This window comes from Bos taurus, chromosome 15 (assembly GCF_002263795.3).
Source record: "Bos taurus isolate L1 Dominette 01449 registration number 42190680 breed Hereford chromosome 15, ARS-UCD2.0, whole genome shotgun sequence".
In the NCBI taxonomy this organism is placed as follows: Eukaryota; Metazoa; Chordata; class Mammalia; order Artiodactyla; family Bovidae; genus Bos; species Bos taurus.
Window position 1 is genome coordinate 62,842,781 of NC_037342.1, and position 274,168 is coordinate 63,116,948.

General features: G+C 43.2%; 2 protein-coding genes and 1 pseudogene across 6 annotated transcripts; 1 reads left to right on the top strand and 2 right to left on the bottom strand.

Annotated features, from left to right (window-relative positions):
• The first annotated feature begins 11,682 nt into the window (after positions 1–11,682).
• Positions 11,683–24,740, top strand: RCN1 (reticulocalbin 1). The gene is given in 6 exon segments (NM_001103221.1): positions 11,683–12,000; positions 16,827–17,020; positions 18,016–18,194; positions 19,861–19,921; positions 22,502–22,701; positions 23,574–24,740. Coding segments are annotated over 6 exon segments (996 nt in total). The 5' UTR covers positions 11,683–11,746; the 3' UTR covers positions 23,682–24,740.
• Positions 24,741–30,834: 6,094 nt separating this feature from the next.
• On the bottom strand, positions 30,835–224,427 carry LOC614914 (uncharacterized). Of its 5 annotated transcripts, none has more exons than XM_024975893.2 (4): positions 223,955–224,427; positions 134,135–134,378; positions 76,881–77,046; positions 30,835–31,274 (listed from the first exon to the last, which is right to left on the bottom strand). In XM_024975893.2, exons 2-4 carry the CDS (start codon positions 134,350–134,352, stop codon positions 31,101–31,103), a joined length of 558 nt encoding a protein of 185 aa, XP_024831661.1. In that variant the 5' UTR covers positions 134,353–134,378; positions 223,955–224,427; the 3' UTR covers positions 30,835–31,100. The 5 variants fall into 5 exon arrangements, with proteins under 5 accessions (XP_024831661.1, XP_015330319.2, XP_059731137.1 ...); XM_015474833.3 differs by lacking the exon at positions 223,955–224,427 and adding an exon at positions 163,639–165,534; XM_059875154.1 differs by lacking the exons at positions 76,881–77,046; positions 223,955–224,427 and adding exons at positions 163,283–163,342; positions 163,639–163,781.
• On the bottom strand, positions 202,380–210,965 carry LOC132342353 (translation machinery-associated protein 7-like; annotated as a pseudogene).
• Positions 224,428–274,168: the final 49,741 nt, after the last annotated feature.

Here is a 274,168-nt window from a genome sequence, read left to right on the forward strand (position 1 = left end):
GAGTTCTTTTTTTAAAATCTCCTCTGTTGCCTTTGGGTTTCCCTAAGAACTCCTTCTGAAAAAGAGTCTGAGCCTTACAGTTCTTTCAGCAGTAATTCACTTATGCAGGAGCCCTGTTAATGTGGTGGCAAAGAGTGGGGGAAGGGAAGCATTCTATAAACTTAATGATTAAATTTCAGTCTTCCTGTGGTCTCGCAACCTTTAACAAATGTTTCTTTGCTATCCCTTCCCTCTTAGGTGATACAGAAAAGCTAGAGGGGCTGGAGACAGGAAAATGCTCTTTCCCCAAGAATCTAAAAAAGAGAGGATATATGTATATGTATAACTGATTCATTTTGCTGCATAGCAGAAACTAACACAACATTTTAAATCAAATATATTCCAGTAAATTTTTTTTAAGTGCTCTTTCCCAAGATGAGATGAGGCTCTGAAAAGTTTTTTTCACTGGGGAGTATCAGTCCTGTGTAACAGAGAAAATTCTGGGCATATTTCAAAATGGTTACTTTCCTTGTCTACATGCTGGGACATAAAATGATTTTTTTCCTGGCACTTCACCACCTGGTGAGGTTTTTGGAGGTAAAACCACAAAACATCTGCCCCCTGCTCTCAAGATAACAGCCCCCCAGGGGAGTCCCTCTCTCCTGTTAGTCCACACACAGCCTCAGCCATTTATCAGCATGATTATTCTACTGTTCCTACCAGGTTCTGGTTCTGGCAGCTTCTGCTCAGGTAAGCTGATCTTGACCTTGAGTATCTGCAGCCACTTCTCTCTCCAGATTCATGGTGGTGGTTTGCCCTGAAACCTCACTTTTCTGGTGAGTCCAAGAAAAGTCCCTGCTTTTCAGCTTTTTTCTTGTTGTAAACGCAGGAGTGACAGCTTCCAAGATCTTTTATTGTTGGATTTGAAACTGAGAGTCCCAAGGCCAAGCTAATTTTTTTGATTGCCTGAAGTTAGTCTTTTCCTTAGTGAGTTTTGCTTTGATTATGAAACCCAACAGTTGGTAGTTAACCAGCCCATCCACTCCAAGAACATACTTTATGTTACTTGAATTCATTTAAATTGACTGAGACATTTTATGGGCCAGAAGATGTTCTATCTTGGCAAATTTTGTGAATTTGAGAATAATGTATATTCTACTCTTGTTGGGTAGAATTTTCTAAAATGTCGATCAGCTCAAGCATAGTTAGTGCTATTCAAGTCTACTATTTGCTGATTTTCTGCCTACTTGTTCCATCAGTTACTAAGAGAGCATTTTAAAAAATCTCTGTAACCGTGTATTTGTCTGTTTCTCTCTCTTTTTTTTTTTGCTTCATTTATTTTGCAGTTTTGCCATTAGGTACATAGACATTTAGGATTGTTATGTTCTCTTGATTAATTGACCCTTATGTGATTATGATAAGACTTCCTTTTTCTTTTTTTTTTCTTTTTAATATAAATTTATTTATTTTAATTGGAGGCTAATTACTTTATAATATTGTATTGGTTTGCCATACATTAACATGAATCCACCACTTTTTCTTAGCAATGTTCTTTGTTGACACTCTAACTTTTCTTTGATTAGTGTCAGTATGTTATTTTTTCCCATCTTTCTACTGTTTAGCCCATTTGTGTCCTTATCAGTTCAGTTCAGTTCAGTCCCTCAGTCGTGTCCGACTCTTTGTGACCCCATGGACTGCAGCACTCCAGGCTTCCCTGTCCATCACCAACTCCCAGAGTTGGCTCAAACTCATGTCCATTGAGTCGGTGACACCATCCAACCATCTCATCCTCTGTCATCCCCTCTCCTCCTGCCCCTCAATCTTTCCCAGCATCAGGGTCTTTTCAATATTTAGGCTGTATTTTCTGTAGCAGCACATAGCTGTAATCACTATTTTACACAACTTGACAATCTCTGCCTTCTAAACTGGGGTGTTTATATGATTACCTTTAATGTGATCATTAACATGGCTAGATTTGATTCTATCATCTTGCTATTTGTTTTCTATTTGTCTCACCTGTTCTAGGTCCCCTCCCGCCCCCCCGCCCCAGCCTTTTCTCTTTGTCTACCTGCTTTGGGATTTTTTTTTTTTAATGTTGCTTGCATTTTATACACACATATATATGTATATATCCTATACACACACACATACACACATACACACACACACACACACATAGGCTTCCCTCGTGGCTCAATTGGTAGAGAATCTGCCTGCAATGCAGGAGCTCCAGGTTTGATCCCTGGGTTGGGAAGATTCCCTGGAGAAGGAAATGGCAACAAATCAAATCTCTCTCTTCTGCTTTAGGGTTAATTGAGTACTTTTTATAATTCCATTCTGTGACCAATGTTGGCTCATTAGCTCTAACTTTGCTTTCATAATTTTGCATTGCTTTAGGGTTGAAAGCACACTTTTTCACACTATCAATGGAAGTTTACAGAGCTGATTGCTAAAGAACACTCACAGGACCCCAGATGACAATGTTTATAAAAACCTACAGGAACTGTGGTGTTGGAGAAGACTCTTGAGAGTCCCTTGGACTGCAAGGAGATCCAACCAGTCCATTCTAAAGGAGACCAGTCCTGGGTGTTCATTGGAAGGACTGATGTTAAAACTGAAACTCCAATACTTTGGCCACCTCATGCGAAGAGTTGACTCATTGGAAAAGACTCTGATGCTGGGAGGGATTGGGGGCAGGAGGAGAAGGGGACGACAGAGGATGAGATGGCTGGATGGCATCACCGACTCGATGGACGTGAGTCTGAGTGAACTCCGGGAGTTGGTGATGGACAGGGAGGCCTGGCGTGCTGCGATTCATGGGGTCGAAAAGAGTTGGACACGACTGAGCAACTGAACTGAACTGAACAGGAAAAAGATGCAATACACAACAATAAAGACATGCATCAACAACCAGGAATGGGTCTGGAAAAATCAGAAAGAATCGCCTATTGTCCCCCTTTCTGTAAAAGTCATAATCAAATTCAATTAATCTATTGGGTGAGGAACCACTGTTGTAGGTACAGAATACCTCAGAACGAAGGAGCCCCAAAGAGCACCCTGCCTGGTCATGTAAGCGTATTCTTGATCCATAAGAGCAAAGTCCTCCAGAAATCTCAAAAACAATGCTGACAAGCTGCAAAAATTCCCCTCCAAATTCCTCAGACACTGGGTTTCAAGATAACGTGATGAATGGGTATGTTTCATGCCTTCACTAGGAGTCAGTGCTATGCTGAATATTTAGCAAAACTGCTCAGGTTAGTTCCTAAGTGAAAAGTACAAGTATTAGTTGCTCAGTCATGTCAACTGTTTGTGGCCCCATGCCCTATAGCCTTCGAGGCTCCTCTGGAATTCTCTAGGCAAGAATACTGGAGTGGATAGCTATTCTCTTCTCCAGGGAATCCTCCCGACCCAGGGATCAAAACAGGTCTCTTGCATTGCAGGCAGATTCTTTACCATCTGAGCCACCAGGCCTTCACTAGGAGACAGTCATCTGCCAAAAATTTAGCAAAACCAGAGTCACATAATAGGCCACTTGAAATTGTCCCAGGTATCACTGATTTCTATTTTTTAAATTCATGTTTCTCTGTGTGTTTCCTTTAGGATAGTTTCTATTGCTCTGCCTTCAAGTGCATTAATATTTTCTAATGCCTTTGTGACAATGTGATTTGTTTTATGAAATATATATTCGGTCTTTGTCTCCTTCTTGACACAGAGCTAAAACCCCTTGGATTTTCCTAAATGATAAGAGTAATAATGATGTCCTTTGTTTTTTGTAACAAGTCCCTTTCACCTACCTCTGAGTTTAATAAGATGATTTTGTAAAGTGCCAAAGGATGGGGGAACTAGCCGTGTGATTATAGGATTGGAACTCTCAGCCATATCCCCCAACTTCCAGACTCCAAGGAGGTGAAAGGGGCTGGTACATGAGTGAATCACTAATGGCCAATGATTTAATCAACCCTGCCTATGTAATGAAACCTTCATAAGCCCCAGAAGCAAAGGGTTTGGTGAGCTACAAGGACCTAACAGAAACAGAAGAGATTAAGAAGAGGTGGCAAGAATACACAGAAGATCTATACAAAAAAAGTCTTAATGACCCAGATAACCACAATGATATGGTCACTCACAGAAAGTCAGGCATCCGAAGTCAAGTGGGCCTTAGGAAGCATTACTAAAAACATAGCTAGTGGAGGTGATAGAATTCTAGTTGAGTTATTTAAAATCCTATAAGATGATGCTGTGAAAGTGCTTCACTCCATATACCAGTAAATTTGGAAAACTCAGCAGTGGCCACAGAACTGCTGTGTGAATGAAAAGGCCAGTTTTCATTGCAGTCCCAAAGGAAGGCAATGCCAAAGGATGTTCAAACTACTTTTGAACATTCATTTCACATGCTAGCAAGGTAATGCTCAAAATCCTTCCAGCTAGGTTTCAATAGTACATGAACTGAGAACTTCCAGATGTACAAGCTGGATTTAGAAAAGGCAGAGGAACCAGACATCAAATTGCCAATATCTGCTGAATCATAGAGAAAGCAAGGGAATTCCAGAAAAACATCTACTTCCGCTTCACTGACTATGCTAAAGCCTTTGACAGTGTGGATCACAACAAACTGGAAAATTCTTAAAGAGATGGGAATACCAGATCACCTTATCTGCCTCCTAAGAAACCTGTATGCAGGTCAAGAAGCAACAGTTAGAACTAGACATGGAACAATGGACTGGTTCAAAATTGGAAAAGGAGTACATCAAGGCTGTATATTGTCACCCTGCTTATTTAACGTATATGCAGAGTACATCATGAGAAATAGCAGGTTGAATGAGTCACAAGCTGGAATCAAGATTGCCAGGAGAAATATCAACAACCTCAGATATGCAGATGATAACACTCTAATGGCAGAAAGCAAAAAGGAACTAGACCATCAAGAGCCTCTTGAAGAAAGTGAAAGAGGAGAGCGGAAAAGCTGGCTTAAGCCTTAATATTCAAAAAACTAAGATCATGACATCTGGTCCCATCACTTCACGGCAAATAGATGGGGAAAAAGTAGAAACAATGACAGATTTTTATTTTCTTGTGCTCCAAAATCACTGTGGAATGTGACTGCAGCCGCGAAAATTAAAAGATGCTTGGTCCTTGGAAGAAAATCTATGACAAACCTAGGCAACATATTAAAAAGCAGAGACATCACTTTGCCAAAAAAGGTCTGCATGTCAAAGCTATGGGTTTTCCAATAGTCATGTATGGATGTGAGAGTTGGACTATAAAGGAGGCTGAGTGCTGAAGAATTGATGCTTTCGAACTATGGTGTTGGAGAAGACTCATGAGAATCCCTTGAAATGCAAGGAGATCCAACCAGTCAATTGTAAAGGAAATCAGTCCTGGGTATTCATTGGAAGGACTGATGCTGGAGCTGAAAATCCAACACTTTGGCCACCTGATGCGAAGAACTCAGTGGAAAAGACCCTGAAGCTGGGAAAGATTGAAGGTGGGAGGAGAAGGGGACAACAGAGGATGAGGTGGTTGGATGGCATCACCGACTCAATGGACATGAGTTTGAGCAAGCTCTGGAAGTTGGTGATGGACAGGGAAGCCTGGCGTGCTGCAGTGCATGAGGTTGCAAAGAGTCAGTCACGACCCAGTGACTGGACAACAAGAAAGACACAGAAGTCCTCAGAGAATGGTAGGTCCAGAGGACACTTGGAAACTCCATGTCCATTCCCACATACCTTGCTCTATGCATCTCCTCCATCTGGCCATCCTTGAGTTATATCCTTTAATAATCAAATATATAAAATGTTTTCCTGAGTTCTGTGAAAAATTCTAGGAAATTAATTGGACCAAGGAGGGGATTCAATCTATAGACAATCAGTCAGAAGTACATGTAACAACTTGGACTTCTAACCAACATCTGAAGTTGGTGGGGAGACAGTCATGTAAGATTGAACACTTAACCTGTGGGATCTGACATCTCTGGGTAGATATGTCAGAACTGAGTAAAACTAGGACCCTGGTGGTGCTGCAGAATTGCTTGGGAAAACCCCAGACACATTTGGTGGTGAGAAGCGTCAAAGGCAGCAAAATATAGTGGTATTCAGAGAGTATTCAGTATGTAACGTAAATGAAAGCAATGGTTTTTCTTTATAACCATGCAGTGTATTTTTCATCTTAGGTATAATTTTTAACTTCCAGAGTTTCAATTTGAGTCATTTTTATATCTTCATTGTCTCTTTTGAATCTTTTAGACATACTGAATACAATTATAATAACTTTCAATGTTCTTCCCTGTTCACTCTAACATCCGCGTCTGTTCTGGGCCAGTTTTATTCGATTGATTATTCTCTTCATTACAGGTCATGTTTCCATGCCTTCTTGTATCTGACTGGATGCCAATAACTGTTTTATCTTGTTGGGTGCTGGATATTTTTTGCATTCCTTTAAGGTTTTTCCTGAGCTTTTTACCTGGGGTGAAGTTCAGTTACTTGGAAATGTTTTTTTGTTTTTTTTTCAAGTCTTGCTTTTGTGCTCGTCACGCATTTTCTGGAGTAGTGCTCTGACTGCGGCTAATTATTCCCCACCACTGAATCAAGACCTTCCTGAGTACACACTCTACCAGTGCCCCAGGAGCTGTCTTTCCAGTCCAGCTGCTGAGAACAGGCATCATTCCTGACTCTCACTATTCCTTCTCACCTTTTCAGATGGTTCACTCCTTAGGCTCATGGATGCACTGATCAGTACTCTACTGAATACTCAAGGGGACCCTCTGCTGATCTTTGGGGTCTCTCTCTGTGCAGCTGTCTGCTGTCTGGTTCTGTCTCCTAAGAAATGTGGCTGATTTGGTCCCTGGACACTCATCTTTCTCTTTTCAACTCGGGGCATCTGCCAGGCTTCATCTTAGTTTCTCCTCTCTGAATTGTACCCTGGAAAATATGTGAAGAAAAGCAAACTGGGACCATGGTAGGAGTCACCTTACTTATTTCTAGTGTCCTTCATTGCTGGTGACCAGTGCCTTTGAAACTGTTGTTTCATATACTTTGTCTGTTTTTTTATCTGTTTGAAGTGGAAGTGTAAATCCAGCGCCTTTTCTCATCCACCTTGACCAGAAGTAGAGATTGGTAGTTATTATTATTCTACTATTTATTCAGAATACCTTGTGGGCACCTACACGCACCAGGCACTGCCCTAGGTGCTGGGTATACAATGAACCAACAATAATGGTCCCCAGACTCAAGGAGAATCTGTCTTATGGGGATCAACTTGTGGCGAAAGGCAATCACTGTGCAGGTCCCTGGACTTAGCACATAAACATGAATCATATGTGGTCCTTCCTCTCAAGGAATTCAGAATTAGGGAAGACAAAGAAGGCAAATTTCTTAACCCAATGCAGACTGTAAAAAGGGTTATGTGTGAGAGACAAAGGTTCTGGGCATATTTAGGAAGAAGTAATAAGTTCTGACTGGAGGTATAAGGGGAAATCTCAAGGGAAAGGTGACATTTGACTTGAGCCTTGAAGAATGTGTGCAATTTTGAGTGGAGAAGTAGAAAAAGGTAGAATGCTCAAGGTGCTTTTAAACCTGAAAGCAGTTAATCATGATTGCTCCTAGTAGACACAGCCATCAACTTGCTCTTCCCTGCCAACAGAACTCTAACCACGTGGTTCACAGGAAGCTACATATCTTCCATCCCCAGGAAGTGAATTGTGATTTGCCTAAATCAGCCCTGGAAATTCCAGTCCCCTTGCCTGTCACTGGATCTGGCATAGGCCTGTGACACACTTCTGGCCAATGAGATGTGAAGGGATGTCTGCTGGAAAAATCTTCTTCCCAATATAGAGAGGAAACACTTTTTCCCCCATGCCTCTCAGAGAAAAAAACAAAACAGAAAACCTGGTTCCTTACTGACGTCATCAAACCACTTGAATGAAACACTCCGAAACTGATCTAACACGAGACTTTTTGTTCCATAGATGACAAGGTTTTCCTATTGTTTTAGTAACTTCTGGCTGGATTTTGTTTTGATGACATTATTTGCAGCCAGAAATAGCAGATTAGCATACTAGCTCACCTTTTTGACATTTGCTTTTCCTTTCCACTGGTACAACCTGCTGTTAAATGTCACTCCCCTTGCTTCTGCTTCCTTTGCCTCATCAGGAATAAAGATTAAAAATGACAGCATACTTAGCTATACATGCACATAGGAAGAAATAGAAGGCAATTTTTAAGATGAAAGAAAGCAATTACACAGTGAAACACCTTGACTGTTTAATATCATCACTTACTCCTGACCCTCTGGTTGAGAGGACTTAACTCTCATAGGATAGTAGAGGGATGAAAATATAAAAGAAGAGAATGTAGGGGACTTCCCTGGTGGTCCAGTAGTTAAGAATCTGTCTTGCAATGCAGGCGACCGTGGGTTCAATCCCTGGTTGGGGAACTAAGATCCCACAAGCCGTGAAGTAACTAAGCCTGTGTGCCCCAACTACTGAACCAATATGCCACAACTAGAGAGTCTGTGCACTGGAGCAAAAAACCCCCCATGATGCAAATAAGACCCTACGCAGCTAAATAAATAAATAATAAGTGGATACCAAACAGAGAATGTAGGCAAGCTCAGGGGAAATGATGTAAACTTCCCCCTGCACAGCAGTGCTGGAATTCTCTTGTAATTCCCACGGGAGCCAAGACTACCTCTGGAACAATCTAACTGTTGAAAACTACTAGTGTCTGGCAGGAAACCAACTAGAATTGGGGCAAAGGATGTGCAATTCTCAATCCCTGGGGTCAGGGCCTGCCGCTGGCAATGTTGCAAAAAGTAAAGACTGTCTCTAGTCTCCACCCACTTTCTCATTTCCTCCGTCCTTACTGTGGTGTTGGAGAAGACTCTTGAGAGTCCCCTGGACAGCAAGGAGATCCAACCAGTCCATTCTAAAGGAGATCAGTCCTGAATATTCATCGGAAGGACTGATGTTGAAACTGAAACTCCAATACTTTGGACACCTGATGCGAAGAACTGACTCATTTGAAAAGACCCTGATGCTGGGAAAGACTGAGGTGGGAGGAGAAGGGGATGACAGAGGATGAGATGGTTGGATGGCATCACCAACTCTCTGGGAGTTGGTGATGGACAAGGAGGCCTGGCGTGCTGCAGTCCACCGGGTTGCAAAGAGTCGGACATGACTGAGTGACTGAACTCAACTGAACTATCCTTCTCTTTCTCTAGCTCTGACCTTTTTCTGTGCTTCTTTCCACTCTGCCTCTTGGCCCACCTCCACCCCCTCCCCCCTCTCCCCACTCAACAAATCTCATCTTGCCTGTCACAAGAACACAGAAGGTACTAAGTTACCTGCCTCAGGGGCCATGCCTTTTTTTTGGGAGCTCTTACAAACCCAAAGTAATGCTTCTCTATTGTTTGAAATCCTAACCTCTGGACAGGCAGTGGGCGACTCACTACTCAAGCACAGCACTTTCTGTCTAATGCAAAGGCAGTGCTGGTGGGGTGAGGCACCAAAGAATATGTCCCTCTGCCAGGTCTCTCTTCCAGCTGATGGGAGGTACAGGATCACAGGGACATCTCCTCAAGTTCTGCTGCTGTCAATTCACACAAGACCTTATCCTCTCATATATTCAGACCCCTGCTGTCGGGCTTATCCCCCTCACCTTTTGTCTCTGTTTAAATGTCCCTTCTTCCAGAAGGCCTTCCCTAATCCATCCCCTCCACCATAGTCCATGATACTGAGTCCTTCCTAACTTGTCATGCTGATTTGCAATCTGTGGCTACTCAGTAAATCAGTACCCAGCCTAGCCCTGACTGCTCAGTATATTGAATGAATGAGTAAGTGAGTGAATATTTGTTCACATACACTACAGCTCTACAGAAACCATGACTGTCATGTTCCCTTTTGTATCCTCAGCAGCCAGTCCAGTGCTTAGGTCATGGATCATTATTCACTAACCGATTGAAAGAAGCCTTCAAAAGATGGGTACTTGGATCTATACTGCTGTTGATAATGTCCTGACATCCTTATTGTAAGAGCAAAAAATACAGCCCAGTGGATTCTAGAGAATCAGGGATGGGAGACAGAGCAAGATGGTGGAAAAGCTCTGGGAGCACAGCTGTCCCGGGCAGGGGGCGGTGGGAATGGGGGGTAGGGGTCCTCTTCAACCACAAGTAAGTTTAGTTTCCTAGGGATTCTTAACCTGAGGCACACGAGTGGGGCTTCCAAAGAGCCATGCATCCTCTGTCACTTCAATCAAACATTCAAGCCAGCAGCTCTGGGTACATTTTTCTATAAGAAGGTCCACAGTTTCCAATGAGTTTCAAAAGGCTGTGACACACGAAGAATTAGTGGTTCACCTGAACTGTCCTGTATGATAGCCACTAGCCACGTGTGGCTATTTAAATTTCAATTTAAGTTCAACTATCAATGCCTCAGTTACTAGCTACCTGTCTGGTGTGCTCACTAAAGGAAGTAACTGAAAGTCACTCAGTCGTGTCCACCTTTTTGCGACCCCATGGACTGTAGCCTGCCAGGCTCCTCTGTCCATGGGATTCTCCAGGTAACAACACCTCTCTAGGGGAACTTCCCAACCCAGGGATCGAATCCAGGCCTCCCGCATTGCAGGCGGATTCTTTACTGAGTCATCACTAGCCACTCCCTATTGGGCAGCCCAGATACAGAACGTTTTCATCACTACACATAGTGATGAAAAGATACAGATAAGATTTGTTCAAGACAAGCGGTATTTTTGTAAAGTGAGTTGCCATCCTTTAGAAATGAAAGCGGACATCCAAGATCCTGATTCTTTTGAGATCTGCTTGGGGCCTGCACTTCTGCTGGCAGCGGGAGTGCACAGGGCTGCTCAAGGTAGATGGTCCCGCCTCATGTTGAAGTCATCTGGCCCTCCTCCAGCACCAGGTTTGCGACCCTGGTTTCCAGAAGACCTCGCCCACCCGGGTCTCCTTCCAGTCTCTTGAATTTGTAACCAGACTCCCAGGTTTGGTTAAGAGAGTGAAAGTCGCTCAGTCCTGTCCGACTCTTTGCGACCCCATGGACTATACAGTCCATGGAATTCTCCAGGCCAGAATACTGGAGTGGGTTGCCATTCCTTCTCCAGGGGATCTTCCCAACCCAGGGATCGAACCCAGGTCTCCCGCATTGCAGGCGGATTCTTTACCGTCTGAGCCGCCAGGGAACCCCAAGTTTGGTTAAGTGGGGTTGAGTTTGTTTTAAGAGCACATCTTGAGGCGGGGTCTAGAGCTGAGTCGGAAGTTGGGGCGGGTGCGGGGGGCAGCGCCTCCCTCCTCTCAGTTCTCCGGAACTGGAAAAAGAGAGAGGGAGTTTTACCCCGAACATCTGTTGCTCGACAAAGAACTTCCCGGTCTTCTAAGGAGCCCTCCAGTCTCCGGCCCAGTCCGCCTGGGCCCGCCCCTCGCTACGAGATCGCGGGGAGGGGCCCAGGCGAAACCCGAGCCCCGCGCCCACCACCCGGGCGGGCGACGTGGCTCCGCGGCTCCGGCCTCCCCCCGCAGCCCGGCGGCCAATGGGCTCGTGAGCGGGGCTGTCCGGCGCTCTCCTGCCCGCCGCCCGGGGCGCGCCCCTCAGCTCTGGCACGGGGCGGGCGCTGGCCGAGGGGCCGGCCCGTCCCCTCCCTCCCGGCGCCGGCCCTGGCCCCAGCCCCGCCGCCGCCGCGCGCGCTCTAAGCCCCCATTCCCGAGCCGCCGCTCGTCGCTCGCTCGGAGCCTTCCCGCGGGCCGCGCTCTCCTCCGGACGATGGCGCGCGGCGGCCGCGGTCGCCACCTGGGGCTGGCCCTGGGGCTGCTGCTGGCGCTGCTGCTGGCGCCTCCGGCGCTGTGGGCCAAGCCCACCGTGCGCAAGGAGCGCGTGGTGCGGCCCGACTCGGACCTGGGCGAGCGGCCGGCCGAGGACAACCAGAGCTTCCAGTACGACCACGAGGCCTTCCTGGGCAAGGAGGACTCCAAGACCTTCGACCAGCTCACCTCGGAGGAGAGCAAGGAGAGGCTGGGGTGAGGCCGCGCTCGGGGACGCCGCAGGTGCCGGCGGGGCCCCTCGGGCCGGAGCCGCCCTGGGCACCGGCCGCAAAGCGAAAGCGAAATCGGCGCCGGGACCCGAGGGCGTGGGCCGGGCGGGCCGGGCGGCGGGGCTGAAGCAAAGTTTGCCCGCGGGCGCCGGGACCTTGCATGGAGATCGCCGCCCAGGGCCGGGATGGCTTGCCGCGGGGAGGCGAGAACGTGGCAGCGGTCTCCGGAGCCAGGACGGCCAGGGCCCGCCCCCTCCCCCGGGTTGCATCAGAAGAGAGGGGAGGGAGCGTACAAAAGAAGAATTTGTCCACGGTGGCCTTTTAGTGATAGGAGTTCTTCCCCACCCTCCTGGTTTCTGTCTTCTCCCATTCCAAGAGGGGAGGCAGGAGACACTGCTAAGGTCTCAAGGATGATCGTTAATGGATAAAAGAGGAAGGGGCAGGCGGAGGCTTGATTCCTGGACCGTGTCCCAGGGCTGGGACTGAGGTGTTCTTGTCTTCTGCTCAGTCGCCCCCATATCTGAAGTAGGGAGTATGAGAATCCTGCTATTAAGAAGGGAGGGGCATTAGGAGATAGGGATGGAGGGGTGGGAATGGAAACTGGTCCCTTCGTTTCTGTCTCCAGCATCTTCTGTTGGCAGCCGAGGGCAAAAGGCTGGAGGGTGGTGTGATGGCAGGTTGTGAATTTCACCCTTGAACGCAGCTGAGTCAGGAACCAAGCCTCGGAAACAAAACGTGGGTACATCTCAGTGCACCCTCTGCACAGGCCCTGGAGGGACACTTGAGCGCTGTCAGAGGTTCTCTGGAAACCCTTCCACAGAGGAGTCTACAGCCAGCCTGAGCCCTGATGGAGACCTGGCTGGGGAGGGTCCCAAGAGCCCTGCCTACTGGGCACCAGGCCTCCAGGAATCTGCTTCCCAGGGGTGGAGGTCTTTCTGCTCTGCTACAGGGAAAAAGAACACAGCCGTCCCTGTGCGGATGGGGCCACCAGAGGCCAGTGTGATTGGACAGACTGTGAGGCTAAATTACACCTATTGTGTAGGTGCACCATCTGCCTGCGCTGATAGAAAGGATCTTTGAACTTCAAAGTCACCTCCTAACAATCACGTTTTATTCTGCAGAGAAGTACTTTCTCTTCTAGTTTGAGTCTTAACAATGGGGGCCATTGATGAGTTCAGTCCATTGTATTGCTTTGAGGCACTTGGAGGCTGATTTATTCAGGGGCCCTGGGTGGAAGCCGTTTGTCACCAGTGAGGAGGAGGAGAGGTTTGAGGAACTGGAGAAGGGAATTCTAGTTTTCCATCCTAAAGCTTCCAGTATATGCCTTCATCAGGACAAGTAAGCTTAGTGGTTAGAGCAGGACAAGTAAGCCTAGTGGTGATGTATTTGACCCTTGGATGAAGACTTTTGCTGCATTCATTTACTAATGAAAAAAAAATTTTTTGAAAGACTGCTATGTGCTCAGCAGGGTGTTAGATACCTGACAACTACAAAAATAAAACCTTATGCTCTAGGCCATAAAGTACTTATAATCATATGCAGAGAAGAGAGGTTGGAGCAGATGCTACGCATAATTGCTGTGATGGTGGCATGTAAAAGCCCTAGTGACCACATCTAGGAGGAGCCCCCGAAAGCTTCAGGCTGGAGACAGGGGTTTGGGGGGGGTTGGGATGTCATCTGACCAGGGCTTGTGGCATGACTCAGAGGTCACCAAGCTTATGAACAGGGAAAGGCATTCCTGAAGAAAGAACAGCCTGCTTATAGACAGTTTTAAATCTGTTCCTTTGGATTCTGGGTATTGGGACAGTAAAGGGACAGGGAAGTGGGAGGTGGGAGTGGCGAGGAGGCCAAGGCAGGACAGAGGGACTTTTGTGAGGTGGAGATTAGACATTATCCTGTACATGGTAGAAACGTTATTATCCCAAAATGCATTAGGAAAGCTGGACTGGCAGCAGGGCAGAGAACATAACCGAGGCACAGAGGGGGGGCCTGGGGCATGGGGTGGCCGTGAGTGCCTGAATCAGGCACGGTGGGAGAGGCTGAACCCTGAGCCACGTTGGGGCTGGAACTGGCAGTGCTTGCTCTTGGCTCAGCGTGGCGGGGGCGGGGAGAGGAGGGAGCAATCTAGAGTGGCCTCTGGTCTCTGGCCTGAGCCACTGCAGGGACAGTAGACACACTGCTCACCTACAAAGTAAATCTGGGCTAGAGGTGGGCGGGGGGAGTGCAGGTTGGAAGGTTGGAAATGAAAGGTGGGCGCCGTATGGGATGGGCTGAGTGTGAGAAGCCATCTTTCTGTCCACAGCTCCAAGTCTGGGCTGCAGAGCGGGGAGCTTGGCTGGGTCCAGGCAGCTTCGTCACCACCGTCTTGCGCATAGATTCTGAAAACGTGGCAGATCTAAGGCCCCCAAAGACAAAAAAGTAGGGACCCATAGGCTTCGGGAAGTTGCAAACGTGGTGCACAGTCTTAGAAAAAAATAAAAATTACTTGCCAACATTTAGCATCGGAGTGACTTCACATACAGACCCCGATTTTTGGTTTCTGTTGACACCCATGGCCTGTTATTCCTTGTGGAGGTCATTGCCTGGAGCAGAGCTGAGCAGCCTTCTTTGGCAGCTGGTGGGCAGTCCCCCGATGCTTCGCTGGCTTCTTTTTTTACATTTTAATTTTATTTATTTGGCTGCACTGGGTCTTCGTTGTGGCCTGCGGGATCTTAGTTCCCGGATCAGGGATCAAACTGAGGGTCCCTACTTTGGAAGCTCATCAGAGTCTTAGTCACTGGACCACGTGGGACGTCCTGCTTTGCTTACTTCTGTTACCTGTTTGAGTTCTCCATCTACCTGTGTTGGGGATTATCGTCCTTAGTGAGGAAAGGTGCACACTGTCTCCTCTAACCCTCCCAACATTCCTTGTAAAGTAGGTGTCCAGTTTACAGATGGAGAAACAGAGACTCAAGTTATACACCCGAGATCACTCAGGACTAGGATCCTGGTGTTCTGATTGTAGCATTTGGTTTATCTACATCATAGCTACCTTTTCCTATAGCTCATGTTTGAGATTTTTAAAGAGAGAAGTTAGGATGATTTATGCTTCCAGCAAATATTTATTGAGGTCCTACTATGTGTCAGGCTGAGCTATGTTCTGGATATTTCTTTGGCATACGTTGGATGCTGTCCTATCCAAAAAGCAGGTTGTATACTGTCTGACGTCATTTGGTCTTTGCTGGTTTGAGATTCTGCTTCTCAGTTGGCTTTGGATAACTGATGGGCATGTCACCACTGCCAGGACTGGAGCAGTGCCTGGCACATAGTAGGTAGGCTAAACACTTGACGGTATTGAAAGAATTCTGCTGTGTTTGGCTGTCATTTCCTGGAAGCAAGATACTTGAGCTTTAGTCTTCCAGTCTTGAGACCTGTCAAAATTGCAAGGAAGGGCCAAGTTCCTGAGAAGGAGGAACTTGGGCTACCCAGGTTCAGGTAGGGGATGGAGACTTAAGTACTAATGAGCTCATTTCCATTTCTGATCAAAGAGTAACTGCCAATTTGAACTTGTGTTCACGGTAAGAAAGTTGGAGTTGATAAAATTCCACCCCAAAGCAAAGAAAACAAATCCCTAATTAGCCTGTATGACCTCTTTTCAGGTAAATGAACTACTATGGTAAAACTTTCTTAAACACTGGAAGTAGCTTTCAGGAGTCTTTAAAGTTCCTCTCAGGGCTGGCATCCCCAGCATGGGCCCTCTGGCCTAAGAGATGGACACTGTTGAGGTTCCCAGCTTGACATTTGCTCTGCACAGGGGTATGCGGTGCCCTAGGAGAAGGCAATGGCACCCCACTCCAGTACTCTTGCCTGGCAAATCCCATGGACGGAGTAGCCTGGTACGCTGCAGTCCATGGAGTCGCTAGGAGTCGGACATGACTGAGCGACTTCACTTTCATGCATTGGAGAAGGAAATGGCAACCCACTCCAGTGTTCTTGCCTGGAGAATCCCAGGGACGAGGGAGCTTGGTGGGCTGCCGTCTCTGGGGTCGCACAGAGTCGGATACGACTGAAGCGACTTAGCAGCAGCAGCAGCAGCAGTGAAGCCCAGTGGGGAGTTGCTGGAACCCGGGCCAGCTGTGGAGCAGGATATGCCAGTGGACATAGTGGCCTTCACCCTAAGAGCAGGAGGTTGAGGTTCCTGCAGCTGCTCAGGTTTCTTGTTTAGTTTCCACGATGTCAAGGCCCTTTCATCCCTGACATTTTTTGCTCTGTCAGTGATCTGGTCTCCTCCTGCTTTAAGTTTCAAGTCTTTGAATCCAAAGTGATGAGATAAAGCAAAATAAAAATCTCACTTATTTTTTGTTGGGTTAGTTAGAAAGCTAGACTCTTCCATCTTTTGAATTGGGTTTAGAGCCAGAGGACATGGATTCTGACTCCAGTGGTACCAATTATTCCCTCATTACTTTAAAAATAAGGGAGTTAAACTACATCAGGGAAAACTGCTAGGTTTCATCTTACAAATGAGCTCACTCAATTGGTAGTGTCTATTTGCAGAGCACTGTGTTGCGAAGGATTCTGAGGTCACATCAAGTTTATGAGGACAGAACAGCCTGATCCACTAGCGTCTGCTGTTGGCACTGGGTGGGTGGAGACAGACATATCATTCTTGGAAAACTTAAACTTTAAGATCCTCTCAAGCATCACTGGGTCATTGATTTTATTTTAGCACTTAAGCATTTTAGATTCTGCAGGTGTTTGATCTCTTTCTGGATCAGGATCACACAAGCCTTGATAATAGCCTCGTGGATTTTTTTTTTTTTTTTTAAACTACAGGAAAATTGTTGATCGAATTGACAGTGATGGAGACGGCTTTGTCACCACCGAGGAGCTGAAAACCTGGATCAAACGGGTGCAGAAAAGGTACATCTATGATAACGTCGCCAAAGTCTGGAAGGATTATGATCGGGACAAAGACGATAAAATTTCCTGGGAAGAATACAAGCAAGCCACCTATGGTTACTACCTAGGTAAGAGGTGCTGCAGGAGCGATTACACAGCTGGGGCCCGAGTAACAAGCTTCTTGTGGGAAATTACTCTCTCATCATATCTACCCACTTCAGGAAGATGTCACAGTCTGCTAAGTAGAACCTGCTTAAGTAGAACAGTGTAACGTCCTATTTTGCTTACTAACAACACACTGGGCTGCTTACTTTGAGTGAACTTGTAGGTGGAAGGGGGTGAAGGTCTACTAAAAAATAAGCTGCTCTCCAACCTGAGCTTACGATCTCAGAGGCATACCCAGAGAACAAAGCAGAGAGGAAGCATGTGTGCTGAATTTCAGATAGCAAGGACTGGGTAAACTAGAACAGTCTTGGAAGGCTTCCTGGTGGAGGGTGGTTTGGGAACTGGGCCTTAAAGAATGGATTTGTATCTGGAGAGATGGAGACGAGTGGGAAAGGTGGGTCAGCTGGAGGGACAAAGGTGCAACGATGCCTTCAGCAGTGGGCAAGGTTTGGACATAAGACATGCTTGTTTGGGAGGAATGATGGAGTGGTGTGTGCCCAGCATGGGGTGCAGACATGCTAGATGGCTGCCTTGTAGAGGCCATATGTAACAGGACAGGCCTGAGGAGAACCAAAGACACACACTCCCAGCTAGATTAAGAGAGGTCTTGAAAGATTCGCAGGAACTTAGAACAGATGTCCTAGGTACGAGGGAGCCTTTGTATGTTCTGTGTCAAAGAATATGATGAAAGTAGGGTACCACAAAGTGAAGTAGGATATTAATATGGTCTCTAGCCTATGTTTTCCACCACTTGCTGTAATGCCCCTAACAAGCCTTTAGGGCCTGGCTGTAGGGTGGCCTGGAGGGACAGACACTGGAGGCATTCTGAAATCAAATGTTTCAGAAACCCGACACATCAGGACCTTCTGCCCTTCATATTAAATACCACGGGGCGTGATCTGGAGAGAAACACTTTCCTTGGTAGCTCAGTGTTCATGTTTCTGTGCACATCCTGTAGGAAACCCCACAGAGTTTCAGGATACCTCAGATCATCACACCTTTAAAAAGATGCTGCCACGGGATGAGAGAAGGTTCAAGGCTGCAGACCTCGATAGTGACCAGACAGCCACCCGGGAGGAGTTCACCGCCTTTCTGCATCCTGAGGAGTTTGAGCATATGAAGGAAATTGTGGTTTTGGTAAGATATCCAAAGAGCCCGGACTGGGAAAAGACCGAATCAAAGCAGCACCAAAACCTTATCCTTTCTTGCAAAGTGAGAACGTTCTTCAGCCCAAGGGGAACTGGACAAGGACTCTCTAGTGGAATACACTGGAATGCCTATGTACTCGGGAGATGAGTCAGGGGAGGGAGCTGCTGTAGCAAGTAGCCCCCAATCCCAGCTATTCAACACAATAACCGAAAATTAGTTCTTGCTTATACCGAGTCCAGGGCAGATGGTCCCCATCAGTGGATCTTCTGGGCGGTTCTCAAGTGCTGGCAGGCCCCCAGGCCTTTTCCATCTTGTCCTCCACCGTCCTGTGGCTTTGGGGTCATCCTGGCCAATCCCCTGTATTCATCTGATAGACAGAAGAAGAGAAGGACTGAGGAGAAGGCACGGTATGCCTTTACTGTACTGGCCAGGAAATGACACCTCCCTTCCTTTTATGTTCCATGAGCTCCTACATTTGACATGGGCTCCTACGCTGGCAGTTTAGATGTGTGCCCAGAAAGAGCAGATGGGTTTAGTGAGCAACTAACGAGCCTCATTTGCCAGCTTTGAGGGAACTAGAATAAGACTCAGAAATGGAATGCACTGGACTGTTAAATCACATGGAAACGTAAAGTCAGACCATGTCTAGAAAGGGTGCTCCCCTTGGAGTGGATTTGCTTTCCATAGTGTCTTGTCGGGTCCCAGGTGTCTTCACTTTCCTTGACATTAAAGCAAACGCCGATCCCCTGTTTCCAGGGCAGGCATCCTGAGGCAGTTCCAATTGTTTTGCTGCTGGGAAACAACCAGCCCTGGACTATTTCCATTTTCCAGTCTTGGATGGGTTCGCTTATGGATGCTTCATCCTTAGACCACAGTGACCCTGAGGACTGGGCAATGGCTCTAAGAATCATTCCTTTAACACCCAACATCCACTTAGTGATGGCTAATTTGCCAGAAGACAGTGAAGATGGGGAAGTGGATTATGTGCTTCTGGATTGACTCAATTCTCAGGTTGGCTGTTTTCTTCAGGATGCCTTTGTTTCTCTGACAATGGACAGTAGACTCATTTAATTACTTACCCTAGCAAAACAAAAACAAAAACCCTAGTTTAGAGGCCAGATGTACTGAATACACAACATAATATTGGGTGGCCAAAACGTTCGTTTGGGATTTTCTATACGCTGTTACTTATGGGCCACCAAATGTATTCAAGTCAGATATACTTTGATTTTCCAGTTGTTCACAGTTCATATTTTCCTGACGTCACCTTGGTGTTCATAGTCCAGTTAGCAGTGGAATCTATCTTGGTGATCATTTTAGTCCAGTGGGTTTCAACCTGGATTCCTCACAGTACACAGAGACGATTAGGCAGGAGAGTGGAGGTGGTTAGCTTGGCAGAGCTTCATAATAAGAGAACATCTGGGCTTATAGGTACATTTTCATTTGCAGAGAGTGTTCTGCTTTTAAAATCGTAGGCTGGGGGAGGAGGGACAGAAGGCATTGCCTCTCTTTTACAGATCACAAACTAATGCCCAGGGAGGTCAGGAGACGAGCCAGAAGTCCTCAAGCCATAAAAGCCAGACAGAGGAGGACAATAGTTAGATTTACTGAGCGCACAGAGCTATCTTGCATCTTTTCCCCCTTTGCTTCCTAGGAAACTCTGGAGGACATCGACAAGAATGGGGACGGCTTTGTGGATCAGGATGAGTATATTGGTGAGTGCTGCCTGGAGTCTTGCTCCTCTGTCCCAACTGGGCACCAGTCCTCCACCCACGTCTGGCTACTTTTCCTCAGACGTCTCCTTTAGCAGCAGCTGCAAGTCTGTTGGTGTCACTCCTGTGACTTCCCAGTGAGAGGGACTTGTCACAGCAGTCCTAGGGGTGCAGGGTCAGTGCACTGCCTTGCAGGCAATACAACGCCTCAGGGAGGCATTCCTGGTGGAGAAGAGCCCAGGCCAGCCATTGACCCCACGGCTCTGAGAGGTGCTCTTCATCACACTGTAGAGTTTCTCCCTTTGCGAGACCCAGAGCTGGGGAGGGGGGCTAGAGGGGACCTAGAGCTGCAGGACGGACTCTACAGCAGACTGTTCATCAGCGGGGCCTAGAAACGGAATAGACAGAGCTGTGGTCAGCAGAACTGTTTACAGGCCCAAGCTGTCTGCAGAAAGGCGTTCCTCCTTAGGTAAACCCTTTTACAGAATGCATAGTCTCGCCACATGCGGCTGTTTTATGCCTCTGGGTTTTGGTCTTTCATTGGGAGTACTGTTCCCAGCTTTTTGTTCTGAAGGGCTGCACTTGAGCAACATCCAGAAGTGCGTTTGCAGGTAACTGAGCCCTGGTCAAAGGAGGCTCCAGTTAAGCCCCCAGGTCAGAAACCACTGCTCCTGGTTAGAGCCCTTCCAGCCTGAGGGACTGAAGGAGGCAGCGCGGATATTTCCATTTGATCCTCAGCGGTTGCTGCTTGGGAGGTTTGGCACATGGCCCCAGCTGCAGGCCACCTTCCCAGGATAGCTCTTCTCTTCCCAAGTGTCAGTAAAGTAAAAGCTGGAAAATCGTTTGAGGGGTGGGATGGATATAACTTTTGTGCAGATATTTAATAGACACAGTCAGTTACCTTGAATAAAAGCAGAGCCCATGGTGCCATCAGTCTCCGGTTCGTGCTTGTTTAACTCTGCCTCCCAAACACAGGAACAAGTACCTGCTGTAAAGGAGAGCAGAGTTTCTGCCAGCCATTCGGAATTGTATTTGGTCTGAAGCAGCAGACGCTGTTCTCCTGTGTCTGTGGTGACGGCAGCTCTCGCCTCAGTAACTGAAGCCATCTCGGTGGCATTCCCTCTGTAGCACAATCAGTGCTGACAGCCCCGTCGTCAGTGTGCACACTGCAGCCTGTCTCACGCCTGGTGCACACGCGTGTGAGGGCAGTTTCAGAGCCCCGCACACCCAGTGGTGAGGGAATTAGACTTGAAGGGGAGGCAGGGTGATTAAGACGGTGTAGCTCTTCTGATTTCAAGTGTGTGCTCTGCCTCACTCTCTTCCTGATCCACATTGAAAAGGTACATGGCGGGGGCAAAACCCTTGAGTGACTTTGCCTAAAAGAAACATTTTTTTTGCACCGGACACTGGCAGAGAGGCTGATGGGGGCATTGTTCTTGAAAACTGAATTCTGAGCGACTTGCTGTCAGAGACCAGGTATCTGGTCCAGCAAGCTACTTCCTTTAGGGAGGAGCCTTCTCTACAGGCAGGGACAAGCGGTGACATGATACAGTGGGGAGAACGCGGGAATTAAGAGTCCTGGCTTCTCCACTTACTAACTCTGTGACCCTGTGGGAGTCATGTAATCACTCCGTATAAGCCTATAAGCCTCAGTCTCCTCATCTGTAAAACGGGAAGGCACAGCACCCATGTTTCCAGGATGGTGTGAGTCTACTTGTAGCTGAACCCAGCCAGGGTCTTGCCTCTCTTTTTCCTTCATTCACTATCTATCTACTCTCTCTGCCACCTGACATTTCCAAGCTGTTTCCATCAAAGAGAAATTGCCCACAAGGTATCTTTCTTTTCCTAGAAAATCTAGTGGCTTAGCAAACAGTGGATAAGCTTTGCCTTTTTCCTTTTCCCTGCCATTTTGTAAAACAAGGTTATTGATCTGTCTTATAAAATTGCTTTAAAGGTGAAGTAAAATATATGTAAAAGCCCTCTGGAAATGATATAAACAGCAACAGTAATAAACACAGTGGTTAAGACTATGGGTTGGAAGCAGAGTGCTCGTGTTCCTGTATAGTCAACTACATTCTCATGCTAGCTATGGGTCCTCCTTGGGTTAAGGCTGTGCCTCAGTGTTCTCATCTATAAAGTGGGAATAACAACACCTACTTCATAGGATTATAATGAAAACTCAAATTTAAAAAAGTATGCATTCCATACAGCATCTGGACCATAGAAAGTGCTGGTATTGGTCATTATTATTAGTTTTCACCTGTATAGCTCCTGGGTTGTAGAGGGCTTTCACAGAAATGTCCCATTTGACCTTGATAACAACCTTTTGAATAATAAATTACTGTCTCCACTTTAGACAAGGCACTGGACAAAGTCAAAGGGCAGAATTCACCTTCTGGCTTCCAAGCACAGTTCTTTCTCTTTCACTCAGTGGCTCTTAGAGAAGATAAATCATTGTATTCTTTACCCAAGAGTAGACTGCCCCCCAGGTATCTGGTTAGGTCTCTTGACTGCTGGAGGTCAGGTTTTCTTAGATTTACCTTCCCACTGGTCTTCATAACCAAGAACAGCCTTCCCTTCTAGCTGATATGTTTTCCCACGAGGAGAGTGGCCCTGAGCCAGACTGGGTACTGTCAGAACGGGAGCAGTTTAATGAATTCCGGGATCTGAACAAGGATGGGAAGCTGGACAAAGATGAGATTCGTCACTGGATCCTTCCCCAAGACTACGACCACGCGCAGGCCGAGGCCAGGCACCTGGTGTACGAGTCAGACAAAAACAAGGTATTTCGCAGTGTTCTGGAACTGTTGCTTGAAGGGAGACAGTTTACATAAGATTGCTTCTGTTTGCTTCTTAGATGTTTGTCTTGGCCTGTGCGGCCGTGCCCTTATTGATCTCTCTCATTCCTGCCCTACATCTGAGACCTGTGAACTTGGCCGACATCGCGATAACCCGCAGTGAGCTCATTAGGCCAGATGTTCCTATTCCTAGAGAGCCTGTTGTGGGTTGCACTTAGGTTCACTGACATCTCCTAGGATCGCAGTGCCGGTCACTTTGTTGGCTGTAGGCAGGCAAGGATTTAAGAGGTATGCCCTGCATCACCCTAGGACCAGCTTTTCATCCATTCATGCCTTCAGCAGACTCTCATCAGATATCTGCAGCATGTGAGGCAGAAGGGATCCCATCACATGAAGGCCCAGGCATCAGGCCAGCTTACTGTGCTGGCTCCAGTGCCAACATCCACTGGTCAATATGCAAATATATAAGATGTGAAAGAGGTCCTGCCTCTTCCCATTTTGATCACTGCTCCGAATTCTCGGGAGACAGTCAGGTTTTGCAGTCAGGCCATAAAAGGGAAGTGGAATTCTTCAGAGCCTGTTTTGGGAATGCCAGCACTGCATGTAGACATAACCAGACTCCGGCTTCTGAATTCCTTGAGGACTTTTCCGATATATTTTAGCACAGTGTTTATAGCAGGAGGCTGTTCCATTTAGGGTTTTGCAGAACAGTGATGGTAGATGAAAGAGATACCCAGCAGTTTCTTAATTATGAATTGTAATATTTTAAACGTTGCAGATCAATGAAATAACATGAGTGTCAGGCTGAGCTATTTACTCAGAGTTTCTGTGACAAAGCGCTTTCTTCTCTCCTCTAGGATGAAAAGCTCACTAAAGAGGAGATCTTAGACAACTGGAACATGTTTGTTGGAAGCCAAGCTACCAATTATGGGGAAGACCTCACCAAAAACCACGATGAGCTCTGATGCAAACTCACCATAACATGACAGACTGTTTTGTTTTATTGTCCTGGATGGTTGCTACAATTGTCTCACTTACAGCAGTTATGTCTCCACAGAAAGCAAATTTATCACCTCAGATTGGGGTTAAAATTGTTTTTTACTCAATATTTGCTGGAAAATACTCACCACTATTCTTTGAGTAACATTTCTCTTCAAGCACATTAAAATCTTGGTAAATTGCAGTGCTCTATGGGGATACCTTACTAAAACATGACTTTTTAGCTTTTTTCCATGAAATTTGAACTAAAGAAGAATGAAATTTGAAAAGCCCTATTATTCAGAAGTTGGGTAGGTGGGGAGAGGACAGTATAATGGAGTGACTGCTGTGCATTTTAACTGCAGATTTTTTTACATTTGCCACTGTTAATAGTTGGTAAAGGAAAATTCTGATTAAGCTTCAGTGGTATCTTCCTACACAGGCTTCTTTCAGAGCAAGGCTGATTATTTCAAATTCTTCCTTCTTGACTGTACTCTGAGCTGTTACTGTAAATGGCATATAAACCTCTGTGCATTTTTCTGTATGAACCTGCTAATGTGCACAACAGATCCACCCATCTTTTTTGTCTTTGTTTTTTTTTTTTTTTACAATAAGAAGCAATTAAGAAAGGTAATATGAAAAAGAAAGGAATTTTAAATGTAGAGAGAAAAGATGAATGTCAGGCATTTGAAGAACTATAGGAAAATGGTAAACACTTTATTATACTTGAGAAATTCTTCTTGACATGTAAATAAAGTAGATCTGATCTTTGAAAAAGTGACTAGAAATCCAATCCATTGCCTTGCTGACCTCGGACAGGAATAGAGAGTGGGGTCCTAGGGAAACCTGCCTAGTGGAGCTCCGGAACCCATCTCTCCCAGTCCGGTGAATCCACAGCCTTCCAACCTGCCCTGGGACCCCTTACACTATGGAGTTGACAAAGTAGTGTTCCAAGTCACTGGCTAAACTGGAAGAAAGAACTTTTACAGGTTGAAATTCCACCTTGTAAGTAGAAAGTGAATGAATAAAGGATCCCTCTGAGGATTTTCTACTGTGTCCTGTGGTGTTTGACTTCACACATACCATCTGTGACATTATTCTCTGCTGATAGAGAATTTAACAGAGGGATGAGATGACATGAGTAAGGTTAAAGAAGTTCTACATTTTAAAAATCCAACTACTAGAATGTTCAGGACATACTCATATTTACCTATTTAATATGTACTTCTCTATGATAATTAGAGAAACTGCAGGTCGTCTTAACTGTAAGACCTTTCAGAGACAAGTTTCAGCTGGAAGGAAATCTAGGCTTCTTGCAAAGGCCTGTTCGGTCGCCAAGTCGTGCCTGATGACTTTTTACCACCCCATGAACTGCAGCATGCCAAGCTTCCCTGTCCTTCACTATCTCCCAGAGTTTGCCCAAGTTCATGTCCATTGTACTGGTGATGCCATCCAACCATCTCATCCTCTTTTGTCCCCTCCTGCCTTCCTAGTATCAGGGTCTTTTCCAGTGAGTTGCCTCTTTGCATCAGGTGGCCAAAGTACTGGTGCCTCAGCTTCAGCATCAGTCCTTCCAATGAATATTCAGGGTTGGTTTTCTTTAGAATTAACTGGTTTGATCTCCTTGGTATCCAAGGGACTCCCAAGGCCTACCAGGCCCTATAGCATCTGGTCCTTTCCCACCTCATCAGCATCACTAGGTTTCACCTCCCACAGCAGCCTCACTGACTTTCTGGTCCTCAAACACACCAAATTCATTTCGAAGTTGGGCCCTTTGCACTTGCCATCCTTTCTCATTGGGAACCCCCACTTCACACATCCTGGGGTAACTCACATGATTCCTCAAAGGGGACCTTCCCAACTCCATTATTTGTAGTAGTCCCTCATGCTGCCCTGATGACTCAATGGTAAAGAATCTGCCTGCCAATGTAGGAGCTGCAGGTTCGATCCCTGGGTCAGAAAGATCCCCTGGAGGAAGGAATGGCAACCCACTCCAGTATTCTTGCCTGGAGAATCCATGGACAGAGGAACCCCGACCCCCTGGCTACAGTCCATGGGGTCGCCAAAGAATTGGATACAACTTAGCAACTAAACAATGACAGCATTTGAGTCCACATTTCCCTGTTTTATTTTCTGCTTGGTATGTACATATTGCCATTTATGTTTGTTTCCTAGGACTGCTATATAAATTACCATAGAAAAGTGTGGCTTTCAACAACAGAAACTCACAATGCAGGCTGGAGTCTGAAATCAAGTCGTTGGCAGGACTGTTGTTCAGTAGCTAAGTCGTGTCTTACTCTTCGCAGCCCATGGACTTCGGTACACCAGGCTTCCCTGTCCTTCACGGTCACCTGGAGTTTGCTCAAACTCGTGTCTGCTGAGCCAGTGATGTCATCAAACCATGGCATCCTCAGCAGGACTGTGCTCCTGAACGTTCTAAGGGAGAATCCTACAATCTTTCTTGCTTCTTCCTGCTTCTGGTAGTTCCAGGTGTGCTCGCTGTGGCTGCTTCACTCCACCCTGCATCCGTCTTACGGCCTTCTTCCCTCTCTCTGAGTGAGTCTCTCTTTTGTGTGTCTCTTACAAGGACACTTGGAATTGGCTTTAGGGCCCACCTAGATAATCCAGGGTGATCTGATCTCTAGATCCTTAATTATATCTGCAAAAGGCCATTTTTCCAAGTAAGCTCATATTCACAGGTTCCAGGAGTTAGGAGGGAGACATACCTTTTGCAGGGGGCACCTATCAACCAACTAAACTGCCTGACATCTTGTTTGTAAACTGTCCACCTTCCCTGAGCTACAACACAAGCTCTATGACAACACCCTGATTTGTTTAACCAACTGCTGGTTCCCAGGACCTAGAAGAGTAGAGCAGTAAAGCCTAGCCTACGATAAATACTCTGTAGTTATTTGCGGAATGAATGAGAGATTGTTAGCTTTAATGAAAGAGAATACTCCTGGGGTTGGGGGGTGCGGGCAGCAGAATTCTATAAAAAAATTTTTTTAAATAGCTAAAAGTTGCTGAATGAAAAGGAATTTGCCAAGATTCCAGAGTTATCAAATGGCAGGACCAGAATGCAAATCCAAGTGTTCCTTGCTCCAAAATCTCTGTTGTTTAATACTAAATTTTATTGCTCCAAATCTCTGAATCTTACATATGTCCCCTTTATTTCTTTGCTCACTCGCAGTATATGATTATGTGGTCAGGAAATGAGAATAACTCACTTACCTAGAAATAGGCTGACACTTTTTTTTAAGAAATGAGAACCTGTCTTTAAAAAAATAAGAAAATAATATAGTGTAACCTAATTATAAGCCTAACACTTTTAAAAGGTGCTAACATTATTTTTCCCCCAAAAGGGAATACCAGCTGGTTTATTAAGTTATACATAGTCAGATGTTAAATATATTTTGAACACTAAGTTTTTCCCTTTCAAGTCAGTGCACATAGACGAGAACCCTCAAAGAGACTAGTGCTTCTGGGGCTGAATTTAACACTATTTAAGGAAAGAAAACCTTAGCTAGGGGACATAGCTGTTAACATGGTGATTTGTAAAGCCTTAGATTTCTAATAGGGTCTGACTGTTTCAAGGAAAACATATTTTGTTTCTAGGTAACATTTCAAGTCTGATTATGAACAAATGCTACAAAATTGATCTGTAATGGGAAATACTGTTATGTCACAAAGCATTATCTATATGCTTAATGTGACTGAAAGCATTAATTGCTAGGAGCCAAAATCTGTCCAAGCAAAACATGAACATGTATTTTGTATCTCTTGTCTCTTACTGTAGATTTTTGAATGAATTCGAGTGTAACAAAGATGTAGTTAGAAAATCTGCACACCTGAAGACTTTCTTCACCCGCTTGGATTACTGTACTTGTTCCTTGTTAGCAAAGGCAGGAGTCATAACTGCTCAGAAGTGCCCAGCAAACAATAGATACATGGCCACTTGTTAGTAGCTCAGCAAAAACATCTTGCAGAGTAGTGAATGGCTGACTGCATTTTAGACTCTTCCTAGATTTATTTTGCCACCTTTATAGTAAAAGTCAGCTTCCTCCAACTACATGCAACTAAGATTTGGCTCTTTCTGTATTTTTTTTTTAAATTCTCTCTGTATTCTTAAAGCAAGTTCATAATGCTAGCATTTCCCACCAAAAAACCAATGAGTACCATAACATCTAACACTTTGGCTCATGTTGAAGCATTAAAATTTTGAGCAGTGGAAAGACTGTGTCATCAGCACTCAAACTCATAAGATTTACATGAACTTGGAGCCATTTCCAAGTATCCATCTGCACTCTCAAATATGTCATTTCCAGGGTCCGGGACTGGGGAAACACACCCTAGGTATAATGCATCCCATCATCCCGTGTGCTTTAAGTACCTCTCTGATTCTTCTCCTATAAAATAGTGCCCAATTTCCCACAGAGACTCATGAAAGAAAATGAATGTGAGGATTGGTTACTTTCCTACCTTGGAGGTATTTGTGTAGTGGGAGCACACAGTATGTCTTTTCTCCTACGTAAATACTAATAATACCTGTACCAGGCACCATGCCAAGGACTTATATACACTAACCGTTGAACCCTCACAACAGCCCTCTGAGGTTGGTACTTGTAAGAAAGAGGATATGCTGGGTTAAGCTGCAGTAAAAATCATACCATCTCAGTGGTTTACAGCAACAGACAATTTTTCCTTTCTCAAACTCTTTGGTTCTGAGCAATTGTCCATGGCAGCTGTGGTGTGGGATTCAGCAGGGCGTCTCCATATCCACCCATGTCCACTGAGGAGTGGAGCACAGGCAAACATGGTCACTCCTGAAGGTGACCCATGTCTTCCATTCATTGGTCAAAACAAGTCATGTGGGCACATGTCTCCCATTCATTGGTCAAAACAGGTCATGGGTGACCACATCTAACTTCAGGGGAGTAGGAAGTGCAATCCTACTATTGCTCTGGGTGAGGGGTCAGGGTGTTAAAAACATTGGTGACTGGCACTCCTGGGTAACCAGTGGTAATATTATGATTTTTTCCATTTTATAAGTGAGTGAACTGTAAGGGGAATTAATATCCAAAATAACACAGTTCATAAGTTAGGTGACTATATGATTGATTGGCCAGATCAGAATACCTTTGCCAATGAAAGAAGGAAGTTTTAATCAACACCTCCCTAAATCCCGAGCAACCTGCACTGACCACGTTGGGATTTACAGACCCTCTCTGCTCCTCCTCTGGCTGGGATCTTCTTCCTCCTCCTCCTGAACTCAGGTGTCCACAGCCAAGAGACAAGGTGAGCAGTGCACACGCAAGAACTCAAGAGCAGAGAAGTGAGACTCACAAAAAGGGAGTTTTCCCCGTTGACCTTCCTGAGGAGGTCAAATGCCAGAGGTCAGATAAATCTATGCCTACCAACCAGGCTGCTGCTTAATGGTCTTGCCGAGATTTAGAATTCTTGTACGAAGTGTTTTAAAACCTAAAAATCAATCTATCACTAGGTGAAATTGAATGAATTAAATGACAAAGGAATAGCTTTTAATGTTGTTTGTATCATGGTCAGGGTATTCCAAAGCTAGTTGTGTGTCGTGGCAATTTGAAACTCATTTCAAAAGCAGGTCAGAGTCTTAGTACAATCAAAAACATTCAGGAAAGGTTATATTTTCAGAGGAAGAAACTGAGGCCCAGACAGATTAAGCTTGTGCGTTTCCCTCTCTCAGGACTGAGACAGAGGTTGGACTAGAACACCTTCCCCAACTCCAGTTGTTCTTTTTAAAACCTCAATGTTCTCATCTGAAAAATGGCAACAATAACTCCTACTTTATAGAAGAGAAATAAGGATGAATTAAGGTAATGACCATAAAGCATTTTGTATGGCCAGTGCGCAGGAAATGGTAACCATTTTCGTTATTATACCAAAGCAGGGTTCTTACATATTTCAGCATCAAAGGTTTACTTTTAGATTGCAACACATGCCATTAGTGACTGATGGAGGTCGTGAATTTATCAGAAAATTGTCAAAGGTGTGTTTGTTGTTTTAAATACAGAAAAGAACGTTGTTTTTTCCTTTTTTTTTAAAGTTCACATCTTACCAAAAAAAAAAAAAAAGAGTTCATATGGTTTTATTAACTGTAAGAAGCTGAAGACATTTAAAGACTCATATCAGATTAGTGGTTTTAAATCACAGCAAGTATGCGGCCATGCTACTGGAGATAAAGATGCCTGTAGCCAGCATGCTCAGGTGAGTTGAGAGACAAATTCATTCACTAGCTGAATGACTTTAGGCCAGTTATCGATACTTGCACCCTCCAAACCTCATTTTCCTCTTTGAAAAAGGAGGGAAGAGCAGCACCAGCCTGGCTGGGTGGTGTGGGGGCTCAGCGAGACCCTGGGTGTGAAGCACTTTGCCCCGGGCCTGATGCACAGGGATGCTTGATTGGTGAAGCAAGGTGACACTCATAAAGGATAAAAAATACCCTCTCCTCGGGGTGGAAAAAAACATGCTAGGGAATAAAAAGAAATCATCTAGAGAAGGAAATATTGCCATTTGCAGCAACATGGATGGACATAGAGAACATTATACTTAGCAAAGCAAGACAAAGACAGATATTATATGATATCACTTATAAGTGGAGTCTAAAAAATAATACAAACGCATCTGAATACACAATAGAAACAGACTCACAAAGAAAACAAACTTTTAGTTACAAAAGAAGAAAAGGCGTAGAGAGGGATAAATTAGGAGTAAAGGAATAACAGATACAAACTATTGAGCATTAAATAGATAAGCAACATGGGATGTCCCCTGGTGGTGTAGTGGTTAGGATTCCGGGCTTTCACTGCCCTGACCTGGCCTGGGTTCAGTCCCTGGTCGGGTAACTAAGATCCCTCCCACAAGCTGCATGGCACAGCCCTCCCCATGCCCCAAAAAGATAAGCAACGAGATTTACTGTATAGTACAGGGAATTATATTCAACATCTTGTAATAACCTATAATGGAAAATAATATAAAGCACATACATACATATATATATTTTATATATATATATATATATATGTATATAAAACTGAATCATTCTGCTGTACACCTGAAACCAAACATAAATAAATCAAATGTAGTTCAGTTAAACAGAAGAAACTGTTACGAGGATCAACTACACTTTATTTTCTAGCAGGCGTGACTCCCATACAGACGTTCACCCTGGAGCCGGGCTCATCAGCCGCAGGAGGCCCCTCCGGAAGTCTTCGGGAAGGCCCAGCGGCTTGCTGGTGGCTGGATTGACGAAGACGTGGACTGAAGACCCTGTGGTGCAGGCCAAAGAGGCAAAGTGAGCCAGCTTGGGGTGGCCGAAGAAGAAGCCATCGCTGAGGTCCCAGTGGCTGACAGAAGGCGTCTCCTTGGTGGGCTTAGGAGGGAACAGAGCAAGGCGGTAGTGCACGCTGGAGCGCCCCACTTTCTCCACGGCCAATGCGGCCACGGGGATCTGAGGAAAGCTGACCGGTGTGTGGAAGGTGCACTGATTGGTCACCATGAAGCCCACCATGGGGGACGTCAGCAAGCCCGTTTTCAGACCGCAGTACCTGGGAAATTATATTACAGTGCTTATTCTGGGTCACCACAATGCTGTTTCCCAGCCCAACCACTGAGTTTCAGCCTAGTGGGACCCAGCTTCAGTGGGCCTAGAATCAAATCCCAGCTCCACCCCTCACTAGCTGGGTTACCTTAGGCAAGTTACTTAACTTCTCTGTACCCCAGTTCCCACAATAATGTAATGTTCACAACACTGGTACCTACTTCATAGGCTGACTGAGAATTAAATCATAAGTCATCTAATACAGTATAACATGTAAGACACTAACAGTTCACAGATATAGTAAGTTCTCATTAAACACTGGCTATTATTATTAATATTGTGTCCATCTTGTCTTCACTTCTCCTGGTAAAAAATTGGGTATTTTTGTGCAAATGAGAGAATTACTGTGTCTCTTACATCTGCTATGAGCTTGTAATCTCTTTAAGGACAGTGACTGTGTCTTGTTTCTTAAGTTTATTGTCTAGAAATAAGGCTATATTTGAGATAAAAGACGGCTCACTGGGTAAAGAATCTGCCTGACAATGCAGGAGACGCAGGGGTTCGATACCTGGGTCGGGAAGATCCCCTGGAGTAGGAATGGCAGCCCACTCCAGTATTCTTGCCTTAAAAATCCCATGGACAGAGGAGCCTGGAGGGTGACAGTCCATAGAGTCACAATCAGACACAACTGAGCGACTGAGCACTACTGAGATAAATGTAGAGGCTGAACAAAGTCAGAAATAAAAAGCATCGTGCTTAGTTATAGTCTCTTCCTTCTTCTTCAAAGAAGTCGACTTATGATTAAACAGATTAAATCATATTGTCTTTTTTTTTTTGAGAAAATTAAGACTGAATGTGAGAATTTGTTGTAAGAAAACAATTGCGGATTGCATAAAGGTTTGCCTACAAAGCTGCTCACTTCCGCTCACATGTTTCACAGAAGCAAGCTACGTGTCTCCTTCCAGGGAGGGCGCCGCAGGTGCCAGGGGCCAGTCACCTGAGCATCCACTGGTATCACCCATCACGACATTAGATACATTCGTTTATTGACATGGAAAGTCGTTAGTGAAAAAGATCATGTTACAGAACAGTACGTAGCATTCGATCCCATTTGTTTTTATAGGAACACACTGGCTTATGTCCTTATCGCCTAGAAAAAACTCTGAAAGGATAGACTCCCAAAGAGTTTCAGTAGTGATGTAGCAGTGGAATTTTGGATAATTTTTTTCTTCTTTTGGTTTGTATAAATTTTCCAGAATGAACATGATTTGCCTTTGAAATAATTTTTTAAAAAACTGCTATTTTGTTCAAATGCCTGAATATGAATTTCATTTCTCCAAAGAAGCATTGGAGACACAAGCAGGCGGGAGAAGTAAGGCTCCTTCTTCTTCCCACTGGGATCCTGCCCCTGGCTGCACTGCCTGAGGAGCCTCCCTCCTGAAGAAGAGAGAAGGAAAAGGGAAGAGGAGAAGAAAGCCCAGCTCTTCAGTGTGACTGAGGTCCAGTGAGAACCAAATTCTCCCATTTTTATTTCCCCCGCTTCTTTGCTGCAATTGCTTTCCTAGTTCCCTGCCACCTTTTCCTCATTCTTTTACAGCACTGACAGCAAAGAAATAGTGCCTCCTCCCACTGGGAGTACAGCATTTCCTGAGCTCCCTGCAACTCCGAGCCAGGCCACCAACCTTTAAATAATTAAAATGCAGGAGTACTTTCAAACAATGGAATTGATGAGCACCTGGTCACCAGGGCCGCACTGAGTGTTTTACATTTTGTTATTCATCTTCAAAACCGTCCTGCAAGGTAGATCTCATTTCCCCATTGTATAGGAAAGAAAGTAGAGCAGGGAGGCTGGATCAATTTCCCAAAGGCATGCATTTGTACAGTTAAGTGGTGGTCCAGGCCCAAAGTTCAGGCTCTGGAGAGCCAAAGCACACGTTTGTCCTTCATTCTGGCTTAGTAGATAAAGTAGGTGAAGCCAAAATCTACATTTTAGTCCCGTGAATGAATTGCATTTTCTTTACGTGTTCCTTTGACTTTAAGAATGATATTTTCTTTAAGAGTTGAGTGATGGCTTCATTACATTTGGATAACAGACTTCCTGTTTGTAAGTTCATAACCAATTTGATTTGACTGGTGGTGACCATAGGGTATTTGGGCTTCCCAGTTGCTTCACTGGTAAAGAATCCACCTGCCAATTCAGTAGACAGAGGAGACATAGGTTTGATCTGTGGGTCCAGAAGATCCCTTGGAAGAGGGCATGGCAACCTACTCCAGTATTCTTGCCTGGAAAATTCCATGGCCAGAGAAGCCTGGTGGGCTGCAGTTTATGGGGCTGCAAAGAGTTGGACACGACTGAGTATCAATGACCGTAGGGTACTCAGTAAGAATTTTTCCACTGTTTCATCTTTTTTAGGTTTTAATCTTTATCAGAGTTTATACACACATGAACATTAAAAAGTCAAACTGTTGCTTGAGGCTTATTACAAAACCAGTGGTTTTCTGGCTGGTTATACCGTTGTTTACAGTCTAGGTCAGGGACTCAAAGTAAATTCATTCATTCCACAGCCTCCACAGTTCACTTGCTCTTTGTTAGATGCTGAGGCTACAACACTGAATAAGAGAGGATGCCTGTCCTCAGGAGCTCTCAACTTCAGGGCAGTGGTGGGGCAGGACGTGTCCACTCTTGTCCTCTGTTCGGCCAGAAGGTGCTTGTTGCTCCTTTCTGGTTCCCCTTCCACTTTCTTCTTCTCTCCCTTTCTTCCTTTCCTCATAAAACAGTTCCTGTGCACTTCTGTGTTTCAAGCACGGAAGAGAGAGCCGTGAACAGTTAGCAGGTGACAGTCCATGCCTTCACATGGCCATGGTCTGGAAGCGGGTACGTTCAGAACTCAGGGTGACGAGCACTAGGCAGGGGAAGCACAGGGGCTCTGGGAGCTCGTAGCAGGGGGGCTGGCTCCTTGCTTGGCATCAGGGAAGACCCTCTGAGAAAGTGACAGCTAAGCCAGTAAGCTAAGGAGAAAATGTACAAACTTTTCAAGTGAACAGTTGGGGGAACAGCTTTCCAGAAAGAGGAATGGCCTATGTGATAGCCCAGAGGCCAGAGACCTCTGGGGGCACGTCCCAGAGACAACACAAGTCTCAGATGGCTGCAACGCAGACTGCCAGAGGCAGCTGGGGAGCAGGCAGGAGGCAGACGGTGGAGGGTCTTGGTGAGGAATTTGGATTTTATCCTGGGGCACTGGGAAGCCACTGAAGGCAGGGAGTTTTTCATTCGCTCACTCAAGGCTGACTCTTTGTGACGCCATAAACTGCAGCAAGCCAGGCTTCCCTGTCCTCAACTACCTCCCTGAGTTTGCTCAAACTCATGTGCATTGAGTTAGTGATGCCATCCAACCATCTCATCCTCTATCATCCATCCCCTTCTCCTGCCTTCAATCTTTCAGAGCATCAGGGTCTTTTCCAATGAGTCAGCTCTTTGAATCAGGTGGCCAAAGGACTGGAGCTTCAGCTTCATCAGTCCTTTCAATGAATATTCAGGGTTGATTTCCTTTAGGATTGATTGATTTGATCTCCTTGCTGTCCAAAGGACTCCTCTCAAGAGGCAGGCAGGGAGAGGCAAGATCAGGTTGATTTAGTAAAACTGTGGCTTCAAATTGAACAATGGATTAGATGGAAACAGTGATGTGTGCAGAAGAATAATTAGATAACTACACAGTTCTGGCAAAAAATGATGGTGCCTGGGACTAGGATGATGACAGCAGAGATGGAGAAAACTAGATGGAATCAGAGATTTTGCATAAGGTGTGATGATAAATTGAAATGAAGGAGAGAGAAGAGCCCAGAGTTGCTCCCAGTCTAGGTGACTTAGTGCTTTGAGCAGGTTGAGCTGAGGTGCCTGTGAGATCCTAAGATGATATGCACAATAGGGATAACAATACCTCTGAGTGAGTGAATAGAAGTTGCTCAGTCGTGTCCAAATCTTTGCAACCCATAGACTGTAGCCCGCCAGGTTCCTCTGTCCATGGGATTTTCCAGGCAAAAATACTGGGGTGGGTAGCCATTCCCTTCTACAGGGGATCTTTCCAACCCAGGGATTGAATCCAGGTCTCCCACATTGCAGGCAGATAAGCCACCAAGGAAGCCATAGCTACAATTTATTTAGCCCTGCATGACACACGAGGCCTTCCATGGATTATATATCCAGGAGGCATCTGAATCTATGGGTCTGATGCTCAGAAAGAGGTTTGGGCTGCAGACAGGAGTTGAGCTCAGATCTAACATCAGGGTCTAGGCAGGGAGGGTGAAGCGTGGACGCCACTGGCATAACACATTCATTGTGGCGGGCCTGTGGTGAGCTGGAAAGCAAATGCCCAGTCTGACCTCACGCAAATTCAGACTCTAAAAGATACTGATGTTAAAAAGAAATATTCAGCCTCAAATGGAGTCATGGCTCCTTCAGACAGCAAACCAAGACTCACTGCAATTTCAATCCCTCCTAGAAATGTGACCTTTGAAACAGTCAATCTGAAAAGTCCAATCTACCAGAGTGAGGTTTATCTGCATGATAAAGACCCCCGCTGCTCCCTGCCCCCAAAAGAAGACACTGTGGCCAGAAACAATCCTTTCTTCTCTTCGGCTGATAGCTTCTTGACCCATTCTCCTTTTACCTATAAACATCTTTCATTTTATACAACTCCTCAGAGCCTCTTTCTATTTAACTAGATGGGGTGAATAAAGCCAATTTGATCTTCAAATTTACTCAGTTGAATTTTGTTTTTTTAACACTGGGCAGACTAAGTAAAATTCATGTGTGTACTGTCTGGATTGGTCTTTCTGGATCCTGGTTTGTGATCCGTGGGAGAGACTAAATCAGGCGAGAGGGAGGGCCTAGAAGAGGATGTGGGGGATGGGTGGGGGTGGGGAGTGGGGGCAGGGGGCCACTGAAATCAAGCCCAGATTCAGCCTGACACACAAAAAAACTGTCTTTGAATAAGCTCTCAATGGATATTTCTTGGGATACAACAAACAACTGATAAAGTGATTGTGATGCTAATAATTGAGTGAGGTGAATGCCCATCTTCTATGCTTTCTTATACTTGTTAAGTAAACTTTAGCATAAAGGGATGTTTGACTTGGAAGACCCCTTGGGACTCACTTGGTACAGGGGCTCCCCAACACTAGTGTGGGGCTCGGAATCTCCTGGGGAACCTGCACAACATCCAGATCCCCAGCATCCTCTCAGACCTCCTGAATCAATATACAGGGCCTCCCGAGTCTAACAAAGTCCCAGGTGATTCTGACGCACACTTAACATGGAGTTGTTCCTCTAGGGCTACCCTCTCAGATAAGGAAACTGCCCAGACAGATGAAGTAAGTTGCTCATCCACACACAGCTATAAAGGGACAGGGTCTGTCTACACTCTTTGGTCACTCCAGCCCTTTCCATTAACCTCCTCAGCCCCAGACACAGCCCCAGCCCAGGCTTAGAGACCAGTGTGTCTCTGGGGCATTTGTGGCTCAGAATCAGATCAACTGTGTCCACGATCTCACCCTGACACTGCACCCAACTCCACCAGCTGGGCTTGGTCGTCTCTTACTCCTCCTCCCCAAGCTCCTGTCTCCTTCCTTGAGTCTGCTCCTATGTTCTGCCTTGACCCTAGAGCTGAGGCCCTGCCTTGGTGCCTTGCCTCCCTGGTTGCCTCCAGGGCAGGAGCTGTGCACACTTGAGGGACATGGTGCCTCCGGGTCTGTGTGAGCACAGTCTTGTCACCTCCTGAGGTCTGAAGAGAAGTGCCTGTCAGATGGTAGGAGGCCAGTGGGCATATGGCACAAATAACACCTTTCAGAGAGGTGAGGCTATTTTTTGTCACTCGCTATAAATAGCATAGGATGGGCCATGGCTTGTGGTCAGTTACCTGGCATTTCAAGGCAGGATTCTGGCAGGAAGTCCATCCCCACACTCCCTGAAACTAAGAATAAACACAAGCTGGGCAGCGTGACCCCATGACTGTGCCGAGACCTGAGGGAGCGTCACGTGAGCTGCTGAAGAGAGACTTGGGCCAAGGACTCTGCACAGAGAGGCCCCAGCTTGGGTGGTGTCAGGAGGTTATGTGGTTACAAGGAGAAACACATATTTAGAAATATAGACCTGGGGGAAAAATACCTTAAATGTGAACATGTATAGAGCTAAAAGATTAAGATGATGAAGCTCGCATTTAGGAATATACTCTGAATGTCTTTATATAAATAATTTATCTTTGGATAAATTTGGATATCCAAAGCCTCTTTGGATATTGCCTTTACAGAATGATTTTGGTCTACAGGGGCTAATTGAAATTAATTGTATGCAAGTCCCTATGTCATCCATTTCTATTGACCTTGGCCTGCAGTGTAAAATACTGGTTAAGAGCTCAAGTCATAAAACCTGAGTTTGAATTACAGCTCTGCTGCTGTGTGACTTCAAAGAGTCACTCAACATCCCAGAGGCTCAATTTTTCTCATTTCTAAAATGAAGACAGTAACACAGACATGACAGGATTTTTTGTGACAATTATATAAGGCAATACATATATGTCTTGGCAGATGACTGCAACTTAAAGATTTTTGTCATTATTTTTGTTTGTTTTTTAAACTTTTTAAACAATTTTGGCCTCTAGGGGTGGAAATTTACATCTGTCTGGGTCAAATGTTTCCTTTATTTAGGGAAGACCCCTTGTATCAAAACCCTGGCAGCCAACCTGGGTGTGGACATGGTGATCTCACAGGAGAACTATCAAAAGGGCCAGTGTATTATTTCTTCAAGTGGTTTTAAGAGCAGTGCAAGGGAGAATCAGGCGAGCAGAGCAAGAGGGCAAGGACAGGGTGGATGAGACATGGCAACTACTGCACTTTAGGAACTTCCAGAAAAGGCTGAGAAATGCTTTGAAGGGGAGGTAGGATGGGTTCAGCAACTGAACCAAGTAAGTTTGAGCCAGTGTACTTTGCATAGAAAACTTACAGAATTTAATGATTGCAGCAATGTCGTAACAGACAAGAATTTACTCAAGAGGTAAATGGAAGCTGTTTAGTCCCTCTTTAGCAATGATGCAATCATACCAATTTGTGGAGCTAATCTTTCTCACGCTAGTAAAGTAATGCTTAAAATTCTCCAAGCCAGGCTTCAGCAATACGTGAACCATGAACTTTCAGATGTTCAAGTTGGTTTTAGAAAAGGCAGAGGAACCAGAGATCAAATTGCCATCATCTGCTGGATCATCAAAAAAGCAAGAGAGTTCCAGAAAAACATCTATTTCTGCTTTATTGACTATGCCACAGCCTTTGACTGTGTGGATCACAATAAACTGTGGAAAACTCTGAAAGAGATGGGAATACCTGACCACCTGACCTGCCTCTTGAGAAACCTGTATGCAGGCCAAGAAGCAACAGTTAGAAATAGACATGGAACAACAGACTGGTTCCAAATAGGAAAAGGAGTATGTCAAGGCTGTATATTGTTACCCCGCTTATTTAACTTCTATCCAGAGTACATTATGAGACATGCTGGGCTGGAGAAAGCACAAGCTGGAATCAAGATTGCCGGGAGAAATATTAATAACTTCAGATATGCAGATGACACCACCCTTATGGCAGAAAGTGAAGAAGAACTAAAGAGCCTCTTGATGAAAGTGAAAGAGGAGAGTGAAAAAGTTGGCTTAAAGATCAACATTCAGAAAACGAAGATCATGGCATCTGGTCCCATCACTTCATGGGAAATAGATGGGGAAACAGTGGAAACAGTGGCTGACCTTATTTTTCTGGGCTCCAAAATCACTGCAGATGGTAACTGCAGCCATGAAATTAAAAGGCACTTACTCCTTGGAAGGAAAGTTATGACCAACCTAGATAGCATATTCAAAAGCAGAGACATTACTTTGCCAACAAAGTTCTGTCTAGTGAAGGCTATGGTTTTTCCAGTGGTCATGTATGGATGTGAGAGCTGGACTATAAAGAAAGCTGAGCGCTGAAGAATGGATGCTTTTGAACTGTGGTGTTGGAGAAGACTCTTGAGAGTCCCTTGGACTGCAAGGAGATACAACCAGTCTGTCCTAAAGGAGATCAGTCCTGGGTGTTATTGGAAGGACTGATGCTGAAGCTGAAACTCCAATACTTTGGCCACCTGATGTGAAGTGCTGACTCATTTGAAAAGACCCTGATGCTGGGAAAGATTGAGGGCAGGAGGAGAAGGGGATGACTGAAGATGAGATGGTTGGATGGCATCACCAACTCAATGGACATGGGTTTGGGTGGACTCCAGGAGTTGGTGACGGACTGGGAGGCCTGGTGTGCTGCAGTCCGTGGGGTTACAAAGAGTCGGACACGACTGAGCGATTGAACTGAAATGAACTGAATCCTTCTCAGCAGAAAATGGTAAACCAACCTTGACTTCATCTTAAGTTCTACTGACCTAACCACATCACTGAGTTTGGTGCTGGTGGTACAGCAGCATTGGGTCCTCTTCCCTGGCAGAGCTTACAGTTAAAGAAAGGCCATAAAAAATATAAGCTCTGCAGGGAAGTGCTCTGCAGGAGATGGACATGGCTGTATGAGATGCTGTAACAATGGAGCCTGAACCAGGTGGAGGCAGATGGGAGTGCAGAGCTCCTGAGGAACTAAAGGAAGGCCAATGAGGCCCTGTGGCTGGACCACAGGACAGGAGGGGAGAATGGAAGTGGGTGAGGTATGAGAGAAAGACTGGGCCTGATCCTGTACCGATCGGATTTTAGCCTAACAGAATGGGAAGCCACTGCTGAGGTTTAAAGAGGAGGGAGAGTCATGATCATGTTAGCATTTCAAGATTAACCCTTTAGGGAATGGACAGGGAAGGCAAGAGTGGAGGTCGAGGTACAGGAGACAACTGAGAGCTGGGATTGGGGGCAGTACTGGGCTTGTGGCTCCAAAGATATTCAAGATATATTCAAGATGGGGCTCAAAGGACCCACAGCTGGGCCTCCCTGGCTGTCTGGCTTCCACCTCTCACAAAGGTTACTGCTCACACTAAGAGCACTGACAGCAGAAACAGGGGTCTCCACCATTCCGATAACTTTGAGACTATGATGAGACCTCAGGTTCCTCACTATAACACCACCACCCTCCCCAGGTTGATTTCTGCCTCGGTTAACTGTCGCTTGGCATGGCGGTACTGTGGTCTTGTCTCACTCTCTGAGTATAGTTTTAGGTCTAGGTTTTTTAGGTTTTTCAAGTCATTGAGGAATATTATTCCAAACCCAAGGGGAAATGACTACATAGACAAATGAATGTATTTGCAAACTTTTCAGCTATTTTGCTCCTGAAAGGGAGAGGGAGGCAGTTAAGATAAAAATAGGAATAAATATTTTCTGACAGCCTCACAGTTTGAATAACCATGACCTGAAGAATACTGAGTTTTCCTTTGGTTAGTTTCATGTTGCTTTTAAGCACGTTTTGGCTTTAAAGGACAAATTATTTTTAAAAAGGACAAATGATATAATAAGTAACAAGAAGGATTTCTTAGACTTTTAAAGTCAAGTAAGATGTGAGGTTGAATAAATAAACAAGCCTTTACCATTTGGCAATATTTTTTAAAAAAATGAAATATATATAAATAAACTGGGTTGCCTTCTCTGAATATAAAAGGCTGATATAATGAGTTGGCAATAGCTCACATTAGGAAAATGCCCAGACCCAGCTGCCTGCAGATCATTGCAGTTTTCAAAGTGCATGCACTGGGTCCCCAAAGTCAGCAAAACTAATGAAAATCATCTGCTGTTAGAGCAGAACAATTTCTTCGCAACCGTGTTCTCCCAAGGAGTTCATTCTGGTAAATCAGTGTCAAGATGACAAGAAAGTCCAACATATCTCAAGAGGCACAATCTGTAACAAGCAAAAGTCCTCAAAGCCATGCTCAGAAACAACATTAAAGGATCCGATGAAGAATTCAAGACTCAGAAATGAAGGATGGGAAACAAATTCATTAAAACATTTTGAACAAAAAGTAGAAGACTGTGACATGATGCTCAATTCACAGGAAAACACAGTCTCAAAGGGTAAACGTGATAGATGATGATCAGATAATTTGGTTAGAGGTCCAGAAGCAGAGTCAACCATGAGCGAAGGCCGAGAGAAAGAAGATTAGGGTCAACTTTGACTCCACACACTAATGATACCACTACTGCTGTGCTTTTTGTCTTTGTTAGAGTTGCCCTCTGAGTGAGAGAGTTCAAAGACAGCATCTTTGAAAAGTGACTATTAGATCTTCCAGGTCCTCAGAATTAAGCAGACCAGGGATATGGTGATAGTTCCTGGGCCCACTGGGAAAAAAGGAGAACAGAAGTTAAGAAAGGTGTTTATGCATTCCATGAGGTCCCTAAAATCCAACTTCTTCCAATCAGTTATGGCACCCAAGTTCATGGACTGATTGGGAATCCTCTGAGTTGGGTACATGCATTCTTCAGTAATCTCTTTCTGTAGCCAAAGCTCAAAGTTCTTTCAACTTCCTACATCACACTCCAGAATTAAGAAAAGAAAAATTCCTTATCTTCCATTTTAAGTCTTCTCCAACTTTTGTTTTCTCTAGATGGAAAGCCCTCAGAGAGTTATTGCTGAGTTATTCCATAACTCAGAGATCCCCAGAACTAACATTTTGGTACACATCTTTTCAGACTCTTTTTCAGAAAAGGAGATTTTTGTTTTGTTCTAAATAAAACAGATCATACTGCACTTTGCCTGCCTCAGTCAATTATATATTATGAACTTGTTTCTATGCCAATAAATGTATTTTTAATGACTGCTAAGTATGCCCTTATATGGCTGTAACATTTAGTAAATCAACCCCAAAGCAATTAAAAACTTGTTCTGAAGTGCTTTTTAACTTACAGAAAAGTTTGCAAAAACAGTACAAGACTCCTGCATAACTGTTGTACAGAGTCGTCCATTCTTAACATTTTGTCACATGTGCTTCAGCATTAACATTTATTACTTCTAAATTACCTGAGAGTAGGTTGTATACGTCATTCCACTTCCCTAAATATTTCAATGTGTGTTTCCTAAAAACAAGGATAGTCTCTTCTATAACTACAGAACAATTATCAAATTCAGGAAATTTAACAATGGTCTAATCCTTCTAGTAATCTACAGTTTATATTCCAAGTTTACCAATTGTTTCAATAGGTGTTTTACTTTTTTTTTAAAAGAAGAGGAACTTCTATGGTGGTCCAGTGATTAAGAATCTGCCTTGCAATGCAGAACAAACACAGGTTTGATCCCCAGTGGGGAAACTGAGATCCCACCTGCTATAGAGCGACTGAGCCCTTGTGCCACACCTAGGAAGTTCATGCACCACAAAGATCCCACCTAAGGCAGGAAAGACCCCACATGTAGCGAAGAAGACCCGATGCAGCCAAATAAATAAATAATGTTTTTAAAAGAAGAAACTTCTTTTTCCTGGTGCAAGATCTAATCCCAGATCATGTGCTACATTTAGTTATCATAGCTTTTCAGTCATCTTTTAATCTGGAACAGTCCTTCGGTCTGTCTTTACCTTTTATGACATTGATATTTTTCTGACGAATACAAGCTAGTTATTGTATAGTGTGACCCATTATGTGGGTCTGTATGATGACCCCTCGTGGTCGGATTGAGGTTGGAACACTGTACAATTGTCAGTGGGCCCCTTTCAGGCTTCATATCCAGAGCCACAAGATGTCCATTTGTCCTTATTGGTGATGTAAATTTGATCACTTCATTAAAATATGTATTGCTTACTTTTTCTATTGTATAGTTTCCCTTTTGTCTATTTTTTAAATTGTGGTAAACACAAAATTTATCATTTTAGACATTTTTAAAGTGTACAGTTCCGTGGCAGTAAGTATTGATACATTTATATTTTTATGCATCTGTTCTACAGTATTTATTTTTTCTTTTAACAAGTAATCTGTGGAAAGACATGAAGATGATCTTAGTCTCACGCTCAGATACTGTCCTTAATAACCTTTCCTCCTACCTCCTACTTCTCGATCTAGGGCTTACTGATGATTCCTGCTGAGACTAAAGACGAAGTCCTGACATTAACGCCAGCCCTTTCCCCCTTGCCTCCCCCTCATTCCACAGACAAGGACGCAAAGATTTTCTAGTTGCTGGCTCTGGATCTGGAGAGAGCAATGCTGACCTGGCTGATTTCCAACAGCCATTTCTGCACTACTGCTATAATTCTTTACAAAACAGTCATGCCTTGCCGGGAGCAGGAGCTCCGCCCGTGGCAAAGGTCATGAGGAAGGAGGCTCGGCATACGAAAGGCGGTATCGAGCCTCAGGAGTCCCCCTGGAAATTCTCGAGCATCTACCCCCAAAACCAGAGTCTGCCTACTTTCTGCTTTGTGCTCTCACCTACACCTCTGACTTTACAGGGGGCTGTCCTCCACTACCTCTCTTTGAAAAAAGAGTTAACTTACAGCTCCAGTTAATAATTCCTGGGTGTGACAGTGTTTCAACCTACAAACTCCTTTGGAGTCCTCTAGCCTGCCTGAATAGGTTTTTCCGGCCACATGTGATTGCTCAGAGCCTCCCAACTGTGAGAGGTATGAGATGTTCTAAACTGAATAAATACAGATTCCTTCGAGCAGTTAAAAGATTGATTAGAAATTGTATTGGTGAAGCGTTTTTCACTTGTTGGGCCAATGTTCGCTGCTAAATTTCCATATCCCTTATCTGCTGTGTCCCTGGCAGTGTATTGATTAATATAATTGGTGTAAGTAGTAGCTTTAATGTTTGTAACCTTGGACCCTTGAGTTAATTCTTTTTCTTGTTATAGCCCACCACACCTTTGCCCTATAGGAATGCAACTTTAATGCTTTTGGAGGGTGGCGCCTGACTAAATCACCTTTAGAGAAAAATAAGTTTTCTGAAGAAAGGGTCTTAAAATGTTAACAGGCCTCCAGGCCAGAAGATGATGCAAATCACCTAAACTTTTGCATATGATAAGTTTGCAGGAAGAAAGCCTGGCTTACTGCATGACTCTACCCCTTCCCCCATTATCCTCTATGCATAACTTAAGGTACAAAAACTACTTTGGGAAATAAAGTGCGGGCCTTGTTCACCGAAACTTGGTCTCCCCATGTCGTTCTTTCTCTCACCTTCTGGCTGAATTATTCAGCCTCTTTTCTCCACTAAATTTTCTCACTGAGCTATCCTTATTTAACCACTCTTTATATCTTTAATTAACATTTAAATAAGCTGTCGTTTCCTGATCACGATGCCGGCTCCCCTTCGAATTCCCTGGATCCGCCGGGGCTGGACCCCGGCAATGCCTTTCCTGGTATCATGTTCAGTTCTTCAAACAACTCTTGGTTCTACTCTGGGCCAGGCTCTATGCTAGATGTCAAGAAATCAAAATGGATAAAGCAACAGTGCCTTCTCTTGGGCTGCTTGCATTTTGATGGGAGACACCAAATTGTACCTACAATGCAATGTGAGCACTCTGGCACGGAGGTGGCCCAGAGCACAACAGAAACACACTGTTACAAAAATGAAAAGGCAAGCCACAGACTGGGAGAAAATACTGGACAAACCTATCCAACAAAGGACTTGGATCTAGAATATATAAAATACACTTACAAGTTAATAATAAGACACACAAGACAATTTTAAAAAGTGCAAGATTTGAACAGATATTTCACCAAAGAAGATACATGAGTGGCAATAAGAATAAGAAAAGATGTCCAATACCATTAGTCATTAGGGAACAGATAATTAAAACCACAATGAGCTATCCATTGAACACCCACTAGAATGGCTAAAAACACTATATTAGGTGTTGACAATGATGTGGAGGATGGATTGGAGTTCTCATATACTGATGATGGGAATGGAAAAAGGTTCAGCTGCTTGGGAAAATACTTTGCCAGTTTCCTGAAGAAAAGGCAAAAATACACCTACCATATGACACAGCTGCTCAGTTCTTAGGTAATTACCCAAGAGAAATGAAAGCATTTCTACACAAAGGCTCATACATGAATATTCACAGCAGCTTTATTTGTAATAGCTGGAAAGCCCAAATGTTGGACCACAAGTGTGGTACATTCATACTATAGAATACTATTCATCAACAAAAAGAACATACAACAAGGACTAAACTCAGAGTAATTATGCTGAGTGAAAGAAGTCAGACCAAAACAAAAGTACATACTGTATGATTCCACTTACATAAATTTCTAGAAAATGCAAACTAATGTCTAGTGAAAGAAAGCAAATAAATGGTTACCTGGGGATGGGGGTGGGGAGGACTGGGAAGAGGGATTACCAAGAGAGCACCAGGAGAGCATCAGGGAACTTTGGGTGGTGTTCCTTTTCTTAACTGAAGTGAGGATTTCATGAGTGTACAAATATGCCAAACCCCTCAAATTGTGCACTTTAAATACGAGCAGCTTATTTTGTCAAAGCTGTTTGAAAAAATACAATGAAAAGAAACATGCCAATATCTTAGCAATAGCAAATATGCTAATATCGAAACAAAATCAGTCTCTGAGTATAGGATGGTGGAATTATTAACAAGGACTCTTTTCTTCTCATCCTTTTCTGAATTTTCCAAATTGTCCAAAATGACAGGCTATACTATCTAAAACAAAAAAAAAAGCTACTTTTGCAGAAAAAGAGTTAGATACACAAAGAAATCTTGAGAAAAAAGTCTGTACTTATGAACTTTAAGACTGCTGGGTGAAAAAAATCAAAGACATGGCAGTTTTCAAATGACAAAAGAGCCTCTATTCTTTCAGAAGTCATGGTAGACCACAGGGGACTGTGAGAAGGTTTTATATGTTTCACAATAATAAAAATATCCAAGTTTAAAGCCATCTATGGAAAAGGTACCATATTAACAAAATGCATCATTTAGCTGGACTGTTCAGCTCAAACGTTTTTCAAATACATCAGTGGGAGGTTGATGCAGGGAACTGGGAAAACGAAGAGACAATGCCCGACAGCAAAAAAGGTGAATTTTTACATGATGTCATGACCCTTTATTTCTTGAGTTCACCCAGAAGCATAAAAATTAAAGAAAAGTCCAACATAATTAGCAAGTAACCTGCACTGCATATCCTTAAAAAGAGTACACACTGCAAAAGGACAAGTTAAGCCATGGAAAATGCAATTCCACATCTGACCAAATATGGTTGAGAATCATTACTCTGGGTTTCCACTCTTGGAAATGTTTGCTACATTTGTCTGTACTGGGTTGAGGATTCACTCTGAATTTTTACTAATAGTGAAAATAATAATTTTAAAAAGCTTTCAGGGAACATATTTAACCTAATTAGATGGTAAATAATTTTTAAAGCCTGCAGTGCATTAATTATTTGGATATCAAGAACTGAGGCTTATGAAGCAATTATGTATATTTATTCAACAAAAGTCACCTTTAGCAACTGTTCTAGACCCTAGATTATAAAGAAACAAAAACAACCCATGCACTCTTAGAGCTCTTAGCCTTAGGAATAAGAAATCTGTAAACAGTTGCAATACAGTGTCCACGGCTTGGGAGAATGGCAAAAAAGAGAAGCCTACAGGAAGGAGGTAATACTTGAGGAGGGCTTTGAAGGCTATGTAGGAGTTCTCTGCTTAGGAAAAGAGGGACTTTCTAGGCAGAGGATGGCATGAAACAGAGGCAGGAGAAAGCTGGATTGTTCGGTAAATGGCCAGAGTTCAGTGAGGATGAAGAATAGGATTCATCTGGAGGGGAGAGGACCTGAAGATGGAAGTCCTTTACTCCATGTTAGAGGGAATGAGGAACTGTGCTGGTCACAACTCTTTCATTTTAGAAGAAATGAATTTGTTCAATAAGTGAGAGAGAGATTGAGAAAGAGCGAGAGGGAGAGTGCAAGCACTGTTTCTCTGTCTGTAGAGATTCATGTAGCCTCAAAGACTTCATGCAGTCAGGCCCAGGAAAGGGCTAGAACTGAGAACAGGAAAGCTGGAGGAACTCTCTTCTACCTTTTGGCTTTCTTTTTTTTCTCTCTAAATATATATTAGCCAGGATTCTTTTGGTCACAAGTGACAAAAATAAAGTAGCTCAAGCCAAAAAGGGAATTTTTTTACTCTTTAAAATGAGAAGTCTAGGCACATTACAACATATATGAAACTTTTTTTTTAACCTTTTATCCCTTTCATGCACTTCTCGCACACCCGTGCCCCCACCACACCCCTACCTCCTGCCTCTGGCAACCACCAGTCTCTTAACTATATCTAAGAGAGCTTGGGCTTTTTGTTGCTGTTCGTTTGGATTCACATATAGGAGAAATCATGTAGGACTTGCATTTCTCTGTTCGATTCATTTATCTTAGCAAAATGCCCTCGAGGTTCATCCATGTTGTCACAAATGGCAAGATTTCCCTCTTTTTTTTATGGCTGAATGTATAGAATATATAGAATATATATCTCACAACCTCTTTATTCATCCATTGACAGACACTTCGTTTGTTTCCATATCTTGGCTATTGTAAATACTGCTGCAATGAACATGGGGTGCACATATTATACTTTTTCAAACTAGTGTTTTTGTTTTCAGATAGATACCTGGAAGTGGAATTGCTGGGTCATATGGTAGTTATATTTTTAATTTTTTGAGGGGTCTCTGTACTATTTTCCAAAGTGGCTACACCAATTTACATTTCCACCAAGGCACAAGGGTTCCTTTTCCTCCACATCCTAACCAACACTTGTTATTTCTTACCTTTTTGATAATGGCTGTTCTAACAGGTCGAGGTGATATCACGTTGTGGTTTTGATTTGCTTCCCCTGATGATTAATGATGTTGAGCACTTTTTCATGTACCTGTTGGTCATACGCATATCCTCTTTGGAAAAATGTCTATTCAGATCCTATGTCCATTTTATAATCAGATTTTCTTTCTACTGAGTTATATGAGTTCTTTATATATCTTGGATATTATATAACTCCTTACCAGATACATGATTTGCAAATATTTTCTCCCATTCGGTCAGCTGATTTTTCATTTTGTTGATGGTTTCCTTGCTGTGCAGAAGCTTTTTAGTTTGATGTCATCTCATTTATTTATTTTTGCTTTTGTTGATTTTACTTTTGGTGTCATATTTTAAAAATCATCGCAAAGACCTATTTCAAGGAACTTACCACTTAAGTTTTCTTTAAGGAGTTTTATGGTTTCAGGTCTTATGTTCAAGCCCTTAATCTCTTTTGAGTTGATTTTTTTTGTTTGTTTAGTATAAGATTGTGATCCTGTTTCATCCTTTCAAATGTGGCTGTCCAATTTTCCTTACACTATTTACTGAAGAAACTGTCCTTTCCCCATTGTATATTCTTGACTCTTTTGTCACAAATGAATTGATCATATATGCATGGCTTTATTTCTGGGCTCTATTCTGTTTCACTGCCAGAATCATACTATTTTAAAGATCACTATAGCTTTGTAATAGAGTTTGAAATAAAAATGCTTGATGTCTCCAGCTTTGTTGCTCTTTCTCAAGGTTTCTTTGGCTATTTGGAGTCTTCTGCAGTTCATACAAATTTTAGAGTTGTTTGTAATATTTCTAGGAAAATGTCACTGGAAATTTTGATAAGGATTGCACTGAATCTATAGATTACTTTTCTATTTTTTTCCTGATTCAGTCTTGGTAAGTTGTATGTTTCTTGAAATTTATCCATATCTTCTAGGCTGTCTAATTTGTTGGGAATATAACTGTTCATACAGTATTTCTGTAACATCAATTGTAATAGCTTCTCTTTCATTTCTGGCTTTGAGTCCTCTTTTTTATTGATAAGTCTAGCTAAAAGGTTTATTGATTTTATCTATTCAATGGACCAGCTCTTACCAGCTTAAAGACATTTTGCTATGTCAAATAAGCTACTCACAAATGAAAAATATTACACAAGGTGCCTAGAGTTGTCAATTGTAGAGACAGAAAATAGAATGGCGATAATCAGGGGCTGGAAAGAGAAATAAGGAGTAACTGTTCGAATAGTTTCAGTTTGGGAAGATAAAAAGTTCTGGAGATGGATGGTGATGACAGTTGTGCAAGTGTAGAGACACTTAATGCCACTGGACCACACACTTAAAAGTGCTTACATTTTTTTCAATTTTTTAACAATTTTTTTTTTAAGTGGAAAACCTAGGAGTAAATACAACTTGAGGCACTGTGAGATTCAGGAGTCAAGGGACACCACTGAAATTCTGCCATTCTCTTTTGCTCCACTTTTTTCTGTGTCAGCTTCATTTTTAAGAAAGTTTGCCATTGCCTTCTCCATTAAGAAAGTTTAGTGGAGGTGAAAAAGGCCATTCTCATCTTAAATCATCTATAGAACTAAGCATGTGCTCATGTTGTGTCCAACTCTTTGCAATCTCAGGGACTATGGCTCGCTAGACTTCTCCATCCATGTGATTTTTCCAGGGGAGAATACCATGGGTTACCATGGTTACCATTGGGTTACCATGCCCTTCTCCAGGGGATCTTCCTGACTCAGGGATCCAACCTGTGTTTCCTGCATCTCCTGCATTGCAAATGGGTTCTTCACAACTGAACCACCAGGAAAGCCCATTGAACTAAGGACCATAGTCAAAAAAGAGCTTCTTCCCTGAAAGTTCCAGCTGGACTTCAGGGGATGACTGACTGGCCTGGTGTTGCATCACAGAACCATTCCTGAATCAATCATTGTAGCCAGGGAGTAGAGTACTCTGATTGACTAAGCCAGGGTCATGTGTCCAACCTTGAACCAATCACTGTAGTGAGGGGAGCAGAGTCTTTTGGCAAAAGTTCCACTTGAATATGTAGAATGAAAGAAGGACGATTTCCCAAGCAGATACTGGGCAGTCAAAACATGTCCATCACATGTTCCTTCTTTCTCTGCAGAGCAGTTTTCTGTCTTTTCAATCAGTATGGGAAGAGAAATATTGCCACCCTCAGCTTAGGTTATACTTTTTCTATTCAAGAACTTTTTGGTGCCAATTCAAAATCCCTAAGAGCATCTGATTAATGCAATTTGTCTAACTTATGGTGGGGGTGGGAATAGTCTTAGGGATAATATGGCTGCTACAGGGCCACTTTTGTGAGCATCAGGGTAAATTACAAGGATCAATAGAAGCAAGACTGATACTTCAAAATACATCTTTTACAACAAATAATAGACCTTTTTTTTTTTTTTACAGGAAACTGATGTAAACAGATTGTATGAAAATAGTACTGGCAGCTAAACATAGGATATGTTGGAGCAGGAAAATTTGATGGCAGGAAGACTAATCATAGGGCTACTGCAGAAAGATGATGCTGAAATTTCTAGCTTCGGAGAATGAAAATATGGCGATGTTATCCACCATGAATGAGACTATAAAAGCAATGTCTGGTTTGGGGTGGAGTGGTATCAATAGGGTGATGAGTTTAGCTTCCGAAGGGTTTCCTTCAAGATGCCTATGGAACCTGGAGGTGGAGAAGCTCAGTGGACAGTGGGAGATAGAGTTCTGAAGGGGAGTGCAGTTGGGGATAGGAATTTGGGAATTCCTGGTGCCGAAGTCACAAAGCATATGAGATGGCACATGGAGCACGGTGAGTGTAAGCAGAGAAGTCAGCAGAGGGCAAAGCCTGCATGTAAGGGGCCGTGGCAGATACCCTCAGTGGGCTGCCCATATCTGCTCAGCACTCGCTGTTTCCAGATATGTCAGGGTCATCCCACTGAAACTCCTTCTGGGGCCTTTCTCTCAGGTTGAAGTTGGCACCAGCTAGAAATGCACCTTCTGCCAGAGCAGTTGGATTGGACTGGAATGGACTAAAGTAACACTGCCTGAAGACCACTCCCACTTCTCTCCTTTGCTTCTCAGGCTCTGGGACTGAGTCTGACACTTGCTTCTCAGGGAGAATTCTCTTTCAAGGGCCTGTTCTCTTCCTCTCCTATTAAAGTAATAAATACTCAGAACTCAATTACTCAATTACTATCATCTATGCCCTTGAGACTACTTAAAACTATGGTCACTGTACGGTGAGGATGCTATATAATGGGATGCTTCACATCTCTTCCTAGCTCTGTCTTTAGTAACACCAAGCTATATTGACCACAGGGGGAGTACCTACACCATGGAAATCAGCAAAAAACTTTATTGTTTTGATTTACTCATTGACCTATTGTTTTATTGATTGTCATGACAGGGAAGGTAGTCAGCTGGGTGGATCTTTTAGGCTTTGTGGGCCTTCTGGTCCCTGTCACAACCACTCAACTCCACTCTTGCATCCTGAAAGTAGCCATCAGTCCAGTTCAATCACTCAGTCATGTCCGACTCTTTGCGACCCCATGGACTGCAGCACACCAGGCTTTCCTGTCCATTACCAACTCCTGGAGCCTACTCAAACTCATGTCCATCATGTCAGTGATGTCATCCAACCATCTCATCTTCTGTCATCCCCTTCTCCTCCCCCCTTCAATCTTCCCCAGCATCAGGGTCTTTTCCAATGAATCAGTTCTTGGCATCATGGATAATACCTAAATGAAAGGGCATGGCAGTGCTGCTATAAACTATATTTGCAAACATAGGCAGCAAGCCAGATTTAGCCCAAGGGGTGTGGTTTGTTGATCCCTGGGCTAGACTAAAGACTTAAGACCATGTTAATAATACAGATAAAATTTTTAAGTGCATAATGTCTGTAGTGTGAATCGTGCAAAAACTGAAGAAATATTCTTGCAGTATTCAAAAACTATTTTCTCCCTCAGCTCACAACATACTTCTTACTCGTTAACATGAACAAAAATATCAACCAACATTCATGCCAGAAACTATACTTATCAATGCAACTAAAGGTTAGCTAAGGATAGAAGAATCCAGCTAAAGAACCATGAAAACATTCTGTGAGAACCAACTGACTCTATGGAATTTACCATAAAGAGGACTGTATATTTTATTGCAATTTGTAAATTGTGTGGCTAGCATCTTTTTTTATCAGTACAGTTTATAATGAACTTAAAACATTTACCAGCACACTGTTCACAAGGCTCCCAGTCCTGATGAGAAACAGTAGATGTAACCAGATCCAGGAGGAGGGAACTGTTGCCATGTATCACAAAGCAGCCACACCTGCACCTTCTCTCAGGTCTGTCTGGGGACCCAAGCACATCTCCATTTCACAGACAAGAAAACCCAGGTTTGTCCAGAGTCACATAACTAGTGATTGACAGCACTGAAATCCAGACATAAGTCCATTTGACTCCACAGCCTACCCCTGGAGACTGCTTCATTAAAAGCCACGTATTTGGTTCAGAGGGCTTCCCTGGTGGCTCAGATGGTAAAGCATCTGCCTACAACTCGGGAGACCTAGGTTCGATCCCTGGGTCGGGAAGATCTCCTGGAGAAGGAAATGGCAACCCACTCTAGTACTCTTGCCTGGAAAATTCCATGGATGGAGGAGCCTGGTAGGTTACAGTCCATGGGGTAGCAAAGAGTCAGACATGACTGAGTGACTTCACTTCACTTCATTTGGTTCAGAAGAACATATGCACACGTGCTAAGTCACTTCAGTCATGTCCAACACTTTGAGACCCTCTGGACTGTAGTCTGCCAGGCTTCTCTGTCCATGGGATTCTCCAGGCAAGAGTACTGGAGTGGATCGCCATTCCCTCTTCCAGGGGATCTTCCCGACCCAGGAATCAAACCTGCATCTCTTATATCTCCTGCACTGGCAGGCAGGTTCTTTACCACGAGAGCCACATGGGAAGCCCTCAGAAGAACACAGGGATGTTGTGAGGATCAGTTTGGAAATGACCTAGAGGAGGCATGGAGAAATTCCAGATGAGTCGATACCCAGGTGAAGGCCAGGCAGGCCTACGGGAAAGGAAGAGTGGCTATGATGGGGCCACATGCATGGGTACAGATTTTAAATGTGATGAGAGCAAATATTTGGACACAAAGATGAGGAAGAAGGCTCTCCAGTGTCAGGCTGCAACAGTAAGCACATTTCCCCTCATCAACAGTGGTTTGTACTGATGAAGAAATTGTGAGTGCAAGCATCTATAATCCAATTAAATAGTTTTGTGATAGGAAATGGAGCGTGCTTTTTAAGTGGTATGCAGTCAGAGATTAATAGGAGGTGCCAGGCCATGGCTGGGAGTAGTGCTAAGGGGTTGTAAGGTACAGCATATTTGTGCTGACATTGCAGCTTGGGAGGTAAGGAAGTAAGAGCGTGTGAGAGGGCCTTAGAACTCATGTCTACTTTCTGGCAGAACGTGAGCAAGAGAAAACAGCATCTTTTGTGGCAGCACCTCCAATGGTCTAATGACCCTGGCTGGGAGAGGTCATTGCTAGGACCTAAATCATGCCTCACCCAAGCCCTTGACAAGGGGACACTGAGTCCCTGTTTCCTCAAGGTTCTTTCAGCAACAAGAGATGAAAAGTCAGCCCGATGGCTTAAGTAGAAAAGGGGAACTTATTGGCTTGTGTCACTGGGAAGTTTAACTGTGGCCTCAGGACAATAAGTGTTAGTCTCTCAGTCATGTCCGACTCTCTGTGACCCCATGGACTACAGCCCGCCAGGCTCTTCTGTCCATGGAATTCTCCAAGCAAGAATACCAGAGTGGGTTGCCATTCTCTTCTCCAGGGGATCTTCCCAACCCAGGGATCGAACCAGGGTCTCCCCGTTGCAGGCAGATGCTTTACCATCTGAGCCACAAGGGAAGCCCCCAGGGCACTAAGGACTGAACCAATTATAAATTAGCTCTGTCACACTTCCACTCTGACTCTGCTTCTCTTTGCTCCTGCAGACACTTTCTCCTGCAGCAGGTAGGAGGCATGATTGAAACAACTCAAGGCCACATCACCTCAGCTTAACACTCACCCCAAAGGGAAAGAGCTCCAGCCTGCCAACGCCTGAATGTAAATTCTCACTGGTCCACCTTCAGCCATTTGTGCTTCTCTGGTTCATCAGTGAGGCCAGGTAAAGGGATATGATTACTGCCCAGACTGGTGTGATGCTGAATTGGTGGCCTCATCAGAACAACATGGAAGGAAGGGGCCTGCCCACCAAGTGGGTAGCCATTCCCTTCTCCTGGGGATCTTCCTGACCCAGGGATCAAACCCAGGTCTTCTACATTACAGGCAGATTCTTTCAGCTCAGATTCTCATCTGAGCCATCAGGGAAGCCCAAAATGATGTTTTAAAAAAGGAATCAAATCACTTTACTCCCTTGTTTAAAAGCCCCCAAATGATAATGTCAAGAACAAATTTCCATGAATGGACTATACAGCCCTTTATAGTCTGTCTTATGACTGTCTTTTCAATCTCTTCTCCTGATACTGCACTGCTGCTGCTGCTGCTGCTGCTAAGTCGCTTCAGTCGTGTCCGACTCTGTGCGACCCCATAGACGGCAGCCCACCAGGCTCCCCCATCCCTGGGATTCTCCAGGTAAGAACACTGGAGTGGGTTGCCATTTCCTTCTCCAATGCATGAAAGTGAAAAGTGAAAGTGAAGTCTCTCAGTTGTGTCCAACTCTTAGCGACCCCATGGACTGCAGCCTACCAGGCTCCTCCGTCCATGGCAGTTTCCAGGCAAGAGTACTGGAGTAGGGTGCCATTGCCTTCTCCATCTATTTCCCTGACCAGGGATCAAACCCAGGCCCCCTGCATTGGGAACACAGTCTTAACCTCTGCACCACCTGCGAAGTCCCACACCGGTTTTCAAGATGCACCAAAAGGTTATTATTATCCCCATTCTTCTTATTGTGCCCATTAAGTCTGTCCCTTTTCCAGTGGTGGGTGCTTGAGATGAAAGGCTCTGGTGATTGGAACTGGAACAGCTGTTTGGGCCCAGGCATAAAATAGATGAGCAGAGGATGCTATTTGAGGAGAGAGAGAGAGCTTTGGGAGTTAAACAGATACTACAAGAAAGAGAGAAGTGGGATGGGAATAGTAACATGGCTCCTGGACGTTCTATGTTATCTGAGCCAGCTTGAGGAACTGTCCACTCCTTGCATCAAAACAATACAAAACAGTACCTCAAGAGGAACAAAAGGACCGCTGTGAGCATTCCTGTTCCTGACACATAGTAGGCACTCAATAAGCACTAGAACAGTTCTTTCCCTGGACTTGATTGAGGGAAACTAAACTCTTTCAAATTAGCCCCATGTGCCTATAGCCAGATCTATATTTGGATCGTCTTCCCTTCTATTCCAGAAACGGTGGCCAAACTGACTCTGCAAGATATACTGCACAATTAGTGTGCACCTCTTAGCCTTGGCTAATTACCTCTTTTATCAATTAAAAATATTTTCCCATTAAGCCAAGAAGTTGCGAGAGAGAGAGAGAGGAGTCTCCTCTCTATTTTGAAAGCCTCTCAAAAATCCAGCAAGATAATGTCACTGATTTGGTTAATTTCAGGTGCACATCAGGCCATTCAACCTAGGTGAATTTAATGACTCAGGACAGGTCGGGCGATGAATGTCCCTGTAAATCATTTATAATTGCAAGCATAAAAATTAAAAATCAGTCTGAAGAGCAAGATAACGTAATGCTAATGACGGAGGGCAGTAATCTGAAGATAGAGGTTTCCCGCTTTAATCAGGCCCATTCGGATGACAGAGCGCTAAGCCTCTAGGGGATTGTTCTGGAAACAAAAGACTGAGAACCTACTTCAGTCTTTAATGACTCACCATGATAAAAGAAATTAACTGAATTTTCATATTATAATTATAAAATTTAATAGGGAATTTTTCCCCCTTGATACTTTTTATTTTTCTCCTAGTCAAGATAAACCAACACACAGTCTATTTCCCTTATAAGGATGAATTTAAAAGGCTAGTTATGTTCAGCCACATCATGTTGAAAGTCCAGTTAATAAATTATGTTCAGGATGAAGAATTGCCAGTGCTATAACAGAGACAGTTTCCAGAGGCCTTAAAAAATTAGAAAAGTCTTTACCTTGTTTTCTATGTTTATACAATACTGCAGTCCTCCGGGTCATTCAGAATCAAAAATGGGGTGAGCAATAAAACATCAAATTCCTCCCTTGGGATGCTTTCACACTACAAACTGAACACTCTGCCTCAATTGCCTTTTCTACCTGGTGGGTATATAATTATATTTCCAAGTTTAATTCAGGTGGAACTTCTGGGATTTATTACACTGTATTGTAATGTACAGTAGTAAAATCATTGCATTCTCTCCTCCAAAACTGTAAGTTCTTTGATGGGAGACTATTTGGGAACCATGACTGATGGACCCTCCAAATACCTGGCACTTTGTGGGCATTAATAAATATTTTTCAGGTTTCTGAGTTTTACCTTATTTCTAGGCTGAACACATAAAACGTGAAAGTGTTAGTCACTCAGTTGCGTCTGACTCTTTGCGACCCTGGGGGCTGTAGCCCACCAGACTACTCTGTCCATGGAATTCTCTAGGCGAGAATACTGGAATGGATAGCCATTGCCTTCTCCAGGGGATCCTCTTGATCCAGGGATCAAACCTGGGTCTTCTGCATTGCAGGAAATTCTGAGCCATCTGAGCCACCAGGATAAAAATGAGAGAAAAGTTAAGAAAATACTAAAGCATTGAAGAATAAAAACTACAAAGAGAGATGTGGGGAATTATAAAAATACATCTATTGTTTTCAATAGGTAAGTTTTTTAAAGTACACAAACACACATACATATATACTTGCTCTTGACAATAAGAAAAAGCCATGAGGTGTTTTCTCTGGAGCTTCTAAGTATTTCCAAGAGCCTTGGTAAAGTGGTCTTTTCCAGAGCAGCTGGGGTGATATCACGCCACATAATTTCTTCTCTGTGTGAATTGTATTTAGTCATATTATGAAGTGAACGAGTAAGGATCTTTTCAGTTGTAAGCAAAAAAAAACCCAACTTTAATCAACTTAAGGCAAGAACAGTAAGTCAGGGTGTATTTTGTTACTAGAACCTAGAAGTATCTCACCAAAGCCAAGGACAGGAACATGGCTGGGTATCAGGAATTGAGAGCTGGCAAGTTACCTGATCCATAGAAGTTTCCTCTTTCTTTCCCATCAGTCATATTCCCTAGGTCTCTTTTCTCCTTGATACCAATTTGGTGTGTGTCAGAATCACTGGAAGGACCTGTTAAAATGTACATTGCTGGGCTCCTCCCCAGAGATGCTAAATCAGAAGGTTGGAAGAGGGACCTGAGAATTTGTGTTTTTCATCAGTTCCCAGGAGATGGTGCTACTGCTAGTCCACACACTTTGAGAACCACTGCACTATGCCAGTTAGTGCACAGAGCGGGAAAACGGCCCCCAGAGTTGCTACATTTGAAAGTCACAGCTCTAGCCATTAGGAGAGACTTAGCCTAGTTCTACTGCCCACTTCCTGGAACACAGGACTGCCTGGGCCAGTTGGATACCATGTCTACCCTCAGCCCTCAGCTATGGCTAGGCACATGGCTGATGATGGGCATATCACAGGTCCCAGGGAAGAGGATCTGGCAGACGATTCTGTGTGGCTGCCACAAGACATGAGGGAGTCTTTAATTTTTTTTACTATACTAGTTGAAGCCTGGATGCCTTTATCACAGCAAATATCAGGACTCAGGAAGCCCACCCTCAATGGAAACACAACTTAGTGTCACACTCATCTCTGCAAACAACAGGCCCTATTAAATGTATAGGTGCAAGAAGGAAGTGGACTTTTATGAGACTGTGTGAGAAACTCCAGCAGACGGTGGGAGAGGGTCTAGAGCAATGGTTCTTAACTGGGGAAGATTTGCCACCCAATGACAAAGCAATTTCTGGAGACAGTTTTGGTTTTCACAACTTGGGTCAGGGAGAGCTGCTTCTAGCAGCTAACGGGTAAAGGGCAGAGATGCTGCTAAACATTCTACAACACACAGGACAGCTCCCATAACACTGAGTTATCTGGCCTGAAATGTCAATAGTGCTGAGGTTGAGAAATCCTCAGATAAAGCCTCAGTTCAGTTCAGTCGCTCAGTCATGTCTGACTCTTCATGATCCCATGGACTGCAGCATGTCAGGCCTCCCTATCCATCACCAACTCCCAGAGCTTACTCATGTCCATTGAGTCCATGATGCCATTCAACCATCTCACACTCTGTCATCCCCTTCTCCTCTCACCTTCAATCTTTGTCAGCATCAGGGTCTTTTCAAATGAGTCAGTTCTTCATATCAGATGGCCAAAGTACTGGAGTTTCAGTTTCAACATCAGTCTTTCCAATGAATATTTGGACTGATTTCCTTAAGAATGAACTGGTTGGATCTCCTTGCAGTCCACGGGACTCTCAAGAATCTTCTCCAACACCACAGTTTAAAAGCATCAGTTCTTCAGTGCTCAGCTTTCTTTATAGTCCAACTCTCACATCCATACATGACTACTGGAAAAACCATAGCCTTGACTAGACGGACCTTTGTTGACAAAGTAATGTCTCTGCTTTTTAATATGCTGTCTAGGTTGGTTATAGCTTTCCTTCCAAGGAGTAAGCGTCTTTTAATTTCATAGCTGCAATCACCATCTGCGGTTATTTTGGAGTCCCCCAAAATAAATTCTCTCACTGTTTCCATTGTTTCCCCATCTATTTCCCATGAAGTGATGGGACCAGATGCCATGATCTTAGTTTTCTGAATGTTGAGCTTTAAGCCGACTTTTTCACTCTCCTCTCTCACTTTCATCAAGACGCTCTTGATGAAACAAATGGAAATTCTAGAGCCAAATAAAACAATGACTAAAGGATTTGATGGAGAATTTAAGCATTAAACCTGACTAAACAGAAGAAAGAATCAGTAAACTAGAACATAGGTCATTTGAAATTATTCAGTCAGAGGAGAAAAAAGAAAAAAAGAATGAAGGAAACCTATGGGACTGATGGGATTTCAAGAGAAAAAAACACAAGAATCCCAGAAGAAGAAGAGAAAAAGAAAAAGAGACAACATCTGTTTAAAACAATAAAGGCTGACAATATCCTAAACTTGGGGAAATAAATGGACACCCAAATTCATGAGGTCTAAAATTGACAGAATGATCTCTGTTCGTTTCCAAGGCAAACCATTCAATATCACAGTAATCCAAGTCTATGCCCCAACCAGTAACGCTGAAGAAGCTGAAGTTGAAGGGTTCTATGAAGACCTACAAGACCTTTTAGAACTAACACCCCAAAAAGATGTCCTTTTCATTATAGGGGACTGGAATGCAAAAGTAGGAAGTCAAGAAACACCTGGAGTAACAGGCAAATTTGGCCTTGGAATACGGAATGAAGCAGGGCAAAGACTAATAGAGTTTTGCCAAGAAAATGCACTGGTCATAACAAACACCCTCTTCCAACAACACAAGAGAAGACTCTATACATGGACATCACCAGGTGGTCAACACCAAAATCAGATTGATTATATTCTTTGCAGCCAAAGATGGATAAGCTCTATACAGTCAGCAAAAACAAGACCAGGAGCTGACTGTGGCTCAGATCATGAACTCCTTATTGCCAAATTCAGACTGAAATTGAAGAAAGTAGGGAAAACCACTAGACCATTCAGGTATGACCTAAATCAAATCCCTTATGATTATACAGTGGAAGTGATAAATAGATTTAAGGGCCTAGATCTGATAGATAGAGTGCCTGATGAACTATGGAATGAGGTTCGTGACATTGTACAGGAGACAGGGATCAAGACCATTCCCATGGAAAAGAAATGCAAAAAAAGCAAAATGGCTGTCTGGGGAGGCCTTACAAATAGCTGTGAAAAGAAGAGAAGTGAAAAGCAAAGGAGAAGAGGAAGGATATAAACATCTGAATGCAGAGTTCCAAAGAATAGCAAGAAGAGATAAGAAAGCCTTCTTCAGCGATCAATGCAAAGAAATAGAGGAAAACAACAGAATGGGAAAGACTAGAGATCTCTTCAAGAAAATCAGAGATACCAATGGAACATTTCATGCAAAATGGGCTCGATAAAGGACAGAAATGGTATGGACCTAATAGAAGCAGAAGATATTAAGAACAGATGGCAAGAATACACAGAAGAACTGTACAAAAAAGATCTTCACGACCCAGATAATCACGATGGTGTGATCACTGACCTAGAGCCAGACATCCTGGAATGTGAAGTCAAGTGGGCCTTAGAAAGCATCACTACGAACAAAGCTAGTGGAGGTGATAGAATTCCAGTTGAGCTATTCCAAATCCTGAAAGATGATGCTGTGAAAGTGCTGCATCCAATATGCCAGCAAATTTGGAAAACTCAGCAGTGGCCACAGGACTGGAAAAGGGCAGTTTTCATTCCAATCCCAAAGAAAGGCAACGCCAAAGAATGCTCAAACTACCGCACAATTGCATTCATCTCACACGCTAGTAAAGTAATGCTCAAAATTCTCCAAGCCAGGCTTCAGCAATATGTGAACCGTGAACTTCCTGATGTTCAAGCTGGTTTTAGAAAAGGCAGAGGAACCAGAGATCAAATTGCCAACATCTGCTGGATCATTGAAAAAGTGAGAGAGTTCCAGAAAAACATCTATTTCTGCTTTATTGACTATGCCAAAGCCTTTGACTGTGTGGATCACAATAAACTGTGGAAAATTCTGAAAGAGATGGGAATACCAGACCACCTGATCTGCCTCTTGAGAAATTTGTATGCAGGTCAGGAAGCAACAGTTAGAAGTGTACATGGAACAACAGACTGGTTCCAAATAGGAAAAGGAGTACGTCAAGGCTGTATATTGTCATCCTGTTTATTTAACTTCTATGCAGAGTACATCATGAGAAACGCTGGACTGGAAGAAACACAAGCTGGGATCAAGATTGCCAGGAGAAATATCAATAACCTCAGATATGCAGATGACACCAGAAAGTGAAGAGGAACTAAAAAGCCTCTTGATGAAAGTGAAAGTGGAGAGTGAAAAAGTTGGCTTAAAGCTCAACATTCAGAAAACGAAGATCATGGCATCTGGTCCCATCACTTCATGGGAAAGAGATGGGGAAACAGTGGAAACAGTGTCAGACTTTATTTTTCTGGGCTCCAAAATCACTACAGATGGTGACTGCAGCCATGAAATTAAAAGACACTTACTCCTTGGAAGGAAAGTTATGACCAACCTAGACAGCATATTCAAAAGCAGAGACATTACTTTGCCAACAAAGGTTTGTCTAGTCAAGGCTATGGTTTTTCCTGTGGTCATGTATGGATGTGAGAGTTGGACTGTGAAGAAGGCTGAGTGCCGAAGAATTGATGCTTTTGAACTGTGGTGTTGGAGAAGACTCTTGAGAGTCCCTTGGACTGCAAGGAGATCCAACCAGTCCATTCTGAAGGAGATCAGCCCTGGGATTTCTTTGGAAGGAATGATGCTAAAGCTGAAACTCCAGTACTTTGGCCACCTCATGCTAAGAGTTGACTCATTGGAAAAGACTCTGATGCTGGGAGGGATTGAGGGCAGGAGGAGAAGGGGACAACAGAGAATGAGATGGCTGGATGGCATCACTGACTCGATGGACGTGAGTCTAGGTGAACTCCAGGAGTTGGTGATGGACAGGGAGGCCTGGCGTGCTGCGATTCATGGGGTCACAAAGAGTCGGACACGACTGAGCGACTGATCTGATCTGATCTGAAAGCACACCAAATAGGTTGAACTTGAAAAGAGTTACACTGAGACACATTATAATAAAATCATCAAAAGATAAAGACACTATTTGAAAACAGCAAGTAAAAAGCCACTAGTCACGCATAAGAGAGCTTCCCCTTTCTCTACTCCAGTAGTACTATCAGCAGATTTCTTTGCAGGCCAGGAGAAAGAGATATGATCTATTCAAAATACTAAAAAAAGAATATTGTCAACCAAGAGACATGATCTATTCAAAATACTAAAAAAAGAATATTGTCAACCTGGCAAAACTGTCCTTAAGAAGAGATAAGGACTTTCTTAGACAAATAAAAGCTGAGGGAGTTTATCATCACTTAGACCTACCTCACAAGAAATGTTAAAGAATGTTCTTCAAGCTGAAATAAAAGGATGCTAATTACCATCATAACACTTATGAACGTATAAAACTCATTGGTAATAGAAAATATATAGTAAAAATTCAATTCTGTGATATTGTAATGGTGGTATATAATTTACTTGCAACTATTGTTTAAAAGTTTAAAGACAAACATATTTTAAAAACCATATTAAGCATGTTAAAAAACAACCATAACTACAATAATTTGTTATTGGGTTCACAACACAAAAAAGAGATAAATGTAACATCAGTAACTTAAAATATAGGGTAGGGGGAATAAAAGCTAAAAGTTTCTGCTGCTGCTGCTAAGTTGCTTCAGTTGTGTCCGACTCTGTGCGATCCCATAGATGGCAGCCCACCAGGCTTCCCCATCCCCGCGATTCTCCAGGCATGAACACTGGAGTGGGTTGGCATTTCCTTCTCCAAAAGTTTCTATATGTTATCAAAGTTATCAGCTTAAAATATTACTTTTAAATATAATTTATGTAAGCCTCAAGATGACCGGCCACAAAGGAAAAACCTTCAGTAGATACACAAAAGTTTATGATATAAAGGTTAAAGCATACCACCACCACCACCAAAAAAATCCTCACATCACAAAGGAAGACAGCAAGAGAGAAAGCAAGGAACAAATGAGCTGCAAAACAGTCAGGAAACAACGAACAAAATGGCCACAGTACATTCTTGCCTACTAATGATTACTTTGAAGTAAATGTATTAAACTATCACAATCAAAAGACACAGGATGGCTTAACAGGTTCAAAAAAGATCCAATGACATGCTTCCCACAAATGACTCACTTTAGCTTTAAGGAAACAGATGGACTGAGTGAAAGAATGCAAAAAGATATTTCAGACAAATGGTAACCTGAAGAAAGCAAAGTAGCTATTCCAGACAAACAATTTGTATTTGAACAGTACTGTAGACCAAAGGGACCTAACAAACATTCTATCCAACAGCAGCAGAAAACACATTTTTTTCAAGCATACATGAAACATTTTCTAGAATAGGTCATGTGATAGGCCACAAAACAAGTTTCAAAAAATTCAAGAAGGCAGAAACTATATCAAGTTATCTTTTCTGACCACAATGTTATGAAACTAGAAATCAAGAAAATTCACAAATACATGGATTTTAAAAACATACTCTCCAACAACCAAGGAATCAAAATAGAAATCGAAAGGAAAACTTTAAAATATCTTGAGACAAATGAAATACAAACATAATATATCAAAATTTATGAGATACAGCAAAATAGTTCTAAGAGGAAAGTTTGAATAAAAAGAGATCTCAAATAAACTACCTAAATTTATATTTTCAGGAACTAGAAGAATAAGAACAAACTAAGCTCAATGTTATCAAAAAGAAGGAAAAAATGAAGATTAGAGTAAAAATAAATGAAATATTAGTAGAAAAGAAGGAAAAAAACAGGAAAGAGTAACAACATAAATTAGAACTAATAAAGGAATCCAGTAAGGTTGCAAGATAGAAAAATCAATGTTCAAAATCAGTTGTGTTTCTATGCACTAACAGTGCTCTGCACAAAAATAAGGAAAGTGATTTCATTTACTATAGCATCAACAATAGCAAAATACTTTGGATAAATTTAATGAAGGAGGTGAAAGATCTATGCACTAAAAACTATAAAACACTGATGAAAGAAACTGAAAAGGACACAAATAAATGGAAAAATATCCTGTGTTCATGGACTGAAAGAGTTAATATTGTTACAAAATCCATACTACCCAAAGCCACATACAGATTCAATGCAATCCTTATCAAAATTTCAATGGCATTTTCACAGTAATAATGCAAGCAATCCTAAAATTTGTACAGAACCACAAAAGACTCTGAACAGCCAAAACAATCTTGAGAAAGAACAGATCTGAAGGCATCTCACTTACTAATTTCAAACTATATTACAAAATTCTAATAATTAAAACAGTATGATACTGGCATAAAAACAAACATGAGACCAATGGAACAGAATCAAATAGACAAAAATATACCTACGCACATACAGCCAACTAATATTTGACAAGGGAACCAAGAATACTCAATGGAGCAAAGATATTCTCTTCAATAAATAGTACTGGGAAAATGGGATGTTTACATGCAAAATAATGAAACACTGGATTCCTCCCTCACACCACTCACAAAAATTAATACAAAATAGATTAAAGATTTACATGTAAGACCTGAAACAATAAAACTTTTAGAAGAACATTATGAATAAAGCTTCATGGATATGACATCAAAAATGCAAGCAACAAAATAAAAATAAACATGGGGACTACACCAAACTAAAAAGCTTCTGTGCAGCAAAGGAAATCATTGACAAAATGAAAAGGTGATCTAGGGAATAGGAGAAAATATTTGCAACCCAAATATCTAATAAAAGGTTAATATCAAAGATTAACTCAATAGCCAAAAAAAAATTAAAATCAATTAAAAAAGGCAGAGAATCTGAACAGACATTTTTTCAGAGAAGACATACAGATGGTCTATATGAAAAGGTTCTCAGCATCACTCATCGCTAGCAAAATGAAAATCAAAACCACAGTGAGATACCACATCACACTTGTTAGAATGGCTATTATAAAAAAGGCAAGAAATAACAAGTGCTGTGAGGATGTGGGAAAAGGGAACTATTAGTGGGAATGAAAACTGGTGCATCAGTTATGGAAAACTATATGAAGTTCCTTAAAAATTTTTAAACAGAACTAGTCTGTGATCCAGAAATTCCACTTCTGGGTATTTATCCAAAGGAAATGAAAACACTCACTTGAAAAGACATATGTACCCCATGTTCATTGCAGCACTACTTACAATAGTCAAGATATGGAAACAATTTGTGTCTATCAACAGATGAACGGATAAAGAAGTTGTGGTGTATATATGAAGTAGAATATTATTCAGCCATGAAAATGAGGAAATCTTGCCATTTTGACAACATGGATGGACCTTCAGGGCATAATGCTACGTGAAATAAGTCAGAGAAAAATGGATACTATATGATCTCACTTATATGTGAATATGAAAAAATTGAACTCATATAAACTGAGACTAACCTGATGGTTGCAAGGAGAGAGCAGGAAGCAGGAGTTTGTGGGAGTGGTCAAAGGGTACAAACCTCCAGTTACAAGATGAATACATTCTGGGATGGAATATACAGCATGGTGACTACAGTTTACAGTGCTCTCAATATATATTGAAAAGTTGCTAAGAGTGTAGATCTTGAAAGTTCTCATCACAGATATAATTGTAACTAAGTGAGGTGGTGGATGTGTTAACTAACCTTTTTGTTAGTACATACATATATCAAATAATTGTGTTGTACACCTTAAAGTTACACAATGTTATATGCCAAATATATCTCAACAAAGCTAAAGGGAATATCTAGTAATAAAAAAAAGGCGGATAAGCCATTATGGAAAAGAAAAACCAAGGGTTTGGAGAAGCTGCTCGTCTTTCAAAAAGGAGACCGTGGACTGTGTGAGTGCCATCATTCTGCATTCTCTCTCTATCTCCTAGCAAAGTGTTCTTATCGTGGCACTTTTCATACTGAATTAGGGAAAGTGAATATTAATCTGAGCTGATACTAATCACCCATGACAGAAAATTCCCACTGTGATCAAACTTTCATAACATATTAGGAGTAAAAAGCCCTCTCCTGCTTCTCACAGGTCAATCTCCAAGCTGCCTATAAGCGTATGCTAATAACAAGCATCTGTCCATCTGCAAAAGGCTCCTTAACATAGGACAGTGACAATGTGAAAACTGAGCCTGCAAACGAAATGTTAAATGGCCAAGTGACAAGACCAGCCTCCGTAAGGGGACAGTAGTATCCAATTTCCTTGATTCTCCAGAATGCCAGCACAAAGCTCTGCCCACAAAGATGTCATATCAGGAAAAGCCTCAAGTCTTGGAACTTTAGACCTGAAAAGAGCTTCAGTTCAGTTCAGTTCAGTCTCTCAGTCATGTCCGACTCTTTGCGACCCCATGAATCGCAGCACGCCAGGCCTCCCTGTCCATCACCAACTCCTGGAGTTCACCTAGACTCACGTCCATCGAGTCAGTGATGCCATCCAGCCATCTCATCCTCTGTAGTCCCCTTCTCCTCCTGCCCCCAATCCCTCCCAGCATCAGAGTCTTTTCCAATGAGTCAACTCTTCGCATGAGGAGGCCAAAGTACTGGAGTTTCAGCTTTAGCATCATTCCTTCCAAAGAAATCCCAGGGCTGATCTCCTTCAGAATGGACTGGTTGGATCTCCTTGCAGTCCAAGGGACTTTCAAGAGTCTTCTCCAACACCACAGTTCAAAAGCATCAATTCTTCAGCACTCAGCCTTCTTCACAGTCCAACTCTCATATCCATACATGACCACAGGAAAAACCATAGCCTTGACTAGACGGACCTTTGTTGGCAAAGTAATGTCTCTACTTTTGAATATGCTATCTAGGTGTTTACTAATCCAGTTTTTTCACTTTTGAGCTATCAGTTTAAGGAAGGGATTAGATGAATTTATCTAATGACAAGATATTAAATCTTTTGCAGAACTGGACATTAACTAGAGCAGAGGAATAATCTGAAAGTCCTTCCCTCCCAATGCAGTTTATGATGGTTCTTTAAAACTAGGGACCAAAATCTAGCTGGATTTTGAGGTGTTTTATTTTTAATTTCATTTTTATCCAATCTGATAGTCTCTTATGTAGTGGGATAGTCACATTTATGAATTGTTTCTGCCTTCATATTTTGTTTTCTTCTGATGGCTAATCTGTTTTTCTTGGCTTATTTCCTCTCTTTTTCTGATTTCTGCCATTTTTAGTGCTATAGTCCTTGATCTATCCTCTATGTCTCTTAACTTTTAAAAAATTTTATTGTTTTATTAAAATATCCTTCCCGTCAGTACCATATTCTGAATCATTTTCTCAGTGCTATCTTTCAATTCACTAATTCTTTATTCAATTGTGTATAATCTAGAGTTTATCTTATACTTTTTTTTTTTTTGGTTCAGCGAGTGTATTTTTTATTTCCAAGATTTGTAATTAGTTTTTGTCTTATTTATTGATTTGTTTTGCCTCTCATTGCTCGTTCAGTTTCTCTTGTCTAAGAGCTTACAATTACCTCCATGCAGGTTACCCCCAGTCAGATCTTTTAAAGGCGTTTCAGGGCACCCATTTCCATGTATTACTGGGAAAACAAAGATCCAGTCATGAGACAATAGGCAACTTGGTTAAATTCCTAACTCTGGAGGGGTTTTGTTCTTCAATTTCTATCATTTTTATAACCTCGTGGTTCTCAATGAGGGCTGACTTACTTTTTCCCCTAGGAGACACTTGGGAATGTCTGGAGACATAGTTGGCTGTCACAGCTTGAAGGAGGTGGTTACTATTACTGACATCTAGTGGGTAAAGGGGCTTTCCTCATAATTCAGTTGGTAAAGAATTTGCCTGCAATGCAGGAGACCCGGGTTCGATTCCTGGATCAGGAACATCTCCTGGAGAAGGAAATGGCAACCCACTCCAGTATTCTTGCTTGGAAAATCCCACGGACAGAGGAGCCTGGCAGGCCACAGTCCACGGGGTCGCAAGAGTCAGACACGACTTAGTGACTAAACAGCGAGTGGGCAAAGGCCAGAGATGTTGCCAAACATCCCACAAGAGATAGAACAACCCCACTGCAAAGAATTATCAGATTGGTAGAGTTAATAGTGTCAGCCCCCAGCTTTAAGCAGCAGTCAGTGTGGCTGAGGGAGTGCTGGTAACTTTTTTTACCCCTCAGACGTGGACCTTCAACTCATCTTGGTTGACTTCCAGACTCAGAGTCAACAGGCCCCAGAATTTATTTTGCATTTCTTGCCCATTTAGCTCATTTCTGAGCCAGGCCTTTTATATCTTTTCAGTTTTCTACTTTAATATTTAGTCTCTCATTATTACACATTTGAAACAGAGATACTGGCCCAAAGAATGAACTCACTGAGCTATCTTAATCCAGGCCAACTTTCTGGTGGAGCAAGTCTATATGAATCCACCGTTTCTTGGTCCTTTTTAAAGTTTCTTTTTTCAACAAAAATGTCAGATATCTTGTGATATGCTCTGATACAACCCACAGTATAATGAGATAACATTTCCTAGATGGAATCTTCTTAGCTACTTTTCAGCAGCTAAAATAGGCCTTTAAAAAGATCATCTAAAAACCTCAATGAATGCCTGCGCCTTTCATAGGAGCCTTTCCTACACAGGACACTGGGGGTTCTGGTAGAGATTTCTGGGAGTTGCCTTTCAACAAACACAGGTTCCTTCCCCTGTGACTTATATTCTTGCTTCCATGTGTCTCAGTGACCCAGTGAGAACTACAATATACAGCAAGAAGACAGCTACAAAATGCCCAAGGTACACATCTCAGTCTCAAATGAGATATAGGAGTTGCACTTGGAAAGGACTGACCTCTTCATCATTGTATAATGATCTTTTTTTGCCTCTTCTAACTTCATATCCTAAAGTTCTCTGACATGAGATGGAGCACAGCTATCTTCATCAGCCAACATCTTGTTCTCCCAAACTTACTGGGTCTGTGTAAGTGTAAGGTGTAGGTGTAAGGTGTAAGCATAAGGTCTTAGGTGTTAAGACCAGGACTGCTACATGTAACATCCCACACAGTTCCATCTGACTCACATGCCAAGCATCCTCTATGGAATGCCCCAGCCCAGGCAGAGGCATGTCTCCTACAGATTTACAGCATCTCCTCCCACAGCCTGGTTCATCATGGGTCTGCTTCTCACCCACCCAAGACACATTCGATTGGATGATGAATGGACGCTTGGCCCCACTAACTTCTTTATGAGAAACTGGATTGGGGCCAGAGAGACATGATCATTTACCTGTGGGGAGCTTGGCTATAAGGTCACATGGAATTGGGAACTGAAGACACCATTGGGGTTTTGCCAGGATAAGGCTGTGTGCAAGCAGGGTCATCATGTACAAGGACACCCAACTGAGAGGCAAGTGAGCACTGAAACCCAGCATGCCATGCTGTGCCCTGGAAGGGGCTCCTTCTCCTAATCAGCACAATTGTCACATAGGCTAGCAGTGTGTCTGGTGTGTAAATAGATGAGTGTGTAGAGAAGACGGCTGGCAATGATAAGAACAGAGGTAATGGCCATAGTGATGAGAGATATTCAGCCCCAGAGAGAAAGAAAGAGATGGACAGAGAAGCTGCCTGGGTCCTGAACACTATCAAACACTTTGTTCCAGTTTCTATACCACCCAGCTCTACTTCCTGCCCTAGGCTAGTAGTAGGTATCGTAGTGTCCTTCTAATAAACTCCCTTCATTGGTTTTATTGAGTAGGTTTCTTGTAATTAAAAATATCCTGTTGTGATTAAGCTGCAGGAGGGCAAGGGCTGGATCTTGTTCACTGTTACATGCTCAGAGCCTAACACAGTGGTGGCCATGAATAAGAGTTGGTCAATGAAGATTTGCCCAATGAAGTTTTGCCAAATGAATGAATGATGAGAAAGTTGTGACATGCATGATTTGAGAAAGTGGCAGCCTTTGAAACTCCTCATCAGGCCCACCTAGAATAACAGAAGGATGAGGGTTTCTTCGGTGAGGTTAAATCAGTAATTTTTTTTACCGGAAGTCACTGCCAAATTTTCAATAGTCCAAAGAAAATTGTGTGAATCCTGATTTTCAAAGGGCTATGATGTTCCCTAGACAAAAAGAAAATGTATCCCTGTGGTGAAATAAAATCCAGGATTTAAAAAAATAACCCGGAAAATGTTTTCCTAAATAAATAAATATTACAAATTTTAAATTCTTTCTGGATTCATAGATATTAACACTGCGATGGTCTGCAAAAGATCAGTCCATCCAGCACCGCTCTTTGAAGGAGTTGCTCAGAGGGGTTCAATAATTTGCATGAGGTCACACAGCATGAGTACGGGAAAGGAGCCTGGACCTCCTGTCTTTGACCTCTTAGGGCAGGGTTTCTACTATAACCAGCTGCCCTTGGCAAAGGAAGTTCTTATCATTTCTCTGCTGCTACAATTAAAAAGACACCTTTTGAAACAATTCCCGTTTACTACTCAATCTTTTAACCCTGGTCAAATGGTTGAACTAATGACGGCATTTATGCAATTATAAATTGAGTGCACATTTAAGAAACAACCCATCAAATATATCAGCTTCACTGTAGCTCCATTAAAACAAAAAGTTTTAAATGACCAGGGTACCAAAAAAAAAAAGAAGGGTGCAATTTTCAACTGTATTATTACCTGTGAAATATTATAAGTGAAAAATGTAATTACCTTAATGCTATTTTTGATATCATATCAGCAAATTACCCTGAGTCCCCACTGTGACACTTCTATCAAGGTAAGCATTATCCCGTTGTGAGTGTCAATCCCTGGGGAAAATGAAGTTGCTCAAACGGTTTCGATGCTTCAGCAATTAGCCACCTTGAGACTGCCAGGAAGGGCTGATTTTTGAGACACTTATGGGATGTTTAACCTATAAACATCTAGGACATTTACCTCCTGTTTGTTTTTTTTCTGATTAAGTGCCAGAGAATCCTCTTTATGCAAGCAGAGTATCATTTTATGTAATAAGAACTTTTCTCCCTCTATTTTCCTTCTTAATCATCAGCAAATCCGCTTCTGCTATTAAAATACACACCACGAAAACTGGAAAAAGAGGTAATAAGTATATATTGTACTGAAGACTAATACCCTAATGTCATGAGGGAACAAAAACACACACAATGTGATGTGTTGGAGGATTAGCAATCTTCATGTTGCTAAAACAAAAATAATAACTTCCAGAAACCTTTGGAAGCCGGTGATTTGTTTTCTGAAGTTCCGAAGCTTTATTAGGAGATTAGAAAGGATGCAAACACAAATATACACACACACTTAAGCTTTGCAAAATTGCTCCATTTACTTTGGGTGTAAAAACATCGTGCGCTAAAGTCAGGTCCAGCTATAGGTTAGAAATTGTTAATGGGCAAAAATGCCTCTCTGTGCATGTAAGGTATCAATATCATGCACAATTTCAAACAGTTTCTCTACCAAAATAAAGGACTCCATCCTCATTTCACTCTTAACGAGCTCTGTTAAAAATTAACTCTGATATAAATGCAGTAGTAGGTCATTCATATCATCCAGCTTTGTGAATGAATTCTGTAAAAATTAAAGTCCTGAGGCTGGCGATTGTTCATACAGAACTATGTTCTCCATAGTATAACACCAGCCTTTTGGAAAAGGAACAGCCTTTTCCAGTTTAGCTGCAACGATGAACGTATTCAGGTCGGTTACTGGGTCTTGAGCATCTCTGCATTTTCGGTGTCTATTTTAGGTAGAGTCATCCCTTAGGCTGCTATTCCATCTGGAAAATGTAATTAATAAATCATCAGCTCTCAGCTCTGCACGCTGCCTTAGAAAGTGTACCCAAAAAATGAGAAAGGCTAAGATCTATTTATTATGTATTGGCCCCCAGTGCCACCTTGCACATTCTTTAGTGTCCCCGGATCTCCAGGAAAACAAGGTGCTTGGGTTTACTTGAAGAAATGCGGCTCTTTCCTGTAAGCACATAGAATTGTCCCTGCTCTTTCCAACCATCGCATCCCCAAGCCCAGGCTTATCACACATCTCCAACTCTTAGCCTGAACAAGGGAGGGAGCGGCTGAAAAACAGAACTCTTCAAGGGGGCTCCAGGGTCTGATCAAAGACACCTTCCTGTGACCAAAGGGAAGGAGCAGGCCTGGCTGGGGAGCTCCAGGAACAGAGCACCCTCAAATTAGGACAAACAGGTTCAGGTCCAGTCTCTGTGTTGCCCTGTGAACTGGGGAACTTTCTTACCTTTTCTGTCCCACTTCCAAGTAAGGACTTAATTATTAGCTATTATGATAATTAAAAGGAACTCATTAGTTAGCAGAGCAGCAATAGCCACTCCCCCAAGGAAACACCTCCTGGTGGGTTCTGATTCTTCAAGAACGATCATCCCAGGATGCTGAGTATTAATAGAAGTTGCTCAGCAATGCAAGCCAGTATCTTTATTTGCATTTCCTACAGAGGAAATGGATGTGCAGAGATGTAAACAGGCAGACTAAGGTCAAGATGGTATCTTAGGACCCTGGTTTAAAGTCCTATCCAAGACCCCAGGGTCCTAACCACATGAAGGCTTCATTCTTCCCAGATAATCTCAATGTCTCTCTTGTATCCTTAGGCCAGAAGAACCATTTTAATGCTACATTTAACCTAAAAGGCTTACCTTTTTATCCCAGCCCGTTTTAGCTTTAAATTTACAATATTTACTCACTCTGCATGCAGTCCTGATTAATGTCCAAATTCAACCATGGTGGTTGTGTGTGTGTGTGTGTGTGTGTGTGTGTGTGTATGTATCTTATATACAATTCCAATTCTCCATGGCTAACCAGAGTGTTATCTTCCTTGGCTTCTGGGTTTCTGTACCTCACTGATTCAGAGTGCCAGGTATTTGGGATTAAATCCAGCCTGAAATGTTATTTGCTCTGTTTAGTGCTTTTATGATGATTCTCTTATTATCTGCATGTGCTTCAGTGCTAATTGTACATTACAATGGTTGTATGCAGGCAGCCTGTGAGGCAAACAGGAGTCGGGGAGGGGGTGGTATTCAGAGCAAGCCACTGTTCCATGGAATCCAGACAAGGATCAAAGGGAAAGATGCCAAAGGAAAAGAACAAGGGGGCAACCTAGTTTGTAGTTTTGAAACCACTGCCTGGTGCTGCCCTGAGGGCCAAATTAACTGTTTCAGGGCATTTAGCAAGTGTTCCAACAAGAAAACATTAAGAAGAAGAAAGTGTATGTTATTTCTAAAATCTCATGTGGGTGTTCAAAATAAACCTGAATCATCAAACTCCAGAATTCATGTATGATTATATTCAAAGGATGTTTGACAAGGGAAATACACCATTTAAATTGTTAAAATAGTTCAAAGACCTCAAGGATAGTTGACACACCAATCTAAGCATGAGGTTTAGAATAGGCAAATATTAAACCCCTAACTCGAGGTCTGAATAGAAATTTTAAAAATCATCCTTCTGATGTTTATCAGAACTCACAGGAACAATTCTGTTCCACCTTTTACAAAAAACATTGCCAGTAGTTTAGAAATCACAATGAGCCCTGAAATCACAATCTCTAGTGAAATACTCTACTGTGTCACACATAGTTTGCAAATTATTTTGAAAGACAACATATGACACTCAAATGCATCTATAGTAGTGTGATAAATTAAGCATAGAAAACAAATTATGTGGTAAATCTCGGCAAGTCTATCACCTTAAAAATGATTTTAGCACTGACATTTTGCAGTATAATGAAACACAAATTATAATTAGAAAACACCTTTGGTGTCCATTCTCGAAATCATCTTTTGCAATTCCTAGTTTCCTGACAACTGCTCAGCGACTGGAGATGAGGACAATCAACCATTCCCAGCTTTAAACTCAACTTTTCAACAGTCTCTAGGATTTCAGCTCCCTACACGTTTCATGCTGATCTGGAGAAGGGGCGAACTGATGTGGGGTTACTGAAGCCTGAGCTTCAGGGCCCTTCACTCACTGGGGCCTCTTTCAAGACCACGGACTTAATTTTCTGATCCTTTTTCTTATAAATGAGTTCTCCCAAATGCATAAACTTCAAGCCCCACAAAAACTGCCCCTGGGTAAAATGGATAAAACTTCTTCAGCATCCAAGCCCCACACCAAGGATCACAAAATGCCAGTTCTTCCTAATCCCTTCACAACCAGGGCTTGGTAGCCTTGACCTTATCATACTACAGACAGATACCACGTGGAGAGCAGCTGGTACCACAGGTAACAGGGTCGGTGGGTGATGCTCCTTGTACGATCTAGGCAGATACTACAGTAAAAGATGGTTCGATATAGTCTTTCTTCTGTTAAAATAAGCACGTGTTATAAACACTTTGTTAGTCCTTGTTTTATATGCAATGAAAATTTGAAATGAACCTTGGCATTCCCAAGCAGTGATTCTGACCACTTTTGAGTAAGCATAGGTCTTCTAAAATTTTCAAACTTGCCAAATGTTATATCGTTTGGCTTCTGCCTAAACATTTGAAAATTTCCTAAAATTTCCATTTCTAATTTTACTCTGATTTAAAATTTTAATTTATGCACAGCTCAATCCAAAATGTTCTGCAAACTCCATAAAAATATCTAAAATTTCTGCCTCTTTTTCACTTTTTCTCAACTCAGTAATCAAAAGTTTGCAGATTTCACAAATTATTTCTCTAAAGGCTATCTGGAGTCTTTTTTATCACTATGTAAATAAATTTTATCTTAGAGTTTCCTATGAATACCGTGTTAAGAAACTGGGTGAAAAGATCTAATTTTGCTGACCTTACTTTTCCCACATGTTAGTACAAAGCTAACATAAACCTCAGAATAATTCTATAAGCTAAATACTGTTACCCTTATTTAGTAGCTGTGGAAACAGGCTCAGAGAGACAAAGAAACCAGTTTTAAGTTCAGTCATGTAACTGATAACTGAGTAGATGTGGAGTCTGGTCAATTCCATTATACCAGACAGCTAAGTATTTGAATATGCCCATACCATTCTCACTTAAGAGCATACGTGAAAAGACTCACTAAGAAAAGCCCAGGATTCATTCCCAACCATAGTTCTCAAAAATTAATACATGTCGTTGGATAATGCCTAAACAATTTAAGCGAGGTTTAGGGAAGATGGGAATAACATCATGGACAAATATGAGTAAAAAATTGAGACTCTTCACAGAGTAAACATTTTCCAATTCTAGCCACATGTTATTAGTGCTGACAAATAGAAACTATGAAGAGTTATAGACAGAAAATAATGCAATAATTTTTTTGAGTGCTGAAATTCTTGGGCTGCAGCTAAAAACTGATCAAGGTTACCAATTCCTTCATTCTGGATGGTATGCGTGACACTTCCTATTTAAGAAATAAACAAGCACTAATAAGCAACCAAGACTAGAAAGCAAGGGAATTTCTTTTAGAGGTGCTAGGCGTAGCACCAGACCGTATACTCCAAGGAGAAGAGAGTGTTAGGATAGGATCAAGACAATATCAATTTAGAAGTAAGTTGAGATTCTGAGGCTGCAAGTCAAAGATCAGGAAACAAGGTCATTTATTCCAGAAAGTGATGTCGTTGAGATGTCTCAATGGGATTCAGTGGAAATGGAAGTGTGTTCACCCAGTTTTAAAGCAAAAAAAAAAAAAAAAAAACCCAAAAAACCTGACAGGCTGAATGAGAAAAGGACAGAGGCTAAAACACCAAATCAAGGAAGATGAACAATCTTTGGCAAGAGAAGAGTAGACCTCTAAAGTGAATTTGGGACACAGGGCTGATTTTAGGTCTTTTGGCATGGATAAAAAAATGACAGCAGTGCTTGATTTGATCTCGAGAATCAATGCCAACTCCTTATTAAACTGTCAATCTTTCTTAGTGTTACCCTTAAAGATCTTGATTCAGTGAATGCACCAGTGAACCTGAAAGCTGCAAGTTTCAACAGCTCTCCTTGCAGAGTAAACACCAGGCTCTTACCCAGAATTTCCAGAGTTTCTGGTGCCATTCAGTGCAGCCATCATACTGATGTTCCTAACAAGCTCTGCTGAATTGTTTACTTGATGAATAATTTTCAGCAAACATCTAATCTTGCAAAATATTTTTAAAATAAATAGCTGGTACTGATTTCCCTAGAGTCCACAACAACTAAAACCAATCATTCCCCAGCCCCGCACTGTGAAAAATGGTGAGAATGGCCACGTTGGCGATCTGAAAAAATATAAGACCTTGAGAAAAATCAGTAACACCATCCAAATCATTTTTCCCTGAAGGGTAACTCCTGTGTCATCAAGCCACTTGCGCTCTTTCGGGGTTAATGGAGAAGCCAGGGAAAGGATTAAAATCTGATCCTTCTACGGGGAGTTCAAAATGGGGAACTCCTTAGCTTCATGGCTCCCAGGATCACGCAATGACTTGGGTCACTCATCTATCTACACCAACTTTAAAAGGTAGGCAGGTTCGGAAAACCCAAAAGCAAAGCACCTACCACTGCTCAACTGCCATTTTGATCTCAACCAGGATTGTTCCTCTGCATGTGGAGGGGCAGCGGGTCTCAGGCTTCTCCTTCTCCTGGGACATCTCAGTCAGCTCTGTTACTATAACCTGGACTCAACCCACCCCGGACCAGTGGGCCCCACTCAACAAAGTCCAGACAGTGACACAATCAGGCTTTGCTTAAAGGACACCCACAGAGTAACACATAGAGATGATGTGGACTGTGCAGCTGAGCTCTTTCATCACCCGCTGGGTCCCTGAAGACCCCTTCCCCACCTGCATCCATCCAGCTCCATGTGGCCAAAGCCACATTCCCTGTTCCCACTCCATCAATGTCCTTAGGCATACCTGGAACCCGCTTTGTCTAGCTCCAAAAGGGGAGGTCGGGGACAGACAGGACTCCCTCCTCCAGCTTCCAAGACCCCTTTGCAGTCTGCAGCTCTCTCTCTCCTGAGCTCTAGAGTGGTCATCTGCTTCACAGGGGTGACTTAGCCTTTGACTCCCAGCCTGGGCTTTACTCGGGGCCCCACCAGGTTAGAATACGATACCTACACAAAGGCCAGAGACACAGTGGAACGCAGAGTGTGGCTGTCTGCTGATGGGGCTCAGCGGCAGATTGTGGTCATGTGTCAGTCGCTTAAAAACAGCACGAAGAACTCTCTCTGGGCCAAACACTGACATACACAAAATGGAATGTTGTTTCTCCTGGAAAAATGCACTAAAAGAAATATACCATGAGCCACGTAGGTAAGGTTAAATTTTCCATATTAGTAGCCACAAGTACAAAGAAACAGGTGAAATTAAAGTGAATAGTATACTTTTTATAAGCCAATATATAAAAATATTATAAATTTCAACGTGTAATTAATATCAACAATTATGAATGAAATACTTAACATTTTTTTGGTACTACCTCCTCAAAATTCCACATGTATTTGACATTTATCAGTTCAGTCAGTTCAGTCACCCAGTCATGTCTGACTCTTTGCAACCCCATGGACTGCAGCACACCAGATTTCCATGTCTATCATCAACACCCAGAGCTTGCTCAAACTCATGTCCATTAAGTTGATGATGCCATCCAACCATCTCATCCTCTGTTGTCCCTTTTTCCTCCTGCCTTCAATCTTTCCCAGCATCAGGGTCTTTTCCAATGAGTCAGTTCTTTGCATCCAGTGGCCAAAAAAAAAAAAAAATTAGGGTTAGGGTTAGTGGCCAAAGTATTGAAGTTTCAGCTTTAGCATCAGTCCTTCTAATGAATATTCAGGACTGATTTCCTCTAGAATTGACTGGTTTGATCTCCTTGCAGTCCAAAGGACTTGTAAGAGTCTTCTCCAACACCATGGTTCAAAAGCATCAATTCTTTGGTACTCAGCTTTTTTTATAGTCCAGCTCTCACATCCATACATGACTACTGGAAAAACCATAGCCTTGACTAGATGGACCTTTGTTGGCAAAGTAATGTCTCTGTTTTTCAATATGCTGTCTAGGTTGGTCATAGTTTTTCTTCCAAGGAGCAAGTGTCTTTTAGTTTAATGACTGCAGTCACCATCTACAGTGATTTTGGAGCCCAAAAAAATAGTTTGTCACTATTTCCATTGTTTCCCCATCTATTTGCCATGAAGTGATCAGACTGGATGCCATGATCTTAGTTTTCTGAATGTTGAGTTTTAAGCCAACTTTTTCACTCTCCTCTCTCACTTTCATCAAGAGGCTTTTTAGTTCCTCTTCACTTTCTGCCATAAGGGTGGTGTCATCTGCATATCTGAGGTTATTGATATTTCTCCCAGCAATCTTGATTCTAGCTTGTACTTCATCTAGCCAGCATTTTGCATAATGTACTCTGCATAGAAGTTAAATAAGCAGGGTGACAATATATAGCCTTGACATACTCCTTTCCCAATTTGGAACCAGTCCATTGATCAAAGTTTGGTTCTAACTGTTGCTTCTTGACCTGCATATAGATTTCTCAGGAGGCAGGTAAGATGGCCTGGCATTCTCATCTCTTTAAGAGTTTTCCACATTTTGTTGTGATCCACACAGTCAAAGGCTTTAGCATAGTCAGTGAAGCAGAAGTAAATGTTTTTCTGGAACTCTCTTGCTTTTTCTATGATCCAACAGATGATGGCAATTTGATCTCTGGTTCCTCTGCTGTTTCTAAATCCAGCTTGAACATCTGAAAGTTCTTGGTTCACGTACTGTTGAAGCCTGGCTTGGAGAATTTTGAGCATTACTTTGCTAGCATGTGAGATGAGTGCAATTGTGCAGTAGTTTGAACGTTCTTTGGCATTGCCTTTCTTTGGAATTGGAATGAAAACTGACCTTTTCCAGTCCTGTGGCCACTGCTGAGTTTTCCAAATTTGTTGGCATATTGAGTACAGCACTTTAACAGCATCATCTTTTAGGATTTGAAATAGTTCAGCTGGAATTCCATCACTTCCACTAGCTTTGTTCGTAGTGATGCTTCCTAAGGCACATTTGACTTTGCACTCCAAGATGTCTGGCTCTAGGTGAGTGATCACACCATTGTGGTTATCTGGGTCATTAAGCTCTTTCTTATATAGTACTTCTATGCATTCTTGTCACCTCTTCTTAATGTCTTCTGCTTCTGTTAGGTCCATCATGCTTCTGTCCTTTATTGAGCCCATCTTTCCATGAAATATTCCCTTGGTATCTCTAATTTTCTTAAAGAGATATCTAGTCTCTCTCATTCTATTGTTTTCCTCTATTTCTTTGCATTGATCACTTAGGAATGCTTTCTTATCTCCTCTTGCTATTTTTTGGAACTCTGCATTCAGAGTTCCAAATAATATCTTTCCTTTTCTCCTTTGCCTTTTGCTTGCCTTATTTTCTCAGCTATTTGTAAGGCCAATTCAGACAACCATTTTTCCCTTTTGCATTTCTTTTTCTTGGGGATGGTTTTGATCACAGCCACTTGTACAGTGTTGGATGAACCTCTGTCCATAGTTCTTCAGGCACTGTGTCTATCAGATCTAATCCCTTGAATCTATTTGTCACTTCTACTGTATAACCGTAATGGATTTGATTTAGGTTATACCTGAATGGTCTAGTGGTTTTCCCTACTTTTTTCAATTTAAGTCTGAATTTGGCAATAAGAAGTTCATGATCTGAGCCACAGTCAGCTCTGGGTCTTGTTTTTGCTGACTTTATAGAGCTTCTCCATCTTTAGCTACAAAGAATTTAATCAATCTGATTTCAGTATTGACCATCTGGTGATGTCCATGTGTAGAGTCAACACTTATAGCACATCTCAATTCAGACTAACCACACTCCTTGATGGCCACTGGTAGCTACTGGCCCCTGTACTGGACAATGCAGCTGCAGAAGCTCATAGTCCAGTGGAGCTGGAAGATGTTCCCGTTCTCTCTAACCACCTCTCCGTGTAAAGTGATGTTCAGACTCAGAATCCATCCTCTCCCTTACCCGGAGGACAGTGGCCCAGGGATTTTCTGGATGAATGTCCCTGTGGCTGTTGCTCAGTTGCTAAGTTGTGTCTGACTCTTTGTGACCCCATGAACTGCAGCACACCAGACTTCCCTGTCCCTCACCATCTCCCAGAGTTTGCCCAAGTTCATGTCCATTGGATCGGTGATGACCTCCAACCATCTTATCCTCTGCTGCCTTCTCCTCCTTTTGCCTTCAGTTTTTCCCAGCTTCAGGGTCTTTTCCAATGAGTCAGCTGTTCACATCAGGTGGCCAAAGTATCTGTGCCCTTGCTTGGCACAGATAGCACCCAGACTGCCTGATCCCAGACAGCACCTCCTTGGGGTTCCTGCTACAGCTACTTTTAACAAGGTGTAAAAAGAGCACGTTGAAACATAGGGAGCTGAACTACCCTACCCAAAGGCTTTCACAACTCTTGACTCTGACTAAATTCCATTCCATTATTGATCTCTGTACAGTTGATTCTAGTATATAAGACACTTTGGATATTGGTAAAGTTATCAGTTAGAAACTCTGCAGCTCCAAGTGACAGACTAACCAACTCAAATTAACTCAAGTAAACAGTGAGCAAAGGATATTATCAGCCCACCTAACTAGAAGACCCAGAGAAGGTAAGCTTCAGGTGAGGCTTCATCAGTTTCACCAAGGACTTGACTTCACACTCTTTCCATTCTGCATTCCTCCATGTGGACATAAGCTTCAGGTGTGACACACTGGTCTCTAGCAGCTCCAGGAAACCACCCTGAAGTCTCAGAGTGACTTCAACAGTAGCTCATCTCATATCCAGTGGAAGAAAAAAAGAGCCTCTTCTCCAGCTTCCACAGATCTGAGAATCATCCTCTGCCATTGGCCAGAACTAGGTCACATGTCCATTCTGGAACCAATCACTGCAAGTGATTGCTGGCTTTCCTAACTGGCTTAGGCCAGTCAGGGCCCATCCCAGGAGCAGGAAGAGGGTTCATTCCACCCAAACTGTATAGCAGAGAATGGAGGGATGGTACAGTCCCTTAAGGAAAAATCCAAGTCCCTCAGCGTGAGAAGCTGGGGGTAAATATGGGAGAGTCCCCAACACATGTCCACCACAATCAACATGACGTGCCCAACGCTGTTATTTTATCATGCCTGATGTGTGGGGATTCAACTGGGGAATTGTGAATTTTCTGGTAGCTTCAACTATGTCACACAAAATTAATTTCGATCCCTCCAGAGAACTGTCATAACCACTGCACTCCTCTGGCTGGAGAAAAATCTCCCCAGCACAATGTTTTTAAGAAAACAAAGTCCCCCTTCCTGGATGAGGGAAGTATCCCTGAGACTGCTCTATTGAAATCCTGAATGCAATCCAGGGATATTAAGACAAAGATGCTTCATAAGAATTAAACAGTACAGAAAGATTTTATGAACAAAGCTCAAGGACTATCAGCTATTAATATTACCCTAAGATTACACAAATAAAATCTAGTCAAGCATGAGGGTGGCACATCTTTCAACGTGTAGTAAAAGAGAAAGAAGTGTGTGATGTCAACTTTATGTAAAGGGCTCTTCAGTTTTTTTCTTAAACTCATAGCTTACTGTGCCAACTCCTTCTGGTGACAAAGAGGGCCACATGTGCATAAGTGGTGGAACTTGGAGAGGGTCTTTAGGGATAAGGAAGCAAGGGATGCACTTCAAAAAAGAATAATTCTTGACACTGGAGCATCCCTTGGTATATTTCTGCTCCGGAGGTCTTTAAAATACCACATCCATTTGAAAGATAGAACGTTCCACCTATGTTTATAATCTATAGCAATTACTGTAATTAATAATTGGTGACATCCATATGGGCAGGAACTGTGTCTGTTCTGTTCTCCACCGTGTACCCAAGTCCTGGAACACAGTAGGCACTCAGTACATATTTGATGCAGTGAAATTAGATTGAATTTATTTTGTAGAAGCCCGCCTGTTTTAACACAGAGATTCGGTCTGAAGTCTGTTCCACGTATTCTAACGTAACTACTCTAGGTGGTTGGGCTGAGGTGCAGCCGGTGGTGACGGTGGTGGTGGTGAGGGAGAGGGGTTGAGAACGTAGAAGTACTTAAATATAACCTAAAAGCAATCTTTCCAACAAGTCAACCCTGGCTGGCCCAGTGCTGGGGATCCAGAGATGGAGAAAACATAAGTGCACAGATGTCCAGGGCAAGAGGGGACACAGAAGTGGCAGCAGCTCATTGTGACAATATCTAACAGGAGGCAACGTAAAGTGATAGAGGCATGAAGATGAAAGGACAATTAATTTCCCCCAGGAAGATCAAGGAGGATTACAGGGAAGAATTTGGGATTATAACTGGCCCTGCCAGAAGCTTCCACAAAGACAGTATTTAAAGTCTGCCGAGACCCAGAGGAATGGTGAGTGGGAGGTAGGAAGATCCGAGGTGCCCTACTATCCTTGGAGCCTTTAAAAGCAGCCAATTTGTCTTCACAGATGGGCGAGGCCTCCCTCTTAGGCCCCCAGAAAGCTTTGTGTATGTCCCCATCACGGGCCCACAGGTTCCCAGTCTGCCAGAACAAAGCCCCAGCTAGGAGATGACACAGCGTCCTGAGGAGTCTAGCAGGGAGGGACAGAAAGTTCTTGCTTAGACAGGAGGCGGTGGGTTGTTTTTGCCATGCTATTTTGTTTCTGGTGAAATTCAATAAACATTGGTTCAGTAGAAGCGGCCACATCCTCTCCACTAGATAGATCTGCTTTTGCCACACGCTTTTCAGTGTTCCTAATGAACTGTTAACAAGCTGTCAATTAAGTGCACAAATTAGAAGAGATGACATGGAGAGGTTTGTACAACAGAGCATACTCTCAGGCTGCAAACCACAGACCCTTCCAGAAAGCATGAGGACCACGTATTCGGACCACCCCATGAAGACCTTTGACCTGATGGGGAAAATACTGCAATTAGGTCTTGCTTTGGGGTGGAGGAGGGTGGTTTAAGATATGAACTAAGTGTAAAATAAAAAAACTTTCTCATTCTAAGCGTTGAAAATCCTCTTGGCTTATGGCAAATCAAATGGTTAATTCTCTGCTGCAACTTGTAAACCTGTTTTACTTAAGTGGGTGCTGACAGACGACTTTATTCTGTGTGACTTTTATTGTCGTTTCTTTTCCAGCTGATTGGTTCTGTAGGCTTTCTGCTGTTTATCAGGCCCATCTTCTGGGGGGGAAAACTCCACAAAGGAAGAAAAGAACACAAATGAATAACAAACTTTAAATGTAATTATCTCTGCTCTCTGCCTACTGCTGTTCCCAAGAGAGTCTCCTAAAAGGACATCTTGTGGAGAAGCCCTGACTCTCCCGGCCCATTTTATTGCCAGAGTCGGGATGTTAAGGGACCAGCTGAGACCAGCATCAGCGATGCTGAGAAGATCGAGGCAGCTTAGCTCACTGGAGATGGGGTGGCGGGGGGAGAGGTGGTGGTGTGGGGGTTGGGGGGATGTGAAGTTTGCTGGACACAAAGGGACATGAAAGCTTTTATGCAGACCCAAAAGAAAAAGGAAACAAAACCCACAAGTGCTCCCTCAGTGAGAATTGCTGGAAGGGTCCCTCACATAGAAATGGGACAACAAAAAGACCAGTTACTGGTTAACTTTCAGAAAGAGCCGGACACACCGGGGCAAGGGCAGCATCTTAATACAGTGAATGAAATGGCCCCATCAACAGGTCTGTCAAAGTGCTGGTGGTAGGAGTTAAATCTGGAAAAGAGGCCGTCGGGAGGGGCAATCCCTGAAGGGGCAATCCCTGAGCTGATAGGAAACCATCACATTCACATCGCCTGAGAGGAAGAGCTGACTGATTAGAAAAGATCCCGATGCTGGGAAAGATTGAGGCAAGGAGGAGAAGAGGGCAACAGAAGATGAGATGGTTGGATGACATCACTGACTCGATGGACATGGTTTTGAGCAAACTCTGGGAGATGATGAAGGACAGGGAGGCCTGGTGCTCTGCAGTCCAAGGGGTCACAAAGAGTCAGACATGACTGAGCGACTGAACAACCACCACCCAAGTCGATCATTTCCCGCAGAAAGACAAGCAATCTCTGGTGACTGGGCCCTGAGATTTGCAGAGCTGATTCCTGACAGGCTCCAGTGCTCTGTGACTCAGTTTCCCCACCTGCCAAAGGACTGGAATGATGGTGAGGGGAGACACCCAGAGGCAGATGGAGGCGGGCGTGGGAATGGGTTTGGCCAGCCGTCTGGCCCCTGAGACTGGCTCCCAGTCCCTCCTTCCCTTCCTGGGCTGCCTGTCTCATGCTGTCCCGCCCATCATCTCCCAAGTCTCAGGTTTCTCCCACCCTCTAGCTCGTCACCACCTCCTTCCCCTCTCAGGACTTCTCTTAGAGGCACCGTTGGATCTTAGGCCCCTACCCTGCCCTGCTATAAGGCAGAATCCTAAGTTTGGAATCTGAAAAGCCAGGCTCCAGTCCTGGTTCTGCCATTCACTGCGTGACAATAAGTGCATTTCTTGACCTCTCTGAACTTGGCTTCCTTTTCTGAAAATAGATCACAGAGGAAAAAATAATCTGTTATGAGGTTCAAGCGAAACAATGGAAACTCTATAAACTAGAAGACAATAAACTAGAAATTTTAAAAATCTGGTTTTTCTCTTTTAGCAGAGGCAGCCTCTTTTCCAAGTGACATCCTAACTGCACACAGAAGAAAAGCAGAGAGTTCTGGGGGGTCGGGGCAGAGCCCCCACCGCCTTGGCCACCTTCTCCAGGATGTGTTCCCTGACTCAAAAGTTTGAAAACCACTGCCCTCAGGTCCGGAGAAGGTGATGGCAACCTCTCCAGTACTCTTGCCTGGAAAATCCCATGGGTGGAGGAGCCTAGTAGGCTGCAGTCCATGGGGTCGCTAAGAGTCGGACACGACTGAGTGACTTCACTTTCACTTTTCACTTTCACGCATTGGAGAAGGAAATGGCAACCCACTCCAGTGTTCTTGTCTGGAGAATCCTAGGGACGGGGGAGCCTGGTGGGCTGCCGTCTATGGGGTCGCACAGAGTCGGACACGACTGATGCAACTTAGCAGCAGCAGCAGCCCTCAGGTCACAGCCACTAAATCACTAAGCATAGGCATTTTGAAAATACAATTCCATGCTATTACAACCAGAATGGAAGATGGACAAACAGTGCCCTTCAAACGTTTACTCACCTTGACAGTTATCAGTTCAGGATGGGGCTGACTCCCACCTATTTCGGTATAAACTTATTACAACAACCTGGGGTGGTTTAAGCTTCCTCATGGGGTCTACTGTTCCATTCACCACATCACTGTATCACCCTGCTCCCTTCATGTCTTACACTCACAGCTGTTTATCCTTTAGGAGGTAACTTCTGCCCATTTTATGACTCACTTGTATACACACACACACACACACACACACTCTCTCTCTCTCTCTTAACAGCCAAGTTTAAGTTTCTTAAAACCAGTCTAAGAAAAATGAGCTACAGATTCATTAATAAGAGTCCTTCGGAACCCCTAATGGTCCCCCACCACCAGACATGTTTCCAAAGAAGTCTGAAGTGAAGTCACTCAGTTGTGTCCGACTCTTTGTGACCCCATGGACTGTAGCCTACTGGGCCCCTCCATCCATGGGATTTTCCAGGCAAGAATACTGGAGTGGGTTGCCATTTCCTTCTCCAGAGGAACTTCCCGACCCAGGGCTCGAACCCGGGTCTCCCACATTTTAGGCAGACGCTTTACCGTCTGAGCCACAAGGGAAGCCAAGTGACCACCAATAATTGCCCATGGCTGACTAAGGTCCCTGTCTACAAGAACGGAGTTTGCTGGACAGAGGAGGGGTGGGCAGGCATGTTAGCAGAGATCCTTGGCTCAGCTCTGCCTAGGCCTGGTTTTAATTCAAAGTATTCCTGCAGGAGTTACCATTGCCTCCCCTTTTTTGCACTCTGCCAATTTCATTAAGCAGTTCTCTTAGATCTAAATGCTAACTGTCATGGCAGGCTGCAAAGCCGCATTCCCTACCCCCAACCACCGAGAAGCCCAGAGGGAAAGTCAGCAGGCGCAATTATAGCTTTCATGTGTCTTTCTGGAGAGAAGACTTAAGTGTTATTTTATATATTTTCTCTGCACCATGTCAGTGATTTTCTTGGGAAGCACAAGCCTCGGGCTTTTTCTCCCCCACAATGAAAATTTCATGGAAAACTTATCCAGACTAAGGAAAGCAATATTTTTGTTTCTGAGAGGCATCTATCTGGTCTGCTTTCTCCACATGCTGGTGCTGTAAACGGAGTCATAAATAAATCCAAGAAGGTAAAAGAGGGGTGTAAAATACGAACAGAGAAGGAAAGAAAAAGAGGGGAGTCAGAGAAATTGAGAGAGCTCAGCATTTATGGGAAAAAGGCATAATAAACTGCCTTCCTTACAAACGAGAGAATCAAGCCTACAAGGGGCCTTGCCTTCTTCCATTCTCACTCCAACCTACCAAGCCATGGGCATTCATGGCTCTCTTGTGCCCTCTAGTGGGCAGAGGTGGTCAGTGTTTTTCCTTGAGTGACAGCCAGAGTCTCTTATGCACTTGTCGGCCTTCTTATTACATCATGAATTTTGATAAGCCCATTAGCCAGCCAGGCAGCCAGGAGGAGGATGTCTTTCTCACTTGATGACTACACAATGAGGAGTAATATATTTTAATTTAAACACCATAAACCTATTGAGTGCTTAATTAACTTTAACCGTCTTTAGGGGAATGAAGCCAATTTGAGGGGGTCAAAAGGAGTTGTTTCAATATCAAACAGTTTTACATAGTCAATCCATTCATTCGGCCTACAGCTACTGATTAACACACAAAATTAACATGTTAGTAAAAATTCATATTCAGGCCTCTGGGGAAATTAAGATGCGCATGCACAGGGCATGATTAGCACAGCTATTGTTTTCTCCCAACAATATAATTTAATGGGTTTTTAGAATTACAGAAAGAGAGACTCGGTGCTGGTTTGAATTGATTATTTACCACAAAGCTTTGAAATATAGAAAAGATAGAAAACATCTCAAGCCAAAAGGGCCTGCGAACAGAGGCGGATGGGCTTGGAGTGAGCGCATCTTACCAAGGAGCTTGGCCAGGATGAGCCGGGCGCCACGACCAGGCAGCAGCCGGGGCGATGGCAGGAGCAGGGAGACGGCTCTTGGCTGCATGGCAAAACACAGTACGAGCTACCTTCCCAGGGAGGAGGAAACTGTTTCATTTTAGATTTAATCGTGCCCAGCCTATTCCCAGAAGCATCTGAGGCATTCACATTATTCAAACACATTTTAAAAGAATAAATAAAAAGCATCTAATTTTGTTTAAAAAAAAGATATGCAGTCCATGAGAAAAGACAGCAGAGAGTAATAGAAAAGGTAATTATCCAATTCGCAAAGCATATTTAGTTCTGAGCTTCCTGGCAGCCAAGGAAACAATGCTAAGTATACTGGGGTATATACTTCTCATTATCTGATGTCGTTATGGTAGTATATTTTTCTGGACAGACACGTGTCCCTCTTCACCTTGAATTTGAGAGAAATTGTGTGGTTACTTTCAGAAAGTCACTGTATAAGAAGATGATCAGCGGCTTTCCTGGTGGCCGGGTGGTTAAGAATCTCCCTGCCAATGCAGGGGACATGAGTTCGATCCCAGCTCTGGAAAGATTCCTCCTGCTGCGAGGAAACTATGCCCGTGAGTCACAATGACTAAGCCAGTGCTCCAGAGCCTGCCTATTGCAACCACTGAAGCCCCAACATGCCCTAGAGCCTGTGCTCTGCGACAAGAGAAGCCACCATAATGAGAAGCCCACGCACCGCAACTAGAGACAGCCCTCGTGCACAGCAGCAAAGACCCAGCAGAGCCAAAAATAAAAATAAACAAATAAGTAAATCTTTAATAAAAAAAAAAAAAAGGAGATCATCAATGTGCTTAATTACTGACTAGCAAGAGATTCGGAGATGTTCTTCAGAAAGTGCTTCTTGTGTTATCCCTCCATAAAAGGAGAGCACAAAGCCTCGAGCTGAAATTGGCAAAGCCATTTCTGTAGAGAACTAAAATAATACAGTCCAAGTATACGCTTTCTGATAATCTTTCTTGAGTTCCTATGATAACAGTGGCTTTAGGACCCAGACAAGCAGGAAGGAAAAAGCACCTTTTCTCACACAGAATTTATAGGGTTTTATAAGAACCTCATAAGTGACCTGGTAGCCTTTAGTCTCTTTCCCTCTTCACATCATCTCTACAGGGCCAAGAAATGAGTCTTCCTAAAACATTTACTTTAATATATCATCTTTGCTCAAAACCCTCACTGCCTCTTTGCTCCCCACGCAGGTCTGTTTTCAGCCTCATCTCTCAACACTGCCCCACAGGAATCCTCCAGCCAACCTCCAACCAGGCCTCTGGGCCCTGCACAAGCTGTCCCCTGATTCCCGTCCTGGGCTGCCTTTCCTCTGCCTTTTCCACTTCTTCAAATCCTTCTTTACTTACTTTCCTTACTCTCCTCAAAGGCTAATTTTCTGCATGATAAAAAAATCAAGACCCTTCACCATCTGACCCCAGCCCTGCTGCCTCCGCTACCTTCTGCGTGCCCCAAGCATCAGGCTACGGAACTCCTGCTTTTCCCCAAGCTTACTACCGTGTTCAAATCTCTGCATCTTTGCTCATACCATCATTCTGCCCTGCTGTCTCTCCTCTTTCAATCTGGCACACTCCTCCTTCAAGACCATCTGAAACCCCTTTTGTGGAGCTGCTCCAACCCTCCAGGCAGAGTTAGTCTCCTTTGCCCTCTGCTCCCAAGGCACCTGCCCCCATCTCTTTGAGAACTCCACAAGGTTGACTGCGAATATCTAGGTCAGCTTCTTCTCCCCTGCCACACTGGGAGCTCCCTGATGGTAAGGAGTGTGTTTTAAGTTCGCTTTCTTTTCTTTCTTTCCCTCCACTTCCCCTCCCTTCCCCTCTCCCTCCTTCCTTCCTCCCATTCCCATTCCTTCCTTCTTTCCTGTGTCTAATGGTGCCTGGCACTTAGTAGGGCTCAGAATATGCTCGTTGAACTAAATCACTCAATGGTCCTCACTCACATCTCCCAGGTGACAGGGTCTTAGGGATTTGCTTCCTGGTGTCCCTCATGCTGGTCTCCATGTCAGGGGAAAGTGGTCCCAATCTCCATTTGTGGAGACAATGAAAGGTCTGACTGTCTGTCTGTCTGTCTTGCTGCCTGCCTCCTCCTCTCCCTTTTCTCTCTTCTCTCATAGGCTTTTCTTCAGCAAAGAAGCCTGGCAAAGACGACAGGTACATGAAACCAGACAGAGAAAAAGATGATGGATGAGAAGACCCAAAGAACACAGACTTACTTGGACCCAGTTGGCCTTGATTCCTGGAGCTGGAAGAGGCCCAAGGTCAAAGGATACTAAAGCCCAGACCTTCAGCAAAGTGAGCAGACCAGCAGTCAGGTCACTCTGACAGGCTGGGGTCAGAGTGATGGAGACCGGACTGAGACTTCTGAGCAGGAGAGCTGGGGTCTGGGAACCTCGCATGTGTCAGGCTCCCTGGGGAAGCTACAGGGCTCACAGGCTGGGTAAGGCTGGCAGCTGGTCCCCATCAGAGAGGAGATGGCGTCTTAACGTCCCAGTGACCCTGGCCTGCTTCCACTCCTCCTGTTTTCTCCATTAACCACTTGGTGTTCACTCTGTTTCTTCACAGGGCTCAGAAGATGCAAACATTTTCAGCCAAGTTATGTTCATGAGGAAGTTTTTCCAATACTGACTGAGGGCATGGGTGCATGCTCAGTCACTCAGTCGTGTCCTACTCTTTGAGACCCCCTGGACTGTAGCTGGCCAGGCTCCTCTGTCCGTGGGATTCTCCAGGCAAGACTACTGGAGTGGGTTGCCATTTCTTTCTCTAGGGGATCTTCCCTACCCAGGGACTGACCTTGCATCTCCTGTGTCTCCTGCATTGGCAGGCGGATTCTTTACCGCTGAGCCACCCGGGGAAGCCCTGCCTGAGGTCAGTGGAGCAAATGCTGCTCAGAAGTACACGCCAAATCCTCTGGCTTTAGTCTCTCTGTTGGGTCTCTTTTGTTCAGCATGTTGATTCCCAGACCATCCAACAGAAGAGGCAGGTCCTGTCACTGGGTTTGGAGTTCATACTCTGACCCCTCCTTCCCGCCCCCTCCCGGTACCACGCTATTTTATTACAGAATAAACATAGGCACACTTCATCGCCATTGGATGGAGTGAGTGTTTGGGGCTAAGACAGTCACACAGCTACACAGGCTCAGCTCTTCATCCGAGGCACAGAGGCAGGACAGCTCTCCAGGTGTCTGAACTGACCACCCCAAAGGGCAGCCTCCACACTGCTGGGGAGGGACTTCCTCAGGAGGTTTGGCACACTCACCTGAAGTCACAAAACTGTGCATCTTTAGGACTCTCAATTTACTTAGGAATTTATGCCAAATAAATAATTGCAGGTGTATTCAGAGATTCAGCTGTATGGACATTCATTACAGTATTACTTCGGGAAAGCTGGAAACATGCTCAACAAGAGATTAGGTTCCTTAATGAAATTATGGTGTCCAGTCAATGGAATACCAGAAGTCTAAAGCAGATTAATAATTACAGACAGAGGAAAAAATGTTCCTCCTATCTTACTAAATCAAAAAGGCACAGGAAAAAAAAAAAAAAACGGTTTCTACAGAGTAATCCCATTTTACTTAAAAATATGTGAATGCACAGAGGAGTTCTGTAAGGATGGTTACCAAGATGGTCTCAGTAGTTATCACTATGTCATGGAGTCATGGTAATTTTTCATTGTAATCTTTCTGTGAATCCACAGTCTCATTTTCTAACAATAAAACTGTGCTGCTTTTGTAAAAGAAAAAAAAAAAAAGAGGAGTTATTTTAAATTATTTTTGAGAAACCTGAATGTGCAGCTGTAAGCTATTCTCACTCTTCATTGCAATATGATCCTCAGATTTTAGGAAACTGTTATCTTGCTTGGCTAAGACTCTGATTGCCACCCAGCACCCATTCTCCCCTTCTTCGGTAAGGAAACCTGAATGTTATGCTGCGTAATAATCACTCAGGTAAATGGGTACTTTTTCCAGCCTCCTGTATGGATGGCATGGCCCTGAGCGTAAGTGCAGCCCTAGGAGAAGTTTGCAGAAGTGCTGTGTGGAGCTCCCAGGAAAACTGTTCAAGGAAGCTGAATCCATGGGACGTTTTATCCATCTATTCTTCTCCTTCCTTCCTTTTTGTTGCCAGGGTGGCTGACGCTCCAACAGCTTTCCTAAATCATGGATGGCTTCAAGTCAGAGGCCCCATGATAGAATGGTGGAGCAGAAAGGTAGAAGACGCCTGGGTCCCTGTCCTACCAGCCGTGTCTGCACATCTCTGGACTTCTTTCATATGAAAAAATTTGCATTCTTGTTTACGCCCCCATTATTTTATTTTCCGCCATACATAGCCCTTACTCCTCCCCACTGCTACAGTGGGTCAACAGTTACTAAGAGGAAAAATAAAAGAAGTAAAAGGACTTGAAATGCTAAATTAGGATGGCAAAGAAAGCCAGCAAATATTTCAGAGCTGGGCTTTTATGTGCTATTATTTAAAATCATAAATGTTGACATTTATGCAACTAAGGGAGGAAATGCCATTATTTCAAGCATTAACAGCACAGAGCTATGGCAAGTTATTCCACTTAGAAAATGTTTAACACAGGTACCATAATTGTCAGTTAATGGGTCAGGGAACCAAGAGAGACCTGCCTTTGTGTGTTAGGGCCTCCTCTCTGCAGATCACAAATATTTCCTTTTATGTTTAGGAAATGTAATTACATCTAATGCAAATTACAAGCCAGAAAACCACCACAAAGCTTACCGCCTTTGTGACGGTTCAGTCCTTCCATTAGTTTACAAGAGCTGCAGCCCCTCAAAGGCAAAGCCTACCTCCCAAGCAAGACCCTGTGAAGGATGTGTAATTTTGTCTGTCTGTCATGGAACGGGTCACCACTGTCGATGGGCCAAGTTCCAAGGAGAGTTTTTTAACCACAGCTCTCCCCTAAGGGAACGGCGTCCCACTCCAGTACTCTTGCCTGGAGAATCCCATGGACAGAGGAGCCTGGTGGGCTACAGTCCATGGGGTGACAGAGTCAGACATGACTGAGCGACTTCACTTTCTTTCTTTCCCCTAAGTGAAGCTTTCAGGTACCTCCCTCTCACCTGACTTATTTCTTGTCTTTTAAGATTCTTGTCTGGTATCCCCTCCTCCAAGCAGAGCTCAATTAGGGCCTTGTTCCCGTAATACCTACTGCTCACCATTCATAACAGGGGCCACCTATCGGTCCTTATTAGGCACGTGTTAATTGGTGCTCCAGGTGGACTACCGCATTTAAGCCGCATAACAGTCCTGTGAGGTAGGTGCACGGCATTTTATAAATGAGGATACGAGGCTTAGAGAAGCTAGCAACTTGCCAGAGACTTTGCAGTTATGATCCCAAGATTAGGAAGTAATGATCCAAACAATTCATCAGGCTCCAGAGGCCAAGTCATACTGTCTTATAAACCAGAAGCAGCCTCTCACTATACTTGAGTACTTCCCATCCCTGGACTGTTCAGCATCCTGGAAGTACTCAATAAGTGTCAGCAGGATAACTGATTGCTCCAGGACTGTTCATTCCTATCCAACTACACAGACTCGGGTTAAAAATCACCAGATGAAACAGAATTAGTCTCCATGCCTGCAATAAGCAGCCTCTGTCCCTGGGATTTCCCAGGCAAGAATACTGTAGTGGGTTGCCATTTTCTCCTCCAGGGGATCTTCCTCACCCAGGAATTGAACCCACATCTCTTATGTCTCCTGGATTGGGTTCTTTACCCGCTGAGCCACCTGAGAAGCCCCTTTATGGGAAGTCCGACCCACAGTGGAGGATGGAAGCTCATTTCAAGATGGGTCCTTGTACTGCTGAAGGATGGGAAGAGTCCACACTTCCTCACGATTCTACATGGAAAGAAGATAACAACCAAGAGCAGCTTCGAAACGCACAAGGAGAGCACCCTAGAGGCGGCCCAGGCCTGTGCTCTGCTTTCAGGAGACAGTGGCTTCAAACTCAGAACAGGATCCAGAGGGTGTCCTCAAAGAGGCTCCAGAGCCTCACGGCGAGATCCGGCAGAGGCTGGGGCCGGAGACCACCGACCAGCAAGGCTCTTCTCTGGCCCCGCAGCGAGGCTGGTCCTGGTGTTCCCGCAGCACCCAGCGCTAGCCTACACTCCTGTTCAGGGCCAGCGCTGCCCTCTGTTGTGTCCCCAGCCCGCACCAGGCCCGAGTTTCTGCCCTGGGAGGATGTGCAGAGTTGGGCAGAAGAGCTTTATTTCTGCTCAGGAGACTCTTAGAGACCAGGAAGTTGAAGCTTCAGGAGAAGAAGATAGAAGAGGTCTGTGGCCTCCCCTCCTGTGAGCCTCCAGACAGAGCTTCTCCACTGGGCCTTTGGACCACCCCCCTCAGCGAGCCCCTCTGTGCCTCTGGCTACGGTGCCCTCGGCAGGGGAGCCCAGGCCCCAGGGGGCAGGCTCAGGAAACGGGCGCCACGACGGGGGCCCTGCCAAGTGGAAGCACGGCTTCCAGCAGCAGCACCTGGCCTCCTGGCAACGCCACAGCTGGGCTTGGAGTCGTGCCTGAGTTTTTTTGTGTCTGATTTTTGACATCTCCCCCCACCCCACCCCCACTTCATTTTTTTTTTTCTTCCTCCAAAAAGCGTCCTCTTGAAAGCCACCCCTTGTCGCTCTGTGAGGGGCCGGATGAGGTTAGTACCTGAAGGCTAGTCCTCCGTTTACCATGGAAGCTATCTCTGACTCCTGAGCCAACCGCAGGCTAAAATCTAGCATTCTTGAAACTGCAAGTTTGATTTGTGAAATGAAAATGAAATCCCTTCTCCTCTGGCAGTCTATAGCAAGGCTGCTGTGGTTAAGGCTCTGTGTCTGCGGGCAGATATTAGCTCTGCCACGGACATGGAGCAGGATTGTCGTTAGGTCTTATCAGAGACCACATGAGACCTCAGCATCCTGGAGAGGAATGGGACAGGCTGGGGACAGGGAAACCCACCATCTCCCAGGTCTTCCTTCTTCCCATGCATCCGCAGTCACCAAGCTCCATGAATGCCACATCTCCAATGGCTATGTCACAGCCTCTTCTCTACGCCTGGCACCAGAAACCCCAGCCTCCAAGGTCTTTTGCCTGGGCTGTTCTAATGGCTGCCATCTCTCCTCCCTTTCTCATCTCCCTCCACTACAGCACAGTGTGATCATATCTCACCCACTGCCAACTTCTCAGTTCCACAAGCTGGCCCAGATACACTTCACCACCCTCCTCTTCCTCTTTGGCGATTCCCCTTCCCCACCGTGCTCTTGACTTCCACCCTAAGGACACTTGCACATCTGTTTGTGAGGTGTCGCCCCTGGAGTCTGTTCCCCACTCTCTGGTTTCCTGGGCTCCTCATTCTTCAAAATTCAGTTCACATCACCCACTCTGGGATGGAGACCACCAAGCTACACACTGCCTGCTCCAGGCTGAATGAATGACTCCCTCCTTTGCATTCGGTAACTCCTTCCTGCCTTTTTTGCCTCCCCCGAGGGACTGTGAGCTCTCTGAGTCTACAGCCTGGTGTGAATTCATCTTTGCGTCTCCAGCATTGATAAGGCATGTCAACCATGCAGGGGCCAGCAGTTTTAGGCATAAATGACAGTAAAGGGGAAGAGCAGACTATGTGCACAGATACCAGCCTAGAAGCCAGGCTCCAGGGAAGGAGGAAAACTCACCTGAGATACCCAGAAAGACCCTCACACTCCTCAGCATGTGAGCCCTCCAGAGACAGGTCTTTGGGGGATTACCCAGCCCTCATTGGTGAGCTTGAACTTTGGAGATTTCCCACTTGCCCTGGGCAGATAGCTCACATTCCCGAGTCACACCTCTTTCCTTTCTGAACTTGCTTCTTCAAACATCTTCCTCAACTGACCGCTCACACGACCCCTGTCCCCAGTTGCTTTCTGGATGTGGATCTGGTGCTGGTAGAACTGACCTTGGTCTGCACCCTGCCTCTGAGTAACTCAGCTTCCATGGGAAAGGACTGATGTCTTCCTCTACTAGTATTCTTCAAAGGACAAGACGAATGCCTCGATGCAGGTCATGTGGCATCAGGCTGTTACTGTGAGGTGCTCCTGGGTTATGGGAAAGGAGAATCCGATCTGGTCCACTGGGTTGTCCTCGCTTACTACAAACTCATCTTAATGAAACTGAACTCCTTATCTTCAGTACCTCCAACTCCATTACCTCTGACAGCGGGGTTGTATCAGTCTCACATCCACAGGCACATATAGTCATCTCCCCTTCCCCGCCCCGCTTCCCCTGCCGTAAGTGGGATCTTGTCATCCTTCACCTGGGCAACTGACGTGACTTATGAGGCGAGCTCCCAACATCCAGTCCCTTCCTCCCTGTCTATCTTCACATTGGAGACACTTATCTTCCTAAAATACATGGTGATGATGTCCCTCTCCTGCTCAAAATTCTTCCATGGCTCCCCACTGCCTACAGGATGAAGTTCAAATGCCTTCACCTGCCCTTCAAGATTCTCTAATGATTTAGTCCCCACCTGCTTCTGTCGCTTCATCTCTGAGCATCTACCTACAAGCTTTGCCCTCCTTCGCAATAGAATTATCACTGTTTCTCTCGATCCAGGTACAATATCCCCTTCTCTCTGGGCAAAATCAATCCCTCCATTCCCAGCATTTGCACAACACCCACTTCCTATCTTAGATGAGCACTCCTTCATTCTGCCTTTTATTACACTTGGCTCCTTGCATTGCACACTGGCCCCGCTAGACTGCAAGCTCTCCGGTGTAAGGATCCTGCCTCATCCACCTCTGTAACCCTCCACCATTGCTTGGAGCACAACAGATGATCAGTGTATTTCCATTAACTGCAAATGAAATAAATGAATCAAAGAAGTGAGTGGTGTTTAAATAGGTTCATATGCATTTGAAAGACCCTGTGATCAGGATCATGGTGTGAAGCAGCTCTGGAAGAGAAAATGGCTCTCAAGGAGCTCATAGTATATTTGAGATAATATGGGAGAATGTCCAGATAATAAAAGCCACAAAGTAACGTAAAGAAAAACAATGTTCTTCAAGCATGCGTACAAAATGAAGCAGAGATTGCACACAACTTATAGAGTCTGTGGAGGTATTTTCATGCCATGAAAGAATCAGACTGAATCACATCTAGGATTTAAAGTACTACCGACTTTGGGGAAATGAAGACTCTCCGAAAAGTCTTAGTATCGTTACTTAGATTGTGTCACCGTGATCTGTCCAAACAAGGTACTCTTCTCTTAAAGCGTAGCCTCGTGATGAAGAGCCAGATCACCTGAATTAAAATTCCAGCTTCAACACTTCCTAGCTGTGTGATGTTGGGCAGTGACCTAAGCTCTCTATGCCTCCTGTTTTTCCTTCTGTAAACGGGGCTTGCTCTTGTGCTTGGTTGCTTGGTCATGTCCGACTCTGCGACCCCTTGGACTGTAGCCTGCCAAACTCTTCCGTCCTTGGGATTCTCCAGGTAAGAATACTGGAGTGGGTTGCCATTCCTTTCTCTACAGGATCTTCCCAACTCAGGGATCGAACCCTGGTCTCCTGCACTGCGGGCAAATTCTTCAATTTTTGAGCCACCTGGGAAGTCCCCTGTAAACGGAAGGCATAATAAATACCTACCTCACTGGATTTGGGGGAGAACTAATTGAGTTAATACATAAAGTTCTTAGAAAACAGTAAACCATATGGCAAACATTGACTATTATTTTCAAATACACCAACTTTTCAGAGACGGACAGAGAGACTGTGCCACGTACAAGCATTTGTGTAATACCTAGAATTGAGGTGGCTTCCCAAGTGGCGCAGTTGGTAAAGAATCTGTCTGCTCAATGCAGGAGACACAAGAGATGCGGGTTAGATCCCTGGGTCAGGACGATCCCCTGGAGGAGGAAATGGCAACCGACTCCAGTGTTCTTGCCAAGAAAATCCCATGGACAAAGGAGCCTGGTGGGCTACAGTCCATGGGGTCACAAAGAGTCAGACACGACTGAGCATGCACACATGAGATAGCACTGAGGTACTCTTCATTCCTTTTCATTGTTTTTAGGGCCTAACTTGTAATGGAAAGTTTTTATTGTTGCTGCTGTTGTTTTTTTAAGTGGTTACCATCCATTAAGGGTTTCCTCTTTTCATAGAGTATGTATATAAATTAATCATGTATTCAAAAGGACCACAGTAAAGTAGCTAAGAGCTTAAACTCATATAGCCAGGCCTCCTGTATTATTTGTAGGTATCTCCACTATGTGACTTAGCCTTTCTGGTTCTCAGTTTCCTGGTTTGCAAAAAAGGGAGTAGTAACAATATCTATTTCTTGCCACCCTTGTGAGGATTAATGAGTTGGACATAGAAGAGGCTTAGAATAGCCCTTGGGATGTTGTTAACACTCAATAAATGTTATTTATTTTCTTAATCAATTAACAAGTACTGAGCATCTACTTACTGTACAGGAGAGAGGGATCAAGACCATCCCCAAGAAAAAGAAATGCAAAAAAGCAAAATGGCTGTCTGAGGAGGCCTTACAAATAGCTGTGAAAAGAAGAGAAGTGAAAAGCAAAGGGGAAAAGGAAAGATATACCCATTTGAATGCAGAGTTCCAAATAATAGCAAGGAGAGATAAGAAAGCCTTCCTCAGTGATCAGTGCAAAGAAGTAGATGAAAACAATAGAATGGGAAATACTGGAGATCTCATCAAGAAAATTAGAGATACCAAGGGAACATTTCATGCAAAGATGGGCTCGATAAAGGACAGAAATGGTATGGACCTAACAGAAGCAGAAGATATTAAGAAGAGGTGGCAAGAATACACAGAACCGTACAAAAAAGATCTTCACAACCCAGATAATCACAATGGTGTGATCACTCACCTAGAGCCAGACATCCTGGAATGTGAAGTCAAGTGGGCCTTTGGAAGCATCACTATGAACAAAGCTAGTGGAGTTGATGGAATTCTAGTTGAGTTATTTCAAATCCTAAAAGATGATGCTGTGAAAGTGCTGCACTTGATATGCCAACAAATTTGGAAAACTCACTCAGCAGTGACCTCAGGACTGGAAAAGGTCAGTTTTCATTCCAATCCCAAAGAAAGGCAATGCCAAAGAATGCTCAAACTACCGCACAATTGCACTCATCTCACACACTAGTAAAGTAATGCTCAAAATTCTCCAAGCCAGGCTTCAGCAATACGTGAATCGTGAACTTCCAGATGTTCAAGCTGGATTTAGAAAAGGCAGAAGAACCAAACTGCCAAACATCTGTTGGATCATTGAAAAAGTAAGAGAATTCCAGAAAAACATCTATTTCTGCTTTATTGACTATGCCAAAGCCTTTGACTATGTGGATCACAATAAACTGTGGAAAATTCTGAAAGAGATGGGAATACCAGACCACCTGATCTGCCTCTTGAGAAATCTGTATATAGGTCAGGAAGCAACAGTTAGAAGTGTACATGGAACAACAGACTGGTTCCAAATAGGAAAAGGAGTACATTAAGGCTGTATATTGTCACCTTGCTTATTTAACTTTTATACAGAGTACATCATGAGAAATGCTGGGCTGGAAGAAGCACAAGCTGGAATCAAGATTGTCAGGAGAAATACCAATAATTTCAGATATGCAGATGACACCACCCTTATGGCAGAAAGTGAAGAAGAACTAAAGAGCCTCTTGATGAAAGTAAAAGAGGAAAGTGAAAAAGCTGGCTTAAAACTCAACATTCAGAAAACTAAGATCATGGTATCCGGTCCCATCACTTCATGGCAGATAGATGGGGAAACAGTGGAAACAGTGGCTGACTATTTTGGGGGGCTCCAAAATCACTTCAGGTGGTGACTGCAGCCATGAAATTAAAAGACGCTTACTCCTTGGAAGGAAAGTTATGACCAACCTAGACAGTGTGTTAAAAAGCAGAGACATTACTTTGCCAACAAAAGTCCGTCTAGTCAAGGCTATGGTTTTTCCAGTGGTCATGTATGGATGTGAGAGTTGGACTATAAAGAAAGGTGAGCACTGAAGAATCAATGCTTTTGAGCTGTGGTATTGGAGAAGACTCTTGAGAGTCCCTTGGACTACAAGGAGATCCAACAAGTCCATCCTAAAGGAGATCAGTTCTGAATGTTCATTGGAAGGACTGATGTTGAAGCTGAAACTCCAATACTTTGGCCATCTGAAGCGAAGAGCTGACTCATTTGAAAAGACCCTGATATTGAGAAAGATTGAAGGCGGGAGGAGAAGTGGATGACAGAGAATGAGATGGTTGGATGGCATCACTCATTCAATGGACATGAGTTTGAATAAACTCCGGGAGTTGGTGATGGACAGGGAGGCCTGGCATGCTGCAGTCCATGGGGTCGCAAAGAGTCAGACATGACTGAGCGACTGAACTGAACTGAGCACCTACTGTGTGCCAGGCACTCTACTAGTTGCTGGCGATCCAGCAGCAAAAAAGACAAAGTCCTCACACTTTGGAGATGTGTGATCTATTATCACCATCCTCAATCTTGAAACTGAGACTGAGGGAGATTAAATCTGCCTGAAATTCCTTATGAGTAAGTGAACAGACTGTGGTATGAACCCAGCTAAGACTTCACCAGGCCACCATGCCCCGTAAACATGGAGCCCTCAGGGCTCAGTTTTTACTCCTTCATAACCTTAGAGACCTGGGTCTCTGTCTTCTGATTATTCCGAGTTAGAATTTGGACTCCTTAGGGTGTTACCCCAAACATGTTAACCATGGTACCATCTTCATATCCCTTTCTGTGGGAAGCAGGTTAGGGGTGATCCACAAGTAAGACAGAGCCACTCATTGGAAAACAGCTAGGCACCTGACTCAAAAGCAGTCCAGCTACAGGCTGACCATGACCTGTGATGTGGCCAGCACAAAAACTATGCCCAGTGAGGGTTATGGCAGCTAGTTAAGCCAATTAGATTGAGAGTCTCCCTCTAGAAAACTGGAGACAACCAAACCAATGGGAATGATGGGCAAAAATAAGAAAACAGCCAAAGAGATGCAGAGAAGAGAGGGGCAACTTCTCACTTATTGGCAGAGGGCATGGGTGGAGATCTCCAACTCCAGGCGGTGAGGAAGAGGTGTTGGATTCAGGACGATGGTGAATTCCATGGAATTTCCTACTTCCCTCCAAACCCCCATCCCGACCAGAAGCCTCTCTTAACAGAGAGAGCTCCTGAGACTTCTCCCCCTAGCTGTGTGCAGCCATTCAAAGCTCTGTGATCCCAATATACCTGCCCTCCCTTCTGTTCTATTCTGCTCTCACACAGCACTTCTGGGACCCAAACAGGCCTCGAGCATTCCTGCTCACATTCTTCCATGCTCCATGCCCACTCACCTACTGCCTGATGCCTCCCTCAGCAGGTGCTGCTCACCACCTGTGACCTCTCCGATCTGCTGTTTCCTTCTTTGCCTTCAAACACAGTCCTGTCTGCCCAGCACAACTCCAGTCATGCTGTGGGCCTAGTACCTTCTCACACAGAGCCCCGTGCACAACACAATGAAACCCAATAATATTTGCTGGTTGACTAGCCTTTTGATCATGCAAAGTACCATAGGGCTAGAGAAGTAATTCTCACCTGCAGCCCCAGGGGCTATTTTGCCCAAACGGAACATTTGGCAATGTCCAGAGACATTTCTGCTTGTCACAACTGGAGGGACGTGTTACTGGCATCTAGAGGGTCTAGGCCAAGGATGTGCTAAACTTCCTACAATGCACAACAACCTCCCCACAATAAAGAATTATCAGACTTTGGGTTAGAGCCATAAGAAAAATAAAAAGAAATAAGATTTGAGGAACACACTTACCACAATAACACATAGTTAGAAATGGAAGGTTCAGCTAGATTATATTCCTCTGAAGGTTATTCATTTCTTTAGAAAGATAACTGTGAATCCCTGTGTTCCTGAACCACAAGATAATGCTCATTTGGAGATATGGTAACCAACAATTGGCAGAAAACTCACCCAGCCTTTGCATTTACCTCTCAGTGAGCAATAATGTGACCCCACATTTTATGGGATGGAGTTTGTGACTCCACTTGCTGTGTTCGGTGGGGTTAGACTGCAGTTCCCCGGTGCTGGTAGAGATCAGGACCAAGCTAGTGCCATTCTGCCAGGCAGATGTTTTTTATTTTTTATCCAACCGATGGGGCTTTGTTGGGAGTGGTCCTATTCACCCTTCTTTTTAACCTGAATGGCATTTGTCCTTTCACGCTGGTTAAATGCATAGGCTTTGAGATGGGTGAAGCCAGAGGGCACTCTGTTCTGCCAGTGGTCCGTGTCTGTGCACCCCAAGGGCAGGGACTGGACTGTGCCACAACCACTGTATATTCAGTGCCTGAAAAGTGAGGGAACCCGGGACACGTCTGTGGGAGGAGCGACTACACTCCCTTGCTCTCTGACCTCATTCAGACTCACTTTCTTCATCTCTAAGATGGAGAAAATAGCACCAGCGACAGCAGTTGTTTCAAGAATGCAGTGAAGTGAGACCATGTAGATCAAGCTCCCCGTGCAGGGCTGGACACAGTTCAGTGAAGGCTGCTATCCCTCCATCCGAAAACTAGTAACCATCTGTTAGTTCTCTCAGAATCCTGAAAGGTATCATGAGTTCCTCCCCGAACCCTCTGTTCTTCAAAGGAGCACTGTCAAGCCAGAGGAAGTTCTAAAACACTGAGGCTGGGGTCGGTTTATTTTTCTGAAACTAATCAAAAATCAAAAGTTCTGCCATGATTTCTAAGCCAAATTTATTCTCACATTTGGGCTTCCCACTTTAAATTTTAATTTGATTATGCATATTTCAGACTAGCAAGAGGAATGGATGAGGCCAGGGTCCTGTCTTTTTATATTTTCTCAGCATTACCTACCTACAGCAGGTACCTAATCAATAGTTAATGAACAGAAGAAAGGACCATGACCTCAGGTTTTAGCTACCAGATTCCCTAAGGGTGAAGACTAATTATACAAACATGAAAGCTTATCTATTTGTACTTTGGTTCACAACTGAACATAAAGCTATCAGGATGAAAGAGTTTCACTGTAGTGTCAATGCTTCAGATAAAACCTTGCAGACCCTGCAGGTGCTGAGAGAATTTCCATTAGGCAGCATCCATCCGAAGTCAGACCAGGAAGACAGGATGGCAGGGCAGAGCAGGTGAGAGGGCTGGCTCCAGACCAAGCTGGGTTCCAGTCTCAGTTCCACCACTTTCTAACTGTGCAACTTCAGGTCTCGATTTTCTCATCTGTAGAAGGGCAATGGTATACCTGCTGGCTTTGAGCTGAATTACACTCCCTGCCCCAAATCCATATGTTGACATCCTAATTCCCATTACCTCAGAACGTAACCTTATGAGCTTTTTACAGAGATAAGCCAGTTTAAATGAGGTCACTGGGGTGGGCCCTACTCTAGGACTCCTTTTTGTCCTTACAGAAAGGGGACTTTGGAGACAGACAGGCACACAGGGAAAACGTCAGGTGAAGATGAAGTCAGAGATCGGGGTGACATTTCTACAGGCCAAGACACACCGGATTGCCAGCAAACCACCAGAAGCTAGGGTGGGGAGTAGACAGGTCCTCCCTCCCAGACCTAAGAAGGAACCAAGACTGCAGACAGCTTGATGCTGGGCATCTGGCCTCCAACAGAACTGGGGCAAATTTCTGTTGTTCACACCACTGTTTGTAGTACCTTGTTACGACAGCAAACCAATACATCTGCATTATAAGCTTATGCCAAGAAATCAAAATGAAGTTATAAAAGACACATTCCACAGCTTACAAGAGGCGGCAAAGCTGATAGTTGTTACTACTGCTTATTAGAATATCACAAGTTGAAATAACATAGATATCAGACACACCTGTATGCTGAACACAGGAAATATCCTACTGTCTGAATATAAGTCAACTCCCTAAATACCAATTTCCCATTTTCTTTCAATGAAAAAACCAGGGAAATAACTTTGAGGGAATAGAGACAAACTAGCCAAATGCCTACTTATAATATGTAGTGTAACTGAGTAACATCAGTTCAGTTCAGTCGTTCAGTCATGTCTGACTCTTTGCGACCCCATGAATCGCAGCACGCCAGGCCTCCCTGTCCATCACCAACTCCCGGAGTTCACCCAGACTCAGGTCCATCGAGTCAGTGATGCCATCCAGCCATCTCATCCTCTGGCGTCCCCTTCTCCTCCTGCCCCCAATCCCTCCCAGCATCAGAGTCTTTTCCAATGAGTCAACTCTTCACATGAGGTGGCCAAAGTACTGGAGTTTCAGCTTTAGCATCATTCCTTCCAAAGAAATCCCAGGGCTGATCTCCTTCAGAATGGACTGGTTGGATCTCCTTGTAGTCCAAGGGACTCTCAAGAGTCTTCTCCAACACCACAGTTCAAAAGCATCAATTCTTCGGTGCTCAGCTTTCTTCACAGTCCAACTCTCACATCCATACACGACCACTGGAAAAACCATAGCCTTGACTAGACGAACCTTTGTTGGCAAAGTAACGTCTCTGCTTTTGAATATGCTATCTAGGTTGGTCATAACTTTCCTTCCAAGGACTAAGCGTCTTTTAAATTTCATGGCTGCAGTCACCACCTGCAGTGATTTTGGAGCCCTCAAAAATATAGTCTGACACTGTTTCCACTGTTTCCCCATCTATTTCCCATGAAGTGATGGGACCAGATGCCATGATCTTCGTTTTCTGAATGTTGAGTTTTAAGCCAACTTTTTCACTCTCCTCTTTCACCTTCATGAAGAGGCTTTTATGCAAAATCACATACATTAAAAATCACATGAGTGCTCAGTCACATCCAACTCCTTGTGACCCCATGACTTAGAAATAGTGCTTTTCCCATTTCCATATTTCATGAAATAATTTTATTCTAACATCAGTTTTCATCACCTAGGACTTTTTGGAGTCCATTTTCAAGAGAACTTCATTTTCATTTCCATACAAGTTATTTGAGATGGAGCAATTTTGAGTCTGTGTATGATGCTAATATGAAAAGCTTATCCTAAACCACAGTACTATTTTCACATACCATTATAACTGCTGTGGATTTTTCCATTTATTTATACTTATATGTATATTCATGACTTTCACAACATAATCACATTGCTTTGTAAAGTGATTTCTAAAAGGCGCATTTATGATAAATTCTGTGTGTGCATGTTTGGTTGCTCAGCAGTGTCCAACTCTTTGAAACCCCAAGGACTGTAGCCCACCAGACTCCTCTGTCCATGGAGTTTTCCAGGCAAAATATTAGAGTGGGTTGCCATTTCTTCCTCCAAGGGATCTTCTTGACCTAGGGATCAAACCTGTGTCTCTTGCATCTACTGCATTGGCAGGCAGATTCTTTACCACTGAGCCACTGGGGAAGCCCCATGATATATTTAATTCTTGCCACTATGAAATCATACCCAAAGGAGTAATTCCTAAATCAGTGCTGGGAACCTCCCTAAGCACTGAAAACTAATGTTGATTTAGGTCAATTCAGGCTAATGTGATTTTTCAAAGTAAAACAATTGAAAGAGAATCCCATAACATGAGAGAACTTGAAAGATCCCAACTTATTTTCTGAGGAGCAATTCTGGGGCAGAAACTCAACACATCTTTTAAAAAAAGTTTTTGGAGTACAGTTGTTTTGGCACAGTGGTAAAGAATTCACCTGTCAATGCAGGAGATGCAAGAGACGTGGGTTTGATCCCTGGGTGGGGAAGATCCCTTGGAGGAGGAAACGGCAATCCACTCCAGTATTCTTGCCTAGAAAATTCCATGGACAGAGAAGCCTGGTGGGCTACAGTCCATGCGGTCACAAGGAGTTGGACATAACTGAGCACTCACACACACACACACACACACACACACACACAGATGCTTTACATTGTTGTGTTAGTTTCTGCAAAGTGAATCAGCTATATGTGTGTGTCTATGTAAAATCCCCTCTTTTTTGGATTTCTTTCCCATTTAGGTCACCACAGAGCACTGAGTAGGGTTCCCTGAGCTATACAGTAGGTTCTCATTAGTTATCTATTTTATACATAGTATCAATAGTGTATATATGTTGATCCCAATCATCCAGTTCATCCCACACACCCTGTTTCTCCCCTTGGTGTCCATATGGTTGTTCTCTATATCTGTCTCTATTTCTGCTTTGCATATAAGACCTATACCATTGTCCAGATCCCACAATGTGCATTAATATATAATGTGTATTTCTCTTCCTGACTTACTGCACTCTGTATGACAGTCTCTAGGTCCATCCATGTCTCTACAAATGACCCACTTGCATTCCTTTTTATGGCTGAGAAAACCCAGCACTTTAGTTCAGACTATAAACAGCTTATGCATAATTTTATCAATCCCAAAGTTTTTTATGATGTCCCCCTGATTCTCATCTTTCAAGGCCAAGTTCAAATGTCCCTTCCTCTTTGAAGCCCCTCCCCCAGGTAGTTGGAATAATTCATCACTTAGCTCGCACTGCACACCACGGACCATCTCCCATTGTTTTCTTTAGCCTGCAGACAGGGTGCTTGTTTTAATTACCCACTGGCAGCACCTTGCTTTGCAAAGAATAGGTTCCTTTTTTCTTTAACAAATAAGAGAAAAAAACTTTATTCTTTTCTTCTGATTATAAAATTATTACATATTCATTGTAAAAACTTCAAATTTCATAGAGATGTTTCAAGAATAAAGTCCACCTTCTAAAACTCCTCCACTGTTAAATTTTTCATGTATTTACGTTCAGAATTTTTACTATGTGCACAGAGCACATACATACTCATACATGTACATACACATGCATATACATTGAGGTACATTTTAAAGAGATGCCCAATCATGCCAGAGCATGTTTTGTAACTTGATATTATCACTTAATAAATTATGCACTCTTTCTATGTAAAAGAATACAAATTCATATCATAATTGTTAAAGGCAGCATAGTATTAGAATATCAAAATATACCTAATCATTCTCATACTGATGGACCTTCAAGATGTTCTACAATTTTTTATAATCACGTGAAATGCTACAAAGACAAGTCCTGAGATTACAGCTTAGAAAAATGATCATTTTCTTAGGATAAATTCTGAAAAGTAGTGTGACAGTTCAAAAGGGTATACTTAATGTCAGTTTTAGTTACTCCCAGCAAGAGTGCCAAAAACAATGCCTGTTCTCCCAGGTCCTCACCAACATTAGAACTACCACTGTTTTTAATCCTGGCCAAAATGAAAAACATAAAAAGTAACATTTCACTGTTTTAATCCCCATTTTTATACTCATGTGTTTGAGCATCTTTTTGGTTAATTCAATTATACAATTGATTTATTGCACAATACAACTATTTATATTATAGTAAATATATTTGAATACAGTGCACTTGTTTATTATACAGTGTAATTTATCCATTGTATTGCATTATAATGTACCATTATTAAGTTCCTAATAAATATTTGCAGAATAACAATAGCTAACACTGGTTATGTGCAGGCCCCTGTTCCAAGGATACCTCTACATCTGGGTGCATTTATCATTGACTAGGTGAAATTAAAAGATGCTTGCTCCTTGGAAGAAGAGCTATGACCAACCTAGACAGAATGTTAAAAAGCAGAGACATTACTTTGCCAACAAATGTCTGTCTAGTCAAAGCTATGGTTTTTCTAATAGTCATGTATGGATGTGAGAGTTGGACTATAAAGGAAGCTGAGCAGTGAAAAATTGATGCTTTTGAACTATGGTATTGGAGAAAACTCTTGAGAGTCCCCTGGAGTGCAAGGAGATTCAACCAGTCCATCCTAAAGGAAATCAGTCCTGAATATTCATTGGAAGGACTGATGCTGAAGCTGAAACTCCAATACTTTGGCCACCTGATGCAAAGAGCTGACTCATTTGAAAAGACCCTGATGCTGGGAAAGATTTAAGGCGGGAGGAGAAGGGGAGGACAGAGGATGAGATAGTTGGATGGCATCACCGACTCAATGGACTTGAGTTTGAGTAAACTCTGGGAGTTGGTGACGGACAGGGAGGCCTGGCATGCTGCAGTCCATGGGGTTGCAAAGAGTCGGACATGACTGAGCGACTGAATGGAACTGACTGAGGTGAAGGTTGTCATTTAGTTTGAAGAGTGGTGTTTGAATAGTGGTGTAGTATTTTTGAAATATGATTACTTTTTGAAAGAATAGTAATATTTCAATTATACAATATTAATTGTATAATTAATAATTATACAATTATTGAATAATAACAATTGAAAGTAATATTAAACACACTTTTTCTCATTCTCCCAACAACCTCGCACAGCTGGCACCATTACAATTCTCACTTTGCAGATGAAGGAACTGGTGCAGGGGGACTTGGGTGAATTCTGAAAGAATACAGGTCTAAGACACACAGTCACAGTTTGAACCCAGGTTTTCTGATTCCAAAGCCTCTATCCTCAACCATGACACTGAACCGCTAGTAATAGAAGCCCCTGTTAGGTACACTTAATGTCCCCAGACAGAAATAGTAGCTGGCTCACAGGACTCGTCTCTAAGTCAGAAGGGACACTTACACCTTTAAAATAAAAACAGTACAAGTTAGAGACATACCAGGTCATTGGAAACCCTCATGCTTCCATCCAGCAGTTCAACCCCTCTTCCGTCAGACAACAGGAGAATCCCTGAAATGGCCCAGGGCTGGACAGGGTTGTGGGAAGAGGCGGGGGGAGGGGATATAGGAGGGAGGGAAGGGGGGACATGGGGGCGGGGAGATTCCTGGCACACAATGGCAGGAGAGGTCAGGGAGCACCAGTACCCTCACCGGCTGGACCCGTTCCAAGTAGAAACCTAGACTGAGAAGCTAACAATTAGCCAAGCAAAGAGAGCGGGACAGAGCAAAGTCAGGGAAAGGAAGGGTGAAGGAGAGGGAATAAATAAGGCAACGTTTTCCGAGGTTTTGCTGAAGACATGTTAGAGAGGGTTCTGGGGTTTATTTTTAAGCAAGAGGCTAAAAGAACGCAAAGGCAGAAGAGAGTATAGTGTAAGGTAAGTGTTCAGGGGATAGAAAGTTGTCCTTATGTCATGAGCACCGAGAGGAACTCTTGAACGCAGAGGGGGCATTTCAGGGACAAGGAATCCCAAGACCAGCTCTAATCAAAGCTCTAGTAGTCTTTGTTCCCCTTGTCACAGTGAGGAAGATGAGTGGAAGCTAGAAGAAGGTCTGCACCTGCCAGCCTTGCTGAGTCTGAAATTCATTCTCATGAACCAGGTGTGAACACCTTCCAGAAGATGAGGTCAGAAGAGCCTCAAAATGAAGAGAGATTTGTTTTTAATATTAAATGTAAAACGTGCATTCCGTTTGACCTAGAAAATTCTCCTTCTGAAGGAGAGATCTGATTATGGATAATATTAATGTTATTATAAATAATATATATGTCCAGCACTCACTAGTGTGCTTGGTACACATATGAAGGTACCTTCCTATAATCACACATTATATGGCTATGAAAATTAATGCTTGGAAAGAATACTTATTAACATTGAAAGATGTCCATGCTATTTGGTAAGTCAAAGAAATTGAAGTATGAAATAGAGTATTATTAAATTCTTGCAAAAGAAAAAAAAAATTAATGTATGGAGAAAAACACCAAAGTGTTCATAGAGGTTATATGATTATTGATGAGTATGGACTTACTGGTGATTTTGACTTACCTATATTTTCTAAAGCTTCTACAATAAACATTTATTGTTTTGGAAATAAGATAGAAATCAAGAAGTCAATTTTAAATGTTCCTCCCACCCAGGAAAAAGACCCAGAACAAGTACAGTGCTGGCTGTGGTTCCTGGCTCTTATTTCTATGACTTGGCTTGTTCCCAGGCACAGAACTCAAGGTTGAGTATCTGAAGGTAAAGACTGAATCCTCACATGGCCCCTGTCCACTGGAGCATATGCTTCTCAACCTCTCCATTCAATCACCACTGTTTCATTTCATTGAAAAAAAAGTATTTGAGTCCATTCATTCTAGTGTGTGTCGGGGGCGGGGGGCTGGGAGGGCGGGGCTTCCCAGGTGGTGCTAGTGCTAAAGAACTTGCCTGCCAACGCAAGGGATGTAGGAGACTCGGGTTCGACTTCTGGGTCGGGAAAATCCTTTGGAGAAGGAAATGGCGACCCACCCACTCCAGTATTCTTGCCTAGAGAATCCCATGGACAGAGGAGCCTGGCGGACTACAGTCCATAGGATTGCAAAGAGTCAGACATGACTGAGCGACTTAATACATAGTGCATTCCTAATGTGCGTAGGTTATATTTAATAGTAAGAGTTGCCATTAATTATGTGTTACTTCCATCCAGTATGTGTTACATACCTTCAAATTACTTCATTAAACCCTTCAAGAACTGTGAAACTTAGGTACCATTATTTTCATTCTACAGCCAAGGAAAAAGAGATGTAAGTTACTAGCTCAATTCCTAATGACCAGTAAGTGACAGAGTCAGGTTTAAACTCTGGTCTGCCTGAATCCAAAACTTTCTTCCATCTTTATGTGATTCTGTCCTTGAAAGGAATTCATTTATTAATCCTTATAGAGAATACATATGTGTTGAAAGAGGTCTTCCAAATATCCTAGGACTGGAATGAAAATCTTCATCCAGGAAGTTGTCAAATGTGGAGTAATAGGTGGCAAATGCAACAATAAATTATATTTAAAACAAAGGTATTAAATGTACTACTCAAACCTCATCACCTCCTCATTAATTTACTACATTTTCCTACTAAGTATACTCTTATGTGTGTAGTGGAAATACTATAAAAAGGTGCCTTGTTGCATATCCCTTCTCAATTCTGCATTCCATGATACCTTGTTGGTAGCCTGAAATTGGTTACAGTGGAGTACTTACACCATGGAAATTAACAAATGTTATGAATCAAGGCTTGATTTATTGTTTTGTTCACTGTCTAGACTTAAGAAGGCAATGAAGAAAATAAACTTAAACTGTGCTATGTCTGGCTGTCACACCACGAGTAGTACAAAAAAAGATGAAAAAAAAATTCTTCCAATATCTAATATCTGCCTCAGTGCAGAACTCTCTCACATCATTGACAAATGAATACAGTACTGATATATGTCTTTGTTGAGTCATTCATGTTGGAACTGTACTCATTCATGAATGACGAGAGCAACTTCTTTGCTGAAGCAGACTGTAATCAGACATTCATTTGCAGTCCAATTTTGTCAAACTATGGTTGGATTGCTACTATAGGTTGGCTACAGATACAAGAGTTCAGCAAAAATCAACAAAAGCCTTTTGTGATAATCAGCTGACTCTATGAGATTTACAATAAATGTTATATTTTAATAGTATTTGTAAGATATGAGCTATACATCTTTTATGTCAATAAGTTATAACTTTTATGTTAAACATTTAAAACACACCCCTGGGTATAACCACGGGCAACATACATAGCTCCTCCAGCAATAAATTCTCATAGTTGTACAGACAAGGTCTTTGGGGATCCCAAGGAAACCCTATGGGAGTGACATTTCAGACCTGGCCCCTTCTCAGAAACGATGTCCCGGCACACACTTTTTTAAGGTCACTTCATCTGGGGGCCCATCTCTCAAAGAGCTAACCACAGACCTCTTAATAGAACTACAAAGTCTCCCCTGGATCATAAAGTGAAAGTGAAAGATGCTCAGTCATGTCTGACTCTTTGTGATGCCATGGACTGTAGCCTGCCAGGCTCATGGAATTCTCCAGGCAGGAGACAAATCCCTGGGTTGGGAAGATCCCCTGGAGAAGGGAAAAGCTACCCACTCCAGTATTCTGTCCTGGAGAATTCCATGGACTATACAGTCCATGGGGTTGTAAAGAGTCGGACACGACTGAGTGACTTGGACTTCTCTACCATATGAGCCACCTGGATCATAAGCTGGAAACAAATAAGCTGGTTTGGAACAAAAAGCCATCCTGGATACCTTGGGAAAACTTAATCACAGCCTCTTCTTGGTTACATGAAAATATTTCATTGTCACATTTATCATGTGATATAGTTACTGATCTACATGTCAATCTCCCCTGTTAGACCATGACCTCCACAAAAACTGGGGTGTTTATTATTCATCACATGCTCAGCTAGAGTTCAGTCAATGTTCTACAGCTCATGCATGAAGGCCTAAAGAGACGAAGGCTGAGAGGGGAGGAAGGATTTCCTTTACAAACGTGGTGTTGGCAGAATTAACATCTGTCTGTGTTTTTTAGGTATTTCCTGCATGGTTCAAGAGCAATGTTCTGATTGTGATGCTACATCCAAATATATGCAATAGCAAGTCAATTCAAAAGTCATCCAACTTTTTCAAAATATACTAAATATTTACTCATTGTTCCTACTGTATAAGATCCATAGTGATTGTAATTAATGAACAATATCCATGGAATTCATAGAAACAAATAAGCTGCCTTTGCAAATATAACTCCCAAATTTACAAACATATGGACTAAAGACGCTGTTCAAGTACAATGCAGACTTGCCCCTTGAAGTTTTGTATTTGTAGAGTAGGGGGAACAATAACCCATGGTGTGTGACTGTATGGTGGAAGCAGGTCCCACATATACAACTTTAACCAGGGTATATCTTGTCTACCTGTTTCAGAGTATATAGGAACTCACGTCTAGGGCATTTTGGGGACAGAAGACAGATGTTGAGAGGTGAAAGCTATTCTCCAGAACACTACTGATCCTGAGAGCAATAGCAGGCAATACCTACACAGGGACTTCTGCAAAAACATCCATAGCTTAGACAGTTTTCTAAGTTGTGTATGGAACTGTTTTTTAAAAAAGAAGGGACTTTCCTGGTGGCCTAGTGGTTAAGAATCTGCCTGCCAATGTGGAGCACATGGGTTTGATCCCTGGTCTGGGAAGATACCACATGCTGCAGAACAACACAGCCCATGCACCACCGCCACTGAGCCTGTGCTCTAGAGCCTGCAAGTTGTAACTGCTGAGCCCATACACTGCAACGACTGAAGCCCATGTGCCTAGATCCCATGCTCTGCAACAAGAGAAGCCACGTCAGTGAGAAGCCTGTGCGCTGCAACTAGAGATTAGTTCCTGCTTGCTGCTATGAGAGAAAACCGGCACACAGCACTGAAGACCCAGTGCAGCTAAAAATAAATGAATTGAAATTTTAAAAATTAAAACAAAAAATGAAAAGAAGAATGCCAAGCAACACACTTAAGGTAATTAAGCCATCATTTAATTCAATCAACAAAATAACAGATATCAAAATAGGACTGGAATTCTCCTTTGGGATCCATATGGATATTGATGCTGGCCACCGTCCTGAATTCCATGCTTTCCATGGCTTTTAATTTTTCCTTTCGATGATTGGAAACCAAATACAGAAGTTTATCCTTCTTAGTTCTCTCTCACTAGAAGTTGGGAATTTTCTGACGTAAGAAGCTAATTAAAAATACATTACTACCGCAGGGGTTGCTTGCCTTGCAACTCACCTAGCATCGAGGGGTTAATCTCACACATTTAATACCCCACCTTAAACAGGAATAATAGAAGCCAGGAATCAGCTTTCATGACAACCTTCCTAAGATGGTGCTACTTCTTCACAGCACAACAGTTTGAAAAAAAAAAAAAAAGGCCATGCAAATGGAGATAAATGGTACGCAGGCCACAGAGGTAATTAAAAATGTATTTTCCATCTCCTAGTAATTGAATTGTGTACAAGCTGCAAGTTAATGAGGTCATCTACCCTCGAGCACTGACAGGAAAGCAGGAATAATTATCTTTCAATTTTTTCTTATGTAGCAATTAATTTTAACCATTCGCCTACACCCCACTTCCACTCCCCTCAATCCAGTCAGTCAAAGTCATGGCTAAACCGAATTGACAAGCAATTGATACGGTGGAGGCACCAAGCTGCCGAGGCGGGCAAGGTAATCAAGGGGCTGCAGCTGTTGAGGGCTAAGCGCTTCCAGGTGAACGTCGCCGGAGATTTCACATTCTGCCACTCGGAGGACGCGGGACACACAGTGGTGGCTGCAGAACATCTGGTGCCAGGTGGGCTGGGAAGAGGCACTGCTGACTTGGGAAGGCAACAGAAGGATGGACAAGGATTGATGGATGGACAAGACTTCGCAACAAAATGTCACTTACAGAAAGCGTCATCCAAAACCAGGGGCAAGTGCTCAGCCACTCGCTACACTTGTCTTGCGCTTACGGTACCACTGAACTTCTCAGAGCTTTTTGGCTGGTTGACTTTAGAGTGGGGTCCTCGGGACCAATGCTTCTAGAATTCATGGGCACAAAGAGTTTCTTATTTAGCTCAACAAAAGTTCACGGCTTTTTTCAGTCATCCTCCTTCTGAGCCCAGTGTTCTAAGGCCAGAGCAATGGTGAAAGTCTCTCAGTTGTGTCCAACTCTTTGTGACCTCACGGACTATACAGTCCATAGAATTCTCAGGCCAGAATACTGGAGTGTGTAGCCTTTTCCTTCTCCAGGAGATCTTCCCAACCCAGGGATCGAACCCAGGCCTCCCGCATTGTAGGCGAATTCTTTACCAGCTGAGCCACCAGGGAAGCCCAAGAATATTGGAGTGGGTAGCCTATCCCTTCTCCAGTGGAGAACCCCAGTTTGATTCCTGGGTCAGATCTGCTGGAGAAGGGGAAAAGCTACCCACTCCAGTATTCTGGCCTGGAGAACTCCATGGACTACAGTCCATGGGGTCACAAAGAGCTGGACAGGACTGAGAGACTTTCAGAGCAAGGGGGAAGCCTTTTATTCCATTTATGCTGCTATCTGGCTGACTCAGCCCCACATGTATCGTGTTATGATAGGTGTTGACGGGAGTCTGTCCATCTGTGATTCCAGTTTGCCCAATGTTTAGATCAAGTTCTGAACACCCAATTCCATCCCCACTTCTCTAATTGGTAAAATTAGAGCAAAATCAAAATACTTAAGAGAAAAAGAGATAAATAAACCAGGTCTTAACAACAAGGCCCTACTGTGTAGCACAGGAACTATATTCAATATCCTAAGACAAACTATAATGGAAAAGAATGTATATATATGTATAACTGAATTGCTTTGCTCTATAGCAGGGATTAGTACAACTTTGGAAATCAACTATACTTAAATTTTAAAAAGAGAAATCAGGTCTCCACTCACCCTACTCAGACTTATTAAGCATCTAGATAGCTCTTAATACTAAGTAGAGTGTGTTACATCTGTTGTCCTGATACACTAATAGCATCTACTTTCACTTTGAAAGTATCCCACAATTGATAACTTATATGACCACCTGGTGGGTGGGGTGCCATGGGGTGAAAGGTAGATATGGTGAGATTACAAGCTTTCTCAAAGTTATAAGCTCTCCCCACTCCTTAAGAGCTGCTCGCCATGACTTTTTCTTCTTTTCTTTCCTTCCCATGGTACCCAGAACCATCAGGGAACATGGCAAGCCTCTCACTAAATGCACATAAATTACTTTGTCAATCCCATATGAGATGAGAAGTTGGTACAGGCAATGTGATGTGGAGGGGGCGGGGGGAAGATCTGAGATAAGGCTAGTTTCTTCATTCCCAAATTGAGGTAGGCTTTCTGAAGAGTGACAAATCAGGTAGAATACATGGCTGGAAATCTTTACACTTTCCCAGATACTTGCAGAAAAGGGATTTTCCTTTTGAAAGTATGGACTGTTTTGAATTAGAGAGAAAGATTAGCCCAGAGCAAAATGAAATTTCTCCAGAGCTACTCATCAGGACAACAGATATAAATTGAGTGTCTTTAAGCCAAGCAGAAGGGCAAAGTGTGTCACTTCTTTTCTTTGTTCTTGAGGCTTTTGTTGCATATCCATTCTCAAAATGTCTATGCTGTTTCCCCAAGGGCACCACAGAAGGAAGAGCACCTTGGATCCAGACTTACTCTGATCAACGTGGGGATGACCCAGTTGGGCTCAGAGGTCCATGGCAAAGCAAAAGAAAAAAGAGTCTCCTTCAAAGACTATGAGGAAAGGCAATCCTGCTCCTATCCATGCCCTGAAAAAAGGGCAGAGGGAGAGTGCAAGGGTAAGCTCTCCCAGGCCACTTTGCAAAGATGAGCAACTCTTATTATAGGCCTGCTGCTCCTGCAGTTAAATCCACGTCTGCAAACCCAGAACCCAGGGAAGTGGTCACAGAAAGATGCACTCTGTACCACAGTTGCTGCAACTTCTCTTACAGATTTAACTCTCACTGTTCCTGCCTTCCCAGTTTCCCAGGTGGTGCTAGTGGTAAAGAACCTGCCTGCCAATGCAGGAGACACAGAGACTTGAGTTCAGTCCCTAGGTTGGGAAGATACCCTGGAGAAGAAAATGGCAACCCATTTCAGTATTCTTGCCTGGAAAATTCCATAGGCAGAGGAGCCTAGTGGGCTTCAATCCAGAGTCACAAAGAGTCAAACACAATTAAGCATGCACACCCACAATCTCTCTCTTAAGAGGATAAAGAAACTAGTGTTGATTTAGCTCCTACCGTGTGCCAAGCAGGTTACATGTTTTTATTAGCTTGATTTTCATAGCAAATTTATCCTCTGCCCTATCACAGATGAGGAAACTAAGGCTTGGGGAAATTAAGGGATTTGCCTAAAGACATGCAAGCAAGATTTAAGCCAAAGGCTTAAGACCCTAAACCCCTTCCCTTTTCCTTGACATCACTCAGCTAGACCAGATGAATGAGGTTTTCATCTTTCTTTCATTGCAGATGACTTTTCTCTAGTGCTACACTGGTACCAGATCTGGTTTTCTAAACAAGTGAAGTGACATTCCTACTGATGCCTGAGTGTCCATTCTTGGTGATGTCTGTGTTGAGCATTGCCCTCTTTCCCTTCTACAGGTGAGCCCCACACGGGAAGGGGACATACAACTGTCTCTATTGCCTTGGTATTGCTGAATTTACCAGGTCACTTTTCTCCTGAATTACGAGACTGTCAGGAAATAAGTTCTATGAAAAGAGAAGAAACCCAGAATCAGGGAGAAGGACATACATGAACAGGCTGGGGTTGAATAGTATATTGGTCAGAGTTTTCTTGAGAAACAGAACCAACAGATCTACAGATGTAGATAGACAGAAAGACAGAAAAAGAAATTTATTATAAGATACTGGCTCAATCAATTGTAGATGCTTGGTGAGTCCAAACTCTGGCTGGAGATTCAGGAAAGAACTTCAGTTCAAATTCAAAGGCAGTCAGGTTGGAGATTCAGGAAGAGCTGATGACATAGTTCAAGTCTGAAGGCCATCTGCAGCAGCATTCCTCTCTTACTTAGGGGAAGTCAGTCTTTTGATTTATTCAAACTTTCTGATTAGATGATGCCCATCCACCTTATGGAAGGAAATCTGCTTTACTCAAAGTCCAACAATTTAAATGTACATCTCATCCAAACACCCTCACAGAAACAGATTAATGTTTGACCACATATCTGGGCACTGTGGCCCAGCCATGATGACACATAAAATTAAATCATTAGCCAGGAGAAGTGACAAAGCTGGTATCATCTCAGAGCATCTCCTGGGCCAAGACCTGGAGGAAGTAAGACTGCTGAGCAGCTTTTATCCTTCACATCACTTTTCTGGCTTCCCCAGAATCCCTGCCCTGATGAAACTGAGGAAATAAAGCATTCAGGATGCTTACTAGGAAAGATACATAATTGATAAAGGATGATGGGAACATATACTAAAAATGGGAGATAGTGGATCAAGCATCTACACTGGCAGGAATGATCCCTTGGAGAGGGAGAGAAGAGTAATTCAGGAGGGACAGGTAATGCCAAAGGTACCAAGATCTATAGAATAGGAGCCACTGGTACAATCATAGAACCTTAGAGCTAGAAGAGACTTCTGAGTTCCCCACACGTTCTACCCATCAGAACTTCAAGACGACATGACAGGCAAGGCTACTGCGCTGCTTAATGGCACAGCCCAGACTGGGACCCAGATCTCATCAATGACTTGCTGTGTGTTGAGCACTTACTATGTGCCAGAAATTTATTTTACAGAGCAAGAAACTGGGACTCAAAGAAGTGAGCTGTTCAAACTTGCACAACTACTAAGGGTGAGACCTGAGATTCAAGCCCGATGATGCCTGGTTCAGAAACTCAAACACTTATCCTCTGCACTAGATGGCCTCCCAGACCTGGGTCCCCATGCCCTGCAGGGGACTCACGAGTCTCTGGAACAGCTCATCTGGGGTTTCTCACATCCTTCTCAGGGAGATGAGGAATGTCCTGACCTCTTGCAGGGTGGTTCAGACGGGAGTGATTCTGTCTGTATCCATGACACACAGTTACACAGCTTCTCAAGGTGGGAGACGAGACTCTAAGAGCAGATCCTTGAGAGAGTCTGTCAGGAACACCGCTCACAGACCCGCACCCGCGGAAGTGCTCACCAACAGACGGCAGGGCTTCACGTAACTCTGTGAGGAGACGGGGCTGCCAGCAGGAAGCTCCAGAATCACCTGCTAATGACAAGCTGTTCCACCCCCAGCAGAGCCCTGGAACCGGTATGCGCTCAGACACAAAAAAGCCCAGCTTCATTTTCGCAGCCAGATTGCCATCCAAAGAAAAGACTTCCCAGGACAACAGATTTCTCTGAGGGGAACACAAAGCGTGGACAGGTGGCTTCCCATTGAAGAGCATCACCCATAACTTCCTCTCCAGACTCCAGGCAGCCTGGTCAGACCCCGAGAGGAAGAGAAATGCTGGCTCAAAATAGACAGATTTTTTGAAAGGCAAATGTACTTTTGGAGTTGTTAGACATTTTGTTTTAATAAAGGAAATTTCTTGGAAAAAAGTAAATGATAACGATGATGATGACAGCTACTACTTATTAAGCTTAGTAATGGGAGCTGCAATTTATTGAGCATTTACTGTACGTACTAGGAGGGCTTCCTAGGTGGCTCAGTGGTAAAGAATCCACCTGTCAGTGCAGGAGGTACAGGAAATGTGGGTTTGATCCCTGGATTGGGAAGATCCCCTGAAGAGGGAAATAGCAACCCACTCCAGTATTCTTGCTGGGATAATTCCATGGACAGAGGAGCATGGCATGCTATAGTCCATGGGGTCGCAAAGAGTTAATCACAACTGAGTACACATGCACTTCACTTCCTAAATGTCGTAACTATGCTTTACATGCTTTCTCTAACTTGCTCTTCACAACGACTGGATGAAGAGTATTCTATTCATATTACCATCTTAAAGAGGAGGAAATGGAGTCTCCAAAAGGTTAATTCACTGCTAAAAGGACACACAGCTATTAAGTGCAATCGCTGGGATTTAAATCCAAGTCTGATTCTAGAGCCAGCATCCCATCAGTATGTGGGCATGGAAGTGCATGAGTGTATGTGTATCTGAGTGGTGTGAGTGTGTCCATGAGTATGTGTGTTTGTGAGTAGATAACATAAAATGCATAGCACTCTGGGCAGTTAGAAACGTCCAGGAAGCAAGAAGGACTTCAGGACAGAGTGAAGTCAAACCTTCTCCTCTCTCCACTAACAGGTCCACAGAACTGGGGATATGCAGGCGAGTGCCCACAGCTCCTCTGTGCTCAGAGGGCAAAGGTGGAGGGAACTCCTGCCCCTTCCACTCTGCCAGGATGTCTCAGCTTTCTAGACCCTAGTCAGGCATGGCTTCCCTGGTGCCCTCTCCAACACCCTCCATGACCTCTACCCATTGCCTGCACCCCTTCCACTATCTTTACTAACAGAATAAAAAGTTCTTCCCTTGGCCAACAAAGCCTTGTGCGATCTGGCTGACTCCCCGCCTCAACACCGCTGAGCCCCCCATCAGCCCCAGACCCTGCACCTGCACTGCTGAGAAGAGATAAATAAACCTCTCTCTTGTTTAAGCCCAGCATTTGGGGAGATCTCCTGCTACGGCCGCCTAGCCAGTATCTGACTCATATTCATGGTCTCTCTGACCTTGATATTTTAACTTTCTCCACTCTCCTTGAATCTCTGACGTGCTCTGACCTGCAACCCACAGTCACAGCAGATGACTTCATCTACTATTTCAGAAAGAAAGGAAGTCAGCACACTCTCTCAGCTTTCACTACCGCTTTAGGTGACCCCTGCACCCTGCCCACTCCTCCCTTCTCTACTCTGACTCCATGGCAATGTCCCTCCTCCTGTCCTGGCCAGGATTTTTATCAGGGCTTTGAGTCCCATCCTCTCTGTTCCTCAGAGAATTCTCATTTTCAGTCTTCTCTCTTTTTTTTATAATTCAACCTCCCCCTCTCAACTCCGTCCACAGTAGGTTCATGATTTTCTCATCTTAATATTACAAAAAAAAAAAAATACTAAGACTTCTCTTGATCACACACTACCCCGTACTCTCATACCCTTAAAGAGAGCTATAGGTGCTTTCTTCAGTTGGTATCTCCTCTTCAAACCACACTCCCCACCAACCTCATAGGAGTTATGTCCCAACATTGCACTAGAAGTCCTAGTTAATCTCTCCAGCGATGTTGGATCGAGAAGTCCAATCTTCATCCTTCTTGTTCTCAGAGCAGTGTTCACCTCATTCTCCTTCCCTCCTTGAAACCATCCTCATGACACCTCTCTCTCCTGACTTTGTTTCCATTGGTCTCATGATCTCTATCTCATCTAATTCTCAGAATGAATCGATGAGGTAGAACTATTCCTATTCCCATTCTTGAGATAAAGAAACGGAAACCTAGAAATGGTAAATACATTTCCCAAAGTGGCACGGCTAATTGGACGATCTGGGATAGGAACTCAGACCCCGGACACCAGAATCAGTGTCCTGAACCTCCACGTGACAAAGTTTTCTCAACTCAAACAGCTTGAAGCCTGCTGACTATGAAAATATTGATTCTTTCTCTACAAAGTGACGGTTAGCATGTAAGTAAGTAGCAAACTCTTTAGCGCGGGCACTTTTGCCCATCATAGGCTGAGCTTGTTCAGTCAGTGAATCCCCTGAAGAAACCCCTGCCACAGCCTTTGTCCACAGAAATACTCTGCACAGGGTCACTGTCATGGCTGCCAACTTGCGTGGGAAGCCACTGGTCCTCCACCTTGGCCGGGATGGATTCCGCACAGTCTCTACGTCGACACATTGGTAGCTGCCGATTCACAGCCTGAGGCAGGTGAATTGACAAAGCCCGGGTCCTGCGCCAGCATTTTAGCTGCAAAGGAGGCTGGGAAAACAAGTACCTGGCATTTTCAGCTTCTACCTGTGTGTGTTGGGGAAGAGGATTTTCCTACAGTTACAGGAAATGTGTTCAGTTACTGACAGCCAAAAAGAATGATTAATATTCACTGACAAGTGAAATAATCCAGTACCTGATATGTTATCTGTCACTCTAATACCTTATCCGCCAAGTCTGGGTTGAGCACAGTGCCAGAATGCTGTGTTGTAAAGACATTCACAACCTCACCCAGGTGCCCCCGACACCCCATAAAACTTCCCATCTGTAACACTCACCTATCTCCACATCCCACTCTTTATTCTTCTCCCCCAGAAAGTGAAAGTGAAAGTCACTCAGCCATGTCCGACTCTTTGCAACCCCATGGACTGTAGTTCATGAAATTCTCCAGGCCAGAATACTGGAGTGGGTAGAATTTCTCTTCTCCAGGGCATCTTCCAGACTCAGAATCGAACCAGGGTCTCCTGCATTGCAGGCAGATTCTTTACCAACTGAGCTATCAGGGAATGCCTATCTGATAAACAAATCTGTGCTAAATGATGATGACTGAAAATGGGTTAATTAGTGCCTGATTCTTTCCAGAATCTTCCTACTTTCCCCAGGAGATTCCAGGGGCCACAAAGGTTCAGCCCAAAGGGATTTAAAGCAGCTGTGAAATTTATCTTGGAGAGGTTCTGGTCAGCACAGGTTTTCGACTGAAGCAACCGCTCTTCAGTAAGTAACCTGGGGCAAATTGGTTATCACCAGCTCCCTACCAATCCCAGATCCATGAGCAGACCCACATGCTTACATTTGATCTAAGCCAATCTTCCCTCCAAACCTCATGTGATCTCCAAGGGTAAGTATAATTATCTTCATTTGATAAATGAGATACCCATAAAGGTTTAATGAATTTCCCAAGGCACTCAACCAGGTAAACAGGACAGCTGAGACTGGATCCAGATTTCTTGACTCTTACCAAGGTGTTTTTCACTTTCCAGAACTCCTGGCTGCCGTTCTCTGGATCTGGAGCAACCCCAGGGCCGGAGTGAATAAAGGACCAAAGGAACCTGAGAGATAGTCCTCTGGGAGGCAGGAGAGATTGACAGGAGAGAGGAGACAGCCCCAGGATGTCCCCCTTTCAAGAGTGCATCCTGTTTACTTTGACTTGACTCTCTTTTCAAGTGGGTTCTGATTGCAAAATATTTACATTCACCAGGAACACTAAACATAATGGCTTCATTTTTGTCTCAAAAATTGCAAAAAATTAGAGGACATACAACAACCACAGATGGAACCCAGGAGCTGAGCTGGGGTGGGCAAAGGAAGACCAAATCTACAAACCAGTGTGAGCCTTTGTAGCTGCAGCGACGGGAAAGCCTGCCGTCTCCAAGCTCCATGATTAAAAGCAACTGCAAATTAGTTTCCGCAAAGGTCTTTCCCTTTAAATTGAAAAGCATGGTGTAATGGAATTTCGTAGATGCCCCTTTGCAAATGACTTCATATCTCACTCTGTTCAGAGCTGAGAGGTGGCCACATGCTGTGAATTGTAAGAGACTGAGGCTCTTGTGAGACTGCATATCCTTCCTCCGACTGACTTTGGTATCTAGACACTCAGGGACTACTCACCCCATCCCTTAACCTGGGGAGGGAATGAGTGGACTAAGAGCACTGGAGTCACGGCCACACGGTTAGTAGTCTTCCCCTCCCCCAAACCGGCTGCTGACCTGCAAACTGTGCTTTCTACCGCAGTCAGGATCCTAGGCGTTGCTAGCTGCCTACAGATTGCCCATGTATAAGCATTTATACATAAAAGGTTTTGGAAGGCTGTGGGGTTTCTGAGTTCTAATGAGATTTCCAGTAGAAATGACTAAGTCAGGCTGACTAATATACTGAAGGCCACACCATAGTCACTGATCACCTTAGCTTTCTTGGGGGTACCCCTTGAGCTTAATATAGGAATCATATTTCTTAATTGTCAGCAGTTTTACAATGACTCAAACAGGTTGCATTTCAGTGTCAGGTCTGATTGACTAATATTTCCAGACAGCCCAAATCTCTAATTCATTCACGCAAGAAAAAGGTATTAGCACCTACTATGTGCCAGGCACTCTGCCAGGCCCTGGGATATGACCTGACTCACAGCTCTTGTGGTGATTACAAATGACAGAGACAGGATGCATTCAAATGGCTGTTTCAATGAACATAAAACTGCGACTCTGACAACGTGATCCTTTGGCAATGCTGAGAGAAAGCCCAGGAGGGGGGAATTAGAGCTGGTCAGGGCATCCAGAAGACATCCTCAAGAAAGTGGCCATACAGCTGAGAACTAAAAGATCAGAAAGAGCCAAGAGAAGAGAGAAGGGAAACCCTTGAGGCAGAGGGCACAGCATAGGCAAAGCCCAACAAGGTCAGGGGCTTGGTGAAAGCTGGGTGGGAGGGGGGAGGCTAGGATACATTCAGCTTGGTAAATCAGGGGAACGAGACACCAAAGGAGCCTGAAAAAGGGGAGACCCTGCAGGGCTCTGCAGGACCTGTGTAGGAGCTTTGCCTTTATTTGAAATGCAAATTGGATGCCATGGAAAAGTTGTAAGGGGATGAGGGCCATTGGAAAATGTCTCTCTAGAGTCTCACTTATTCTGGCAGCGACCTGACTCACCCATAATCACAAGGGCAATGGCACAGCCAACTCAGGAATTCAGGACAAGAGTGTCCAGCCCCAAAACTCTTTCCGCTACAGAATTACCTAGTAGCACAATTTTAAGGTGTGATGTTATCACCTGGGCAATAAGTTAGTAAACCAGACAGTACATCCCTTCACCTCTCTGGGAAATGACCCATAGGACACAGACAACAACACGGATAATAATAAGCATTAAGGTACCAAGTCCAATGATGGGTCATCAGCACACACAATGATCTCTTCCCAAATGTATCTATATATCCTCTGCCTGAGAGAGAAGTTCAAAGGGATATGCACTTTAAAATGATAGAACTGGCTATGTGGTAGTTCTCAGGACAATTTTGTCCCCCTCCCCTGAGGACATCTGATAATACGTGGAGGCATATTTGGCTGTCACACTGGGAGGATGTCCAGCTGGCATCTAACAGGTAGACGCCAGAGATGCAGCTAAGCATCCTACAATGCACAGGACAGTCCTCCACAATAAAGAATTATCTATCCCCAAAATGTCAGTAGTCCTGCTCTTGAGAAATCTGATCTAAGGGAGCTCAAAACCACAAGGTGAGTTCTTGAGTAACTGAATGGACAAAACATCACACACACACACACACACACACACACACACACACACACCCCTCCATTTGACAGTGATTTAAACAAGAAATAAACTTTTGTTGTGTTAAGTCATTGAGATTTGGAGGTAATTCATTATAGTGGCTAGCATTATTTACTTTAGCAAATACAACTGAGAGAGGTTAGTCCTTCTAGGAGGACAGGTGCACCCTGGCAACAGAGCCATATCACTTGACAGGTACTGGGAAGGCTTCTGGAATTAAGAAGTGAACGGTATGGAAGTTCCTTTAAAAACTAAGAACAGAACTACCCCATGACCCAGCAATCCCACCACTGGGCATATACCCAGAGAAAACCATGACTCAAAATGACACACGCACCCCATTGTTCATTGCAGCACTATTTACAATAGCCAGGACATGGAATCAACTTAAATGTCCATCAACAGAGAAATGGATAAAGAAGATGTGGTGCATATATATAATGGAATATTACTCAGCCATTAAAAGGAATGAAATTCGGTCATTTGTAGAGACACAGATGGAACTAGAAAGTTATATAGAGTGAAGTAAGCTAGAAAAAGAAGATCAAATATTGTATATTAACACATATACATGGAATCTAGAAGATGGTATAGATGATTTTATTTGCAAAACAGAAAGAGACACAGATGTAGAAAACAAACATATAGACACCAAAGAGGGAAAAGGAGGACGGGACGAATTGGAGTTTGGAATTGGCATATATATCAATACACTATTGACACTATGCATAAAACATAACTAATGAGAACCTACCGTATAGCTCAGGGAACCCTACTCAGTGTTCTGTGGTGACCTAAATGGGAAGGAAATCTAAAAAAGGGAATATATGTATACGCATAGCTGATTCACTTTGCTGTACAGTAGAAACTAACAGTATTGTAAAGCAATTATATTCTGATAAAAATTAAAAGTAAAAAAATTTTTAAAAGGAAGTGAAGGACTGTGGATGCCTGGGCCTGTCGTGTAAGTCATGAGACCTCCCAATGCCATGGGCATGAATAAGTCAGGAGCACAGTGGCTGCTTTATAGCTCTTTCCCCCACTAATGAACCAGAAGCAGTGCCTCTGGGGAGGGAGAAACTCTCTTAGCAGCTCAGTGGAGAAATGCGGCAGGAACCCACCAAACAAAATCACAAGAACTTGCTCATCTTCCTCTTTCCCTTGCCCTTTTTTTTATGAAGACAGGGACTAGCTGACAATAGCAAGGTCCATTTAGTGTATGGTCTGGTCTTGCTGTGACTAATAAGATGACTGGTTGTATATCTACTCTTTATGGTTGTTCATTATATCACCCTAACATAAAGTAATTTAATTTCAGTGGGATAATTAGGGTATTTCTAATCTAACTGATAGTCTGAATGAAATGAGATTCTCAGAGGGAGATTTGTGTATCAGGAGACTGGTGACCTCCGGCCCCAATTTTCATACAGTATATTAATCTGACAGCCCGACTTCCCAGGCATCCTGGATCTGGACGTTTCCAAGCCTGTGAGTTACAGCACACACTGGCAAATGAGATTATCTTACATATAATGAGATTTCTGTGGACTCAGGGAGGTAGATCATAATATTTGAACTGAGAACTTCAGATTGATGGAGAAACTATATGGAAACAGAGACCCCGAGATACAAATGTACTCAAGAGGGCACACGGTCCACACAGGGTCTCAGAGATGAGACTCAGAAGAAGAAAAGCAGAGCCCTGTGCGGTGTCTGGCTGACTGGGACACCCAGGGCCACCCCAGCCAGGGAAGCCTCGCGCTGGGAGGATGGGCAAGACTGTCCTTAGGAAGATGCAGAAAGAGTCTGCTCAGGAAGCCTGGGGTGGAGGACCAAGGAAGGAGACCTAGAAGGAAGAAGCAGCAGAGGTCGGTAGGGTCAGGCCAGCTTTCTGAGCAAGCAGGCAGCTGAAAGGCCTGCCGCCTACCCCCCAGTCCCCACACACATCCCCAGGAGCTGACCCACTCACCTCTGTCCTCCACACTGGCTCCAAATCTTACGCTGTGCTGTGCTTAGTCGCTCAGTCATGTCCGACTCTTTTCAACCCCATGGACTGTAGCCTGCCAGGCTCCTCTGTCCATGGGATTCTCCAGGCAAGAATATTGGAGTGGGTATTCTTCTCCTCCATGCCCTCCCAACTCAGGGATCGAACCCAGGTCTCCCACATTGCAGGCAAATTCTTTAAGAGTCACGCTTTTATACTCATTATCAGAGGTAGGATACCAGCTCTTTCTAAAGAAAATCTGCCACTGAAAACACTTTCCATTTTTCATTTGTTCAGTGAGCACCCACAACAGGGCAAGTACCAGTCAGACCTGCAACAGATAAAAATCTCTCTTTCCACACTAGTCACATCCTTTTGATTTAGTTTCTCAAGCCTCCTTAGTAAATTCCTTTAAATTCTCTTTGGAATTTAATTTGAGAGGAAAAAAGTTTGTTTTTTCTGGAAGAAATAATATGTTTTCTCTTATCAGATAATAAGAACTATATAACTTGTTTCCCTTGTTTTCTTGGGTGCTAGGAAGCTCAGAGGTTAGTATCATACTCAATCTCATCAGTAGGTTGATATTTTGTGTCTTTTTTCTGATTTCCTATTTTTCCATTTCTAATGAAAAAGATTTATTTCATGCTTTTTATTTGGTAAGGTATTTTAGTATTTCAATACTCTTTTGAAAGGAGTATTAAATGTATTTATTCAAACATTTAAAAATAAACAAAGAAAGAAGTATTGGCTTACAAAAGCCCACTGTCAAAAATCCTTCAGTATTTACTAAGTACCTATCATTGGCTGAGCACGTAACATGGGCCCCTTTCTAAGCATCCTGTCCCTCACAACAGCCTTTGAAGTAAGGACTATAATCCCCACTCTAGAGAGGAATGAAGAAGTGGGGGCTAAGGAGGCTGCCTGAGATGACACAATCAGTAAGAAGAAGCACCAGGAGCAAAACCTGAGCAGTCTGGCACCCACAGCTGCCCTCTTAACCACTGCTGCTGGACATGCAACTTACTATGCTGGGCATCGGAGCAGGCACAGTACGCGTTCGGACACCTCTGCCGGATGGCCTCACCTCCTTTAGTTCCCCCTTTTGAATTCCAGCCATTGCTGCAGCAACCGACCCTGCTGGTGCTCAGGCGTGACCGGGCAGCCCCTTGCCTGGACAGCGTGGAGAGTCTCCCACTTTCTGATCTAGGGTTGCAGAAATCTGCTCAGTGAATCTAACACATGTACACACCTGGAGGAAAAAGGAGCTAACACTCCACGGGGCAAACCTTGACCAAGGAGGTATGGACACAGCGGATAAATGCTCCTGTTTCTGTCCTGTGGGCAGAGAACTCCGAGGCCCATTCTATACAGCTCCTGGAGGGGGAGGGGGATGCCCAGTGGGATTCGCTGCTGTTGCCCACTCTACTGATCAGCTCAGTAATACTGGGTTGGCCTTCCTTCGAGTTTACTCCTCCTGGGCCTCCCTCCTTCTCCTTGGGGATCCATTTCTAAAACAAACCACCTGTATGCACAAGCTTGTCTCAGCTCTGCTCTGTGAGGAAAGCAAGGCTAAGACCCTGCAGTCCCTAGTCTGAGGAGCTCAAATTTGGGTGACATGTCATCAGGAGAGGAAAAACTCAGTGACACTGCATTAACGATCATGACGAAGCAGCCAGAAGAGTCACTTGGACTGTGAAACAAGAGCACGGAGAAGCGGAACAAGCAGGGAACTCCACTAAGGTTTCCTTGACTCAACCACATGCTGTCTATGGCTGCCTTCCCACCACAGCAGCAGAATCTCAGCGCTGCTACACAGCCCACCACCAAGACTAAAATACTTCGTATCTGGCTGTTTACTGAAAGTTTCTGGGTCTCTGGTACAGAAAAGCCAGGATCCTATGGGAATACAGAAAATGGCCACGGGTCCTATTAATATCTGTGACAGGCGGTTGGGAGGGTGGACTGTTGAAGAATAGGAGCAGGGGCGTTCCAGGTAGAGGCAACACTTGAACCAAATGCATAGAGCTGTGAATCAGCACACGGCTGGTGAGCAACCACAGGGGGTTTTACCATCGCAGAAGACAAAGAAACCATGAGAGGAGTGATAGGAGATGAGGCTCAGACAGAGACTTAAGGTATCTGCTGCTGGGTTGATTCTCTCATTTTAGGCTATTTCCTTCAATACCCAAATATACTGTGTGTGCATGTGTGCTAAGTCACTTTGGTCGTGTCCAGCTCTTTGCGACCCCATGGACTGTAGCCCACCAGGCTCCTCTGTCCCTAGGATTCTGCAGGCAAGAATACTGGAGTGGGTTGCCATGCCCTCCTCCAGGGAATCTTCCTGACCTAGAAATCAAACTCATGTCTCTTGCCCCTCCTGCACTGCAGGCAGATTCTTTACCACGGGGTCACCAGGGAAGCGCCAAGTATACTGTAACCAAGAATAACTCCAGAGTTCAGTGTGCCTTCTTCTGTTCTGATGAATGGTAGGAGCCTTCTCGCAAAGCAGCCCTCTTTGCACCGGGGCATTCCTGACACTAAAGACCCGCTACTCTGCCCTTCTCAGGTGGCCTGCCTTGGGATGGGTCAGTTCAGGTGTCCTGCTCCTCTCGCTGCTGAACCACACACGGCTGATGTGTCAGCATGAAAGTCAGACCCCACTGCACGCTCTGATCTTTCTCCCTGCTGGCCTGCTTTGTGGTTTCCTGGCCTGAGGATGCAGTGTGTGCATGCTAAGTCACTTTAGTCATGTCTGACTCTTTGCAACCCTACGGACCGTAGCCTACCAGGCTCCTCTGTCCATGGGGTTCTCCAGGCAAGAATACTGGGGTGGGTTGCCATGCACTCCTCCAGGGGATCTTCCTGACCCTGAGAAGGTTGCAGGGATTGAACCTGCGTCTCTTATGTCTTCTGCACTGGCAAGCGAATTCTTTACGACTACAGCCACCTGGAAACTGGAGTGGGTTGCCATCCCCTTCTCCAGTGGATCCTCTCAACCAGGGATCGAGCCCAGGTCTCCTGCATTGCAGGTGGATTCTTTACCATCTAAGCCACCACAGGAGCCCAGTAACAGGTGGCAAAAACAAGCGTGGGAGACTGAGACCTGCCCTGCAGCCCCGGGAGGCAGTGTTTCTTCCTGCCACTGGGAAAGGAAAAACCCTGGGTGATCAGCATGGTCTGAGGCTGAGTTCTTTTGTTTAGTTCTTTCAGGAATACTTACTGAGGGAGAACAGAATACCTGCCAGGCAGGGCAGTCTACTCAGGATACAGAAGAACGATGAAGGTCCTATCCTGCCCTCAAGGACCTCACAGTCAACTGGACAGACAGAGGTTCTATTTCACAGGAGGAAGAGATTGTCAGCTCCCCTCTGATGAGAGTGCAGCCCTGAGAGGCAAAGCCGAGAGGATAGTAAAGACTTAATAAACATCCTAAGACTATCTGTTTTAATGATTATTCTGGAATGAAATACAGTTACCAAGTCAATTGCTGAAACACAAGCACATTCATAAAGTACTGAAGGATACTCCAAAACAGTTTATTTCCCCTCAAGAGCTTCAAGATTTCCCTGACAATACTTATTTACATTGGTTGGGTGAACCAATTTTTAATAAGCAATGCAAAGGTAACTTTCAGTCCCAAAAGGACAGACTTCAGCATTACTTGGAAAACACACTGGTCATGTCAAACTGCTGGCATTTAGACACCCATTTCAGATGTTTCAAAGACCAAGATGGAAATACTGAACACCAACACTGACTTTTATCAAAAAGAAAAAATAGTTAACATTTACTAAGTATGTATATTTTACCAGACACTGTGCTAATGGCTTCATATCCTGTATCTCATTTGGTCTCCACAGCAATCCTCGAGGTAGATTCTAGTATTATTACTGTCTCCATGTTACAGATGGGACAACTGAGTCTTAAGCAGATTAACTAACCTGTCCCCCAGCCATCACTGGAGGAGGCAGACGTCACCTGACAGTCTATCCACAGGGGCCACACCCTTAACCAGCACACCAACTGTCTCCCCTTACTGGCCAGTCCCCAGTTCCTGCCTGGGACATCTTTTTTCAGCGGTTTGGCCCAGACTAGGTTTCAGGATAAGTTCCTTCTTGGTGATAAGCAGGGCCCACGATCTCTGACAGCTGTTCCCCGCTCTTCATCATCGTCTGAAACAATCAGTAAGCATTAGAGAGTACTTTTCCCTTTACAAAGGTGATAATTAGATAACAAGCTGAGATTAAAGTAATTACAGTTAGACAGCTGGCGAGGCAGCACAGTCATGTTGAAATACTGTTGGTACTTCAGCATCTGGTTCTAATAACAGCATAGGCTAAAGGATTTTACATTAATTACAGAACATAATTTAATATAAACATATTTAATTACAATTGATGAGCGATAAACTGTTCAAGAATGACTTAACCCCTTCTGAGTGTCAAAGTGATGGGAACTTTGGGCAGTCTGCGTGGCCTCTTCTACTCTTTCTCTCCTTCCCCCTTCACACCCTCCATTACACCCTGGTTCTCTCTCCTGGAGAAAACCCTCCTCAAAGACGGAATCTTCTAGACACGGGTGTGGTTCATTGATTACCCCACGGTGTTTGGCACATGTGCAGAGCCACCCATCCTTGGAAAAGCCAGGTGGAAGAGGGCCAGCGAGCAGGCCAGGCTGGGAGGCACCGCTTCCACCTGAGCAGCTGCCTTCCTCTCACTGACAAAATGAGCCTGCCTCTCCCTGGCTGGTCTTCCCAGGGTCCTCACACCTCTCTGTGGTGCTGGCTTGGCTTCTGACAGTCAAGTGAGCAGCCTATTAAACAACCTTCGGATCTCTTAGAAAACGTATGAAGGTGAATCCATTTTTTGTCATGATCAGGAAGTTCTCTGGTCACAATAGTCAGGGTATTTTCACTGTTTGGGAGTCAATGTGTAATGTATGGGGATTTCTACATTAAACAGGACTCTACCATGGCAGAAATTCTTCCTCACATGCTGCCAACCCCCTTCCCTACCCCCCAAGACTGGCAGAAGTAGGACCTGGATGAAACGGTTGATATCAGATTGAGACCACACAGACACAATCTCCACTGGGTGAAGGACTCAACCGCTATCTGCACACTGCCTTCTAGAAGGCCCATTTACAAATGGAAGACTTCAAAAGTCACAAAAGCGATGTTGTAGACTGCATGTCTGCGTTCCCCCTCGAACTCAAATATTGAAACCCTACCCTTTGCTGGAATGTATTAGGAAGGAGGTGGAGTCTCTGGGAGGTAATCACGTTGAGATGAGGTCATGAGGGTGGCTCTGTCTCTCATTTCTTGGTCATGAGAGGATACAGTGAGAAGGCAGGTGTCTGTAAACCAAGAAGAGGGCCCTTCCCAGAACTTGCCCACACTGGCACCCTGATCTGGGCTTCCCAGCATCCAGAACTGGGAGAAAGAAACTTGTTATTCAAGCCAGTAATTTGTATTTCTACTGGAGCAACCCAGGACTTCCCAGGTGGCACTCACTAGTGGTAAAGAACCTGTCTGCCAATGCAGGAGACATAAGAGATGCAGGTTTGATCCCTGGGTTGGGAAGATCTCCTGGAGGAGGAAATGGCTACCCACTCCAGTATTCTTGCCAGAATTCTACAGACAGAGGAACCCAGCAGGCTACAGTTGATGGGATTACAGAGTCAGACACGAATGAAGCGACTTGCACACGCACACGTGCACACACACACACACACACCTAGCAACCTAAACTAAGACACACCACTAGCTCTCAACTGCAATAAAATTAAGAGTCAACCCAAAGAAATTACAAGGCTGATCCTTCCTTTAAAAAGAGTAAGTAGTCCTGGAGTGAGTTGGGAAAATTCATTGTCAAGTTTCCCTATGTGACAAATGATGTGAAATTACAAAAAGCCTCAAATACTGTTTTTACCTCCTGCTGTGGATTTCAAAGTCTAAAGCACACATTCTCCTAAAAGCTAACACGAGTGCTGAAAAAAACATTTATTATTCATAAGTAAGCAAGTGTAAGCCAATTCTAGAGGAACCACTGACAGATGCACACGAAGTAGAATTAGTGAGACAATTCAGGACCACAGAGCATGTGAGAGGACCAGGCAGTCTCAGGTTGTTCTATTCTTTTGAAGAAAGAAGACATTAATTTCTCTATACATAGCAAATTTGCACGATGCGTGCAAACTATAAGGTACATCTCATAGATTAAATCATCTTGCAGAAGTGAGGAAGGGACAAGAGGAGAAAGTAGCCAATAAAGCATTTGCTATTTAACAAGTTACCACTATCATCAAAATTAAAAGCTCATGCATGTCAATGGACACTACCAAGAAAGTAAAAAAAAAAAACCACACAGAATGGGAGAAAATATTTGTCTTTTCCCTTTTTCCCATAGTCCTACCCAAAGCAGGTGGGGATCTTTCTTACAGCTTTGGTTGCATGAGATCTTCTGCAGGCTTTCAGTAGATGTTCTTGAGAATTATTCCACATGTAGATATATTTTGATGTATTTGTGGAAGTGTGTGAGCTCCACATCCCTCTACTCCAACATCTTGATCTCCGGGAGAAGGTATTTGTGAATCATATATAATAAGGGTGTAGTATTCTGAATATATAAAGAACTCTCACAACCCAACAATAGAAATCCAAATACCCCAGTTGAAAAATGGGGAAAGGATCTGAATAGGTATGTTTACAAAGAAGATATACCAAAGACCAACCAGCACATGATAATATCCTGAACATCATTAGTTATCAGGGAAATGCAAATCAAAATGAGATACCACTTCATATCCACCAGGATGACGACAAGCAAAAAAGACAGATAGTAACAAGTATTGGCAGGGATGTGTAAAAATTGAAATCCTCATCATTTTGGTGGGAATATAAATAATATAGTCATCATGGAAAACAGTTTGATGGCAACTCAAAAGTTAAATATATAAGTTACCATTGATTCAAGCAATTCCATTCTAGGTACATACCCAAAAGAACTGAAAACATGTCCACATAAAAACTTGTACACAAATATGCATAGCAGCATTATTCATGATAGCCAAAAAGTGGAAACAACCCAAATGTCCATCCAATGACAAAGGAACAAACAAAATACAGTACAACAATACAATGGATTATTATTCAGCCATAAAAAGAAACAAAGTACTAATAAAAGCTGCCAATATTGACCAACCTTGAAAACGTGATGCTAAGTGAAAGAAACCAGACACAAAAGATCACATATAGTACAATTCCATTTATATGAAATGTCCAGAAATGGCAAATCTATGCAGACAGAGGATGGGAGGAGAGAGAAACTGAGAATGCCTACTGACAGATATGGGGTTTCTTTTAAGGGAGGGGGGGTGATGGAGTTCTGGTGGTAGTGTTGGCTAGACAACGTTGTAAATATACTAAAACCACCAAATTGTTTGCTTAAATGGTTTTAAAACAGCACGTTTTATGGCGTGCTTCCCTTGTGGCTCAGCTGGGAAAGAATCTGCCAGTGATGCAGGAGACCTGGGTTTGCTCTCTGGGTTGGGGAAATCCCCTGGAGAAGGGAAAGACTCCCACTCCAGTATTCTGGCCTGGAGAATTCCATGGACTGTATAGTCCATGGAGTTGCAAAGAGTCCGACACGACTGAGTGACTTTCACTTTCATGTTTTATGGTATGTAAATTTTATCTCAGTGTTTTTCAAGCTACCAATCTGGGAAATGGAGCCTAATCCCACTAGGCAAGCCTGGGAGCCTGTGTACAGCGTGCAGCTCAGGTAACTTATCCGAGGAGTAAGGAAGTTGGGGTATTCATATTATATACTAACTCCCATCAATCAGTGACTGAAGGTTGCTTTTAGGGAGCACTGATTCCTTGCACTTCTGGGGTGCCTGCAAAAGGGGTTCTGGTGGCCAGAGAAAGTCCTTAGGCAAAGAAATGTTAGTGTTGATAGCTGACAGTCAGGCCAGCATGCCCTGAAAGGTACAGGCAAGGGGGTTCAGGCAGTGGGCCGACAATCTGCTACTCTCTCATCACGTTGTTTTAGGATTAAACAAGAAAGGCTGTGCAAAAGGCTTCACAGTGCTAGACACAGAGAGAACTCTCAATATATGTGAGTTATTTTTTACAAAGACTCAATAAGGTTAAATAATTTGATCCAAACTACACAGTCAATACAAGTTGGAGCTGGGATTTACACAGCACTCTGTGCAGCCCAGTCTTTCATATAGAGAATGATATTAACAAGCATACACTAACCAATCTTGCAAACACACTTCAGGCAGCAATCCTGTCATCATGGTGTTCAGAGGCTACAATACGCACCTTTACTCTTTAGTCTCTCTCTCCTCCCCTTTATGTGCCCTCGGTGAGGGAAGCAGCTGCTTTCCTCACAAAAAGGCCTTGAGGGCTGATGTTACTGTCTGCTCAAGTTTCAGGGTTTGGATATTACATGGCTTGCTGTGTAGCTGCTTAATTGAGATTCAAAGCCTGCACATTTGCTGACAATTTAGTGCAAAGGACCAAGACAGACAAACACCTGTGACTGCAGGAGCGGCAGGGCAACAGTATCCTCCTCACTCACCTATCGGTCCGGCTGTTCTCCAGAGTACCCTGACTTCAACAAAGGAGCCGCATCAGCAAAAACTCTAGAGGAAAATGGGCATCTCCTCCCAGAAGGCCCCGCACTTGCCCCCACCAGAGCATGCCAGAAAGGAGACATGAGGATGGGGGATGCAGAGCCCCGCACCGACCTGATCAAATACTGGTTGATAATCGTGTCGAAGTAGCTGTAGTACACAACATTGTTCACGTGGCCGTACTGGTCATTGTCCTGCCACCTCGTCTGGATGGGCAAGAAGTACCCGTAGGCCTCCTGGTGCCGATGGCGATCCTCAGCTCGCTGGTTCTCTGATGCTGTAGCCAAGGAACGGCCATTCCTAGGAAGCAGCCTCGAAACCCAAGAGGTCATAGTGGGGCTGCTGCCTTGGACAGTACCTTCAAGAGAAACAGCAACAGAGGATGAGAATGGTCTTCAGAAATCTTGATTTTAGTTTTACAAAGGCAATTGCATTAAATCCTGACCATTGGTTTCAAAAGGAAATGAGACTTTTTTTTTTTTGGCTAGGAAATAAAATCCAGGTCCTTACCACAAACCTACTGACTTTTTAAAAAGGATTCCTTATTTAAAAGGTTTTGACACACACTGACAGAAACAGGTGAAGCCTTTGTTTGAATTTGACCAGTAAGAATTTAAAGTACGTTTCTACAGAGGTGCTCTGCTCCACAAAGTATTTCAAGGAGGGCACTGTTTCTGAAAAAATCTGTACCCTCACTAAGGGCATCAAGACAGAGCTTAGGCAACCAGCATAAAATAAAATGTTTACCAGAAAATATTATCAATTGGGCCTATCAACTGTAAGGTTTTTTCTTTTGAGGGCATTAATTTTCTTTTAGAACAGAAGTAACATCCTATGGGAAATGTTTAGATGATGCACAAAGGAGGAAAAAAATCCAGCAATACCAGCTATTAACACTTCCATGTGCATTATTCCAGTCTTATATATCTGCATACATATTCTTCAGCAGGATCATACTGCTCATGTTGTTTTGTAATCTCCTGTGCTTAACAATACTCGCTAATGTTAAATAGAGAGCGTCTATGCTGTGCTGTACTTAGTCGCTCAGTCATGTACGACTCTTTGCAGCCCCACGGACTGTAGCCCACCTGGCTCCTCTGTCCATGGGGATTCTCCAGGCAAGAAGAGTGGGTTGCCATGCCCTCCTCTAGGAGAGAGTAATAAATACGCTTAAACATTATCTTATGTCACTTGCAATGCTGGATTCTGTTATATTCCATTGTATAGAAGCACCACAATTTATCAAATTTTCTTTTGTTGCATACTGAGGATTTTGATTCCAAGTTTGTTAATTGGGATTGGAATCTTTGTAAATAAACCTTCACACACATCTGTGATTATCTTCTTAGGATATATACTTAGAAGCAGAATTGCTGGGTCAAAGAGTAAATTGTTAAGGATTTTGATATAAGTTAATGCCCTCCAGAAAGGTGGTACCAATTTATATCCTCCATAGCAGTGTACAAGCAGGCCAATTTTCTTGTCAATTTTAAAATGTTTTATCCATTTGACTGTATTCTCTCATTTCCATACACATTTAAAGAGATGTGCTCAGTGAAAAGATGACTGCTGCTACCATCTATGATGGAATAACCAGTATCAGAATAACCCCTCTGAGAACAAGTACAGGAACAAGATGAAACATACAAGGAAAGCTGTGTGGAGACTTAGAAAAATCAAGGCAGCAGGGCTCTCCAGGCGGCACCCCCGAGGACGGGGTAACACTCTTGCTGCTGCTGATTCTCATCAGGGCATTTGTCAATCTGCCACATGGGGAATAAAGGCTGAAGAAATAACAGCAACCTACGGGGTTGCACAGAGTCGGACACGACTGAAGCGACTTAGCAGCAGCAGCAGCAGAGCTTGCAGTAAGTAGTCTTGCTGTGGTGGAAGAGTTGACAAAAATTGAAAGGCCAGCATCCTGGAGAAAGTGAGCAAATTCCCCTCAAGGTCTTTGCTGACTCTCAAGCTGCACATGCTCAGAGAAAAGAGAGAAATCAGCTGAAGCAACTGTATGCGGCTAAAGTCTCAGGAGGAGACGACAGTCTCATTACACTGAGGACCCAAAAATGAGCTTTCAGGGCCCCAAGGAGGAGGGCGAAGACTCTAGACTTTCAGTTTCGACCCAAGAAGTATTACTCCCTTAGAATGAAGGCAAACTTTACATTGTCAAACCTTGATCAAGATTATCTACCCGTATATCATCTGTCAGCTAGTAGAAAATGAAATCATCTCTGAAGGGAAACACCACCATTCAGAGCCTGTACATCATCATTTTATACACAAAGACTGGCCTTTACTCAAACATACCAAGTCTACTAGCAAAAAGGAACAGAAGAATTAATTTTAATAAAATAGAAACAGTCCCACAGACTCACACAGATTTAAAAATAGCTATGATTAACATACATCAGAGATAAAAGGCTAATATCCATCCCAACACATAAAGAACTCTAAAACTGAAGGGGAGAAATGTCAAAAACCCAATACCAAAATAAGCAAAAGTCACAGACAATTCACAGATAAAGATTTTAAATGACTTTTAAACATTTGAAAAGATGGACAACTTTAGTTATAATAGAAATTATACCTGTGCTGAGATACCATTTCTCGATGATTAGATTTGGTAAAAATTACAAAGCTTGATAGCACATTCTATTGATAGAGCCATGAGGAAAGAGACTTTTATACATTGCTGGTGGGAATGTCTCCCACACCTTTATGGGAGGAGAATTTGACAATATCTAACAAAACCACAAGTAAGCTTACTTTTTAAATTGCATCTAATAATTTTCCTTGAAAATACACCTTCAAGAATGTAAAAAAAAAAAAAAAAGAAAGAAAACATATGAACAAAGAACATTATTTGTAACTAAAAAATATTGTGAAAAAACACATTAAAAAAACACACACATAAGAGATTGGTTGAATGAGCTATGGTATATTCACACAGTACACACAGTAGTATACTGAAAGTCGCTTGGTCTTGTCCAACTCTTTGTGACCCCGTGGACTGTACAGTCCATGGAATTCTCTAGACCAGAATACTGGAGTGGGTAGACTTTCCCTGCTCCAGGGGATCTTCCCAACCCAGGGATCAAATCCAGGTCTTCCGTATTGCAGGCAGATTCTTTACCAGCTGAGCCGCAAGGGAAGCTCCAATACTATACTATGTAACTGTAAATAAAAACTAAATAAGACATGATATGGAATGATTTACAGAATATATTTATTGTCAATCAATAAAAGCAGTGGTTTTTAACCTGGTGGTCCAGTGGTTAAGAATCCACCTTTCAATGCAAGGGACATAAGTTCAATGTCTGGTTGGGGAACTAAGGTCCCCCATGCCAGGGGCCAAACCGAGCACTGGAGAGTACACGTGCCACAATGAAAACCCAGCACAGCCAAAAAAAAGAAAAACAAATCAATAAAAGCAAAAGGGGATACATAGAACGATACTTTTGTGCAAGAAAGAAGACGAAATAAGATAATATAAATGTGTTTACTTTTATTTAAAAAACAAATCCAGGAAGAATAAACCAGAAATTTACAAGACTGCGTTAAGGTGCATGGGGTGGGAAAGGGGAAGTAATACTCCACTTAATATAGATTTTTGTGTAATTTTGAGTTTTGGAAGTATGTTAATGCTTTACATACTCATACCAAATAATGATGATGATGATGTTAAATTAACAGTGATGGAGGGGAAAGAAACCAAAAATGGAATACAAACAGAAATAAATGAGCCTAACTAAAATTCAAATGAATAACATAATCACACTGAAGGGAAAAATAATTACTTTTGAATGCAGAGTTTTAATTATATACTCTTAGTTTGGAAACAAAAATCTTTTTACAAGCATTGAACACTAGTTAATCAGCATGATTTTTTATAGTGGTAGGGGTAGCAAATCTAAAACACTCTCTGTGAATCTAAGCCTAGGCAAGTGAGTAAAATATACTGAGAATAATCTTAGCCAGATTCGTCACTTGTGAAAAGGATTTACAAACATAGAAAGGAAAAAGACTAAACTGAACATTCTCGTGTTAGATTAGATCTGGGAGCATCAATATGAACTCCATGGTTAGAGGCAGAGATGGAGATTTCCTAATCCAGCTGAGACTAGATATAATATAGTACATTTTCCACTGCATCAATATGAACTCCATGGTTAGAGGCAGAGATGGAGATTTCCTAATCCAGCTGAGACTAGATATAATATAGTACATTTTCCACTGCATCAATATGAACTCCATGGTTAGAGGCAGAGATGGAGATTTCCTAATCCAGCTGAGACTAGATATAACATAGCACGTTTTCCACTGCAGTAGAAAATCAGCACACTTGGTGTCTGCTTCCCTGGTGGCTCAGCTGGTAAAGAATCCACCTGCAATGCAGGAGACCTGGGTTTGATCCCTGGGTTGGGAAGATCCCCTGAAGAAGGGAAAGGCTACCCACTGCAGTATTCTGGCCTGGAGAATTCCGTGAACTGTATAGTCCATGGGGTTACAAAGAGTCGGACATGACTGAGCAACTTTCACTTCACTTCACTTGGTGTCTAGACTTAAGTTTCTTTTTCCTTTTTTGGCCATGCCACGCAGCATGTGGACTCTTAGTTTCCCAACCAGGGACTGAACCCTATCCCCTGCATTGGAAGCATGGAGTCTTAACCACTGGAACCACCAAGGAAGTTCCCGTATCTAAGTTTCTAAATACCCACCTCCACACAAAGGAACCAAGGCTCCTTAAAGGATACAACTGATTACAATGCTAAGGCAGATAAAGTAAAAGATGATCCTGGAATATCTCACTGTGCCAGAAAGTAATGAAATGTACAAAGAATGATGAGCATGTCAAAAGTTCATGGGAGCTTGTTTGAGTGGGTTCCCAAGGGCCAAATCTGAAATATCTGATATCAAATTAAAACGAGATCAATGGATTATAACATCTTGAATTAAATAACAATTCTTAAGTCTACCAAATTAATAAATGGGGGTGAAGGAAAGTTACCCCTTACATAAGTATTCTGAGTAATAAATGTAGAAAGGATAATGGAGTTAGAAAAATCATTATTTTGCAAGTATCACAGGCTTCACTTTTACTTTTCACTTTCATACATTGGAGAGGGAAATGGCAACCCACTCCAGTGTTCTTGTCTGGAGAATCCCAGGGACGGGGGAGCCTGGTGGGCTGCCGTCTATGGGGTCACACAGAGTTGGACATGACTAAAGCGACTTAGCATAGTAATAACTGATCCAGTCAACAATCATGGATGATGGATGTAAAGTATACTGGGTACAAGTTTGATGAGAAGCAGATAACATCCATGATCTCAAAATAGTTCCCCACAAATTATTTATTCATCACAAATTAATAATATTAAGTTTATGATGGCTCATACTGGTAAGACATGTCCTTACGCAAGTTATCAAAGTTAGTATCACTAATAGTGAATCAAATGAACATCAACTGCCTCCTGATACAATGGCCTGAGAAGGACACAACATCACTTTTGTGTTATTTTACAATGTTATTGCATTGTAAAATATCTGAATCTAATCATAATGAAACACCAGAGAAACCAAAATTTAAAAATTCTACAAAGTACTTTCTTTGTACTCTTCAAAAATATCAAGATCATGAAAGACAAAGGGAGAAGAATTGTTTCAATTAAAGGAGATTAAACAACCATGACAACTAAATGCAATGCATAATCCTAGATTACATACTTAACTGGGAAAAGATGTTGCTATAAGGGAAATTATTGGAATAATTGACAAAATTTTAATTTAGATTGTAGATCAGATAACAGTATTGTATCAATACTAAATTTTCTAATTTTGAAGTTGTACTTCAGTTACATAAGATAAATTCCTTGTTTTTAGTAGATACAAACTGAAGAATTTAGAAATAAACAAGTATGACATCTGCAACGTTTTGCCAAATGGTTCAGAAAGAATACTGTGTGTGTGTTGGGTAGGTAGGGGGATAATACACAGGCATGAAGGAAAAGATGAGAAAGTAAATGAGGAAAAAATGTAAAATATTGATGAATCTAGTAGAAGATATAAGTAATCCTAATTTAAGATTGACTATAAGTCAAGGAAGCATGGTATAACCTCTAGGATAATCAGAAAAAGAATATTTAATTAACAAAGGAAAAATTAAACAATAAAGATACTTTTCAAAGCCAAAAGAAAGCCATATGTCAGGTGAGAGGACCAAAAACAGATTGAGACCAAAAAAAACCCAAAAACAAACTGTAAGATAGTAAGTAGATAAGAATAAAAATTAGCAATAATTACATGAGTTGCAATGAAGTACTCCAAATAATAGGCATAGACTCTAAGAATGGATATTTTTAAAACCCAACATATTTTTATAATAGACATAACTTAAATACAAGGAAACAGAAAAGTCAGTAGTAAAATGACAGAAAACATACAAACATAAACAAGAAAAAAGGTAACATAGATATACTAATGACAGACAAAACAGATTTTAAGGCAAGAAGTATTACTACACACAAAAGAGAAACTTTGGTAAAGACAAAAAGGTCAATTCAACAGGAAGATTTCATAACATAGCCTCAAATACAGTAAAAACTAACAAAACGAAAGGACTAATAAATTCCCACTTACAATGTGTAGCTCTAACACACCTCTCTCAATAGCTCAAAGGAGAAGCAGAAAATAAATTAATCTATAGAAAATTGAACATGATTAAAAACAACACAGGGCCCACTGATTGGAGAATATACATTATTTTCAGGTATATATACAAGTTACCAAAATAAAACATATACTAGGCCATAAAACAAGTCTCAACAAATTTTAAAGAATTAAAATCAGAGTATGTTCTCTGACCACAGTGGAATTAATCTAAAAATCACTAACAATAACTACAACAAAAACACAATTATAAAATCTCCAAAAGCCAAATAATAAATAAAGTTAAATAGGAAATCACAATGGAAAATAAGAAAACATTTTCAACAGAATGGCAATAAAAATATGACATATAAAAACTTATGGGATATACCTAACCTGTAGCTAGAGAAAACACAATAGTTAAATGAAAATCTAACGATGAAAAGGAATGATCTAAGGATCCATCTCAATAATCTTGAAAAAGAGCAGCAAATTGAACTCAAAGAAAGTGCAAGAATAATAATGAAGATAAGAACAAAAGGCAAGAAAATAGACCAAAAAAAAAAAAAAAACCCACAGTAGAGAAGAAGTCTTTTTCTGTAAAGGGACAAATGGTAAACATTTTAAATTTTGTGGGCCATATGCTACAACTACTCATCTCTGCCATTGTAATGCAAAAGCAGTCATAGTCAATACAAAATGAATGGACACAGCTGTGTTTCAACAAAATCATATTTACAAAACAGGTAATGGGTTATATTTGACCCATGGGCCATATTTTGTCAATCCCTGCAGCAGAAAATATAATAAAGCTAAAAGTTTGTTCTTTGAGAAAATAAAACAAAGCAAACAAAATTGATTAAAAAAAACAGTGAGTATAAAGAGAAAAGAGGGTACAAATTATCAATATAAGAAACAAAAAAGGGATATCACTACAGATCTCACGGGTATTAAAAAAGATAAGATGTTATAAATAACTTTAGATCAAAAAATTTGGTAATTTAGGTGGAATGGATAATTCATTTTTTAAGATACTAACTTACCAAAACTGACACAAGAAGAAATAGAAAATTCAAATAGCCTTATATCCATTTAAATATGCATCTATAATTAAAAGCCTGTCGACAAAGAAAAGCTTAGGACCAAATGGCTTCATAAGTAAGTTCTTTATTTCATGAACTAATACCAATGTTATACAAATTATTCCAAAGAACAGATAAAATAAATTCATTTCTGAACACATTTTATGAGGCCTATACAGCCTTGATACCAAAACATACCAATAAAGAAAAAGTACTACAAGAAAGGAAAAGTATAAGCCAATCTCTCTTATGAACACAGACGTAATAATTTGGCAAAATGAAATTAAATATTGGCATGTCAAAGCTGGGGATATATAAAAGAATAGATCTCAACCAACTTAATTTATAATACTAAGCTGATTTAAAACTTGAAAACCCATAAATATAATTTACTCCCATTAACTAAATAAATAACAAAAGTTATATCGTCACTAATATATTAAAAAAGCACTTGATAAAATTCAATGTCAATTCATATTAAAATTCTAACAAAGCAGGAATAAGAGAAACTGCCTTAACTAATAAAGAATATCTTTTAAAAAATCTACATTAAGTATATTAATGGTAAAATAGTGAAAGCTTTACCATTGAAACTGGAAATGAAATCAGAATGGCTGCGATCATTTTTATTAAACATTATACTGTGGTCCAAGAGAAAAAAATTTAAGTGATTGTTTTTAGGAAAAAAATCACCTTTGTTCACAGATGATATGCGTACGCACCTAAAATATTCAAAATAATCTATTAAGGATTAAAAAGTGAATTTAGCAAAGTTCCTTTAAATTATACTTAAAAGTCAATTGTGTTTCTAGATATTAACACTAAACAACTGGAAAAGGAAAATTTAAAACAATACCATTTTTATTAGTAAAACATATGCTACCTAAGAATATTTATCATCAAAAAGATAAATACCAGATACCTAGAAACAGAAGTATTCAAAACTGTGCAAGACCTATGTACTGAAGACTATGAAACACTGCCAGGAGAAATTAAGAATGACATAAATGGAGGGCTATATCATAACTTGGAAGACCAAGTAATGGGGGGGTCTCCCCAATTGATCTATTTAAGTTCGAATAAATTCTAATTAAAATCCCAGCTGGCTTTTCTATGAAAACTAACAAACTGATCATAAATTTTACACAGAACTGTAAAAGACAGAACTGTCAAAACAAACATGAAAAAGAATAAAGTTGAAGAATTTACATTATCAATTATCAAGACTTATTATAAATATAGCATAATTGAAACAGTGGTGTTGGCACAAGATGAACAAACATACTGATGAAATAGAATAGCGGGTCTGGGAAACAGGCCATCCTTATAAGACCAAATAATTTATGAAAAAGGTGCCACTGAAATGCAATGGGGAAAGGATAATATTTTTAATAATTTGTATTTTATAATGAAACTTTATCCCATCTCAAAACATGCACATAACTCAATTCTATATGATTTATAGATTTAAATGTAAAAGGAAAAACAATAAAGTTTCTAGAAAGTATTATAGACTAGATTTTTAACATTGGGGTAAGCAGAATAATCTCTTAATACAAAAGGATACAAAAATCACTTATAAAAGAAATGATTAATAAATTTAACTTCTTTTAAATTAAAATTAAGAACTGGTGTTTATCAAAGGACACCAGTGAGTTATGTAATACATATATCCAAAAAGAACTACAAGAATACTGGAGTGGGTTGCCATTTCCTTCTCCAAAATATATAGAGAATCCCTACAGATCAATGAAAAAGAATTACACAACCCAAATTTAAAAAGAAAAAGTTAAAGACTTGAATGGGCACATGATGAAAGAGGATACTCAACTGGCCAGTAAATATAATTAAAGGTACTAAATATCATTACCCATCAACAAGAAAAGAAAGTGAAGTTGCTCAGTCATGTCCGATTCTTTGTGACCCCATGGACTGAAGCCCACTAGGCTCCTCCGTCCATGAGATTTTCCAGACAAGAATACTGGAGTGGGTTGCCATTTCTTTCTCCAGGGGATCTTCTTGACCCAGAGATCAAACCTGAGTCTCCTGCAATGCAGGATGGTCTCTTTACCATCTGAGCCACCAGGAAAGAGCATGAGTATGAGCCATCAAGAAAATATAAATGAAAACCACAGTTATTTCACTTCTAAACCCCTCATAATGGCTAAATTTTAATTTTGTTGATGACGATGTGGAGCAACTAGAACTTTAATACTCTGCTGGTAGAAGTACAAACTGGTAGATATTAATAGAATTTAGCAATCTATTTCACAATATTTACTAAAAGTGTACAACTTTATATACTGTGACCCCGCAGTTCCACTCCTTGTTATATAGCTCGTAAAAATCCCTACATATGTCCCCCCAAAAAACACATACAGGAACATCCATAGCAGTGCTCCTCATAACAGACCCAAACTTAAAACAACACAAGTATTCATCAGTAGTACAATGGATAAACAAAAAGCAGATATCCATATAACAGAATACTATACAGCCTTGAAAAACGACTTTCTGCTACGTAAAACCACATTAATAAACCTCACGGGCATAATTCTGTGTGAAAGGAGCCAAACAGAAAAGAGTAGCTGCTGTATGATTCCTGGTATGTAAATTCCCAAAACATCAGAAATAATCTGCAATGTTAGAAATCAGAATGACGGCTACTTTGGAACGAGGGAAGGGACATAAAGAAGGCTTCTGTGGGGTTAGTAATGTTCTACACCTTGGTCTGGGGTGGCATTTACACAAGTATATGACTTTATAGAAATTCATCAAGCTTCTTTCATCTGTAAAGGTGTTATACTTACGGCATCAGCATGGTAGCAGCTGGTGGCTCAGGCGGTAAAGAATCTGCCTGCAATGCAGGAGACCTGGGTTCAATCCGTGAGTCAGGAAGATCCCCAGAGAAGCGAATGGCTATCTATTCTAGTATTCTTGCCTAGGAAATCCCATGGACAGAGGGGCCTGGTGGGTTACAGTCCATGGGTTACAAAGAGTCAGACGTGACTGAGCGACTAACACTTTCACTTTTCAAAATTTGTTCCAAAAAAGAGTGTGATATGAACAAAAATTACCTCATTACTCTAAATTAAGTATCTAGTGTCCAAAACAATTTATTTTTCCTTTTTATGTATACAAGGAATCTATCTCTTGTCCATTCACCTTCATGCAAACTCAGAAAACTTAAGGGAGTCAAGATTCTTCTTTATTCACTTAATGCCTTATTATATTGATTGTTTTGTGGATATGCACGTAATTACACAGCCACAAGCAGCCAATGATAAAAATGGACTTTAACTCTCACCTAGTAGAAAGCATAGAGAAGGAAACGGCAACCCACTCCATTGTTCTTGCCTGGAGAATCCCAGGGACAGAGGAGCCTGCTGGGCTGCCGTCTATGGAGTCGCACAGTTGGACACAACTGAAGCAACTCAGCAGCAGCAGCAGCAGTAGAAAGCAAGAAATTACTTAAAATCTTTGATGACCTGAAAATAAACTGCCATCCAAGTGACAATGAAAAAGAGAAGTTTCTTTACTTGCACATCTTTATATGAAACTTTCTTAAGGAATCAACCTGCAACATCTGTTCCTCTTGGTAACACACAGGCCAAAATTCATCCACTTAAGCAATACAAAAATCTGAAAAGAGAAGAGTGCTCTGTATGGTACTGAGTATCAGTTGGCATTTTGACTGACCACTAAGAGAAGTAGAGGGAAATCATTTCTTAAAACAATTTTAAAGAACTGTATCATTAAGTAGCAAAGCATACTGGCATAATCCAAAGGAAATCAATTTTGACAACTGCTTCACAAATATTCAGATTTTCCAAATAATATTAATGGAATTCTAAATCCTCTGGGAAAGCGCCTTGACTCCACAAAGAAAGTTATCACAAATGGGCACTTTGCTCAAGTCTAAATGTGTAGGGGAGGAGAATCCTGCCATGCAAAGAAATTCTCAGGAAGCTGTGAAGATATTAGCTATTTGACTCAACTGATTCCAAGCTGAAACATAATAGTACATTATAAATCTGTTTTGATTTTACTTAATCTAATGAAAAAATGTTCATCTTTTTGATAAGTGCTCATTAGCCATTTTTTTCTGACATAAACAGACAAGAAAGATGTTCTTGTGCTGCATTTAAAACGCAACTCAGCTAATTACAGTGCCATGACTCAAAGAACAAAATCAATGCACTGAAGTTTCTCACTTGAATTGTTTTTATAGTTGAATTAAAAATCTGACCAAAAAAAATTTTAAAGGGCCCCAGCAGTGTTTTTCACTAAGGTTGAATACTGTTTAAGTAAACAAAGGCTACATTTTAGCCCATTATATAAATTTTTTCTGTCAATTACTAAGAACAGTTGCTAAATTTATCAATCAATGCGTATGTGTTGGGGGTGGGGGTGCTCTCTTTTTTGGGAAGTGCTGATAAATTTGCATAAGCAATTCATTTGATTTCATCTGATCCTCTGTGAAACCCAAAAACCAACAAGTAGATAATACCTGATCAGGGTTGGAGCCTGTCAAGGACCAGGAAATAGCATGAAGGAAAGTGATCATATAAGAATCAAGCCAATTTACAGCCCAGATTTATGCCCAGGACTTTTAGAAATATCAGGTGTTTTGGGCTTTTTGAACCACCAAATATTACTCTGCTAAAACATTATTTTGAATGAGTCTAACAGAATTAATGCCCGTTTCTAAAATGTTTGATTTTTGCTCCAGGAAATATTTTAACTACAGTAATCTGGGTATCTTTGGGTATCTGATATCTGGTTATGACTCAAATGGCAAGCCACTCCAGTACTCTTGCCTAGAAAATCCCATGGATGGAGGAGCCTGGTAGGCTGCAGTCCATGGGGTCGCTATGAGTCAGACGCAACTGAGCGACTTCACTTTCACTTTTCACTCTCATGCACTGGAGAAGGAAATGGCAACCCATTCCAGTGTTCTTGCCTGGAGAATCCCAGGGACGGGGGAGCCTGGTGAGCTGCCATCTATGGGGCTGCACAGAGTCGGACACGACTGAAGCGACTTAGCAGCAGCAACAGCATACTTACCTGAAACTAAAAACTTTAGAAATTATTTTAACTCTATGACACATGAATTATGCATATTGTACGCAAATTTCAAGGCAAAATATCACAAAGAGGAGTAAGTAAAGTGAATTACTTAAATAATTTGCTACTTCTTCTTACCCTGTCTATGAAGTCAGTAGTTAAATGAATATATGAAACTTTTTAAAGGTTCATTTGAATGAGAAAACAGGGTAACGAGAGAATAGCACTAAACTCATTCAGTGGATGGTTGTCAGAGTCACCTTCATGATTTTGCTAGCATCCCATAGTCTTTAAACGTTTTGAGTACTAAGCAAAAACACATCTTATGTTCAGAAGGAAGTCAAGTGGCTTTCATTAACAAAGCTGTGAACACCGTATAACCACCTTGAAGCAAAAATGCATAGCTTGGAGGTCAAGAATTCAGGGTGGAAAAACCAAGATCAAGTTCCAACTCCACCACTTGCTCTTCAAGGGAAACTGGACAAGATTCCTCACTTCTCTAAGATTCATAAATGATTAATGTTTGGGGAAAGAATACCTACATTGCTGTTTGATACTACATTTAATAAGATGATAGAAAGCACCTAGCACAGGGCCTAACACATCATCAGGATTCAAAAATTCAGCTGACACTGACAAACGTGTGGAACTTGAGTCTCAGGGGCCTTTCCAGGGGTGAGGAGTCACCTTTCTTCCTTTTCATCGTGTGTCATCTTCAATATTCCAGCACTGTCTGCAACAAAATGCAGACCATTTCCTTATATCACACTACCTGGTTTATTTCAGGCATCAAACCTACAACCTTGAATTTGTTATTATCATCTCAGTGTAACCAGCTCTCTTCATTAGACCTTATTTCTTTTCTTTTTTTTTTTTTTAGACCTTATTTCAAAGTGTCAGCGTGTAAGAGAAATGCAGTACATGGTGCCTTTGGTCATTATGGGTCACCGGAAAACCACACTTTTTCTGTAATTCTATTCTATATTTCCATTAGTACTATTTGGCACAAAGGAAAAGTTTACCAGCTTATTAAGTAATGGAATGGGCCATATTCACATTACTCTGACTTCATCTAAAGCAAATGAAACCATCAATGTTTACATACTTATCAGGTCTGATCCAAGTACCTCATTCCTCTCCATTAATATAAAAGGTTAATGGTCAACCATTAATGAATGCTTACTAAATTCCAAGAACTATGTGAAACTCTTTTATGGACTATTTCACTTAATTCTTCAACAATCCTAGACAGTAACTACTGACATCCTTATAACCAGAAAGTGAGACTCAGACAGGTTAAGGAACGTATTAAAGGCCATGCAGCTAGTAAGAGTTTATTAGCAAATATTAAAACATCCAAGGGCATTCACATCAGTAAAAATTAATTTCAATGGGGTCAGAACTGGACACCAATTAAATGTTATTCTTTTACTTTGGGGTCATCTGGACACTGCTTAGCAAGTTCATTCTTTCATTTACTTCTGTACGTATTTACTGACTTTAGATTCATTTAGATAACTAAGATTAAACTTTGGGCAAGTATTCTACATCCCCTAGTATCAATTTCCTCATCTTTAAGATGAGAATATCAAATATTTTGAAAATTAAATAGCATAATATACGTGAAGCACTTGCAGCAGGAACTGGCACATAGTAAGTACCTAAGCAATGTTCGCTGCTGCTGCTGCTGCTAAGTCACTTCAGTCGTGTCCAACTCTGTGCGACCCCAGAGACGGCAGCCCACCAGGCTCCCCCGTCCCTGGGATTCTCCAGGCAAGAACACTGGAGTGGGTTGCCATTTCCTTCTCCAATGCATGAAAGTGAAAAGTGAAAGGGAAGTCGCTCAGTCGTGTCTGTCTCTTTGCGACCCCATGGACTGCAGCCCACCAGGCTCCTCCGTCCATGGGATTTTCCAGGCAAGCGTACTGGAGTGGGGTGCCATTGCCTTCTCCAAAGCAATGTTCGCTAGCTATCCTTCAATGAAAGCATATTTTAAGACATACTACGTAGAAAAGGAAATCATGACACCAATGAGTTGAATTGTGACTTTATTATCATCACCTCTAGAAACAAATTCTAGGTTTTCTCAGAGTTTTTTTTTTCTTATTAGAATATAGAAAAGGTTTCTAGTCACCAAGACTTTTAAAAAACTGCTACAATATGGGGGTTAACTCTCTGCTGTTATAAGTGGACAAATGGCATGATCCCCTCCTTCATGATTGTCATTGGGAGGGAGATGGGCTTGCTGTCTTATACATTTCTTTCCTACTATAAGACACTGAATTTGAATTAAATCTTCTGTAGAGTGAGCACAAAAGAATCATGCTAGCTTGACCTCAGAAGACAAGATGAGGAGAATTGAAGGCAGTTTTCTGAAGCACTGCAAAGATAAGGGATTCCTGGGCCTGAGAAGACTCATATAGTCAGAGGCCAAAACAAAAAGTGCTGGATTATTTTGCTTGGTTCCTGGAAACCAAATGCAAATCTCACCAACAATCAATATCTATCATATCTAGCATTATGAAAAGCTCCAGACACGGCACTGGAAATAGAATATGATGTTGTTAAGGATGACAGTGACCATGAGCCTGTGCTTTTAATCTCAGGATCTGGGCTGTGTCCTCTGAGGCCTGAACTCACTCACATTTGCTCAAAGATACCACTCTGGGGTTGCTCTCCTAGACAAGGAAGCACATGCTTTGAAGAGCCACAGCATTTAATTCTGCAGACAGTTACTGTAAGATTGGTGATATTATTACCCCCAAAAATGGTTTCTTTGCAAAATATAGATCAGAAGAGTAAGAGTAAGGAGTAAGAGTGGAGCCTCTGGACCAAATATTTTTCAAGTTTGTACCCAAGCTCCTGGAAGAAAAGTACATCAAATCCAAATTTTAAAAATGTGAAAAATACCTGGCCTTGTCAGAATTTTAAAATAAATTGTCATTTTAAAAACTACTTTCCAGTTCCTTGCAGATGAATGTTAACTTGGTTACCAATCAAAAGCTTTTTTATGCATTTAGTCCCAAACTGTCCTGCTGCCTACAAAATCTGCAATAAAGCAGTTAGAAACCGTAGAGTAAACAAAATGTGTTCAGTAGGCTGGCAGGCTCAGGAAGCAGATCAGAAATATTCACACACTGTCAGGGTGTTTTCTGGCTTTTTCTCTGTTTTATTCATTTATACTCATGTGTGGACAAGGGGGTTGAAAACATTTTGCTACGAATGAAACCCTGAGATTTATATGTAATTTCTAAGCTTATCCTTGGGAAAGAAGCCACAATCTGTTTTCAGACAAGAGTAAAACACTTGCAATTCCCTTTGAAAAACAACGTCCAATCTTCCCTTAAATTGAGATGCCAGAGCAACTAGATTGCAATTTAAATCAGAGGACAAAATTAGCCCAGGTACACTAGGGTGGAAGGAGAGGCAGAACAGACACTGGTAAATAGCCTATGAATTCAAAATGTAGAGCCTTCTTCCTGCCCCAAGCCAGGTTTGACTTCCAACAAATTAGAGAAATAAATTGGCAGTTCACCTACAATTCCCTGGTAAACAAACATATTTCACCAGCTATTTCATGACCATCTTTTGAGCTGAGCCTTTTTATTTTATTTTATTTTTTTTTTAATTTTATTTTATTTTTAAACTTTACATAATTGTATTAGTTTTGCCAAACATCAAAGTGAATCCACCACAGGTATACATGTGTTCCCCATCCTGAACCCTCCTCCCTCCTCCCTCCCCATACCATCCCTCTGACTGGGCTGTAACGGTAACTCTTGGAGTTCACAATAACCCTTGGCAGGGCTCTAATGAAAAACAAAAATCTCCACCTAATTCCAACAATTTGCCATAGTAACGGAAGCCTTCATATTATTGATACTACCCTGGCCTGAGGAAGAGTTAGAACCTCAGTGAGGGGCAGAGGCTGACAACAGAAGCTAAAATATTGCAACTCTTGAGATTCCACTTTCAAGTTGGGTTCAAAAAGCACAAATTTGGACCAATATCAACCTCAAGAAAGGACTTGGCCAAACAGCTTCATGTGTAGCAGAAAGGACCTGATCATCCTGGTTGGCCAGGGGCTTGGCCAGCTAAGACTTCTTTCTGCTATTGGTAATGGATCCATTCAATGGTTCTTCTTATAAACTGGATTAAGAGTTTCACCTCCACATTCCCATAAAAGTCAGTACACCTGGGGATTAATCATGATCACAGATTCACCTACTCTTTTCTTTGGCTTCTATAACCAGCTGAGATCTCTACTGGCAGAAAATTAAGGATTTAGTAGGGAGGGATGGAACACATTCTGATGGGAGGAATTTCTACTCCACAGAGGTACCTTTATCTCTGCAAATATCTCCCACTGGCAGGTTGGCTGGAACCAGACCTATCTCTCCAAGGCAAAGGCATTTCAGGACTCAGCCCAAGGTGGCACCTATTTAGTCCAAAAGTTTGCCAACAGTAGAGCTCACAATCTGCTGAGCAGGGCTTGTGTGGTTCCCCTCACCCCCAACTCCTTCCCCAGTTAAAGGCACTGATCCCAGGTGAGGGGACATAGCCAGAGATAAGAAAGAAAGTCTTCTAGAAAATAATTTTTGCAAAGGTTCAGGTAGTGATAAGGAATGGGGGGATAAGAGATGATTTGCATGAATCTAACACTGCAGCATTAAATTCTGTCCAAGAGGGCTTTTGTCAAAAAAAAAAAAGCCTGCCAAATGCTGGGAAATGATAATCAATTGAAAGCAAAGTGGTCCTTCCTTACAGAAGAGTTTCAAATTCAACATCTTTTTGATGAAAGAGATGGGTTGGGAGGTAGGAAAGTGAGTTTCTAAAAGACACAGCAGATCACAAATGTGCTGATCCAACACTGTCAATGACATCTCATCCCAGATGGCAAGTGAAGGAGACACTGGGATTTAAGGCACCTAGATACTTGCTAACAGAAGACATTGGGGGGGGGGGGGGACTAAACAAGAATCCTTAAAATGCATTGTTTAAAAGGCATATAGATCTAAAAGTAATCTAAGGAACAAGTTCAAAAATAATAAGGATCTAAACCTCAGAATAATGAGAACTCCAAATGCAGAGAATGGGGATGCTTACTAAATTCGAATCTGTTCAGAGACTTTATTCCAGGGCATGAGGCTGAGCTGCTGTAATGTACACAAGTGGGGTGTAAAGTCAATGGGATTACATTTTCCTAATTATTTTCTGCTTGAGCTTTACAGCACACACACAAAATGAGATCAGCCGGGACTTGCCTCTCTAACAAATCACTCAGATTTAAACATTGCTCACATAAACAAAGGGGGTGGGGTGGGGGGGAGAGAGGCACAAGGCTGGGAAAAGACAGAGAAGGGCTTCTTCAATCACAGTTGCAAGGAACAAAAACCTGGAGGGGGAAAAGAGTTGTTGGACCGCCACCAAATCTCCCCCACTGGAGACGAGAGCCCATCTGCTGAGCTCGGCAACTTCGCTTTAACTACCATTCAGCTCGCGTCTCTGCAGAGATCTGTCTGCAGAACTGGCAGATGGACCCCTGCTTCCCTGAGTCGCTGTGTTATTTGTTTAATAAATTTAATTAATATCCATACTGCATTGGATTTCTCCCAGAAAGGAGGCTGAAGTGCTCTCTTTCCTGATAGCTACATGATGAGTGATTTCCCAGAAAAGAGCAGATAACGGTGCCCCGGGGCCACTGAAAAATTAAAAGTACCATGTGCTTACATTTCTTTGCATGTATTCCTATGTTTTGCAATGCACTAATAGCTTTGGTGGATATTTTAACTTTATCAAAGTATGCAGTTCTTAAAGAAGGCAGATTACCTCTTCTTTCAGATCAGTTATATTTGTTGGAATGTTTTTTACAGAATCCAATTCAACCACATCACTCAACCCCAAAATGGTGAGTCATGAATGTTAAGGAGGTTCTATTTGGCAAGAAGCTAGCTCCACAACCATTGTTAACAAATTGAAAATTTTCTTTGATCATATTGAACTTGTATGATTTCCTAAGCTGGAAAATATGGTCACTGCAGAATGGAGAATAGGAAGGGTCTTGAACCAAATCAAGGCAGTAATGTACTCTCTCTTCACTAAGTGCAGTGCCAAGCTCTTGTTGACAGAGCTCCTGCCATCAACAAGTATGAATTAAAACAGTGCTTCCCTTGCCTTGTTATTTAATGTCATCCTATCTTTCTTGGCAGCATATTTCATCTTAACCTAGATTTCCCAGAGCGTGTGCCCCTTGAGGATAAAATCGTCTAGGAAACATTATGTCAAAGAAGGTTAAACAGGCTTCCTTGCTGCAGGACTTCTCAGAGCCTTTCATGTGCTAACAGGCACTGTGAATATTCCCATAGAGGAGGATGGGGTTCAATATAAAAGGCAGCATTTCCCAAAACCCAGGCCTGTTTGGTTCATCACTATATCCCAGGGCTTAATGTAGGGCTTGGCAGATAGTAGGTACTCATTAGTACTTGTTGAATGAATGAATCAAAGGGATGAGTGAATGAATGAGCAAAGTAAATCCATAGTGGTTTTGCTTAGAGATAACGCTTGGGTACCTGAACCTGACACGGACAAGAGTTAAAGAACAAATGAACAAAATCACCTCAACACTCAGGAAGAACTGAACTTGAACCAAACATTGAACTTGGAGGGATTCCGTTTCAAGATGCTATTTTCTTATATTAAGTTTATTCTGCATTTAAACTCTTCTCTACTGTTCAATGTTGACTTGCCTGGTGGCTCAGATGGTAAAGCGTCTGTCTACAATGCGGGAGACCTGGGTTCGATCCCTGGGTTGGGAAGATCCCCTGGAGAAGGAAATGGCAATCCTTTCCAGGACTATTGCCTGGAAAATCCCATGGACAGAGGAGCCTGGTAGGCTACAGCCCATGGGGTCACAAAGAGTTGGACACGACTGAGCGACTTCACTTTTTCACTTTCTACTGTTCAATATTCTAAACAATCCCCTCTTCCTTTAGATCATGAAAACCTGATCTTGTTGAATTTTGTAAACTTCTCAGCTCCTTGGCAATATCCTAATTTATTTGTGCTTGATATGCTTAATCTCTTCCTAGGAACTGAGTAATGAATTCAGTTCAATCGTAGGCACTGAGCTGGTGATAAGAATAAAAAAATTACTCCTTTCAAGAGAATTATTTTAAGTGCAAAAGCTCGCAAAGGCAGATTTTGAGAGTTTATTAATAATTTCAATGTGAAACTTGTCAAATTGAAATTTAAGTTTTATTTAATAGGAAAAACAGTTATTTTAATGTGGGTTACCACTCATGCACTTTGTCGAAAACAATCCCCTATCGCTCATTTTCCTTCTGTAATTTTCCTGCAACACTCCATCATGTTGATACAACACTGAGTTCACTGTCTTCCTCCTACAATTCCAGACACTTAAGAACTCTTCTTGCTAATTAGATACTCGTGGAGAATACAAAGAACTAGCACTGGCTCTTAAATATCCAGAATAATTAGATGACAGAAATCTCTCCTCTAACTCAGCTGGCTACTAATCTCTAAACTTACAGAAAAAAAACTCTGCTGTTACCTAGTGATTTCAAGCTGATGATCGCAGTTTTATGTTGAGAAATCTTAGAAGGCTTTGCTAACATTAAAACCTTTAAGAGGAAAAGGAGAAATGAACCTTAAATAAGCAGAGCATTTTTTAAATTTCCTGCATCAAAATGTTTCTTTAATTGGAAGAACAGATAATCTACAAGTAGAATTAGGTGGCGCTAGTGGTAAACAATCTGTCTGCCAATTCAGGAGATGTAAGAGATGTGGGTTCAATCCCTGGGTCAGGAAGATCCCCTGCAGCAGGAAATGGCACCCTACTCCAGTATTCTTGCCTGGAAAATTCCATGGCCCTAGGAGCCTGACAGGCTATAATCCATGGGGCTGCAAAGAGTTGGACACAACTGAACACACACACACACACACACACACACACAGAATTCAGAAAATATTATGGGCTAGATTTTAGGAAATAAGGGGAAAAAAGAAGGGGCAGGAAACTTGATATTAATTGCATGCCTACTTACATGCCAGCCAGAGGGTTCATACCTTTAATAATAATCATCAACGAGGGCTAACAGTTACGTGACAGATATTATGATAAATCTTTATATGGATATCTATTCCTGCCACCAGGTACTGTTTTATGATTTCAACTTGAGGAAACTGGGGCTCAAAGATCCTAAGCAACATGCCACAGGTCATATGACTAGTAAGTAAAGCCAAGGAGCTCAGTGTTGAACTCTGACAATCTGATTACAGGGCTCATGCTCCCAACCACTATCCGTTCCCACTTCTTGCATGTTTGCCTTCTCTCAGAGACTATATACAACAATATCAGATCCTCTTGGCCCCTCCAGAGTGGAAAAAGACATGATGAAAATATTTCACCTTAATACTCCAAATATAGTAATGGCAGAACTGTGTCGTAACTGATGTTGATAAAGACAAGCCCCGAACGAAAATCTGTAAACTTCATCAAAAGCCAAGGTCCCTCTGCACTGCCTTAGCCCTCTTTTCCTTGACCACATTGTCTAGCCTATATTTCAATGTGATTTTCTCTTGCAGGTGTCATTTTCAATAGTCTACCTAATGTTATACACTGTAATTGTTTATGTTCCCTCCTCAACCTTCTCGTCACTTTGGGAGCAGCAATTACTACAGACAGCTCTATTCAACAATAAACACAGACAAAAGACAAATAAGTACCTCTCTACAGTTGTTTGCCTTCTCCCTCAAAGACCTCACTTTCCTTCAAGGCAACATGAAATTTTTTGCTTTGTGTGTACGTGTTATTTTTTTTATGTTTATTGGAGTAGAGTTACAATGGTGTGTTAGTTTCAGGCACACAGGCAAAGTGAGTCAGTTATACATACACACACATCCACTCTTTTAGATTCTTTGCCCATATAGGCCGTTCAGTCAGTCAATTCAGTCACTCAGTCATGTCTGACTCTTTGCAACCCCATGAACTGCAGCACGCCAGGCCTCCCTGTCCCTCACCAACTCCCGGAGTTCACCTAAACCCACGTCCATTGAGTTAGTGATGCCATCCAACCATCTCATCCTCTGTCATCCCTTCTCCTGCCCTCAATCTTTCCCAGCATCAGGGTCTTTTCAAATGAGTCAGCTCTTCACATCAGGTGGCCAAAATATTGGAGTTTCAGCTTCAACATCAGTCCTTCCAAAGAACACCCAGGACTGATCTCCTTTAGAATGGACTGGTTGGATCTCCTTGCAGTCCAAGGGACTCTCAAGAGTCTTCTCCAACACCACAGTTCAAAAGCATCAATTCTTCGGCGCTCAGCCTTCTTCACAGTCCAACTCTCACATCCATACATGACCACAGGAAAAACCATAGCCTTGACTAGATGGACCTTTGTTGGCAAAGTAATGTCTCTGCTTTTTAATATGCTGTCTAGGTTGGTCGTAACTTTCCTTCCAAGGTGTAAGCGTCTTTTAATTTCACGGCTGCAGTCACCATCTGTAGTGATTTTGGAGCCCAGAAAAATAAAGTCTGACACTGTTTCCACTGTTTCCCCATCTATTTCCCATGAAGAGATGGGACCAGATGCCATGATCTTAGTTTTCTGAATGTTGAGCTTTAAGCCAACTTTTTCACCCTCCTCTTTCACTTTCATCAAGAGGCTCTTTAGTTCTTCTTCACTTTCTGCCATAAGGGTGGTGTCATCTGCATATTTGAGGTTATTGATATTCCTCCCAGCAATCTTGATTCCAGCTTGTGCTTCCTCCAGCCCAGCGTTTCTCACGATAGGCCATTACAAAGTATTGAATAGAGTTCCCTGTGCGACACTTTAGGTCATTATTAGTTACCTATTTTATATATAGCAGTGTATACATATCAATTCCAGAAAAATTTCACAAATATTTTTGCTATCTACTACTTATAAGGGCTTCCCAGGTGGCATTAGTGGTAAAGAATCTCCCTGCTAATACAGGAGATGCAAGAGATGCAGTCTTGATCCCAGGATCGGGAAGATCCCCTGGAGTAGGAAATTGCACCCCACTCCAGTATCCTTGCCTGAAAAATTCCATGAACAAGAGGAGCCTGATGGGCTGCAGTCTATGGGGTTGCAAAGAGTTGGACACAACTGACTGACCACACACACATACGTCACTTATAAATATTAATAAGCATGCCTTGAGCACCTTCTGAGTGCCCCCCTCCCCACTACTAGGTGCTGGATAGGATACACTCTGTTATCCCTACTTCACATAAATACTGTATTATTTATTTGTACTATAACAAATGACCCCCAAACTTCAAAGCTTAAAACAATAAACATTTACTCTCTCACTGTTTCTGTGGGTAAGGAATTTGGACACAGCTTAGTTGGATGTCTCTGGCTTAAGTTCTCTCATGAAACTGCAGCCCAACTGTCAGGTAGGATGCAACCTCATCTGAAGGCTCAAGCCAAGTGGGGAAGGATCTACCTTGAAGCTCATTCACATGGTTGTCAGCAATATCTATTTCCTCAAGAGCAGTTAGACTGAAGGCATCAATTCCTTGCTGGCTGTTAGCCAAAGGCCACCCTCAGTTCCTTGCTACATGATTCCTCTTCACAGGGCAGCTCCCACTGTAGCATCTGACTGCCCTCAGAGAGAGCGAGAGAGGGAGATCAAGATAGAAACCATGCTATTTATGTCACTTAATCTCCAAAGTGGGCTTTCCTCAAGGCTCAGATGGTAAAGAATGAGCCTGCAATGTGGGAGACCTGGGTTTGATCCCTGAGTTGGGAAGATCCCCTGGAAAAGGGAATGGCTACCCACTCCAGTGTTCTGGCCTGGAGAATTCCATGGACTGCATAGTCTATGGGTTCACAAAGAGTCGGACATCACACCAGCTTTGCCATATTCTGCTAAGTCACTTCAGTCGTGTCCGACTCTGTGCGACCCCATAGACGGCAGCCCACCAGGCTCCCCTGTCCCTGGGATACTCCAGGCAAGAATACTGGATTGGGTTGCCATTTCCTTCTCCAATGCATGAAAGTGAAAAGTGAAAGTGAAGTCGCTCAGTCGTGACCGACTCCTAGTGACCCCATGGACTGCAGCCTACCAGGCTCCTCTGCCCATGGGATTTTCCAGGCAAGAGTACTAGAGTGGGATGCCATTGCCTTCTCCTTGCCATATTCTATGTGCTATAAATGAGTGCAGGGCCAGCCTACATTCAAGGACAAGGGATTACATAAGGCTTTAAAAACCAGGAATCAGGGACCATTGGGGGAAATCTTAAAGGCTGCCTACCTACTTCCACTGTTGAATTTTTGTTCCCCCTAAGGGCACACACATGAAATCTATAAAATAAATAAAATCCATATGAAATGAAATCTATAAAATAATTCGTATTTCCCAACATTTCTGTTTTAAAGCTAAATGAACACATTTAGGAAAAGTCATTCAACAAGTATTTATGGAATGGCTAATGTGCCTAATACAACCAGATATGAAAGATGCTGGGAAAGACTGAAGGCAGAAGGAGAAGGGGACAGAGAATGAGGTGGCTGGATAGCATCACTGACTCAATGGACATGAGTTTGAGCAAGCTCCAGGAGTTGGTGATGGACAGGGAAGCCTGGTATGCTACAGTCCATGGGGTCACAGAGTCAGACATGACTGAGTGATTCAACTGAACTGAATATGATCAGACACTGTTATATAACAAAAGAAATGACTAAAACTGTGTTGTAAAAACTCACCAAGACCACTCCCTCCCCGCTGCCACCACCCACCCCAGGCAGAAACATGGGAGAATAAAGATTAAGACAACCATTGTTCTTTTTCTAATTAAAACCACCTCAGCATTTACTGTTATAGACTATTTTAAGAATGTTTTCTGAAACTAGAGCAGTGACAAGCAAATCTACTTGCCCACAGATATAAAATACATTCTCTAACATCAGCTTTAATAACAAGAACAGTGCTATTTCCACCCTCATATGCCTTCCTCTTCTATCTTATAGCTCAACTGATCAGAATTTGGGAGAGGAAGAGGGGTATTATTTATTGATTCCATTCATAATTCAATATACATTAAGTAGGGGCCATCAACAGTAAATGGTACAAACCAGACACCTTATCCTTGATGCTAAGAAAACACTTGAGCGTCTCCAGAATTTTAAGTGTCTCAAGGAGAAGAAAATGAGAAAGGTGAACGAAACACATTCCTTTTTTTTTTTTTGGTAAAGAAAGGTGTATATGTTTATTTTTGGCGGTGCTGCACAGCATGTAGGTTCTTAGTTCCCCAACCAGGGATCAAACCTGTACCCCCTGCAGTGGAAGCATGGAGTCTTAACCACTGGGCCAGGAACACATCCTTAATTGAAAGAAAATTTACCGAAAAGAAACTGAGAAATAATCTATACAGGAAAATAATATGAAAAAGAATGGATCTATGTATATAACTGAGTCACTTTGCTGTACACCTTAAACTAACACCTTGTAAATCAACTATACTCCAATATAAAATAATAATGTTTTCAAAAGAAAGTGAGAAAATACGGAATTACCTGAATTTACCTTGAGTTGGCAAGACACCTCCCCTCGCCCCATCACCAATCAAAATAGGAACCCATGAGCTGGCTTAGGTTCAACTATAGAGAAATAACATTCCATTTTGCACACCTAAGTTTTTGAAAAAGACCTCTTAAACAAGGAAATAAATAAAATCTGCAATAAGTGCCAAGAAGAAAAGAGGGGGAATAATAGAGGGTAAGTGATGAAGAATTGCTTAGTTGAGAAAGAGCTCTCTAGAGAGGTGATCTTTTAGCTGAGCCATAATACAGGAGAAGATTCCAAGCATGCAAAAAGTAGGACAAGGAGTTCTCCAGGTAGAGAGTGAAACCAAGCAGGGCCCTGTGGGTCTCCTGGGCATGGAAGCCTTTCTGTCCCTCGTTTCTTGTAGGCAAGACTCCAGCTTCCATGGCCTTCCCTGAGTTCCAAAGGACAGATTTGAACAGTTGCTAATCAAGGGAGAAGCAGCCAAGAAACCACTTGAGGCAAGATTAAAGGGACCAGAGAAGCGCATCAAGATCGGGAGACCAACCACCTGAGACCCTGCATACAACCTAATCTTGTCAGCAACCCCACTCTTGAACCGTTGCTATCAAATTCCTCATTAACTCCTCCCGGGTTGGAAAGCATAGTTGTTCAGAGCAGGAGCCTGCTGTGTCCCCCTTTTCCTGGCAAAGCAATAAAGCTATTCTTTTTGACTCACCCCAAACTCTTATCTCCAAGATTTGATTCAGCACCACTGCACAGAGGCCAAGGTTTCAGCAGTGAGAGGACTGCGTGTTTCCTGATAAGAAAAGGAGCCTGGCATGCCACAGGAATCAAAAGAAGGCCAGCTCTGGATGAAGCAGAGAATGGAATAAAATGAGCCCACACCAGCTACTGTGAGGGAATGGACAGGGCAGAATGGGCAGATCTGTTTTGAGGCTGCTGGAGGAATTTGGGTAAGAGATGATGGTGGCTCAATCTGGAGTATTGTTAATGGAAACAGAAGTTAGAGGCCAGAAATACTTAGGACGTAAAAACAACCAGTGAGATTGGATAGGAGGGTGAGAAAGAGGTGGAGAGAGAAAATGAGAAAGTGAGAGACAGACCGAAGAAGAAAGATGACTTCTATGAGGACGATTTCCATGTGTCTGGGTTAACAATGGGGTGAGCAGTGTGCTCCAAAGGGACCTACCTCTTCGACTTTGAGAAAACATCTTCCCATTTGCCTCATGAAAAATTCTGAAAAACCCAGTTCTCACTTGTGTTTATCCTGTCAGCCACAGGTGAAATCTTCTATTCACTGGGAAGTCAGACAGGAAACAAACTCAAATGCCTCCAGAAAGAGGGCTGAGAAATTAAGAGTATACACAAAATCCAGAAAGTGTGTTTATTGACCACATATTCCAACCATTTTATCAGACAAGAAAAGCGTGACTCTGAGAAGTTAAGGAGCAGGACCAAGTTAACTATCAGGTAAGGGAAGAACCAAGACTAGAATCCAGTTCTTCTGATTGGTCCAAATACAAATGAAGCAATATGACAAATGCGCACAATGATTACTAGCCTTGTATTCATAATTTCCTATCTTCCACCCTCCAATCCTTGGAGGAAGAGGTATGGCATTTGAATGCAAATTGCAAGGGGATGGGAGCAGGTAAAATTTTGCATCGATTTTTTTAAGAGAGCCTGTTAAACATATGCATAAGCTATGGGACACTAAACTGTAGTGGTCTTGTTGCAGGAAGGGGGACCCCTTCCAGGGCCCGAAACTGGGCTCTTGTCTAACACTTGGAAATGAATTGTCCGAGGAGACACATGTGCTGACAAAGCAAGAGATTTTATTGGGAAAGGGCACCTGGGTGGAGAGCAGTAGAGTAAGGGAACCCAGGAGAACTGCTCTGCCTAGTGGCTCGAAGTCTCGGGTTTTATGGTGATGGGATTAGTTTCCGGGTGGTCTTTGGCCAATCATTCTAATTCAGAGTCTTTCCTGGTGGCACACGCATTGCTCAGCCAAGATGGATGCTAGCAAGAGGGATTCCGGGAAGCGGACGGACAGGTGGTGTCTCCTTTCGACCTTTCCCGAACTCTTCCGGTTGGTGGTGGCTTATTAGTTCCATATTCCTTATCAGGATCTCCTGTCATAAAACAACTCATGCAAATGGTTACTATGATGCCTCGCCAGGGTGGGCGGTTTCAATCTGTGTGCTTCCCCTAACAGTCTAAATGTTACTAAAGAAAATGAGGAAAGCGTGAAAGGGAGGGAGGGAAGGACAGAGGGAGAGGAGGAGGAAAGAGAAAGTAAAAAATTTTAACCTCAAATTATATTGTTGAAAATGAACACATTTTGACCCTATATGAGCGTTAATGTAATGCCTCCTTTGCTGTACTAGGTTATGCTATGTCACTTCAGTCGTTTCTGACTCTGTGCGACCCCATAGACGGCAGCCCACCAGGCTCCCCCGTCCCTGGGATTCTCCAGGCAAGAACACTGGAGTGGGTTGCCATTTCCTTCTCCAATGCATGAAAGTGAAAAGTGAAAGTGAAGTCGCTCAGTCGTGTCCGACTCTTAGCGACCCCATGGATTGCAGCCTAACAGGCTCCTCCATCCATGGGATTTTCCAAGCAAGAGTACTGGAGTGGGGTGCCATTGTACCAGGTTATAAATGATATGAAATTTGTGTGAAAACTTTTAATATTTCAATTTCCTAAGTCTAAGACTCTTTTTTACATTTTATAATCTTTTTTACATTTTTCTAGTCTTTCAATTCTAGTTCTTTCCCAATATGAAGAAAAGATTATCAGTTCAGAAATAGGCAACAAATGGAAAGAAAGATGATAAATGCAAGATATTACGATTTTAGCTCTAGTATTGCCTTCCCAAATGACATTTCAGTGCTACAGGCTTCTCATCTCACTCCCCAATTCACTGACGTTTACTTTTAACTCTCCTTTACAAACCCATTCTGATACAAATTCAGAGAAAAATCTATGTAAAATAATTCAAATTGTTACTCATCTCACAGGCACACGTTTGACTAAATTCAAGTTCTCAGGAAAAGACAACTTTGAAGTCTTTCATGCAGACTTACCATCTCCAAGCTTTAAAAAAAAAAACATGCTTATGTCAACAGATCCCATTTTACATGAGAAACAAATAGCTTTCATACACATTTACACCCACCAACAGAGAAAACAATCTAGCCAAAAGCTACCCACTTTTCCTAAAATTATGGATACCCTATGCAAGTTGAAAATGTCTGTTTGAAAGCTTTAAAAAGCCAGAATTAATTTTTTTCTTTTTTTAAAGATAGCCACCAAACGTCTTTTCTCTTAAAAGGAAAGAATTCTCTGGGTCTGGGCACACAGCAAATTTGAAGTTTGAAAAGATCAATTGCTTCTCTTTTATATTTCATGCTCTCACACTCAAAATGGCTGGCTCAATTTAGATAACACTTTCCTCCAAACACCCCTCATTGTAAAGCACAATGTGACTGTTCAGAAAGTTATGAGTCATGGAAAAGAGGAGGTTATAAAACCTTTCTCCTCTAAACTAAATAAAATCATTTACTGCCAACCACAGGAGATAAAAGTCAAATCAGTCTTTCTGCAAGTCAGTGAATCAGTTCTATAACCTCCCACAAGATTCTTCTCAAGTAATTTGCAAAAGAATTAGCACAGCCTTTGCCAAAGAAGTTGAAAAAACATCCCACTGTGTTTCTGTAATTCACTGATGAATTTATGAGCATTGATAATTTTCTTGTCGACAGAAAGACCCACTTCACTTTTTTCCAATTCAGTTTTGTATGTAAGTGATATCGTGCAGTTTAAATAATAAACCTTAATCAAGTAATGAAACAAGGCAACCCCTGTCATTTTATTATGTCATAAACAATTCAATCCCACCACATACCCAGACTATTTCAGGACCAATCCACAGCCAAGGGATTCATGGCTCTCCAATCATGTCTGACTGGGGAGAAAAGAGAAAGGGACAGGATCAAAGGGCCAAGCCTACTTGCCTTTCTCCAGTGTGTTTCAGTTTTATGCCAAAAAAAGCAAAAGGGTTTTAAAAATATTTTCATGATAGTAATCTACTTACAGGGACCCATAATAAAGAGCCCGTGATTCTTCTTAATATAAAGACATAAATACTACCGCTAGTTAGTGCTAGGTGAGTGCCTCTTCCACATACGCATTTATTATTTACTTGGCTGGTTTTCCACTCAAGGGCTAGCACCCCCACCTTAACCCTACCCCAACGCTTACCTGCAGCCCCATTTCACTCTACCCCAATCTCCCAGTCCGCTGCTGGGACCCAAGGTGGTGCGCACTGATCCAACTCCTAACATGGCTCTACAAAAGTAGTCCACCAGGTGGCCAATCACGGACCGCCCTCTAGTGACGCCTCCACAGTGGTTCCTCGGAAGAACACAACTCACAGTATGTGGCAGAGGCATGTAGCTCAGGGATTTGCCAACTGCCACAGCACTAATTCACCTGTGGGCTCTCCCATCAGTTCCACCTGTTACACACGTGGATAAAGGAACTCACCTGAAAGACGATGCCAGACGTTGACAAATCAAATTTCAGGAAATGGAGACCCAGTTGGCGTCCACATCAAGAGGCACCCGATTTTTTAGGAAAATCCTCAAATCACAGCAAAGCATTACAGAGGAATAAGCTGATGAAAAAGAAGGGGCTAAACTTTACCTTGTTTGGGCCCACTCCATCCTTCCAAGTGCTAAACAGGATTTTATTATCTATTTTTATTAATGTTTATTTCCACGTCCAACTCTGCAACACATGTTGTCTTCAAAACAAATCCTTAGGCAAATGGTAACCTTCCATAATATCACAAGACTATGCAGATGTCTTTGGCAACTCTGGCATCCTAGGATTTTGCACATATAGATTCCTTTTTTAAGTATTACATTCAATTTTGAAAAACTTATCTATTTGAGGTCCAGATCTGGATTCCTCCCTCTGAATAGAAGAAGTAGTAGAACTAGTAAATTTGTGTGTATGTGCATGCACACATATGTGTAGGAGAAGGTTGTTAGATGTTAGGAATGGACAAGAAAAATGCTGGGGAAGACTAGTGGGCCAATTAACACAGCCCCCTAGAGCTACTTTAAGAAATATCTTAGATCTAAATGGTACTTTATAAGCACATCTTTATAGTTTATAAGCCCACGTGTTTCTTTATTAAAAGCCTCATTGCACCTAAAACTACTCAGATGAGTGATAATTTAGTACAAATTGAAAACAGAATTCTGTACCCAAGTTCTGTGCTTCTTCAGGCAGTTTATACTGTGAGATTTTTATCCCCAATATTCAGATGTAGGAGAGAGCTGGGAGAAATCTTATAACCCTAAAGACTCTTAAAACCTCTAAGCCAAAGTAAACAGGCCAAATGTGCTAATCATCGGGCAAATGGAGACAGCTAAGACCTCCACTCAGAGCTTTAGGAAGATATTCTGAAGTTCACATTAGCGCAAATAGGATTTTCAGGATATGAATTTCACTAAAGCACAAATTGAATCATGTCGGTATAATCCACACATATTTCTGCCAGCTGGGATCCTGGATGTTGAGATGTGACCATCTCTCCATGGACCTGAAGCCACCAATCTGTCTCACCTGGGTTGCTACACGGCCATCAGATGGAGACACTGTGTGGTCACTACCCTAACAAACAGATTCAAAGCACCTAAGTCTAGGGAAACAGCTACAGCTCCCATTTCCAATCTCCGGAGCCATCCAGTCCCTCTGCAATGGAGTATCAATACAGAGGCTAAACGAATTGTTTACTTAATTGTGCTGTGCAAGCTGAATAATTGTGCGCTTTCCAGAAAGGCTTTGTAACCAATGAGATAGTGCTGGATCTGCCAAAACCTTTACCTTGAAGCCAACATCCTTTCTTTCTAATACAGTCTGTCTCCTATCACAAATAACGGCAACTGTGGTATTATTGCCAGAGGAGGCAAAACCATGGCAGAAACATCAAAAATCATGTCTTTCAAAATGGAAAAATCTCCATTAAGCTGCTGCTGAGAACTGCTATCTCCAAATATGCCAGTGTGAAACCTTTAGTCACAAACTGGGATTAGTGGATTACACACTGAAGCAGCCAACAAATGGCAACCTGAATCTACCTTTAGGGTGAGCAAAATTGGTCCATTAAATATAATAACCACATTTTGAGGGGATAAGAGAAATGTGATGAAAACAAGAGGGAGTGTTGGGAGCTGTTTTTAAAATACCAAATATTGTGCAAGAAGGCTAGAAAGATGGAAAATAGAATATTATGTACCAGTCAAAGTCTCTAGGACGATAAAAATCAATACCAGGTTAGAAAACAGTGAAATAAGGTATGTTGAGTGAAACAAAAAAAATCTAAGGACAGCAACAACCAAATTTTTAGCCAAAGAAAACCCTATATTACTTAATAAGTCAAGAGAATAAGACCAAGACAGATGTCTTTTTAATTCTTTCCCTGAAACTTGCTTCAAGCATTAAAAAGCACAACGGAAGTTCTCGAAACACTTGCTTCTGGTAGAGAAATTGCTTGCAACACATCACACTTGTTTTTTGGTTTTCATTAAGTTACTTTTCAACAGATAAGGTTCCAAAAACATGGTTCAAAATTGAGAAGTCTCCCTCCTACCCTAGTCTCCAGCCATCCATCCCTTTTCTCAGAGACAATCACTGTTTCTTGTTTCCTTCCAGACCAGAAATCTAAATATTTTTATATTTTATTTTATAATAATTTTCCTTTGATATGTTCTTACCTATTTGTTACCTTGTTTTTATTTCTTGCAAACAGTTTTTCATTAATAATAATCAAGGGCTTTTCTTCTTGGTAGGTCTATGTTCATACAGTTTGAGATTCTCCAGTTGGCTGTTTCTTCTCAGTTGTCATAATCCCCCATGATACAGTCTAATTGACATGTCTCACTAACAGGATTAGGACTTTAGAAAACCAGTATGCATCAGGATCTGACAAGAATGCAAAGATGCTATTTTTATGCAGGTACCCTTCAAAAAATACCCAGATTTAAAACAAATGGGAATACAACATGGAACAGCCACCAAACCAAAGTTCTGAGTGGGTTTGAGTCTCGACAGGACAGTCTTATATCTTGATTCAAGTGCCAGCTGGCTTGGATTTTGAAACATCGACCTCATCTGATTTTTCAGGTTTAGATTGGTCCAGAGCAATACAGTTCTGCTTTTACAGTTTGCCTTACACCAGTTTGCTTTTACAGAAGACCTACATTAGTATCTGTTTGGGCTAACCAAAATAAGTTCGAAGAGGATTTTCACTTTTATGAAAAAGACAAAAAGAGAAACTAGCGTTCAGTGTTTGTGCTGTAGGTAGCTGTTACCGAGGCAGCTCAAACCCTGAGCAGGGAGAGTGGCACCGCCAAGCAGGAAATAGGCTGGGTGTCTCAGCACCAAGCTGCAATAGCTTTGAACTGTGTCTGTGCTTTATCTCTGTGTTTTTCATGCATCCAATAGCAACATGTATCCTAAGTTAATTGCTTCTTCACTTTCACTTAAGCCGCTTAGGCTCACGAAAGGTTTCTTAGGAACACTCTCTTTCTGATAGCGTGGGAAACCTGTATTGGCCTGGGTGTTTGGGAGTGGGGAAGAGATGATGGGTGCTGGGAGGCAAGATAAGCAGGGTGCCCCCAACAGGCAGAGAGGCCTTCCAAAGAGTGCTTGCTAAGAGAATACTCGAGTGGAAGTTAACACGCACATTTCAAATACTTCGGGTCAATTTTTTTTTCCCTCCCCAAATTCATCTGAAGCTATGGATAGTTAGGGAGGGAAAAAAAAAAACCTAGGTTCTAGCTCTGGTCTAGTTTTGTGTACCCTTGGCTTAATCACCTTCGATTCACTCTCCTCATTTATAAAATGAGGACCTTGGCCGTGATGAGTTCTAAAGCCCTTTTTACTTTTAATCCTCTCAATCTAAGATTCAGTTTCTCTCCATATATTGACTTATATGCCAGTTATAAGGGCATAATTTTTTTTATTTCCCACAAATTTATTTACTGTGAAATAACACACTTGGTATAAATATTTTAAAATCCTCATCAAGGAAAAGAAGTGACCATAGTGGACAGCTGTCATTTTGAAGATGTCCATCATACATTCCCCCTCCTTGGCAGCACCTGGATTGCTTTAGGGGGAAGTATCTGTGTACACCTGAGGGGAGATAAGCCCAAGTGTTTGTCTCCCCACTATAAAAGCTTAAGAAGAAACTGGAAATTTCCTTCTGCCAGAGTCTCCTCTCATAAATCAGTACTTCCATAGGATGGATGTGTGACCATCAAATTTTCTCCTGCAGGACTCTGAATCTTTAGCAGAACAACACAAGAACAAGAGAAACAGCTGGAGTTCATTCACTCCAGAAGTGAGACCTTGGCAAGACTGTGGAGTAACTCCTGCTACAAGGCTTTCTATCCTTTCATTCTGAAGTTTTCCCTTAAATCCTACAAACAACCCAGTATCCTCCCAATAAATTCTCTTTTCTATTTAAGATAGTGGTTTGCTGCATACTGATCTACTTCAAAACTTAATGGCTTAAAATAATAATCATTTATTTGCTCACAGTTCTACAGATTGGCAGTTTGGGTAGGGCTCAGCTGGGATGGTGTGTCTCTGCTCCACGTGGTACCAACTGGGTTCATTTCAACATCTGCAGTCAGTGGAAAGATCTGCTGGGGGCTGACCCTGGATTGCCTCACTGACTCACTTATTTGGAAGCTGGCTGAAGCCATCAGCTGGAACACATCAGTTCTCCACGTGGCACCTCACCCTCCAGTAGGCCATACTGGAGGAATGCTCAGAGAGAAAAGCAGAGCTGCAACTTCCCTTACATCACATTCTATTGATCAGATAGTTTAAAACCAGCCCAGATTTAAGGGGTGGGGAAAGAGACTTCATCTGTTAATGGAAGGAGTAACAGAGAAACCTTCCCGGGTAAAGGGGATACAGGGAGACATGATTCATTGGGGACAATTACTATATGAATTTACCATGGTAGAGTTCATTTCTGTTGCTTGCAGCCTAAGAATGATAACTAATACATCAATCTGTGTAATGGGACATGGAACACATTAGATTTGGAAGCCTCAACATTGAAGACATTTTCCCTGTTTCTATCTCACATAGTAATGAGACTATTTGGAAATAATGTGGTATCATGGTAGTGGGACTGTAAGAAGAATGAATTTAAAGTGAAATTATCATGTTTCAAGTCTTGCCAGCTATTTAGTTACGTAATTTTAAACCTACATAATCTCTGTGACTTCATTTACAGATATGAATGAATGGATGGATGGATGGATGAAATGGAGTGATAGGATTTGCCTGAATTGCAAATATTGTGGTAGATATGAAGTAGAGTAACTGTGTGAAATACAGGAAATCTTCACTTTGTACTGTAGGACAGGACCATAAAATGATCACACAAGTTGATACTGTGTAAAACTGGCTTAATGGAAAACATTGTAATTGTTCCATGACCTCTAAACATTTTTGTCAAAACATTACAACCTCTTTCACTGTTGGTTATAAATGTATCAGGAAATAAAAAAAAAAAAGAACAAAACTTTTTGCTTAGTATGCTATCGTTTAAACTAGTAAAAACACTAAAAATAAAGTATCTTATTTGTTTGCAAAAAAAAAAAAAAAAACGATCAAGATTAGCTTGGGTTGTGTTTGCCTTCTTGTCTTCATATAACTGACAATGTGGAATAAGGATCTTTTCTATGCCTTGGCAAATTGTCACACTGCTTTTTAAGTTAGCATCTGCTTCCAACATTTTATCCCTTATATTTTCAGGGTCATGAAATGTCTCCAAGAGTTTCTTTTATGTGAATTTTTTTGCTGGTGTCACTGCCTCCAGGACATTTTTATCCTTTCATACAACCACTTTCCTTATTTATGTCAGTAAGTTTGCCTTCACTAAGTTCCTCTGGATGCATGTCTTTCGAAAGGCAGTAGTATCAACATTCCTACAATCAACTCTTTCTCCTACATTCCATTTATGTTCAACTCAAACTTCATTTTCAGCATTATTACTTTTGTTTCTTTTGTTGAACTTTCATTTTTGCTGGACTATTCTTTAACTATTCATATTTGTAAAATGTCACATGAGTTTATCCTGGGAAACAAAGAGGCAACACAAATATACACTTTGCTGTCCGTTTGTGAGCTGTAACAGGCACGCAGTATCAATCACTGCAAGAAGTGACAAGATTGGTCCCTGATCGTAAATGTGCATCTGCCACTTATGTAGTGACTTGTAGACCAAAGAGTTAGTGGCAATGTTTGTAGTTTACACAACTTCTCAGTGAATATATTTGGTAACTGAAATTTGAACCATGTTTTTGGGAGACTGATGTTATTTAAATAGTGGTAATTGAAAAGCGTGCATATAGAACTATGCAAAGTAAACCATTTTAAAGATGACGTTGAGTTTAATTATTGCCACAGTTGTTATTAAAGAGAGAAAGAGCAGACCTCATTTTTACTGTATTAAAGGAGTTCAATTTAATTCAATCACTATTTGGCTCCAACAATTTTTATCTTTGCCACTGCAAGGTCCGAAGATTAGTACTAAGTGCAAGCAAACAAGAGGGGAGGAGGAAGGACTAAAAAAAAAAAAAAAAACCTGCATTTTAACCTTTCCACAAAGGCCTAGAGGAAAACAGAACACACCAAACCCAAAGGTCAAAGAAAAGTGAGGGAAGATATTGTCCAAGTTAAGTAGCTCTTTCTACTGCTCTTTACTTCCATGGCCAGAAGGAAAATATTTCAATAACTTTCCAGGAACGGGGCTGGTAATCTCCCAGTATTCACCTGCCTTTCTTTCTTAGTAGCAGAATGCCAATTTTTGGCTGCTTATGCTGCTGCCCAGAATATTTCCCTCGCAGCTCGTTGTGTCCATATGACTTACTACTGTCCAATGAAACATGAGTGAAAGGATTGAGGCGTTGGGGGCAACACCTTAAAAGGAGCTTATTCTATTAGGAGAAGCAACCTTTTGTCCTTCCTACTGAATAGAATGTGGGCAAGACATTAGAAAGTCATCTGGGACTAGGAGGCAATGTTGAGAATGGAAGTCAGGCATTGGGATGGTGGAACATAAAAAAAGACCAGAGCCTGAATCCTTTGTGGCTTTATGCAAACACCGTACCAGCTCTGGGCTCCTCTCTCCACACTACTTTATGTGTATTTAACCCATTCTTTCTTACCCACATCTGAACACAGTTCCTAATTGATGAAACAAATACTCTTCTCTAGCCAATGGGCTGTATGAGTGACCCAAATAACAATGACTGACTCTTGCATCACTCTACACAACGAAGGTCCCAAATGAGGCACAAACCCATGGGCAAAACAATACCCTCCACATGGTGTTGCATATTTAGGAGAACAAAAACTTAAGGTTGTTTGTAAAATCCTAAAACAGATTCTGATAATCAAGACTCAAACACAGACCTGACTTAGAAACTGTTTGTACAGAAAAAAAAAAAAAAAAGGATGAGAGGGAAGGAAAGAAGTACTAGCTCACAGCTAGCTTGTTATGAATCAGAGAGTATGAGTGGGAAACAGAAGCCCCAAAATATAATTCAGTATAAGGCTGCCCTCATGTAAGGATCTAGAGGAAAACAAAGGAGGTCCTAGCTCAGTGCTGGTCTCCCGTTAAAAGGGACATTTAACAAACAGAAGTAAACTGAGGTTATAGAACAACCAAGGTGATCTGGACTTCCCATTTTGTGAGGGATGGGAGAAGGAACTGGGGTCATGTCCCTGGGAGCAAAGAAGACAAAGAGGTGTGACTGGTGTTTCGAATAGGTGAAGTGATGCCTTGTGGAAGAGGACTTGGCTTTAATCTGCATGGTTTCAAGCACTGGCACTAATGAGTGAAATAAAACAGACTTCAGCTCAATAAAAGGAACAAACCTTCTGAAAATTAGAATTTTCCAAAACTGTAATGCACTTCTTTGTAAGGCAGTGAGTTATCTGACTTGGTAGTGAATCTTTTTAAAAGTAGGGACCATAATGGAATTCAGGACTTTTTCTGAAACTCAGGATAGAAAATGAAAACTCTGTTGTATCTTCAGATGCTTGAAAACATGAAGTGATTTGGATTCTAAGACGACTGTCAATGAAGAATAAGGAGGTTGCATTGGATGGGAAAATGACCCAGGTGGCTCTTCCATTCTCATTGCACTATTAATCCTGTATTTTCCTGTTACATGTAAAGTAGTTAATATGCAAAGATCCAGGCATTGGACAAATGCTTCCTGAGGAAAAGTATGATGATTGTAGTGGCCAGAACTCGTCCACCTGTAAGCGGGTGAAACCAGCTAAGACTAGTCTTGGGGTAAAAATAAGAAATTCAATGGCAGGGGTAAATCTCATTTCAAACTCAAACAATGTGGTCAGACTCTTTCTCCACCTCTTGGATCAATTCTCTCCAAGCTGGCTTCAGGCAGACTCTTAACCATGGAGAAGCCTAGACCACCTCTGTCAGCTTCATACATCATTCCCTAGCCTAGAAATTTCAATGGACAGAGAACTCTTTTTTACTCAAAAGTCTTATAGCTGACTTGGACTAGCCTGACTTCAAACACAGCTCGTTGTTTATCCACTTACTGTGGACTTGGATTGACCAGCTTGGCTCACATGAACTGAGGACAGGGCACAAATGGTTTCCACAAGGAAAAGAAGCTTCTGATGTACAGATGCTGTGAAGATAAAAATAATAAATGTGCACTACAATGACACAACGAATGCAGTGGATTTTTTAAATGGAAACTTCTGGGCCCTTTATGAATCTCAAAATAGGAAATAGAAACACCATTGTAATCTTTTGCTTGTTTTGCTGTTGTTATTGCTGCTCACACTGTGCAACATGCTGAATCCTGGTTTCCCAACCAGGCCTTGAACCCACACACCTGCAGTGGAAGTGCAGAGTCTCAGCCACTGAACCACCAGGGAAGTCCCAGAGTACATGAGAATATGAAGTGAATTTGATTCTAGGCCTTAATCTAAAATTCTAATACTCGGGCAAACAATAATTTTAACATGTCTGTCTTTTCATCAATTCCCTCTTTTTCTTCTTAAGATGCCTCTGTTCACAGCTTTATCAGACAAAATAATAGCAAATGAAGAGAAAAGCCTAAAATGTTTATCAAAGTGGATGAAGGCACGGCATGTAAGAAAAATTATTCATTAATAGTTAAAAAAATCTTTAATATTTAGGTGACATATTTCTACTTCAAGAGAAGTAAACATTATAGTCATGAATAACAAACAGAAACACAAACTCCATTTATTTGTAAAATAAACTCATTTTCTTTTCATATGAATGCAAAAAATGACCGAATACCATATGTTCCATTTGCTATGATTCTAAGACAGCAAAGCTACACAATTTCTATATCATTAACTTGTCCTCCTATTTTTCCATGTCTTACCATTCTGCTAGGTAAGCGTTCATTCATTCACTTTGATAACGCTACTTTTTGTAGGTTTGGTATTTCATTTGCTCAATTACTCCATGCAAAACTGCAGCAGCCAGAAAGGGCAGGTATGGAGAAGAAAAGTTCCCACCCCACAGTTTCCCTTAAAGAACAAGAACTCAGGACTACACTCCCAATGGTTTCAAACAAAAGGGGCTTTTGTCTTTTGCTAGTTTCAAGTTTGAAAAAGGCATCCATACCCCCTCATTTTATATCACTGGAGCCAGGCTGAACGCCACAATATTGAGGACAGCACAATGGCACAACATAGCAGCATGTCAGCTCTGTAAGTGGTGGGTGGGAAGGTAGGGAAGAGGAAAGAGTCCCTGTAGTCACACGGAAATCGTGGAAGCGTCCCTAGAAGGGAAGAGGAGCAATCATGGGGCTCCAGGTGATCTGCATAAAATCAGAGATGTAGAAATAAATCCCAAAATTAGACCTGAAAAATACAACTCAGGGTCATGGGAATGATACAAGAGAGAGATTCTGAAGTTAGAGCAGGCATGTATCATAAAAACCTGAGTTTTCCATTTTTATTACACTGCTTAGCTATCCACAGAGATTTCTTCTAGCCAGCTTAATCTTTTCAAAATGGTTTCATGAGATTGAGAACATTTTGAAAAAAAAAAATGTACTCAACTTCTGGGACAAGCTGTAGATGTCACACTAAATAGCATAGTCTGTGTGACTTAGAATATAAGTCATCAGTAGATGCTTACCCAAAAAATCAAATAGGAGCTAGTATATAAGCTGAATACATAAACATGTTAATAGGACGAAAGAGCAAAGCAGTAACAAGAGGTATAAGAAAATGTAGCAACTCACGACAGGGGCATGCCTACACAATTATAAATTTACTACTTCTCTTTTGGAGATAAACTCAGGAGTTTATAAAATGAACAAACATAGTAACTACAAAAAGACCATCATGATTTATTGAGCATGAATAAATCCTTTAATAAAAGCATTGGAGGACTTCATCAAATTCTTTCTAGAGGTAGGCATTAATCAGATCAGATCAGTCGCTCAGTCGTGTCCGACTCTTTGTGACCCCATGAATCGCAGCATGCCAGGCCTCCCTGTCCATCACCAACTCCCGGAGTTCACTGAGACTCACGTCCATTGAGTCAGTGATGTCATCCAGCCATCTCATCCTCTGTCGTTCCCTTCTCCTGCCCCCAATCCCTCCCAGCATCAGGGTCTTTTCCAATGAATCAACTTCTCCATTTTATAGAAGAAGAAAGTAGATTTCTGAGAATTTTTGTGTAATTTCTTTAAAATCACACAGCTAGCAAACACAGAGCCAAGATTTTAACCCTGCCAGTCTGATTCCCAATTCTGTGCTTTTAACCACACACAAGTGCTTTTTTTCTTAAGCACTTTGCATGAACTCACTCATTCGAGTCTCATAACAATCCCGATAAAGTGAAATTATTATTTCCAGTTTTCTAATGAGAAAATCAAGAAGATAGAACCATTGTTCTAGGTCGCACGGCTGGCCAGTGGCAGAGCCAAGATTGGAACTTATGTCTCTCTGTCTCTAGAGCCCTCTTTCATAGGTAATATGTTACAGGCTGCTACTTGCCTACTGAAATCTATTCTCTTCTTCCTGGGAATGAGTCTGCTTAGCCAAAAACTATACTTCTATCCTTTCTTTACAGTTAGGTATGGCCATTTGACTAAGTTCTTACCAAAGGAATATGAGTGGAAGCAACATGTGCAACTTCTAAGTCAAAAGGAACCGCATGATCCCAGACCTCCTCTTTTTCTTTCTCATGAATTGGACCTCAGAATAGGAGGGGCCAGAATTCATTAGAACAATCAAGTTAGAATCCATCAGAATATAAAAAAACAAAATTCCTATTACAACAGGTGTACTGAAATGAGCCCAAGTCACAATATGGTGACGTACTAAGTCACCATATTGACATCACTTCAATTATCTTAATTTTACCTCTACACTACCTATTGCCTCTCTTAGAATGCTGTTCTGGGTCATACAGTACAATCTCCTTTGCCATCTCTTTGAAAGATATCAGGAAATATTATAGGGGCCAATCTTCAATTATACACCTATCCCAGGTTATCTAAAGAATCCAATAGGGATCTTTAAACTGAATTTGTCTAATCAAGGCTATGGTTTTTCCAGTAGTCATGTATGGATGTGAGAGTTGGACTGTGAAGAAAGCTGAGTGCAGAAGAATTGATGCTTTTGAACTGTGGTGTTGGAGAAGACTCTTGAGAGTCCCTTGGACTGCAAGAAGATCCAACCAGTCCATTCTAAAGGAGATCAGTCCTGGGTGTTCTTTGGAAGGAATGATGCTAAAGCTAAAACTCCAATATTTTGGCCACCTCATGCGAAGAGTAGACTCATTGGAAAAGCCTCTGATGCTGGGAGGGACTGGAGGCAGGAAGAGAAGGGGACGACAGAGGATCAGATGGCTGGATGGCATCACCAACTCGATGGACATGAGTTTGGGTGAACTCCGGGAGTTGGTGATGGACAGGGAGGCCTGGCGTGCTGCAATTCATGGCATCGCAAAGAGTCGGACATGACTGAACGACTGAACTGAACTGAACTGAACTGAAGAAACCTTGTTTTAATTTTTTAATGTAAAAAAAAAAAATTCGTGTGGAAACTAGTTTTCATAGAGTTAAAGATCCACTAAAATGATCCTAACTTTTGACACTCTTAAACCAAACCACATCTGGATGCTTATTTTAATGAAATGATAAAAAGTATTATATTTGCAAAGATGTTCACTGAAGCATATCTAAAGAAGGGGGGAAAACTGTAAACAAAATGTGAAACAGTAGAGAAAAATCGTTAAATAAAATGATGGTTCATCCTGAGGGAAAATACGAGGCTGATATTTAAAAGCAAATTCAAAAATCCAAAGCAAAGGCACTGAGAGATAAATTAAAAATTTCCAGTTAATCTTTCAAAGTGATAACAAAAGATTTGTTTTGGATGATCCAGAACAACATATGCAAAGGAGGCAACATCCAGTGTAGAATTACACATTCTGAAATGACATTACGGAAAAGCAAACAGACACATCCAAAGTGGGTAATTCTATAAGACAGTTGACCAGGTTTTTTCAACAAGTTAATGGCATTTTTTAAACAGTGAGCCTGCTATAGATTAAAATAATGTTAAGAGATATAACAAGCCACTGCAATGTACAGATCATTATTTCCATCTTCAGCTATACGAATCGAGGTTAAAGAAAGACATTTTTAAAATAATGAAGGAAATTTGAATATGATTAATTATATGTAATATCAAAGATTACTGCTAATTTTGTTAGGTATCATAATGGTACTATAGTTGAATTAGAAAACATCCATATTTTCTAGAAATGAATAATAACGTATGTAGGGGTGAAATGACCTAAGGACTAGAACTTGCTTTAAAATACTTCAGTAACAATAACGGCTATAATGTCAAGACACAAAGCACAGAAGTGTACAAGTTGTACAGTAGCCTGACTGAGGAGCTCCAATTTTGATCCAACACTCGCTAGGTATGTGACAAGTTACTTAACTTCCCAACGCCTTGAGTTCCTCTTCTGTTTACTAGGGACACCAATCACATCTCTTGTCTTAGGTTATTGTGAAGATCATGAGATGAGCTCCGTAAAGAACTCAGCACAACATGTTAGCTATTATTACCGTCATTATAAACCAGTATGCTCTTCACTCATCTAAGACCCCAAATGTCACTCCCAAAAACACTTAATCCCTTGAAATCTCTCCTCTGTCTTTCTCTCCAGGTTCCTTCTTGCTTCCTTCCTCCCTAGCCTATTTCCTTCTTCAGGACCTAGAAGTTACGCTTTGATGGTTAATAATGCACTAACATTTCATTAATTTTTAAAGTGATTTTCTTTTTAAAAACTCAATTAGGAAAACTGTGGAACAAGGTAGAAAACAGGAGAATACACAATAAACTGGTATAATTACACCCAAGTATAAACATGGAAAAGGATCAAAGGAAAAGTAGAATATATAAATGGAGGCATTCTGAATGATTTTCCTAACACCTAGTGATTCTTTCATTAGGTTCAAGCAAGACATTTTTTTAAAAAAAGCAAATTCCACAGACCTAAGAGACCCTAAGAATGACTGAATAATACATATGTGTGTCTTTCCATAGAGGACGGCATGTTTGGCTGTTACTGACAAATCTAGAGTATAAATAGGAAGACACAGAATAATAAGAGCTATGACAGTACTTCTTATTTCATTGATTCCTTGGTATCTTGGGTGTGTGACCTGTGCAGTCACACAGGATCTTATATTTAGGAGGGCCCTGTGTGTGCGTGTGCTCAGTCATGTCTGACTTTTTGTAACCCCATGGACTGAAGTCCACCAGGCTCCTCTGTTTATGGATTTCCCAGGCAAGAATACTGGAGTGGGTTACCATTTCCTTCTCCAGGGAATCTTCCCAACCAAGGGATCGAACCCAAGTCTCCTGCTCGGCAGGCAGATTCTTTACCACTGGGCCACCTGGGGAAGCCCTCAGAAGGGTCCTGTACTTGGCTTACTATCCTGTACCACTATTTTGAAATTTTAATTTTTAAACACGGGGCCCCACATTTTCATTTTGCACTGGGCCCCACAAATTATGTAACAAGTCCTGACTCCACCTTATGAGATGGACACTATTATAATTCCAATTTAAAGATGAGAAAGTTGAGGGTTAAAGGACAAAGCTAAAGTCACACAGCCATCAAGTGACGGGATGGATACAGAAAGAATTCAAAGTGAAAGACAGAGAATGGGGTAAAGAACAAAAAGAAAGCCAAGTAAGTCAGGGAACAAGAATATTATCATCCATCTGGGGGCCAGTTCTTCACTGATTAGACAGTCAAAACTCATGGGTTTAGGCTGATAGTTAAGGCCACCCCAGGAAGGAGTCTGTTCTACAGCCCATGACAGGCTCCATATCACAAGACTGTCAGAGTGGAACACGGAAAGGGTGCGGGCATCCATTAGCCCTTCTGGAAATAGGATCTACAGGAAGGAAAGGCCTGAAGTGCTTTTTCTTAAAAACTGGCCGCCTTTTTGCAGGCTCTTGTGTTCCTTGAAAAACTACAGCAGTCAAGGATTAAGATGATCCTGTCACTTTGTTAAAATGAAACTTTAAAAAACATATTTCAACACAATGCTTTCTTAGCTTAGGCAGCACAGAAAATTGTCGATCTACCCACTGTTCTCACAATCACTCCAGAAGTTAGACATCAAGAGCACTCACGTTCTCCTTCAGACCCACTCATGGGCTTCCTGTTGCCTGATTCTAGAACAACCTAGGATTGGGAGGGTCACCTTGACAACGTTAACAAAACACAGAGTCACACAAAGTCTTAAGGGTCCTTGCCAAGAGGTTTCGTAGCTATGATCGTTCCTTTAAATGGATCACTAGAGTTAGAGCACATTTCTACAGAGGGGAGAAATTTTTAGACATCAGGGAAACAGTGCCCAGATTAGTACTAATAATAAGAAAACAATCCAAAGGCTCCCATCTGTAGCTTCACTTTGGGGGAGGTTAAATGAATTATATTCTACTGTGCCTGTTAAAGCCAGAGGGTGAGGCCACAGCCCTATGTGTGGAGAGGGTTGTAAAGACTCCGAATGGCACTCAATGGGAATGAGACTGATTTTTCAGTAGGAAGCCAGTCTGTAGGGGCCAAGCCTTAGGCAGGGAAGAAACCCCTGTCCCTCCTTGGGATCCAACTCTCATATCTGGACCTGCCTCCTTTGCTGTGTTTGAGAGGGACATTCTCTGCCCCAGGAGGAAGTCAGGAGCTAAAGGCATAGGGGAGGCCTGGTTTCCAACTATCCTACTTCTCTGGAGCAGCTTTTTAACATACATATTCCATGACCTACTCAAGAGCAACTGAATTGGAATTTTGAGGAATGGTCTCAGATTTTTTTTTTAATTCATCTGTTTTATATTTCTCAAGTTATTCTTATGCAACCAGCTCATACTGATTCACAGACTAGTTTTTAGAACCACTAGTTTTCCTTTTATTTATTTATTCCTGTTGCTCCGTTTATTTGCTTTTACTATCCTTTCTGGCTTTAGAGACTTGACCACAGAGTTGTGCATCCACTCCGCTCTGCAATGCGGCGCTAGAGGTGGACAGCGCCCCCTAAGGAGATAACGGGTGATTGCAGCAGTAATTAGTGAAGTCAACCCAAAAGGGAAGTGACCAAGACTTCAGGGACCAAGACTCAGCTACTGTGAGGCTGAATCCTGCTTAAACCAGAGTAGCTCTGCATTTACCTGTTATATACACCTTGTATTCATCTGAATGAAAGGTTCCAATGCAGGAGGAAAAAGTTTGAAAAATAATGCTTTTTCTAGAACCAAAACATAACCAAAACACATTTCTTCTTCAGTTACATTCTAGACAAACAGAGTTTTGTGGGCTACCCTGAAAATCTAAATGTCATTTATAACATGGATCTTGCGGGAAAATCTGAATTAAAGATGGCAAAAACACATCTCCCTCCCCACCTTCCCACTTCCCATGGACTGAGCAGCAAGATGGGATCTGTTTTTGCTTCCCAGAATACCTCCAATCCCACACCCAAGACTAAAGGAATGCCTAGCCTGGAATAAAGGAAACTTTCCCTGAAGCCAGGAGGGAATCTCTAATCCCTCCCTTCTCCCCTTATCCATGACCTGCAGTGGCCACAAGGGCTGGAGATGGTCCAGTGGAAAGGGACAGCAGCAGCATACCAGACACATCGGTGCTCTGGGCTCAGGAAACTCCCACAACCAGACCCTTGGCTCTACCAGGAAGGGCCCCAATAAATATTTCAGACACAAAGAGGAAGCTACTGCCCCACTGCCATGAGAGCTGTTAGAGAATGTGCTCTGAATTGCTTTGAGGAGTTAGCTATGATCATCACATGCTCCCTGGGGAAGAGCCGCATTTGTGGAGTTATCCCTGGACACAGATTAAAGCAGATCCATGTGGCAACCTTGTTCTTGACCTCCTGACTATAGTGTCCCAACCAGACATGGCCAAAAACACATCTCGGTAAGAACTAAGGCATTGCTAACTACTTCATTTATCAGGCTTGTATTGCTCTTCTCTTTAAACTCTGTCTAACAAAATTACACTCTAGAGACTGCTAAGTCAGCCAAAAGTCCTGTCTATTCCTGGTGTTAACTAAAGAGTTGAATCAATGAAAAAAAATTAATTCACACCTGAAAACAAACCAATCCTAAGCATAAATAACCCACAATATGCCACATGTGTCTTATGGAGGGAATACATTTATTTAACTCAAATTTCTCAACCAGTCACATCAACAGCTCCAATAATGACCTATAGATAATGACCTTGTAATAGGTAATGACCAGTAATTGGTAATGACCAAAACATTTGAAGGTTTACCTAGGAGACCTGAAGAAGCCTCAGTTACAAAAGACTGACTTGGGCTCACTAAACTGTATTTATTGATAGAGGGAAGTTAAGACTCACACATTTCCTCACATACTCAGGAACAAAGTTTGAAACCAAAGAGGTTTAGGGAACGGTCCTCCTAATTATAAAGGACAATGTCTTGAGCATTCCAGCTAATTAAGAGATTGCCTCATGATTGCATTTGTAACACTAATGCAAAAACACTAAACTTTTTACTCATTCATATATTAAATAATTTTGTTGTTGTTTAGTTCCTAAGTCATGCCTGACTCTTCATGATTCCATAGATTATAGCTTGCCAAGTTCCCCTGTCTATGGAATTTCCCAGGCAAGAATAATGGAGAGGGTAGCCATTTCCTTCTCCAGGGAATCTTCCCAATCCAAGGATCAAACCCACATCTCCTGCATTGCAGGCAGATTCTTTACCACTGAGTCACCAAGTAAGCCCCCATATTAAATAATAATGGCAGTCAATATCAGGCAATATGCCTGGCCTCTTTTCTAATTACCCATAATGGACTGGTTCCAAATTGGGAAAGGAGTACGTCAAGGCTACATATTGTCACCCTGCTTATTTAGCTTATATGCGGAGCACATCATGCAAAATGCCGGGCTGGATGAACCACAGGCTGGAATCAAGATTGCTGGGAAAAATATCAATAACCTCAGACATGCAGATGACACCACCCCTATGGCAGAAAGCGAAGAGGAACTAAAGAGCCTTTTGATGAAAGTGAAAGAGGAGAGTGAAAATGCTGGCTTAAAACTCAACATTCAGAAAACGAAGATCATGGCATCCAGTCCCATCACTTCATGGCAAATAGATGGGGAAACAATGGAAATAGTGACAGACTTTATTTTTAGGGGCTCCAAAATCACTGCAGATGGTGACTGCAGCCATGAAATTAAAAGACGCTTACTCCTTGGAAGAAAAGCTCTGACAAACCTAAACAGCATATTAAAAAGCAGAGACATTACTTTGCCGACAAAGGCCCACTTATGGTTAAAAAAAAGCTACGGTTTTTCCAGTAGTCATGTATGGATGTGAGAGTTGAGACTATAAAGAAAGCTGAGCGCTGAAGAATTAATGCTTTTGAACTGTGGAGTTGGTGAAGACTGTTGAGAATCCCTTGGACTGCAAGATCAAACCAGTCAATCCTAAACGAAATCAGTCCTGAATATTCATTGGAAGGACTGATGCTGAAGCTGAAACTCCAATACTTTGGCCACCTGATGTGAAGAACTGACTCATTGGAAAAGACCCTGATGCTGGGGAAGATTAAAGGCAGGAGGACAAGGGGACGACAGAGGATGAGATGGTTAGATGGCATCACCGACTTGATGGACATGAGTTTGAGCAAGCTATGGGAGTTGGTGGTGGACAGGGAAGCCTGGCATGCTACAGTCCATGGGGTCACAAAGAGTCGGACACGACTGAGCGACTGAAATGAACTGAACTGAACTGAAATTCCACCTCCCAAATATACCAAGTTGCTCACAAGGCTCAAGAATATGCTCTGCTCTCTCCAGGCCTCAACACATGCTGTTCCCTCTCTGGCTGGAATACCCTTCCTCATGCTCTACAGGGAATATACACACAGACACACACCACTGCCTTCATCACCTTCAGGCACAAACATCTCATTCTCATTCACTGAGCTCAAAGGCCTTTCCTTCCAGAAAGCCCTCCTCCACCTCCTATAATAATATGTGCTGCCCTTAGAAAAGACTCTGATGCTGGGAAGATTGAAGGCAGGAGGAGAAGGGGACGACAGAGGATGAAATAGTATCACCAACTCAACGGACAAGAGTTTGAGCAAACTCCAGGAGATGTTAAAGGACAGGGCAGCCTGGCACGCTGCAGTCCATGGGGTCACAAAGACACAACTGAGTGACTGAACAGCAAGTTTGTCTCGCTGCAAAATGGAACCTGTTTATGTGCGTCTCTCTTCCAGCGAGCTCTGGAGAGCTGAAACTTGGCATTAAGAAGCAGTTCCTTTTAGTGGTTATACAAGCCCTGCAACTGACTCCCTGGATTCTAACCCCAGGTTTATCTCTCTTAATCCTGCATAATTTAGGGCAATAACTTAATCTCTCTGGGCCTCAATTTGCTCATCTTTAACATGGGCATAACAACTGTGCCTATCTCCTTGTATTATTAAAAGGATTGCAGGATACATGCAAGTCTTATGAGAGGCACTGCTCATAGTAAGAATTCAATAAATGGTCTTCTAAAAGTCTCTCCCATAGAAAGGTCTCTCCTATATACCTCCATTATACTGTGAAAGGGCACTACACTTAAATGATTTATCTCTTTTAAAATGTCCAAGAATAAAATTAAGTGGCAAGACCTACAGAAACAGGCAAAACCAAATTAAAAGTAAAGCAAGTACTATAAAAGATGGGCTTCCCTGGTGGCTCAGATAGTAAAGAACCTGCCTGCAATGCAGGAGACCCAGGTTCAATCTCTGGGTCAGGAAGATCCCCTGGAGTAGGAAATGGCAACCCATTCCAGTATTCTTGCCTGGAGAATTCCACAGACAGAGGAGCCTGGTGGGCTACTGTCCATGGGGTCCCAAAGAGGTGGACACAACTGAGTGACTAACACTTGTACTTTCAGGAAAATGTACTTGCAATGCAATTAACTAACAAAGGATCTGTTTCCAGAAAAGATTTTTCAAAAAGAAGAAAGAAAAAAAAACCTATTATGAATCAATAAGAAAATCAGAGACTACCTAGTAGAAAATAGGCAAAGGATATTAATTATGAATAAGCATTTCACAGAAAAAGAAACCTGAATGACCTATATAAGTAGGAAACGATTCTCAGGGAAATAGAGATACCATTTGATCGCCGCTAGAGAATCCCAGGGACGGGGAGCCTGGTGGGCTGCCGTCTATGGGGTCGCACAGAGTCGGACACGACTGAGCGACTTAGCAGCAGCAGCAGATAATGCCACATGTAGCTGAGGATGCAGGAATCTTTAGGCTAGAGAAGAGGTGAAAGACAGGGGACAGGGTTCTGACTTTCAGTGTTCTATTTTTAAAAAAAGAGAGAGAGGAAAAGGAAATTTGAAGTAAATATGACACAATAAATAGGAAATCTGAACTGTGGGTACATGGTTTCTAGAAAATTATTTAATTTTCTAATTGTTTCAGATATTCAATCATTTAAAATGTTACGCGAAGGGAAACTTATAAATAAGAATAGGTATTACAGAATTTGTGTTTCCAGGTATATTTCAAGAAACTGAATATTCAGACCTTTTATAGATGTTCAATATTATGGATGACTGGGTGAGAGGATGGGCAAACAGAGGCAGGGATGAATGAATGGATGGACAGATGGGTAGATGGACAGACAGATGAACAGGCAGCTGGGTAGACTGACATTCAAGTATATAAACAGAGACAGAAGAAATACAGTTACTCAGTGAAGTGAAAAGTTTTATTGAAGCTGTATACAATGAAGACTTGGGAGACTGAAATCCCAGCTCTGCCAACCCTGAGACAGCTACGTTGGCAGGGCCACCAGGTGAACTGCACGACACCAAAGGGCATGCACAAACGACAATGAGTGGCGCCCCCTGGAGTTGTGCAGTGCCGCAGCCCTGACGGATAAATGCCATTACCTCTCTGAGTCCTTATTTCTCCATCTGTAAAAAAGAGTCCAACCTTATTTGCCTCATGGGGTCTATAAGAAGACTAATGAGACCCTGTATGTGAAGTGCTTAGCGCAGAACCCAGCACATGATAAGAAGTGAGAATGTGCTATTATCATCCAGGTAATACTAGGAAAATGGGCACTACGGTTCAAGACTAGGTTGCTGCTGCTGCTGCTGCTGCTGCTAAGTCGCCTCAGTCGTGTCCGACTCTGTGCAACCCCATAGACGGCAGCCCACCAGGCTCCCCCGTCCCTGGCATTCTCCAGGCAAGAACACTGGAGTGGGTTGCCATTTCCTTCTCCAATGCATGAAAGTGAAAAGTGAAAGTGAAATCACTCAGTCGTGTCCGACTCTTAGAGACCCCATGGACTGCAGGTTAATGTGCAACATTAGCCCTAAGAGCTGTCTCCTTAGGATCTAAGGAGTAGGAAAGTAACATATGTACCTAGCGGTATACCTAGTCAATTTGGGATCTTAGTGACTATAAGTTTTCCAGCAGACACTTCCAATCCATAGTTCTGGAATTCACCGGGGTGCCTCAGGTTCAAGGGAGTGGGGTTAGGCTGGGCTGCTGAGGGCCCAGACTCTGCCTCTGCTGTCATCGGAGCAGATGGGCCATTCTGCGCCCTCAGATGCAGGCGTCTCTTGGCTAATGTAAGCGATGTTAAGACTTAACAAACATAAATCCCATTTTATGCAACACTTTCCACAAAGCATCTACAAAATGTTCACGCAGCACAAACATACACAACAAACTCAGCCATGATGTGTACCGCGCACAGGGAGAAGGGGGCGGGGAGCAGGCAGGAGGAGGCAGCAACAAGCGGCACCTGGAAGCTGTCTCTTCCCTGCTTATACTGTCATCATCAAGAACCCAGCTTCACAATTCAAAATAAGCTGGCTTTTCCACACACAAAGCAGACTTAACATAAGGTTTCCCTGAAGGGCACCTTTTTTAACTCCAAAACTTAGTAGCCGAAAATACCGAGAATTGCCCATCTCTCCTGACTCTGCACTTTGCTGGAGAGTTCCTGGTGGGCTTGCACACTCTGCTGCAGTCAGCTGGAGGGCTCCTGAGCTGGAAGGGCCGACGGGCCTCGTGGCACTCCGGGTGGGATGCTGGCCGGGTGGCCTCAGGTCTCCACGTCTCCTCCGTGTCTCCTCCCATCCCCTGGCGACTAGAGCAGCTTCTTCTCTTGGTGGTCTTGGTGGTCTTGGGGCAAGGAACCAAGAGGAGAAGAAGTGAGAGCTGCCAGGAGTTTAGATAGGGCTGGGCTTGGCCGGCACAGCGTCACTTCCACACATTCTGCTGGTCCAAGCAAGTCAAAAGGCCACCAGACACAAGGGGAGGAGAAATCAATTCCATCCAGAGAAGCAGCAAAGTCATCTCACTGAGGGGTGTGCAGGGACGATCTGAGACCACCTGCCATACGACCCTTGGAAGTCAGGCGTGGACGGGCCTGGGCTTCTGAACATAGTTTGTTTCTTAAGAAAAAAAAAAGTCCAGGGCTTAAAAGAAGCATTTGAAAACCACTCCATGATAGCCAATAGTTCAGAAAACACTCTGAACACAGGAGTGCGAAGCATTTCTTTTTCTCCTGAAGAAAAGTCTTCCTGGCTAGAGCAACAGGGTTCCTGAGGAAGCGAGATTTCTCCTCCACTGAGCAGAGAGTGACAGTCATATCGATGTGACCAATGAAGATGGTGAACAAGTGACTGGGGGAGGGGAAGACTGGGCCTCACTGGAGCCGGTACCTGAGCCTTGTCTTCACAGGACAGTGACATCGACCGAGCGTGATGCTTGCGTGCAGACAGGCCAGGCTGTCAGGTAAGAGAGAGGTGGGGTGAGCGGAGAGGAACTGTGTGCAGGGGGAGGAAAGGGCGCTGAGGGGAGCAAATGCAGAAGGAGGCAGAGCTGCTCGGGTGCAGGGACTGCCCCTTACCAAAGGAACACAAGGCTGAAAAGCAGCCTCCGGAACTCTTCTTTCCTCTTCTGGAGAGAGAGCAGGAAAAATAAGAACGAGGCTTTGTCAAAATAGCAAAGTCTTATCAGTACAATAACTGGATGCCAAGTAAATGAGAAGAGACCTCACAATGCTCTGACAACTCAAAGAAGACAGATGAGAAGAGGGCAGGATAAGGCCGAGATTCAGACAATAACCAAGCCATCCCCTCTAAGAAACAACCCAGCTCCCTCTGTGGGGACAGGTGGACACATACAGTCACGCTTGTATGCGTGGGTTTATAATTGGTTTCATTTTATTCCACAGTAAAATGGGTTAATGGTACATCCATATTGTGACAACATTCTCTAGCAAATGTCCTAATTAGGAACCCTAACTAGCTTTCCATTATTTCAAAACTGTCCAAATCTGGGTAGACCCCGAAGACCATCTGGAACCTGGACTTCTGCCCAGGCAGCAAGGGATTGTCCTTCATTAGACCTCTCCACGCCCCAGCTAACTGAGAGAGAGACAGAGTGATGGAGAGTTACGTGGTGAACACACTGGGAAACAGCATTTCTTGCTCAGATATTTGGTTTTGTGATTTTATCTTCCTTGCAAGTGACCACGTTCATAAAACTTCAAAGGAGATTTTGATTTAAATCTGGTGGCTTGGCTATTTAAAATTAACTGGGACATGCATTTATTTAAGTATGTATTGCTGTCTGCGGGCATATGCAGAACACTCATCCAAGAAACAGCAGAAAGTACCTTTATTCTTTATTTTATCTTTTAACTGTTTTAGTTTCAAGGGGAAGCTTTTAAAACAAAATCAGGAATAACTTCAAAATCCAGAGGGAGGAATTGCCAATAAAGTAAAACCATTCACGTTGATTTATCATTGTATTTCTGCAACAATTGCTTGCTTCACTAGCTTGTCACGTATGTGTGTTGAGGGTGAGGGGAGGCAGTCATCTGGATCTCACATCGCATATAAAAGCTGATAGAGATGATAAAAGTCAATCATAAAGCTCCCCCAAGTGGATGTTTATAAAACTACATCAAGAAACCAGCCACTGTAGCTGGGATGGTGATCAACATTGAGGCCCCAAAAGATAAGCAGCAGTGACCTGGCTTATCCATTATTTTGTACATAATTTAATAAGATCTGCGTCTTGGGGAAAGAATTCTATAAATTTTAAAAGAGATTGTGCGAAAACACTCCTTCTGGCTTCCGGGGAACTTAACTGGGCGTGGAAGCTGCTGGCGGCTACACTAGAGCTTACCTGGACGCAAAGGATCCCGGGATACAGTGATTTACAGCTGCTCAGAGGTGGAAAGTGCCCCCAAAGCCCCTCTGGAAAGGCTCCCCATCCACTCAGTTGTGTTCCTTATGCCACTAGTGGGGCTGATTATACCGAATTACTTGGCACCCCTGTTAAGCCTGTCACTTAGATTCCAGAACAAATTAAGTTTGCTGAAGGCTTTGCTCTTTCTCTCTATTAAAATATTCATATCTACTCTAACAACCTGATAAAAACTGGCTAAAAGCCTTGCAGTATCCCCTATAGGGAATGCCATTTTTAATGAATCCGCAAGCATCATAAATAAAAAATAACTGGTCTTAATAAAGAATTGATAGAGCAGCTCTGGTTCCAGATAGGTGTCAATGGGGAGGCTACACACAGCCCTGGGAGACCCAACGTAGCAAATGAGTCTCCCAGTTAGATGGGGAAGGCCCCCAACCACCAGTAAACTCCAAACAAGGGCAGCATCCATGAATAACTTTCCATAGAATAGTTGAACCTAAGGGGTCTCAACGGGAGTGAATGGTAGAGGGGTGACAGAGGGCCCTTTCAGGGCTATTTAAGAAAGTGGGGAGGACAGATGGTAACAAGAGTAACAGCTAACATTTCTTGAGCGTTAACCACGTACCAAGCATCCTCTTCCCAGCAAACCTACTAAATGGTCAGTATTATCCGCTCCTCAGAAATGAAGGCTAATGGAATTTATGGGCTTCTCCTGGTGGCTCAGAGGTAAAGAATCCGCCTGAAATGCAGGAGCTGAAGGAGATGTGGGTTCGATCCCTAGGTCAGGAAGATCCCCCAGAGGAGGGCATGGCAACCACTCCAGTATTCTTTCCTGGAGAATCCCCATGGACGAGGAGCCTGGTGGGCTACAGTCCATGGGGTCGCAAAGAGTTGGACACGACTGAAGGGACTTAGCAGCAGCAGCAACAGAATTTATATAAGCAGCCTAAGATCTGAATTCCAACCCAGGTCTGACCCTCAACCCAAAGCACTAAAGGCTTGAAAAAAGCATTAGAAGCATTTCGTAAAACTCTTAATTCACTCCAGTTATGTTTTGGCAAAAGGTGGGACATGAAGTCAGCAATCAGCCTTCACTTGGCCCTGGGACCAAGAACCAGGCTGGAGTCCAGGCCTCCTTCCTGCTAGGCCAGCAGGCTGCTCACTCCGACCCCACCCCAAGGTTTCACAAGAGAGCACAGGATGCAGAATCCTAAGCTCCAGAAAATAAACTAAATATATACTCTCATGCCTCTGGAATCCAGACAGAACTGCAGTCTGGCTCTGTCATTTGGGGACTGTATGACACTAAACCAGTTATCTCTGCTCTCTGAGCCTGCAAACTCGTCCATCACACAGGAATGACAGCCTTAACTGCTCACACCCAGCTTTGTTCCAAAAGGATTTAAGGACGCAAGTTAACACCTATGTCACTGAGAGGTGGTCAGAATAAAATGTGACTTTACTACCTATTTATGACAACAGCGCTTGTTTTAAGAGGCTGTCCAAGAGCCCAGCATGGAGGCTGGCTCACGATGGGCTGGCAGTAAATGTGTCCCTGCCCCTGGCCCTGGGTCACTCATGATCCCCCCAGCCCTCCTACAATGCCTTCCAAGTGGTGGGGGAACCACCAGAACCACCTCCCACCGCATTGCTGTGCCCGTCTCTCCCCAGTTCTCCATTCCTTTCATGACCTTGGGGTGGCAATCAAGAAAAAAGAGTTGAAACCATCCTGGCTCTCCTCTTGCTCCTCAAGTGCATTCACAAGTGCTTAACTGGCCAAAAGGCTGTTGCTGTAGCGATGTTCCCTGCAGGAGAGGCTGACCTCACTTAATTCTAAACCTCCTTCCCACATATTAATAGTAAGGCCAGGAAGACAGAGGGCTTTCCAGGTGGTGTTAGTGCTAAGAAACCCACCTGCCAAAGCAGGAAATGTTAAGTGATGCAGGTTCGATCCCTGAGTTGGGATGATCCTCTGGAGGAGGGCATGGCCACCCACTGCAGTATTCTTGCCTGGAGAATCCCATGGACAGAGGAGTCTAGTGGGCTACGGTCCATAGGGTCACAGAGTCAGCGACTGAAGCAACTTAGCACACCCACACACAGATCAGAGGGAGGCCACACTTGAGGTAGCCCAGAGTGTGACATCTACACAGGGTGGCCAGATAAGTAAACCTTGTTTCTTCTTCAATCATGTTGTTTTCCTGTTGTGTTTAGTGACAAGTTTCAGACCAACACCATTTTGGAGAACGCTGGCACTCCAGACTCCAACCAGACTACATTGTGTAACCTAAGGTTTCTCAGCCATTAAACGGGGAAAGTGATCAACTGTAACTCATAAGGTGGTGGTGAGCTTGAGTGAAATCATCCATGTGAAAGCTTGGCATATAGTAAGTCCTCCATAATATTAACTAGTTTTTATTATTAGGGCTAAAACAGACCTGTGCTAGCCTCAGAACCTGGCTGCCAGTTAGAATGCCACTGTTGATAAGAAAAAATACATTCTATTAATAAGATGCAAAACACAGGTTTACAACCAACTTTTGACAATTTGAGTCGTTATGGAATAAAAAAAGGAAGTTAACATTCAACCTTCAACTTTTTTGGGGGGTAGGGGCTGTGCTGGGTCTTAGTGGCTATGTGGGTTTCCTCTGGTTGCTAGAGCAGTAGCTACTGTCCAGCTTGCAGTGCAGGCTTCCCATTGCGGTGGTTTCTCTTGTTGTGGAGCATGGGCTCCAGGGCCATGGGCTCAGGAGTTGCGGCTCCCAGGTTCTAAAGCACAGGCTCAGCAGTTGTGGTACACGAGCCTAGGTGCCCCATGGCATGTGATCTTCCCAAATCAGGGACAGAACCCATGTCTCCTGCATTGGCAGTCAGATTCTTCACCACTGAGTCATCAGAGAAGCCCCCATTCAAATTTTAATCAGCTAGCTATGTGAGAAAAAGATTGCCTTTTCAAAATCAATGCAAAAATGTGGTATTGATCACCAAAGATGCTGTTGCAACAAGCAACATCCTTTTCTTCATCCAATGAGTTTAGTGTGATCAATGTTTTGTGTGTGTGTGTGTGTGTGTGTGTGTTTAATGTATGCCTCTCACAGCATCATGTCAAAAGTTTCTTCGGTTCAGGGTATGACAGAACCCAGCCACCCTCAACCCCCACCGAAGGCCATCCTCAAAGTCTAAGTGGCATCAGGGATCTTCATTCAGTGACAGCTAACAGCTACATGGCTGAAAGTTAAACACATTTTTCATTGGACTGTTGGGGTCAGAGAGAAATGCATTCCTTCCACCTACTACTCAGGGTCAGAACATTTGCAGGGGTGGAGCAGGAGCTTAAGCTCTGGTCTTATCTCAAGTGGGAAGGAAAAAGGTCAGGATTCTTACTCAAAAAATAGCTCCCCCATAATCCCACCAATTGGTTTCACTGAGTCTACAAAGTTCTCCTTTCACAAGTGAATATTCCATAGAAAAGGATTCTAAAGAGATGCTCCACAGTTTGACACTGGTTTTCTATAGGTGGTGGGATTGTGGTTGATTTGGGGTTTCTACTTTTATCTATCTGTATTTTCTAACGTTTTTACAGTGAAAAATTAAAAGTTAATTTTGATTTTGAAAAGACCTTTCTTGGCAGGATTAAATAAATTATATTTGGTAAGAATCAGCTAAAAAATGGAAGAAGGCAAATCACAATGAGGTATCACTCCATATTTATTAGGATGGCTGTCTTTATTTAAGGAAAAATAACTAGTGTTAACAAGGACACAGAGAAACTGGAACCCTCCTACACTGCTGGTGGGAATGTAAACCAGAGGAAAACAGTGGCAATTTCTCAAAATCTTTGACATACTGCTATCGTGTGACCCATAGCTCCCCATCTAGGCACATATTTAAGAGAAATGAAAACATATGGCCACACAAAATTTGTACACAACCGTTCACACAGCATAATAGCCAGAGAGTAGAAACAAGCCAAATGTCCATCAATGGACAAACAGATCAATAAGACGTAGGCTATCTATATAGTGGAATATTATTTGATCATAAAAAGCAATGAAATACTGTTACACCATACTACATGTATAAACCTTGGCAACGTTATGCTAAGTGAAAGAAGCGGTCACAAAAACCAATGTCATTTGATTCCATTTATATGAGATGTCTAGAATAGACAGATATATAAGGACACACAGGAGATAGATGAGCGGTTGCCTAATGCTGGGGGATGCAGAGATGGGGAGATGGCAGCTTAAGGGTACGGGTTTCTCTGTGGAGTGATGAAAATGTTCTCAAATTGTGGAGATGACTGTACTTGTATGTGAATATACCAAAAATATATTTTTTAATAAATTTATTTATTTTTTAATTGAAGGATAATTGATTTACAGAATTTTGTTTTTTGTCAAACCTCAACATGAATCAGCCATAGGAATACGTATGTCCCCTCCCTCTTGAACCTCCCTCCCATTTCCCTCCACATCCCACCCCTCTAGGTTGATACAGAGCCCCTGTTTGAGTTCCCTGGGTCATACAGTAAATTCCCATTGGCTCTCTATTTTACATATGGCAATGGAAGTTTCCATGTTACTCTCTCCATACATCTCACCCTCTCCTCCCCTCCCTCTGTGTCCATAAGTCTGTTCTCTAAGTCTGTTTCTCCACTGCTGCCCTGCAAATAAATTCTTCAGTACCATCTTGCTAGATTCTGTACATATGTGTTAGTATACAATATTTATCTTTCTCTTTCTGACTTATTTACTCTGTATAATAGGTCCTAGGTTCATCCACCTCATTAGAACTGATTCAAAGGCATTCCTTTTTACAGCCAAGTAATATTCCATTGAATATATGCACCACAACCTCTTTATCCATTCATCGATCATTGGATGTCTCAGTTGCTTCTATGTTCTAGGTATCATAAATAGTGCTGCAGTGAACACTGGGGTATGTGAGTCTTTTTATATGTTGGCTTCCTCAGAGTATATGCCTAGGAGTAGGATTGCTGAGTCATATGGTGGTTTTATTCCTAGTTTTTTAAGGAATCTCCATACCATCTTCCATATAAAAAACCTCTTATTTATTCACTTTAAATGGGTGAATCATATGGTGTATCAATTGTATCTCAATAAAACTGTTCCTTTCCAGTAGTCATGTATGGATGTGAGAAATGGACCATAAAGAAGGATGAGCACCAAAGAATTGATGCTTTTGAACTGTGGTGCTGGAGAAGACTGTGGAGAGTCCCATGGACAGCAAGGTGATCAAACCAGTCAATCCTAAAGGAAATCAACCCTGACTATTCATTGGAAGGACTGCTGCTGAAGCTGACGCACTAATACTTTGGACACCTGATTCGAAGAACCAACTTACACTCACTGGAAAAGCCTTTGATGCTGGGAAAGATTGAGGGCAGGAGAAGGAAGCAGCAGAGGATGAGATGGTTAGATAACATTACTGGCTCAATGGCCATGAATCTGAGCAAACTCCAGGAGATGGTGGAGGACAGAGGAGCCTAGCGTGCTATAGTCCACGGGGTCGCAAAGAGTTGGACACAACTTAGTGACTGAACAACAACAAAGCTGTTCCCCTCACAAAAAGGGAAGAAAGCAATCTGAAAAGGGTGGCACTGCTGACTTGTATGAGGAGGGAGCAACTCTGGGTTGTGAGGGGTCAGAAGTCCCTGAGGACACGGGCAAAGAGACTTCAGGGTACCAAAGGCAGGGTGTGATGTGCAGCTGTAGGATCAACCTGCACAGACTGGAAAAGTCAGCCCTGGTCCTCAGCACAGACCTGTCTTCCTCTCCTACACACACCCAAGCATTTTTACAATGAATGAATCAAAACCCAATTATTTCCCATGGCTCAGCTTAGGCACTGGGAAAATACTGGAGTGAGAAAGGCAGAGTCAGGAATCAGGAACTGACTCCACCATAATCACACAATTCAGGCTAACTCAGCACTGATTGCCTAGTGATTTATGATCATCAGAATTGCCCAGCGAGTTTGCTGGATTCTTTTCTGGTTTTGAAACATAGACTATTGGGCCCCACAACCCAGACAGTCTGATGCCACAGGTCTGGGAGACAGTTAGGAACCCTGTACCCTTTAGAGGTTTCCTCCATGTTTCTGACTATAAATCAGACATAAGAACTTCTGAAACGAATGACAGGCCCTCTTAAAATATTTTTTAAAAGAAATAAGAATAAACATTTTTTTAATTTAAAAAAATCTTTAGCTTTCATGCAAAGAGAATATACATAAACTGCTTAACATATGCATCTGTAATCCCTGGTATAGCTGCAAAATTAACTTTTAGAAGAATAAAAATATTCGTGTCTCCACAACTTACCAATTTTCAGTTTTAGTCAGGTATCCCAATCAATTCTTCTAAATTATTCCTAAACCACTGTTTAAATATCATCGAATTTAAAAGCTGAAGCGTCTTGGATACTCCTTCAGCAATCTCTCTGTAGACAAGAAGCATTGTAGACAAGTAGCCACAGAGATGAAGTGTCTTGCTCACCCAGTGGGCCCACCCGGACCAGAACCAGGAGGGTGTGTTCACAGTCCAGGCCTCTCTCTGCTACATCTAGGACATTTCTGCAAGAAGAGCTTACACTGTGTCTGCAGTTGCAGTAACATTAATCTCTGCAGATACAAAGGGATAGCATTTAAGCTATACCTCAAACTAAAGAATGTGAGGCCCATTCTAACAAGAAGGAAGCTACAAGAAGTCTGCAAGACTAAAAATCTACAAAGAACAGGTAACCCATTCCATAAACCATAATGAAGCAACAAAGAACAATATTGGAAGACAGGGCTTGAATGGAGTCTCTGAGTGAGATGACTTACTAACCTTCCCAGGCCCCAGCCTCTCATCTCCTGTGAATTATGCAGGAGGCACTGAGGGGGCATCGCTAAGCTGTCTCTGCCCCTATCAAGATGTAATCACTCTCCTTCTCCGAGCTTGTACTCACTGGTCACCCTTTCCAAGGTAATCAGGCAAACAGCAAGAAGCTTTTCCCCGAACTCGAATGGAGTGGAATATCGGGCTTGCGAGTTTTGACTTTTGTCACAGGCATGATCAGTAACAACTCCTGCCAGTTCCCCCATGGCTGTGCCCCCTGGAAATTCCTCTGCCTGCCTAACTGACCCTGGAACTAGGAAGCCACGTGTGCCCCAGCAGGTGCTTGTGACAGGACACAGGTGGTTGCGGCGTTTTGATTCACAGGAATAAGGACAGTTTACCTACAGGAACTGGGTAGAGTTTATACGGAAATGTCACTTGAAGACATAAGGGTCTAAGAGGGACACTGGTGCAATAGAGGGACAAGGTTACCATCAGATAACCGCGTGCTAATTCTCCGCTATTTCCCCCCCGGGAACTCGATCACATCAGTTAAGTGCTCTGATTCCCATTGACTCCTCTGTACAACAAAAGGGACAATTAAGATGTCTTACCTCCCAGCTTCAGCTGAGCTCACATTTGTAAAAAAAAAAAAGAAGAACATTGCTAAACTCTGTCGCCTACGCTTGTAAATTGTTCCTGTTACTACACTGTGTAGGGTTATGAGAAGAGTGATAGTTACTTAAAAAAAAAAAAAAAAAAGCCCATCAGATAATAACAAGAGCATTTCTCGAACACTACCAAGAGTTTTGCCAAGTTCTTTCAAATTTGTTCCTCCCCAAAATCCTATAAGGAAGGTGTATTATCATTGCATCTTCAGAGGGGAAAGGAAATAAAAAACATTCAAGCGTTTGCACAGAGCCCCACAGCTAGTAAGCAGCAGAGCTCGATTTTGAACTTAGGCGTCCATCAAGTGCATCAAACAAGCAGTCATCCTTCTGTTTTAATCCTTCAAATAATGGATATCTAATGCAAAGCTTAAAGTGAATAGTGGGAGAACTCTTTTTATTTTGGTCTTGGCGGTGGGGCATTCCTCTGTACTGCAGTTTTAAACCGCTGTGTGAATCAAGGACAAGGCTATGTTCCCAGGTTCTCTTATGCCCTCTCTGTAACACAGCTACTCTTTCTGGAAAGCCCAGCCAACTTCTGGCAGCCTGCTCAGCAGTTGTCTCCTACACCCTCATGTTGCATTTTCATCAAACTGGCAATGGCTTATCCAGATCTGCCTGATGGGAAGGAACGGGCTGCTTATGTCTAAAACCATCAGAAGGAACAAGCTACTTGTCACTAGAGCAATACCTTACATGGTCCGTGCAAACCAACCAGAAGTTGAAGTATTTTTGCAAGAGGAGACACACCCCTGTTTTTTTTTTTTTTTTAATCCAGAGAAATATCTCCAAGCAGAGAAGCTCAAAGGAAAATGTCAGCTTTTTTTAAAAAAAAATTGTTTTTTAAGTGATTTGTGAATCAGCAGCTGAGGCCACAATGGAGGCAGCGGGATTACTGCTCCCTGCTCTTCCCGCCAGGGGGACAAGGATGTTATCATCAGGGGCTGAAGTGGGCCTGCCAGTCACCAGACTTAGAAAGATCCCCTCACAGGAAAGGCCCCCTCAGGCACTGAGCTGGTGGAGGAGGTCTAGACACCCACCCTTTAAACAAAGGCCAATGCTTCGCAAAGCCTCCATCTTCCCCACAGTTCTTCTGATCACAGAGCTTTCCTAACCATTGCCTCCTCACGGGCACAGGGGCTGGCTGTAAGTCCCAACCCTCAGCAAGGCCTCTGAGCCCCTTCGTGAGGCTCCTTCATGAAGACGGGCCTCATGATGGCATGAACCAACTCAGTTCACCCATCTTCTCCCTCCCCACCACCAGGGCTGCAGCCTGACCAAACCACTGTCAACCCTGACCTCCCCACTCTAAGTCACAGTGTTTGCCCAGGGAGGTAATGCAACCATCATCTGCTGTATCAGTGAACACTTGAATCTCCCTAAATGAGGCATGTCTTCTTTTATCCTCTCTGATCGAAGTGTCTTTCCCATTCTTCTAACTAACTCCTTCTCTTTAAAAAAAAAAAATCAGCTTTAGAGTTCTTCTCACTTGGGAAATAATTTTTGACCCTCTCTCTGAGCTGGAGTGGGTTACGCCAGTTACCCAGAAGATTCTGGGTATGATGGAGAAGAAGGGGCACCAGGTTTCGTTTTAATAAACACATATAAATTTACATTCCAAACGAGTGATGTCCCCTTTAAAGAAGTCATTAGTCCATCTCAAGAGCTCAGTTGGGTTTATGGTGTTCAGTTCAGTTCAGTTCAGTTCAGTCACTCAGTCGTGTCCGACTCTTTGCAACCCCATGAATCGCAGCATGCCAGGCCTCCCTGTCCATCACCAACTCCCAGAGTTCACTCAAACTCACGTCCATCGAGTCAGTGATGCCATCCAGCCATCTCATCCTCTGTTGTCCCCTTCTCCTCCTGCCCTCAACCCCTCCCAGAATCAGGGTCTTTTCCAATGAGTCAACTCTTCACATGAGGTAGCCAAAGTTCTGGAGTTTCAGTTTTAGCATCATTCCTTCCAAAGAACACCCAGGGCTGATCTCCTTTAGAATGGACTGGTTGCATCTCCTTGCAGTCCAAGGGACTCTCAAGAGTCTTCTCCAACACCACAGTTCAAAAGCATCAATTCTTTGGCGCTCAGCTTTCTTCACAGTCCAATTCTCACATCCATACATGACCACTGGAAAAGCCATAGCCTTGACTAGACGGACATTTGTTGGCAAAGTAATGTCTCTGCTTTTCAATATGCTATCTAGGTTGGTCATAACTTTTCTTCCAAGGAGTAAGCATCTTTTAATTTCATGGCTGCAGTCACCATCTGTAGTTATCTTGGAGCCCCCAAAAATAAAGTCTGACACTGTTTCCACTGTTTCCCCATCTATTTCCCATGAAGTGATGAGACCAGATGCCATGATCTTCGTTTTCTGAATGTTGAGCTTTAGAAGGCTAAGAAATACATTAAACTTCCCAGAACATCATACCGCTAAGGGTGACAACATTCTTCTTGTCTCCCAGAATCTTTGGTTCAGTCTACCAGACAGAACCAAAAACGCAGGGCTGGAAGTTAACTTGGAGATCATCTCAACCCCCTGGCTTACAGATGTGGAAACTGAGGTCCAGGCTGAAGTCATTCCAGAGCTCAACTAGGAAGCAGTTGGAAGCGTTCAGACAAAACGTCAGCTCACATTTAAGCCAATCACACCTTCAAGACTTTAATCTTTGCATCTCACACTCAGAATAAAAAGCCAGTAAATTTCTCCCAATACCTGCTTTGAATCATATATTCAGTGTTCCTTAAACATCATTGCTTTACATCTTATTACCTCAATTTTTGTCATATTTGAACACCATCTTTATTATTTATGTATTTACTTTACTCTCTTTTACTTAACTCACTTTTAAAACATAAATACCTAGCTTAACCTAAGCTTAAGCAAAATAAATAATAAATAATCAAAGAAATCACAGACTTGGTAGGCTTTCATGTCTTCCTAGCATATTTAAGATGAACACATTACTATTGAAAAAAAATACATTTTTGTGCCTCATTAAAAATCACCCTGTATACCACCAGTAGTATGCATGTAACAATATAGGAAATTGTGCTTTTACTCTAGAGCACAGCTGATTCCATCCAAAGCGGAAATATTCTCTATAGTTTCTGTTCAGTCTTCTGCATTCACCTAATTTATCTGAAATGCCGATCAGTGGTAGCACAAGCAGATCCCAAACTAAAGCTTATCTTTGCACTAATAGCTTCTCTTATCAACCTCTGGATCACTATGCCTTCCACACATCTGATCTGTCACTTTGTTTGAAATAATCCTTTACCCTAATGTTCTTCACTATTAATAAATTACGAACAAACAGCAAAAATAATTACCCTTTCACCTAGGAAAACACTGGTGACTAAGACTTAATGATCTACCAGTGACATACGGCTTTCCCCAGCATAATGGATGCAAATGCGTAACAGGATCTGGGTAAGTTATTTTCACACAAGCTGTCACTTGTCACACAAATTACATGCGTTTCTATTAGCTGTTTAATTCACAGATTAAAAAACAACAACAACAAATTCCATTCACAATACCTGCATCATCCCTGGATCTCCTCGGCAAGGCAGACTCAACCCACAAAGCCACTGAAGAACAAAGGCTGCGGGAAGAACATTTTCTGTTTGCATAAAATTTTGCTGTACGAAGGTAAAGGTAACAGGAAACTCTGTTAGTCAGAGTTGTCCAAGGATTCAGAAGTCTTCAGAGCAGAAGAGGGAGGCCTGAGATTATGAAAGAAGCCCAAACCAGGATGCCACATCAGAGCAGGAACTCAGTGGTGGATGGGTCTGCCAAGGCTGTGCTGGTGAGGCTGGTGGGGCGCCGTACAAAGCCGAGGCTAAAAGGTCGGCTGCTTTACATCATCAATCTAGACTGGACAGAGCCCTGAGAAGGGTGCCTTCCATGCCCGTTCCTGAGGAGCACCGTCTGGGAACTGAAGTTGCGGGTAGCTCCCGTGTTGCTGGGAGCCCTGGGGCCTGAGCCTGCAGCCGCAGGGCCAGCTTTGTTATGTCCAGGGCTTTGTTATGCTTTTAGGACACCAGCAGATGCTTTTGAACATGGATGTGCCTTTATTTACAGCCCTTATATCTTACAGTTAGTATATTTTACATTTTCCCTCCTTATAGTAATAGCAGCTAACACTGATCCAGTACTTAGCGTGTTTCCCAGATGACTTGGTGGTAAAGAATCTGCCTGCCAAGGCAGAAGGCACAGGAGATGTGGGTTCAATCCCAGAGTTTGGAAGATCCCCCTGGAGGCCGTAATGGCAACTCCAGTTGTCTTGCTTGAAAAATCCCATGGACAGAGGAGCCTGACAGCCTGCAGTCCATGGGGTCGCAGAGTCAGACACGAATGAGCGCTCATGCACTTAGCACTCTTCTAAACAGTTCCACGTGTGAACATACAGAGCATCATTGAAAGTTTGATCTGGAAGGGCACTCAGCTATTATGGTGGGAGGAACCCTAGACGTACCTCAGGAGACGAGTACCTTGCCCCCTGTCAGCTATGAGATCTTGAGTGACTCCTGCCTCTCTCTGGGTCCCAGTTTTCTCATCTGGTGGTGAGAGAATAAGAGGATGAATGGAGCTGTATCCGAATGCCAGCTCTGAGCTGTCTGGGACACAATGCAGAGAGGGATTCCATGCCCCAATCTGTTAGCAATGTCTGCCACCACAGGCGCAGGAGCAGGGAGTAGGCATGTACCTATGTGCCATCTCTAAAGTCCCTTCTGTGGGCTTCGCAGGTGGCTCAGTGGTAAAGAATCCGCCTGTGGATGCAGGAGCCCTAGAGTGGCGCTAGTGGCAAAGGACCTGCCTGCCAATGCGAGAGACAGAAGAGACACAGGTTCAATCCCTGGGCTGAGAAGACGCCTGGAGGAGGGCATGGCAACCCACTCCAGTATTCTTGCCTGGAGAATCCCATGGACAGATGATCCTGGTTGGCTACAGCCCATGGGGTTGCAAAGAGTTAGATACGATTGAATGACTGAGCTCGTGAGCAAAAGTCCCTTCCCGTTCAGATTACTTGAATTCATGGTTCTAGCCAAACTGCCTCACTAAGCAGTCTCTTCATAAATTAAAAAAGAGAAAGAGAGTAAGATTAGCTTTGAAAACTTGGATACCTCATTTCTGTTACAGAGTATGTAGTCTTTGACAAGTAGTTGAGTCTCTTTAAGTCTCAGTTTATTCATCTACAAAATAAGGATAAAAATACTTAACCTGCATAATAAATAAATGTGTAAAGCAAATAGCAGGGTGCCTGGCATCGTGCTGATGTTCAATTAAACAGAAGCTGGTATTGGTATGTTCATCACTCGCATCATTATTAGTCTACCAACCCCATTTTCTGAGCCATGGTTTGTAACTGAAAGAATGCATGCTTACAGTGAAAACCCACTAAGTCACTCTTAAGGAATATATGTGAGCCTCTTCCCAAAGAAATACAATTTAGAGTTTTATTATAGAAAATTACAAAATATACAAAAAATAGAGGATATTAAAATGAACTTCCATGGACCCATGACTGAGCATCAGAAATTATCAGTTCATGGCTACTCTTGCTTCATTTATATCCCCAACCACTCACTCCTCTTCCAGACACCCTGGATTTTCTTTTAAAGAAGATCCCCAGTTTTATATCATTTCATCTGTAAATATTTCAATAACTATTTCTATACAATAGAAACTATTCATTCTTTGTAATTTAACAAATATCTGTTTTTAATTAAATGTAATGGCAGCAAGGCATAATTAGGAAATTATTTCCTCACATCTCTAATAACCATAAAAGTCACTAAAAGTGTACATATCTAAAAAAATAATAATAAGGGGCTGGCTCAGGAGGCCACGTGGGGACTGTGGTATGCATGATTTATTACAGCTACACAAAGTGAGTTATTTCATTCTTTCAGATATTTATGACACAGCTAAAACGCTGAATACATCAACATCAAAATTAATCATGAATAATATTTAATTAGTGCTTGACAAGGATCAATTTGGCAACTCTTTTTGTTCTTTCTCCTTCCCCCAAATAGAAAAATAGTCATAAACTAAAGTGTTTTATTTTTTCCATCTGCTTCTGGTAAAGCGCATCCCTGAATTGCTAACTTAGTTGCGATCTCCTGAACTTTCATATACCCAGGTAATTAGACTCAGATGCTGTCCGGACTGGGATTATAAATCAAGTCTGTGTATGTAAGCAGAAAACAGACTGCTCACACCAAGGGCGGGTGTTCTGGCAGGTCCGTTTCTCACAGACCTGCTCGTGGAGCAGACAGAAAACAGCTTTCGTGTAGATCCCATGTCATTGACCCCTTCTCTCACCGCTACAATCCCCAGAAAGCACTGATTATCAGCTGAATTCTTCATTTACAAAAGAAAAAAAGTCCTTTTGGGCTGCTCTGAAGCAAAATTTCTGCCCAGAGCTGTGCTAGTACATTCGAGCCAGGTACGTGGCAGATGGCATCTTTCCAGCCAGACTGCTAATGTCCAAAGCACTCGGTGCCCCAAAAACTTGTGTACCATTTCCCAACCAAGGAGTTTCATTCCACAGCAGAATGATTAGGAAAACTTTCAATCCACTGTTTTGTAACAAGATATGCAAGCATTGAATTTTAACAGAACAGCAATATTTGTTTCAGTTAAGTTAATATTTTAAATTGTGGAGCCAAAGACTCCTGAGCTTTTGAAGGTGTCTTAAACGAAGTGCTAAATGATTATTTTTAACTTGGAGAGTGGGTGTCATTCTAAGGGGTCGTCTTTTCTTTACCTCTGACTCATATCAAGTAAAACAAAGTTCAAGTGTCTGTTGGAGACAATACACGTGACCTCAGGAGACAGGGATTTGGAGATCAGCTAACATTTCTTAAGTTCTGGTGCTTGGAACGGAGAAGGCAATGGCACCCCACTCCAGTACTCTTGCCTGGAAAATCCCAGGGACGGGGGAGCCTGGTGGGCTGCCATCTATGGGGTTGCACAGAGTCAGACACGACTGAAGTGACTTAGCAGCAGCAGTGCTTTGAAGGAAAGTTATGACCAACCTAGATAGCATATTCAAAAGCAGAGACATAACTTTGCCAACTAAGGTCTGTTTAGTCAAGGCTACAGTTTTTCCAGTGGTCATGTATGGATGTGAGAGTCGGACTGTGAAGAAGGCTGAGCACCAAAGAATTGATGCTTTTGAACTGTGGTGTTGGAGAAGACTCTCGAGAGTCCCTTGGACTGCAAGGAGATCCAACCAGTCCATCCTAAAGGAGACCAGTCCTGGGTGTTCACTGGAAGGACTGATGCTGAAGCTGAAACTCTAGTACTTTGGCCACCTCATGCAAAGAGTTGACTCATTGGAAAAGACCCTGATGCTGGGAGGGATTGGGGGTAGGAGGAGAAGGGGACGACAGAGGATGAGATGGCTGGATGGCATCACCAACTCAATGGACGTGAGTTTGGGTAAACTCTGGGAGTTGGTGATGGTCAGGGAGGCCTGGCGTGCTGCGATTCATGGGGTCGCAAAGAGTCGGACACGACTGAGCTGAACTGAACTGAGTGCCAAGCCTAGTACATCCTCCAGCTCACAGAAGCCTCACAATACCCCTGGGGTGGTGGGATATGGTCACTCACTAGAGAATGAGAACATAAAGGCTCAGGTGGCCATAGGGGTGTCCAGAGTCACTGAGGTAACAAGCATGAGTTAGGAGTCCAGATTCAGGCCTTTCAGACCCCTCAGTCCAGGTTCATCCCACACAAGCTGATCCTATAAAGGATCTTCGATCCTCAAATATAATAATTAATATTTATTGAGCACTATGTACTAAGAGCTTTATATGTGCTAGGTCGCTTCAGTCATGTCCCACTCTGTACGACCCCATGGACTATAGCCCTCCAGGCTCCTCTGTCCACGGGATTCTCCAGGCAAGAACACTGGACTGGATTTCCCTTCCCTTCTCCAAGAACTTTACATGCACCTCATTTAATCCTCATCCAATGTCACATTGTTCCTTCCCATATTACAGATTAAAAAAATAATGCTTAGAAAGGATAAGTGACATACTCACGGTCAGAGAAAATTCATCTGACTGAAGGGTCCTTAGCACTCTGCTACATCTCCCTGAAAGGCAAACTGAGCCACAATCATAATATAATATTGCAAATCCACTATTCTTTTTCTTTGGGCTGTGCCACAGGATCCTAGGTCTCTAACCAGGGATTAAACCTGTGCCCCCTGCAATGGAAACGTGGAGTTTTAACCACTGGACCACCAGGGAAGTCCCTATATTTCCATTTTTTTTAAAAACTGGGCCATATTCATGACTTTATAGAAGGCACCATACTCTGAAGTCCTGAGTTCCCACTGATCTGTAAATACTGCTGACCGACTGCTGGGTAGGTGCAAACTGACTTCACACCATCTAAGGGCACAAATAACTAGAACTCTAAGACCTTCAGCAGAGAACATCCAACACACACACTGCTCATAAGAACACAAGTGAAAATGGGTTCAATTGAATGATTCTTCATAAGGGGGAGGAATAGTAAGAAAGGAACTGGCCAGAGTTTATCACAAAAAGCCAAGCTCAGAAGATACGATTGAAATAAAATTTCTAACTGCATGCATCCTCCCTATGCCAAATGCTGACTTTCCCTCCTCCATGCTGGGGCGATGAGGTCAGTGGATCTTGTTTCTGCTCCACTGACTTTTCCACATGCAACCTGATAGCTTCTGGAAACAAACCAATGATTACAGATCATTAAAGTATGTCATTTTAATTAAAGGAGGGTGCTACATGGAGCAGGGAAGGGCAGTAACCCAGGTAGCAGCCAACCCAAGTACCAGGTAAGAATCCACTCTCCATGGTCTGGCTCACCAATCCCTTATGCTTCTTCCTCCACATCACAGCCTGACTGGGCCCAATGCTGCTTTGAGCCCTTATGAAACTGGGTCAACCCATCAAGTACCTCACATGTGGCATTTTCCAGATATGCCTTGAGCGGCAAGAAGTTGGTGCATTAAAGCAGTAATCACTGTAAGTGCTAAAAGAGAGGCTTGAAATTTAGTAGGGTTTTGAAAAAGAAAAAAGAATAAAAGTCTAGACTGCCAAAAAATAAACGGGCATTGCTGTAAAATTGTGTTGCACAGCGAGAATACAAATATTATTCATGTTAAGGAAAGGGTTGACCTAAGATGTGATTTATAGGCACTTCAAATGCAGTACAGGAAGTAAACGGAAAAATTAGGGTGTGAGGTCACCGAGTAGGCAAGAGTCAACTTAAGGGTAAAGTTAAAAACTTTAGGAAGGGAGCACACAGTTCAGCTTGCCATATAAATTAAGATCTGCCCTCACTTTGAAAAAATGGAAAAAAATTAAATATTAACATACATATGTTACAAAAGGCATTTTCTGCTCTACATACAGGAAAATAGATAAATTGTTATAGGATGAAAAATGTCAATGGGATGTTTCATAAAGAAAACAGAGAGGAAGTTGATGCAATCCAAAAATCAACTGCGTTATCAGTCAGTAATGTAAACGAACCACAGTTACAAGTTAACGGGCTGCAGAGGCACTGTCCTGAGCAAGAACAAGGAATCCAAACCAAGTTTTGTTTTCAGGGATGTGTCATTTCATTTTTTATTAAAATAGCCTAAATTGGTATGGACAGTTCCCTAACTTGTTAAATGCCAGGAAAGGGTGACTGAAGCAGAAAGAGGTTTCAATTGTCAAGTTCCAGGCGCTCCGATCTCTGGCCATTCTATCTAAAATACCCTTAGCATGTTAACATTAAATGTTGCCTTTCTTCCTGTTTCTCCGGAGAATTGAAATGTATCCCAAAGACCCACTAGAGGGCAGAGCTTTGTGAGGTTCTGAAATTAGTTAACTGCGCAACCAGCCCAGTTTCTGGGAGACTAGAAGGGGGTAATCACAAGAATGGCCGTGACCGCACTTTTGGAAAGCTTGTGACTGTGTCCCCTGGGCCAAAGTCCACATAAAACAAGGCAGGCAAGAGACCCCTGAAGGGCCCTGAATCCCTCCTGATGGAGGGAAACCAGGGAGATGGAAGTGAAGTGAAGTAAAGTCACTCAGTCGTGTCCGTCTCTTTGCAACCCCATGGACTGTAGCCTACCAGGCTTCTCAGTCTATGGGATTTTCCAGGCAAGAGTACTGGAGTGGGGTGCCATTTCCTTCTCCAGGGGATCTTCCCGACCCAGGAATTGAACCCCTGTCTCCCGCATTGCGGGCAGACGCTTTACCCTCTGAGCCACCAGGGAAACTTGATGGAAGGAAACCAGGGGTTGGGCGGGAGCTCAATGACTGCCTGACACAGGGCAGGCCAGAAGGGGGCGCTGCAGGCAGAAGGGGATCAATACACCACGGAGGCTCAGACACTGAAGACGCCCCGGCTTCCTCCGGTGCTGGGGAATAACACAGGTGGGCAGGGGCTGCCCCACCGAGCACTCCACTCACGCGCCTGGGACTGCTTTTCACAGCAGCCCTTCCCCGCCTTGAGCAAGGCCTTGCTGTTCATTTTACTGTCATTTTATCTGCATATAAAAACACTGGGTGAGAAAAGCCAGGGTATCAGGGAAATCCACTCCCCGCCTAACGCCGCCCATATTTTCAGCCCTCACCACAAACTCTCACTGGCCTCTGTTGGGCTGTAAGCCTGGAGCCGCCAGAGTCAAGGCTGGAGGCCGCATCCTGAGGGCGGCTGTGATACAGGGAAAACGGTGCCTTTTGGAGAAATCTGAGTGGGCAGCTCTCAATCAGTCCTCGTCTGCCACGGATGGCTCCCACAGAGTCCCACAAAACCCAGAGGTCACTCTGGCCCCTACAAGGCATTCTCACGCTGGAAGACAAGGAAATATGTTCCCGGGACTCCAAGTCCCTTTGCTGCCTGGGGACCTGAACACAGGGTGAGAGCTAATTCCCAGTGATCATTGGCCACCCCCACAGTCAGGGTCCTCATTAACCCATGCCCTCCTAGCGTATCTATCAGAGAGAAATCTGATCTCAGCTAAGGGTGTGGGAAGGGGCAATGGGAATTTTCTTTGTCTTTCAAACTCCGCATTAGAGTCCCATACCAGGTATAATTAAAATTTTCATACCCGCAGCCTCTGTCCAACTGCTGTAAGCCTTAGTTTCCCAATTTATTAAAAGGTAAGAATAAGATTAACTATGTCATGGGATCTCCAAGAGGCCAGAATGTGGTCATGCGGTAATCCTTGCAAAGCCGAAAGTGCCGCTTTACTTTTTGGTCAGCCTCTAATTGCAGGGCTCTGTCTGCCCATCATCTCATGGGATGGTCTGCTTTTCCACCAGAAACTGTGAGGTCAAGGAGGGTGACCCTAACCTAAACAAGTCTATTTCTGCCCATCACCTGGGAAGGACTCCAAATTAATCTTGTGACCTCATAAATAGATGCCTGGTTTCATCCGTAAAATAATACAAAATTTTACCTTCGTTTCCTTAGGGATCCCAGGACAATCCATGGTTCAAAACTCTTCCTAGGACTGCATCTGCTGCTTCATCAGCCATGTCTTATACACAGCTGGCCCATCTTAAGCTTGTGGACACTTAAGAGCCCTACATCTTTTCACAGGGGCTAATCTTAAAGCAGGCCTCCACTGCCTCGAAATGAAAATGTGCCCTGCATTTAGAACTGTATATTATTCTTCTTGCAGGTTTCAGAGCATGTTTGAGCCTGTTTGGGTCACTCTGAATCTCCAGTTGAGTCTGAGTCTCTCCCAGGTTTAAGTCAAATCTCTAGATTGCAGGGAGAGGGGGATGTCCAGGGTGAACTACATGCAGTTAACAAACAATATCTTTTCATGGTCAGATCACAAAGGAAGAGGGGTACTTATCTAAAGCTAAATCCCAAGGGGTGGAGTGCACTGAAGGATGACAGGAGTCTCCACCTGCAAAGCGCAGTGTCAAGGTGAAAGAGATCATGTGGGTGAGACATTCGCACAGGAGCTGGCATATGGTAACTACTGGTGTTATTGCTTTTATTATTATTAATGTACAGTTTCATCAATTTAGGGCCTCGTTTTCTCCTGTTGTTCAGCTTTGACCGTATGTTCACACCCAAACCCAAGCATGGTGTGGTACAGTGGGACAAACACAGGTTCAGAAGCCCACGACCTTGGGCAACTTACTTAATGTCTCTCAAGTTTCCTCATGGAGAACAGGCAAGTACTAACAGCATCTCTAGAACTGGTGTGAATAGTAAAGATATGATTATGTATTTGCATAAGTACCTAACAAAATGGACACTGGCTGAGTAACAGTTATCACTGATGAAAACAGGTACTTGGGTAACTTGTTAATTGTCTTAGAAGAGGAAAGACACTTCAGAGAAAATGGCATCGTGTGTAAGGCTACACTAGGGTTCTAGAATTACCAGCGGATTGCAATAAGTAATTTAGGCAGGGTCTTCTGCTTTCTAGCCACTATACCCGCACCCACCCCCAAGACACACACACACCTGGAGAAAACTCTAAGAGTTTCCCATCAGACTGGAACAAAACTTGAAACCCATCCAGTGCTGCTTCTAAAGGCACCTGGATGAACCTGGGCAAATCAGTGAGACTATCAAAAATCTCCATCAGTAGAGAAGGTGTAAAGATCCAATGAGAAAATACATGTAGCAAATGATTTACAAATTCAAAAGTATAATTATAACAATCCTTCCTCTATTGCCCTGATGCCTCAGTGGTAAAGAATCTGCCTGCAATTCAGGAGACCCAAGAGACGCGAGTTCAATCCCTGAGTCAGGAAGATCCCGTGGAGGAGGAGATGACAACCCACTCCAGTAGTCTTGCCTGGAGAATTCCATGGACAGAGGAGCCTGGCGGGCTACAGTCCATGAGGTTGCGAAGAGTCAGACATGACTAAGCTTGGTAAGCACACAGCACTCCTCCACTGCACACATTAAAGCAGTCCCCAGTGAAAGGACCATTTAGGGTGTTTTGCAAAGTGACAGAGTCTGGTGAGGAAACTGAAATAAACATTCTTTAAAAACTGGTGTGTCACTCAGCATCATCTAACTGAAACCTAGATTTAATGACTGATGACCAAAGCGTGTCAGAGCTCAAAATTTTATACCATTTTCCTCTGTGCTGCTTGTAACAGGCTTTAGCACCAAACCTTGCCTAACCCTGATTGCTTTGGGTGCTGCTGTTGTTCCTGTTTTTGTTTTAAGCGCAGTTCTCCATGGGGATTGCCCAAGAGGGAGTGAGCCGTGGCAGCCCCGTGGGTAGTGCTCACCAGTCACAGGTTCAGTCCCAGGGAGCGGATGGCAACAGGCTGGGTCACCCCAGGGCAGGGACGGTGGAGGAGTATATATATGACCCAGGTTACTAGAACTGGATAAACACACCACTGGCGCTCAGACCTGATGGCTAAATCAGAGCAAAGAGGGTTTCAGTAAGAGCCCAGGGTAAGATTCAGTTTATTTAAAATTTCCTCCCAGGGCCATCCTTATAATAACCCGGGCAGTGGTTTCTGTAAAAGCCAGATTAGATCGTCCTGCCCTGCCTTTTAGAAGTTTCCACAACAGATGGAGGGACACGGCCTAGAGGAAACCCCAACTCACATCCGTCTGCATTCATTATTGGCCCTGTTCTGGAAATGCTATATGTTATCTTGAGCCTGTTTGTTTTTATCTGTCAGAGTGGTTTATTGTTAGGGAAATGTGGTGTCAGCTGTCTCTTCCCCACCATCAAAGCCGCTTCATTAAAGTTAATAGTGTTTGACTTACAGAGATCTCTTACCGAGGTAACCCAAGAAAGCCCCTGCTGGCTGTTATTTTTCCGGCAGTAAAGGCACCAAATGGATGCAATAACTGCATTAATCTTTTAGGAAGAAGAAGAAGAAAACCGTGCAGCATGACTCTTGTCTAGTAGCTGCTTAGTAAATGCACCTCGAATTTGCAAGGCTAACTTTACCCCTCAGTTCGGGACAGGGTGTCAAAACTAGACAACCTTTGTCCTGGCTCTGCCATTCAGGGCTCTGTGGGCTGTGGCTTGTCACTTCCACAGTCTGAGCTTCAGTTTACTCATCTCAGAAATGGATTTCAAGGAAGCCCTTCTTTCTCTAACTGGGGAATTCTTTGGACAAAAGTAATCTTATAACGAAAACTGACCTTGAAAGCAGATAAAAGCAATATATTTTCTACCTTGAGGTTAGGAGAGAGACCAGAGGACGTACCTTCTCAGCATCTTTACCCTCCTCCATACCCTCTCCCACCTAAAGCCATCCTCACCCCTCCCGAGAGGGTCCTGGTAACCTCCATGGGCTCCCACTCCCACTCAGGACTTCCTGGAACATCATTTGAAACTACTGGCCTAGGAGTCTTATCTTTAAGATCTTTTCTGCTCTGACTCTGGATTCTGTGATTAAGTAATTGAAATCAAACCACATGAGGACCGTTTCTAATTAGTGTAATAACTTTATAGAAGACGCTCTGCTCAGTGCCAGACAAACATGAAACAGTTTAGGCTTTGCTTTGTTTTCTGTCTTCTAATCACTGCTGCCAAATCTCCCTTCTCAACCGGAGTAGTGGATCTCAAGCATGTTCCACCACCTCTGCGTTCCTGTCACCGAGTGCTAGTTAGTTCAGCTTGAAATGTCAAACTGACTCAGCTGGAATCTCATCACCTCCCTCCCCTACAGGGCAGGCTGAGGCTGGAAGCGTGACTCTTCAGAATGCTTCCTCACCCAGTGGGCATCCTCACAGGTAGGAAAACCAGCAAGAGAGCCAAACGCCACAGCCCTCAGCACAGTGCGCACTTGACCAAGACAAACTGGGGCATCCTCACCCCCTCAGTCCCCCATCAGCGCCCTGCCTGCCTTGCCTCTCCAGCCCTCTGCTCTGCTCCAGAGCAAGATCAAGCAGATGTCCAGGAGGAAAACCTAAAGCCAGTTTTCCCTTCTTGCAAACAAGAAGGAATTTCCCCCTTCACTAAATTTGTTGAAGGAAGTCTGTCTCTCCCTCTCGGAAAGAAGAGAAAATCACGAACTTTGTTCTTCCAAAAGGCTGCAATCAGAAAGACTCTCGCCCTCTCTCTCTTCCCCTACAACCTCCATAAAAGGCCTTGAGGATGAGACAGGAGACTGGGTCAGTGAGTGAAGGTAGAGGACCAAATAGGCTGCCCCAAAGTGGGGGATAAAGGGAGGCAAGGAATGGAGATGGGAAAGGGAGGGGCCACAGCTCTCACTGACTTAATTTAAAATCTGCATTTTCAACTAGGGCTCTAGTTGCCAAGTCCAATACCATAGGGGGTGGGGGAGAAAAACTTCCAGCAAACACCCTGCACACATGTAATACTAGGATGTCTACCAGATTATGTTTGTGTTTATTCATGTGGCTTGAACTTGGATGGGTACCAGAAGGTGCACATGTGTAAAACTCTAAAGAATCCCAAGCCACACATTTAGTTTTATTTTTTTGACCCAAGTCTCTGATGGAGAAAATAAAATGAGCGAAAAAAACCCATTCATTCAGCACTGTCTATAGAACCTTTCCTTAACACCAGGCACTTGAGCAAGGCAATGACAAATAAAGCATGCTCTCTGTCTGGCCGTGGGTATTCAAAAACCACAGAAATAATTCCATTTGTATAAAACTTTAGCATTACTTTTCAAGAAGCCTTTTATACACAATAGTTCATTAGGATCCTCACAGTCATCGGATGGTTATGGCAGACATAATCACTATTTTACACCTGAAAAATCAGAAGTATGGCAAGCTTAAATGACTTGTCTGGTCCCGCAGATAGCTGAGTACAGGGCAAGAATTAAATTTTTTTTTTTTTTTTTACAAAAGTTTATTCTTAAATGTACAATAGGTTCCAAGACAACACTTCATTCTAGCTATAGGTGGCAACGTATATTACGGCAGGGAATCCAGGTGTTTAAACAGGAATGGAACTAAGGGTCATCGTTGCCTCAGGCACAAGGAACAGCTTGCTTTTTGCCAGATTTCTTAATTCCACCGGTGGCCGGGGGCCTTTCCCCGCATCCTTTGCTTGTAGCTCCTTGAGTTTCTTCTGCTCCTCCTTCCGCTTCTGCTCGAATGCCTTATCTTCCTTGTCCGTCTCCTTGGCTTGCTTCTTGGGATGCTTCAGCGGCTTCTTCTAGCCACCTTCGCGGCCCGACATGGCGCCTGCCGCCCGTTCCCCAGACCCTGCCACCAGAAGCAGAGGAATTAAAATTTAAATCATCTGACTTCTGGTTGCAGGCTCTTTCTGTTTGATCAAACTGCAATCGAATGTATCCTGTGATTTCCTTCCAGCTGCCATTACAATGTATAGCCCAGACTTTCAAGGATCTTTTCAGTTTCAAATATTCCATTCCTTTGTCTACCAAATTTTGCTTGTCAGACCGCTTGAACTAGTTCTGAAAATACAGTCACGTGTACCAGCGTTTAGGTTTGAAAAATATAACTCTTTTTTAGTTGAAATGGATTGAAGTTAGATTTAGACTTTATAATGTTAAGACTAGGCAAGAGTCACAATTTTTCAATCAAACCATCCTTTGGTGTAGAAAATTATTTCACTACACACATTATTTAAGCTATTCTGAAACCTACTCTGACGTTCTTTTTATTAATCTTTTTCCTGTTTCGAATCCTTCCATCAGGCATTTCTGTCAAGCTTCTGAAGGGTCCCATATGCACACTTGCAGTGCAGAAATGTGTTCTTTTTTGGTTCATTGGAATCCTTCAGAATGTCTGGCACCAAAACATATTGGCTTTAATTAAAAGGCTATGATTTCTTTGAATTCCCATTAAGCTAGTGAGAAAAAAAATCTGCATTTAAAAAATACAGTTAACACATTAAGACACAGTTGTACTGAAAAATGGCTCATGTTTTAAAAACTACTTAAGCAGATGAAACTAAGCTGCCTGTAATAAAAATACGCTCATTTTTAGTAAAATCCTTCACTTCTAAATAGAGGGGTTAACTTAGTACATATGTGCCCAATTAGCCATAAAAACTCAACTAGACATGAACCATGCAATCCACCGATTCGCCCTTGACTTTAAAACATAGATTCCATTAACAGGAATGTAATTTAAATGGTTAAAAAGTGATAAAGTACGTAACTATAATCGGATAGGGTTTGGAATACGATACTGCTGTATACCGATGACAAATCAGGTTTGGATTATGACTCCAGCAAAGTCTGAAATAGCTCAAGCCTGATAATTAGTGATCCACAAATTCAAGAACTGCCTTATATTATGTTATATATTGTACTCACTCACACCTCTTTGCCCATGAGCAGAAGCACATTCTCAAACATTCAAAAAAAGGGCCATGTCAATCTTTTAAAATTCTAGGACCTGAATGCCCTAGAAACGCGACTCAGTTTTCTCTATTCAACTTATCTTTAAAACATGGTATAACTCAAGACAGTTGCTCAAGAAAATATTTAAGAGCGCCCATGAAGTACAGTAAAAGTGCTGCACTCAACATACCTGCAAATTTGGAAAACTCAGCAGTGGCCACAGGACTGGAAAAGGTCAGTTTTCATTCCAATCCCAAAGAAAGGCAATGCCAAAGAATGCTCAAACTACCGCACAATTACACTCATCTCACACACTAGCAAAGTAATGCTCAAAATTCAAATTGCCAACATCCGGTGGATCACTGAAAAAGCAAGGGAGTTCCAGAAAAACATCTACTTCTGCTTTATTGACTATGCCAAAGCTGTGTGGATCACAATAAACTGTGGAAAATTCTTAAAGCGATGAGAATACCAGACCACCTTACCTGCCTCCTGAGAAATTTATATGCAGGTCAAGAAGCAACAGTTAGAACTGGACATGGAACAACAGACTGGTTCCAAATAGGAAAAGGAGTACGTCAAGGCTGTATATTGTCACCCTGCTTATTTAACTTATATGCAGAGAACATCATGAGAAATGCTGGACTGGATGAAGCACAAGCTGGGATCAAGATTGCTGGGAGAAATATCAATAACCTCAGATACACAGATGACACCACCCTTATGGCAGAAAGTGAAGAAGAACTAAAGAGCTTCTTGATGAAAGTGAAAGAGGAGAGTAAAAAAGTTGGCTTAAAGCTCAACATTCAGAAAACAAAGATCATGGCCTTTGGTCCCATCACTTCATGGTAAATAGATGGGAAAACAATGGAAACAGTTACAAACTTTATTTTCTTGGGCTCCAAAATCATTGCAGTTGGTGACTGCAGCCATGAAATTAAAAGATACTTGCTCCTTGGAAGAAAAGCTATGTCCAATCTAGACGGCATATTAAAAAGCAGAAACATTACTTTGCCAACAAAGGTCCATCTAGTCAAAGCTTTGGTTTTTCTAGCAGTCATGTATGGATGTGAGAGTTGGACTGTGAAGAAAGCTGAGCACCAAAGAATTGATGCCTTTGAACTGTGGTGTTGGAGAAGACCCTTGAGAGTCCCTTGGACTGCAAGGAGATCCAACCAGTCCATCCTAAAGGAAATCAGTCCTGAATATTCATTGGAAGGACTGATGCTGAAGCTGAAACTCCAATACTTTGGCCACCTGATGCAAAGAACTGACTCACTGGAAAACACCCTGATGCTGGGAAAGATTGAAGGCAGGAAGAGAAAGGGAAGACAGAGGATGAGATGGTTGGGTGTCATCACTGATTCAATGAACATGAGTTTGAGCAAGCTCTGGGAGTTGATGATGGACAAAGAAGCCTGGCGTGCTGCAGTCCATGGGGTCACAAAGAGTCGGACACAACTGAGTGCCTGAACTAAAGTGATGAAGTACAGAGATGTTCACTGGTTACTGGAAAAATGCACAAGGAACATCAAAATAACCACTTCTCTCCAGGGCTTCCCTGGTGGCTCAGTGATAAAGAATCCACCTGCCAATGCAAGAGACATAGGTTCGATCCCTGACCCGCAAGATCCCACATACCATGGAGCAACTAAACTCCTTTGCTACAACTATTGAGCCTGTGCTCTAGAGCCCTGGAACCACAACTGTTGAAGGCCAGGCGCCCTAAGCCCATTCTCGGAACAAGAGAAGCCACCACAATGAGAAGCCCACGTACCGCAACGAGAGAGTAGCCCCTGCTCACCGCAACTAGAGAAAAGCCCGCACAGCAAGAGAGATCCAGCACAGCCAAAAACAAAGTAAATAAATAAATCAACAACAACAAAAAATCACTTCTCTCTATAGCAGACTCCATAGGGATATGCCCACATGGGCACAGGAAAGTCAGTGATAAGAAAGACCTGGAAGGAAGATGTCTCATCCATTTATCATTATTTTTATAAGAGGTAAATGTGAGCTTATGCATCTTACTCATTATTGTGAAATAACACCCTAAACATTTATGGGATGGGGCTTCCCAGGTGGCGCAGTGATAAAGAATCCGCCTGCCAATGCAGGAGACACAAGTCACAAGGGTTCGATCCCTGGGTTGGGAAGATCCCCTGGAGGAGGAAATGGTAACCCATTCCAGTATTCTTGCCTGGAAAATTCCATGGACAGAGGAACCTGGCGGGCTACAGTCCATGGGGTTGCAAAGAGTCAGACACAACTGAGCAGTTTAGCACAATGACAACATTTATGGGATAGGCTTGAACCCATCAAGAAGAATCAGATGGCTCACCAATGAATTAGTGACCTCACTCTGAGAATCACTGCTCTAGGTATGAATAATATTAAAGGCAGGGTTTCTTTTATAAGTGTTTATAAATGTAATTAAAATGAATTATATTGGAAGACACACTAAATTCTAATCATCATGATTAACTGTCTCATCTTTTTAAGTGGCCACAGAACAGTGTGCTGCCGTCCTCTAGATCATGTAATTCCAGGTAGCTCCCATCCTCAGACTCCACTCCTCAGGTCTAATCCAAATCCCGTTTGTTTAGGCTCAGCAGATCCCTCTGGTTTTATATTCTTTGGGGGGAAAAATATCTTGTGACACCATTCTTCAAATACTATGCCACATCGCAAACTTAGAGAATGACTAGGAATAGTGTGCCCTACTAGAGGACCTGAGCCCTGCCAAAATTACCAGAGGAGAGGCTGAATCAAGTGGTCTACCCGGTGTCCTGAAGAGAAGCAGTTTCTTGGGGGAGAGGGAGGAAATTGGCATGTGAACGCTGATGAATCAATCTGTTTAGTTCATGTAGAAATAAACCCACTGGGTATGAAGACCTCCATTCAAAGTTCACCAAATGTTACTGTGCTGCTTTATATTAAAAGTAAAAATGTCAAACTCTAGAAAGACATTCTATCATTGCTGGCTTTCTAACCAAGCTCAGATTCATTCCCTCCTCTCCATTTTTTGCTGCACCTCTTCAGAGTGGTATTGTATCTTGCCTGGACCATTGCAGTAGCCTCTAAACTGTCCCCTCTGCCCCAAGTCTCTCATTTTTCACACCGCTGAAAAGTTAATCTTCCCAAAGTCCGGCTCTGATAAAATTACTACCCTGATCAAAAAACTTGAATCATTGCTTCCCATTGCCTGTCAACAGAATTAAGATCACATTCCTTAGTCTGGGATTCAAGGCACTTGCCCCTTTCCAGTGTCACTTCCTACATCACTCCAAGCAATCTGCAAGGCCCACCCCTCTCAGTACAGACTCCCTGCTCAGCACAGACTCCCTGCAGTTCCCCCACCTGGAGTACTGTCCCCTGCCCTCATTACATCTCCTCTTCAACCCTCTAAGACAAGATTCGATCCGTGCTTAAAGGCTTAGAAGAGAAATTCCATCTTTTCTATAAAAAGTGCAAAGAGCAGTTCCTGGTTCATAAGCACTCAATAAATATTATCTGTTATCATTGTTGTTACTGCCATGAAGTCGTTAATCTTCAAAGATGGAACCAACCCCTTCCTCTTATGGGAATTTTAATTTTAGCTCTCTTAAGATACACATAATTACATGTTATTCCCTTTCATAGTTATTTAACTATATAGTTCATCTTCTCTTAACAGACTGTAAGCTCCTTAAAAAGATGTGATTTCATTCATTTGTGTGTCCTCTGCGTCAGAATACAAGGCCTTAAACAGATTTGAAGAAAATGTTAAGTATTGCTCTAAGCCACAAGGGGGCATGGTCGAGCTACTCTTAACAGTGGAATCAGACTACAATCAGTAATATTGTCTTTAGAAGTGAAAGGTTTTTCTCCCTTGAAAGTTTATTTGTAAATCTGTTTAAAATAAATACATATGCATTATGTGTGATTACAACTCTATTCATGTTGACATGGAAAGACAGGTGCAATATAGTGAATTTTAAAAAGGAATAAGCAAAATAGAATTTATATGGTCTGGTTTTTATAAAAATCTATTTGGGCTTCCCAGGTGGAGCTAATGATAAAAAACTTGCCTGCCAGTGCAGGAGATGGAAGAGACACGGGTTTGATCCCCAGGTTGGGAAGATCCCCTGGAGGAGGGCATGGCAACCCACTCCAGTATTCTTGCCTGGAGAATCCCATGGACAGAGGAGCCTGGCAGGCTACCATTCATGGGGTCACAAAGAAATCAGACATGACAGAAGCGACTTCGCATGCATGCAGCACATTCTTAAACATTCATGGGAAAAGTAAAAGTCTGGAAGAATATGCACCATGATGTTATGACCTGTTATCTATAGCAGGGGATGGGGGAAAAGAGGGTAGTAATATGCAGGATTTTATTTTTACTTAGTACTTTTTTGGATTTTTAAAATAATCAATACATATTAATTTTATAATTGAAAAATAAACCTATTTACTTTAGAAAAATATGCAAAGTGTTTCTCTCTCTTTTCATCTCATCTCCATGTTTGATGTATTTGAAAGTAAATATACAACTTTGAGAATTTTCTTATGTACTAAAGCAAAGATTTTCAAAATCTCTTGATATGTTGCGCCAGGGGTATCTCAGTAATTTTTCATGGCACCCCTGAAATGAAAGAAATACCTAACAGTTAACACTTGTTAAGTCGTTGAGTTCAAACAACTTACTAGTTCAGTTCAGTTCAGTCGCTCAGTCGTGTCCGACTCTTTGCGACCCCATGAATCACAGCACACCAGGCCTCCCTGTCCATCACCAACTCCCCGAGTTCACTCAGACTCACGTAGTTATGCCCTAGTAATTTAATAGCCATTTAAAAGAATAATACGGATAGACTGAAAAAACTTAATTTCCTTCTCATATGATCACAATCACTTATTCATGGACTGTGTACACCTACTGCACACTGTACAACTTCTTAAACATTGGAATTGGATTGGACACTGCTCCCCTCATTTCCTACTCCACGCTGGTTCCACCTAATGACCGACTTTACCACTGCAGCCACCAAAAACCCAGCTCCGCAGATATATCATTAAAGGAATGCAGCACAATCTAACGCTGAAACTACCAACACCTCGAGCTAGTGGTTCTTGAGCATCGCACAGTATAGCTCTGTTTTCCTTAAAAATTTATAGTATCTCATAGCACCCTGCAAGTGCACTGCAGCACCTCAAAACACCGAAGGGCACAATTTGGCAATCAGTAGATTCACAAGATAAAGCTGGTTGTTTTCTGTGAGGCTGGTAAAAGGGGAAGAAACCTCATTAAATTTTCCTTGAAACTATTCCAACCTAATAGCTCAGTCAAAATTACTTTGTTTTCTCTGAACCAAAGTCTTCTGGGAAGGAGAAAAGGATGGTGTGGGAAGCTGAGCTGACCTCCAGGCTCAAAGTTTCCACCTGTCCCCACTCCACCAAGTTCAGTTCAGTCACTCACTTGTGTCCCACTCTTTGCGACACCACGGACTGCAGCACCCCAGGCTTCCCTGTCCATCAACTCCTGAAGCTTGTTCAAACTCATGTCCATCGAGTTGGTGATGCCATCCAACCATCTTATCCTCTGCCGTTCCCCCTCCTCCTGCCTTCAATCTTGCCCAGCACTTCCAATGATTCCGTTCTTTGCATCAGCAGGTCAAAGTATTAGAGCTCCTGCTTCAGCATCAGTCCTTCCAATGAATATTCAGGACTGATTTCCTTTATGATTGACTGGTTTGATCTCCTTGCAGTCCAAGGAACTCTCAAGAGACTTCTCCAACATCACAATTTAAAAGCTTCATTCCACGGAAGTCCTCTTCTAATCTCTTCTCTCCAACTCAAAACTGAGTTCCAAGAGCAGCCACCAAAGCAGCATGTCCCTGGGAAACACCCAAATTCTTCTCCATGTTTTTCTGAGCCTGGATCTCCAAATATCCTACTGACTTTTCCATCTCTCTACCCAACTGTTTTGAGGCTTTGCAAAGATCTAAGGAGAACTTCTAATGAGCCAGCCCTGGTCCCTTCCAAATCAAAAAGGACTTTCCCCTGCCAGGAATCACCAGTTAGGTCCTGGGACCAAGCCCTGCAATCAAGTTCAGAACAGCTGCTATCCAAATCCACTTGAAATGGGGACATAGAAGAATTTCTTCTCTAAAGTTGAATGAATCCAGTTTCACATCTTGATTTAATGAGATGATTGGTGATTTTCTATTATCAACTCAAATATAATTAAAACGAACCCCAAAGTCTTCGTCCACTTGTGCGGAAGGAAGCTCTGTGCAGGGACTGCTTAAAGAACTTAATATTACAGGTAGGTGGAAACCACCCAAATATCCATATAGAACAACAAATGTGGCATATACATACAATGGAGTACTATTCAGTCTAAAAAGGAAGGAAGTACAGACCAGGCTACAACACGAATGGACCTTGAAAACATTATGCTAAGTGAAATAAGCTAGACACAAAAGGACAATTATTGTATGATTCTACTTACATGATGTCCCTTGAGATTACATTCATTGAAAATGGAATGGCAGTTGCCAAGGGCTAGGGTGGGGAGTGAGAATGGGGAGTTATTGTTTAGTGGGTATGGAGTTTCAGTTTGGGAAGATGAAAAAGTTCTGGAGTTGGATAATAGTGATGGTTGTTGAACAATGTAAATGCCCTTAATGCCACTGAATTGTACATTTTAAAATATGTTTAAAATTAGCTTTTTAAAAATCATGGAGATGATTTTTATGGTAAGGGGAGCCTTTGATTTAACTGGAACCATGTCCCTGGGTTGGGAAGATCCACTGGAGAAGGAAATGGCAACCCACTCCAGTATTCTTGCCTGGGAAATCTCATGGACAGAGCAGTCTGGCGGGCTATAGTTCATGGGGTCGCAAAGAGTCAGATACAACTGAGTGACTAAGCACAGGCTTCCCAGGGGGCTCAGTGGTAAAGAAACTTCCTGGCAATGCAGAAGTCACAGGAAATGAGGGTTCAATCCCTAGGTTAGCAAGATCCCCTGGAGGAGGAAATGGCAACCCAGTCTAGTATACTTGCCAGAAAAATCCCTTGGACAGAGGGATCTGGCTGGTTACAGTCCTTGGCGTCGCCAAGAGTCGGACACGACTGAACGACTGTGCACACAGGTACACTGATGTCCCTGTCACATGGAGAGCTTGCAGCAAACCGAGAGATGAGTCCATTTGGATGACTTGGTGTTAAACAAACACATACATGAAGTTTCAAAACCCTGTTCTAAAGAAAACAGTGTCTAAATAAGTGGACGAATAATAGAAACAGGGCTTCCACCTCTTCTAGCCATCAGAAGGAAGAGTAAAGTATTCCTAAGGAAATTCAAAATCTCCCCCAAGTTTCCCAGCCCGTCAGGAACAAGTGTGAAATTCTCACTTATCTTCCATTTAAAGTTTGATACTGCACTTTCCCTTTGCTATAAATCCGAGGCGTGATGAAGTAGTGTCTAGAATAGCAGCCTGAAGAGAGGGGCAAGTGCTCACTGACCTGGGCCCCAAAACCCCGTGACCTGGGCCCCAAAATCCCATGACATGGGCCCCAAAACCCCGTGTCCTGGGTGTGAGGTGGCCTGGGCGCTGTGGCCTGGCCGTGCTGTGGGACTGGTGTTAAAGGTCCACAGAGCTCTGTTTGCTCTTTCTTGCAGGCCTGGCCTCCTGATGCATTTCCAAACTCTGTTTGGAGGAAAGGGGCTTTTTGGGGTCAGCTGGGGAAATGCTACACGATACATTCTGTAAAGGCTCAGAGAAGTCCTGCAGAATAGAAATTTCAACTCCAGCTTTCTCACATCCTCCCCAAATGATCATTTAAAAATGTCCCTAGCTCTTCCTCTTCTCTATTTGTCACTGGTCTCCAATATCAAATATTCAGAGTTTTTTTTTTTTTAGTTTCTCCTTTGGCCAACATATACCATCAGTCCTCAAACTAGAAATTTGGCTCCAGCCACACCTCTCCCATCAAAACTTCTTTTTTTCCTATACTTCCTGCCATCATGCTAGTTGAAATCCTTATGATCATCCCACTTGACTAACCCAAAAGCCTCCTCGCTGGTCTCCACATCTTATTTTCTTCCCTCTTAACAACCACCATCAGAAGAATGGTTCTAGGTCAGGTCAAAGTGCTGGGCATGTCACAACTACACTTAGGAACCCTCAATGGCTCCCCAGTGCCAACTGGCTAAGGAAGGCCAGACCCCTCAGCGAGGTCCTCTGTGCTTTTCACTCCAAGCTGTCCTCCTGGTCTCATCTCCCACACAACATTCTAGTCAACTCAACTATTTACAGGCCTCAGGATTTCTTACCAGCCCCCTATTTGCGCTCTTCAATGAACTCTGAAGTCCAGCTCAGATACTAGAATCACTGTGAAATCACGGATCTTTTCTTTGCATTCTTCCAAACACTTCACTTGTTGGAATCTCATAATACAATCGGCTTTGATTAGTGTCACGTTTCAAAACCATCAATAGTATATCCACATGTTACACACTGAAGGACTACAAATGACTTTGAATATCAAACTGTCTTATTCATCTCTGTATTTTCCCTAAGTGCCTAACACAAGGCTTTATACATAAAAACATTTAATAAATGTTGAATGCCCTGTTTCACACTATCAAATTCTTAAATCTCTATTATAGTCTTAAGCCAGCAATAGTCAATATTCTTTTTCCTGCATCCTGGACCTTTCTTCTGCTGAAATCTTAGATGGAATCCAAATATATGTTTTATGGAAAGATTTCATATGTGTTTTTAGATAAAGAGTAAATAAAACACATATAAGTGGCATCTCATTTTATATGCATTTATTTTAAATTAAAATGGACAGCATTTTAGCATTTCTCATTATTAAGTGTACTGAGAATAGTAGGCAGTTTTGATGAACATAAAATTTGAAGTAGAGGGTTTGCAATCAGTCATTTCTGGATCCAGCTTATTTCTGTATTTTGACTTGGTTTCATACAGTTGAGACTATCCCAAGTCACATAGACAAGTCATAGTGTGCAATTCTATGCTAGTGGATCATTGATAGGGTAAATAATTTCATTTTTAAAGTGCAAATACAACTCGTTATATCAGCAACACATTAAAAAAGCCATTCACAGCAGTTAAGAACACAGACTCTGATGTAAAACCAAGATATTCTGTTTATCCATGCAGACCTTAAGCAACTTATCTGGCCTCAGTTGCCACATCTGTAAACCAGAAATAAAAATGATTCTTCCCTCATAAGGTTGTGCAAAAAGACGATGGGTCACACAAATCAATGCTTCAATGGTCCTGTCTGTTAAAACGTAGTCTATAAGAGAATCAGAGTGTGAAATCTTAATGTTTTATCATATATAGAGCAGTTACTAAGATATTTATAAGATGTACAAAAAATAGCAACATCACAAAACCCACAGACCCACCCAGGTTAAGAAAGAGAAAGATGACAGTTACTTTTGAAATGTCCAGGAAGAGAGGGCTGCTGCTTCCTTGGTTTTAAGGGCTTTCCTGGTGGGTCAGGTGGTAAAGACTCTGCCTGCAATGCAGGAGACCTGGGTTCGATTCCTGGGTAGGGAAGATACCCTGGAGCAGGAAATGGCAACCCACTCCAATATTCTTGCCTGGAGAATCCTATGGACAGAGGAGCCTGGTGCGCTACAGTCCATGGGGTCACAAAGATCTGCACACGAGCAACTAACACAATCCCTTCTTTCTAGTGGGCCACCAGAGTCCCTGTCCACCGACACAGCCAGGCTTGAAACACAATTTGAAGCTCACTCTCATGCTGCATACTGGAATGAACATTTATTAGAAACATACACCACCTGCCGAACATCACGCTGGGTACCACAGAGCTGAAGTAAAAGCTGCTTCTCTGAGTGCAACTGCAGTTCCCCCGGTTCCTCCCTGCGCTGCGGTCCTAACCCCACCCCTCAACGTGCAGGGCCACCTGACAGACCCTGGGAGCCCAGAGTGGCCTTGAAGAAAGGCCAGCAGACCCAGACACTCCACCGTGGTGTTGCCCAGGGTGGTTCTCAACAACAATCAATCCCCAAGGAACCACGGGAAATTCCAAACTTTTCTGCCCCCACTCCCAGCCTCTTCCTCATCAAGGCTTCCTCCGAGAAGTGAACCACGTAGGAATCCTCAGGAATCCACAGCCTTTGCCAGCAAGAGGCCAGGCGCGGCTTCGTAAGTGACCCACCCCACAAGGAAAGGCCTGGACTTGAGCACATGTCACTCCCCTAATTACTCCCTGTGCTGGGAGTCCAACAATAACAGCGCATCTTTCACGGGCACCTCCCACCGTGAACTTGGGAACCTCACATGCAGCCAAGCGCTAGGAAGTGCTAAAAAGGTCAGGGGCTGTGAGTGGCCAGCAGTCCCAGGCCTCTGGGGGAGAATCCCACTCGCTCTCTAGTCCAAAATCTGGGCCCCCAAAAAACTGCCTGAGCCCCAGCTCCTCCAGGGCCTACTTCCTGAGACTGGGAGGGTCACCATGGGTGGGGCCCTTAGAAGAGCCAGTGGGTCACACAGCATCTGCACCCAAGCTACCCAGGGGAAAAGGAGGTGGGGAGTGGGTAGGGGGGCCAGGAAATGTTTCCAGGATCACATTCACTTAGCAAACGCTCCCAAGGCAAATGCCCTTTAATGTTCTTTAAAGTCTAGTACAAGGTAGAGTTGAGTTCTTTAGAGTGCAAAGATCAAAGTGCTATATTGGAAAATTTGTTCTTGGCTTTAGATGCAAAAAGAATGTGTGTGAATATATATTTACATGTCTCACAGGGTCTTTAAAGAAAGCCTTTCATGTCCTTTATCCTTTAAACTTTTATAACATAGGTTGAAAGTGGGATACAATCTTTAACTTCTCATATATTGAGAGATCTTTTTCTCAGAACTAATGAAGACTTCTGTTTTCTTAGGATGTAATTAACCTCCCTGTTCTAGAATTTGAAATAAGAATGCCCTGTACTTCTAAATGCAACTATGTAAAAAGTATGTGCGCACATGGACCTAGGCAGTGGGAGATATAGGACAGGGGTAGGGTTGTTTTCAATATTGTTGTTAAAACATTTCAATGTTGTTGTTAAAACTGGGGAGAAAAGAATACATTGTGCACCACTGTGCGATCTTCTTGTCCTCGATGTTAATAAATGTGTTTTTCACTGTTGTTTATATTCCATTTCTAACATCACTACCATCTTACATCTGCTCCAAGCCGCAAAGTTGAAAAGTGCACGAGGTCTTAACCAACCCTTGTGCACCGAGTGCGCCTGCTCACGTATGATCCATGTGCACCCTTCTTTCTCACTCTAGACAGAATTTCTTGGGGAGCCCTCAGAGCCTCCCCGCCCCAGCCATATTTCTCCCTAGGCTCTTATTAAAACCAGGTGCGCGGGAGGCGGGCCTTTTTGGACAGAAAAGCCTTCTCTGGGCCCAAAGCTCCCCCTTCCGGTGTGTTTTCTAGCGGGAACTCCGAGCTGAGCAAAGAGAAAGCAGGCAGCTGGTCTGGCCGGGCAAGCGGGGGTGACCTTGTCGAGACGGCCACGCGGCTCTGGCTGTGCAAGGGCAAGGTGCACAAGGGCAGAGAGTGAGGCTGGGGGCGGGGAGGGGGGTAAACAGCCGGTGGCTCGAGTCATTCCCGCTCCGTGCAACGCAGGAGCGGGGACCGCGGGCTCCCAGGCCTGGCGGAAGAAGAGCGGAGAGAAGCCGCACCGACCCCGTGCATTTGAACTTGAAACCCGGGCTGGCGGCGGACTCGGGCCAGACCGCCGCAGGAGCGGCGGAGACCCCGACTCTCCCTCCCGGGGCTCGCCCGCAGCCCCGCGCCTGCTTCCAGAGCGTCCGCCGGATGCGCAGCGCTTACCCTCGGTGGCCGGTGTCGCTCGAGTCTCCTGAGACCGGGACGGCCCTTGTGGGGACCGGTTGTGAGTGACGCGGTGACCCGGGCCGCGGAGCACACAGCGCGTCCGCCCAGGCCGCCGCAACCCGGCGCCGGAGAGCCCGAGCTTCCGGGGGCGCGGGGCTGCCCGGCGCGGGGTCGCTGTGCGATTCTCTGCTCGCGACTCTTGACCCGAAATACTAGGGAGCCCAGCAAGGGGCTTAGCCTGAGAGCTTCGCCCCGCAACCTAAAGCTTGAATCCGGCCCAGCCTCTGAGAGGGCGTTGGCTACTTAGTTGGGTCAAAGATTGGCGTGCTGGCGCTTTGATCCGACTCTTAAGAGTGTTCAGAGTAGGAGACAGGCCTCAGGAGAAAGAGGAGCATTGTCAGGTCGCGAAAAGTTAAGGTGCAGAGAGGAACAGAGACCCCAAAAAATGTACTTCCGATTTCTGAGTGGTTATTTCCTATTCCTTGGACCAAACATCAAACCGGCCTGTTTTCTCATTTTCTCTAACTTCTGTTTTTTAAAGCCCAGTTACCAGGGTCTTGATAGCCTTTCAGCCTGACAGCCTTACTTTCTAAGGGACTGCATGCATTTTAAGTGACCTCAGGAAACAAACAGCCAAACAGACAAGGTTAGAAAACCCAGCCCACCCCAAATGTTTGCCTAACACACTGGGCTCTGTAAAAATCACTCCAAAGTGGATCACTCCAGCACATCTTCTGGCCTTGGTGCCCTGTTGGATGGGAAAAAGTGTTCTCAGCCTTAACCCCAAAATCCTATGACAATTAACAAGTAAACTTCAGAGAAGTTTCCAGATTAAAGCTACTCTAATGATTTCTGGCAAAATACTGCCTACACCAGTTTCTCAAATTTTGGTCCACAGACCACCTCCATTAGACTCCTGGGGGAATCCTTGTTGTATGTTCAGGATTTAGAGCTTAGAGTTTACTCTGTAGCTGACAAGTTAGATTAAGAGCGATAAGCCCAGAAATTTGCATTTTTAACAAGCTTGGCTTGTGAAATGTCTGCTCACTATAATTTGAGAACTACTAGACTTGGCTCGCGGAGAAGGCAATGGCAAGCCACTCCAGTACTCTTGCCTAGAAAATCCCATGGATGGAGGAGCCTGGTAGGCTGCGGTCCATGGGGTCACTACCAGTCGGACGCGACTTCACTTTCACTTTTCACTTTCACACAGTGGAGAAGGCAATGGCAACCCACTCCACTGTTCTTGCCTGGAGAATCCCAGGGATGGCAGAGCCTGGTGGGCTGCCATCTGTGGGGTCGCACAGAGTCGGACACGACTGAAGCGACTTAGCAGCAGCAGCAGCAAAATGGTGCTTGTATTCCCGTCTGGAACCCTCCCTCTCAACAGCATTAAGCATTCTTTTTTCCCCGAGTGTAGACTATGAGGTTTGTGTTCCAAACAAACTGTGCTTTATTTCCTCATTTCATGAATTTTTTAAACGAAATTATGCCAAAAGCATTACTTCCCACTGTATAGAGCTCTGAGCACATACTCATAATAAAGTAGATGGGTGATACTATGTGAGATGGTTGGATGGCATTACCCACTCAATGGACATGAGTTTGAGCAAACCCTGGGAGACAGTGAAGGACTGGGAAGCCTGGCATGCTGCAGTCCATGGGGTCGCAAAGAGTCGGACACGACTTAGTGAGTGAACAACAACTAATGTTGGGCTGTTCATCATTCTGAACCACACATATTCTTACTCTGCTGCTGGAGACTGAATGTTCTGTGATTTGTCTCCTAACCACCACCACCACCCCCGCCCCCCTGCCCTCCACAAATTCACTAATCCCCAATGTATCATGGCATTTGGTCCCATCCCTTCATGGCAAATAGATGGGGAAGAAACAGTGACAGACTTTATTTTCTTGGGCTCCAAAATCACTGTAGATGGTGACTGCAGCCATGAAGTTAAAAGACGCTTGCTCCTTGTTATGACAAACCTAAACAGCATATTAAAAAGCAGAAACATTCCGACAAAGGTCCGTTTAGTCAAAGCTCTGGTGTTTCCAGTAGTCATGTATGGATGTGAGAGTTGGACCATAAAGAAAGCTGAGCACCAAAGAATTGATCCTTTTTGAACTGTGGTGTTGGAGAAGACTCTTGAGAGTCCCTTGGACTGCAGGGAGATCCAACCAGTCCATCCTAAAGGAAATCAGTCCTGAATATTCATTGGAAGGACTGATGCTGAAGCTGAAACGCCAATACTTTGGCCACCAGATTTGAAGAACTGACTCATTGGAAAAGACTCTGATGCTGGAAAAGATTGAAGGCAGGAGGAGAAGGGGAGGACAGAGGATGAGATGGTTAGATAATATCACTGATCCAATCAACATGGGTTTGACCAAGTTCCAGGAGTTGGTGATGGATAGGGAAGCCTGGCATGCTGCAGTCCATGGGGTAGCAAAGAGTCAGACACGACTGAGTGACTGAACTGAACTGAATCCCCAGTGTAGCGTTCCCCAGTGGCTCAGCCGTGAAGAATATGCCTGCAATGCAGGAGATGCAGGTTTGATCCCTTGATCGGGACAATACCCTGGAGGAGGAAATGGCAAGCCACTTCAATATTCTTGCTGGGATAATCCCATGAACAGAAGAGCCTGGCAGCCTGCAGTCCGTAGGTTCACAAAAGAGTTGGACAGGGCTTAGTGACTTAACAGCAATAACAACAACCCCCAGTGCAGTGGTGTTTGGAGGTGGGACCTTTGGAGATGGTTAGGTCATCAAAGCAGAGCCCAGTAGGATTGGTGCCTTTGTAAAAGAGGCCCCAGAAAGCTTCTTTATCCATCCTGCTGTGTGAGAACACAGCTACTAGATGGCTGCCTATGAACCAGGAACTGGGCTCTCCCAAGACACAAAACCTGCCTGTGTCTTGATCTGGGACTTTGCAGCCCCCAGAACTGTGAGAAATTTCTGTTATTTATAAGCCACCCAGTCTATGGTGTTGTATTACACCAGCCCAAAGGGACTAAGATACCTGCCAGTTTTTCTTCTACTGCTTCACTCAGCCTCAATTAGCACAGCTTTTCTTGGGTAAAATGGAAGCAGAGTCTGTGATCAAGATGGTTTCCAGACTGAGCTGCACAACAGAAACATCTATGGAGCTTTTAAAATTCTGATGCACACAGAATCTCAGCAGTGCCAAATATATTTGTTTGCAGAACCTATTTCATGAAACATCCTGTGGGATTAATGAGCTATCAAAAATAATACTGTCAAAAGTAGCACTGAACTGAATTTGAGGAAATAGTTAAAGGCATAAACAGAATATTTGCAACAAAAATACTCAAAACTCAGTTGCTTATAAAGAAATTGGAAATAACCCACATTTATCCAGCAGTAGAAAGTGGGTTAAATAAATGATGGTACATTTATACGAAGGAATACAAGAGAACTATGAGTGTAGTTTAGGAACTATTTATTGGTTTGGAATGATATTCTTGATGAGTAAAGTGAAAAGTGCAACATGAACAATTACTCCATTCTTGTTTAAAAAAAGCAAAAAGTCTAGTGGTAACCAACAGAAGACCCAAGAAATCAGACTCCCAAGCTGATGATAGTGAGCTCTGAAAAGAATCCTAATTTGCACCGCAGCGCTGGGGAACGGAACATAGAGCTGCAGTTGGAAGTCTATTGAAGAAGTAAATTGATAACCTCTCCAAGTCATTACACCTGGGTGACTGTGTCTTACCAGCAAAATACTGGAGGTTTATTCTCCGGAGAAGCTAAGTGCATTAAAAACAAGAGGATTAAATGAAAATTTAGATACAGCCCAAGCCCTGATCTCTAGTAGGTTGAAAGCCTGACGTACATCTTCTAAAGAGAAGGTTGCAGAATTCTTCTCTGATGAATCTGGCCAGCCAAAAAGAAAAGAGGGATGTCCCTGGCAGTCCAGTGATTAATCTGCTTTCCAATGCAGGACATGTGGGTTTGGCATGTAGGTTTGATCCCTGGTCGGGGAGCTAAGATCCCGCATGCCTCGTGGCCAGAACATAAAACAGAGGGATACAATAACAAACTCAATGAAGTTTTTTTTTTTTAATGGTCCACAATAAAAGAACAAAGAGAAAAGATGCTGATGTGACAGGCTTATGATCAGATCCAATACGATCACCCTGTGGTGAAGCCCATAGTTGATAAGCCCCATCCTCACAACTCCCAATTAGTTCTTTTTTTTTTTTTTTTTTGCCCCACTTGAATACCAAGAATCACTTGCTGTTAGAAGAAAGATTCTAATGTTAAAGAGGTGGTAAGAACAAACAGAAAAGACAAAGGCTATTGAGGGAGAAGAAAACCAGTATTTTTTCTTTATTAAAATTCTCAGAGAAATAAAAGAATATATGCATCCTTGAGCTATCAAAAATAGTACTATCAAAAGTAGCACTGAACTGAATTTGAGGAAATCGTTAAAGGTATTTAAAACAGTACAACCTATTTAAAAAATACAAAGCAGAAATGAGAACAAAGCAGAGCTCTTGGACATTAGCTATACGAAAAAAAAAAAGGACTAAGGGATAAAAGATATAGGTGGTAACAGAGGACATCGTGTTTACCAAACTTGTTGGCAAGATACAGAGCCAACTGGGGGAAAATTTGAGGCTACCTTAATAATTACATAAAAACTTCAGCAAACAAACAGAAAATAATGTAATTATTATTCCTAAGACAACTTAGAGTTGTGACTCAAAGGAAAAGTAATCTTCACACATTTTATACTACATGGCTCAGCAGTGAATTGCGTGTTATCTAGTCGTGATAATGTGAACAAATATTGATCTAACCAAAGTCTTATGCTAGACCAGCATCAAGAAGATGAGGGTGTGAGTGTTGTGTACCAGGGTGGGCAGGTGAAGATGGACGCTAAATGCTTATATGCCTTCATGGAAATCAACAGAAAATGCCTAAAAAAGAAAACTCAAGAAGTGGCTTAGACATATGTGTTAAATACCAAAGTAAACAACTATAAGTAGTTCCCTCCAAAAATAAATCAGAAAATTGAGGAGATGGAGTAGCTTGGGAATGGCTATTTGTTTGTTGTAAGCCTTAGAGAACAATGTGGATATATAATTTGGTAAAAATAAAAACTAATTTCTAAGAAAGAAGACCAACACCACTCTAAAGCTTTTCCAGATAGTCCTGAAAAGTCTGTTTCTACCTCCTGGTTTTCTCCAATCAAACCTACTTTTTTCCAAGCAGTAGTTTTCTGCACGACTCCTCTGTGATTCTCTGCCATTGTATACACATTTTCATAAAATAGGCTTTAGTGAGCTAGCCTGGGAACTTAACCATTGCTTATATTACTTCTCTGGAGACATGTATTTCAAGTTCAAACCAAACAACTTCCAAAAATCCTTTCAGAACTTCTCCTGTTTGTTGACTGGTGACTGTATTATCCATTCCCATAAGACTTTACATACAACACAGCTGAAAAGACATTTGAAAAATCATAGAATATTGCGATTACATCTGACACTGTGCCAGCTGGTACAATCAGTGAGTGATGTGGCTACTGGAAAGAAGAAGGGTCAGGGAGAGTCATCAGGGGAGACTTCGTCAAAGAGTCTCAATTCAAGCTGAACCTGCAAAGATGGATTGTACACAGTTTAAATGGTGGCATCAATCAGGACTTTGTATGTAAATGACAGACATTCAGACCAAACTAGCTAAGTCTGAAATGGAATTTTTTGGCTCACCTAGCTAAGATATCCCAAGGGGTCTGAGATCAGGCAAAGATTGATCCTAGTTCCAAAAGAGTTGCTAAACTCTCTCCATCTCCCATTGTTCTCCTCTACAGCTCCAGTCTCACTTTCTAGCTTTGCAGCACGGGGTGCTGATGAGGTGGGTGAGTAACTCTATTGGCTATGTATCAGAATCTCAGGGGAAGACACCGATTGGCCCTCAATGAGTCCAGGTGAATGGACACTGTGATTGGCCAGACCTGAGCTGGCTGCCAGAAAAGGGAAGATGGGGAATAAACTGCTGGGCTGCCAAAAATAATACCTATTACATCCAGTATAATTGTACACACCAAATATGTTCTAGTGGAGATTTATTAGAACCTGGGCCAGTTGGCAGAGTAAGTAAAAATGTCTCATAAATGCTGAAGCACCATGAAATGTTGGTTGTGAGTCAGTACTAAATGTAAGTCTACATTGGCCCTGCCCAGCCAAACTGCAATTACTCCTGGATGCTCAGCTCTCTGAATGTTTTAAGCTTTTCTTTCCTCCGAGCAGATTCATTTGTCACAGTTTCCCCGGGTATTGGCCTCTTTCTTCTAACAGAGTCTGCTTCCAACTGCAGTGAAAAATTTGTTCATGTCGTTTTTCAAAGGAAGTCAGGAGGAAAAAAATAAAAAAATATCCACAGTTGGAATAGTTCGAAACTGAAAACATAATGGATGTATGTTCGTGTAATCAGATTGTTCTCAGCATCTTTCACTCTACCGTTTCTCTAATCTATTGAGTCACTTTCTTGGCCTTGTTGCGCCAGTCCTCAAATAAGCCAAAAATATTTTGCTGATACTAGCTGCAATTTATTGAGTGATAGGATATTTGTAATGTACTTTGAGACTGAGCTTATAGCCCTGAAGATGAGGGAATTAATTAGTAGAGAAATATTTTTGCCATCTTGAAAAAGCAAACCAGATTAATTAATGGTCTGTATTGGAATTTCCAATTTTTATAGGCCTACTTTAGACGTCTGATTTTTAATTAGGTGTGAGGTGTTCCTTGACTGCTGACAATGTGAAGTAGGCTGATGCCTAAATGTGCTTCTGATAAAGCTCTCATTGATTTCAACACTTGAATACCTAATGCTGCATTGAACTTTGTATTTGAAGATAGTATGGATGAATGCTAACTACTGTGAGTCTGAGTTTTGCTAAAAAGTACTTTGAGACTGAGCCAGATCTTGGTATTTTTTCTCTAATGGATTAAGCCAGATCTCGGTATTATTCTCTTTAATGGATACTAGTAAAATCTTAGGACAGTAGAGGAAATGGCAACCCACTCCAGTACTCTTGCTGGAAAATGCCATGGATGGAGGAGTTTGGTGGGCTACAGTCCACGGGGCCACAGAATTGGACACGACTAAGCAACTTCACTTTCTTTCATTCACTTTCACTTCATTTGCTCAAAATTACCAAAAGAAGACATTACTAGATGATTACCCAAGGCCATTCTCAGCCAACTTTTTTTCTTGCCAGCTTCCCGTGATAGAGACTGAAAATTGCAAGTATTCACTTTCCCAGCCTCCTGTATAGCTAGTGATGGCCATGTGATCCAGATCGGATCAGTAGCAATGAAGAGAGAGAAGACTGGGGGATTTGGGAGAAAGGTTTTCTTAGCTCAGTGACAGACAAGATGCATAGGTAGAGAGACTTTTTATTTCCATCCTTCCTGCTTCCTTCTTGTTCGAGTCACACTTGAGAAGGTAATGCCAAGAGTTCCAGCAGCCATTGATGACCATTGCTGAGTATGAAAGCGAGAAAAAGCTCAAGTCACAGGAGATATCATTAAGCCACTCCACCCACTGGAATGGCCTGCTTCTACATTTCACACAAAGTGAGATTAATCATCTCCTACATTTCAGTCATTTGGCATTCTGTCACTTTCAACCAAAGGCATGCTTTATCTTTAAATGATTCAAAGATATGAATTATTTACCCAGTGCTCATTCAATGTTCTCCCCTTTTGGGCCACACCCAGATTTTTATGTGGGTATCCAGCCTCGCTGTGTATCCCATGTGGTGGAAGTAGAAATAGATTCTGCCCCTGTTTACAGGGGTGATCAGTGTTTGGCTTAAGTTCAGTCAATAAATGCCACTCCCCTGGCATTGAATGGAGGTTGATTCAAGGGTTAGCTGCAATTTAAGTTGTCCAACAAAAGCGAACCTTCGGATCTTGCTCAGAATACTGAAAAAAAAAAAAAAAAAAATGCTCTCTTCCCTTCTCAACTACTCGCGTATGAAGCCTAGAATGCTATAGCCACTTTGTCACCATGAAGAAAATCAGCCTTTGGAAGTACATGCTTCAGAAGGCAGAATGGAAAAACAGAAAAAAAACTAACCCATCATCGAGATGCTGGATCCCTGTAGTTTTGGACTCACCATTACATGAGTTCATAAATATCCTTAATAAAGTCAGTTTGAGTTGGATTGTCTATTCTTTGCAACTTCAGAATGCATTCTGATTTGATATACTTTCTCTCTAGACTGTTAGGCGACAGGCAAAGAGGAAAACCAAATGGCAATCTTTTTAGAGGCAAAGTAAAAACTTCTCTGTAAATGAACCATATTAGCTAGGTGTTCAAATGGTCATCCATCCTTTTCTTCCCTCATCAAAAAAAAAAAAAAAATATATATATATATATGATGTTTTGAACTGCCATTTGCGCCATGCTCCAGCGCTTACTCTTTTGGGCTTTGGATGAGTTACTTAACCTGCCTGTGCCTTAGTTTCTGTATGTCGAAAATGGAAACCATAATAGTATCTGGTCTAAGATTAAATGAGATAATACATGTAAAGTGCCTCTCTGGGGCCTGTTCATAGTAAACACTAGGTAGACGATAATTATTATGATTATCAGGATCTTAGGTCAGTTAGGGATTGTGCTAGAGAGGACCCGTGTCTCCTATCAAATCTTCCAAATGATGTCTGTACAAGACACGATCTGGTAGTTGAAGAGCTCATGCCTCTTCTCTTGGTCAAAAGAGAATTAGATAAGATGGCTGCAGAGCTCGAAGCCCTTCAACTCCTTAGCTCACAGACAGATCTTTTACTCAAAGGTCAGTCCTGCCTTGCAGAAGGGCCTGGAACACTGACTCTCACCCTCCATGAAAGGAGGTGAAGGATACCCCAGTCTTCTCACCCCAGGAATCCAGAACTAGCCCTGGTCAGGGCACCACAATAGGCCATTGTGGGGGAAAATCTCACCCTGGAAGGTATTTGGTGATTGCCCACCTCACCCCACAGTCCCCCGGGGAAAAACCAGGATGGTTTTAGTAAGCCCAGAGGGAAAGGGAGAAACCCAGAGACTGAGAAGCAGCCTTTGTAATCAGGGTTCATGGAACGGCTGCATAGTGATTTCATCCCTGGCCAAAGATGCCATAAAAAAGAGAAATATTCAGTGATCACCATTTCACATCGCTGTAAAAGACTGAGAATTGGGGCCCAGAAAGCTCGGCTTCCAGCAACATTCTGCTTTGACAGGACCTTAAAATGCCTTCTGGAGTCAAGACAGGGAGAAAAATTCTTAAGGTAACTGAGTGCAACACATAACAAAGTATGAAGAATTCACTCTAATTGCCAAAAAGGAATACGGCCAAGGCTCCTAAGGAAAGGGGAAAAAAAGTGAAAAAGAAAGCAGAAACATTATGATAAGAAGAGAAGGGATGTTCATTTTCAAACAGGAGATAAGATATGGATTAAAGTTCATCCTCAGAATAATGTAGCAAGAAACTTTATAGCCAAACTGACTCCAACCGGAAAGGTCCCTGTTTCTCGGATCTCTTTGAATTATAGGGAAAACTAATTGGATCTTCATGTTTACCACAGAGGAAACCGAGTGTTACTCAGGATGTAAATCCTGAAGGTACTTTAAAAAAACAACACTGACCTTTACAAACCTCTCAACTTATAGATCTGTAAGGAGAAAAAAAAAATGGATTTCCTGACCTTTGACTGGCTTCTAGTCATTTTTTTTTCCTCCACACAGGGGCCCCCAAACCCCTCACTGTCTTCCTGGTGTTAATTTTCTGACTGTGCCCTCTGTCCCTGGTCAGACCTGGGGGAAGGGGACGGGCCCATTCTCCATCGGGTCCAGGTAAGGGGCGACTCCACCACTCGAGGATCCTGGGTGAAGCCGGTCGCCTCTCAGCATCCTCCACTGTGTCTGGAAGCTGGCTCGTTTCTTCACCAGTCCCATGACAATGAGACGAGCCACCACGTTTGAGCACCTACTGTGCGCTGGGCGCTATGGCATGACATGTTCAGACACTGTCTTAATTAATTAATCCTCACAACCCTTCCATGAGTTTCGACCTCTAAGTAGCTACACGTGTCTCTTTCATTTCACAGATCAGGAAGACCCCCGTCCCCTCACCACTTCCTCTCTCCTCTTTCCTCTTTCTTCAGCCCACCTTCCCTGTGAGCCCATAGGTAAGATAAATGGGGGACTGAGCCATCTGAGCTCACAGTTCTCCTGGCTGGTGGGGCAGTTGAAGAGCTGAGGAAACTCAGTCCTGGAGACGGAGGGCCCCCAGGTTCCTGAGAGGCAGGGCCAGGAGCCCCCAGGCCAACGTCATTCCACCGCCCCACACAGCACTTTTTCATTCACTGAAGTCTGGTCCCGGAGGCCACGGTGAGTCACCATTCTTCCGTGTGAAGTAATTCCCTGTGAGATATCCGGCATCTTTAGCGTCAGAGTCTACAGCGGGAAGAGAGGGAAACTTGGAGGTTATTGGAAGACTGGAGGGAAGCGGAGACTGAGGGGGCAGAGGAACAAATGGGCACACCAGAGGGATCCTGGGGCTAAGTAATTTGTCAACATGACTCTATCCCTAATCCTCAAGCAAAGTTGGCCCTTCTCATAGTAGGCAAGAGCTAGGCAGTGTGATCTGAGATAGGCCTGCCTCAGGGGCCTGTTCAGAGCCCCACATCTTTACTGTTTGCCACTGAAATGGTATAGCAATGTCTCCTGATTTTAAGTCATTTACTTAACATTATGAAGATTTTTATCATATGTGGGAACCATCTGCAATATAATTTGCTTAAGAGTTTAAATCAATGTTTAAAAATATCAATAGATGCATTTTAGGGGAAACTTTGTATCAGTACAGTAAGCAGAGAGTATCATTTGCCACAAATTTGTAGCATAATAATGACAATGAAAACAAAGCAAGGTTATGAGAATCTTGCTGTTTAGTTGCCTGTGAAAGGTTCTGAGCCTGAGTTTTGTTCTCTCTTTGTTATGAAGAGAGATTACCAAGTGTTAGGTGTTAAACAAGGGGCCAAATGGAAATTATCTCCTTGACTTAAACCAGGATCGACAGGAAGTTAAATGCTGTTGAACATCACCTAAATCATCTTGAGAACTGCCAGTGCTCTTCATCTCAGACATTATGGGATTCTGAGAGATTCTTCCATGTTTCTCCGAAAAGCAACAACAGTTATACGTAAGAAGGAACAACCACTGAAGACCTATTATCCAACTGTGAGTTGGGCTGATTCACTCATCTGAGCCTCAGTTTTCCTCATCTGCAAAATGGGAAAATTGGACCAGATAATATCTTTCAGTCTTTTCCAGTTCCGGATCCTACTTCCTCTATAATCTCAGAAAATAAATATCAGATCCAGACACAGGACAGCTTGGGTGTAATGGGCAGCCAAATGGTCATTTGAAAGGTGGTAGAGAATGAGTGAGCAGTTCTGAACACTGGAGATAAAAGTCACCCTCTTCCAAGCCTTACCCAGGGCCACCGAAATAACATGTGCATCCCAAGAATACTCAAATGGTGAAAGTGTAAAACTCCGATCTTTTCATATTCAACACCTACATTTCCAAGCTAGATTGTCTAATGTACAGTGAGAAAATTGGACTTTATTTTCCTTTAAAAAGAAAGTATCTACTCTTTTATATGGAGCATCCTGAGTAGGCAGGTTTCTGTCTGAGAGGTGGTTTCAATCTGTGGTTAGGAACTCGGCCTGCATTCCATGACTTCATAAGGGTATGACTTGGACAAGTAAGTCTCCATCTTAAAGGGGGCATTAATAATGATACCGACTTGTGATATCCACTTGTCATGAGTTGGATGAGAAAATATGTGTAGAGTGTTTGGCATAGTATCTAGCAAATAGTAAACGTATAAACAACAATATTAGCTGTTAGTGTTTTCTGCACATCTCCTTGGCCCTTCTGCTTGCTATCCCAACAAAGCCTCTCCTCTTTTCTCTCTCTCTCCCTCTGCCCCACTCTAGTTCTATCTTCCTGTCTTGATGATCACCTTCCTCATGCTCCAGCTGGTATCTCTTCATACGTCTGTCTCCATGTCCTTTGTCAGACGCAGTCAGCACCCAATAAATCTGTTGAATCGTGTAGAAGCTCCTTTGAAAATAGTGGAAGCAGCCTTTAGCTGAAAACAGGAAGGATTTTACAGGAACATTTTTACACTGCCTTCATACTGACTGCCAAAAAAAAAAAAAAAACACACCTAACTAGAAATTGTGTTATATACGAGGAATATTTGTGCAGCGTGTGCCATCTTTATGGACTCAGTTGAAACAATTCCTAGTTCGCTAAATTAAGATGAGTTAAAGAACATAATCTCTCACTTCTGTTTCATTTCACCCCAGGATAAGGAAGAAAAAAGGATGCAAGTTTCCCAACTGTCCTGGTTTTCTTCTTAGATTCATCTAAGTGTGTTTACAAAATATACACAGTGGATTCCTTAGTAACACACACATGATTAGCCCTTTCTGATATCTGAAAGATATATGAATTGCTGAGCCGCTGATGAGAAAGATCCATGAATAGTTTTTTTTTTTAATTGGTTTAGTAAGATTATTTCCAGTCAACAATTCCCTCATTTAGTGACAGAAGATAGATTTGTTTTCCATAAAAGTGAAATGCCAGACTTTTGAATCACTCCAAATAAAAAACATTCCCTTAAAGAGTCACTTGCTATCATTTGTTTTATAGCAAAAAATAAAAGTCAAGATAGAAACTATTATCACAGAATGGCATGCTGAAGAGGCACTAGCAATGATAAGAACACAAACAGTTCTCAGTCCTTCACTAAATTTCCAACTACTGCTGGAGGATACACTGTGCCTCGTTGGAAACAAATAAACAAACATAAGCCAACTTGCCCTCATTTGTTTCCATCAGCTCACTAAGAATTGCTGCCTCCTACTTGGACAGCACTTTAGAATAGAAAATGCTCTCTTGTCTCATTTCTATTTGGTCTTCAGAACATCCCTGGGAGGCAAATAGGGTGGTAAGAGAGGTAACATCAGAAACCACCCAAGTGTCCACTAGTTGATGAATGGATAAATAAATTATGGTATATCCATACAATGGAATATTATTGGACAATACAAAGGAATGAAGTACTGATATGTGCTATACCCTAGATGAATCTTGACATTAGACTAACTGAAAGAAGTCAGTCACAATGGACCATATATCATGACTCCACTTATACAAGATGTCAAAAGCAGGCAAATCTATAGTGACAGAAAGTAGATGTGTCATTGCCTAAGGCTAAGTGAGCATAGTAGGGTTGGAGTATGAGGTGGCCAAAGGGGAAGGAGTCTCTTTTCTGGGTAGTGAAATGTTCTGAAATTGATTCTGATGACTGTTGCACAACTCTGTGACTATGCTAAAAGCCAGTGAATTTTAAACATCAAATAGGCAAATTGTGTGGCTTATTGTACGCGACAAAGTTTAAAAAAAAAAAAACGAGAGAGAGAAATGACACTGTGGAGTCTGCTTTTGGCATTAACGTGGCTTCCATCTCAGGCTTGCTGCTGCTAGTTAACTTCAGTCGTGTCCGACTCTGTGCGACCCCATAGACGGCAGCCCACCAGGCTCCCCGGTCCCTAGGATTCTCCAGGCAAGAACGCTGGAGTGGGTTGCCGTTTCCTCCAATGCATGAAAGTGAAAAGTGAAAGTGAAGTCGCTCAGCCGTGACCGACTCCTAGTGACCCCACGGACTGCAGCCTACCAGGCTCCTCGGTCCATGGGATTCTCCAGGCAAGAGTACTGGAGTGGGGTGCCATTGCCTTCTCCAACTATGTGACCCAGCCACTTATCAACTTTATGAACCACAGCTGACCTGTCTCAGAAGTAGTCATGCCCCCATTGCAGGGGAGCATGGGGGCTCCAGTCAAGGCCCACAGGGTGCCTGGACAGTACTGCGTGTGGATTGTGACCATTCTCTTGGTGAGCTAACTGAGGCTCAGAAGATAAAGAGCCTTGGCAATGGATAGAAAATGGGTCTGACTGGCCTTCTGACACATAGCACTAACGTGCCTTCTTCATGTTTGAGGCAGAAAAGAAAATCAGAAAGAATTTCAGATTCAAAAGCAGAACTAGGCACTTATTCCCTATCACTTTTAGCCCTGTGCTGGCAATGAGGGCTTAGTTGAGGGCTAAGTAGATGTGGTCCCTCTCCTAATGGAGTTTACAGAGTAGCAATTAGGAGAACCAGAACTGCTTCACTCTCCCATGCAAGTTGCTTAAGTTCTTTCTTTTTCTTTTTGAACTTGTAGGTTCAGTACCTACAAGTGTCAGATGAACATACTAGTCATGCATAATCTGTAAGAATGGTGTGATCATTTAATCAGATTATCTATAAAAAAGTACTCAATGCAGTCTGACACACAATAAACACTAAAAAAAACACTAGTATCACTATTTTATTTACTATTATCACCTGCAGTAGTATTACATCTGTGGCTTGAGGATCATCTATTCAACTTCTCTCAGCTTATTTGATTATTTATGAACTGGAGATATTAATGGTTATCTCTAGCTTTTAATGCAAGCCAGATAAGAAAAATTATGTAAAAAGCATTTTTGATGGGGATTATGATTTTCATTCCATGAACACAGTGCCACTCAGAACCTCGAGTGAACAAAAGTGTTGCTTTGTTTTCCCTCTAACGGCAAGCCCTTCTAAATTACAGCCCTGGGAAATCGAGATGCTAGTAAATTATTCGGGCCATCCCCTGGCCTGGGGGACTTAGGGTTAGGGTTCAGGTAGTAAGTCCTAGAGTAAGTGGACGTGTAGCCGGGCTGCAGATTGATGAGGGCTGAAAGGAGCCAGTTATTTGATCTCCAGGAAATGTTTCTGTGCGGGGGTCACTGTTGCCAGCTTTTGAATCAATAACGCAGCACCTTTCAGACCAGAAAGTTCAGCTCTATTTATCAAGTCAAAGAGAAGTGAGAGAAGCAACAAGCATGATGAAAGTAGGGCACTAGCTAAGCCTGCAGCGACTCCAGTGTGAGATGGAGGGTCCCAGGCAGAGTGATTTCCGCTTTCCAGGGGCCTCTTTAGGTTTCTAGGGTCTTCCTTCAAGAGCTCCACCACTTCTTCACCTCTCCAGACAAATGATCAGCAGACGATTCATTCCGTAAACCTTTATGGAACATGTACCTAGGAGCTAGGAACTGTTCTAGGCACAGAGACTCTTCATTCATGTACTCATTCAAGCATGAATATTGAGCACTGACTCTGTGCCAGCATCTGGCATGTTAAGTCACTTCAGTCCTGTCCGACTCTTTGCGTCCCTGTGGACTGCTGTCCTGCAGGCTGCTCTGTCCATGGGATTCTCCAGGCAAGAATACTGGAATGGATTGCCGTGCCCTCCTCCAGGAGATCTTCCCGACCCAGGAATGGGATCGAACCCACGTCTCTTATGTCTCCCGAACTGGCAGGAGGGTTCTTTACCACTAGCACCAGCTCTCTGATAAATGGAACGTGGCTGAGACACGGCCCCTCACAGAGCTTCCAGTCTAGGAGGGAAGAGAAGAGCAGCAATTACAGAGGAAAAACAGCCCCGGGACTTTTAGAAGATGGACTTTATTCTTGAAACATCTCTATGAAATTTGAAGTTTTTACAATGAATATGTAATACTTTATAATCAGAAGGAAAGAATAAAGCTGTCTTGTCTCATTCATTAAAGAAAAAGGAATCTATTGTTTGCAAAGCAAGGTGCTGCCTGTGGGTGATTAAGACAAGTACCCTGTCTCCAGGCTAAGGAAAACTAGGGAGGGACCTATATAAGAGAGAATGCTATCAAAGCAGAAAGGATGGGACTTCCCTGCTGGTCCAGTGGCTAAGCCTCCACGTTCCCAATGCAGGGATCCTGGGTTTGATTCCCTGGTCTGGGAAACTAGATTCTACATGCCCAATTAAGGATCCCACATGCTGCAGGTATGACCCTGCAGAGCTAAATAAATAAATAAGCATAGAGAATGGATACCTGACCAGTGTGGTAGAATCTAGGGTGGCTTCCCAGAGGTAGAGAGCCAGGAATTGAAGGTTGAGTAGAAGTTAGTCACATACATTGGAGACAGTAAGCAGAGGAAGTAGTGGTTTCAAGGTCTAGATGTGAAATGCACAGTGTTTTTGCAGAATGGAAAATAGCTCCATTTGGCTGTAGTAAAAAATATAAATAAATAAAAGTGCACCAGTCACAATGACCATCATTAAAAAGTCTACAAACAACAAATGCTGGAGAGGATATAGAGAAAAGGGAACCCTCCTACACTGTTGGTGGAAATGTAAGTTGGTACAGTTACTATGGAAAACAGGAGGGAGGTTCCTCAAAAAACTAAAAATAAAGTTACAACATGAATGAGCAATCCCACTCCTGGGCATATAGCCAGACAAGACTATACTTCAAAAAGATATGTGCACTCCTGTGTTCATAGGAACACTATTCACAATAGCTAAGACCTGGAAACAATCTAAATGTCCATTGACAGATGAACAGACCAAGAAGGTGTGGCACACACAAACAGTGAAATACTCCCTGGAGAAGGGAGGCTACCCACTCCAATATTCCTGCCTGGAGAATTCCATGGACAGAGGAGCCAGGTGGGCTACAGTCCACGTGGTCACGAAGAGTCTGAAATACTACTCGGCCACAAAAAAGAATGAAATAATATCATTTACAACAAAACGGATGCAACTAGAGACTGTCATGCTGCTGCTAAGTCACTTCAGTCGTGTCCGACTCCGTGTGACCCCATAGACAGCAGCCCACCAGGCTTCCCCGTCCCTGGGATTCTCCAGGCAAGAACACTGGAGTGGGTTGCCATTGCCTTCTCCAGTGCATGAAAGTGAAAAGTGAAAGTGAAGTCGCTCAGTCGTGTCCGACTCTTAGTGACCCCATGGACTGCAGCCTACCAGGCTCCTCCATCCATGGGATTTTCTAGGCAAGAGTACTGGAGTGGGGTGCCATTGCCTTCTCCAGAGACTGTCATACTAAGTGAAATAAGTCAGAAAGAGAAAGACAAATAGCATACGATATCACATATATGGAATCTAAAATATGGCAGAGATGAACCCATCTATGATACAGAAACAGACTCATGGACACAGAGAACAGACTTATGGTTGTTAAGTGAGGGGGAGGGATGGAGTGAGAGGTTGGGGTTAGCAGATGTAAACTATTATATATAGGGTGGATAAACAACAAGCATCAGAAACTGTGTTCAGTATCCTATGAGAAACCATAATGGAAAAAATATAAAAAAAGAAAACAGAATCACTTTGCTGTACGGCAGAAATTAACACAACATTGTAAAACAACTACACTTCAATTTTATTTTTTAAGTGCACAGTAGAGACTAGCTAAAAACACAGGTAAAAAGGCTAACTGAAGCCATAGTATCACCCGCCTGCTCCAACTAATCTGTGGGGTTCCTGAACTGGCCAGAACACTCCAACATCACTAGCATAGGTCTCAGGAAAGAAGCCTTGTTTGCAATAGTAACAGTGCTTTGTCACGTGTGCCACCTTCGTGGACTAAGCAGCAGCCAGGGCTCCTTCCTCGATTCCCATTGCTGGTGGGGCTGCCCGCCCCGACTCCCAGTCTGAAGGCCTGACTCGGCTGGTTTCAGTCCTCCAGGAAGTCTCTGTGCCCCACATCCAGAGCAGGCACACAGTCAGCGATGATGCAAGAAAAACCATCCGGATACAGGTTCTCTTGGTTCCCCCCATGTTCACGACTTGAAATCCAAACACCCGCTTCCACCCTCTTCCAACCACCTCTCCCGTATGTTGACTTGGCCTTTGAAGTCACTGAAAACTCCCCAAAGGGAGGAGACCCCTAGAGGCAAGCTGGCCCCATATCAAGGAAATGAATCAAGCTCACACATATTTGTTATGGCAACACATCCCTCCGGTACTTTTCCCAACTTGAGTGTTATCTGGCCTCTGTGATTCCTGATTCTCCCAGGGGTTCCCATCTAAAGTACTCCCTTGGGGGGTTTCCTGTAAAGGGTTACTGAGCTTTCTGTGCTAGGAGGCATTTGTCACGTGCCAGGTCTGGGGCAGAAGGGTAGGATTCTCAGCAGGATAAGGGAACACAGCAGCAGGGATGGGGCGATACACAGAGGCTGCTGACTTTCCTTAGGGAAATGAGAAAGGGCACAAGAGGAAAGACACAAGATGAGCCAGATTAAAAGACTTTCCTTGGGAGAAGTAGTGTGCATTCATAATTTTTCTATTCTGACTGAGGACTTCCCAGGAGGCTCAGTGGTAAAGAATCCGTCCACCAATGCAGGAGACATGGGTTTGATCCCTGGGTCAGGAAGATCCCCTGGAGAAGGAACTGGCAATCCACACCAGTATTCTTGCCTGGAGAATCCCATGGACAGAGGAGCCCAATGAGCTACAGTCCTTGGGGTCGCAAAAGAGTTGGAAATGACTCAGCAACTAAATGACAACAACATTCTTGGCTGGGAATGGGGTGGCTTAGAACAATGCTTCTCAAACTTAAGGTGCCTGTGAATCACCTGGGGAGGGGCAGGCCTTGCAGGACTTCAGCTTCTGATGCAGCAACTGTGAGGTGAGGCTTGAGGCCCGCGTTTCTCAAAGGCTCCCTGAGGATGCTATGTTAGTTATCTATGCCAGCTAAGGGATTACTCCAAAACTTAGCAGTATGAAACAACAAATACTTAATATCCCATGCAGTTTCTGAGGGTCAGGAATCTGGGAGCAGCTCAGCTGGATGGCTGTGGCTTGGGTTTTCCTATGAAGTGACGAGCCAGCTCATGATGTGGTGGCAAGTAACAGTCTCTGAAGGGACCGGACCCTCTGTTTCCAGGCTCAGGCAGTCAGTTCCTGGTGGCAGGAGTCTTCAGTTCTTTACCACGTGGCCAAGCCATAGGGCCCCTCATGGTCTGGCTTCCCCAAAGACAGAAGCCGCAGTCTCTTAACACAGAATCCCCAAAGTGACAGACCATCGTTCCTGCCGTATTCTGTTCATTGGAAGAGAGTCATTAACTTCAGCCCACACTGAAGGTGAGAAGAATTTAAGCTCCACTCCTTGGTATCAAGAGAATCAACACTCAGTGGACATATTTTTAAAAACCATCTCAAATACCACTGTGACAGCTCGCCTGCCCATACCTAGAGAGACAGGCTTTAGAACAGTTTCTGTAGTCATAGTGCTGAGGTTGGAAGGTCACTTAGGTGACTCATCTGTACCTCATCTGATAAATGGGCTTAACAGTGGCTCCTATCACATAGGGTTGGTGCCTTATAATTCACAGAAACCACTCGGCACAGTACCTGGTGTATAAAAGCACTCAGTTAATGGCAACCAATGCTGTTGTCGTTGTTTAGTTGCAAAGTCATGTCCAACTTTTTGCAACCCCATGGATTGTAGCCTGCCAGCTCCTCTGTCCATGGGATTCTCCAGGCAAGAATACTGGAGTGGATTACCACTTCCTTCCCCCGAGGATCTTCCCGACCCAAAGAGTTTACTAACGTTGTCATTGCTCATAATGCTATCATTCGAGAAGCTGACCTGCTTCCCAGGGTCTGGCCCTGCCAGCTCCGGGCTTGGCCCTCTTTACTCTTTGGTCCCAGTCCGGGCCAGGGCAGAAGAGCTAAAGCAGGCGGTGTGGACTGCCCTGTGCCAGAAGTCCAGAGAGCCCTTCATTCTCACTGTCCTGCAGCCTCCCACGCAGGGCATGGGGAGTGGGTAGAGGGAGGGGAGAATGCCTAGACAACATGAAACCAGTGTTTGGGATACAGCACAGAAAGCCCTGAGGTGGCAGGTCATCTTGGAACAAGATGATCAGAATCTCTGGAGATGGAGTCAACTAATCTGCAGGTATAATACACTCTCCAGGACAATTCCTATGCACACCAGCATTGGGAAAGCCCTGCCAACAGATGCGGGAGATTTATTTACTCACCACCACCCCGCTCACCTCCCAAAGAACAGGAAGGCTTGATTTTGAGTCCCTGAGAACAATAATGAGCTGTCCTCCGGGGGCCCCGTCTGAAGCCTGAGCTGGACTGGCCCTGGGGCTGACCCGGTACAGAACTTCTGTCCTGGTGACTAATGATCCGGCGCGGCCCGGCCTGGCTGCGGTTTGTCTACAGGCCACATGACAGGCCCATCCACCCAGATAACCGCAATCTTGCTTTGTGGGATCAAATACTGGCTTGGGATTTATGAGTCCCAGATACGACAGGGCTGTGCTAGCGAGGGGGCGGTGGAGGGCCGGAGTTGGGGAGGGTGGTGGGGGCAGCCTCTTCTCTCCCCCCGACTCAGAGCCTTGACTCCTCACCTACCAGGCCCCGAGGACAGTCTGCTGACTGTTTTGGGTCTGAACAGGGTCAGGGTGCCAATGAAGAGCAGAACAGCTGCTTCATGTCTCCACTCAGCCCTTTCCACTTGTGTCAGAGGCAGAAATCACTGCATGGTACACGCTGGTGCATTTTGTCATCTTAGAATGAAGACAAGGTTAAAAATAAAAAAGCATCATTCCCCCATTCCATAATCAAGGAATGGAAAAGATGTTCGTCCTTGTTACCCGCTTAAAGCTGGAGTTGACAGTTTCCTGAGGGTTGAGCTGCAAGTTGTGACTTGCAAACGGGCATCCTTCTCTTTTTTGTTCCTTTGGGAACGTGGGCCTGTGTCTTGACAATGAGAAAAGGTGGACAACTCCAACCTCGTTTTCCAGGTGTTCAGTTCTCACTGTTGAGAGCAAGGCAGTGTTCATTCACTGATTTATTCATTCATTCAACTGATTTTGATTAAGTTCTGTTTGCCGGGCACCTTCCTAGGCAACTAAGGAAACAGCAACCACCAAGACTGATGGCAGAGCTTACATTCTGGGAAGGTGCCCGTAGCCACAAATAATACACAAGGACACATAAATTAATGAGATAATTTCCAGTTGTGATGAAGCACGGCTGGATAGTTGCTAGGAGACTTTTTAACAAGCCTTATCCTGGGCTACAGTGGGAGAAAGTAAAGACTTAGAAACTGGTTTGCAACCTAGACTTCAAGCTCTTTCACCATTTCTTTTCTGAAATAGTTACCGGATTTAAGGACTATCTTTCACTCGCTTTTCACTTTCCATTTTGTTTGGACGGAACGTCACACAGCCTCCCAGCACAGAGACCCCATTAATAGCACAGTTGTTACTACACAGATTTGTCCAGGTCAGATTTTATTGCTTTTGGCCCAAGGCTGCTGCAAAATTTACAGAGCAAAGAGAGGTACAATGTGGTCTACTGAGCAGGTTACTGAGTTAGAGCAAGCTTCGATGCTTGAAGATACTTAGCATTTAAAAGCAATTTCATAAAAGTCATCATTAGACTAATATATCACAATGGCAATTCAACAATGATGTCTAAAAGTTTTAACTGTGATTTTCGAGCAGCCAGTACAAAAACAGCCTTGAATATGGGGTTGGGGTATTTTTGTTTATACGTTTTGGGGGTGACTGAACCCTCTGAGACCTATGAGGTGTCATGAACCCTGGAAAATGCACGTGCATTCACATAAAATTTCAGGGTGGATGAACTCCTAAAGTCCATCCATGGATTCCCCGGGGGATCCACGGACCCCCTGTTTCCTGCTCTAAAATTTATACTCATGGAAAGATATCCAAGGTATTTTTAATGAAAAAATAAATTGTAGACAGGATATACAGCATGATTCCATTTTTCACTTAAATGTTATATATTCACAAACATTCAGTACCTGATGGGAGTGGGATAAAGGGTAAGAATTACTTTTACTTTTTATTCTATATACTTTATTTTGAATTATTTCAGATAGCAGACACATTACTTTTGTAAGTAATCTTCTTTAAAATTTAGCCTTCAAAAATAGGAATCATGCCTGTGACTGAATCAGACAATGCTCATTTATCATTTCTGGGCAACTGATCTTGACCGAGAACCAGTACTTACAGGAAGCTGTGGTGTGGATCAGAATAGAAGGGGACAGATAGGAGGGCATGTGGAAGGTCTATCTCAGGGTGCTTTAGATACAGGGTTGCTGGATTTAAAAGAGTTCAATTGGGAAGCCATGGAATAACTTGGAAATACATTTCCAAGCATATTTGTCTAAGTTGAGGAAAGAGCAATTTAATTATGTAGAATGGTCTCCTTAGATCATATTAGGTTACATTGTAGAGGTCTATAACACAAAAGCATTTTGATCAAAGATCTCTGTTCATAGAGACTGGTGCCAGGAGAAGCCCAGTATGAGTCCTCATCAGAAAGCAGCAGAGCTGACACAGGCAAGGGGGTGGTGAACCCAGCTTCCACAGTTCCAGACCTGGGCACAGTTCCCAGGGAAGGCTCACACCTGGGGGGTGTTTGATGATGTAGAGAAATTGGGTATCTCATGTTTTAAACCATGATCCCTCTCTGCACTGTGCCCCACCCCCGCCCCCACCAACCCTTATCTAACCCAGAGCTGCTCCCTGCTAAGGTGGTGAGTAGAAGAGATAAAAGTATTAAGGGGACTTCACTAGTGGTCCAGTAGTTAAGCCTCTGTGCTCTCAATGCAGGGGGCTCTGGTTGATCCCTGGTGGGGAAACTAAGATCCCACATGCTGTGCAGCAAGGCCAGACAAAACAACAGTAAACCACTAAAAAAGGGCACTGCGCATTTAGGAATCATTTATTGCTCTGAGGGTGGGTTTTTGCAAAACCATACAGCTTAGCATATCACACAGTATATAAAAGGGAGCTCAGCCGGGCACAGAAGAAAGACACCAGGCCATCCTCTGAATTAAGTCCTGGTCTGTCTCTGCTGCTTTCCTTCCACTGAGAAACCACGAGCTCCTGAGAGCAAGAGTGGGTCAGCCCCTGCTGTTCCCTCTGGCCTTGGGGAATGGAATCCAGCTACATTTATTGGAGCCATTCCATCTAGTGTGCATGTAGCCAGGCTTCTTGAGCTTAAGCTGGACAGAGTTAATCACCACACTTCAGAATGTCTCTTCCAGGGGAGGCAGGAGAATGAGGTGACTAAGTTAGCTATTATCAGTGTGATTTTAGTGATATAAGCAGAGCTGCTATAAGTCAGTGCCTACTCCTGCAAAGGTCAACCTGGCATCTCGGATGAGGATGACACTTCTGTCCCACCTCCAGAAAGTGAAGCATTCATGGAGTTAGGATCATTCTGACCCCTTCTATCTTTAATTCCTAGTCCCTCCTTGAGACCAAGGCCATCAGAAGGGACTGGGACAGCCCCTGACATCAAAAGCCCATTATCCAATAGCTCATCCCTTGCTGCCACCATCTTCCATCCATAGAGTGCTTTCCAGCCTACACAGCACACCCGTATAAACTGGGTATCTAATTTGAGTCTCACAATATATCAGTGAGCCCCAGGTGAGTGTGCCCCTGGACAAATTAGGAAACTGAGACTTGGACAGAATAAGGAATTTTTCCCAAGTGTACTTATCTCATTAGTGGAAGAAGGCATCCTAAATCAAGTTTTCTGACCCCCAAGTCCAATGGTCTTTCTCCTCTGCTAGATGAAACTAGGCAAGGGATCACAAACACAGCACAGTCCAGCACTGAACCAGAAAGCATCCCTGGGGACGGTCTGCATTTGTCCTGGACACAGTAAAGGAAGCAATCCTTTGCTCCCCAAGCAAAGATAATAATAACTAGCTACATAGTTCTTACTCCATGTCAGACACGGATCCTCAAACTACCCTAAATAGAAAGTACTATTATTCACTTTATGAATGGAGAGATTGAGGCTCAGAAGCATCAAGTGACTTGTCCATAGTCACAGACAAAAAGTGGTGGCAGTCAGGATTTCATCCAGGCTGTGGGACTCTTAACCACACACTTGCCTCCGGCTCCCAGCGGGCTTATTCCTCAGTCCATTATCAGGCCACCCACCCCAGGCTCGATGCCCTCAGGACCTTTGCTTGGTAGCAGGTTAGTTGATTGGATCGAGCAGAATACTTCCTCCTCATCTGTTAACACCCCTTCAGCAGTGGCGCGTTTAGGGCCCAGAGAGCCCTTAAACCGGCAACACAAAATCCTCTCTTTCTGCAAAATTGATCTTTCAGATGTCGGTCAGAGTCCATGAGGACACAGAGACAGATTTCTCAAACAGAGTCTCACTCGGCAGCATAATTAATAAATGTCCCGAAAAGGGTCAGGGGAAAAGATTTGCTGCCGTTTTGCTGGGCATCTGGGGAGTGGAACACAAGCAATTCAAATTCATTTTTTATTTTCACTTATTGCCCTTGTCAAGAGCCTCCATATTCCGTAGTCTAGATGAATTAGAGTCCTTTGTTTAATAGTTGCATGTTTAAGTGAAATAAGACTCCTACGTCTGCCTGATAAAAAGAAAAACCACAGACAAAGAAAGAGGAAAGGCAACCACCTAAGCCTTTGTTGACAAACACCAGGAAAGAAAACTTCCTTTTGTTCAATATGCTTGTCCTTGTGTTTCAGAAAAGAACATTTTTTTCCTAAAGCAACTCAATGCAAAGTTGATACAATTTTGGTAGAGAGAAGTCAACTTGCAGTGGATTGCCCCCACAAAAATGTGCTGATAATGAAGGCGGGATGGAAGACTTGGGAGAGGGTTTATGCCAAGAAGGGAAAGCAATCCGGTGCCTGTGACCTGAAGTCTCAGCCCTTCGAGTCCCGGGAGTCCAGTTTGGGGTTTTGCTGTTCTCCTTGGAGACTCCAGAGGATCACCGGTGTCTCTGCGGATACAACTTGAATGAACTCGCAGAATAATGACCCGGCCTCCCGTGATTTACTAACCTCACCGCTGCGCAGCCGCCCCACCAGGGCCGGTTAATCCTTTAATGGTCCCTGCAGTGCGTCCAGGGTTGCAGCGAAAATTCCACAGCCCTCCCTGGAACACTGAGGGGCATTGAATGCCCTCTGCCCTCCCTTCCCCAGCTCCCCACCCCCACCCCCTTATCTTATCAGGGAGCTAATTCCCACAAATTATTGTGTGATTCAGGCAGAAAAACGAAACAGCTCTCAAATCATAAATTTGTCACTTTCTGGACAGCTGTTAAGTCAAGAAAATCTTGACCAAGTGGGGCTCAGTCACTGTTTTGGACAATTAAGATCCAGCATTGCATTTGGTGCACTCTCTCTTAAAGCAATGTTTATTGATGGGTCAGAAGAAAACAGTTTACACAGAGATTTAGCACAGGATCCACTCTTAAGTGGAGTGTAATCCTTCATCCGGGGTAATGGGACCCCAGCATATTGTCCCAGATAAAAGGTCTCTGTGGCCCACAGTACCCCATCACTGTGGCCATCCTCGGGCCCAGTATCTGCCTTGAGATGAGCACCACCCAGGCTTCCTACATCTAGTCCTGCTCAGTGCTGAGTAAATACCAGGGCTCTCACCGAGAGAGCCTCTGAGCGGACACTGAGGAAACTTCCTTTCAGATCATGTATCCAAATCTGCCTCCTGCTCACCGCCTCTATCACCACCGTCTCCTCCAAGCTGCCTCTCCTGGATTATCATGGGAGCCTCCTCATTGACGTTCGTCCTTACCCCACTTCAGTCTATTCATCACACAGAAGCCTGAGGGATCTTTTAAATTGTTTTTTAAAGAGTTAAAATTCACATAAGACGAAATTAAACATTTAAAAGTGCACAAGGCTGTGGCTTTTAGTGGATTTACTACATTGCACTGTTATCACCTGTATCCCGTTTTAAAACATTTCATTATCCCACAAGGAAACCCACGCCCAGTCACGGCCTCTTCTCCCTTTCCCCTACTTCTGGCAGCCACTAATTTGCTTTCTTTTTCTATGGATTTGCCCATGCTGGACATTTCATTTAAATGGAATCACAGATATGTGACTTTCACTTAATACGTTTTCATGTCTCATCCATGTTATAGCATGTATTAGCATGTCATTCTTTTTTATAGCTGCATAATATTCCACCTTCTGGATAGACCACATTTTATTTATCCATTCATTAGCTGATGGATGTTTGGTTATTTCCACCTTTTGATTACTGTGAACAAAGCTTCTATGAGCATTCTCATACACGTTTTTGTTTGAATATCTGTTTCCAATATTTTTCATACATCCATAGCATTGGAATTGCTGAGTCACGATCCTTTTCATTTCCAAGTCAAATTATGTTACTCTTCTGCTCAAAACTCTCTAGTGGTTTCCCAGGCAGAATGAAAGTGAAAATGTTTATAATTCCCTGAAAGGTCCCTCCATGATCTGGCTCCTGCAACTTCTCATCCACTACTTGCCTACTTCGCCCCAGCTAACTGGCCTCCTTACTGGTCACAGGTACACGATGATGCCCCATCTCAGGCCTCTGAACCTGGCTGTTCTGCCTGGAGCTCTCTTCCCTCCTCCCTCACTTCCCTCCAGCCTCTGTCCAAATAACCACCTTATTTAAAACTGAACACACATCCCCTTTACCCAGATGTGTTGTTCTTCACCTGACTTAGTAAATATTCATTTCGTTTAGTTGTTCATATTTTTTCCTATTTCCCCCAATACAATGTAAACTCCATAGGAGTAGAAATTTTTTTGTTCATTGAAATTCCCAGTATCTATGACAGAGCCTGCACAGGCCAAAAACAACTAGCCAAACTCAATAGCAGGGTACTTTTCATATCAAGTTATCATCTCTTTTATCTCCAATTGCAACATAGGACATTAGTTCAATCTCTATGCATATATCAGATTTTTAAAAAAGATTCAACACAAAGTAAGTTAGACAGCATACCCAAATGAAGTATTCTACTTATATTAACTCAATCTTAACAAGAAGCCTATGTGTTAGCCTAACTCATGCATGTGTGTATGTGTGTGTAGTCACTGAGTTGTGTCCAACTCTTTGCAACCCCCATGGTCTGTAGCCTGCCAGGCTCCTCTATGGGATTCTCCAGTCAAGAATACTGGGGTGGGTTGCCACGCCCTCCTTCAAGGGATCTTCCTGACCCAGGAATCAAACCTGTGTCTCCTGTGTCTCTTCTTTACCTGCTGAGTCATCGAGGAAGCCCAGCCTAACTCATGGCTTCTTGTAAAGAGGTTAAGAGATTTGCCCAGGGTCACACAGCCAGCAAGAATCAGAGAAAGGATTTACATCTAACAGAGTACTTGCTCATAATGTACTATATAACTTTGATATTTGAATTCATTGAGCAAATGAAGGAACACACAAAAATATTAGGCTTAGAGATCCAAATTTTCATTTCAAAACTCAAGAAAATAGGCTTAGAACACTTACTATCATATGGGATATTAAAAGATATTTTCTTTGACAGCTAAGAAAGAATTTTGCATTGTGGGCAAGGATAGTTACTAAGCTCATAGCAAAGTTGACTTTTGCAGATATGTGAAAGCAATAAGCACAGATAGTAAACCATGGGGGTGTTTCATTCCTTTGATGGATGCATGTGTTGGGTTTGAATTCCAACCCACACGTTCAAGAGCACAAGAAATATAACTTTATTTTCCTAGAATGGAACTTAATTCCTGTATCAAACTCCCACATCACTGAGGTCTAACCTTGGTCAATGTTCAAAATCCTAGTCTATGTTTCAGAAAACTCATTGCCAAAGCCTGGAAGGTGATCTTTCTGGTGTTACAGGAATCTGTGCATTTATAATAGGCATCCACTGAGACACTTCCCCTGTCTGCTTGGCCCCTCCAGACCAAGAGAGCATTAGATATTCAGCTGGGCTACGTAAGGCACTCCACCACCCTGACTACCTAAGACACATCACTCCCCCTTCCTGGGGTCTTGCCTTCTCTCTTCTTAAGCTGCTCTTTTCTCTTTATACCTCCTCTTGCCTGAAGGAATGTTTTTCTGGTCTTCAAGAGAAATTCCTTCTTCTTTTAAACCTTGTAATTTCCTCTTAGAGTCATTCCCTTCATGATTTTTTTGGTAAATACACACATCAGATCAGATCAGATCAGTCGCTCAGTCGTGTCTGACTCTTTGCGACCCCATGAATCGCAGCATGCCAGGCCTCCCTGTCCATCACCAACTCCCGGAGTTCACTCAGACTCACGTCCATCGAGTCAGTGATGCCATCCAGCCATCTCATCCTCTGTCGTCCCCTTCTAAAAATACCTAAAGATTCAAAAGGGGGACCAGCTGGCCATTTCCTCTCATCATGTTACTGAGTCTAACTCATACTGCTTGCTGCACAACAGGCCAGTAACTAAGAGATGAGCTGTTGGGGCAAGGAATAATGACCTTATTTGGAAAAGCCAGCAAACCGAGAAGATGGTGGGCTCATGCCCCAAAGAACCTTCTTGCCTGAGTTAGAATTCAGGCTCTTTTTCTTTAAAAGGAGAGAGAGTAAAGTCAAACACACTTCTTGATTCCCATCAGCCACCAATGGCGATGTGTTCATTCCTTCTTCCCTGCGGTCCCTCACTGGTGGGGCTGGTCAGGATGTTTCCTGTGAGATAAACAAAAGTATTTTAGGGGGCTTCCCTCGTGGTCCACTGGTTAGGAATTGCAATGCAGGGGACACTGGTTTGATTCCTGGTCCAGAAGGATTCCACATTCCATGGGGCAACAAGAGAAGCCACTACAAGGAGAAGCCCACACACCATAACTAGAGAAAAGCCCGTACAGCAATGAAGACCCAACACAGCAATACATAAATAAATATTTAAATATTTTAAAAAGTATTTTAGCTTAATGCTCATTACCTGGAAAGCAGGGTTCCCAGAGATAGGCCATTATGTATAATTGAAGCTTATAGGCAACACCCCTCTAATGATTAACTTGTAATAGAATACCAAATTTCTTTCCTATTACAGTCATACTATCCTGAAGAAACGAACTCAAGGACTAGATGCTAGAGTAGAAAGAGGGAGAGCAGAATGCTAGGAGAAAAATGAGGATAAATTGCCCCCAAATAGCATCCCGCCACATGGCATATTGAAGCCTGGCGTGCTGCAGTCCATGAGGTCGCATAGAGTCAGATATGACTGAGGGACTGAACTGAACATGTTATTGATAATAGAGGGGAAAAAATCTGCACAGAGGATGTGTTCTTTCTCTGGTGTTGCTATAGCAAATTGCCACAAACTTAGTGGCTTAAAGCAACATAAATTTTTTTATATTACCCTTTTGAAGATCAGTAGTCAAAAATGGTTCTCACTGGACTAAAATAAAGATATCATCAGGACTGCCTTCCTTCTGGGAGCTCTGAGGGAAATCTGTTTCCACGCCTTTTCCAGCTTCGAGAGGCTGCCCATGTGGGCTTCCCTGATGGCTCAGGAGGTAAAGGACCCACCTGCAATACTGGAGATGCAGGAGATGCAGGTTTGATTCCTGGGTCGAGAAGGTCCCCTGGAGGAGGAAATGGCAACCCACTTCAGAACTCTTGCCTGGGAAATCCCATGGACAGAGGAGCCTGGTGGGCTACAATCCATGGGGTCGCAAAGAGTCAGACACTACTGAGCAACTGAAAGAAGGAAGAAAGAGGCTGCCCACATTCCTCAGCTCATGGCTCCACATCACTCTGAGCTCTGGTTCTTTTACTACATCTCCTTCTCTGATTCCATTCTCCTGTCTCTTTTCCTGTTTATATGTAGGGCCCACCTCAATAATCCAAGATGAAGAAATTGAAAGTGTTAGTCGCTCGGTCATGTCTGACTCTTTGCGACCCCATGGACTGTATGTAGCCCACCAGGCTCTTCTGTCCATGGAATTCTCCAGGCAAGAATGCTGGAGTGGGTTGCTATTCCCTTCTCCAGGGGATCTTCCTGACCCAGGCATCAAACCCAGGTCTCCTGCATTGTAGGGAGATTCTTTACCCTATGAGCCATCAGGGAAGCCCATTCCAAGATCATCTCCCCATTGAAAAATCTTTAACTTAATCACATCAGCCAAGTTCCTTCACCTCGTAGAGTAACATATTCACAGGTTCTAGGGATTGAGAGACATCTTTGGGGAGCCATCATTAAAGTCTAGAGCAGCATGGTAGGTGCAATCATAGGAGGAAAGCAGTATTTGTGAGGGGTCACAGAGATAGAAGGCTGGAAATCAGGAAGTGCCTCTCTGTTTAGGCTGAGACCTGGAGGGTGAATAAGAGTTATGGGATTTGGGAGAAATGGGAAGAGGAAACTATAGAGAGAGGAATTCAGAATTCAGACAAAGTTTAGAACAAAAACTTCCCTTGTGGCTCAACTGATAAAGAATCCACCTGCAATGCGGGAGACATGGGCTCTATCCCTGGGTTGGGAAGATCCCCTGGAGAAGGGAAAGGCTCCCCACTCCAATATTCTGTCCTGGAGAATTCCATGGACTATATAGTCTATGGAGTCACAAAGAGTCGGACACTATTGAGCGACTTTCACTTTCACTTTAGAACAAAAGCTCAAAGATGATAGAGGATAAGGTAGATTCATGGAGCTATGACTTTGAGGGCAAGGAAAGGGCCAGGTGTTCAAAGGCCTGTTAAACCCCTGGGAAGTTTAGGCTTTATCCTAAGGGAAACAGGAGATGAGGTGAGATGACTTGTAGTTTTAGACAAGTCCCTCTTGACTGCTGATCCAGTGTAGATTGTAGAAGGGCAAGACTGGAGATGTAGAGTGCAGTTATCAGGTTGTAATGATAATCCAGAGATAGACCATAGGGGTGGGGGCTGGAGACAGGTGAAGGCAGTGGAGAGAGGGTTAGACTCAGATTTAGGGCTCCATATTTGATTGAATGTCAGGTAGGGGCATAAGGAAAGAGGAGTCCAGGATGACTCCCAGATTTCTGGTTGGAGCCACTGAGGAGGAGATGGAGGGAGCTTGGGAAAGAAGGTGATGGGTTCCATTGTGAGCATATTGATTTGCTGATTCCTATGGAAGACCCAAGTGGAGATGCCTGGGAAGCAGCCTGTCAATAGCTTGTGAGGATTAAACGGTCCATGGAAAGCAGTTAGCCCAGTAACTGGCACATAGTTATGTGCTTAATAAATGAGGTGTTATTATTATTATTTAGTTTTTTATTTAGTTTTATATTCAGGTCTGGGCTATGCTTCAATAAACCATGCTCTGAGAGTCATTGGAGGGTCGGTAAAGGGGGACAAAAAAAGGCAAATAAGTGAGAGGAGAGCAAGGAAAAGAGTGATCCTGTAGCTTATCCATGTTCATGCTTTTATTCCAAGTCCCTTAACAGAGGAAGGATGGCCATTTGCTGAAGTGGAGGCATCAATTAGCATTAAGCAAATAGAGAGAAAAGAAAAGTACCCTGAGTGCACTTTCAGGAATTTGCCAGTATCCCCAGGAGAAGCCAGGAGGGAAACTTGGGTCGATTGCTAGGATTAAGTCTAGGCTGGTTTGTTTTTGATGGGAAGCTGGGTGGGCGTCAGAGGTGGGGGGCAGCCCTTTCTCAGCAATATCAACAGCAGTGACAAAAGCAATGAGTTGATTCTTTTCTTCACTCTGATTTCAATCTTGTACTGTCATCAAAGAGAGTTCTCCATCTACATATCTGGGCACACAAGTACGTATAAGAAGTCTGGGGAAAATTCTCCTAGGGTTTTAATATTAATACTTTCCCCTCAGAGAGAGGAATTAATTAGTACTTGCCCCTCAGAGAGAGGAATTAATTTTCCTGGGCAAAAGTACCATTTGCTACAAGGGAAAGTTTTGATTTATGAGGTAACAGAGGCAGTTTATTTCCTTTAAATATTATCATTATAAGCACAGCAACTTCGTAAGAGAAAAATGGAATTCAAGGAACATTTCCCTCTAAAGAGTTACAACATTTCAAATTTCCTGTCCCGTGTTCATCATCAATAGGATAACTTTGGAAGTTGTGAGCACAAGGTCAGACAATGCAATGAGAAACATCCAGAATCCAGTTGGGTTGGATGTTGCTTCAATATCTCTTCTGTGTTGCTGGACTCCAACACTGGAAAAATATTAAAAGAATGCAGGATTCTACCCAGTTTAGAGGTCTTTAAAACTAGACCAGAGACATTTAAATATCTTAAGAATCAAAGAAATGCAAAAGCCAGTCAAGTGAAGTAGCAGAGTGTGAGGGATACAGACTTCTCTGAGTAGAGACAAGCTAGGAATTGTGCAACCTGAATTCAGGGGACCCTGAGATACAGGGACATAAATAAAGCTCACTGGGTCTCATCAGTCTCGTGGAAAGTCTTGTAGTCAAACTCAATCACACCAAAGGTAACCCTGGAAGTGTTCGTTATGAACAAACATTTGTTACGAACAAATGTATGTTGTGAACAAACTTATTATGAACAAACATGGATAATGAAATTGTTTCTTTGCAGGGTAAAATCTTCCTTAATTCAAAAACTGGAGGACTTGATATACTTAAGTCTAGAAAAGGCAAGAGAATCAGACAAAAATATCACCATGTTTGGGTTAAGACAACTGTATGTCTTGATATTTAAAGTGTAAGGTTGAAGAGCATTTGTTCTATTAAAGTCGTATTTCAGATGCAATGCACAAATAAAATCCATTCTAGTGAATTTTCTTATATTTTCAGCTGCTGGACTCATTTTCTCTCACTAATCATTCTTGGATGCTTTCCTGAGATCAGCAAAATATATAATTACATAATCTATTAATACAAATAAGTGATAGTTTGGATGTATTTTCCTATACATCTTCTTTGATGAAATGTTTGTTTAAAACTTTTTCACTTTGTGTTTTGTGTCTTGTCTCTATTATTCATATCTCTTGTCTCTATCTTTCCTTGAATAGTTCTTGCCAGTGTTACTAATTTCTGTTAAATAATCGTGGTAACGAGAGACATTCTTGTCTGCTTCCCTTCTGAAAGAGAATTTCTTGGATTCTTCCACACTGAGGATGCCTTGGCTTTTGCACTTAATTTTTAAAAAGTATCATGGAAATTTTCAGCATGCATAACAGTAGAGAGAAAAGTACACCAAACTGCCACATACTCAACACCCAGCCTCAGCGATCGTTAACACACTTCCAGAGCATTCACTGGAAAGACTGATGCCGAAGCTGAAGCTCCAATACTTTGGCCACCTGATGCGAAGAGCCGACAAGCTGGAAAAGACTCTGGTTCTGGGAAAGATGGAGGAGAAGGGGAGGTGGGTGACACAGGATGAGATGGTTGGGTAGCATCACTGACTCAATGGACATGAGTTTGAGAAAACTCTGGGAGATAGTGAAGGACAGGGAAGCCTGGCATGCTACAATCCATGGAATCGTAAAGAGTTGGACACGACTTAGTAAAACTGAGCGACAAACAATAAAAATTCTTGTTCTATTTACTGACCTTACTCCAAATATTCTTTTCTCTTCATTCTCCTCAAAGATTGTTGGGTGGACTGCAGTATTTTTTAAATGAGGTAAAATCTATAAAATACATCAATTTTAAGCACACAATTTGATGACTTTTGATAAATGTATATACCCAAGTAATCAAAACATCAGTAAAAGATATAGAACATCTCTATCACCCTAGAAATTCCCTGAGATCCTCTCTCCCCACTCTCCATCATTTCAGTTCAGTTCAGTCGCTCAGTCATGTCTGACTCTTTGTGACCCCATGAATCACAGCACGCCAGGCCTCACTGTCCATCACCAACGCCCAGAGTTCACTCAGACTCATGTCCATCGAGTCAGTGATGCCATCCAGCTATCTCATCCTCTGTCATCCCCTTCTCCTCCTGCCCCCAATCCCTCCCAGCATCAGAGTCTTTTCCAATGAGTCAACTCGTCGCATGAAATGGCCAAAGTACTGGAGTTTCAGCTTTAGCATCATTCCTTCCAAAGAATACCCAGGGCTGATCTCCTTTAGAATGGACTGGTTGGATCTCTTTGCAGTCCAAGGGACTCTCAAGAGTCTTCTCCAACACCACAGTTCAAAAGCATCAATTCTTCGGTGCTCAGCCTTCTTTATAGTCCAACTCTCACATCCGTACATGACCACAGGAAAAACCATAGCCTTGACTAGACGAACCTTTATTGGCAAAGTAATGTCTCTGCTTTTGAATATGCTATCTAGGTTGGTCATAACTTTCCTTCTAAGGAGTAAGCGTCTTTTAATTTCATGGCTGCAGTCACCATCTGCAGTGATTTTGGAGCCCAGAAAAATAAAGTCTGACACTCTCCATAGGCAACAACAATTCTGGTTTCTATCTATGAGTTATTTTTCCTTATCTTTAACTTCATATGAAAGGAATCATACAGTACATTCACTTTTGTTTCTGGCTTCTTTCATTCAAAATTTTTTGAAATTCATCCATTTTGTTGCAATGATCATTCATTCATTCTTTTATTATTACCACATAACATTCTATTGTATGAATGTGTCATAATTAATTTACTTATGCCTTCTACTGATAAATATTTAAGCTGTTTCCAGTTTTTCACTGTTGTGAATAGAGATCATATAAACATTCTTGTACAGCTTTTATTGTGGATGTATGCTTCTATTTCTTCTGAACAGACACTAAGGAGTGGAATTGTTGTGTCATAGGGTAGGTGTATATTTGACTTTATAAGGAATGGACAAAGAGTTTTCCAAATGACTTTACTGTTTTACATTTTTATTAGCAGTATATGAGAATTCCCATGTTCCACATCATCTCCATTAATTGGTGTTATTCTATTCTAGTAAATGTGAAATGGTATCTCAATTGTCTTACTAATTTGCATGTGTATGTATGTGGGTGTGTGTGGATGTATGAAGAAATTCTTCCTATGAAAATTTTAAGAGTTTGACCAAGGAAAATAACAATTTTTCAAGGTTGTTGTATTTACTAGATAAGTATTAAGTAAGTAATAAGTTTTTTTCCTGTTAAACAATAAACTATTAATAGTTTCCAGCATCCCAGGCAGGGCTAGTGGTGAAAGTCCATGTAGTCAAAGCTACAGTTTTTCCAGTAGTCATGTACAGATGTGAGAGTAGGGCCATGAAGAAGGCTGAATGCCAAAGAATTGATGCTTTTGAACTGTGGTGCTGGAGAAGACTCTTAAGAGTCCCTTGGATGGCAAGGAGATCAAAGCAGTCAATCCTAAAGGAAATCAACCCTGAATACTCATTGGAAGGACTGATGCTGAAGCTGAAGCTCCGGCCACCTGATTTGAAGATCCGACTCATTGGAAAAAACCCTGATGCTGGGAAAGACTGAAGGCAGGAGGAGGAGGGGACGAGAAAGGACGAGATGGTTAGACAGCATCACTGACTCAATGGACATGAATTTGAGTAAGCTCTGGGAGATAGTGATGGACAGGGAAGTCTGCAGTGCTGCAGTCCATGGGGTCACAAAGAGTCGGGCACAACTTAGAGACTGAACAACAAGACGATTAAGCAACTGAACAACAACAATTAATTTCTACAAATTACATCTTCCATTCCCAGAATAAGACTTATATAAAGGCAGAGGAACCAGAGATCAAATTGCCAACATCCGCTGGATCATGGAAAAATGCAAGAGAGTTCCAGAAAAACATCTATTTCTGCTTTATTGACTATGCCAAAGCCTTTGACTGTGTGGATCACAATAAACTGTGGACAATTCTGAAAGAGATGGGAATACCAGACCACCTGACCTGCCTCTTGAGAAATCTGTATGCAGGTCAGAAGCAACAGTTAGAACTGGACATGGAACAACAGACTGGTTCCAAATAGGAAAAGGAGTCCGTCAAGGCTGTATATTGTTACCCTGTCACCCTGCTTATTTAACTTCTATGTAGAGGACATGATGAGAAACGCTGGACTGGAAGAAGCACAAGCTGGAATCAAGATTGCCGGGAGAAATATCAATAACCTCAGATATGCAGATGACACCACCCTTATGACAGAAAGTGAAGAAGGACTAAAAAGCCTCTTGATGAAAGTGAAAGTGGAGAGTGAAAAAGTTGGCTTAAAGCTCAACATTCAGAAAACGAAGATCATGGCATCCAGTCCCATTACTTCATGGGAAATAGATGGGGAAACAGTGGAAACAGTGTCAGACTTTTTTTTTCTGGGCTCCAAAATCACTGCAGATGGTGACTGCAGCCATGAAATTAAAAGACGCTTACTCCTTAGAAGGAAAGTTATGACCAACCTAGATAGCATATTCAAAAGCAGAGACATTACTTTGCCAACAAACGTTCGTCTAGTCAAGGCTATGGTTTTTCCTGTGGTCATGTATGGATGTGAGAGTTGGACTATAAAGAAGGCTGAGCACCGAAGAATTGATGCTTTTGAACTGTGGTGTTGGAGAAGACTCTTGAGAGTCCCTTGGACTGCAAGGAGATCCAACCAGTACATTCTGAAGGAGATCAGCCCTGGGTATTCTTTGGAAGGAATGATGCTAAAGCTGAAACTCCAGTACTTTGGCCATTTCATGCGAAGAGTTGACTCATTGGAAAAGACTCTGATGCTGGCAGGGATTGGGGGCAGGAGGAGAAGGAGATGACAGAGGATGAGATAGCTGGATGACATCACTGACTCGATGGACATGAGTCTGAGTGAACTCTGGGCGTTGGTGATGGACAGGGAGGCCTGGCGTGCTGCGATTCATGGGGTCGAGGCCTGGCGTGCTGCGATTCATGGGGTCGCAAAGAGTCAGACACAACTGAGTGACTGAACTGCACTGAACTGAACCATGCTGGACAGTTCTTTAAATAGGTGTTGCTTTATTCTAATTGATACATTTGTTACACAGGTTTTGCATCTTTTCCCAAGTGTAATAAGTTTAAATTATTTGGTGGTGAGGGCATCATGGTAAAGGTGGTGCTGCATCCTTGTCAGATGTAAGGAGAAACCCGAATTCAACTCATACAATAATCTCAGTTACCAGATCATCCCCCCACCACTGATATTTATGTTATAAAGAGATGATTTATGGTGCAGTAGAATAAACATTGACTTGGGAAGAAAACAGAACTGCTCCAAATATCAATCAGCTCCTCACCAGCCTTCCAACCTGGCAAATTACTCTGTCTCTCTAAGCTTCAGCATCTCCCACAGGACAGAACAAATAACGCTAGAAGATGGACACCTGGTGAATCTTGATGGTCAGACTGAGGAACTGAGATTAAAATCTCGGTGAAATGAGACAAGCAATGGTGGAGTTACATTAGGCACAAGACCTCCTGCCACACAGCATCACTGGACATTCGTCTTTGCACACTATTCAGTTTCCCACAGCTGGGTGGCTTAAAACAACAGAAATCTATCCTCCCACAGTTCTGGAGGACGGAAGTCTGAAATAAAGGTGTCAGCACGATTGGGCTCTTCTTGAGGGCCCAGAGGGAATATTTGTTCATGCACGCCTCTTGGTTTCTGGAGGTTGCCAGCAACACTGATGTCCCTTGACTTGTAATCACCCCAGTCTCTCTGCCTCCATCCTCACATGACATTCTCCCCTGTGTCTCTGTCTCTCTTCTCCTCTTCTTATAAGGAACTAGTCACATTAGTAAGGATGCATCCTGCTTCAGTATGGCCTCATCTTAACCAATTACATCTGCAATGACCCTATTTTTGAATAAAGTCATATTCTGAGTTCCAGGGACACAAACAAATACACATACTTCCATCCACTCATTTTTGGGAACTCAATTTCGGGTTATAAAATACGTGCTTCATTTGTTGCATGCCCTTTGTAGACGGTGTGGTGTACTCAGAAGGCCTGGATTCTAGTCGCTGTTTGGCCTAGAGCTGGATGGTCTTGGGAAATCCACTTCAGCTTTCCAGGCTTCTCTGAAAAATGAAGTCTAGACAGGTGACCTCTAAGATCCAGTCACTTTAGTCCCAAGATTCTGGGGGCCAATGAAGCTTCTTTCATGCAAGGAAATGTGAAAATGAGCCATCAGGAGACATGGCACAGGCTGGGAAAGGGTATAAATGGGGCCAAACAAGTGTCATTTTTTGGGAACACCTCAGCACCTTTGTCGGAGAAGGCAATGGCTCCCCACTCCAGTACTCTTGCCTGGAAAATCCCATAGACGGAGGAGCCTGGTAGGCTGCAGTCCATGCTGTCAGTAAAATTCGGACACAACTGAGCGACTTCCTTTCAGTTTTCACTTTTATGCATTGGAGAAGGAAATGGCAACCCACTCCAATGTTCTTGCCTGGAGAATCCCAAGGACAGGGGAGGCTGGTGGGCTGCAGTCTATGGGGTTGCACAGAGTTGGACACGACTGAAGCGACTTAGCAGCAGTTGCAGCAGCAGCAGCACCTCTGTAAATCTTGGTGGATGGGAGACAGGTCATTGCAATCCTATTCCAGAGTAGCCAGGTGGCAGCCACCCAGGAAGCATCCGTAAGGTGTTACTTGCTAATTTTCACCATACAAAGCCTGTAGCTTATGGGAGTGCTTTCATCTAGAGCTTTTATAGGATATTGAGGCTGTCTTTCTGTGCTGGTTTCTCATTAAACAGTGGAGTTTATTACTAAATAAATTAAAGACCATATACATTTTGGAAAATGTGGATGAATACCCTCTAGCAGCAATCAAAAGAACAGATTCCATTTACTGCAAGTTACCAGGCATTGTGACGAAGACCTTCCATGATCTCTTTCATTGAATCTCTCAAACAACTCTTTGATGTCTTGTTCCAGTTAATCAGTTTATTGCCTCTCAACTCCAAATTCACCCTTCAGTACCTGCTTCGCAATGATAGATGGGATTCTTGAAGTATTTCTTCTTCACACGGAGCACCTTGTTAAGCTTTGTCAACAGAGGGCAACGGAGAGACACTACTGGGGAAAAATTTTTCCTGTGCTTGTTTTGCTTTTGCTTGCTCCTGCTGCTCTGCTCATGCATGTGTGATGTCCACTGGTGTTCCACCCCACCCAGGGTGCCTAGTCCCTCAGCAGCCTGGAGCCCCACCTGGAGCCCAGTGACCACTTCCCTCTGGTCTTCCTCATACAGACACTCCAGGCCCCTCCCAGGCTCCCTAATCCCCTTACATCTGCCCACCAGCCTCTGCTTGCCTGCACCCTGCACAATCATTTCCCGAGGCCTCCTGATACCAACACTCTGATTCCAGGCCAAGTGACACCTGCCAGGAAGTGGACTCCCATCACCTTACTTCTCTTTGCCCACCCACCTTGGCTCACCTGTACCTGGGCTGTTTCCTACTGCCTGGCCACTGTGGACCAGCTCTGGACCAAACAACCTCGCAGACTTGTTTGCCGCCCAGTGGGCTCCAGCCACACCTCTCCCACCAGATCTGCACATCAGCCTCAGGAAGGCCTCCCATCCCATGTTTGTCCTTCCTTGAGCAGTTTCCCTCAGCCTTGGATTACCCTTTAGGATTCTCTTCATATCTTTGAATGCACCAATATCTGAGTTTAATACTTTTTGAGAGCAAGCCACCCCCGTCCAAATCATTGTGTGGTTTCTGTCTCCTGATTGGACCTAGACGGATACAAGTACTATTATTATTTCCTTTTGGAAGATAAGAGAGTGAGAGTGAGAAAGGCTGCATGGCTTGCTCAGGATCATATGAGGAGTATGGCAGAGCTGGATACAAACCCAGGACTGTGGGCTCTAAAACCTTTGACTTTCACCATCTGCTCCACTAACTAGGAGTCTACATAAAAACACTACATGAGACACAGAGCAATGGGCTCACCTCCCTTCACCCACTCCTTTCCCATGCTTATGGATCCTGGGTGTTTCAGTTTAAAACAAGGGTATAAAAATGTAAAAACAAGGCCAGCTCCTAGAGGAAGATTTTCAATAGTCATCTTGAGCTAATGGCCAAAGTAAACACACAGGAAAAGAAAAAAGAAAAAATTCTACTTAAAAATCACTTTTACACTCTCTACATATGGTCAATATTCTGCTCCAAATACAATTGTTTTGAGGCTGATATTTTATTTTTGCCAATTTCCCCAGCTTTGTCTTATCTGCTAAAATGCCTCATTTTGCTAAAGAGAGCTGAAATCCCAATTTGGGGTCTTGCTTGTATTTGTATTAATATTTGGCTCAAGGAAGCCAGATTTCTGGATGATGTATGTCCCTTTAGCTCGCAGGGATCTGATCCCCACTGGGGCTGTGCTTAAAGGCAGCATGGAACAGCTTCCATATTCCTGGAAACGAAGCTCCAGCCTCCTCTTACAGCTTCTCCCTTGGGGAACACAGCAATGTGAGTCCTAATTAGCCTCAAAATAACAAAATCCCAATATTAATTATCTTCCTTGAGGGTTGTTCTGGTCTTCCAGCTTTGTAGGAAAAACAAAGTCTTGTGCAAGGATTAACCATTTCCTGCTGAAGATTAGATGATTAGATGTAGGGAACTCTGGACTGAGTTAGGCTACCTGGATTTGAGTCCTGCCTTTGCCACTCATTATGTGGCCCTTTGTTTTTATGGAAACAAGAAGATTGGATTCTAAGTTCTTTCCAGTTCTATGGTCCGTTGACTCAGAATCCTTTCAGCCTTATTTCATCAGAGCAATTTAAATCAGAGCAGCTTCCATTGTCAAGGGTTCTCAATGTACTGGGAAAATTGCTAAGCACCTTAAATGCATTATCTCTTAGGATTCTCACTGCAAACCCATTGCTATTTAATGTTACAGCATATGGAGCATAGTCATAATAAGCCACAGCTACAGTCTTCTCTCCAGGTGGGTCACTGACTGTTCCTCTAACCTGATGAATGGGATCCAGCAGAAGAATTGTAGGTAGATGCATCATTTTTTTTTTTTAAGTTATCATCACCTTTATCACTATAAGAGGCTAGGCAGGGGGTAGGAGTAGTCAGGGCAACCAGCTGATTACCAGCAAAGCCAGGCACTTTGTATACAAAGTCTAGCTTAATTCTTACTGAAACTCTAAGTGAGCTTGTTACTCTATTCCCATTATACAGATGAAGAAAATGGGGTTCAGAGAAGTCCAAATAACTCATATACACTTACCACCACCAGTCAGCAGCAAAGCTGTGGTTTGAATATGTTACATTTCACTCCTATCACTGCACTGGGACAACTATTTGTGGTCAGAGGTTTCAGGGCCTGAGCAACTGTATACACTATTATCAAGGCCAAGGCTATGACAGCTGGCAAGGAAATGACTGGTAAACTCAGTGAAAGGTAGAAAAAAAATTTTCTTTAAAAATCACTCCTTTCTTGCCATTGGATGTGCTGGGATATCCAGGGCCAGAGACCCAGTCCCTGTCCTGCAGCAACTCTTTCTGGACAAGTGCTGTCCCACCCATGAGAGAGGAATCAAGTGCATGGTTCTGATCACCGTGGGAACTGACTCTAGGTTCTAAAGCAAAGAAGGCTTTAGAATAGGCACCTGGGGACTTCCCTGGAGGTCCAGTGGCTAAGACTCTGAGCTCCCAATGCAGAGGGCCTGGGGTTCAATCTCTGGCCAGGGATCTAGATCCCACATGCCGCAACTAAAGAGCCCATGTGCAGCAACAAGGACTCAGCACAGCCAGATAAATAAAAATGAATAAATAAATTTTAAAAAAAAAAAAAAAGAACAGGCATGGGGGAGGAAGTACAAGAATATGGGCAGGGACATGGCCCTGGCAAACCAAGCCATCTTCAAAACAGAAAGAATCAGAGATTGTTGTTCTGTTTCTCTTTGACCTCATTCTTAAGGAGCAGCTGTTGAAGAACCACACAGTGAGGGCTTCTGGGAGAAGGGAGTAGTTGACTCTGGGTACAGACACGGGCTTCCCCGGTGGCTCAGCAGTAAAGAATCTGCCTGCAATGCAGGAAACACAAGAGATGTGTGTTCAGTCCCTGGGTCAGAAAGATCCCCTGGAGGAGGAAACGGCAACCCATTCCAGTATTCTTAGCCTGGGAAATTCCATGGACAGAGGAGCCTGGCAGGCTGCAGTCCATGGGTTCACAGAGAGTCAGACATGACTCAACATGTATATCCTATTTATTTATTTACTTTCGGCATGTAGGATCTTAGTTCCAAGACCAGAGATCAAACCCATGCCCACTGCATTAGAAGCTCAGTCTTAATGACTAGACCACCAGGGAAGTCCTCCTGGTCCTTTTAATTCTTGTAGATCCTTCTGCCTGGAAAGTTCTTCCCCTTCTTGCATCCTTCAAGTCCAGGCCGAAAACTCTTCTGACAGCTCAGCCTTCCCTAGCCTCTTCAGGCAAAATTCATCCTTGATCCTTCCCCCACACCTGTATTATCTACTTTAGTTTCTGCTTCTCTTACTAGACTGTGAGGCCCTGGGGAGAAGATCATGCTTGCTTCATCTCTGAACTAGGGGTCAGACACATAAAAGGCTCACAATATGTGACTACTAAATGAATGACGTAATTAATTTATCTCTGACCTTAAGTCAGGCAGTGAATGACATCACTCCTTAACCTAGTTTAAATGTCCCTGTTTCCAGAAGGTCCATAAAAGTGGTTCTAATGGTAGTGGCTGGACAACAGTGGCTAGCAGGGTATGTCTTTTCTCTAGCTGTGGACAGGAAGTGCCCACTGTAGGGCAAGAGCATCTCTGGTCAACCTTGGCTCCAAAGGGATGTTTGGGAGACCCAACCACTACAATTGGTCTTAAACTTTTTGGCAATCACACAAAGGTAGAGGACAGAGTGGATCTGAAGGCCAGAACCTGATTATTCTCTTAAGCTCCCCTCAAACCTATGAGCCTTCCAAAAGGATGGACCGTGTCCTCGAAGATGTCGCCTCAGGACTGACAAGAGAACCATAGCATCAGAGGAAGGGCTAGACTGACTCTCTCAAACTGGGAATTTCCAACCTGCAAGGGAGAGGGAGGGAATGAAAGGCAGTGGGAGGAGTGAGAAAGAAAGGATAAAGAATAAGAATGACTGCAGAGAGCAGTAATGCTCTCTACATAAACAGGTGATAAAAGCTGATAACAGCAATGACAAAATTAAGAAAATAAAAACACTGCTCTGAAGATTTATAGGCCAGCTAACACAGAGCTAAATCGGCAATAACTCGGGCTGATAAAAAGCACAGGGCATCAACCACATAAACACTCGGTCACTTCAATGCTTCCGTGTATATTACGATGACACTGGTTTGTTGACACCACCCCATCCCCATGACCTCAGGCAGCAGGAGCGGTGCCTGACTCACAGAGGGGGACGTTCTGCAGGGCTGATGCTGACGAGGAGCTTTTTCAGAAAGACAAGTTATCCTTGACTGGATGCAGATGGCCCAGTGAAAAATGAAATCTGCCAGCGGAGGCTGCCTTTATCAGCTGGAGAGGTTCAGCAGGGACAAGACTTCCCTATCCCCAGCCCGCCCGAATGAGCCTCCGGTTTCAGCACCATATCACTGACTGTCCTAATGAATTCTTCTGACGGGCTGGAGCCCGCACGTATCTGCTTCAAGGAGTGCGTGCTGGCAGGCTGGGGCATGGTACCAAACTCGCCTGGAGTCTGCACTCCGCCTTCAGAGTCAGCAAGGAATGCTTGTGGTGGGAAAGGAGCTGTCAGATCCACCAGGACTGAATGCCCTGCCCACACTGACCATCCTCTGGCTCTCCTGGGCTCCCCTCCCTGACCAGCAGGCAATGGGTGCCCAGGAAAGGACAAGAGGTTCTCCAGGGCACACCAAGGCAAACACCCATGGGAGTCCACCATGTCCAAGACAAAATTACAAGCACAAACTGCTGTTTATTAACTAACTTCCTATTACAAGCCAAGCCCCATGCCAGGCACTGCATCAGGTTTACCCCCATACGACTGTCCCCGAGGTCAGTGTTACCTTCCCACCTTAGAGATGAGCAAAATCAGAGTTCAGTCCAGCTGTCTAGTCATAGGGCTTCCCAGGCGGCACTAGTGATCAAGAACCCGCCTCCCAATTCAGGAGATGAAAGAGATGTGGGTTCGATCCCTGGGTGGGGAAGATCCCCTGGAGGAGGGCATGGCAACCCACTCTAGTACTCTTGCCTGGAGAATCCCATGGACAGAGGAGCCTGCGGGGCTATAGTCCATGGGGTCATGACTGAAGAATGCACATCCAGGGTCATGAGGCTGGGAAATGCCGGCGCTGGGGCATGATACTAGTGTGACCTCCATCCATACAGCCTGTTATCCTAGGAGGACTAGTGTGGAAGAAAACAGGCAAAGTGAAATAAGTACCTGGAGGCTCTACAGTAGATAGATAGACTTCTCCATTTTCATCCCAGTTTAGTAGTACCATGGAGATGACTGTAGTAAAATATTGATAAATTCTGAATCTATCATTGTGGTTTTTTAAAACCCACATACTATAAATTCATCTCAGAACCCAGAACCAGGAATTTTTCATCGCGGCTGCTTTTGACTATTGGAGCCATTGTTCCTCTCGTTCAGTAACCAACCAAGGTGTTTCCAAAGACCCAAACAGACCCCAAAACTGAGCCCCACAGCTCTCCAGACTCCTTGGTCCTGTCCCTCTTGCTGACACGTCCCACATTTTGTGCCTGAGCCAAGGCTTCTGAAAACTTTTTTCCTCTCCTCTTACTTGGGAAGCTGAAACCAGCAGGGGGCATTCTGATGGGTTCAGCGAGGACCTTTATACGAAAGAGGCCTCGGGACACCAGGGCGTGGACCTGACATCTGATGAAGGTGGGTCCCAGCCAGTCCCACTGATAGCCGCTCTCTCTCCAGGGCGACCTGTGTCCCAGCCCCTTCGGTCTCCCGGAGGGTCACACAGACGACTGTGGCATAAGTGAGGTTTGGCAGTGACTGACACCCTGCCCCTCCTGGCTTTGCCCAGCGCTGCCCACATCTCCCCTCTGCAGTGTGATGGGCCATGGCTTGCTGGCAGGATGACCTGGGGCCAGTGTGCGGGAAAACTGGGAACAGGCTCTGCCTCAGTCCTTCTTGAAAGGCCTTGCTCTGATCATTGCACAGCTAGAGACCTGGCTACCCTGCCTGAGCATGCCAGCTGAGCATCCCCTTCAGGCTTCTGGAACACTCTGGAGGAGAACAGTGTTGTTATCTGAGCAGAAGCTGAGGTTCAGGAGTCTTGGATCTCTCGGTTTGAGCTGCACAGCCTGTATCTCATTGCTGGGATGCTCCTGGAGGACAAGCCGACCCCAAGGCCTCTTTCAACAATCCTCATCCTCTGCTCTGGACCTTTCTAGACCCCTCCTGTCAGAGGAGAACGGAGGGATGGGCCAGAGGCTGGATCAGCAAACAGAACCATCGTGTCTTGCCACTAGCAGTTAGAATTTACTAGACACAGGTGGAGGACGCATCTTGCATGGTTCATAGCACCTCAGCTGCTTCTCCCGGGGCCGAGGAGTCCCCGTCTAAAAACAGTGGCAGCTTATCTCCACACGGCAGCATCGGGAGTTTTCCTCAAACAAACTTTATGGTGTCCACCCAGAGATTTCAGACATCTTTATCAGGCGGAGCCTACGAGAGGGGGTCAACTCAGCCTCACTCAGCCTGCTGCTGCCAGGAGGGCAGGTGTGGCTTGGTGGACTTCTTCCCCCATGAGACCTCCACAAACCCTTCCAAGCAGAGTGTGCCCCTCCTCCCCTGCCAGGGGCCAGCTCTGCTGCAGTGGCGGCTGGAAGGAAGGCTATGCCCGCATTGAGTGATAAAGCCCACTGACATGGATCATTGTATTTGGAGACCTCAGAAAAATTAGGACAAGAGACAGCTGTGAGTCTGTCTCCCTGGAACTTCCTCCTTTGGATGCTAAGGGCCCAAAGACGTCTTCGAAACATGAAGGCTGCCTGCTGAGACTGAGGGGCAAACCTGTCACGGGACACTCCCAAGATTTCTCCCCACCCTCACCATCACCAGACACCAGCAGCTTCCTCCCCCGCCCCCTCCCTCTGACGTAGAGCTGCTTGGGAAAGCAGGATGCTGCTTTTTAAAAGTACTCATTGACCTTGAACTCTTAAATGTGTTTCTCAATTTTGCCCTTTTATCACTGTCCGCCTAACATTATGCTATGTCATTTAAGTTCCGGTATTTAATATAAAATATTGAATAAAAACATACTTCACAAACAGGCTCTATCACTGGATATGGGAGGAACATTTTACCAATCACACCTACCCTTCCTCCAGGCACTGGGCAAACATTCCTAGTATCTGAATAAGCCAGTGGGCAAGAAGATATCACTGCTGTGTTCTCTCAGCATTTCTATCCTCTGGTTCGTGGGGCCAACATGCTCTGGGACAAGGGGGATAAGTATTGTAAAATGAAGGGGTTAAGAGTGTGGGCTCCGAGTCAGAGTTGGCTTTGAATCTCTGCCGTACAAGAGCTGTGAGACCCTGTGTGAGGTGTTTCATAGAGCCTCGGTTTCTTTATCTGTAAACTGGGCACATTCTCAGTAAGAGAATGCATGTACCATGGCAGTGGTCTGTACATAAAGATGTAGTAAATGGCCCCATTATTATCACCGAGCACCTCCCATTTAGAAAGGCCCTGGCTGCTTGTTAACAGAGTTGGGATGGGTTCCCATGGGTGTCCGGCCCTGTCAGACAGAAGCCCCCTCTTCCTGTCAGATTTCCCTAACATCCACACTCCATCCCTCATCTTTCTTCCCAGAGTTGTCCCCCTCTTTCCATGCCTCCTTCCTCTTTCTCCTGGACTCCAAATGCCTCCTCAGAGTCCCTACCATGTCAAGCAACTGCCCAGTGTCAACATCAATCCTCCCAGGATGCCAAGAGGAAGAGATGCCATTCACTTCAACCAACCCACCCTCTACATTGATCTCAGCCCCACCTTCATGGACCATCTCTCAATCCTTCTGTGCTCCATAAAAATGCCTTGTGAGCTCCTAAAATTACATTTGCTCATTTCCCTGCCTTAGCTGTTTACATCTGACATCCTTCTGTCTGAGGCTCCCACTCACAGCAGGCTGCTTTTCAACCTGTGCTTAAAGGTGCGGACTTCTTGGAGTCCTCAGGAGTTTGTCCTCGTCTCCTCACCAGTCTCTGCAACAAAACTTTGCTCAGTAGCACCTCACTGAGTATGGCTGTGTGGTCTGCTGGGTTTCTGGCCCTCTGAGAGGTGACCCTTCTTATGCTGCCTGGATCTCTTTCCTTCTTAAGATGAGTCTGAGAATTCACAAAATCAGGATTTTGCTTGAAAAATGGAGAAGAACCTAGAACCCTCCACTGAGGCAGCTACTTTCTCAGTGTAAAAAATCAGGCCATGTGGTCATCATTGTGATCACTAAGTTCTGCACAGATTTCAATCATTTGAAATACAATTAAATAATCACTAGAAGCAAACCCCACTCCAGTACTCCAGTGTTCTTGCCTGGAGAATCCCAGGGACGGGAGAGCCTGGTGGGCTGCCGTCTATGGGGTCACACAGAGTCGGACACGACTGAAGTGACTTAGTATAGCAGAAGCAAAGACCTGAATAAAAAGGGCCAAGCCTTTCACATTCTCTTGGGGGATTCCTTTGTTCACTGTGGTTCTTACACATTTACCTGTGAGCAATTCCTGAGCCACTCTGCTGGCTGCAAGGCTCTGAAGAAAAATGTGTCTAGTTGGGAACCACTCTTCTACTTATACTCACACACACACACACACACCTGTTCCTGACACGCCTGACCTGGTTAGTCCAAAGTCAGTGGTGTAAACACCCCGCAGGGGGCACAGGGCTCTGGAAGACATTGCCTTCTCCCTTTTCCCTTTGGTATCTGAAGAGCTAAACACTGGCCCCTAGTAGGGACGAGACATGGGGGATTCCTGCCTGGTTCGTGGGAAATAAATCCTCTCCAAAAAACTGGAAGGTTTTGGTCTACGGACGCTGGCAAGGATGGCATCAGGCCTGCGGTGGAAATGTGAGCCCAGCGGGGAGTGAGGACTGGATATGCAGGTGGACCGTGCACCGTGCTTCTCCTTACCTGGACTTGGGTTGGGGGAGAGGGTGTCTCCCCTGCCTGTGGAACATCACTGACAGAGGATGGGCAGGCTGTGTTTGAAAACAAACCTCTGCAGAGATGGACTCGCCTGCACGCAGCACTTCTGACCACATTCAACACCAGTGCCCTGCCCTCAGCCCCAGGGCCCATTACAGCAGAGCCTCAGGCCATCTTCATGGTCACTGTCTACAGGCTAAGAAGGTTCAGGGTATTCCTAGGACTGTCAGGTGCAAAACTCAGCAGAAAGTATTTATGGAGCCCAGCCTTTAGGTTTTTGCAAAAAGTGTGGTCCATCTGAGCCACCAGAAATATAAGAATTCCATGGACAGAGAAGCCTGGCCAGCTGCAGTCCATGGGGTTGTGAAGAGTCAGACATGACTGAGCAGCTAACACGAAGTGTGGTCCACAGCCCAGCAGGGTTGGCATCTCCTGGGAACGTGTCAGGAATGTGGTCTCAGGCCCCGCCCCAGAACTTCCGAATGGGAGACTGTACTTGAACAAATTCCATTCCATAGGGAATGTCTATGGAGAAGGCAATGGCACCCCACTCCAGTACTCTTGCCTGGAAAATCCCATGGATGGAGGAGCCTGGAAGGCTGCAGTCCATGGGGTTGCTGAGCGACTGAGTGACTTCACTTTCACTTTTCACTTTCATGCATTGGAGAAGGAAATGGCAACCCACTCCAGTGTTCTTGCCTGGAGAATCCCAGGGACGGGGAGCCTGGTGGGCTGCCGTCTATGGGGTCGCACAGAGTGGGACACGACTGAAGTGACTTAGCAGCAGCATGGTTAGTAAAAGCTGAGAAGTCCTTGAGGAAGTAACACAGGAAGGGAGATGATCTACTCCTCTAGGAGTTCACACATGGTTGCTGCTGCTGCTGCTGCTAAGTCGCTTCAGTCGTGTCCGACTCTGTGCGACCCCACAGACGGCAGCCCACCAGGCTCTCCCGTCCCTGGGATTCTCCAGGCAAGAACACTGGAGTGGGTTGCCATTTCCTTCTCCAATGCAGGAAAGTGAAAAGTGAAAGTGAAGTCGCTCAGTTGTGTCCGACTCTTAGCGATCCCATGGACTGTAGCCCACCAGGCTCCTCCGTCCATGGGATTTTCCAGGCAAGAGTACTGGAGTGGGGTGCCATTGCCTTCTCTGCACACATGGTTAGGAAGGTATAACTTGCAGATATAAAACCATGGAGCAGAGTGCATGTCTACATCGTCAAACACATTTTGGAAGGAAAACTGGATATGGAATACCAAGACCAGCCTCAGCCACTACTGTCACTGAGCCTTAGATTCCTCATCTGTAAAGTGGGAAAAATACTTACCCTGTCAACCTTACTGACAGACGGTCCTAGATGCGAAAGCACAACACCCATATTAAGATGCTATTGAATGTTATGTACTCCAAGTGCTACAGAAGGTCCAGGATGAGAGAGTCTGGGAAGAACCATTGAAGGACTGGAGGTGGCCTTTTAAAGATACTGGACCAGACACTTTACTAAAGTGAGATGGGAGAATGTATATTTTGACACCTGCACCTATATATAGCCTCTAGCCTGAACTACAGAGAGCTCCCTGTGACCAACATTCTTCCTGACATTCTGCTCATGGTCAACACCGCAGGTCTCAGAACACATACTCAATGCCACCGGGTACATTACCAAACACAAAACCAACAGATGTGGTCTCTGTGGGGAGGTTGACAAGAGCTCTGTTGCTGCAAACCTTAACTCTGGTTTGTGGTACATGGAAATGGATTTGTTTGTCATTTGGTGGACTTGACCTGTGAAGATATCTGGATACCCCAAAAGGACGCTGGAGGTGGTGGTAGTGTTTGGGGCGGGGAGGTGGGAGAGGGGAGAGGAAAGGAAATTAGCATGAGTTCTTGGGTAATCATTTTCCTAGATGATGTTTATGAAGCCTTTGCTGTGTGGTTGAAGTTTTAATGCTTTTCCCCTAATTTAATCCTCACTACGACTATCTGTCAGACACAGATGAGGAAAACAAGGACTGACAATCTGAACCCAGGTTGGTCGGCTTTCCAAAGCCCATGACCTTAACTGCAAGCTAACCTGCTGAAGTGGTTTGAGAATCTCTGGGCTTCCTCGAGCAGCTGAAACAATGTGGCCGCTTTTGTTGTGAAACCTGGCTCATTCTGACTCGCTGACGTTTGCCATGCTTGTCCTGAGCTTCTCCAGAGAAATGCTGTCTTCTGGCAGGAAAAGATAAAAACTGCTGATACAAATGAGTCACCACATTTGCTATAATTAACAGTGATGCAAGAGCCAGATGCAAACCAAGTGGGGCCTCAGGACCTGACTTTCAGGCGGCCCCAAACTTTGAGCTGCTCTTCAACACAGAAAAATCCCTGCGGTGAGCTGCTGTCTGTTCAAGATACATTTTAAAT

What these genes read in the sequence shown, in the direction of transcription:
- LOC614914 (XM_002693514.7), bottom strand. Translation starts at nt 134,352, where the DNA reads ATGACCTCTTGGGTTTCGAGGCTGCTTCCTAGGAATGGCCGTTCCTTG. An exon ending in ATCAACCAGTATTTGATCAG is followed by an intron (nt 31,275 to 134,134) that starts GTCGGTGCGGGG and finishes ATAATTTCCCAG; the next exon opens with GTACTGCGGTCTGAAAACGG.